We start from the raw sequence: 288358 nt of genomic DNA on the forward strand, positions 1-288358 counted from the left end.
CAGTAACACCAAATAGCATATAATACTGATAACTTAACCGAACATCCTGATTACTTTGTTAGTTAGTTTATTTGATTGATTTAATTAACGTCCTATTAACAGCCATGGTCATGTAAGGACGTCCTCCCATGTTTGTAGTGTGAAGCGTGTATGAAATGCGAGGTGCGTGTTTTGGAAAACTGTGGTATGTTCGTGTATAGTGGAACTGTTGCCATTTTTATAGTGCTATATCACTGAAGCATGCCGCCGAAGACACCAAGCAACACTCCCAAGCCGGTCACATTATATTTACAACGGGCGAACCAGTCGTCCTACTCCCTGTATGCTGACCTCTAAGCAAGAGTAGAAACTACCGCTTTTAAAGATCCTGAATACAAATAATTAGGTAGGAATAGAGAATACATTTAGTCATTAGACAAGAAGACACAACACGAATACACTGCAGACATTCACACAAGGCAACACATCGCACACAAGGCCTATACATTATGCCTTATGAACCAACCAACCATCAAGTATTCCCAACACTGGACACGTTTTCCTAGATAGAGCCAAACGTGGGATGGTGCTTAAAGAAGCGTAAAAAGAAGAAACGCAATTAAGAGGAAGGGAATGTAAATGTAGTAATGGGAAATTCGACGCTATCATTTTAACATACAGAAATATGCCCTGTAACGTGGGTTGTTTTTGTCTTTTTATTCTTGTGTAATATCCTACAGAACACAAACGAAGAGAAGTTTTGAACATCAAAGGAACCGTTTTCTTCCAGCAACCAGCACGAAATCTATTATTACATATAATTACATTCGCTGGTTTGACCGAATCGAGTCATTTTTTGTCGGTTGTAGATTATATGATGCAAATTTTGCATATAGGAAGACATTTCAATCATTTTAAATACGTCCATTATATACTTTAAGGAACACTGGGTATGAAACAAAGACTAGTTTTGAGAAAAAAATGTTTAACTGCTGTATTTGGGAAAAAAACATACAGATTTAGGGGAATACACTTGAACTCCTAAATTAAACTTTTTTCTTAAAAATAATATTAGTCCCACTATGTGAAGATGGCACTGTAACATTGCATATGTACATAGCTATTAACTGAAACGTCCCATATATTCCATATTTGTATGTTGTGATCTACAGCCGACATTTTCTTGATGGAAATGTGTTATTTTCACCTTGAAAGCGGACATTAACATATACACAGAGTGTATCCCATAGAGTGATCAATTCAATACCCAATGGCGTTGAACGTCCTTTACAAAGACTGCTTTTTGATACATACTGTATATATTTCTTTCGACTTTCACCTTTAAAAGGTATGCAAATTGTATGTGAACAATCAGTATCTAAGACTTGAAAAATGCTCCAACAATGAATGAAAACTCGGGATTTCAATATTAAACATAGCCATAATGTAGCGTGTTTTGTGTACAAGGTGTGGTTTCCTAAGCAACTGCATAGAGTAACCGCCAATCATTAGATTGTAAAGCAAGTATGATATTTGCGACTTTTACACCATTTGAACACAGAATAAAAATACACATGTAAAATTATTACATTCTGGCAGTTAATCTATAAGAAATCCCCAAAGATTTTGTTTGGAGAATGGCAATTGTTTCTGTAAGGCGGATCGACGTATTTAGTGCATTAGGAACTAATATTGATTGGATTGATTCGAACAGAACGAAACACAGTTGAATATATTAATCAAAAATTCTGAAGTATGCATAATATTAATTGGTACTAAAACAAATAAATGGTCAGAAATATATATTTGAGAGTTCATTGATAAACAAAACAAAAAACAACACATGATTAGATCTAAAGTTATATGATGGGCTTACTGTGGCAATATTATAAATATGTTTATATAATTTGCTGTGCTGTGATATACTGTATATTATAGTTAGTCTTTGTTGGTTTATCAGCTCCTTTATTTTAATGATACACAAGCTCATCAGAGCTGATATTACTTTTTTATAAATTGTCAACATAAAATAAAGTTTTGCAATATGGACTTTTTAAATGCAGTGTTAAAGTTCCATTGCCTTTTCTATGGATAGGAATAGAAGTAAGTTTCATTTTACCTAGGGCTATGATTGAAATCGTACATAAATTGCACATGGCAGTCACCCGGATAAACATATTCAGCGAGACCATTGTGCTGTAACATTTTATTCAATAACACACATACACAAGTCCAGTGGAGCTGACGATGTAGTAAACCCGGGTTCGGATGCCCGACCAGTAATCCGCTTGCCTGTGATCAATCCTCGGAAATGTCTGAAAGGTGATGAACCGAATTAGTTTCCAACAGCAGATGTACCAACAACAACTTCGACAACGACAAAGAAGACGATGACGATTTAAACAACAAGAACCCTCCACACCTGTCTATGCGTGACGATGATACTACACCTGTCATTGTTGTACCTATTGATGACAATTCTTTCCCTAACAGGATTAGCGACAGGTAAGTATATATACATTCATATATATCATGATATAAACGTTTTACACACTTGTATTAATTGTTTGATTGATATAAATCCATAATGTTGCGGCTCGTTAACCGCCGTTTCCCTCTGTGACCTTGACATTGGCATGGTTTACCTCTAGCGTAAAGGTAAACATTCCACTGCCTAGGATATGAGCGGAGAAAGTTCTAAATATAGAGTAAATTGTGCTATTGGTACATGATTTAAATCGTGTTTGGACCATTGTTTGATAGCAATTCTTCTCTGTGAAAATCATATTGTTATAAATGTATTCTACATTACTATTTACCAGGTAAATACTGGCCTTATTTGGAGATATGCTGTTGTTCTGAGTACATATCATAATTTGGCTAGTGCTACTATGTATTTCAAAAGAAAACACTGATTTTGTTAATTATGAAAAAGTCATACTTTTCAGAAGATCATTTTTATTGTTTAAAAGCTATAATTCAGATAAAAGTTAGTCTTTTTAACTTCTAAGTGAAAACCTTAATTCATTTTCAAACAGTATAAAATAATAGCCCTTACTCTACCACTCATTAAATTTGTTTGGTTGTATGTTTTTCTGTAGGAACAAATGTCAGAATAGTAAGAACTGGCTTGTCTCCTGCCACCCAGGGGATACTCGAGGTAAACCGCACTGGAAGTTGGAAGGTCGTTTGTAATTGGGGTTTCGGAGACGTAGAGGCACGTATTGCTTGTAGAGAGTTGGGATTCATTGGTGGAAACGCCCTTCCTGTAGCCGCGTACGGTCCCCATTCCGGGGTCTACACTGCGCCTTTCAGGGGCTGCAAAGGCGAGGAGCTTTCTTTGCTGGACTGTAATTTTGATAGCCAAGGGAATGAGGATATTTGTCGTAGCCAGGACACCTATTATGCGTCAGTTAATTGTTACACTGAAATCCCAGCAATACCAGGTAAAATTAGATAGCGTTCACTGACAAGGGTTTTATGTGATAAACATTTATTTTTGTTTTCTGGCAAATTAATTTTCTGTGGGCAAGAAAAGAAAAGATAAAGGCATTTACTTGAATTACACTTTTGCAATTTTGGACTATACCTACTACTGTTTGAGAACACGAATTGCTTACATAGCTTAGTTATGATGTAGATATGAGATTAAGCATGATTTAAACCATTTCATAGCGTCCCAGTGACTTATTACATATACGTGTACCAATGTTACTCCATAACAATACAATAACATTATTTGGTATACATAACCATCATAATTCTCAAATTAAGAATATAAAGCTAATTTGTTACAAAAAAAACCCATGATAATAATCTTTATTTGCTTAAGCATATAACATTATTTATGTACATATAACGATGTATTGTTGTAGATATTCCTGTGAATTTGACACATGGGTACCATGGTAACCTGTCCTATTACCAAGCTGGTGTCTGGGGGCAGGTATGCCTTACCTATTGGGATGATACAGAAGCGTCTGTAGCATGTCGTGAACTAGGATACCATGGGGGCGTGGCCACGAGGGCGGAGTCAGTAAATGGTCGACCTTTCACCCTGACAGGAATTAATTGTCATGGGAACGAAAGTAGGCTCGTCGATTGCAAACACACAGTCGACGTTTGTTATAACACACTGCTTCGTGCGGCGGTTGTTTGTTACAACACAAGTACGTGTAATTAGTTAAACTCATATATATAGGATGACAAAGTGAGGTCAGGATTTAATATCAATATATGTCATAACGATCGAACGTATTAAAGTTTTATTTTCATAATTTACATCTTATTCAGTTTTTTTCATCAATACATGTTATGTACACAAGATAACTGTGATCAATGATCATCATACATACTTCATATAAATTAGGAACGTTTTAAAGTTACTGTCTTAATATTTCTTTAAAGAAGTTCATGTTTATTCCATTAATGTTGTTACTTTTTTCATGCCACCAAATTGATTTGTCATGTTTTGTGGTATACATTGCTATGTTATATATCATATATGTCATTAGATATTTTCATGTAATAACGTCAATATTAATTTTGGTTCTAATTTTTCCATCAATCGTTTGTTCATTGCTTTATTCAATCTATTGTAACAGTTTTTTTGTTGTCATCCATTGTTGTATTTTAATCAACAACCATATTTCGTTTGTTTGTCATCCTTGGTCTTTCTTATGTCTCTATGCCGCTAAACCTTAATTTTTAGTTTTTTTTATATATCTATTTATCTTCGTCTTCACATAATCGTTATTCACATAATCGTTATACACAATTGATTCGTATATGCACCCCGTAAACAGATATATCCATACATCTTGAGGAAGGGGACGGACAGACTAGCCGGACTGGCCGGGCTGGCCGAATGGAAATCACCTATGATGGAATTGATGGCGTGGTGGCATTTTGTGGATTAAGTCAGAAAGGAACTAGATACAGTAAAACGCCTTCGTTTCTTTGTCGTCAGCTTGGATTTGCGACGGGTACTTTCATAAAGTATGTTTTATGTTGTACTACTAAAATATACTGCTAGTATTTTCCCGGAATTATATTTCTAAATTTTGATTTTTTTTTTTAAATCATAAATGTATCATATCGCTATATATTGTCCCGAAGATTTGATCCGCTTATTTATGAAATTATTTATACGCTGAAAGTTAGATCGCATTTTTTTCGAATTTTCGAGTCACATTTAACCGCTTTAAATTCTGTTTCTTATTATTATAGTTTTGGCTCATTCAGCTACGAAATAAATAGAATGGAAATATTATTTATGTTTTAGAAACCGCCCAACCCAAGGAAGCATTTATTGGGCAATAGAGGAGTGTAATGGGGATGAAGATAACATCTTCATGTGTAGAAACAAAGGATGGTTACCAGACAGATCATCTGATAACTGTACTAATGATGATAACATTGTTGTCCTCGCATGTCATATAGGTGGTGAGTAAAGACTTTTTACAATAACATCGTAAAATATTAACGAAGAATATCTCGGATTTGGTATTTGCACTAAGAGGCAGAACATGTCGCATATGCAGTCAATGAAGACACAGATGTTTCAAAAAGTTAGGATCTTTTATGAAAAATAATTATGAGTTTTTAGCAACGCAAATAGCATATGTCTGGTTGAAAAGCGCAATTGCATTGTCACTATATGTACACTATGTCGCAAAAAAACTTTGATGTGAAGCAAATACAGCGAATGGGTGGCGGATGAACATATAACACTTCTATAACTTTATAGCTATAGGCCCGGTCCCACTGGCGTTTAGGAAGATTTGCGAATGTATTGCTCACAAAATTGGCTGATATTCGCTGAACACATACGCAATAGTCGTAAATCGTTCTTGTATCTGTCGCCCAAACATCCGCATACGTCCGCAATTATCCGCAATGGCATGTTTTTCCGTTCCCAGGATTTTTGAACTGCACAAAATTTTGATTGCGGAAATCATTCGCATTAGATACACTATTCGCACGCAATACATACTCAATACATGCTTGATATACATGTATGCGCTGTATATCCGCTGTTATTCGTTGATATCCGCAACTGACTGGGTTTTTGCGGCTTTATAGCGAACTGGGACAGTGTGTAAAACGAATGTATAGCGTACCTTTCACGTTGACATTACGAATTAATATAATTTGTAGCGAATGCATATTGAGTTAGCGTTTGTATTGCGTCTGTTTTGCATTTGATTTGAGAATAATTTGCAAATGTATAATAAACGTGTTGCGTAAACCAAAACTACTGTATAGATATGGCAAAAATCGACATATTTGTCTATTATTTCCTGTCCGTCGAGAATAGAGGTGTAATAATAGGTCATCGGCAATAATACCAAAGCAGCGTAACAATGGTATCCAACTACATATTAATCTACTTGTTCAAGTCATGAAATTGTTTCAAAGACAGAAAAGAAAAAGTTGTATGCTTTGATTTGAATTTGAAACAGACTGGACCTTCTTTGTATCTGGAGGAGGTAGGATGAAAGTTGCAGCTTGCTTATCTTTGTTGCAGTCGTGTTGTTGTAAAAAGCGATACCGAAAGGCCCGAGCGCGCTTCTTTTACCTCCGTAATTCAGATGCCTTACATGCGCAATACAGCCGTTCTTTCCGCTACATCTGCGCAATGCATTATTAATAGATTCGTAACATTTCCGTAACAATCGCAATACTTCCTATCTGTTTCCTCAATATATGCGTTATATATTCGTAATTGTTTGTTAAGTATCCGCATTGTTGGGTAATCTTACCGATTGTAAACCTCACGGGAGAGCGTCCGTCATCGTATTCGCTTGTATTCGTGAAATATCCGCATTTGTTCGTAATAAATTCGCAGAATGTTATCAATATATCCGTAATTTATACTTGAAAATTTGTTATTTTAAGCCAATTTTGTTGCGGATGACAACGAACGGCCAAAATTTGTAAACTAAATTCATCCGTAATTAATCCGCTCTTCAGTGGAACCGGGCCTTATAGTAATTGTATGTACAGTGTCGCGGGTGTAACGGTATAGATATTGCGAATCGACTAAGATGCTTACATGCATATTTGAAATTAAATACATGTACATGTTTAGATCATGTCATAATTTCTCTGTTTTAAAGTAAATCTAGGCGGCGGTATAAACACAGACAATGTCAGCATGGGAATGGTGGAAATATATACTCACGAAAAATGGACTACGGTGTGTTCGCATCATTTTGATCAGAATGACGCTAAAGTGGTCTGCAGGCAGTTGGGATTTACACATGCACAGGTTCTACTTCCGGATATGTTCGGACGTTTCCGGTTTGTGACATTTGCAACTGATTTGTCATGTGATGGAAGCGAGGCTGCTGTTAGCAAATGTGAACATGCGACTGGTTATTGTCTATATACAAGCCATGCAAGTGTTTTATGTACTAAAGGACATGTATCTACAGGTAATTGGCTTATTGATCTATAATTATTTTTTCTTTGTTTTCATACTTAATCTGTGTTTTTTGATACCACTATGAAAAAAGCATTTCGAGAATGGTGCGAAAACCCGACTTTATAGTGACGTAACCATAGAAATATTGACGTTGCGTATTAACTTGGAAAAATATAATCCATTGTAAATAAATTGAATCGTACGTGTCAACGTATTTTATTTTATCAAGTAGTCTGAAAATTTAATTAATGATAAGCATTGACATCACTATTTCTTTAATTTCATGGATTTATGGTATAAAATCTGTGTGCACACTGTGTAAACCCGCATAGCGGTTTATCAGAAAGTTTGCAAACAATATGTCTTTCATACCGCGATGAAATTAAAACTAATAATGTGACATCAACGCTTAATTGAAATATAACTAAGGCAGATGTATCAGTAGTATAAAGACATGTGAAATATAAAAATAATAAGTGATCCAATAAACTTGTAAAATGTGCCTTATCCAAACAAGTTACATTAATTTGTTTTTTTATTTATTACTGTCCTGCATGAAAGAATGAGTGAAATCTGTGTTATTCGTATGTGATACAATGTTTATTTTATGGAATGAATGAATCTTGTGACTCCAACACCCAAACCTTGGCAGCCTTCGAATACTTACATGCTACAGGGCAACACATTTGTAATCTGAGAAAAATATAAACCAATAAATAAAAATGTGATTTTCTACATGTCTTAATTAATTCTAGCCATGAATCTTATTGCAGCTTTTAATGCATACCTGTCACATGGTCATTACGGTACAGTTATGATAGATAAGTATGGGATGGCGGGAACTGTATGTCGACACGGCTGGGACAATAAAGACTCGCAGGTTCTGTGTAGACAGCTGGGATACCGTGGTGGCGTAGCTCTTGGTACACAGGAGGTCCGTACTCGGTATAATCCAATATGGCTGTCTAATGTTAATTGTACTGGTCATGAGAACGCAATCCAGGAATGCGTTTCTGATTTAATCATAAACACGGCGTGCGGAACGGATCATTCAACGGCTGGATCCTTATGCTACAATGACACTGGTACGTTGTGATAGAGACTGATACATCTTCTATAACTATCTCCTTCTGTCACGTCGTAGTTCTGAATTAATATGGAGGCTGTCTTATAATCAAGCATATTTCTATTCTATATTTTGAATACTTATATAAATTGCTTTGGAAAATGTTCAGTTTTTAATTGTCTAAGACCTATCATCACGTGCAACATGATCATATTTTAAAGAAAGGCATGTTCTGGTAACAATCACATATTGATGAAATTAAATATACATTCGATACTTTAAAAAAGTACATCTTAAAGGATGGGATAATTTCTTCAATAGCACCAACTGTAAATCTAGTCGATGGGAGTAAGCCAAGTGAAGGACGAGCGGAAGTGACGTATGCTGCACTTCCGGGGACTATATGTGATAATGGTTGGTCAGCCAGTGATGCGAATGTGTTATGTAAGCAGATGGGGTATCCCCATGGTACGCCAGACGTAAATGTAAGCAACATGTACATTGAACAGCGTGACACTTAAATGCAGATAGAAGAACAGTACATTCTATTTTTTTACCCCTGCATTTATTTGTAAATATTGTTTCATGGTATTTAATCTAAACGAAGCACTTTTGTGAAATGTTATAAATAGTTCTGCACCTAAAAATGTATTACATATCTGATGAATTATACTACGATACAATGAAAAAATACTTCCCTAAATGTTTTTAATTGCTTTTATTTCAGAATAAGATTATGAATAATATATAGCCGTGCTAAGCAAAATCGAAGGAATATTAATCATTGATAAGTAAATACAATGTAGCAATCCTAAAATAATTTATCTCTCTTCCATCAAACAATTATCCTCTAACGTTTTTGCTACTCAGTCCAATATTTTATGAATCTCTTTATTTTTAAAGTCGCATTTCGGCCCGGGGGTAGGACCTGTCTACCTCGATCAACTCGCCTGTGACGGAACTGAGTCCAGCATTCTGGCATGTCCAAGTAAAGGCTGGAATAGAACCACGTTTGGTTGCGACGAACATAAAGATGACGCCGGGGTCACGTGTTTCCCTTGGGGTGCGCGTCATTGTAGCATTTCACAAATACTGTTTAAAAGCATCAGTAATAAATATCTACATTTTCAAAAAATATCGAGTTTCTTATTCCATTGAGTATCAATTAAGCTTGAGAAGCAGTTCACCTAATGCTCCTTGTTTAATGTGGCATTAATCAAGAGTTATTACAACGGATTGACTTAAAAACTCTTGGTTCCAAGTATATTGCATTTGATAAACGTGTATCGATACTGTCTGTCCTTTCATAACTAAGGCAGTGTTTTGTTCTATACGTGAACTAAAAAGCAATCGAGTTATTTTCCTCTTATAACCAAAATATCATATTGTTTTCCAATAGGAATCATTTTAAACTCTATTTTTTTTTAAAAATGCGTCATACTGACTATGCTATTTTATCATTTCTTTCAGCCCGCTTAGAGAATAGTCGATACTATGGCGCTCTGACGTTTTGGAGTGAGGAATCAACGACCTATACTATAGTGTATGGTTTGGTGTGTGACGATGGTCATTTTGGAAATGTGGCAGCACATGTATTTTGTAAAGAACAAGGATTTCCATATGGTATTGCACTGAGATGTTCATCATTTGGTAATACGGACAAGTCTTACGCGATATCAGAAGTTGACTGTGATGGGACAGAGACAACGTTAGCGGATTGTAAACACAGCAAAACAACGTATTGTCCAACTAACGAATACATCAGTGTTGTATGTGCGTTATTCCTGATACCTTCTCCAAGTAAGTTTTTATAGCACTAATAATACCATTCTTAAGCAAATTTCAGCAAATTTCGTTAAGCATAGGCGTTTGGCATAACCTGTAGCAATTCAATTCAATTCAATTCAATTCTTTCAAAACAAACTTGTTTCATAATGCATGTCTGTTTTAAACTTACATGTCTTAGCAGTATCCTAATTGTAGCTCCAGAAAAGCTGCGCTAGTGAACGATTGAGCTAACAATATTTTATGAACACATTTGTATAGCCATAATCATTGTGTTCATTACTTTGGTAATGATCGTTTTTGCGCTATGTATTTGAGCCACGATAACTAGGGTCACATTATATTATCAATTTTATTTCAAAATGTATTGTGAATATTTATATTTAGACTATATAACGTTACAAATAAATATTGTCGTTCATTTTTGTATGAACGTTATCTAGACGCGAACAAATACATTGACAGTGATTGAGATCGAAAGCGGCACTGATTTGGCAAATTCACAGATGTCCTTATTGCAAATTTTGCAAATTAACAAAGGTAAAAAATAATATATATAAATTATTTGAATTTATGTAAATGTTTGAAACATGTAAGGGACACCCGAAAAAAGACAATGTTATTTACCGCAAAATCTGGATACTATAGGCTGTTATATTCAGTTCCTAGGGTAGTTTCAACCTTGAGTATATCATCAAATAAACATTAAATATGCTCCACCACCGACAAAGTATAAATGATGTAAATCATTTGAATAATAATTGGTGTTGAATCGTGTATATATATATGTCTAATTAACGCAAAAAATAATATAAAATAATTTCTATGCTTTTGGTGCATGCGCATAGTATTCGTTTAAAATTACATAAGTGGAAATATAACGCATAAATAACAATGCTTTTAGTATGTTTTCAAAGAATTTAAAAAAAAAGAAGTAATTAACGATACAATAAATAATGTTATTACAAACAATATTTGTATATCAAAATATAGTTTATTGTATTTGTTTACATATCAAAATATAGTTTATTGTATTTGTTTACATTCTCAATTCGACTTTCTGATTGACCGAAGATTTTTCTTCATACTTCAATGAAGAAAACAACCGAAAGTAGCGTAAAACAACTTTATCGTGACGTCACAATATAGACGTCGACGTTTAACTTGCCATGTTGAATGTTAAGACTGAGTTTAATTAGGACAAAAATATTTTTTTTCTTATTTTTATAGCACGCGTAAAGTTACAAAAGCCTGACCATGGATATGTGTTGGTCTCTCATTTTAACCAGGACGGTTTTATTTGCTCCGAAGGATTTGATGACATCGACGCTACTGTGATTTGTAAAATGAACGGTTACATATACGGAGCTGAGTATAGGTATGATAGGGTATCAATAGATACAATGATATTTTATAATAAAGCGGAGATAACTAATACAATTTTGTATTCTATCTTGAAGTGTTGTTAGTTTTCACGAAAACATTCCACATATATATATATGTTGGTGTAAGTAATATGTGTGGTAATAGTGATTTCTACTCTTGCTAAATGATGTACTGATTGTGATGTCATTCGTTTTTGAAAAGAAAAAAAAAACTATCACAAAAACAAATTATGTACTTTATATGAGTTTTCGAGAAATCGACTTTTCTTCATACACACTAATGATTAATTAATATCTATCTTTACGAGTAGGTGTTTTAAGGTATACGCATACGGAATATATATTCCACAAGATACAGAGACGTTTATAGAAAGTTAATACATATATTTCTGGTTCTTATAATGTACATATTTCATTTAGATTTTTTGCGAATAGGTAGCTATATATAAATGCTGATTACGAGATAGGATTAAATATGAAAGTTTTGTTTTACGGAGTCTACTTATACAAAATTAAATTTATAAGACTGCTCAGTTGTAGTTTGGAATGCACCTTGTACTTTGACAGACACCACACACAGACTGAGAAGTTAAGCAGTGTCTACAAGAATAATTTCCGTTGGCTATCTAATGTCCAGTGTAATTCTACGGCCACAACACTAGACGAATGTGACCTTCATTGGGGTGAGACGTGTCCATGTGATTACAGAACTGTGGCCGGGGTGTTCTGTCTCGCACAACCAGGTATATTTTGTATACTGTATAACGACCAATCAGCACCACTGTCTCTATAACGACCAATCAGCACCCCTGTCTCTATAACGACCAATCAGCACCCCTGTCTCTATAACGACCATTCAGCACCCCTGTCTCTATAACGACCATTCAGCACCCCTGTCTCTATAACGACCATTCAGCACCCCTGTCTCTATAAAGACCAATCAGCACCCCTGTCTCTATAACGACCAATCAGCACCCCTGTCTCTATAACGACCAATCAGCACCCCTGTCTCTATAACGACCAATCAGCACCCCTGTCTCTATAACGACCATTCAGCACCCGTGTCTCTAAAACGACAAATCCACACCACTGTCTCTATAACGACCTATCAGCACCCCAGTCTCTATAACGACCAATCAGCACCCCTGTCTGTAAAAAGACCAATCAGCACTCTGTCTCTATAATGACCAATCATACCCTGTCTCTATAACGACAAATCAGCACCACTGTCTCTATAACGACCAATCAGCACCCCTGTCTGTATAAAGACCAATCAACGCTCCTGTCTCTTCAACGACTATTCAGCACCCCTGTCTCTATAACGACAAATCAGCACTCCTGTCTCTATAATGACCAATCAGCACCACTGTCTCTATAACGACCAATCAGCACCCCTGTCTTATAAAGATGAATCAGCACCCGTGTCTCTATAACGACCATTCGGCACCCCTGTCTCTATAAAGACAAATCAGCACCCTGTCTCTATAACGACCATTCAGCACCCGTGTCTCTATAACGACCAATCAGCACCACTGTCTCTATAAAGACCAATAACCACCCCTGTCTCTATAAAGACCAATCAGCACCCCTGTATCTATAACGACCAATCAGCACCCCTGTCTCTATAATGACCAATCAGCACCCCTGTCTCTATAAAGACCAATCAGCACCCCTGTGTCTATAACGACCAATCATCACCCTTGTCTCTATACGCGTTCCCCCTCTATTTATGGCCTTATAATGTCTATCTGTAATTAAAGTTGTATATGACGTAATTTTTATACTATTGAATCAAGACTAGCTTTTAATATGTTATTCACCACCAAAAGTTACTAACATATTGAGAATAGCAATACTTTGAATGCATAGGGTTTAACTTAAGTACAAAGAAGATACGAAAATCATTTTGGCAGTACTGCCAAAAATCATTAAATTTATATTAACAGTGACGCTAAATGAGAACATATACGTTTTCACGTTTTTACAGTGTTAATAGTAATTGTAAAATGATTTCTGCAGGTATTTGAATGATTTTCACAGCTTATATATTAAACCTTTTGGTTTATAATAGAATACTGAAGAAAAAAATAATATGTAATTTTTTTCGCACAGTTACGGCACGTATATGTATGAAAAAGAGATAAATATGACTTTTTGGTGCCGAAATAGAAAATGTCTGTAAAATTACGATATCTACATCTATACTGTTTTCATCTATACTGTTTTCTTGTCGGTCCGGGTTTGTTATATTTTCGAATTAATATGGTAGTAATTAAAATCTAAGGAGTATAATAATTGAAAGATACCGTATCATGGAATGCCATTTTTCAAAAATGTAAATGTAAATTTATAAAACACAGCTACACCTTCGGTAGAACTAGAAGATGGGACATCTATGGAAGGCAGAGTTGTTGTAAAGGTCAACAAGGACATGAAAGGGTTGATATGTGGGGACTACTTTTCTCATACCGAGGCGGATGTTTTATGTCGCCATATTGGTTACCGTAGTGGAATAGCATTAGACGCCGGCAGTCATGGTAATGGCGCAGGGACCTACTTTTTGGACGCCATGACATGTGAAGGGAACGAAACAAATTTTCTGGAATGTGCTTTAGAGCCTGACTATCAATTTGTATCATGTCGATCAGGTGCAGCGACTGTAAAATGTTATAATAACGGTAAGCAGTTTGATTTTTTTAAACAAACGGCCCAGTCCCATTAAACAAACGGCCCAGTCCCATTTGTCACATGTTTGGTTGCTAAGTAAGGCTTGAGATTCAGAAGAAAGAAATTAAAGACAAAACTCATCAAGTGATGATTCCTAATTTTCTACCTTTAATCTATAAGTGGAGAGCTAAGAAAGCTTAATATTTATTCTGCCATCCTCAAAAAATAAATCCTTTTACGTCAATACACATGTTTTCATTTCGGATATGTTTACTGCACAACCTTTAGTATTTCGATATGCTTATTTTCCTATAACGAAAAGCTCAATATTATGATAAAAATAATCCAGAGCAATATAAATTCAACTTATTTACAATTCGTTACTTATATGAGTTGTTTATAGGTATATTATAATCTACGAATAAAAATAAGATGCTATCTTGGAAGATAAATATTTTAATGTATAACTATCCCTATCAACTCGAGAACCTACATTGTAAGTACAGTTGCTTTCAAAAGGAATTTTCAAAGCTGTGTAAAATAAAATTTTGCGAGCATTGGCAGTAACGTTTTACGATCTTCAGAAATAACAATGATTAACGATGAAGCGATGATGTGTGTCAATCAAGAGAATCCATTATCTTTATTGTATTGGACCTTGCAGATGAATAACGTATGTAATGTAATTAACGCAATTTGAATATTAGCGATGCTTTGTGTGAACATGTGTCACAGCTCAAATGGTATTTTTCACTATCAAAAACAGGATCAACGATTGGTATTTTTTACAGTTTCAAAAGCATTGGTTTACACCACTTACCACCATTGAAAAGTTGAAGCTTCTTTATTGCATAAAAATAAATTTGATCCCGAAAAAATACTATTTTGATAATATTAGCATAAATTACTCCGAATAAACACCAATTGCTAAAACCCACATTATGGTCGGTGTTTGATCATCTTTAAAAAAAACAACATTTTTGTTTGTTATTTTTGCTTCTATTTCTACTTCAAACATTGACATTTCTATAATACGAAAAATGTGAGTTTTATTTCACCAAAATTGTTCTTGTGTAGTATTTTGTATAGTATTTTAATGCTACAAAGTATGGTTGTCGAATTATATGCAATGCAAAATTCTCGGTTAAATTGCCTACCCTTTTTACATGTATTTGCCCATGGACCCTATATGACTGTTTCACTGTTAGGAACGGTACACAATTTTTGCGATTAAAAAAACATACTTATAAGCAACAGATAGACTGACATTGTTTGTTCTTTTATAGTCCGGCTTTCTGGCGGAGCGACGAACCCTCAATTTGGCAGAATTGAACTACATAACGGGCAGCGATGGGTGGCAGTTTGTGACACAAATTTCGACGACAGCGATGCGAAAGTGGTATGCAAAGCGCTTGGCTTTTTGACGGGGCGAAGTCTGTGTTGCTCTACCTTTGGCCCTCAACCAATGGGTGTTGAGATAGAGGTTACAAACATGAATTGTGATGGGACGGAGAACAGACCACAGGACTGTGCATATGACTCATCGTATATGTGTCCAACAAAAAGATACGCATCTGTTCTGTGTTCATCGACGTCAACGGTGGAAGGTATTTTAGATCGTATGACATTCTGGTTCGTATTAGTTAGTATTGGATTGGTTATGGTAATTGCAGTTTTTATTCTTATTTAATAGAAATATCAACATTTTAAGGCTAACTGAAGGAATTCAAACGTAGAGAAAACCGTTAATGAAGTGAAAAGAATTTTCTTTTTTTAATTAAGATGTTATACTGAATCATTGAAAAAAAATCATGAACTAAACGCATACAGATTTAGTTTCGAATATCGCCAATTAAAATATTAATGCAATGTCAAATTATTAAAAAATTAAATTAGAATAATTAAAATAAACTATAGTTTTAAACGTGTAATCACTGTTATTTTTTAAAGGCTATACTAATTTGTTTCCTATCGATATTTTAGATGTAGCTGTACGACTACGAGGAGACTCATTCTATGGTCCTGTTGAAGTCCGTCGCTATGGTTTATGGGGTTATGTGTGCGCGTCTGAATGGGATGATGCAGACGCTGAGGTCACATGCCGCACACTAGGATACCGGGCGGGAAAAGCCGTCAGAAATTACGTAACAGATGGAGAAGCCATCATACTTGGACACGTAAAATGTCGAGGAGTGGAACAACACTTCGGAGACTGTATTCTAGACCTGTTCGGCGCAGATGCGGGATGTTACAAGAGAGAAGCTATAGCTGGTGTAATATGTATAAATACTACAGGTAAGATATGTTAGTACAGTAAACATACATATTGAAAAGTAAATTTATGCAAGTTAATTTGCGTAAGATCCCTTGAGCTAAATAATTGTCTCGTTAATTGCTCTTCAGTAATGGTACCAATAAAGCAACCACGAAGTCATGAATTCATCATTACGTAATATTTAAAATCAGTCTTGTGACAAACAATAAATTATGCCATCTCATACTCTCTACGCCAAGTCAGAAGGTAGATGTACATATGCAACATATTTTTCATAGAACACCAAATACACAGAATGACGCATAGTGCGTGAAAAAAAAGACTTGTGTGGCATTATCTTCTACTTGTGTTTTCTCAATATTTTCACTTCTAAACACCAGTAGTCGCGTTATATAATAATCTTACTTTTGACAGCATTTGCTACACTTATTTTTCTTCCAATCACTACAAATTCACTTGAAGTAATATTTACAATTTATCTACAACACCTCACAATATGTACAGGATGACAAAACATACTTGATACGGAATAAAACCCAAAATCCTAAGTAACTACTTTCTGCGCATCCACGATCCCAAATCGATATCCAACTTATCCAATTAAGTCCAAGCATCTAAACGGAATATCTATAATTCCCCCGAAAAGCTTCTACACTATAAAAATAGTCCTGCCCCCAGTCAAACACTCCTGTATAAAATCCCGTAAAAAGCCAAAGTCTCAAAAAGCAAGTCTCGCTCTCAGCGAAACTATCTTATCAGGAAAGCACCTCAGTAAAATTCAGTTGAAAAGTCCCGGTCCCAGGGCCGCGGCCCTTTTGAAACCCCTTCACTAATAATCTCATGCTTAACCTATATCTAGAAACTACAAATATCGAATCTACCAGCATTTAAATTAAGGAACCCAAGTAAAGGCTTCAGGAATTCCTCTTATACTAAATATACTCTCGCGGTATCCAAAACGAGGCTAAATATACTCTCAAAGCAAAGCTTTATAAAAACTCCAATTGACCCCTAAAATAATTCTGTGAATTCCCTAAACTAAATATATACAATACCTTCTCTCTGAGAAGTAGGTCATCTGGGCTCAAATATGCATACAGGTTGCCTTGAGTTCAGCCTCACGTACATCCTATACACATGTACAATTCCTAATTAGTTACGGCTACTTAGGCAAGTGTCTAGTTTCCCTCAGACCCCATCTAGAATGGAACCGACCAATTTAACACTCTTTTAATAAACATTTTACTCGGACAATAAAATCATAATCTAGATACAACGAAACCGATTTCCACCAAATGAATGAGCACCTGTTTACCATTTGAAATCGTAGCATTGGTTTAACTTTAAAATATTTGAATAGTAAGCTTTTTTTTTATTTGTATGTGGATCTGACGTAGTTTAGGTAAATTAAGGTGCACGTTAAGTAAACCGTTTCTATAATTGTTTTTTTTCTATTCAAAATAAACTCGAGATCTGTTTTTTTTTCATTTACAATTATATGTAAGTAATTCTATGCGTACCAATTAACGCCTCCTATCCTCTTATAATTTCGGCCCACCTACCCATCTTCTTAAACCTAAGATTTTCATTTACCTTATACTTAATGTCAGGCTGAAAATAAGAAGGCTTGTCTAAATTTGGTTCTATTAAGTGCCCTCTTATCTATTAAATTTTTTCAAGGGCCCTGCGAGCTTAAAAAGTCGAATATGGTATAAAACAAAAATTCTCAATTTCAAAGTTGTATATGAAAAATCGAAAGTAATACATGTATCAGTCATCACATAAACTACATTCTCACCTTTTAATTGGGTAATGTTTTTTATAATAACTAATTATTTCTTAATATCCTTCTTCAGATGCTTTAACTTTTCAAACACGAGGTACTGGAAAGGCATCCACTTTGTATATAAAGGCTGATGACCACAGTATCTTTATCGACAAATCCCAATTTGATGACAATGCCGCATCGCTGGTATGCCAGGAAATGGATCCAATGTATGTTGACGGATCCGTATTTGGTTTTGTTTCGCATATACCTGGCGTTGTAAACTTCCGGTGTTTGGGAAATGAAGATAACATCCTGAAATGTATTGGGGACTGGAACCCTACCGTAAAGGAAGCTGTGACAATCACTTCTGTGAACTGTCACCGGGGAGGTACGTTAAGATCATTGTCCTGTCCCGCTTACGGATTTATAAGTGTATTAGGATAAGATTACGATGAGTAAATGAACAATCCCATCGCTATATTCGTAAGTTTTCATTGAAAGGAGATTTAAGTAATCTATGGCTTGAGGTTTGTGAGTTTGTTTCAGACATGTATAACATACCTACACGTATATGTTTGATCAGCGCTTAAAAGATATCTTGTTTCAGTCAAAAAAGTGAAACTTTGATTCTTATATCATAGGTTATGAGTTTTTTTTCATGATTCGGAGAGAATTGTCAGACTGTTTTGCAAAAACGATTTATGACTACAAAACTAAATTCTCGAATTTTAAAATGTTACGAATATAAGAAAAAAAGCCAAGAGAAAGTAGTGTGTTTTCTTAACTTCAGAAAGGTACTTCAAATGTAATAGGATATAAAGATATAACAGTACCTTTGGAACTACCCGACAATCTATTCAAATAATTCAGGAGCACATCATAGAGGATTTAGTCGATGGAGTATAAATATATATAGATTATTCAACGTAATGGTGATTTATAGAGCAATCAAATAAATTGAATACATCTCTGTTTTCAGTAAAGCTTAGCAATGGTAGGACTCATTATGGTATCGTGGAGGTATACAAGAGTGGTTCCTGGGGGACCATTTGTGGTTCTACGTTCAGTCATGTTGATGCAGGTATATATGTTATGCCTCTTCTAGAAAATTAACAACAATAATTTATGGTCATAATTCCATTGTGTGCACAGATGATCTTACTTGAGTGCCTATGCAATATGAAATTTATTTAACGAGTTCAATACAAGCTCAGAGTAATAAACGAGTCTAATAAATTTCGTATTGCGTAGCCACGTTGTCTGTGAGATTCTATTCACAGTTAGCGCTACATTGCATTCAATTGCGTTCATAACATCTTTAACACAATCAAAGCACTGTTCAATCCATATGTTTACATAATTTGTCTACTTTTGCATATTCGTCTTCAAATTTAAAGCGGTGTTGGTTGCCAAGTTGGGTAACTACTGTAGTCAGAATGACCGAAGATATAGTTCTGCTTGTTGACATTTTAGCTGCCATTTGATTGCATCTACGTTATGATAACTGTCAGATGTTTTTAAAGAGGTTTTGTGTTAGTTTCAAATTTTAATCCTTTAAATTGAATAGATTCAATTAAAAAGGTTTGGGATAAACAAGGCGGAACGATTAAGTAACGCTAAAGGTTCGAATGGTAGTGTGCGATATTGATAGAATTGTCGTTGAAATCACCTATGCGCGGCTGAATGAATCCTAAAACTATCTTCAGATGTCCCGTATATTGGGATGAATCGAGTAACCGTACTGATGAAAACTATGAATTCCCCCAACATTCTTGAGCAAATTTCCCGGTAGAGTCCCGTTCAGCATTTCATTTTGTTTTTTATTACCGTAACAATTCTTGAACACATATTCTATTTTGATGTCAAATGTACATTTGAGTTGGATCTAATAACAACTCTTACTATTGCTATTTTGAAATCTGTCAACTTCTCACGAAAACGTTCTCACATTTCATTGTAAAATTTTCTGCTCATTTCTTTCTATACTAACGAGAATTCTATATAGGGCAGTTGGTTTGTATTCATACGGCATTGCGGTTACCCTAAATTGAACGCAATTGCGGTTACCCTAAATTGAACGCAATTCCTCTTGCGTTGACTATATACTGACATGTGTAAATATATTCCTTAATCTATGCATTATTTTTTTATTCCGAATAACGTAACTACACTATTAAGAATACTAATACTGTTTGTTGTTTTTGTTTTTATCTACCTTCAATGTGTAATAAAGTATTGTCTTGATACATAACCTTCCTTGGTATGAGTTTTCAAATGCCTGTTTGTATGTTTTCGCAACATTTAGGTGTCGTGTGCAGAAACCTAGGATTTGATGACGGTATTTCTCTTTGTTGCTCGCCATTTGGTAAAGCTACAAGTCCCGTAATTGTTACCTTTCTCGAATGTGCTGGGACGGAGGTGGATGTAAGGGACTGTCCGGCTACCTATGAACATTCTAATAACGCCCACAGGGATAAGGCTACATGTGATTCCAGTAATGACGCTGTTGTCGTCTGCTACACCGGAATCATAACGAACGGTAACGTTAAATCACGTTTCTAAAACACTTTGATCATATAACGTTTCATAAATTAGTGTTTTGATAATTAAGGGGATTGCATCCCTCGATAGCTATTATAACTTATTGTGTTTACATATTTAGTAAATTATGTAAATTGTATTAAATGGTGACTCTATTTAAAAGAAACGATAAAAAAACAATTTTTATCTCAGAACCTTGAAAGGTATACGTGCTTTTAATGAATGTTTTTTTAATCTGTATGATTTACAAATATACAAAAGCATGTTGACAATAGATAAAGTCAGGAAAAAAGGGATAATTTCCTCACTATCATTGTATCATTTTTTCCCTATAATTTGAACAATACTTATTTGTTCAAATAAAACATAGTGTGTGATGTTTTTTTTATACAGACTATACAGTATCCATTAATAAGCCTACATCAGGGTACGTTGGTGACCTGACCCTGACCTACATTGACGTTGAGGGGCGGATCTGTGCGGATGGGTGGGACGACAATGATGCCAAAGTGGCATGTAAACAGGAGGGATTCAAATATGGAGTCGCCTACCAGCACTCTGTGGAAAATGGAACACAGGGAAATGGACCATACTGGACATCCAACTACACGTGTTCTGGGCTAGAGGGTACCCTACAGGAATGTGGTCACGCGGGGCTGGGACGCGTAGATAGATGCAATAAACTACACTATGCTGGTGCAATCTGCTTTGATGCGGAAGGTACTTTTCTGTTTCATGTTTCATCCCATATATTTTAGGGGCAATACATAAACAAAATCACACTGTAACTCTTTAATATTTAAAACTGAGGAATTTTAATATTTAAAACTGAGGAATTACTGCTGCTGGTTTTTATTAAAACACTGTGAAAGGATTGAAGTTTTACGAAAATTTTGAATATGTTTTTTAATGAGGTCATTGTAATTTTTTGAACGAAAAATAATAGAAAATGATGAATATATATCTATAATAATATATCTAGGAAGAAATAACTATTATAAATCATAAGAACTAGCCGTTTCACATTAATGAAATATTTACGAAAACGAACAAAACATAATTTCTAGGACCTTCTTACCGGATATCCGGTGGCGACCGTGATTCAACATGGGGCCGAATAGAGATTCGCTTACCCGGAGAAGGCTGGGGTTCGTTGTGTAATACTCACTGGGGTAAACACGAGGCTGAAGTGGTGTGCAGACAGTTTGGCTTCGATAACGGCCAAGTTTATCGTGGCGAATACAATAGGCCTCCGCCATTGTTTGTCTATGACGTCAAATATATGTGCACCGGAAACGAGGACAGACTGACGGACTGTCCTCATGACGGATGGCTACAATCATACGTCGACACGTGTAGTGGTCACCAAAACGATGCCGGTGTGAGATGTAGAATGGCAGGTAGGATATAATATACATATTATTTTATCTGCATTATTATCACATTATAATTCCTATGAAAACAAATTTGAAATCGTTATATCTGTATCCGGTTTCAATTGATTCCAGTCAATAGTACCAGAAATGAAGATTATTTTTGCACGATACAATTTTGTTTCGTGAAATAATTAATAAAAATAAATCTTAAGTGGAATATTGGATCTTAATAATATTCGAAGCCATATCGCACAATTTTGATTCCTTAAGATTTCACTTTCTTTCATTAATATCTGAAAAAAATCGCCAAATCGTTAACTCGAAAATCTATTTCTGAATAACAATTATAAATTATTATCAGATTGTTTAATACTATATAAATCCTGTACAATGTCACTCAAGGACAAATGACTCACATGTTGCTTTTGTCAACCACCTAGTCTAAGTTCTAATCGTTGTCGGTTAGGAGCTACAGACTGATACTTTTTTATATTACAGTTGTTAGATGACAGAATTATTGAACGCGATACTAACAGTGTGATTCTTTTTTCCAGACACCCCTCCTACGATGAGACCCGAACAAAGGCCGGTACAAAAAGATAACACAGGAGTAGTCGTTGGTGTAGTATTAGGTTGTGTGATCATAGTCATACTTGTTGTGATTCTTGTGCTTGTTTTAAAATGGCGACAGAGTCAGAAAGATTCGCCAAGACACGAACAGTTCCAGAATGTTATTCTGAACCAGGGTCGTGATGGCTCTTTACAGCTCCATAATCCGCTTCATGACGGACGGAATACCGATTCTGAGTCATTATCCTTTGATAATTCCGGAGCTGTGTCATATAGATCCAGTAATACTAACATAAGTAAGGAACAAACACAATACACAAACCCAACGTATGAGACAGCAAGTGATATAACAAATAATAAACCGAATGATACGGGGAATTTGAAGTACGAAGATAGCATCAAATATGATGACGTGGAGCACAATGATACGCTTAGTGAACATGATTCACCAGAATTAGCATACGCAAAATTAGGACTTCCTACGGATTCACATGTATATGAGAGTTGCGATCATGGTTCTTGATTAATTTTAAACGAAATATACGACGGACCATGATTGCCGACACAAACATACCGCCATGTCCTGCCATATGCACACATACCTCATATTTTTTGTAAATATTATTTGTGATTAATAGAATGTTATACTTGCAGCAAAACTTGCCTAAGCCACGCGCAAAAACAGATTCCATATTGCTTAATTAGACTTTACTAAAATGCACTTTGATTTTCTTGTATACTATTTAATGATTAAATATTATATGTTACACAAATTTCTTTTGATTATAATTGTTGGACTTTTTTACATACATGTAAACTGGCTGATTTGTACGTCGAATATTATGACATACACATAGAACGTTTTCTCGGAAACTTTTAAAAGCGGCACAGTCATTGGCCAAACTCAAATATGGGCTAAGATATCAATGCGCCACAACTGAATTTGTTTTATAGTAAAAATAAGTAAAATCAGAGACAGCAATGCCTTACTAGTACCTCACTCATTTAAATAAATTATAAGCCTTATTCTCAATATCTTTTGGCTTTTTTTTGAGTCATAGACATAAACGAAGACCATTGATTTTTCATAGACGCTATGAAGAATATCTTTCCATTTTATGTCTATGACGACAGAAACCCAAATAGATATGCAGAATGTGCTAAATCAGTTGAAGGAATATATCATATGTAGCATTGAGAGATATTGATTACCAAAACACAAATATAACAAACAAGTAAGTCAAGCATAGCATTTATCCTGTAACTGTTGCACATACTGACCGATATGTACTGCCGGATCAACTTGTGCTTTATCCGTCAATACAATCACGTGAATTTGTTCAACATCTGACGGATCTTTTTCTAACTTGACCTAGAACTTTAACCCTCCGGTGAATGAAACGTCATTCAGACCCGCTAAAATGGGACGTCACATTCACCGGAAAGACGTCATTTTTACAATATCGAAAATCTCGCATGGCGGCGTCATCGTTTTCTTGGCTCATGGCGAAGGTATGTACTGTAGAGTAACTCTTTGATGGGTAATTGCTTTTTTTTTAGCTTTTCCGTATTGTTTCAGTGATATAACACACGGAAAAAATACTGGTACTGTTAGCGAATGCGCTTATATATTTCCAACGATAGTAAAAATGAGTAGACTCTCATTCGGTTTAGTGAATGAATCATTTCCTTCGCATCAAAGAAGCGTCTCGCTTCGAGCGAAACCAAGTAAGTAACTGGTAGTCCAGGTGCCAAATGGTGATTTTCCACCCAACCTAAAAAAATAGTTCGCATAAAATGTTTTTGCACAGAAATGTTCTTTAACATGTCCTCCATCAGAAACTGGATGATGCCACCGTGGCATCATTGGGGAAATTGAAATATTCAAGATGGCGGACAAGATGGTTGACAAACTGCAACATTGATATATTTTCATCCTAATTTGATATTCATGCTATAAAGTCATCAATTCTTTATGCACTTCGATAAAATTTTGTGTACATATTCGTCATACCGTCATTGAACAGAATTCTTAATATAATTAAGTTACCTCTTGTGATTAATGTTTAAAAAATAAGTTAATTAACATAATTTTCAAACCGGTTATTGTATGATAAAATTGGTTTGTTTTTTTAGTAATTACATGTAGATTGGTATTTTGTGTGGTCTTCATTAAGACAATATTGTAAATTTCACTCGTTTCGGTGTCTATAGCGTTTTAATTCTATCTTTTTGCCCATTGCATGATCATAAAAGGCGACCTTTGAGGATTTAAATATTCTTTTCTTCCTAACGTCTTCCTTCACACCACCTCACTTTTGGCCGCCCTGAGTTGACCGCTTAGAAAGGCTCTGGGAACTGTTACTTCCATGAGACACGACTCTTTACTGTAAACGTACTTATTGTAGCGGTATTGAACCATCGAACTGCGCTATTTTATATCCACGCCGATTAATAATAATTTACAGATGTTCGCCTTGCGCTACAATAAGTATTGTTTACAGAATATACATGTACATTGTTTCTGCTATTGCTTAGCATTCAACAGAAAGAGAGTGAGACGACTACTCAGTGGCGTAGGAAGATGAAACGTAATGGGGGGGCAAAGGTCCTCAATATTTTGTAACCGCCCCCCCCCCCCCCCCCCCCCCCCCCCGTCGCACCTTCAGGAGGAGATTACCAACCATATATGCTTTATGTACATTTTTCATATATCATTAAATATAATCCTTGTACACATTTATAGACAGTGTGGTCGCTAAAAAGAAATTAACGAATACGCAAATTGGCCAAATTAGCGTGTGAGCGTCAAAGGCGCGAAATTTTGATGTTTTAGGGGTCTGGGGGTGACCTCCGGAGAAAAATATTGTATTTTAGAATGGCTGAGATGTATTTTGATGATTTTGCGAGCGCCCGAAAGCGCTAGATTTTGGTGTTTGGGGGTGTCCGGGGGTCTCCCCCGAAAAAAAATTACGATTTAGAATGGCTTAGATGAGTTTTACGATGTGTTTTGATGAATTTGCGAGCGCCCAAAGGCGCGAGAATTTGGTGTTAGAGGGGTCCGGGGGTCTCCTACGATTTAGAATGGCGGATATGAGTTTTACGATGTATTTTAATGATTATAAAGCGTTCTTAACATGGTAATTTTTCAATTTAAAGCTACCTGCATTCAGAAATGATAATTGTGTCGTCATAACATTATGCAACCCTACTCGATCTGAATATGTTGTGTAACATAAAAAAATGAATTAATTGTCTCGCTAAGACATATAAACAAATTGATCTTTTAAGAGACATTTTTTTAAATAGTACATAGAATCCCTTGATGGATATTTTTAGTCTAGTTCGTGTGTATTAAATTTTTACTATTTAAGGTTTGACATTATGTGCTTGAACGTTTTAGGATATGCGCCGCGCAGCGGAAAATTTTCCAGAATTAAGTGCGAAAAATGTGCAGGAGGACACTTTTTTCTTTCAAATAAGCATTTTTACAAAATTTCAGTCGGCGAAAATGGGGGGGGGGGGGGGGGGGGGGCAAAAAGACATGTTTGCCCCCCCCGTCCTGGGGAACGGGGGGACAGTTGCCCCCCCCCCCCCCCCCCCCCGCTTCCTACGCCCCTGCTACTATTATAATACATGTAGCCGATGTCAGATTATATGACCAGTGTATTAGGCAACATGTTTCAGTGAGAATGCATTAAAATGTTTCCACCATTAAAAAAGACACTCTTGATCATATCACAGCCACCCTAACCAAAGGCATCCCACAAAGCAACACATTTTCTGTAAAAATGGGCATTATACGTAACCAACCAACCAACACTTTTAATATTTACAGATTTTCTTCTACCCAAAATGGAATTACCCATTCAGCAGTCATTTTGAAAGATATAGTAATAATCTTCATGTGATTTTATTTACATAGCAATATAATTAATCTTATTATAATTATTGGTAAGATGACATGTTCAGTCGTACCTTGTTAATTTGTACTGCAGGTAGGGTGTTAGTATTGTACCTGCTGCACCTATTTCATGATCGTGATAGGCGACTAAATGTATGATCTTATCTTTTATATTCTTCCTAACTGACGTCTGACTCCTAACGTCTCCCTTGACAACGCCTCACTTTGGGCTTTCGGTTGAGCACTCGTCCCTATGAAAAAGGTTCTGGGTTTGGTCCCTTGGCGGAGACGCACCAAAGTCTATAAAAGTGGTAGTTTCTGCTCCTGCTTAGTGTTCAGCATACCGGGAGTGGGACGACTGGTTCGTCCGTTGTCAGTATAATTTGACTGGGAGGGTTGTATTGCATGTCTTGATGGCATGCTTCAGTGATATAACAAAGGGCAAGAGTTCCAAAGGTTCCGCTATACAAGAAGACACAACACAAATATACCAGTCTCGCAAAAACACACCCGCCCTTTATAACGCAACACAGCGCATACATTAGAGGCCGTCTCAACATGACCATGCCTGTTAACATGACGTTAGTTTAATAATAATAAAAAAAACGACAAACAAACTAGTTTATTATGCAATACATCCTTATCATAAAATGAAAATACACACTTCTTGAAATTGAATTTATTTATAAAAACAAGAATAACTTTTTATTTAAATATAAACATAGTGTATTGCCTAAATATTTGAAGGTATAACATGTAATAACGATGTTTTGTATGCTTCAATATGTAAGAAACAGTTCAGAATCAAGCTAAAAGTCTACCAAGATATACCATATTGATAGAGAAATTAAGCTGAATCGTTTACTGGACAAACTTGATAAGAAAATTGAAAACGTTCTATTAACAGCTAAAGTCATTTGAGGACGGCTTCTACTATACGATATGTTGCTTGTGCTCCGAATGCCTTGGGAGGCTACGGTATTTCATTGGTGTTGTGTCTCCTTATATATATATATTAGTGAGGCAAGCCTCAGGTTAGACGTTCATGAATTACCCCTCGTGTTGTGATTTCGTTGTCACACCCTCTAGGTAGAGGAAGATTCTATTAATCACAACCCACCCGGTCACATTAAAATGACAAGGGGCAAACAGTCGTCCCCATTCCCTTTGTGCTGACCAGAGACTGCGACATTTTAGAGTAATGTGAGGCTCGGCCAGGAGATGTATTCCCCAAATGGGCGAGAGTTCAACTCTAACAAAAGTTAGGCAGCAATGTTGGGAAGAAAAAGAAAAGATACCAAAATTTAGTCGCCTTTTACGATAATGAAGAGACAGCAGGTACAATTAGTATGCCCTACACATAGAGCAACCGGGCAAACTTTCAAGACAGATATTCAATTATTATTTAATATAGAATGGATACCTTTGTTTCGTAACCAGTTTGAATATAATTGAGATGCACAAAGATGTTATGGGGCGATAAAACATTGAAGCATCAAAATGTCACTAAAACATATGATTCAGTACTTCGACGAAACCGTTTTCTTTACCCATTTTAATGTACAATATATTTGACAACGATATCAGTAGAAAGATATAGCAACTGTAAAGGAAAATGATACATTCATTTCATTTATTTCCAAAGTAGTTACCAGATAAAAATGTTATACTTATTATATGTTAATTTTGATATTTTTCGAAAGCCAAATTGAATTTGTTGTTCTTAATGGTTTATGATATTTATATTTTTAACCTGGTTTTGTGTAATTTATTGGTTATACATGTATTAGAAAATAAGTTTTAGTTAATTTGATATTGGAGTCCAAAATGACAACATTCCAATATAATGAACATGAAAAATCTTTCTGTGGGATGTTTGATTGCATTACTCAAAAATCTTCTTCTTTTTTTAAAAAACTTTTTAAAAAATGTTTAATTTAATAAATGGAGTTGAACATCTTTTTAATAAAGGGAGTGAAATGACTGGTTTGTCCGTTGTTAGTATAATGTGCCAGGGTGGGGGCGTTTTGGAATCCCATGCAATTTAATAACATTTACCATATTGAGGTTTGGGTATTAGTTTAACGTCCTATTAACAGCCAGGATCATGAAGATAGGAAATAGATCTTTATCTAGGTCAATACATAATACACACAAGTCTTCATATTATTGTATGTAAATGGATGTGGGTATCAATTTATTCTTAAATAATTCAATTCAATTTTGCTTGTTACGAGCATTTTCATTTGCTTACAATTTACTTTATCAGCCCATAAATGAAAACAATGGCTTCGCCGTTTGTAACGTTGCTTCTGATTGGCTGAGATGACGGAGTAATGATTTCATAGCCAAAAGAGTCCCAAAATGAATTTTGAATATAGAAGAGATTATCTTTAGTAAATTGAATTATTGGGATTAATTTGAATAGAGTTGTTATATTATGGAGATATAACACAAAAACCTGTGTGTACTCTCATCATAAACAGCTTCGCAGTTATTTAAAGTACACTCAGATTTTTGTGTTATACAGTTCTTCATAACATCGTTTTAACTAGTTAATCTTTTCAAGTTAATCCTTAATTAACATTAATCTAAATAAGTGTTTAGGGTTGGGTTATAAGACAAGATAGTTGTCCTTATTTCTGTTATTCGGGATTATTAAAACGTTTTGTCACTACCAAAACAGTATAAACTATAGTGTTTAAAACAAAGGGCTTGGTTTTATAAAATCTTATAAAATGATCATATCATTTTTTTCTGGAAGTATAGTAAATTCTTAAATGCATTATCAACGACTTCTCTTGGCCTTTAAATCATATTACAACAAGTTGCATGTGACTTAGTCACATGACAGTTTTTTTTTAAAATAAAAAAAAACAATCTAATAGGCAATTTGTAAGACTAATAAAGTCTATTGTATGAAAGCAAAGTATTTGATATTGCATACACATAAACATGTGTCAAATTGCAATAGATGTAAATCCTTTTTAGCATTTAAATTGGTATTAATTGTATGTCTAGCTGTTTGAGAAAGAAGTACTAACTAATTTATTTCAAAGAATATTGATATGATGCGTGTATGCTTCCTATATGCTAAAATTAGTTTATATTGTTCGTAAATCTTGGTTGTTGTAATTCTGGCCGCCCCACCGTTGTTTTTTGGCCTGTAGGTAGGGCATTATAATTTTACCCTCTGCCTTCTATTGCATAATATCTTAAAATGCGACAAAATTTAGGATATTTTCTTTCACATCTTCCTAACTGCTTTTCTTCTTCTTTACGTCTCTCTTGACATCACCTCACTTTGCGCAGTTGATCGCTCGCCCTTGTGGGGAAGCTCTGGCTACTATTCCTTAACCCAGGATAAAAAAGAAAAGATATCCTAAATTAAGTCGCCTTTTACGATCATGCACAGGTGTTCTATCTGCAGGACATTCGTAAACAGTTTGTGTGATGTAGTAAATATTTTTTCCGGAATGATCGTCCTTAAATATGATATTCTGTTTAACGTTACGCAATACAAGTAATATTGTTAATTTTTCGACAAAATAATGACGTAAAATAACTGATTCTGAAAAATTAGTTTTTATCGAATTTTAGTTTCTATCAAAGAATATGTATCTGTCTTGCAAAATTAAGAAAGAAAACTTATCTTTTGCAATTACGTTACAGTTAAACTCTAATTTATTTTATCAATACCGTTTTTGAGAGCGTTCATGGCGGCCATCTTGAATATTTTCAATTCCCCAAATATGCCGAGGTGGCATCATTCGGATTATGATTAAGCACATCCTACTGCAACATAATCAGCAAAAACATTTTATGCGAACTATATTTTTGGGTTTTCTGGTTGGCACCTGGACTATGGCATTTCTCTGTCGTTTTGAATGCCATAATGGTTGCAAGATAAACAGAATACACGGTTAGTATGTTACAATACAAGGTTTGTTTCGGTGCTCGACACAATTCCAAGCTCCATCTCGGTAATAGAATAGAATACAATAAAACATTTAAAATAGAAATAAAGCGTCGACAATTTTATGTCAAACTATGCTTCAACCTTATGCTTACATTGTACATAGAAGGATATGAACAAATGAACTTCCTCCCCAAATGAGCTATTTAAAAGCGAGATTATACTTTGATTAAAACAAAATTTCATCACCAGCGGCAATTTGATCATTCAAACATAAATATCATTTTGCAAGAAAATAATTTCTCCTTTGTAAATCGATGTATAAAAATTGCATAATTGACAACAAAATTAAGACCAGTCAAATTGTACGTTATATAAGACATTTCCGTCGAATCGATATTTGGTCAAGTTGATTTTTGATTCTTCAACAAAATGTAATGTGATAACTTGCTTATGCATAAGTCAAGTGTGATTACTAGGTCAAAACATTTTAGCTAGGCCCGAGCTGCACTTTGTAAATAACGGTAAGATATGACATGAAAACGGTACAGGTGGTACAAGTTATTTGTGCAGTACCGTGCGAAAAGTATTCGTCATCGTTATTTTTGCCCTGTATATACAATGTACTATTTAAATATTTTTTCTTTCAATTTTCTTTTCACGTCTATTGATGAATTTTAACCAAATTTGTAGATAATTATTATCTACATTTTCAGGTAATAATTTTTGCATAATTTTTCCGATGTTTCGTTCTCAAAATATCATTTTTGTGCACCATTCAAACTTTATGACGTCGTTTCCTTTGTTCCATTGTTCTTACCAAAATGACAACGAAAATGTTTTTCTTGGTTATAAAATACTACTTTCCGAAAAAAAGTACCTAAAGGAAAATTATGTAAATATTATGAGCTGAAACTGTAGACAATTCACTATGAGTACACCAAATTTGGTCGAAATCCGTCAATAGATGAGATCAGGAAAATCAAGTACAAATACATATAATATGTAGGGAATATTAATACTTAAGAATACTTTTAGCATCTACTTGTATCTTTGGTTTTTATTTCTATCTCTCGATACACAGGTATATGTATACTGTTTATCAACTGATTTTCACGCCGATTTCACGCTTTTAACCTGAAAGACAGATTAACTTCTTATTCGCGATGGATAGGTAATTATTATATACAATTGAAGCTGAATCTTTGTCGCATAAAGAGTTTTTGCGAATTCTAAGCAACAAGGTGTTTAACAGTATGTGATACATGTAATAAACAAGGGGGGGGGGGGAGATTTTAGAAGAACAAAAATACCACACAATATTTTCATCCATAACGTCCACTTCTTCTCACATACTCATCGCCCACAATTTAAAATCAAGAAAGAAAACTCAAAGTGAAAAGCGCAGATATAAATGAAAATATGGCAAATTTCACCGAAATTATTTAGATTATATATGAATTCAACAACATCTATAACGAAATCTGTGCGGAACGGCATAAAAAAAACAACAAAAAACAAAAACAAAAAACCCAAAACAAATCTTACGTAATTAATTTTTTTTTATTGAATTGCTTAATACACGACAAAATTTAAATTTGTTTTCATACTGTTGAGACGATAGGTAAGAATAATAAAAGACACAATAGACGTATATTTTAAACCCGAATTACGACATAACATTGATGTTTATACGAACCCTGTATATTGTATTGTTACATCTACACACTGTCTCAAGAATAACACAACGATAAATATGAAAGAAAATGGTCAATCTAAAGTAGGCTGACTTTATTAAATTAAATATGTTTATTCAACAGTAAAACAATATAATCAAAAATACATGGTACAAATTTTAAAAATAAACGTATTGAAAAAAAGGGGGTAAATGTGGGGTTACCAAAAAGCACTTGCCACGTAACCCCATATTTGCCCCTTTTTCAATATGTTAAAAAATCTGAATGAAAAGTCTTAAAATTTAGCTTTCTCTTCAAAATCCACTGATAAGAGGGGCTTCAGCATCCCACAATATAACTAACCAATCAGCGTGCGAGTTTTGCGAAAAGGAGCGCCTGATTTACTCTTTTATACAGTTTTCATTTCATCGACTCCATATTTATTTGAAGCCCTGCACACATACGTCACAAATTTCTCGTCAAAAACTAAAAAATGTAAGTTGAAATCTCTGCTCGTCCTGGAAAAACGACGGACATATTACAGGAACAAAGGACCCGACTTCTTTTGTATTGATGATTTAATTTCCAAGTCCCAGTCTTTATCAGATTAATCTCCCTGATATCTGAACTAGTCTACGGTAGCATTAGGGAATCCCGAACCACACCGAACCACAGAAACTTCTTCTCCTTGTTTTTTTTCCTCAATGTAATAGTTTCCGTAGTTGTTTACTCGGAGTTTCTCCTCGAGATCGTCAGTATCTCTCCCACATTGGTCACCGCTGTATATATCGGTGTGTTAATGTGCTGTATGCTTTGGGAGGCTGTGGTAAATTCGTGATGTGTCTCGTCATAATAGTGGAACTCTTCCTCTTTTTATATTGGTATTTCACTGAAACTTTCAAAGAACAGGCAACACACTCCATCCTGTCACATTATACAATAGGCAAACCAGTCGGGCCACACCGTTTCTGATGAGCGCTATGCAAAACTAGAAACTACCACTTTTTTAGATTGTGGTGTCTCTTTGCGATGTCAAAGGAGAATGAAGAATGAAGAAGACATTCATTTAGGAATAAGAGTAAATAAAATGCAATGTATCTATAACCCAATTGAGTTGAAGTATATGAGAAAGCAAATAAATATTTTTAGACAAACTTTTCCTACTTATTGCATAACTAGGTGATGAAAATTTTAATAACAAGTCTGATAATATTTTGAATTAGGTTGGTAATATCTATAAACCTTTACAGTAATGATAGTGAATTTCATATATTGAAAAACTATAAGGGACTATTTTAAGATTTATTAGTTCATGCTTTGAAGAGGCGAACTGTCAGGCTTTCATCGGCGCGAAATCCATTTTAATCGCCTTTTGTCCGTCGTCATCCGTCGTACGTTGTATGGTGATAAACCATTTACATTTTTGACTTCTTCTCCAAAACGACTGAACCAAATATGTTGCAATATCCTTTCATGGCCAAAGGTCAACCAAATTGTGAATTATATGGTCCATGGCCCCCAGGGGCTTAATGGTTGGGGCCAAAAGCGGTCATATAGGCTATGATTTCAAAAATCTTCGTCTGAAATTCCAGAAATGGTAGAATTAAATACTCTTCATAGATAAAAAGGTCTTAAGGTCCTTTACTAAAATTGTGAATTATATGACCACGGTGTCTAGCGTTTCCCCCTGTGGAAGGGGTCAAGTTTACTATAGTTATATGTTATGTAGGAATAATACATTTATCAGCATTATTTGCTCAATTTCCATAGGAAATGAATCAAACTTGGTTAGAAACTTGGCCTGAGAAATAGTATTTTAACATATCCATAACAGTCCGCGCTGAACCCCAGGGACCGGTGGGGCGGGACCAAACACTGTCAAAATGACTCAAATTTCAAAAATCTTTGTTTAGAATTCACATATTTGATGGAACCAAATATTCTTTATAGATTAAAAAGTCAAATTTATAAAATCACTGATTGATGTAAAGGGCATGATAGGTCAATACATAGTGTTCATATTTCTTTGTGTCATTCTATATTCGAACTGAGGTGACCGCTAAGGCCCATGGGCCTCTTGTATAAAATATGATGGCAATAACACATCTCGTTGAACGAAAAAACCTTCAGGAACACTTTCTCGAAAAAAACTATCTTGGACAAAATCATAAATATCCCGGATCAGAGAGAGTTTCTGTGGGACGTTACATAGGGAAACACTTATTTTTTATTTGATGAGGTATAAAGAGGAAAATAATTAAGTTGATTGGAATTTCGTCGAATAGGTGTTTTTGGATTTGTCCGTGCAGCAATCAATTATGTTAATTTGGTAGGTAGGAGGGAGGCCGGCCATAATTCTTTTATGTTGAATGAGGCTGATGACAGAGCGACCCGTTCATCATTTGCACTGTTTGAACTATTGAAATGCGAAACAATAAAAATATACAATTATTTAAAAACGTATTGAAATAAAGAATTATTCAATTCTTAACACTTAATGAAAGTGAATAATCTTTCATTTCATAAAATATATCTTATGGACCACACTTTGCATTTTAAAACGACATTAAATAAGGAGAACTAACATGAGTTTAATGCAATGGATGGAAGTTGCTCTAATATAATTTGTGTTCTCACTATAGTTAATTCAAGAGCTTCAGACAGATTACCACGTAATACCAATAAATAAGGTAGCCATATGTCAAGCTGAATATGTTTTTAAACACAACACATGTGTAAAAAATACAATATATTTTATTCCATGCCGATATATTGAAATTATATAAAAAAAATGTGTTCCAATTTACAGTGATATCTTAAGTTATGTCAAGGCGTTTTCTTTATTGTAATTGTCGTTTCATCGACGCCGTATTCATTTGAGGCTCTACAAATATATTTTGCAAATTTATCGTCGAAAATTCTAAATTTAAGTTTAAATCTCCGCTCATCCTGGAATAGCGATAGACAGATTGAAGGAACAAAGGATCCGATTTCGTTGGTATTAACGATTTGATTTCCAAGTCCCAGTGTTGATATCTTTATCAGAATATCCCCCTGATATATGAACCAGTCTATGGTAGCATTAGGAGATCCAGAACCACTGCACACCAGAGAAACTTCATCTCCTTCTTTCTTCTCAATGTAATAACTTCCGGAGTTGTTTACTCGGAGTTTCTCCCCGAGATCATCTGTATCTGTCCCACATTGGTCACCGCTGTATACATCGAGGTCAGCCATGGCACCAACTGAAAATAAAATGTTGATTGATAAAGAAAATTTGCTGAAAAACGGTTGTATAAGCACTGTGAAACTAGCTATTTATGAAATATTTTTCGCACTACTATTAACGTTTTGTTTTCGCAAATTAATTTGGCAATAGTGTTGTTGTTAGTTTTGACCCATTACTCAGATTTTCCTGGCCATTTCCTGTAGAATTTCCAAAATACGAATAACAAAAAATAGCTCTAATAAATTTAGGAGTGTCGCTCTTGCCACTGATATGTATACACAAGTTGTGAAAGTGTTCATGTTTTGATGGAGTGTAATATAGTCGTGTCCCCTTGTGATATCGTTCTTTTTAAATGAATAGCGCTACCAATGATACAGATAACTACACTGTATACTCCAAGCAATGTGAATGTGATTCAGTTGGTATTAAATGCGCCACAACGAAGCTATTTACACAAAATACTAATATAACGGAAAGAGACAGATTTTTATAAATATTTTAAACCTTGACAACCGTGGTCAATTATTTAAGATCGAGTTAAAAACGCTGGCTATCTAAATCTATTCTATTCACTGAATAAAATGTAAAACAAGGCTTCCTCGATAATCCAGCAGTTACGACTACTATTGTTTTATCCACCCCTTGAATATTTCGTATTTAAACCGAATCGTCTATGGGTGTCACCTCATGTGAGAGATACTTTGGTCCTTTGATGTGTATCAAACAATTGAATAACGATACACTATGGATGACTGTGTGTCTTTGAAGTGGAGTCGCCCTAATCACCAAAAGATGTCTCTGCAGGTCTCTGATTGGTCAGTTTATTTAATCTGAAATGACTTAAATTTGACTAATAAATGTTCATGGGGTGGATAAAACGAAAGTAATAGTTACCCGTGGATTATCAAGGATGAAAACAATTTTATATTATATATTTATCTAAAAAGGATAAATACAATAAAAAGCCTCTATTAATTAAAAAACTGACTAATTATACATCATTTATAACATACAATGAGGTGATCTTACAGTTTACATGTATTTTGATATCACGGCTGACTGGGATCCGCGAGAGCTTGTTGGAAGCAGTACATCTATACCAGTCATCACAATGACGTGATACGTTCTGGATCTTTAACAACTGTCCTTGTATACCTTAACAGAAATAAAACCTGACCTATACATGTATGCAGTAATAAGTGTTTAGATCAAACTAAATTATTCATTAACTCAAAAATGATGAAGATTGACTTGAAATCTTAGCTACTTTAGAAAAGTGGGTTTTTTAAATTTGCAATTGTTCTATCATCATCCCATGTCATTGTTGTTTACTTCCGTATAGTACTGAAATAATTTTATTCTATTTTTATTCTATAAAACGTAATGAATTTTAAAACATTTGGAATTATGCCAAAATTATATAGTTATTAACAGTTATTCAACCCGAACTGAATATTTACAAGGAATTTTTTAAAACCTGCCATGCAGCTACAGTGTTAAAATTGGTCTTGCTATCCCAATTGTAGTAAATAGGCTCCGGTGAGGTTTAAGTCTCGTTTCAACATTTATCAAAGAGTTTTTGTGGTTTTCAAAAACTTATTATCTCATTTTGTAACAAGTTGCCTTATGAAAAAAAATACTTCTATTGGTTGTAGATTTTTTATACACAATATTTAAGAAATTACTAATTTTGTCGCCATTTTGGAAAAGGTGCATTTCTGACACTTTGAGGAGGGGTAAAATCACACTTTTTACTTGAATATTTTAACTTAACTCGCCGGTGCTAAAATATTTTTATAGCTTTATTTATAAGTAAACTTTTGCGATTATTCTTTTTTTGGTTCACCGAGATTAAAATGATCAGTATTAAAGGTTGCAGTCATAACCTTTTTTTTTACATTTTTGTGAATTGATTTGACTATTTAGCAAAAAATGCTGAAGAATAACAAATTTTCAATCGGGACAAAACATCGAGCAATCTAACCCCCTATTTTTATGATAGTTTTAGAAACAGCAACTTTTTCTTTTAAACTGCACACTTTTAGAAAAAGGAAGTCATCAGAACTTTCAGAACTTTTTCTGTGAAACGATGAATCTACCAAATATTGTAAAGGTTATTTAGGGAGTAAGGGTAATATATACAGCTGTTCTGAGCAAAAAAATGGGTTATTGGGAAAACTGTGTAATATTATTATTTCATTAAAGAAAACATTGGTTTTGTCAATTTTGCGAATATCTATACTTATCGACCGTTATTTTTTTTCTTATGAACATAAAACAAGATATCTGTAAAAATGAATTTTCAAAATAACACTATTCATACTTCAATACCAACATGTATACTAGTATATCTTTCATATATCTGTCATTCTTATCCTACTCTATCTCTGCATATTTTAAAAGACTTATCTAACCTTACAGGTAGGTTTTAGTTGTGAGGTCATTCGTTTGCGTGCATAACGTCATACTTTTCAGAGAAAACTACGTGAATTTCGCTCTCAAAATGATGACGTCACTATAGATAGCTACTCGCAAGGGGGTTAAGTATATGATATGCAAAGACGTAATTACTTCAATATGTACAGAAGAGATAGGATTACCGATATCATGTACTGATTCTCTGCCATTTGATTCCATTTGTACAATCTGCCATCCGATGTCTGGTACCGGGTAGCCTGATGCGTTACACCACAGTTTGACTGTACCACCTTCCCAGATAATAACATCTTTGGTATAGGCTGTCTCCGGAATATAGGCTTCTCCTAAAATCACAGACATTTTATATCATAACCATTTGATATTGTCCCATTTAATTTAGTTTTGCAATAAACAGCAATTGACTCATCACTTTTTTATTCATTAATGTTGCTCCATATTTTTCATGACTGTTCTTGATTTATTGATCTGTGGCCAAATTGCCAATGTGGATTCAGAGAATTCAGAGAATGAAATTGCGCATGAAGAAATTTATGAGATAACTAAATTAATTGGCCATCTGTAATATAACACCTGGACTCATAATATTAGATCTTATATCTTGATTAACTGTATATCATATGTGTTCAAGAAAACACGTCTAAAACTTTTAAACAAATTATCTAACGAAAAAAAATTGTTTCCATTAGTGATCACAAAATGTGTTGATACTGATACATAATTGAAACATTTTCTAGTATAATATAAAACCATAAAATAATTAAAAAAGGAAAAGCAATTCTTGAATAAGACAAACTAATTCAGTATAAAATATCAATTTAATAGAAAATACTGTTAGAAACGTCTTACTTTCTATTTTCAAATCATATGCTTCAATAATCTCCATTTTTGATCCAGCGATGCATTCATATCTGCCTTCATCGTCGTTATTTACTCTTGTGATTATAAGATCAAATCCATAACTTTCATCTATACATCTCTTCCTCGCGTCGATCAGATCCGTGCTGTCATCCTTGCATAAATTTTGAATCACATTTGTTCCAGACTGTTTTACAGATTTCCAGAACAAGCGCTCCTTGTTAAAATAAAATAAGATCAAATATGACTTTAAAATGTTAGATAATTATTGATCGCAATTACATGTGGACTAAAAGCAACAAAAAGAAATAATAAATAGTTAGAATATTATAAAACTGATTAGATAAAGCAGAACTATAAATCAATAAGTTGATACAAAGAAGGAATATCCCAATTTCATTATAATACTGTGACAACACGATGTTTTGCCCGTGGATGCAGTTAAATTTATTTATGATAAGGATGTATCACTTATGGTTGATAGATAAATAGATGCTATAAATGATAACTGATTACTTGCTATTTATTGTGTACAAATGTCAAGTAATCGATGTATTGAGCACATGTTTCTGCTTATTGGCACAGCCATTGTAGTTATGACAGCTGCGGAGCTAGCTGATAGCTTAGTTTCGTATTTTGTATTATTAGTGCTTGCGGTTGTTACAGACGATGTTTTGAACATGTGATGTAAATGAAAGTGAGTTATTAGAATTATATCTGGTGTATTAATATTTATAGTAGATAAACAGTGTTGTGTATGATTATTGATGTTGGTTAGAGATTTTCCAGCGAGTGATCCAGCCAATTCCAGCGAATCCAGCGATCGCTTCACGTGCTTATGTTCCATAGATGACGTGATCTTTGAAACCAGTCAGTCTGCGCCTGTTTATTTCAGAGGTCGGTTGTGTTTGTTGTTGTTAGTGTGTAACGATAGACAAAGAGGTGATTTCCTCAGTTCCTGATTTTGTAATGTTTGTTTATCGTGCTACATGTAGTTAATATGTGTAAGGATTGATTTATGGGATTACATTGTATTCATATTAATTTTAGAAATTTCTTTGGTACTGAGAAGCTGGAAATACTTTGTAAAGATACATCTGTTACTGTTATGTTAGCACGTTATTGGATAAAATTTATTTATTGATGTGAAGTCTGGATTATAATGAAAAAGTAAATAGATAATTGGAATGGAATCATGAGTATGTTTGCATGGAGACGGTGAAATATTGCTGAAATTGTGAACCTTTATTTTATGTGTCTTCTTAATAAATGGCTAAGTTTGTATCTGTATATTGGAATCCTCATTGTTTCTAACAGGATTTATAACTATTCCGGTGTATCTATGGTATAACTAAGTCGTCTATGGTTGGAGTCTTCTATCCTTAAAATGCTTATGTGGCGGTAGCCGCGCTACCACTAGTTATTTTCAAGTTGGTTCAGGATATGGAGTCCTGACCACTTGACCGTCACAATGCATATTATGCGTGTAAACCGTTTTCCAATCATCATGAACAAATGAAAATAGAAAAAGCCTGCCAATGTCATATTATACAAACCAGATAGAACTGATACACATATTTACATTTGTAAAACCATCGCTCTGTTATGTAAGTGTAACAGGGTGTAGGATTTACAATAATTAATACCTGCCTCTACAAGGGATCGAACTGGGTTACATAAGTATAACACGGTCATTGTCTTTTATATATATTTCGCAGTGAAATATAAATTTCCTTTATACTGAGGACTTATCAGGAGCAGATTCAACCACTTTTATAGACTAGACGATGATGTGTTTTGAGCGGTCAACTGAAGTTAAAACATGAGGTTATGTCAAGGGGAAGAAGAAAATCGTTATCAAATAGTGATGAGTCTTCTGGTGTTGTTATTAAATTTTAAGTGAACATACTGTCCGCTGTTTTATGGGTTTTCGCATGGTTTAGCAGACATATCATCGGTTTCTTTTAAATGAAATTTTAAATGAAAATTACACGCAGTTATTATGTTAATTTTAGGTTTCATAAGGTTTTGGGATGCTCCTCCCTCTTGTATGACAAATGGAAATTCTTTTAGGATGTATATTGGCACTTACGGCAATTACGTTTATCATGTATAAATAAGAATGAATTGGAAAGTTATGTAAGATTTGGCTTTGCATGTGTAACCGTCTTGTGTAAAAGACTAGTTAATTTTGAGAACGTTACCATATTGGAATTTTAGATTACACATTTACCGTGTTTATGGGCTTTATTGTGCATTTGTGTATCCCTGGACTTATGTCTTGTGGATAATTCCATAGTAATAGAGTATGATGAAAAGTATGAACAAAAATAAGATATTCAGTAACAGTAATTCAGTGCCGTCCCCTCGCTTCTATTTAACCCTAGGATATGATCGTAACACGTAATATACGTCACGTCACGTAATACGTCACGTATCATAGGATCATATCACGTGTTATATGATCATATCACGTGTTATAGGATCATATCACGTGTTATAGGATCATAACACGTATGATCATAAAGCGTATTGTTGTGTGATCATAACATGAGTTATAGTATCATAACACGTAATGTATGATCAAAAGACGTAATATAGGATCATAGCACTATATATAGAATCATAACACGTGACTTTTTTAAGCATCTCACGGTAAAACTATCTTCCAGTTTTATCACGGTTGGTGTAGATATTGCCTGCACGTTTTTGTGTCCGTTTTGGCCAGGTTTGTCAAGGTTTTGACGGCAAGCCAAGGTGGATGATAAGAACCGTTTTGATGCGTTCTGTCAAGTGCACATCACGGCTTGTAGCGGTTGAAAGCCCGACGAGATACGGCATGTTACGTCTTATTACGGTCTTTAATTTTACGTTGCAAGCAATATATGGATGAGTAGCAATGCACTGGGCCTGGTACATATTTGCTTACTTCATGGAATTATTTTGTACTAATAGATAGGAATTGTCATTATCAAACACATTTAAACATCAAATTATACAAAAGCTCATTGTTACAAAAGGTCATAGATTAAGAGAGACCATTACAGAAAAAAATATTTGTGTAGAAAACACTTGCTATAAATATTATATATTTATACCTGATAAGTTTAAGATATTATTATTCACATTATTAACACATTTTGTAATTAAAAACGTGTTTTGAAATGACTATTTCGGCCAATGGAATTCTGTTTCAATTGCTCCTGAAAAAGGTCCAGCAACCAGACTTTAATCCCTAGTAACGAGCCTTGGCGGGAATCGTGAAAAAACGTATAGGTGTCTTGAATTCCGCAAAACTTGGTAAAACGTAGCAGAACCTCATCAGATCGTAACAGGCCCCTAGAGAGAACGTAGTGGTATCCTTGATAGACCGTGCTTAAAACCGTAGTGCACCTTTTCAGGAAAACCTCAGGAAAACAGCACTTCCCCTATATTCACGGTCTACCACGTAATCCCGTAAATACCGTGGCAAAACTTTACAAGACCTAGCTCAACTTGAATACAGAGACAAAACGTCCAAAATTTCACGGCGCACCTCGTTTCGGGCAAAACGGGGCTAGAACCGTGGTTGCCGGGAACATAGTGCAAACCTAGACATTCCAATTTATATTTACATTATCAACACTTTTTTGGGTCTCTTGCATTTAACATTGCTTAAGCTAGACCAGGAAAACCGTTAATTATCAACGACGATTTAATCCCACAGGATGGAACAGCCAAATTTTACGGCGGTGATCACTTGACGTCACCACGTCAAACATTAGTGACCGTCATAATGGTCATGTTTTGGGTGTCAGTTTATGCCGTCATATACTTCACTTTGCCTGGGTTTTGTTTATATTGTAGAATGTAAATATATGATTATAACACGGAACAAAATTATAATATTATCTTTTCATTTCAATGAACCTAAAGGTTCTGTTTAACACAGCTTTGACCTGATATTAAACAGTTGATATTCAAATAAAATGTATTTTAAAACATTCTTACCTCCCCATCACTCCGTCGTCTACAAACAAATCTCACTTCGTCTGTTGGTTTTTTGCTAATTACTGATGCTATGTGAAATATAAAGGGGATATGATTAAAGTGTGTGAAATATTTTTTCTTGGAAATACAAGGAAGTAGCAGAATTGTTTTCGATTAACCAGGGATCGTGTACACGTGGAAATGATTTTAAAATGTATAAAGAATATTCTATGTTGTATGTGAAAAGCACTCGTTTACACAGTCCGAGAAAGTATGAATACTTGAAATAGTCCCCCAATAAAAAGTGTTCACGATAGGACAATTAAACAACTGGAATACGAACTCTGTTTACATTGCAAAAAGCAGCCACAAAAGTACTAAATTTCTAAGAGCTAATTACTATAGGGCTATATCCTGTTCAAGTTACATGTACATTATGTTGTCAGAATAAATTTATGTTGCTATGTATCTATATATAATGAGGTTAGTGTAGTCTCACTACAATGTAAAGGATATAACAAAGCAAAACAAAGATCAAATTGAAGGGTTCCCAATTCAAAACATTCAAAAGAAAACATGCAAAATATTTATGATATACATGTACATTTGTATGTATAAAACATTTTCTCTATAACGGTATCCTATGTTTTTTGCTTAAAGCATTGTATTTGTTCTTATCTTATTTACTGTTAAGAACATCAACCTGTTTCTTAGAATTAATTCAGCGTAAAAAGTATAACAAATTGTATATTTACTATTTATATTCCGTAACACAATTTCGAAATCTAACTGTAAGCAGTGATCGTGATAGCGAGTCTGTATGACAATATAAATACTTTTGTACTCTTTTAGAACAAGTAGTGTTTTATTTACATAATTTTGGATGCCGTGAAACCTTCGATTACTTATTCACATGAAATGTTTTCTTAATAACAATTAATGGTAATTTTACCAATAGACTATCAAATACATTACAAAATAAATACCCCAATCATATCCCAAAGAACACGTAGTGAAAATACTAACCACATCTTAACATACACTGTATGATATAATTTATTGTAACGCTATTGCAGTTATAGCCGCATCAAAGAATAAATATGAGTATATTGTAGAATACGACGAGCATTTCTATCCCGTTTATACTTACACTCAATCGCATTATCAGCTGATGTATGTTTCGTCTTCAAAACTAATATCGTTACCACAGCGAAGATACATACACTGCAAAAATGAGTTTGGTATATCAGATTAATGTACTATAAACAGTCAGGGTCTGTTCAGGACACCCTCTCATGTGTATGCATATTTTGGTGAGAGACTGGAATATATATTCGTTTCGTGTCTGCTCGCTTGTAATATCGGAACTCTTGTACTTTATACATGCCGCCGAAGACAACGAGCAAGCACACCCAAATGACAAAAAAGAAGCCATCAATATGGCTGCGTCTTATAATCTAAATCTATGCCAAGAAAATTTCTTATACCACTAGAATCACACATGTAAGAGCACAACACACAATACTGCAATCTATAAAACACACATGCTAGTATTGCACACATAATATTGCATATAAGGCATTACCGTAATGAACAGTTTTATACTGTAAAAGATGACATACGGGAAAATTGGCTAGACTGGTTATACTGCAAAGAAGGCATGAATTAAAACTATAAATCATTTGCCATGTATGAGAAATTGATTGGCAGTCACGCCAGACATAAAGAGGTGTGAAGGGAGGAGTAAGGAAGAAGAAAGTTAGGTAAAAAAGAGAAAATACAATATCCTATTATTAGCCGCCTTTTACGATCATGCAATAGGGACACCAAGTCCAATTCTAACGTCATACCAGCCGGCAAAGGCTACCTCTCCCACTAATTATAGGAAAAACACAACACACAATACTGCAATCTCCAAAACACACAAGCAACCATTGCACACATAATATTGCATATACGGCATTACCGTCATGAACAGTTTTATACTGTAAAAGATGACATACGGGAAGAATTGCTAGACTGGTTATATTTTAAAGAAGACTTGAATTAAAACTATCAATCATTTGCCATGTATGAGGAATTGATTGGAAGTCACGGTATTCTTCGAACCACTTAATAATTTCGAGAATGACTTTTATTCTGACAAAAATCTCAAATGCATATACTGTTGAAAATAGAGCATTTATTAATTGCGAGTGAATTAATCAATAAAAAAACTAAAAGCATAAAAGGTACAGAAAATCTTCTTGAACAAGCAAATTCGTGGAATTTCCATCCCCAGCTTACAGAACATATTGTAGTAAACATTATTGAGGTTAGTTTAACCTTGGTTGAAACATGAAAAAAATAAACTGAAGTCTTATTAGGAAGTAAGACATTTCACTTTGTTACCAGGTTTGAAGAAAATCGGTTAATATCTATTACAGTTATTGTACGGAAATGGCCTCTAGCATTTTGCATGTTATACCAAAAGTGGCTATTGAACTTGGCTAAGCTCTTAAAGCATTTAACTTTGTTACCGAGTTTTAACAATATTCGTTTAAACATTTGTTAGTAAAATTTTAGTAAATTAAAGGGCCATAAATAACATCCGCTGAAAGAGTTGATAGAACTTGACCGAGTCCTTAAGGCATTCAACCTTATTACTAAGTTGAAAGAAAATCGGTTTACATTTGTTACACTTATTGCACAGAAATGGTAGAAAATGACGTTTTTAGAAGTTCAAAGGGCCATAACTCCGCTAAATAAGGTCCATCGACAGTCGCGATCGAACATGGCCGAGCCCTTAAGGCATTTAACCTTAGCATGTCACCAAGTTTGAAGAAAATCGGTTTACATTTGTTACAGAAAACGGAAACGAAGTGTTACAGACAGACGGACAGACAGACGGACAAACCCAAATCAATAACCCCCGTTTCGGAGAAAGCGGGGGAATAAAAAAAAACCGCCACACACTTGAATGCATAACAGCTTGGTGATCACTACAAGTTTTATTATCAAACATCTTACAAATGTAGAACAGAATACTAAATATAGTATGCATTGGGATGACTAATCAGATCAATATCAACGTAAATATTACCTTGTTAACATTTTTTCCGCTGTCAATCCTTCTTTGTCATTAGTCTGGCTGGTGCGTTACACAGATTGTTGACAAAGCCGTCGATTCATGTCATGTACACATCCACCAAGTAATAACGCACACTGTACACTCGAATATACTAATAAACATAACTTCCTTTTTCGTAAGAACTTAGGCTGTGAAAGGAGGAAACAAGGAAAAGGAAGCACTTTAAGAGTATGTCACGATATACACCAGTACGCTTATTTATACATATAATATATCAGGCAAGTTATCCAGGAAATTAAACATGTACAATATGAGGGTTTTACTAAAATATTTATAAGGTTCATATGATTAGTAACAAACTTCGTTTATCACGGTCAGTAATTTTCATATATTCTAAAACGCAAATATAAAATACAAAATTTGATAGAATGCGACATGATTAAGACATGTTTGATATGACATAAACAGTAAGATTTGCTACCACATACATTGTAGTTAAGTTTAAAGACATTCCTGTATCATTCTTGCACCACCATAAATTTCTTTAGATATTGTAAAATATCTCTGTATATTATTGTGTATATAGCTGATGGTTTCTCTCTCTTAATTTTGTTGTACCACATGTTTGATAAAGATATAAAGACATCATTAATTTTTTGTTGTTATATATGTTTGATCCTAGAAAATTTTAAACTTACTGTATTCAAAGCAATAATTTCAGCGGAAATAGTTGTATTCCTCCTCTGATTGCATTCGTCAAATGGGGTTGCTTCCCTTTGTACTTTGTACATATTTGACTGGTCCTACAGCCTAATCAGTAACTCAGATTGTGTAGTGTGTTGTGGGAGGCTGTGGTATATTCGTGTTGTGACTCCTTGTAATGGTGGAACAACTATTGCCCTTTTTATATTGCAATCTCAGTGAAGCATGTCGCCAGCCACAGAAACCGAACACCCACATCCCACTCGGTCACAATATACTGACAATCCAGTCGGGGTTGTAGAAACGATCACTTTTATAAACTATGGTGTATATCGGCTAGGGAACAGAACCTAGGTACTTCCCTCAAGGAAGAGAGAGTGAAGGCCAAAATTGAGGTGATGTCAAGGGAGACGTTTTGAAGGAGAAGGTCATTAGGAAACAAAGATCCTAAAAGACGGCATGTGAAAACAAAAAGTGGAGAGAGGTAAGGCACCAACTAAAAATATTTAAACAGAAATGTTACCTCTAAACTAATTACAAATTGTTAGGTAGATAATAAAACAGTAATTACAAACCAAGAAGATATGATATCTTAAATGTAGTTAGTGATTTCAAGGAGAAAGCTTTATAGTGATTAGAGTGGTGTAGTTGGTGATTGGTATGATTTGACTATAGTTGACAACGGTACAGAAAGGCAAAATAGACATATCTTTTTGACGTCCATAGCGTCCTAATGCGTCTGTATGTAATTTTCCTATTCCGTGCACCCCTCTATGAGCCTCAACGAACCTCTAGATTACTGAATTGTGTTTTGTTTAAAAGGGCTTGTTCATCAGTATACATGTAAAGTGTATCAATGACTCGTAAGCGGCGTACGTCCTCCACGGAATGAGATTATGGCTTGAACACGCAACATTCACTCGGTCACAATATAATGACAATCCTGTCGGGGGTTGTAGAGACACGATCACTTTTGTAAATAAATTTGGTGTATATCGGCTAGGGAACAGAACCTTGGTACTTCCCTTATGGAAAGAGAGAGTGAAGGCCAAAATTGTGTTTTATGTCAAGGGAAGGACGATTTTGAAGGAGGGTCATTAGGGAAAAAAAAAAGTATCCTAATGACGGCATTTTAAAAAGAAGGAGAGGTAAAGAGCCGACCAACTAAAAATATTTATAACGGAAATGTTACCTCTAAACTATTTACAAAATTGTTAGGTAGATAATAAAAATGTAAATAAAAAGGAGAAAGCTTTATTAGTGATTAAAGTGGTTGGAGTTGTGTGATTGGTATGATTTGACTATAGTTGAAAAAGGTACAGACAAGGCAAAATAGACATATCTTTTTGAAAGTCCTTAGCGTCCTAATGCGTAAGGTATGTAAGTTTTCCCTTTACGTGCACCCCCTCTATGAGCACCTCAACGAAACCTCTAGATTACTGAATTGGGTTTTGAAAAATTTCATATATTTAAAAGGGGCTTGTTCCATCAGTATACATGTAAGGTGTATACATGACTTAGTATATGCGATGATGTATCTTATAGGCAACTTTTGATGGAATGTTTTGCTTGTTTTTTACTGTTATATTTGGTTCTCATTCGTGGAAAATAGGAACAAATCGAAAAAAATACAAAAGTGAATTTTAATTTGTATTGATATGGGATATACACACAAACATATATGAATGGGCATTTCTAAATTAAAACACGTTTAGGTTTTTGATGAGAATGTACTCGGGGATTTGTTAGATTTTCCGAGAACATAAAAAATCTAATCAAGTCGAAGTGAATAGTCCGGGAAAACGGAAGGCCTCATGTCACTAACATTGGATGTTCATATATACAGTATGCTTGTATTATCAAATTAGATAATAGAAAAAGTTCCAGTTCAAAATCTCTGTGCCTTGCAAATAAATTTAAATTTATATTATAGGTATATCCGGAAACGTCACCTCCCGGAATGGCCTATGGCCGTGATGACATTTTCCTCTCTGTCCTCGCTTCTATAGAATATATTTATAGAACTGTGCTTAAATTTTTCCACGGGGCTTTTCCATAAAAAAGTCCAGATAACTTATCATTTAAAATGTTCGCTTCATGTACAAGCAAATTAGAATTTATTACTAACTGCAAAAAAAGGAAATGATCATTGATATTTGTTGATTCCTGCACAACAATGTATTAAAAGACTATTTCTTTGGTGTTATGGTAGTTCGGTATGATATTTCTCTCTAATGGAACTACAGTCAATTCTCTATACTGGATACACTATTTACTATCCTTAAGAAATAAATTCATCATCATACACCAGGCATATAAATATATTGGTCTGTTGGGAGTCTGCTCTTGGTTTTTGAGTTATAACTTTCGTCAAACAGTGAAGATGATGCAGTTATTACAGTGAATAATCTTTAATTTTATATAAATAAATCTTTTCTGACAATGAATTAAGTTATAGGACTGAATAGTAGTCAATGTAATGAATGTAAGATTGTTCTAATTAAATATAGATCTGTGTTTCCATGGTAGCTACCGATGTGATTACTAGCGGATTATTTTATTTTGCTGTTACCTCATAAACAGGTAATTTTCAATTGATTTTTTTTGATTTTATTTCGCCTTTCTCTAACAATGGTTTGTCAGAACTTGTTTATAAATTACATAAGATAAACAGAAAAATTAAAGGTAATTATTATAATTCAAGATCAAATTAAAAAAAAATACAGGAAGTTACAAATATGTGTTTCCATATTTCATATATTTTCCTTTTTTCTAATCTACCATATTACCTTATTGGGACAAAAAGAAGTTTTGTGTCATATGGTGGTTAGCATTTCATACATTACCTATATTAGTCTTCTTCTGAAATTGGTTCGGTAAAAACAATACTATTATATTAAAACATATATAACCTGGTCGATGATTATGAAATTAAGGGGTAGGCTATACTCCTTGTTGACGAACGATATAATTTTTATCATTACTTGTAACTCTTTAGATTTAACAGTATTTTTTCTTTTGTTTATATAATATACCGAATAATTATGAAATGATTCTAGATTATAACCGATGAGTTTGTTTATATTTGTGTGATATTGAGTCCATATTCGCAACATTATCCGGTGCGTTCCATTTGCAGATTTGTTCCAGTTGTATCGATACGAAATATGTTGTATTTTTTAATGGAAAACGCGCTTCCGTACCAGCATGATCGTGTAACTGGTTAACTATGGTTGCTTTTTCAGATGACGATACCACTTTGATCCTGGATGGCTGGACCCGAGAATTTTCTATTTGTGATCGGAATGTTCTACTTTTTTATAAAAATCATACAGTAGTTTATTTAATAGCCTATAAAAACTAACATGGAAAATATTTAATTATTAATGTTTTTAAAGTTCTTGTTAAATTTCTATTGTTTACACTGAAAAACTTGACTTTATTTTCAAAGCGTAATCTTTATTATGGGTGCCGTCATCATGGAAGGAAAAAATACCAAACGCGTTTCCAAATTGACGTAGCCGTATACACTTTATATATACTGGTACGAATCGCGCAAACTGGAATATATATTCAACTGCTTATTCAAAACGAGTATTTTTTGTAAAAACTGGAGTGAAATGAAGGGAAGTACCCTGATAGGCCAGAATGTTATTCTATAAAACTCCATAAATTTCGAAACATTTGGAATGGTGCTAACGTTTAGGTATAGTTACTAAAAAACCTACCTCTACTAAAAATATGACAATGTTTTTAATTCTTGGAAACCTGCCCTGCAGTTAGGTAGATTTACCATTGTCTCCATTACAGTAAAATGTCACTTTATATGCGCCACTTTTATCATATGTCTGAATAACTTACATCTCTCTTGGCATCTCTTCACGTTGATAGGTAATTTCTCCTCCAGCTTAGCGCACGGATTTAAGGGTGTGCAACAAATAAATTGGCTTGTCAGTTTAGTCGAATTATTTCTCTTTTTTTAGTGCCACCGAAGACACCAAGCAACACACCCCATCCGGTTATATTATACTGACAACGGGCGAACCAGTTATCCCAATCCCTTCACGCTCAGCACTAAGCAGAAGAAGTAACTACTAATTTCATAGACGTTTTGTTGTGTCTCATACAGGGACAGAATCCAGGGCCTACATCAAATGGGCGAGCGCTCAACAGTAGACCAAACGTAAAGAGGTGTGGAGGGAGGCGTATGGAAGAAGAAAGTTAATAGGATGGAAAAAAGAGAAAAGACAATATCCTAATATTTGCTGCCTTTTACAATCATGCAATGTTGGGCAGCAAGTACAATTCTAACGCCCTACCTGCTGGGAAAAGGCACACTCTCCAACTAATTCTAGGCAAAAAACGACACACAATACTGCAATCTACAAAACACACATGCTAGCACATTGCATACAAAATATTACCGCCATTGCTAGCATGGACAGTTTTATACAAATATAAGATGACATCCAGGGAAATTGGCTAGAATGGTTGCAAAAAAGTATGGATTAAAACTATACATCAATTTCCATGTGTGAGGAATTGCCCCCATCCGGTTATATTATACTGACAACGGGCGAACCAGTTATTCCACTCCCTTCACGCTCAGCACTAAGCAGGAGAAGTAACTACTAATTTCATAGACGTTTTGTTGTGTCTCATACAGGGGACAGAATCCAGGGCCTACATCAAAGGGGCGAGCGCTCAACAGTAGACCAAACGTAAAGAGGTGTGGAGGGAGGCGTATGGAATAAGAAAGTTAATAGGTTGGAAAAAGAGAAAAGACAATATCCTAATATTCGCTGCCTTTTACACAATTATGCAATATTGGGCAGCAAGTACAATTCTAACGCCCTACCTGCTGGGAAAAGGCACACTCTCCAACTAATTTTAGGCAAAAACGACACACAATACTGCAATCTACAAAACACACATGCTAGCATTGCATACAAAATATTACCGCCATTGCTAGCATGGACAGTTTTATACATAAGATGACATCCAGGAAAATTGGCTAGAATGGTAATACTGCAAAAAAAGTATGAATTAAAACTATACATCAATTTCCATGTGTGAGGAATTGATTAGTATTCACGGTTTTCTTCGAATTAAGCAATTTTCGAATATTGGAATATCTTAGCTGTAAAAACATCGAGGTACGAGAACAATACTCTTTCATATGTGGATATGCAGGATAGGGATCTTTTTCAGTATTCTTCATATCCAGACATGTCTTGCATAACAATTGCATTAGAACGTGAATATGGTTTGCTTTTGAATGACTAATGAGATCAATATCAATGTAAGCATTTCCTTGTTAACATTTCTCCGCTGTCAATTCTTCTTTGACTTTAGCCTGACTTGTACGTTACACAGATTACTGACAAAGCCGTCGATTCATGTCATAATTAAACATTCATAGATCTACACTAAGCAATAAACACTCGAAACAGTAATAAACATAATCTCCTTTTGTTTAATTCAAGTGCATTGACTGAGAGGGCAGAAAAGGGAAGCATTTCTAGATGTTTGGGAAGCGAACCTTACGATAGATATCGGTGCAGTATATGGTGATTTACATATAACGTGTATCAGGCAATTAATACAGGAAATTAAATCCTGTGCAAAAACAGGGCTTTGGTAAACAATTTCTATATAGTTCATGTGGGTAGTATCAAGCTTCAAGTATTACTGTCACTGATTTTCATTTAGCATAGTCAGTGTTGAAGACAGTCCTGTACTGTTCTTGCACCACTAGAACGAATATACGTACCCGACCTACTATACCTTTCGGCCGGGTACGAATTGGTCACTATGTGTCGTAATGGAGCACTGCCTTCGAAAATCACTCGGGCATAGTTTTCTATACTTTTTTTGTAGGTTTCCAATCATTTTATTCGTATACATACATTTACATATTAATTTTGTCCAACAAAACTATAACTACCATTCTTAATATCTACCGTACCGCTTACAAGACGTCAAATTCACAATTTGTGGACTTTGTGGCCTTCAGAAAGACCTTCATATGTATTATGTAAAAAAGAATAATGCCTCGATGCGAATTTGATATTTTATGTGGTTCAGTTTTATTGCCTAGTAAGTAAGCGATATCAAACAAGTACGATAAAAATGCAAACAAACGTTTTTATAATGGTTTGCATAATCATTACTTTGCTCCATTAGCAGTAATTGACATCAATTGTAGCTCTAAAGACGACACCATTTTCTGTAAAAAAGTCTTTTGAGCTACAATATTGCAGCTATTCCACCACTATCAATTACTTAGATATTTTAAACTGTTTCTGTATATTATTGTGTGTATAGTTGATGGTATCTCATTGGTGTTATTTTTAAGTAACACATGTTTGATATGACTTGAACAAAGATATGGCTAACATACAGATTGGTTCGAAGACATCATTTTGTTTATTTGTGAGAAATGATTAACCCTAGAAACTTATTATGTTCTCCAAAGTAATAATTTCGACGGAAATAGTTTTATAATTAACAGCCTAGCTCATTTAAGGACAGTTTCCTATGTATACAATGCGATCCGGTGTATTAATGTGATGTAGGTTTCGGGAGGCTGCGGTATATTTGTGATGTGTCTCGTCATAAAAGTGGAACTCTTGCCCTCTCTTTATTGATATATCGCTGAATTATGCAACAAACAGGCAACACACCCCACCCTGTGACATTATCCAGCAGGCAAACCAGTCGGCTTACACCTTTTCCTGATGAGCGCTAAGCAGAACCAGAAAGTACTACTTTTTTATTATGATTTCTCCCATACTTGGCAGGGTTATCCCGCGGAATGATTTCACTCGGGTTGAGTTATCCCTGTCCACCTGGCAGGCGCATGTAAGATTCTAAAATTCTCTCGTCCAGGGAACATAACCCTGAGGCGATGTCTAGGGTGACGTTATGAAAAAAGACATTCATTTAGAAAGGAGAGTACAACAAAAAAAACTCAATTGAGTTGGAGTAGGTGACAAAGCAATTTGGTATTTTTAAACAAACTTTACCTGCTGATTACATAACTAGATAATATAAATATTGAAAAAAACACCATAAGGAACTATTTTAATATTATTAGTTTATGCTTTGAAAAGACGAACTGTCAGTCTTTCAACGGGTTGAAATTACATGTATAACTATCCTATCCATTTTTAAGGCATTGGCACTTGGTCCCAGCCCCCCCCCCCTTCCAGGGGTCCGAGGGGTGGGGCCAAAAGGGGTGGGCCAAAAGGGGTTTACTATAGTTTACATAGAAAAAGCATATTTTTGAGCATTATTTGGTCATTTTTACTTGAAATGAGTCAAATGTTGTCAGAATTATCATTTTGAATGGCCATTTATTCCAATTAACAATTTTCTACGACTAACCCCAAGGGGTCTGAGGGAGCGGGGCCAAAAAGGGTTAAATAAGCTAGAAATTCAAAAATCTTCTCAGAATTTCCAGAAATGGTAAAATCAAGTACTCTTCAAGAGATAGAAAGGTCTTAAGGTCCTTTACGAAAATTGTGAATTTGGGTCTCGCGTTTCCCTGTGGAGGGGGTCAATTTTATCATAAATATACGTTATGTAGGGAAAACACATCTATGATAATTATTTGCTTTATTGTCATAGGGAATGAGTCAAACTTGATAAGAATTATTAGCGTGAAATAGTATTTAAACATCATATCCACATTGATCCTGACTGACTCCCACTGGCTTATGGACGGGCTAAAATGGGTCAAAATGACTTAGCTTAAAAAAATCTTCTGATTTCACATATTTGATAAAACCAGATATTCTTCATAGTTTGAAAGGTCTTGATGAATTTCTTAGCCCTATGATCTCAGATTTTCTGCTTGGGAGGAGACCAAGCTAGGGACCGGTGGGGCGTGGCCAAACACGGTCAAATGAATAAAATTTCAAAGTATATTCTTTTGACCTAACAGATTTGATAGAACCAAATACTTCATAAATTAAAAAAAATTCAAATTAATGAAATCACTCGCTGATTTCAAGGGCCTGATAGGCCAATATATTGTATTTGTATGTGTTTGTTTCATTTTATCCGCTTTCCGCTAAGGCTTATGGGCCTCTTGTATATAATATATTATACAAAAACCCTTAAGGAACAATTACTCGAACAAAACTATCTTAGACAAAATTATAGATATCCCGGATCATACAGTATTTCTGTGGGTCGTTATGTAAGGAAACACTTATCTATCATTTAATGAAGTATAAAGAGACAAATGACTAAGGTTATAGGAATTTCATCGAATAAGTGTATTTGGATTTGTCAATGCAGCAATCAATTACATTAATTTGGTCGGTAGGAGGGAAAACTGTCATAATTCTTTATTTTTGAATGAGGCTGCTGACACAGTGACACGTTCATCATATGCGCAGTTTTAGCTATTGAATTGCGAAACAATTAACCTATACAATTTACAATTAATAAAAAAAATATTGAAGTAAAAAAATAATTCAATCCTCAACACTTAATGAAAGTGAATAATCTTTGATTTCATAAAAAAATATTATTGAATCACACTTTGCATTTTAAAATGAATGAATTCATTGTAATGAATGGAAGATGTTCTAATATAATTTCTGTTCTCACTGTAGTTAATCCAAGAACTTCAGACAGATACACTTTACTGTACCAAAACGTCAAGCTGAAAATGTTTTTAAACACAACTCATATTAAAAAAAAACAAGACAGTTTATTATATGCCGATATGTTAAAATTATATCAAAACGTGAGTTCAATTCACAATAATATCCTATATTATGTCATGGTCTTTTCTTTATTGTAATTGTCATTTCATCGACGCCGTATTCATTTGAGGCTCTACAGACATATTTCGTAAATTTATCGTCTAAAACAACAAATGAAATTTTAAATCTCCGCTCGTCCTGGAATAGCGACGGACAGATTGCAGAAACAAAGGATCCGATTTGTTTTGTATCAACAATTTGATTGCCAAGTCCCAGTGTTGATATCTTTATCCGATTACCTCCCTGATATCTGAACCACTCAATAGTGGCATTAGGAGATCCCGAACCACTACACACCAGAGAAAGTCGTACTCCTTGTTTCTTCTCAATGTAATAGCTTCTCGAGGTGTTTACCCCGAGTTTCTCCCCAAGATCGTCCACTGTGTCCCCACACTGATCATCACGATCATCACTGTATACGTCAAAGTCAGCCATGGCGCCAACTAGAAATAAAAATGTTCCCTTATCGAAATGTAAAGCTCTTTAAATATTTGATATATTTATAATACATGTATTTTGAGATTTTTCACACTTAGCCTACATATTAGGCGTTATAAATTTGTTCGATAAGGTCTGTCGTTTAGATTTAAGGGACAATCTGCTCTATAGACAATGTCAGAGGTGGAAAATACTTCTGTGCTCTGTATGAGTATGTTATATATTGATCTTTTGTCTTTTGATCAAATCAAGTTATGCGCCAAAATTTCGCATGGCATAGGAGAACGCTTAATGCACAAAAATTAATCCACCCTATTTTGATAAAAAAAACCGCCAAATTATCCCAGTTTACGGTATTTGTTCGTCAAATATAATCAGATATTGTTATTGTTAAATTCCTCTAGTATTATTTACAAGTGAATCGATTGCAAACCGGACGAAATATAGACATCAATTAACATATTCAATGACATTTTCTAGCAACAAAGTAATAATGCAGGCATCTACTTACAGTTAACGCGAATCCTGATATTCTGACTGGCCTCGTTCCGTGAGAGTTCGTTGGAAGCAACGCATCTGTACCAGTTATCACAATGACGCGAAACGTTCTGGATGTTGAGTAGCTTCCCCTGAATTCCTTGACAGAAAAAAGTCTATTTATAATTAATTGAACATTGATTGTTACGATTACATTAAAAATCAAACAAATTAACCATGAGTCCGAAAAAATAATCTTGAGAAGCACGTACAAAAAACAAAGTATGTAAATTAAACAAATCACAAAAACATAATTAATAAATAATTAATTATCATAAGTAATAGTTAACTCATTCTGAACAAAGTAATAAACTACACATAAACAAGAAATTAGCATAAATTTGTTTATATATGCAATAGAAAGATGTTCTGTAACGATTATTGCAATCTAAGTTATATTGTCAAACTTGCTGCATTATGCACTAAGATGTGTGATGCAATAAGAAGTAAAAAAAAACCATGTTTGCTGATGCATAACTGGACATTCTGAGATAATTCATGAAAGTAGGATTACCTATGTCCTGAACGGATTCCCGTCCATTTGAATCCAATTCTACAATCTGCCATTTGATGTTTGGTACCGGGTAGCCTGATGCGTTACACCACAGTTTGGCTGTACCGCCTTCGCGGATGGTAACATCTTTAGAGTAAGCTGTCTCCGGAATAAAAGCTTCCCCTTAACCAAGAATATGCCATAGGGTTTAGTCTTAGATATAAAAAAATCATATCAATCCAGAGGAATCTGTGCTATGAATTATTCCTGTGTATATAAAATAATCACTTATATTCCTATTTGATTATTTTAATTCTCTTATTTAAGTTAAAGCGACATCTACCGCGCGGTAGCAGTGCATAATGCGAAGGATATGTGCCATGCAACTACAATTTCTAACTTTAACCACAAAAATTGGTCAGCGGAGGCTTGGAGAGTGAGAGCAAAATAAGCAAGTGTAATGACAAATACAAAATTGTGATCAGAACTAGAAAAAGAATCCAGGGATATATTTATTCAAAACATGAATCATGTTTTGTAAACCCCTTTATTTTTGCGTATGTGATACTCCGCTTCGTTTTTTATGAATTCGCGATCATACATTCCTACTGACACTCGAGCATTCAAATAATTTTTATACCATAATCGCTAAAAATTGAATTCGAGTTCGTGCTGAAATGCGGTTTCACAAAATACGGTGGATTGTAGCTATGCGTTGTATATACAATAGTTTTTTCTTACTTTCTATTCTTAAATCATACACTTCGAGGACTTCTTTTTGTATAGCCGCAGTACACTCGTAGATACCTTCGTCATCATCATTGATTCGTGTTATAATGAGGTCATACCCGTAACGTTCGTCTACACATTTCTTCCTAACGTCGATTGGGTCCTCACCAGCGTCAGCGCATTTCTTTCGTTCGACCTTTGACCCAGTCTTTGTTATAATTCTCCATAGCAAAACCTGTATGATAGGAATCATTGGACATGGGTAGCAGCCCATACAGACTTGATAACATCCTCGATATCCAGTGTTTCCGATCACTTACGATCTCTATACCCCTGGACTATTTCATAGTAAAACTGGAGGCAACAGAACAGAACAGGTAATTCAGTCATTTGATGTACATCAAAAGAGCCGTATAACGGTACAGTGTTGTTGACTCTGTGACTTTGATGTTAGGTGTCGCCCTCTCTGTAGTCTTCAAAGGAAATCTTTGCTAGCCTGTGATTGGTCAAATGTTTTTCGCTGAGCTGCCTTCAATTTCACTATGAGATAGTCCAGGGGTGTCAATATCGTAAGTGATAGGAATCCCTGGGATATCGAGGATGACTTGATAGTAAATCAACAATAACTGAAATGAGGTAAAGTGAATGAATAGATCTGTTTTCTGAATTATTGTCATTTCTGTGTATTTCTTCTTATAATGATTTACAAATTAGACCATTCATGATACGTGACGATATAGTTTTAAAAGCACCGACGGTATATATTGATACCTCTAACCCTGTATTTTCACTTGTATCTAAAAAGGACCAATACTTGGGATACAATATCAGGTAAACAATAGTACAATTAGTTATCGATATATTTTGAAACGATATATTGAATTTAATATCCATTAATCTGTTTCGTGTTATATCAAGATAAAACCAATATATAGATATACATGTATATAAACAATATTCAAACAAAATCAGTAATACGATAAGTCACATTCTGATCGCAAGCGCTCTCAAGGTTGCCCCCATCTTCAGACGATATTTTATTGTCATTGAAACAACATTGTGACGAAACATAATCGAACTATTAAAAAGGGGAGGTAACAACTTATATAATGGAAAATTAATAATGAGGTAATAATAAACATAGATATATACATTTCCATTGTTAATGTAATGTGTCACAAATATAGCAACGACACAATCACATTGTTTGATTTTACCTCATCCTCGCTCCGTTTCCTGCAGTCAAACCTCACTTGTTCTGTTGGTTTTGCACTGATCAATTTAACTATAAATACAAGTTAAAACGATAAAAACATACAGCTGCTAGTAAAAAATCAATAAAGTTTTGTTATTAATGCGATTATGTAAGATAAGCGATCTGTATCATATAGCATATATTTTTATATAAGATCGCAATAAGATGATTAAAAATTAATAGGTCTTGATTTCGTAAAAAGAACTTTAATATAAATCAATGAGAAATTAAAATTAAATGCGTTATGTATATTTTAAAGGACGTATACACGAAATAAATACTTTATGTTATTACATTTTACAGAGTGAAATATAAGGTTTCGTAGTAAAGATTTATGTGATATTTTTACAAGTGAAAAATATCATAGTTTACTCGATGAAATAAAATTGTTTATTATCAGGAAACAAGGAATATTTTCCATATACGTGCAATTATTTTTCACTTATGAAAATAACATTTTTGAAATTATATATTCTGAAAATGTTCCAATTAATGTTGAAACGATAGTGTCAAAGATAAATAAGAAAATATAGGTGAAATCTGAATACATCAAATTAATATTGTGAATGCATTTTTGTCACAGACCAGTTTAAGAAATGTAAAAATATAAAGTTATACACATACACACTCATACACACAAAATGCATTATGGATGTCTACTAAAGTTTAAACATGTTAATGTCATGATATATTTCATTTCATATAGCATAAACATCGTACATTTTTAACTTGATTTGGTAGTTAACTTGCCCTCCAAAAATCATAATATAGCAAAGTCACATAAAGATAAACATTAAAAATAATTACAAACTAGACAAAAAATGACGAAGAGCAAATATGGTAGGAATTTTAGTAACCTTTATGTAGTTTTTATCCAGTGCTATTGTTCTCATTGTTCACATATTGTGAATATTAAATCCTTAGAATTATAAGAAATATGACCTATCATCCATATTGAATTCGAGATGGATTATATACAAACGGTATAAACTTACCATCACTATTGGTCCTCCTAGCAACCGTCTTTGTCAACAATGTCATTACCGCTAGGAGGACGTACACACTACAAAGTAATACATCGATCGTATAGTCCTTCTATAAACTTCATTAATTCGAAATTGATAATTAATATCATAAATACAACTACCCTTCTCTGTTTTACTTATAGCATACATATTGATGCATATTCTGTTTGGTACACACATAAAATCTAGAATTAAATGGTGTATTAAATGACAATTTAATCTTACTTGTAACGAACATTTCCATTGACTCAGATATTTACTTAATTAATGAAAAAATTACGTTGGTGTTTGTAATGTCGCTTTCAATGACTTATACAACAACGAAATGTCGTCGCAGAAAAGATCATCTGAATTTATTTTGGAAAAGATCAGTTAGATTGAATTATGGGGATTAATTTATTCATCTTCTTTTACGCTATAGAATACTTTTCGGTAAGCTAATCATATACTGAGTTCACAGATATTTTTTTCGAAAATTGTTTTATTCAATAGACATATAAATAACATTATTTTCCTTTCACAGAAAGACTTGCACACAAATTTCCATATTTTAATAGATTATTCTAATCTTGAACACAAACTTTCACTGCTTTCACACAGAGTTCACAGATTGTTTAGATGTATTTTCATCACATACAAATGTATTGGGATGGGACTGGGTCGATCACAGGTGACCAGGTAGCTCGGTCGCTCAGTCGGTAGAGCACTCGGCTAGTGTTTGGAGGGTCCCGGGTTCGAATCCCGGTCTAGCCGCTAAATTTTATCCTCTCCTGTTACCGCATTTTATATATTCGAGTAAGTCTCTCATTAATATGATTATGCAATAAAAAAATGATTGTCATGCACACAACTTTTGTTTTCAATGTTCCCGTTAGATAATATATAATTGCTATTTCACAGATGAGACAAAATAGCACAGGCTTACGTGTTCAATCTCGTATGATTAGATAATGTGAAATTGTGTTGTCATGGAAATCATAAATGTTGCTGAGAGTTTACTCTTAAAAATACAATATAAACAAGAACATGTGCTGGTTTTACATCTGTTTTGCGTGTATTTCACAGTATGTGTGCATTTCATTATATACATAACTACATATATATTGAATTTAAGTGTATATTTCTGATTATTATCGATTCTATGATATTGATTTGAAAGGATTAAAAATGCAATAATTAAACTTGGGCTAAAATGTGCTATTGGTATTGGTATTGACAGCAAATGACATTGAAAAACGATCGTCTAAGTAATCAAAATATGAATAAAAATATTTATAATTAACAATCGTGTTAATGATTAAAGTTAAAAAGTATGAAGTGTCAGTCAAATTTTAGCATACAATATAAATTAACTTCAATGATAAACTATGTATATGTACTTATATGAAGAAGAAAAAACAAAATTTGAATGTGAAAAAATGTGCTTTAGATTGACGGACACTTTTATTACAAGAACACAGATAAGACGCCATACATTGTTTTTAACATTTAGTCGTAAACAAAAATGAGAGTAAGAACAACAACTCTGGAATGATATTGTGTAAGGATGTAAACAAAAAATGCAGCAATAATATTTTCCATACTAATTGGAATGATTGTTATTATGTTACTTAGTTCACTAACCGAACATACTAATGTCTGAAATCAAAATCACTTTAATACGATAAATAGTTTCACTAAATTTGCTCCTGCTGTTTCATAATGTCAATTATTGGTGACACAATTTTTAATGATACGTGTTTAATTAGTACATGTTTTACTTAAATGATACCTCATAACGATTAGATTAAATAGCTGTAACAGGATATGCTAAAATATCGATATGCAAACAAAAGATCATTATACAGGCCCACATTTGCCGATTCTGGTTGAATATCAAATGTCAATCTTTCACTCCGAAAAAGAAGGACAGTAGGAATGAAACATTCTCATTTTGAGTGCATATCGACATAATTATTATGTACAATGTACATCAGCCCAGACAACATTGAATGGTTTATCATTTATCATTTATTAGTTGTAAATTTTACGTATTATTATATAAATTGTCATACTATTTAAAATATATGATTAATACATCTATCTTAGCTACATATCTGTTTAGGTAATTGTTAAAATTAATGCATGTGTCATGACAAGTATAAATTTAGACCAAACTTTATCTCAATATTCTGCAACATTTTATCTTTTAAATCATATACATTAATGCAGCAGCCATGGTGAAATTTCTTAATCCCATTGGTGAATGACCATCGGCTTATTAGCCACATGGACTTTCTGGTCTGTATCTGGTGGGTGAAGGTAATTTCCTCATGGTTACTGCATTCTCATTTCTTTATTATTATACTTTTTGAAAAACAAAATTACTATCTATAATCTCATTAATGATATATCATATATTGTCATGACTTATGAAACATATACTTTCAAATGCTTTCAAATACTCTTTCGTGTCATTTGTATATATATTTTGTTACCAGGGAGAGAACTTACATAGGCACTGCCTGTTGTTCGATCCTATTTCAACTTGTTTGAAATAAAATTTTTTGTTGAAATGAAACATTGAATGGTTTAACACCCCTTTACACCAAAGATAGATTGCAGCAACGTGAAGAGATATGGAAATAATATTACCCTGGTGATATTAAATATTTAATAAACACCTCGTTCTAACAACAAATACATAACATCACTCAACAAGAAACAAACGTCTGATGCTTGAGATGAAAATATATCTTATAAAATAACTGTACAATTTACCTTTTAAGCATTTTTTAGCCTGAAATATTTCCTGATCGTTTCACAAACTTCACCTTTTTCCAATGAGTATCATTTGAGCATACATTCACAGAGTAATGATATATTTGTGTTGGGTTAGATCGTCGACCAACTAGACGGAAACATGACACATATTTGAAGTGGCTGTGGAAACGAGGCTCACGATTAGGACATTTAGTGTTTCGTATGTATATATAAACATCTCATATTCAGGAGATGACAAAGTGCATAAAAACAAAACCACATTTGTGAAATGCTTTTAGACAATTTATATTTATTGACTATAAAATACGATTTCTTAACTTTAGTTAACCCTTGCAATGGTTACAATCCATACGAAATAGAAATAAAAACTAAAGTATGTATTTATTTGTGTCAAAGATATCCTAGCTATCCATAGCCAAAACAGCTTAATTGTATCAACTTAATTATATAACGCTGATTCAGAGATGGTCTCCATATTTTACAATTCTGGCGAAGAAATGCTATAGAAATAGACTGTTTTTACTTTGACTTATATTTCAATTTTCAGAAGTTTGCGGAGATTAAATTATTAAACGCAAATTATGAGACATTTCAGTCAGGTAAATACTGTGTTTTTTTCAATTCAGAGTGTTATTGATTTGAACTGAAATTACGGACACACAGTTCATATTTGCAACGATATCATTATTTGAATGTATTAACTATTTAAATTTCCGCGTTTATTGCATGTTAAATGTAATCTTATGATCTAACTACAGTATTTAATCCTAACAAAAAATGGTATGACTTTTGAAATAGTCTTCTCTGGAAATTATCTAAAATTAAATCATTTACAAATCAACAGAAATTCTGTTGATATTTTTCATATCTGAATGCTTTTGATTAAAATAATAAGCAAACATACTTCTAGCAGTAACTATACAGCTGTTCTACTGTATATTAACACACAATATCAACAGAATGCACTACTTCTTGTACAGTGTAAATATTTGCGGAAATGGTGTGATAACATCCGGTCGTAATATTACATACATCTAGCAACTTTTGTCATTGACACATCGCATTGCAATCAGGATGTACCTACTTTAGGGTAAGTTGCTGGCGAGTTTCTTTCTAGCTAGCGGCTTGATGTAGGTTATTGTACTCCTGACAAGACGCTCATTTATGTATTGTATAGACATACACAGCATTCCACTGAAAGTTTTAAAATGATAAGTATTGCTACTTAGTCAGTCCATAATTATTTTATACATTCGTAAATGTGTAAGTCAAGGGAAAAATTTGACCTATACATAATACTCTGATCTATTTAAAATATCACTCGCCTAACTCTGGCAAAAACAAAACGGAAAAAAAAATAAAATCCTAATAACACGGCATCGATTCGTCATAGAAAACTCTTCAATGGATGTAAAGCATTTTCATATCATTCATATAAACAATAACAATCGGATACCATATACAGCCGGTTATTTTCGTAGGCTATCTCACTGAAGTATACCATCAGCTAAAGCCAACGGAAATCATAGCTCACCCGGTCACATTACATTGCCAACTGGCGAACCAGTCGTCCCACTCCTTTTATGCTAAGCAGCAGAAGACAAAACTACCACTATTAATGACTGTATTGTGTCTCGGCCAAAAGACAGACCCCGGAGCCGTCTTTAATATACAGGGTTGGTTGGATGATTAGGTTTAACCTTCTAGCTAAGATATTGAAATAAATGCAATTTATCGTGTACTTTGTTGCATTTTAATTCCAAGCTTCAACTAAACTAAATTGAAAAGCACCAAGCGCATTATAATCCAATAATAATTAGTATTTTATATTAAGTTGCTAGGTACAGGCTAAAATCAAATAGATATTTCCAAAAATATGTGTTGTCTCCCTTACATCGTGTTTGATACAAATATAAATTCAAGATTCCAAGGAGTAAAGAACATTAATTAGTATTTATATTAAGTTGTTAGGTACAGACTAAAATCAAATAGATTTTTCCCAACATAAGCGTTTTCTTCCTTACATCGTGTTTACCAATGTTAATTTCAGAATTACATAGATTACCATAAAATCAAAGAGATATTTAAAAAGATACTCGTTGCCTCCCTTACATCTTGTTTGACAATCTCTGTGACGAAATGTCATTCAATTTGTTTTAAACTTGATATTATGTAATTAACTAATTATTGGACATTACAACGTTCTGTCTATCTTGCGTATTGACCAAACAAATACTTTAGAAAGAACAGTTTGCAGAACATACAGATTCATTTTTGAGTGAATATAGTCCTTTCGCCATGAGGGAGCAACATACATTTGTAGCTACATGTATATACAAATTGTCGATTTCAGGTGATTTAACAGGATGGAGAATGTGCATTTAAACTGAAATACATGTGACATAAATGTTGTCAGATTCCATATGAAACAAAGTGGGAATAAGGATCTCGATGTTATGTAAAATGAAATTATTGATGAAGATATCCCTTTATTTCAGTAATGAAATTAAAGATATAGCATCTTAAATAAATTTCCATATCATATGAAATAGTTTGAAACGAGAGGAGTTTCATAACATTTCATATGGAATTACCACGAAGGATTTAAGATACTTCTTATCACATAACTACAACAACCTACATATGCAAAAATATTACAAGGGTGAAGTCACTGACTATCAGGCCAATATGTGATGATGATATATGTTTTTAAATACGTGATTACAACAACACCTATATGAACGAAATGGAGAAGTAAGCAAGTATGGCCAACTTTATGATTGTCCCTGTATGCAAGGAAGGCTATTATTTCTCTCCTTTGGTCGAATAAATAGCAATTGGCTTGTCCGTTTTCAGTATAAAGTGACACAATGGGGTATGCTTTGCGCTCTCAGCAATAAAATATACTGCAGTCTCCCAAAATTCGCACACACGAAACACAGCGCATACTCAGGAGGTCCTTCATAAATGAACCTTTCTATTTAACAGACGTAGAGGTTAGCAACAAATCATTTCATTTCATTTCTGCAGTTTATTTGGCTGGTATCTCAACATTTGAATTACAATTAACTTTTCATTACACGAATATATTAATGAAAAATTCGCATTTCGTTTCTTTAAATATTATCAGGGAAATAAATGAACACTTTAACTATTGTTGTTTGATCCTTACATTCATTAACTTGTTTGTGTAATATCATTAACAGGCAATAAGAAATTGTAAAATGTATTTCAAAGTATCTATACTTAAAGGCCCACTACCTTTCCGAAAAGGCTTTTAATTTTTAAAATGGGAATGTAAAACAAGATCGATATTTTTGTAGAGTCTTAAAAATGATTAACTTACCATTAATACTACATTTATCACCACCTTCTGAACGATTTGATTAAAATAGATAAAATGTTTATTTTCATAACGCGGGTCGTATTATGTTTCCCGCCGTCGTCCTAAATACCGCGCGGTAGTTGACTATCACTGCACCATACGGCAAAACAGCGAATTGACTCTCCACTGTTTTCATATAACGCAGGAAATCTTGCATATGTTTGGTGTCGTAAACTATTTTAGGTCATCGGTATGCATTTTCTGATGTTATTAATGTTTTTTAAGAAACCTTTATATTTTGCTTCGGAAAGGTAATGGGCCTTTAAGGATTTTGTTGGTATTGTCTGTATCTAATGAACAATCATTTGTTTACAAGCATGGGCACAAATTTAAAGTACATCGTTGATTAAAATGTCGTCTTGTCGTCTTTTTTAAAGAACGCAAATAAAGACTTATTTAAAAGACAAAACGCTAACAAAAAGATGTCAAATAGGTCGGAGGTGTATCTTCTCGTAATTTGTAATAATGACCAGAATGAAGATTAAAGTGATAGGACAAACGTTAGCCTGTGTTAAGATTGTGAAGTTGTATAGAGATTGTATTCAAAAACATTAGCTATACCATCTGATTAAACTTCGTGCGGGATGATTAGCACTCACCAAGCATGAACATATCCTTGTATATGTCACCATGTAGAAAAGTATTACATAGTTTATTTGTTTTAAGTTTCCTATATCAGACAGTTGTTACGAATTAAAGTTTTTACCTACCGGCTTGCTTTGTATCTTTATAGCTTAAAGCTAAAGGATATCAAGATAAAATTGATACACATCCAAAGCGTTTTTAAAATCCAATCTGGTAATTCAAATTTCCAAATCACCTGCTCAATTACGATAAGCATACAATTTTAACTGTTTTATTATTTTAAGTTGAAATGTGATACCGATTTTGTACAAACATGAAATGAACTTTAATCTTAGTGGCCCTTTAATCCCTACCTTTTCAGAAAGAACGTTTAAAGAAACCAGTTCACCGAAGAACGGATGGAAACAGTATCAACTTAAGTTTGAAAAGCCACACTGTTCGACTACCAACAGTAGTATGAAAGTTTGTGATATTGTTTTTAGGAGAAAAAGGGAACTTCACTTTAACAGCATACTTTTCTAACTAAGGAAAAGGTAGGTAACAATGTTTATTTTACGATCACTTCAAATCTAGCTTCCATTTATGTGTTAGTTTGTGTGTTTCGTTTTAAGAATTAAGATTAAGAATCTTTCAATAAGGATATATATGAACTTAAAATCTATACGGATAGATCAATATAAACTACATTATGTTATGCACATGTATATTACATTTCTTTTATATTTATTCATTAAACAACTTCAGAAGGGGATATCTTGAGTTAAGAACACCATCAGCTTTTGACAATAAAGTTTATGATAACACACGAATGAAAAAATCCGTGCTTTTGAGGTGAATTTTATATGTTTCTCTGATTTAATCTCTCGCCTAAGCAGGTGAAAATCTTTTGCTGAAATGAATAATTGTTTTTTAAAAAATGTTCGGGGATGAGACAACTAAGTCCATTATATCGAATTGTAAAAGTACAGTATACATGTATAATGTATACGAAGGTCGTCAACGAACGAAATGTTATATAATTAAACGTATTGGAGTATTGCCTTTTTATGTTTAAAATGTTTAAAATAACGAACTTTTTCAGATGTATGAACAACAGCCAACTGGCCGATCCAAAATGTACACATCAATTCGATTGAATCTTTTCCCAGGTGTTTAACAGGAAATTCCCAATAGACGATTGCGTTCTACATGTACCTAAATAAATTCAAATTGAATGTAATTGTTTTAAGATAATACCTTGTCGAAAAATTAATTACCACCTTGCTAACCTTTATTTTCGTCCAACACCTGTACACGACAGATAATGCTTTATTTATTTGGTTCATGGTTTTTAGTTATGATTTTTGATAAACATTGTCCTATCCTTCCAAATCGTCAGACGTAGCGTTCCATGCGGTGCCTGCACCCAAATGACATATTATCTACAAACTCCACAACTACATATCATGGCGTACAATCTGACATGCCGTGATCACCTAAGCGTTTGAAGTCATTGTAAAGCCTGCTTTATGTTGAAGATTTTAATTGATACCGATTCATTGTTGTTGATATCTTAAACCCTGGTCTGTCAGCACGAAACTCGTCTGTATTTATAGGTTGTGATAGAGTAAAGAATATAAAGTTACTTCTGTAACACGAAATTAAATGGCATCCCAACACAATAAGTTATTTATTGATCTTTGGAAAACATCGCATTATACCGTATAATGAACAACACTTAAAACATTCAGTGTAAGATATAGAACAAACTTAATCAGAATTTTGCCCTTACATAACCTTTATAATCACTTATATTCCATCATATCAAGGCAAACATTATATACACTGTGTAAAATCCTTTATAACTGAAATAGATAATCATGTGATACTACTTCTCCATGTATTTTACATTGTGGATATACTTTCGTCCTGATACATCTGGTGATAGTTTGCGTGCCTATAAATCACATTGGCCAGTTGAACAGAATTGATATGATCGAAGAAGACATAATTCGTTTGTATGATGGTGTCAATCTTAACCTGTAACTTTTATTGTTTGTGAAATTTGACAAAATATACAAAAACAATATGAACGTTTCTCGAACTTTTTTTTAGAAAGATCAGATAATATTTATATAACCAAATGAGAACCCCATAATATTTACACTATAGTCTCTCTATATGATTGAAAGAATTATGTAACAGAAAGAAACATAATGTAATTTAATGAAGAGATAAAAAAGTTTATTTTATCAAATTATACATGCAATAAACTAACGCTATACAATGTATCTCGCAGACAAATCTTGGTCTGATGAAGATATGACAGATAGCATTTGGTTAAATGAGACACAGTAATTATATCTATACATATAGATAAGAGAGTTAGACTGTCCACTGTGTAGTGTCATGATAGAGGGACCATGCTGAGTCAGTATCCCTGGCTGAAGGGAAGGGTTGAACCCCGTGGTGACCACATGATAGCAGGTCTCAGTAAGAGCTAAAATAAATGTGTTTGTTTTATATTTAAAACAAGTAATAAGTAAAGAATTATAATAGTGAATAATGTAATTTACTAAGTATTGGATACAGGAAGATGTGTATTATTGATATACTGAGTTACAATTCAATAGGCAGTATAGTTTGGAAGCTGTATAGCTTTTGCAGTAATGTTTAGTATGTGAAAGTCAGTATTTCTAATGTAACATTTGTAATTAATAATAGTTCTATATATTTTCTATATCATAAGAAAGAAGATAAAGTTATCTTTAATTTGCAACCTTTATATTGGTTGTGTACTATATGGTTTCATAAATATATTAGGATAAAGATGTATAAGAAACACAGACTAGGCCTGTCAGGCAAAACCTAGAGATCCTTAGGGAGTCTGATTAGGGTGTCTTCTACCAGGTGTGGCAGGGACTTGTATAGAGCCCAAAATCTAGACTAGTAGTTCGAGAGGTTCTAGAAGTTACAAAAGGTAATAGTAAGACCATTGGAATATATATATATACATGGAGTGTAATTGGTGAATGTGAGGCGCTGATGTAAAATTGTGGAACCCTAAGTAATAAATATGAGGAACTGGCAGTTTGGATTGGACATTATGTTTTTAGCGTAAACTAAGCATAATCATTATGTATGATTATGCAAGTGCTGTGATCAGCCGCGACGGCCGGTCATACAGACATCATCGATGACATCGATTGGATAATCTTCATAGTGCTCCAGATATCCTCTTGATTAGTGACACATTCTAATGTAGTATAATTTAGTGCAGTGATTGTATGTGATGCTTGATGATCGGCGAATAAAGACATGTTTATTCTCCAACCGTAGCCAAAGATAGACATTGTATGAGGTTCTGTATATATACTATCCAGTGATTGTCAAAACTGATCATAACATTCAATAGTCTTCACATGTATGCGGAAGTCTATAACATGTGGTACACATTATAAGTAAAACATAATGGCTACCCTCTGCATGTGGATCAACTGGATTACATGCCAATCTGACAACGGGTGAATCTAAATATTGTTCGTACATAAATGCGTTGTAAGATCAAATCATGGTCTGGTCCGGTCAATTCCAGTAAATATTGATTCAAGATTCTATAAACTTATTGCGTCGTATCTACACGGTTGTAGTCTGCCTGCGATTGTACGTCTGAAGTATAACATCATAAATGAAAGAAAATTTCTATGTAAATCAATGCATTATCTTCGACATATGTGGATAAGGAGAAATGATGAAATTATGCAATCAGTTGCAATATTTTTTTTTATCAAAAGAATATTGAGAAAAGTACAACACACATTAACTAGATCACTATAATATATATATAAAGCATTTTTTTAAGTTTCACAACTACGAATTTGTTACACTGTTACTTTTGAAGAAATACAATGTAGTGCATCCATAAAAAGTAATCGATTTTTGCTATTGTCAGCGATGAAAAAAATATCTAAACAATTTCGATGTAAAGATTGAATGAACCAAATATTTAAGCCGTAATCAATGTAATCATAACATAAAACATGTACAACAAACATGTCCAGTATACAATAAAACGTATCAGTGACCTCCTCTGTTTAAGGACCACCTGTTTATAAATGAATGTTTTGGTCCCCGAAAAACTGTATAGTTGTTCAATGTCGTGAGTGTAAAAATTTGCGATTCACTTCGCGAATGTACATAATTCGCCGGAAATTTTTTTTTCGCGAATTTTTTTTTTTTTTTTTTTTTTTGTAGACTTTGTAAGCGTCACAGATAGAGATTTACATGTAAAAACAATGATTTAAAAAAAATCATTCGGGAGATATTGAGTTGCGAATTTTAGTAAATTTGCAAATTTAGCGAAATTATACCTCTTGTAAATAATAGCGATTATACAGTCATTTAACGCACCTTCACCTAAAATTCAATTGGGTTATTTACATTTGTATCTATACACTTTACTGTATTAGACTGTGTTGAGTGTTATCACCAAGAACGTTATAAAATGGCATTACTGTCAAAACATTTTCATAACAAATGCATACAGATGTTTTTATTCAATTGCATACAGATGTTTTTATTCATTTGTATGAAAGCTTTATTCCTTCAAGTAGTTTTTCTTTACTCACATTCTGTTTATATAATTATAATCTAACATTGTATACAAACGAGTCGTCGTTAGATAACCAAAGAATGTAAGGGGGAGTAAACCTACCAAGATACGGTGGCCATTTTTAACTTAATGTTTTGATAATCACTTTATTTCTTGTTTTATTGGTCTTTATCTCACAGCAATTCAAAGTATTTTAAACGGAAAATGTCTTACATTAACTAGTAGAAAATCGTCTTTAAGAACTCTCCTTGCGAACTTGATGCTCTCTCTACCACATCAACTCTCACTGTCCTTGAAAATCAGGTAGTGTCGTTCATTCTTTCGAGAAAAATACATGGTTGTACAAATTACCGCAGAAGGAACATATGTAATGTTCAATCATCAAAAGCGTCCATGATCGTCAAACATGTCAAAGAATCTTGAAGGCCAAAATGTTTTGTTTTTTCAATGTTAGAATAATTTTGGAAACCCTTTCACTGTTAACCTGGTATGCATGTGAAAAAAAATCAAACGATATTTATTTCATTCTTGTAAAATGATTTTTTCATTGGAAAAGCATTGCGTTCACATTTTCGCTTTATAGTTCCGTATTCTTTACTGCATATTAATCACAGTACGTTAATGTGAACATATTTGATGGGATTTGTTCATTTAGCAAGAGTTTTCAGGAGAACAATCTCATTTGATTATAAAGGATGTAGGTTCACATAAACTTCTTTTTAAGTTCACATTCATTACTGATTACTATGACGTTAAATAAGATGGCCCCGAAGAGACGATATCGTAAGTGCTTGCTTTTGCCTATCGCACAAGCAGTATAATTGCTTAAATGAGACAAATGAGGTGTGCATCAACTTAATCATAGAAAATTGAAACAATCTTATGAATGTTACTTTAGAAAAAAATCAGAACTATGGGTATAACATGATCTTCTTGTGCAATTACTAAAAGGATTTTCAATGCTTACGTGTTGTAGACATTTTGAGCGCTCTAGTGAATACAATCTGGTGCTTATCAAGGTTCCTATCCTGTAAATCAGGCCACTGACTTTGTTGTTTTAAGTAATCATATAAAGAACAACATTAACACGTTTCAATTTGGTGAATTGTTTTGTTGCGTAAATTTCTCTATTGTTAACTGATGCTTCACATGATGTAATATTAGCTATCGATTGACATTACGTATTAGGACGTGTTATCTAGTGCAGAGATGATAGGGATGTCATGTACTACAGTGTATACGACCTGTTGTGTTTCTGTGTATTGTAAAACCCCTCGTCTGTGTGTTATGGTTGAGAGACAAATCACCCGAGACGACAAATATTGGCACCGAATAATCTAAATCTGCTGGCGCGAATACTAGACTCGCACTGGGAATTACCATAGAGCCGTGTAATTATTGAAATTACAACCCAAGGTAAGAAGACACTTCCTCATAATTCAATATATGAAAATCTTGTTATTATTTTACATCATAATATCTTATGCAGTCGTTCATTTTAGCAATATTTTTTTTTTCGACAATAATTCCCATGATTTGATGACGTGTTGATATGATAAGTAAGTAAATGGTTACTTTATTACCAATCGGATTAAAATTCAAAATCCCTATCAAAAACATCCCTTGAGGGGTCACGACATCTATGAAACGAATTATAGTGGCAGTGATTATATGGATTTCAATCAAATCGCTTTTTGATGGTTTTTTTGTGATAATTGGGTAAATTAATGTGCCACAATAATTTACATCACAAAGGTCCAAATATCTTTAACTTGAATACTACACCGGGAGAAATCTACCAGATCGCTACAGGTTTACCGATATTTACCAATACCAAGAATACCAGAAAAGTTACATTTAATAATATCATTTGAGATATTTTTGTTTACATTATCATTTATAAAGTTCACATAGTTGAGAAAACATTTTCTGTGAACTCATTATTTTAAGATAATTTATGTGAAATCATTATTTTACGATATTTTATGTGAAATCATTATTTTACGATATTTTATGTGAAATCAGCATTTTACGATATTTTATGTGAAATCATTATTATACGATATTTTATGTGAAATCATTATTATACGATATTTTATGTAAACTGATTATTTTACGATATTTTATGTGAAAACATTATTTTACGATATTTTATGTGAAATCATTATTTTACGATATTTTATGTGAAATCATTATTTTACGATATTTTATGTGAAATCATTATTTTACGATATTTTATGTGAAATCATTATTATACGATATTTTATGTAAACTGATTATTTTACGATATTTTATGTGAAATCATTATTTTACGATATTTTATGTGAAATCATGATTATGATAAGATGATGAAACATAATGTCATAGATTGACCCTCTATATAGGTTGTGTACTCTTTGATGCATCAGGGAGATCAAAGGCACGACTTGGAATAAAATTCTGACACTAGCTGATACTGAAATCAAAGGTCAGGATACTAGTACAGATTATAACTGCATGGCATGAACAAACCATAAGGGAGCATTAAACAGACTGTTACATACCTATCGATACGGCCTGTACACATATAATGTTAATCTGACTGTCTGTATAGTCACACAAAATAAACGATGCAGAATATGCTTCTTCAGATTCAGAAATATATATTAATTCCGCATTTTATTATTGTACTTTTTACTTTGATATGAGGTTACATAATAAAAACGGTCGAACACTTCATCTCAAATTTTGTGCGATCTTGACCATTGTTTAGGTATAAGAATCCATATCGGGCGCAGGAAAACAATACATGTGTATAAAGGATCCAGCGGTACGTCAGAATATGACAGTTTTAGTAGCAACGGAATGCAATAGCCGGTATTCGAAGGTAAATATACATTATCTGTGTCTTGTGTTCTTAACTACTCCCTAGACATGGTTTGACAAGTTCCGGCTCTGAACTAGTCAATAACTAGGATCTTATGCCAAACAGTTACTACTTACTAGCAAAAGCGAAATTCTCATAAAGGTATCATATTACGACATACATAGTACTGTATTCCATATTTGATCTATTCTAGGACACCAAAGTAATATGGAAAGTTTTTTTTTAATGATTTCAATATCTAAATACAACAAATACATCATATCAGTCACAGAGTATGATACTACTTATACCATAAACATTAAAGTATATGACGATATGTATATAAACTCATATACTATTAAAACACGTGTTTTATGAATATATTGATTCTTTAGGGTTTTTTGTTGTTGCAAACGAATAAAAGTTCATTGATAGTGCGATAACTCTACCAAGTACTGTCCGCCGCAGGTAATCAGCGAACTATACAGAACCTAAATTCTAACATTGTTTTTGGGGAAATCGGTGAACATACTATTTATTGTTGGCACATAGCAGAGAACGACATTATTCAAAAAGTCATACTATGTGTATGTGTCGAAAGTGCCTATATGACAATTGATAATGGTATTAACCTAGATTTGAAGCTTTAGAAAATTCATATCGATTATTGCACAGATATTCAAACAGGCTATTTAATCTCCGAAGTAATATCCCTTTACGTTAATAACGAGTTTCACATATGAGCAATTGTAACCTTATCTATCTGAATGAACAAAACTATGGTAATGTTCGTTGGTTTGTCAATATTCATCAATCCGACATATTTAATAGCATGTTACTTAAGATACAATATTAATGCACAGCTGGTAATTTTCAAAATTATAATTAACAGCTAACATAGGTGAAGAACTAAAAAATCCTATAACAGCTTCAGCATCAAGTCGGAAATGAAAATCAAGAAACACCACAACCGATATTTAGACCATTAGTGATTGTTAGATTTAACGCCACGGAAGTAAAAACAAAATATCATTTTCGACCCATTTTGCATTATTTGAAATTAAATAGTTCCCCCCAAAATGAAACGGATATAAAATGATCGAACAATTTATCATCGCAAAATGGCTATTAAACTAATAACTATGGCGTCAACTTGCGAGACTGCCAATTATTGTATTACTAAATCAAAGATTGAATTAATTTTAATTAAGAAATGTGTCGATAACGAAGTGAAAGGCTTTGAATCAGGAACAAACCGTCTTCAAATATCGCGTATTGTTTTTAATATTAATTTCAACAAAATGCGCCAATTGATCAGATTCTTTACGATGAGTTTGAGTAAAGGCGATCAAACGCAAAATGGTGCATTTATATTTTAGCTGATTAACAAAAAGCTGCTTAATGTTTCCGTACTTGCTTGGTGCTGTGTGTAACGTATTTGAATAATTAAGAATCACTTACTACCGAAATACCACTGGTTTCTCATCATGCTATACATCCGGATAAAAGTAAACAAATTCCAATGATGCTGTGTAGACCAATCCTCCGCGATATGGAATAAAAAGCGCGCGCCAACATTTAAGATAATACAAGAACGTGATGTTACGCCCAGTGGCAATAAAATAATCAGCAGAGAGAACAAAATCATTAAAATGATAGGAAATCAGTATTTTGATTATTGAAGGCAAAATCATGCAGCTAAATGCTCAAGCTAAGCATGCGCCTTATACGTGTTGATACCCTTTCAATCATTTTAAATGGAGATAATGTTGAAAAGATGTTTTCTAATTAGGCTATTCAAATTTTTATAATGAAATTATATTTGTACGATATGAAACATCGTTACTTTGTAAAATATGTACGCTGAGTATAAGATATCATATGTTTTGATAAAACCTCTCCATGGGCGGTATGATTAAACGTGCATCAGCTGAGAACTGAACCTTATACATTGAAATTTTGTTTGAATAATTCTGTCACCATTCGTGTTACAAATTCCGGATAAAGACGACCGAGTCTTTTTTTTATTATGTACATATGATTATAACCGAAACCATTATATTCATGTAGCATATAAAGATATGTTCACAACCCCTTTGTAGCAATATTAATAAATGTGAATGTCAATTATCAGTAGAACATCTGCTTTTAAAAATCAACATTTTACCCCAGTACTAATTGCACGTTGTGATTTTATAATCGGATAAAAGTGTGTTTGGTGGTATGATTCAGCGAGATAACACTATAGATAAAAGCGCTATACTTACACATAACGGAAACACATTTATCTCTACTACATGATATTCTATATGCAGATGCATCACATGCAGAAGAGACCGTCCCTGGGCATTGAACAAAACCGCTTAATCAAGTTCACGTATGGAAGCGAAGCCAATATTATGTACCTATAATGTAATTATTATAGATATTGATAACATTGCTTAAAAAACTATCGGTATCACATACAATGATTTAGTATATTACGCTAAATTGATCATCTATATTATTCATTGTTTGTTTTTTTTCAAAAAGAAAAATGCCGTTAAAATTTCGGAATTGAATTGATGATGTGATTATCTATGAAAGACTAACTGCCTGCTTAAGACACTGACATCGCGTCACGTGTGGCCTTCAGTTGAAAGCTCCTTCCTGCGATAAATGATCTTGGTTCTGGTCATTGGCTGATTCTCAGTACGTTGCACACATGGGAGACCGTTCTCAAACGACCTTGGCTGTTAATGGGACTTTAATGTAATTAACTATACCAAATCAAAATCACCACATGTATGATAGTCCCTACATTTGATACCTACTCAATAGTATGATCGAATTGTAATTGTGGTAATATACGTTGTCCGTATAATGTGACTATATGAGGGAGCTGTTCAATGTATTGTTCGGTTGGAGTTTCGTCTGGAATCAGGTAGCAAAGCTTTAACGTACCCTGTTTCCCTAAGCACCCGCATTCACCACACCTGGGAAAGGCTGTACTTGAAACAAGAGGACTCAATGGTTAGATTTTAATTGACCTAACGTCTTACGAATGTAAGACGTTAAGTCAATCAAAATCTGATAATTGTCTCTAATTAAGATGCAATTAGGTAGAGGCATTATGTTTATACTTAACTTTTGCTACCTGTAAGATGTTCATACTTTCACTTGCTGTCTGTGATAGGTTCATACTTTCACTTGCTGCCTGTAATATGTTCATACTTCCACTTGCTGCCTGTAATATGTTCATACTTTCACTTGCTGTCTGTAATATGTTCATACTTTCACTTGCTGTCTGTAATATGTTCATACTTTCACTTGCTGTCTGTGATATGTTCATACTTTCACTTGCTGTCTGTAATATGTTCATACTTTCACTTGCTGTCTGTGATATGTTCATACTTTCACTTGCTGCTGTGATAGGTTCATACTTTCACTTGCTGCCTGTAATATGTTCATACTTTCCACTTGCTGCCTGTAATATGTTCATACTTTCACTTGCTGTCTGTAATATGTTCATACTTTCACTTGCTGCCTGTAATATGTTCATACTTTCACTTGCTGCCTGTAATATGTTCATACTTCCACTTGCTGTCTGTAATATGTTCATACTTTCACTTGCTGTCTGTAATATGTTCATACTTTCACTTGCTGTCTGTAATATGTTCATACTTTCACTTGCTGTCTGTGATATGTTCATACTTTCACCTGCTGCCTGTTATATGTCATTCATACTGTTCACTTCCACTTGCTGCCTGTAATATGTTCATACTTTCACTTGCTGTCTGTAATATGTTCATACTTTCACTTGCTGTCTGTAATATGTTCATACTTTCACTTGCTGTCTGTGATATGTTCATACTTTCATTTGCTGTCTGTAATATGTTCATACTTTCACCTGCTGCCTGTAATATGTTCATACTTTCACTTGCTGCCTGTAATATGTTCAAACTTTCACTTGCTGCCTGTGATACTGTTGAAGCCTGTTCTTGTGGTGTTTATAAACTAAAACTATAGCTGCTGGTTATTAAGCCAACGATGTTCATATAGACATGTTCGATTATTGCATCGTGACGACTTGTTATGAAGTCAATCGTCCTTCCGTTCCTGTATGCTATCATAATTCATTTATTTATTAAATCACTATTTCAAGATAAGACGGAAGGATCCCATTTTTAAAATTGATGAACTATATAGTTAATTAATATTTGTAAAATGATATCGTTTAATTTTATAAATCTATCAATGTTGGACGTAAGAGTTGAACCTGCTGCCCCTATTGCATGATTGGGAAAGGCGAGTTTTAGGATATTGTTTCTATTCTGCCTAACTGACTTCTTCTTTGAGCAAGGCTCCGGGTTCTGTCCCCTGGCCAAGACACACCATAGTCTACATAAATGAGAGTTTCTGTTCCCGCTAAGCGATCAACATGAAAGAAGTGGACTTGTTTGCCCATTGTCAATTAATGTCGTGTGTGATTGTTGTGTTGGGCCGCACTACACACACGCAACGCACCGCATGTATGAAATCCCGTTCTTGAGTAACCCCAGCTGTTAATAAGACAAAATTAGCTTTAATATGTACATTTTGTATATCATCAAAAGAATACTTGTGTAACATCATCCAAATAACAACGAAATATCAACGCCTGAGGTGTCAATCAACATTTAAAATGCCTGGGAAGACACCAAGTGCTTCAACAAATAGAAATTGGCGACAAAGAAACTCGTTGCCCTGGCAAACACAATAAAAAATATAGGAACCCCGTTACATACACTAGGGGCGTAAAACTGTTAGCAATTTCCAAGTGTCGTGATACGTCGTGAAATATCAGTAAATTTTATTGCAATGGGATTTTAGGGCTATTTGTAATGTTAACTTGTCAATTTCCGAGTTAATCTGACATTATCGACCCCCAGACGGCGACATAATGCCAAATACGAGATTATAGACGACAAAGGTTGTTCACACATGAAGGAAGCACAAAGTTGTGTGATTTAACAAGTGCATTTTAACACGTGCCAGACAGTATACAACGTCTCGTTACGGCCGATTACTTCCCTGTGCAATTACAATGTAGGTATAAAATTATATTTGTTATATTTTACAGTTTATTATTATAAGTGCACTACTGTTTTATTTTGACTAATAATGTGAGGTCAACTTTAAAATATTCCAACGCCAGTAAAAAAAGACTCCAAATTAAAACCATGCATTTAAATGTAATACCGTACTTGACAGGGGTATATCATGATCTCTAGATAACAAGGTAGTTTGCTTTTACTATGGTAGTGTAGATAGCTCACACGCGCTAGACAGTTACATGATGTCATCAAGACGTTGCATTAAGACGTTACAGTGATGATGGCACGATAGAAATGCTTTTTAACAATCGGATGTTTAGTGTTGTGTGAAAGCATGACAGAAATACTCAGATAGACAGGCATATCAAGCCTCGTGTTGACCAGTCGAAATCTTCCACTCCTGGCAGTCCAATGATAGATTGTTCACAAAAAAAAACATCAAATACATACTCTTACTAATATATCTTTCGTACTATATTTGTTACTTTGTGAAACGGTAACCAAATTATTTAAAACGAAGTTATTATATTTTTTTGTTTTCTGTCTTTTAAATATTATTCAAATTAATTTATTGAATTTTGTATAATTATGTCTATGATATTTAGCGGTCGCAGATAGTGATTCTGCAGAGAACCACGGTCATCCTATCAACAAAATGGAACATTTTCATGAAAAAGGCACGCCAGAAGTATGATGTTAGATAAATGAAGATGCACTTGACCCTAGAGCTTCAATTTGACTATGCTTTAAAAACCAATAGCCATTCCTTTTGAAATATTTTTTGCTAGTAATCTTACTTTTTTTCTTACCTATTAGTCCGTCCTCTTGATCTATTCATCCTGTCTACATTATGTTAACGAAGTTAGCACGTTGTTACACCAATGACATACATTTACGTTAGCAATCATAAGCACAGAGACTGTAAGCGTTAGTCATCAAAGAACTGTGGAGAGCTGTGGAGAGCTACATAGTGCCATAAACTATTAACTTATCAAATATATATAAAATGTGATTGCCAATATTGTATAGCTTGAAAGGCATAATGTGATGTGTCAATTAGTGTATATTACTTATTTATTACACCATGTACTTTACTAGTTCGGTTACTTTAGAACAAGCGAGTTTATTTTGAGTTCCTGTGCAGACTAAACACAACAAGTATACTGCAGACAGCGTTGGTTGGTTAGTTGTATGGACGTAACGTACTATTAATGGTAGAATAATTAAAGGACGGCCTAACTTGTATACAAAGTATAGGTTGGGAGTCGAGGCCCCGTATCAAACGATAGTAAAAAGACAGTTAACGGAATTACGAATTAGTCTGCATCCCCTTTACAATAATTGAATTTTAAAACTATATTCAGAAATGTTTTGTTGATTTTTACGAAGTGTGCTTGATTTAAAATTACCTTTTATCTCTTGTTTATGATATAAATAAGTTCACATTTTCAAAAAAACATTTAAATACATCTTTAGATAAAAAGAAATGCCACAATATATTGATAGATAGCACAAGATACGTTTTATCCAATCTAAATACAAAAAGAAAGAAAGACAAAAAATTCAATATTGAAATGCCATTTATTTTACTTACCACAATATTCCACTCTGTTTTATGATTTGAGATCACTCTTACCTTTTTGATTACATATTATCTTTGTCTACATTGTATATCAGACGGTATCGGCCTTTTTTCGATAATCAGTAGGAAGAGTTAATTTAAATGGTGTATTAGACTAGAAACTGGTATACGGGGCTAATTTAGTTTTCAATATAAATGTATAAACTTTATTTAGTATGGGAGGAAACCGGAGTACCCGAGGAAACTCATGTGATCGGGCAGGTGACCCTTAAACTTTTCACGTCCGTGCCTGGGATTGAGCCCCGGCCGGCTAGGTGGAAGGCGAGTGGCTTAACCACTTCACCACCCGATCAATAGAAAACTATGCAAAACCATTATCATAATGTCAAATTTGTATTTGTCATTGAACATACTATTTTTTTTATATTTATTATATATACGTATTACTTCTGTTGAATTTATAAACAATTTGTACATGTTCTTTTTCATTTTTATCTCATATCTATCGATCTTGACTTATGCATTTTTAAAACGACTTCTTTATCCATTTTTTCGCTAAGGTTTTTTTCAATAAGAGATGTTTAAGGCTTTCAGTTAGGTGATACATATCGCTTTCCTAAGAAGAAGTATTTCCATAACATGCAAATCCAGCTGTGGATCCTTTCAAACCAGACAAAACGCCTTGAACTGACATAGTAATCTTTATCTCTTGGACAATATAATTGTTTATACAGCCATAGTAAATTCCATACCAGTACAAACAATACCAAGGGATTTTATGAATATTTACAACTGCTGCGCTGAAGAATGTTATCCATGCAATGCATATACATTTCCTGTATACCTGACATTTAAAGAATGCATATAAATCAGTCAAGGTCAAATTTACCGAAATCATCAGTACCAACTGTTATGAAGGAAACACAAGCTTGAATCACATAATAAGCAAGAGTAATACAATTTATCCTGGAACTGCCCCACATTTTAACGGATAACTAATGTCCGATAAACTTGAGCTTTATCCGTCAATACGATCACGTGAATTTTTTCCACATCTGATTGAATATTTTCTAACTTGACCCCGAATTTTAACATTCCTTTGAATGAAACGTCATTCAGTCCCTCTAAAAAAGTGACGTCACATTTACCGGAATGACGTCATTTTTACGATATCGAAAATCTCGTATGGCGGTGTCGTCTTCATCTTGGCTCATGGCAAAGGTATGTATTGCAAAGTAATTCTTCAGTGGGTAATAGTATCAGTAATTCAGTTCAGTGGGTAATATCACTGAAACAATATGAAAATACTCAAAAAACAATAATTACCCATCAAAGAATTACTTTACCATGCATATTTTTTTGCAATGAATCAAGAAAGAGACGACACCGCCACATGAGATTTTCGATTTCGTAAAATGACGTTATTCTGGCAAATGTGATGTCATATTTTGGCGGATAAAGCACAAGTTTATCCGGCAGTAGTTATCCGTCAGTGTGTAGGGCAATTGCAGGATAAATAATAGTCAGGGCCTTTCGTTTGACATACTATTTGATAAAGCGTATATAAAACTAGACCAAACACAATATTAATGAAAAAATGTATTTAGATTGATTGAAGCACATTTTCTTTTACCAAAGGAATAATTCGACCGCTTTCCTGAACAAAAATACATCAAGCGAAGACATCTGAATCCATAGGGTGACCCATTGATTCCAAATCATCTAGCTGGCAAACAATTAATAGTTCTAAAAAATCAGGGGAAACTAAATTTACTGTTACGGTAACTGCGAATTGCAATTTTAAGTCTTGCTTTATGTGTTAAACTGTTTAATGAACGGAAGTCAAACACCGGCACCATACAGATTGGTTTGGCAGTTATACATGTTGATACAACACCTAGAGACGCATATTCTCACTATCGATTCGAGTCTGCAGTCTCATGTCTTTTAGCTTCTAAACCTCGTTTGACGAATAGGAAATTGTACTTTAAGCCCAGCAGGGACATGGCCACATCTCGTCTTTTCTGGAATGTCTCGGCATTTCTCTCCGGAATATCTAACGAAAATAAATATGTTCTGTGACTTTAAAAAAACACAAGTTGAGACATGGTCCAGAAGAGAGAAAAACCCATATAGCTTAAGCAAATCCAAGTGTAACTGTACTTTGCATGTTACAGAAGCGAACAGCGTTCCTATTTTTCAGTAGTTCAGTTTTTGTTTCAATTGTTTAACAGTGTTTGTATCTCGTAACAAACGCAATGTCAGAGAAATGATATGAACTGCTGTTGTCTGTATAATGAACAAAAGTGCAATACTTTCTGTGCATTTGCTTTTATCATTATTTTTGACTGAAAGAAACATTCGTTCATTTAACCTACACGGATCTGTGAATAACCCGAAAACTCATTGCCGAGTATTTTTTCAGGTATGTTTTTTAACCCCGTGCTAGTAGCAAAAGTAATATGGTTATAATATGTCATTTTTATAAACTTAAATAATCCATTTTAGATAAAGTATATTTAGTCTGAACGGTCTAGAATGTAATGCAACCTCAGTTAACCAAAATCCATGAGTTTTGATTTAAAACGTTCTCTCATCAAGGATGACTCTTGTTAATTAACAGTCATTTATGCATTGTAATATAGAGATAAATTGTCAAATATCTAAGATTCATTTTTGAGTTAAAAAGATATATATATAGCAATACAAATATGATATAATATATATTATCATTTTTCTTGGTTTTTCCGCCAATCTCATTGGACGTCGGTACCCCACGTGACCCCCTATAAAACAGTGATCGACTGATAAAAGTTGATTGAAAAACGTTGATTGACCGATCTGTCTATAAATAGATAGGGATTTTCCGACTCAGTGCATCAAAGCGTCGAAGTCATTTAAGCGTTTGAATGCGACATGCATTATAACGTTGATAAATCAAGCGTTTCTAAGATGCCGATTTTGTTGGTAACACATTTGCGTCAAACACAGCGAATGATAGACAGACGGATTTGCAGTCTTGATGAGAAATGAAACATTTTAACCAACGTCGGAGCTTCAAATACAAAGATGTAATTATGATACACGTAAGGGCGGTGCTTTTATTTAGACAGTATTAAAAGCTATACACGTGTATACGTAGTTTATCGGACATTGAGAACCATAAAAAATGCAGTATGATGGTGTATTCGCCGTCTTCTACTGTACATGTATCTGTAAATCAGGATTGATAGGAAAACTTTATCTTAATCCTCGTATCATTGGTATGATCATTTTGATATTTACTCATTCAATACCTGGTAATATATCCTGAAATACAACTGCAGATATATACACTCTAGATTGTGTTATGTTTTTCTTATTTATCCCTGGTAAAGAAAAACCAATTCAAATAATAAAACAATTGTAGCATTTTGAATTCGGTCCTCGTTACGTCCTCGGTCGATAATTTTTCTTTGGTCAATAAAAACATGCATCGACCTCACCAAAATGCTATAATTGTATAATATATTATAATATAATATAATATACCACAGTCTCTCAAACACAAACGAACGCAACACTCGCATTATATGTAGGGATTCCGTCCTTGAATAACCCTAGCTATTGATGAAAAAACGCCATTATCAAACAAAACCAAATTAACGAAGTTGTCCTTGGAACGTGTTAGTAATTTAGGATATCCATTCCTTTAATTTACTCCCTTAGAAACTTTTTCTGTCGAGATTATATCAGTGCAAACACATATTAGTTACAGTTGTGACAATAAAAATACTTCTCGTTTTGGAAGAGGAAACATTTGATCCACACAGGCGCACGAGCAAGTTTTTTACCGACCCGTTTGACCTTTACCTAACATGTCGCCTAGCCATTAATCGGATGACATCACGGATTAGATGTAGTCCCACATGATGTGTTCGGCTATATAATGATATTGCTTTGAGAGAAAGGAAAGACTATGGCCTTCTAATCTGATTGTAAAGGGCAGAAAACCGTCATCCTGTGGCTAGCATTACGTTATAAAGACGACAGGTCCCGTGTGGGTCGATCATGTCCAGTAGATGTATTGCATCTCATGTCACCTAACTTAACTCGTGCAATTAAGGTACTCTTTTCCCAGTGCAGCTTTAACAGCGGATTGAATGGTAGTGTGCGTAATGTTTGGCCCTGTGTACTTATTAAATACAGAATAGGTCTCAGGTTTAAAAGGCATTTCTTATTATATTATATTTCAAGTACAATTATGTAACAGAACATTTTATTGTCAAATGACTTTCAAAGTTGATCGCAAGGAGGTAAATCTATCTCTTAACTTTCAAATTGAAAATGTCAGTACAGTACTGAGTACTCAAGACATGCTCTTAGAGCAGTTAATATTAGTACTCCTGCGCAATTCGTTCATCTGGTTTTTGTAGGAGTCGGAACCGCACTCGACTTGGACCTTGTTTTGTAAGACTGTTTATGATAATTGTTCAGAGCGCTTACTGTTCCTGAACATATGAATCAAATTAACTTTTTATGCACTTTGTACGCACTTAATTTGTATTAGTTGCATTGTGTGATTTTCAGGATTTTATTATATTTTATGACTGCAAAATAGTGACATTAAAATCAACACGAGAATCTTTAATTTTTTTTTTTAATTTTTATTGTAATAAAAGAGGAACAACATTACAAAAGTAACTGTGGATTTAGGTCATCAACTAAGTTGCTTGATTCATTCAGATACTGAAGTCATTTAGAATTTTAAAATACCCTGAAAGGAGATACGAGAAGCATGTTAGCTATTGGTTCTTTTTTCTCTTATCGATTGAAACGACATGTAACGTGTGTCTTACTTTCATAATGATTTTTATGTCAGTTATGAACAGCTGTATTTGATATACTTATGAATCCCGACGTTTCAGTTAAGTGGAACTTTAAAAAAATAACTTACATATATCAATAACGTCTTTACGATACTTGGTCTATATCATATGATAAACTAGTACGATAAAACGCATAGTTTGAAACATTAAAGTGCATGCATAAATAATACATTAACAGCATTGTAATACATTAAAATACTTGGACGCATGCCTCGCCATGTGCGACGTGATAAGCAGATGAATAACAGATGGTTTTAAGGCTGAGGTGAAATATACGGTTGACAGAAGTCATTATATATATATATATTGCGCAGACTAGTTTATCGGGATTAATTCTTATATAATGACCATTTTATCAGATGTACATAGATACAGGTGTAACGGAGAGAAGACTACTCGACGGGAGGTCTCCACTGCCGCTACAGAGATCGTGAGTTTGTGGTGGTTGAACGATATTTCCAGACATACAATGGTATTGATATCACACCCACCTTGGTGATTTACCACAACCACATTGCTATATGTATCAGAGCAGGAGACCAAATGTTAATCATTATGTACTCAGAATTGGAAAGGAATAGAAATTAGTTTTTGAACGTTGAAAGAATACTGACTTCGTGGCTATGATATGTCAATTTCGTCTTCGACATTCATTTGCGATCATAAGGTTACAATACCCATAGATAAAGGAGACAAAATTTGCAAGTAAATCTGGCTAATAATAACGTATGATACGTGTACGATATTACAACCATCATACATATTATAAGTAAGTCGTTGAGAATGGTGGTGAAATCATCTCAGTCAATTCCTCCCGATTCATCAATACTTTGTTTAACATTATGTTAGAGCGCGATGTTTAGTGTAAACACGTGGCTACTAAATTTCAAAACAAGTGTGTGAAGATTATCATTCTCATATTTAAACATTGACTAGAAATTGCTTTGAGCGTCTTTGGTGTGAATGGTAATTCGCAAAGATAAAGTACGAAGATTGAAGATTACTGCTTCTCAGGCCTATTTAATTCAACACTTAGTTATTATCCTTTCCCGTCGTAGGAACGTCTTGCTGCTTCCTAGTACTACAAACTTTTACACAATTCTAAAAAAGATCCATCTTAAAACTTAAAAAAATGCCTTCAATGAAGATATCATCTTTAATACGTATTGCCGCGAATTAGAAATGAAAACTTGCTAAATCGGTCCCTTGACGGGATAGAGTGCAACACTAAATATTCTCTATCTGTAGGCCGTACCTCCGAACACTCTCTTTTTGTGCAGATAACAAGTGTTCCCTTCGGTTATTCATATGTACGTCTATAATGCTGCGAATGTCACAACAAAAGGTTAAAAAATGAAAATGACTCTAATAAAAGGAGTGATAGATTATGCCATGTGCAGAATCATTTCTCAAAATATCGTTGTAATTTTACGTGATCTTTGTACATACGAAAACACACCAACAACGGCATGTTTCAGTAGATTAGCACTATAAAAATCGCAAGAATTCCTCTATTATAAGGAAACCGCACGAATATACCACAGTCTATACAGACCTTAACACAAAGGACACAGTGAAAGCCACCTAAGATGAACCTAGCTGTAATTAGGACGTAAAATCTAATAAACCAAAACCCAATTATCAACGTGACAAACAATATGTAACTACGGTCTAACTAAATGAATGTTTGTTTATATAGCCTTAGGCTTATTATCTTAATTCAATTGCAGGATTAAAGCCGAAAAACAAATTTCTCAATACCGCTTCTTCATTGGAGCCGTTTGTAACATATGTTTCTGACATTAAGAAAACAATGGCCATACAGAGAGCTAGATAACCGGCCAAGTACTGCTAATTGGGAGGACACTGTTAAACCACAGGTTTCTATGAGAAACGGTATGGTGGCATTTGGAAAAGATTTCTTTGTCGCTGTGGGGAGTCGACACAGCCGTCAATTCCATGGGAACACAACCTGTCTGACATACTCCTTCCGGACATAACAAATCGCTTTGACAGTCTTTCGATATTGCTCCCAACAAACCACAGGCAGATAGTGCGGTAATAACTTATTATTTTTGTTGTTGTCAAGATATCTGACGTTAGTGCATTTCTTTGGGCCAGATTTGGTCATATGACCTTTGCAGTTAAACAAGGATGTAACTTAACTTCGTAAAATTGATTTTACACATAATCTCTGCATTCGAAAATCAATGCAATTTTCGTTAGCTAAAAGCGATTTATCAGGTTGTCCATTTGCTTTGAAGTTAAGTGCAAACTAAAGGGGCCGTTCTTTATAATACATAATATTTTCAACAGTAACGATCTACATACCATATTAAAACCCATCTCATTTCCTGTAGTCTACATATATTGTTAAGAAATATGAAAAAAAGGAAGGCTACTAATTTTGAAATTTGAGCATAATATTTATGTCATATATGTCACATAATATGACCGCAGTTATGTTGGTTTTATGTCATATGTCTATATTTAAAGATTTTCAAAAGAACCGGATCCGAACACCTGACAACAAAATAGCTTAAAAGTCAACAATGCTGTGGACGTGTGAAAATACTTCCTTTTAAAGATTAGCATTATTATCTTATCATAATTACGTACGTTACTTGAATTGTTGTTTCTATTGAAGATCATGATAATGAACAATACATTTGTAGTTTATTTACTGTGACGATATATTAAGGTTGTTGGTCGATTATAATGAATTCCCTATTAACAACTAAGGTACATCTTTAACACACTACGAATGGCGTGCGTGGAAAATCACATTTACAATGTGTGATACGAACAAGTTTACCTTTACCTGTTCATTTAACTGTGTAATTGTTTAACGCTATCAGGTGATAGTTATATTGTTTACGATCTATCGACAGCAATTTGAAAGTTTATATAAATAAACATTGCACGTCGAAATTTGTCCATGAGCGTAACAAAAAAGCAAACAATTACTTAAACTATTGAATCTTTATTTTTTTACATTTCTACCTTTCATTTAATTCTTGATGTTGTTACGGCTTGGCAATCACGTGAATATTCTCCAACGACGCCCTAAATAATTATAATCAATTGTAACAGTGTAACACTGGTCCTGGTATAGCGCTATCTCCATGAAAGGTATGACAGGTGTGTGAAATATAGACGCCAATATTGTCGCTCGGTATTACTTTAACATGATACATATATTACTTAAATATCACAACTACATTATATAAATACTACCTGCATAAGAGGGTGACAGTGCCTAGTGTCACCCCGAGGATATTACTGTCATCCGAGGCGTAGCCGAGGGTAACAGTGATATTCCGAGGGGTGACACTAGGCACTGCCACACTCTAAAGCAGGTAGTATTTATTTTATTATACCAAAAGTCTAGAAACAAAATTAGTTTCAAGTATTTACAATCTATTGAAACATTTTAACTGATTTTAGCAAAAGTCGAACAGTCACCGTCGGCAGTAGAATAGCATATCAGCTTCTACTCAGTAGCGCTAACTATCATTGCATTATAAAAAAGAATACTCACAATAAGCATTTAGTGAAAATTCTTGTTGTCTTGTCTCCTGCGTTTGTTTAAATCTTACTTTTTTGTAAATCTCAATGAATTTTGGTTTCGTTCCGTCGTCTGTTTACAACATTAGCAACGTCACGAAGACGCTTGAAATCGCATGTCTTCCGTTCACCTAATCACCGACGGGTTCATAAAAACCAACATATAAGCTTAGCGCTTTGACGGTAAGCGAAAAGACTTGAACGGAAAGCTCCGTCCTTACTATGATTTTTGTTTATTGATAAACACAGACAAATTTTGCAAAACTATTACTAAATAGCTCCAGATAAATTTTGAAGCATCGCTTCAAAAACAAAGATGGCGTCGAAAAAAAAACGAGTGCGCATCTTTTTCGGGCGGTTACTATTTTGCACTGTCAAAAATACACTATCACCCGTTGCTAGGGGGTTGCTACGAAAGTGCCTATTGTTTCCTATTGTTCTAATGTTACCTGCCGTGTGAAAGTGTAAAATACCAAATATCTCTCGACCAATCAGAATGCAGGATTCTCACTTGAGGTATAATAATATACATTGTTAACTTAATTATGATGATCCCTTTTATATCAACAAATGTTGCAAGAATAACATAAAATGTTAGTTGTGAAATTTATGAGAGATGAGTGAAATGTAGACTCCAATAATTTCGCTCGTGGTTATTTTAACCTGATGCATATATTCCTTAATTAACACAACAACAATGTATACATTGTACATTGTAAACTTAATCATGATGATCCCTTTTATGACAATAAAGGTTGCATGTATAACATGAAATGTTTGTTTTGATTGTTGATGTGAGATTATGAATATGTGTGTATATTTAACCTCGCTATTGTACTATCAACGAACTACGAATATTTCTATCCATGAAATGATATAAAAGTTCAAAACCACGAAAAAAGTACACACGAATAATTGATATCATACAGTAAGAATAAATTCCTTAAGATCGAAATAATTGCTAGATAAAACATGGTTGCCGATAAATCATCGTCTTACACGGTATCAGTGCGTTTATCCCGTCGAGATGAATTCATTAAATCAAAACTATAGTTCAAAGACCACACGTGTCGGACAACAAAGGAGTATAATAGAAGTTTGTTAGCCGCAGATGGCGGCCATTTCAGGTCAATTTCAGGTAATAATTGGGCCAATGACTTGGTTGGGCGTCCATGGAATAAATCGAAGAAGCTAATTGGTAAACTCTTCTAACCACAACTCGCCAGGTTTAGTTTAGTACATAATTCTGAGTCGCCGTAGAGTATCAAAAAGTTCTGTAATGTTTCCTTCGCAAAGGGAAACGTCGAAATTATTTTTATTTAATGTTATAAAGGCAATATAATTTTAAAGTTTCTTTTTAACATGCTATTTAGACTGAACCTGCCACTTGGCAAGATCTTGGTTATGCTTATAAAATGCTGAATAATTGCCAAGGCGGTATTCCGTTCTACGAGTAGTTATAGAATCATGAAAAAATCAACAGGAATAGAACATTGAAATTCATAACAAAAGCATTGCTGAAAATTTTGTATGTGAAGAGTGTTGTCCATTATCTTATCGACCGATTAAGTGTTTGCCTAAATCCAAACAAATTGGCTAAGAATATATAAAATCATCTAACATGTATTTTTTACGTACGATTAAGTCACGCAGCATTCTCGAAAATAAATTTCCTCCAGTTTTATTCAAATGCAGGTAAAGTAGAACTCAAAAAGTTAAGATCGCGATATCAAATCTCCCCGAAAACATCTTTAGCTATAAAAACGCGAAATTAAGTCGATGTACAGTATAGCTTTCTACCTTTGCTGTGGATCTAAATACCTTTGCCTCAGCATATACTTCATGGTTTGGCCATCGATTATTTTGCTCCGTTTTCAAAAACAGGTAAAATTTTATCATTTTAATTGTATTATTTGAATTCCAAAACGTTAATATGAAATTTATATACCTATACTATGTATATCCAACAACTCTTTAGAAAAAATATATATCATGTGGATGAAATAAATTCAAAAGCATGTCTTGATCAGATCCATTCCAACAGCGCCATACATATGTTGCTCTATACAGCATGCGATTATGTTTTCGACTGAACGCAGAATGGCCGCCGGCGTTGATTTGGGAATAGAAATAGTCGATTTGGACCCTAACATAGTTTACCCTGTTGCATTAGATAGCAGTAAAAAATGTAAATGCAGCATAACAGTTGACATGAACATTTCTACGAGTAAGGTATTTCCACAACACGATATATGGTACTGGAATATGTCAATGTCGGAGTGGTTGCCAGACGATGTGCCTGTACTCTTGACCCTTGGCCTAGAGCGCGTGCTATAGGGCGCGTGGTGGATTAAACACTAAGGAGTATAAATCCTAATGTTTGTAAACATCCTATGTTATATACAATATAAGTCGCATCTGTACCCTTGCTACCTCAGATTTGCTTCTGTTCCGTATTGAAATGGATTTATGTTAATATGACTGGTGTGGGAGCTAAGCCAAGTTTCTTTCTGAAGTGTGGCACTCTCTTCTCTTAGTTATATTGCCGTACCTAATCAAAGTAATAAATGTATATAAAACCTTAAATACTGATCCAAATCATGAATCATAACCACTTAAATGTTTTGGTAGAGCAATTTTATTATTTTATTTCCAGCACCTAGCTATGTAAAAATATATTTTAAAACACATTGATATGATGATTCTCACTAAGGTTTCTAACGTTAAAATGTTTTGCTACATTGTAGTAATCTAGCACATTTAGTCTTCATTCTAGAAAAAAAAACGTATTTTCCGTTCGATCACCTATGAATGATATGACCAAAACGAGTACGTTATCTGTAACTGGTATTCCTGAATATCCAATTCAATGTAATCAAAAGTATGACTAATTTTCATTAATGACAGACGTCATTTAGATGAAAATTGTGATTCAGTACAACTTAGCTAAATTGGTTTCCACACTGGATCATGTTATGACTTCTCGTTTCCGGTTTATCGAGGAACATTCTAAACGCTTGCATGCATGGGTGATTTACAATGATTCATGTGACTGAATCTCTATCTATAACTGTTATAAATGTAATGGATCATTACAATATGGTTACATAGAAATAACAAAGAAATCCTAATTAAAAAATTAACATGAATATGATGATTTCCTCCGAAACAATTCGCATTCCATTTTAACGTAAGGTGATATTTCCTCCGAAACGATTCGCATTCCATTTTAACGTAAGGTGATATAGTTGTATTGAAATCTTTGTATACATTCATGAAAGACAGTAGTAAACTGGGCTGTCTGCGTCTTTGCGGTTCGCTACAAACGACTGACAACTTCATATCTGTGTGGTCAAGAGAATTGTAATTACGTGGGCAAAGTGGGTGAAACTGATTTCTCTCTGGTATTGATATTATTATTTAGGTCTTGGTTTATCTGTTAAGAAATGGTCACGTAAACAGCACGACCAGTCATCTGTTTATTCAGAAGGCGAGATAATATGTCCTAATTACTTCAGAAGGAGAATCAAACGAGTGCAGCGAACAGTTGGCGCTATATAAGACTCCAGTAATGACAAAACATCAGTCAATTCTTACGAAGCTTATTATAGAATTTCAAAAAGCTGATATTATTGATGGTGGTGCATCACACGTATTAAATGTTAATCGTTACGTCATTGCTTACTGACATCAGGCGATGACGTCACAATGAGTTTCCAGCCAATGAAATTGCTCTTATTACAGAGAGTACAAATTAAAGTCCATGGATATCAGACGGATAACCGTGATAAACGGAATTGGTAAGGAATTTGGTCAAAGATCTAAATTGTACTTTAGTATCTGATATGTATGATAGTTAATAAATACAAGATACTTGTATAACATCTACGTACTGTATATTTATGCCTATGCGGCGTAAAATGTTTTTAGTAATTCGTAAAAACCGCTTTATATCTCAATCCTAAGGTATGAGATATTTCACTGCTTGAAAGGAAATTACGAAATTTGTCTGATAATTACTTCATTATGTTTACATAATTTAAAATGACAAATAAATAAAAACATAATTCTTTCACGATACAGTGGGAAATTTCAAACATCACCGAAAACGTAGCTCAAACGTAATGTATACGCCCAGATGTTTTACCATATACATTGGGGTTATCTATATATATAGTTGAAGTTTACATTTTGAGTATATTGCCGAAATAAACAAATCAAATAATCTAAATAGTGCGAGCTATTCTTGACCTTGTTTATTCTGTAAATTCATTAATGTCCATCTGATGGATGGAGGGGTCAAATGTCACAACAAATTAATGCCCGGCACTCTCCACGATCCCCATGTTTATCTGTGATATCAGCAGCTACTGTAAATACGTAATTAGTAGATTCTGACATGTGATGACTCACAATCCAAGTCAGAAATCTGAATTTACGTCTACGTACCATTTTGAGTATTTCATGTTGATGATAATGTTTTCTACTTACTATAGAAACATTTTCTGGTAGCTTGACCCCATAAATGTTGGTTAACCCAATTTTCTGTAGGAATTAATTGAGGTTTAAATTAAGAATTTACAATACGACAAGAAACGGTATGAAATGATTACAGCATTTCGGGAGAAAAAAACATTGTGTCTGTGGTTTTATAAAATATTTATTGTAACTATTGTAGAGATTTAAGTTATTAAGTTTAATCTATTTAATTTATTTTTTCTACATACTTTGTCCTTTTATTTTCAAATGGCATGGAGGTAGCAAACAAATTAGACATATTAGAAAGTTTGCAAAACGCAATCAAACAAAGACAAAAGTTCCACATTTACAAAAATCAATATTGAGGTATGCTACGTTTTAAATGAAAGTAACGGTTAGTAAAACAGTTTATTAACCTAATGAGTACCTTTACTGACATTTAGTGTCTTTGCGGTTCCAGAACAGATCACTGATCATGACTTTGCCATGTACAGGGGGCAATTAGTTTCCCACAAATCGTGCATTCACTCGAGTGTTGGCATTATCTTAACTGCATAAGTATGTAGACTTACAAATAGCATGGTATAACAGTGCAGGTTTGCAGTTAAATTGAATTTACACAGTGTAGACATTACTTCACAGATACAACAAATGTGTTTGCACCAAGTATGACCCCCGATTTATCATTGGGTAAAAATACATTACTTTACGACCATTTCTAAAATAAATCTTTATTGGAAATTATATCTTGTTAAGTATTCACGCTGTGAGGTTTATGCAGTGTATCAGGATATTAAATTCGTTAATGCGATAGATCACTTGATTATTATATGAAATACAACCTTGGAGAAACCTGCCAGAAATATGCCATGATTTAATGCATTTAAAGCACAACAAAATAAATTGATATCATAATTCGTGCTCTGCTTGGCTCTTACGTCGTACATCATATACTCATTATAATCTCATCAAATTTTTTAGACCATTTATGTAGTATATATGGACACCCTATCCATATATGTATGTATGTGATATGTTATTACCGGCATTAATACTGAAAACATTAAGATTAAAAAAAATGGTATTCATACTTCATATTATTCCCTTGACATAATTCTGCTAATATTATTCGTGAAAAATTTGTTTTCTATCTGTAATATATCAGGGGAATATTTTTGTAATGCTAGAAATATTTTCATGCAATAATAGTATGGTTGATGCCACAATGCAAGTATTGATTTGTTTTCAGGTCAGTATGTACTATCTTAAAAAAGACTGACGTTCAGCTAAGGTTTTATAGTAGCATATTGGTCAGAATATGAAGTAACCCTAATCTTTCAAACCTTTTACCTTTCTTGAAATATGACATACATAACTTAAGTTTGTAGTTTACCGAAAAATCGAGAAGTTCGTATGTATATAGCTTTAGTTTCCTGGTTGATTGCTGCAAAACACACAGCACAGTACATCCAATTCACTCGGTCATATTATACTGTCAAACGGGCGAACTTGCCATCCTTCGCCTTTCATGCTGAGCGTTAAACAGGAGCAGAAACTACTACATACTTATGAATATAGACGATGTGTTCCAGTCAAATAACAGCGTGTTGTTTGGTATCTTCGGCGGCATGCTTCAGTGATATAGTACTATAAAAAAGGACAAAAGTTTCACTATACAAGAAGACACAACACGAATATACCGAAGTCACTGAAAACACGCACATCGCACTGCATACACGCAATACACCGCATACATGAGAGGTCGTCCTTACATGACCATGTTAATAGGACGTTAATTGAATCAAACAAACAAACAATCAATGGGGTAATCGCTTAATTCCAGACATATGATAATCTGGTGTCAAGAGTGAAATTGGAAAAAGAAAGAAAAGAAAAGAAAACATTCCAATTTTTACGATTGTGTAATTGGGACAGGTACAAAAGTTTTAACGTCCATCTGCAGGGCAATGCTACACATGAGCAGACGATCAAAAATAATGTCGTTATATACCATTTTATTGGTGGATTTATATCCGTATTGTATCATTTAGCATGTTTGCAAACAACATGTAGGGCTCCACTAATAATTCATCTGATCTACAGTCATAACCCACTTGGTTCCAAAAACATCTTGCTAACTATAAATTCATCATTTTTGTCGCGTTAAATTCTGTGACCAACTTCTAATGATTTCTAAGTTGTAGTAAACATACTATGTGTGAACTCATTGAACATGTTGAAACCATACATACATTCTGTATGTCAGACAGAAGCCAGTGAACATACATAAAACATACCTGATTACACACATAGTGTGTCGTTGTAGCCTCACCCTATATTTATCAGTACGGTCTATTAATCAGCGAAAAAGGAATTCTATCATCAGCACGTTCGTCACCTGCTCAAATGGCCTCGTTTGTAACGATTTTACTAATCAGTGACAGTCTAATGCGCATGGAATTATCAGGTAGTGCGGAAGAATAGCTGTCAAACCATCAGACGCCTTAGTTAGCCTGTTTATAACATTCTCAATTATGAATGGGACTTATATAAAACTATAATTTGCCAATTGTAGGAAAAGAAAATACAACTTATGTATGGAATTAAGTCATCCATTTTCTAGCCCTATTATAAAAATAACGTTAGCAATATCTCATCTCATCTCATAACTGTCCTGTAAAATCGTACCAGCTGCCTCGACGGCAACACCAGTTGTCTCCCTTAACGCCACCTGTAGTCTCTCTTGGTACCACCTATAGTCTCTCTGGGCACCACCTATTGCCTCTCTTGGCATCACATATAGTCTCCCTTGGCACCTCATATAGTCCAATCTCATTAAAATACCGATCCTTATAACCACTCCATTAAATATTGGATCTGACAACATCCCATGTGGGGTCATGTTCGGATGACTGTTTTACCACGTGTAATTTCGATCAAATCAATTTTCTTCACTTTGCTGTGTCAATTGATGACTCCATTTACTCCCAGTATACAAAAACATTTAGCTTTGTCGTTCTCTTTGGGCGAGATAACAGCACAACGTGAGCCCTAATGGGAGTTTGTCAGATCCTCTTATCAAACGTAGTGGTAATAAGGATTTGTATTTTAATCAGATTGCATATAGTCTCCCTTGACACCACATATAGTCTCCCTTGACATCAACTTTAGCCTGTCTTGGCACAAAAAGTCTCTCTTAGCACCAACTATCGTCTCCCTTGGCACCATCTATCGTCTCCCTTGGTACCAACTATAGTCTCCCTGAATACCACTTTCTCCTTCGACATCATATCTAGTCTCCCTTAACACCACGTATCGTCTCCTCTGATACCACATCTAGTCCCCCCTAACACCACGTATCGTCTCCTCTGATACCACCTTTAGGCTCACCTAACACCACGTATCGTCTCCTCTGATACCACATCTAGTCCATCCTAACACCAGGTATCGTCTCCTGTGACGTCACGTATCATCTCCCTTGCCGACCGACACGTGTTGACGTCACCTATCGTCCCCCTTGACGTCACGTATCGTCAAGGGAGACGACAGGTATCGTCTCCCCTGACGCCACGTATCGTTTCCCTTGATGTCACGTATCGTCTTCATTGACATCACGTATCGTCTCCATTGACATCACGTATTGTCTCTCTTGATATCACGTATCTTCCTCCTTGATACCGCCTATAGTCTTCTTTTATTCACCTATATTTTGGTCTTGAGATGGTCGTTCGCCGCAAAGGCGCTGGTTTCTGTCTTATAACTGGTACAAACCAAGGTCTGTGAAATATTTTATTTAAAAGATATATATAACTCCATTATATGGTAATTCATAATTAATTTATGAAAAAAGGAAAACATGTTTAATTTCTGACCACTTATGGCACATACAAATGTATGTCCAGATACAACCGGCTTTATTATTATAACTACTTATTCATTTATATATATACAACAAGGATAAAGCATTCTCAAGAATATATAAAAGAACAGACAATTACTGTAGCAGCTGGACGCGACTTACTTTATGATATTATTACTAACCGTATTTCATATTTCTTCTAAAGCCGTGAGCCTCAAATCGCTAGCGTGAACTCTCGTTTAACCTCCATCACAGCTAGAACAGTGTGTAGTGATGTGCCTGTAGTGTTCCTGGAGGGTGACATACACTTGTTATGACTAATTCTGAGAATAAAAACAGAGACAAGTGAAACTACTCGCAACTATATAGATAATAACTGTATCAGCAAAAATTGATTTTCGTATAAAGTGAATACAGTTCTTTGAACAAATATAATTTTCGTTACACTAAAGGGAGAAACTTGATACTCACAAATAGATAATAATGCTATTGGAAATAACTCGACGCGCATCATGAACACTTTGTAAGAACACAAAATTAATGTATTTTCTAAGGCGGAGCGTAGATTTGTGTTTATATCTCGATGCGCTGATTTATGGAAAGCTTGAGAGAATAACTGGTAGCGATAATAGTATTATCTTGCATACGACGAGCCAAATGGTTAGCTTTCATCTCGTACGCTTTCACGAAGCAGTAATGCTTTCAACGCAGGCCTTCTTCGTCAAGATACCAATTATACACAATCGGTGGTACTATTGACTTCTATATGCTGGTACACCTAGAGAATGCACTCCTATATGAAATACCCGAAATCTGGTTAGTTTACAATCTGATGTTTCTACAGAAAAAAAGTAACCGTCAGTCATCTGTTATGTTGATAAACCCTACAAGCCGATAAACGTTGGTATATGAGGGTTTGCCGTGACGATCAACTGTTAATTGTCAGCGATCGCGTGGAATCTTTTTGTGTCTGTATCGTATTGATATCATAGAGACGAACTTTCTTCTATGACATGGGTACAGACAGAAAACATGTGTTGTACTATGACATCATATCATATACCGGATTTTACATCTAGCTAGGAAGCATCTTATCACAAGATAGCCATGAAGGTAAGTCACCGTTTCTTGTTGTTATAGATAACATATTGTTGAAATGTCTAGTTTTTCGCTTCTCGTCACAAGGGATGGCTCGATTACAAGTTAACTTTGATAAACCACTTTATAAATAAAGATTTTACATTTTTGTCAATTCTCTTAAGACAATGTTTATTTCACTTCAAAGCATTGTTTATATGTTTAACATAAGGGAAACATTTAGAAGATTTACAGATGTTTGCCGAACAAAAGGTTTGTTTGTTTTTTTTCATATGAATACTTATTATTCATTATTTGTTGCAAACAAAGCACAAATTATTTCGGTAAAAATAGTTGGAACAATAAAGAGCTGTTGCATTAATATTTATGGCAATAACTAATGAATAAAAAATAAAAATTGAATAAAAATCAGCATAGATGTCTTATAGACCGACGATCGGTTTGCAAGTACCTGTAACATTGTTATTGCATACTTGAATTTTCCGTATTCATGCATGTTTAATGAAAGGGCTCCAATTAGATATAAAAAATTCACAAAACCGTTTTTATAAATTTGAAAGCAGAAATTATCATATTACAGCAAGGTTATAAGTTAGGACGTAGCAAAACGCGATAAGATTTTTTTTCTGCTTCATCTGTTGGACTGAAAGTCTATCTAAGACGTGTATTATAAATTAGTTTTCTTAATCAAATTATCGAATGAAAGGAACTTCGTGCTGTCAATCTCGTAATTTCTCATATAATTGAAATCTGGTTTTTATTAACCCTGAAAAATGTCGTTTTGTATAGTTCTTTAATAAAGATTAGCTATGTCATTTGTGCGAGGAGTTTTAAATTTCAACTTATACCTTAAGCTAAACGATTTAATTGCATTAAATCTATTGACCATTTTAATCTCTGACAACTTAATAAGGTAGTTATGTCTAACTTATAGCAGTGAGTTAAATATAAATCCAAATTTGAAAGATAACCTGGTCAAAAAATGGGATATAATATGGTACTTCTAGAAACATCTCAGACATAGACAATGGGATTGTCGTTGGAATTTTAATGCGATGTCAACAATAATGTTTTGTTGTAGACCTTTTACACAGGCATGGAGCACGTGCACGTATACGAATTATCTACATTTTCATCTATTCTATACACGAAAGTAAACTGTGAATATAAATGGTGTTCATTTATTTTGAAATTTTGAATGGGACGAAATGCCAACGTAATTGTCGCAACCGGTTTAACGTATGGTGATTTAAAAAGCGAGAAAAATCCAATTTCCAGAGAGATTTATACAGAAATTGTAATTAAAAATCCACGATTTTTAAAAACGTGAAAGGTTCATCGCACAATCACAGAAACAAATATTGAAAGTATGAATGTAAAATGAATATATTGTACATCAATATTTAATATTGTATTTCATCAAACCTGACAAATGATCATGCTTAACCTAATGATTTAAACAATGATTTTTCATATCATTAATTATTTGACCCTCGAGGTATTATAATGTATTAAGAAATATTATTCAATGCGCTAGTTATACCTAATTTCATTACATTAAGTTCCCCGTACTGTTTAAAGACCTTAGAATAACGAACCTTAACTTAACCGGAACCACCTATTCGTTCACGCCATAAACATTATTAGTCTACAAGAATACTGCGGCTGTAATTATTATCATGATTTTAAAACCAAATCGATTATTACTGGATCTTCAATGTAATACAACCTGCTTTTATATTATTACTATCGGGATTACATGTTTTGACATTGAACCACATTAAAGATCTTTCGATCTTTCGGATAATGTAACCGGATGGGATGTGTACCTTTGGTGTCTTCAGCAGTAGGCTTCAGTGAGATAAAACTATAAAAAGGACAAGCTCTCCTCTATTATATGAAGACACAACAAGAATATACAACAGTTTCCTTAAACATATAAACATCCATACACCACAAGACATAGTACACGTGGGGTACTAGCTGTTAATTAAAGAGTTCAATTTGATAAACCAAATCAAAATATCGGACATTATATAGAGAGGTTCTTACATGAGTGGCTGTATTATAGGAAATCTCCTAAACGAGTGCAATAACACATCATTTCACGAGTTTAATGAATTTCATATTAGATAGTCAAGAGTGTAAGATTCTATTTATCACATACTGTGGCGTTTATGGAAACGTAGTCGAAACATTAAATTCTGTTTCTATTTAAAAGTGGCGAAATCCGGCTCGAATATGACGTTTACGTCCACCGAGACAATAGCATGACGTAATATTTTCATTATATTGTCATAATTACCTGTGACGTCGCAATGGTGTTATTACGCTGTGTCTTAAGATATTTATGACATGGATATATAACATTGCTGAACGGGCCAGTTATGTGATAAATACCATTAAAATAATACTTAAAGCTAATAAAGCTGACAAGGTTATATTCCATCGATGTATTCCGCTGTAGGAAATATTGATTTTAAAGATAAAGATATTGGCGAGGCTATTAAAGAAAATGTTATATGGAGAGATGTGTACTTGTTAATCATGTTAGATCTAAAGCGTATTTCTCACGCCTCTTAGTGTACAGGGATCGGGTTAAACTAGTAAGTGCCAAATTATGTGCTAATTCAGAGATTTGTTGCAAGCGAGAAGGGAACTTTAAAGATCTATTCTGTTTCCTTACCGGCATAGAAAGCAAATAAAACACAAAATCGTGTTTGAGCTCTCTTTATTACGAAAGGGTGTTCCACCGTTAGCCGAAATGTGTCTATTACTTTAGTCTATTAAATCGTTAAGTATCAGAATCGCTAATCATAACCGTTAAACACCCACCCTGATGCAACAAATGTCTCTAACATTAGAAATTTATCAAGATGTATGTCTTTGATTTGTATGTTGAAACGACGTTGTTTGGGTTTATGCCATATACTTTATGAAGTCTTAGATACGTTTTATATTTTGAGTCGAGTCTCTTTATACTATTTGCTATGTACCGGAATATCCCACGGACATTGTATACAGTACTATAGCAGTTGATATACAAATAGCGAGAACATGAAACTTATAGGAGATTGTCGATTCAGCGATACAAGGAAACGAACCATACTGGTATAATGCATATGTGAAAACCCAATTTCAGGATAATTAAGGTCAAAGATAGGATAATAAGGATTAAGTTAATGTTCATAAAATTATAATTTGATACTGTGATATAATGTATGGTATATGAAGGTATCTTAGTCACGTTAATTCTCACTCCAAGAACGACCTTGACATCAAAGGAGGTATATCGCTCTTATAAATTACATTTCTGTTTTTGTACGAATCAAAGATAGGAAGATGGCTAAAATACCAAATAGTCGAATAACATAACACGAACGAGATTTTCACCTGCTGTGTTTCACGGAAGGATAATGCGTTGTATTTGATATACCTGTTCTAGTCAGATGGTGTACTATGAATCACGGCCTGATTTATTTAAGTAGTACCCGGAAATAAAATAATGAAAGTAAACTATCACCATGGAATCCGCATAATTATATATCTTGAAGATTTATCACATCCAACTCAGAAATAAAAAGATTAGAGCGCACGGCAAGGGTCAATTTATTTAAATGGAAAACCATGCATTAACTGTCGTTTAATATATTGAGGAGAGCCTGGAAGTTCTCCTGGAGATAATTTGGAATAAAATGTGTATGTTTAGTATACAGCTATATCGGTACTATCTATCTAGTCGTTATGTACATCTAATTGGTTTACAAGCCAAGTACGACACCTGCAACATGTTATACTCAATCGGGATAAGGGTTCCTGTAACTAACAAATCAAGAAGGATTGTTTGAAACAATACGTGTTTAAGTGCAATTTAAATCAAATTATTTACCACTTTGTATGATTTGAATTACATTGTGTAACACAAGATGTAAACCTATTGTAGTTTTATAGCCAATCAGAGTATACGGAACACAAGGAAATACTTGAACAGTGTAATAAACGGTAAGTTGTAAAGGTTGGAATAAATAGTGCAGATTTTATCATATAAGAAAAGAGGGACGTTGACAGTTTTATATAACGTCGAATTTTTCGGATAGAACTAAACAGTTACACCGAATTATATTGAATTTATTTCATCAAGCTAACAAACCTTTTGAGAATTTGGCCCATATTGTAACTGTATAAAAATGATGGACTCCGTTGTACCATATTGTATTAAATTGAACTTATCAAACTAACAAAGCTTTCGATAATTTGGTCCATATGGTATCTGGTACAACAATTAATAGTCTCCTGCACCGCATAGTAGTACTGAATTTACCTTTTAAAGCTAACAATACTTTTTATATTTCGGTCCATATGGTATCTGGTAGTACCAACGATGGACTTGCCTAACGGAGTATAGACAACCAACTCGTTATAGTGTTAGCCAGAACATGACCAGCGGGGCGCATATATTTTCTGGTCATTACACAACTTTAGACTCCTGAAACATCTCTATGATAAAAAGGCAAACTGATGAAATTAATAAAACCCATAGGTGGTCACCATTAATTTCAATGAGATAAATTCCTTACCGTCTTTACCCATTTTCTCATTCTTACAAAAGTTTCAATCGAATTCTGGCCGCAGCACCTGCCGGGCGAAAATTGATCGAGTGATCTGCCCCTGACCTAGGAATTATGTAGGATTATAAACAGATCAGGCTTAAGAAGTCAGATACCAAGGATGCCACTTTCTATATCGTCTACTAAGCATTTGATCAACCATTTCATATTTCAGTAATCCGTACTTGAGATAAGTTATGATAATCACGGTGTTAGTTTTTTCAGTATTATGATGTCTACAACAGCGTAACATGAAGTTTTCTTTTATTTATTCAAAGATATGTAAAATGTGATTGTTTTTAACATCCTTTTACACATCGTATATAACAGTTATTGGGACAAATGAATACATTGGATAAGATGTTAGGGTCATTTAAATGACGTGTTCAGGAAATCCTCCTCCCGGGGAAAAAACCCACCGGTCTATACGGTTAATACCTGGCAACTGCCCGTATGGTATTCGAACTCGAAACCCAGAGACGGGTTGGTAGTAATATGTTGGAAAATCTTTCCGCTAGTCAAAAATCATTTTATTTTTCTGTCAATGGGACCCTCGAGTTGGTCGTGATATCATATCCCTCAGCCACCGACTAACTGTGATACTTGATTTTGTCCAATCTCTTTGTCTTTTTTGTTTCTTATACGATCCAGTTAGTCGAAATATAATATAAACGTTGTTAAGAAACGTATATTATAATGAAAACGTCAACCACATCGGTTTTGATATGTTACGTCATCATTTTGTATCTCCCCTTTTAACATTTTCCTCACAGTGAGAACCGAAAATAGATTCCTTCATAAAGCAAACCAAAAAAAGCCGTCACTTAATTTACAGTGACTTCTATAAAAAATATTCACTAAACTTTGCTTTTACTTTAGTTAAGTTTTTGTATATGTTTGAAAATAACATCAAAATTTCTTAAACGTACCCCTAACCTGCAAGACTGAATATGATTGAGTTTGATATTCTTTGCAATTGTTAATATGTATACAAATCGAATGCCGCTGATAGGCAGAGGTTTTGTTGATATGCCCTTTTAGGTGGTCTTCATATCGTGAAGGCTTAACGAATACTACACAAAGGTTTTTGACAGTTTTGTCGTCTAGAAGTCTCACATTAGTAATATAATCGATCAACAATTGCGTCGTGTTATTTCTGTTCTGAATCTTACGCCACATATTAAATAAATAATTGACATGGTCATTATCTTTTCTTTTCAACTTCTTTGGCTAAAGCATTGATAGGATTTAAAGTAAAAAGAGTAAATCACATTTTATTGAATATTGTTATGATGACGCAAAATCACATGAGCGAGCGTATCAGTGACGTCAGCAAAATGAAACGTCAAAAATATGTAAGAAAGCCGTATATGTATTCGATTCGAGTCTCCATAAGGAAGACTTATATGCTATAAACACGATGTGACGGCAATATGAAGTGTATGTCATAAAATAAAAGTACGACAACTCGCATAAATGTATTAAAGCTTTAATGTCAACGGGTCAGAAATTCTTAATAGCATCTTCTGTTAGCGTTAAGTACTGGATAATAGCGATAATACATATTCAATCATGAATTCAAGAATGTCAAGTGTAATAGCTATTATGAAGGGTTTAGAGTAGTAAGGAACTATACTGTTTCTTTGAGGTGGTCATGGACAGATCTATTTACACTGAATGAGCTTTGGTAGTAACATATAACGTGATAAGGGCCGATTTCTAAGAGTTGCGATGCCCTGCGTTGTTGGCAAATACCAGGACGAGTGTATTGGATGATTTTACAACAGTAAATGAAGAGGTTCCGAGATCTGTCAATAGCAGTGATACTGGCTCTAACTATCGACAAACATGGCATTCCTCAGTATATTTTCATTTATAGCGGTATGTAATGTAAATTTTGTAAACCAAAAATATGTTTTGATATAGTGAGTTATCAGTCTATGTATCCATTGATATCAACGTAATACGTGTTAGACATAGAGGAGATCCAGATTTATTTTGAAAGCATATAAATCATTTTTCTGGTGCATTTGAGCAAAAATAACTTTATCATTTTTGTTCATATTTCATGGCTTGCTATGGCTGATTTATGTGCGACCTTGATATGTGAATGGCTTAATTATGTATGGTACATGTATGATGTATGATATATGTGATTCAAGCAAAGCAATGGCAGGATATAAGCCACGTCCTCAATATCTTAACATTCTTGATACATATAAAGAATAGAAAAGCGAATGTTTCATTTTTTAAGAAATGCTAATGATAATTACAATTTTCATCATTTATAAAATTTATCTCAAATAGCATGATAACTATTTCCCAACGTTCATATATCATGTACCTTTAATAAAACGTACCTAAACCACATTTTCAAAATCCCCAAAATCTTGCTTGCTTGATATACAAGTATGGTAATAAATAATTGCATTAATATTAATTTTGCTGGGGGTTGATTTAAGCCAGGACCCTCTGCCTTTGTGAAGTGCGTTCTGTGTTTGAATATCTGTATATTTTGGTCGTCTGTGGTATTTTTGTGTCGTCTCCTTGTTAATAGGAATATTTGGCCGAAGCATATCACCAAGACACTAGACAGCAGACACCACGGCAACAATACTGAAAACCGGCTACCAGTCGTCCCACTCAATTTATGCTAAGCGCTAAGTAGGAGCGGAACCAACCATAGGGACGAGCTCGACTTTGTACCGTAACATTACATGTACATTTTTAGAACGACATTTGTGTATATGGCAGGATGATTAGTTTCGTATTTCTGTAATCAATACACAGAAAACTTCTTGAATTGCAAATTCGACCCGCCCACTGGGAACCTTAGATTTCTATTTGATACGTAATTATAGAGCACAACACTTAAGCTATTGATTGTCATGGCCGCGAGCGTGAATGTCACGGCCCCTGGAGGGAAATTGTTTTGTAGGCGGTGAATAGTCAGCCTTGGTCTCTTGATGATAATAAATACATCATTGTTTCTAGTGCCGTGATTGACTTTGCCCAAAAATAATTTGTGCAATGTTTGTTCACCTTAAACTTCTTTTGCTGTTTCATGGTCATTAAACTTTTGAATATTAAATGATCAAGGTAGCAATTATGAGATGTATATTTTCCATTGAGGTACAATGTACTGGTAACATTTCGTTAGTTTGTTTATTGCCACACTCACATTTTATATTAATATTTTGTATAGTTTTTGTTTCGAAGCCTTTGTGAAAACATATTCGTGGTAAGCAGGTGTAGCAATACGCAAAAACTGCTTCCCCTAGTAAAATACACTTATTTATGAAATTGATATTTCTTTCGAATAAGAAAAGAAAAACGGTTCCCAAACGCGTGTTGACATGTATAAACCAAACTTATTGTGCATGGAGTCTATTTCAGCGTTATATAATTCGGAAAAATAAGTAGTAGCGAAAAAGATTCGACCATAAGTAAAGCATGTAACTAACGAAATTTTTCGGTCAAAATGTCGTTGGGTATGAAGTCACTGTATTGGTATTGTTGTGATTGCTTGGTTTTTTCTGACTATATCCCATGTAAGCGTTCAATCAGACATCAAACTTCTGTATTAAAAGCAAGATGTTACAGGAACAGTTCATAACATATTTACATATAGTCATTAATAGGCTGAACAGTCTCTTAATACCTGTATGTCGTCCGTTTTGGGAACGTGGATGTGGCGCAGTGATGTAAGCCGTAGGTATGTTTTGGGAACGTGGATGTGGCGCAGTGATGTAAGCCGTAGGTATGTATTGGGGATGTAAATGTGGTGCAGTGATGTAAGCCGTAGGTATGTATTGGGGATGTAAATGTGGTGCAGTGATGTAAGCCGTAGGTATGTTTTGGGAACGTGGATGTGGCGCAGTGATGTAAGCCGTAGGTATGTATTGGGGATGTAAATGTGGTGCAGTGATGTAAGCCGTAGGTATGTATTGGGGATGTAAATGTGGTGCAGTGATGTAAGCCGTAGGTATGTATTGGGGATGTAAATGTGGTGCAGTGATGTAAGCCGTAGGTATGTATTGGGTATGTAAATGTGGTGCAGTGATGTAAGCCGTAGGTATGTTTTGGGGATGTAAATGCGGTGCAGTGATGTAAGCCGTAGGTATGTATTGGGTATGTAAATGTGGTGATGTGATGTAAGCCGTATGTATGTATTGGGTATGTAAATGTGGCGCAGTGATGTAAGCCGTAGGTATGTATTGGGTATGTAAATGTGGTGATGTGATGTAAGCCGTAGGTATGTTTTGGGTATGTAAATGTGGTGATGTGATGTAAGCCGTAGGTATGTTTAACAAAGTATATCGTGATATTCTATGCCCGCTAAGGGTACCAGTAATAAAATAGTCTTCCGTCGTCACTCTTGTTTTGATATGGTTTATACATGTTCCTACTGAGGAACAGTCTATCTAACATTCGGTCGTCAAATCAATAAAAGAAATAGCATTCCTACGCGTTTCTTTAATAGTGCAATTGAACTATATGACTTGTAATTAATGTAACAATAATAACTCCAATAAATATTATTCTATACAAACCAATAAAGATAACGGAGAAATAACGTAATTGACTATAATATAATGCGTCCCAAACGACTGCAAAAGATGACCAATACAACAAAGAACAAATGGTCGTAAAGTCTTGTCTAGGTCGCCGTAAAAAGTCGCTGTAAAACATAGCTTGGCGACCTTAAAATAGAGAATTAGAAGACAATTTCGTTCTTTCTATCAAATTACATGTCCGTAGGACGGGGAGCATGTGTTTAAGGGATGGAAACCAGCCATTGTAAATGTCTAGAAGACATGTAATCAATGACCACTCAGTGACCGAGACTGTTACATTTTGCTTGTTCTTTGTAGCGTATAGGATAACATGTTAGTTACTTAACGAGCCTGTCTGGTTACAGCGACTTGGTGTTTAAGTAATGGTTTGATGGGGAAGGCCTTATGTAGAGTCTTTATTAGGCTACAATTCTGTCTTTGCATATTACAGAGTTACCTCACGTGAGCAAAACCCACGTCTGTTTCCCACAAATGCATGCCATTACGCTCGCAAACATACTTGTGTAATGTGCAAATATGAAATATTTAACCGTCACCCATGTTTTTGAAGGAATACAAACGAAAATTTGAAAAAAATGACATGGACATTGTTTTCGCATTTAAAGTATTGTTCATGAAGAACAAAAGTATTCGACTCGTATGTTACTAATATTTTATGATCTTAACAACGGAATATCAGGGCCCAGTTTTACGAACGTTCCTTAACTTTAAGGCATTCCTTAACTTAAGATTCTCTGTACGAAAACATTACTGAACAGAATTTAAGGAAAACATTTCAAGTTCGGGAATCTCCTTAAATTCTGTTTGGTACTTCCTATGGAGAATTTTAAGTAAACGGAATTAAGAAGTTAATGAATGTTCATGAAACAGGGTATTGAAATATCTGCTATTCCATTAGAATGTTTTGAAACGATCATGTAAAATGACATCATTAGCAAAGCTTCGTATCGAGAATGGTAAGTTGAAAGTGAAATCAAAAGGTTTGACTTCAAATTTATGACGTTAATACCGATACGACGGCTAGCAAAATGTAATTTCGGATACAGATAAATCATTTTAAAACGAGTCAGAAACTTGATATGTTTATGTGGTTGATCGAAACGAAATCAGCGGAACTTCCTACGCTGTAAACACGTCTACTGTACAGTATCGTAACATCTATTGACGAATTCATATAGTCGTCATGGATCCAGTATTACTTAAGTATCGTTCAAAATATTTCAATATAATATTGGCTTTTGTCTGTTAAGTTTCTTGACGAAAGTGTTTTCGTCCAAAAAAAAGAACAATTTTTTTTTCATTCTTCACTTCATAATCAATGTTGACGTTCATCTGGTGCCTTTGTCTTAATGATGATTGCACGTCAATTAACGACTGAAACATATACCACTAAAAGTTTAAGATCAATACAAATCATTCTTTCAGTCTAAACGAACTCCCTTTAAAGTCAAGACATAAACTAAGAGTACAATGCAAGTATACACAAATAAAACTGGAACTATTTTATTACCGAAAATCACATTTTCCTAAAAGCTGTCGAGATTGATATTTGACCTGAAAAATTAGTTTCATTTTAAAGGTAGTTTTAGATGTTCGGAGTCGACTGATAGAAGAATATTACATTGGAGTCTACGTCATCCTACACGTGACGTCATACCTTTACCGATATAACGTGTCTCGAGCCTGATATTTGGAGTCATGGCAACCTTGTTTCGTGAAGATTGTTATCATCTTTGATTTCTTTCTATTGTAAGACGACCCCCGCTTGCTGAATTTATCAGAAGCATATGTTTCGGGTTTTTTTCTGTTTTACCAGTTTGTGTCAACATAATTGATGTTTATTTGAAAGTACACCCATGGATTTATGGCGTGTTTCAATCATCAAATCTGTCAGCATATCGAAAGAAAATAAATGCTATACATTTTAAAATGTTTGTCCATTTAACCAGTATTTAAAGAAACTGTCGACAGGCACGTGCCTCGCACGTGATGGATCGCACCTGTCTGGACAGATTAAGTGTAAAATCATGTAGAAATGTGTTAGCATATCGTCTAATCTGTCATCGCTAGTACAGCGAATAATTTGTTATATTAACATTCATGTAAAATATCTACCAACAGATACGAAATAACATACGGAGATAGTTAACAGTGAGACATAGATTTTGAAATTGTTTTATCGTTATCATTGCAAAAATAATGAATTTGTGTATTGTGATTTCATATATAATCTAAGTAGGTACTTGTTATATGATATAATTCACCTTGAAACTTTGTCTGCTGAGTTACGTAAATAGTCAGTATACCATTGCCGTTCTGTACTTCCTTTAAATGATCCTCTTTCACACAAGCCGAGATATAATCAGACAGACGTCTTTGTAGGGACTTCTGACACTGACACAGCTCCCTGGACGGGAACACGATACAGATGTCCCCAATCGTTGTATATCCAAAGTAATACAACACTTGACCAACACTAACAATATTAATCTAGACCGTATTACAGATTGACTTATTTCGGACGATGGTCGAATGACCAGACATGATAAAGAGATATAAGTAATATCGTGTCAGACCGGCAATCTGGGGCGTGTGTTTATGTCCGTGGGTCTGCTGGACGGGGCTACAGATAAAGATCTGAACATAAACAATTATACACACACTAATGGAAGCTCATATTTCTCATAATAGAATTTATAACGTGATCAGATTTACAAAATAACGTTGAAAAGCCAATTGCGACAAAATTTTGGTGAATCATATTTACACATCATTTTATGCACCTTAAATATTTTTCTCAAATTACTTTTTTATTTTTTACTTTGTTGTAATATCTGATATACAAGGGATTAGGCACAAGTTTTCCAATTTATATGAAGCCTTCTCCCTCTGAAATCAATAAATTAAAATATATGTTGTTTGTTACACGGTTACGGTATTGATGTATTCATGATTCAATGCCAATACCTTCAAAAATCAAACACAAATATATATATCGCTTTGCTGTTACATATACTGATGAATCGAAATCGCAAAAAGTACGCACATATTGTTGAATCAGTTTTGCTCGATATCCACAGTACATCTGGTCTTACGGGAGAAACGATCAGTAAAATGGCCTGAGATTTGTTAATTGTCTTTTAATATCATTGCTGATTCTCTTATTGCCAGTTCATTGGATGTTAATTGTACCATATAACACCCGACTGAAGATAAATTTACGTCGATTCATTTAGTCAGGAATCTTGACATTAAAGCTTCGCTTGCGTATACAGGGAATACTATACTATAGTCAGATAACAAGAAAGGAAAAGGTCATGAATTATATGAGAAATGTGGTGTTAGAATTTTTAAATAACTAACTTTGTGCATATTACGGTTAAGACGGTTTTTTTTCGGGGGACAAAGCTTTACTTACTAAAATTCGAGAAATGCTTTATTCATATAATCCCTAAATTACTATTTTGAAGTTCGGTGATTTCTCTTTGGAAACTCTGGCCTGACTTCAAATCATCAAACTTGTCACGTCCTCGAATGCCCCTAGGCGTTTAAAGTAAGTAAAGCAAAAACGAAAACGCCATTAAAAAGAAGCAAACTAAATTAGAAATATATATGGCAGGTTCGAGGCCGATACTAATGTGTATGTTATTTTTCACCAAAATATAAAAAAACCTATTCATTTACGTAATTACGATGTTCAAAATCCGACAAGTTTGTTCATTGTCAGTATACTATGACCGGGTTGTGTTCGTTCTTTGTCTATGCACAGGTGTCCCACTATCACAAAGTGTCAAAAACACAAACATACAGCAGTCTCCCAAATCATGAACGTACTTCACACACAAGACATACGCTTAACACACTGGAGGCCGTCGTTAACAGGACGATAATCTAGTAACCCACCAACGATGTTTGTTTGAAATAGCAATGCAAATATGAATACCTGAATTATATAAACTAAATATATACAAGACTTTGTGTGATATATTGTCCATGGTATAGTTTTGACGTACAATTTTAGATTAAGCAAATACCGAACGTGTAAATAGTCAGTCACGTATATTAAAACTTATCAAGAGTTCAATACCAACCGTCAGCACATATTACGGTTATCTTGGAATCACATCGTACTTGTCATGGCTTGTAGGACGTGTCAGGTTTAACCAGGCATTGTCTACATCTGATAATTCTTTCTGATGAAAGCGATAAAATATAAATGCATGACAAGCCATACCGACGACAATATATTTAAAAGTAAAGTGATATGATATCTAATTTCAGTAAGTAACTGGATATCATTCATATATTAAAGACACTGCAGAAATTACAATTTTAAAAGAGAACGCATAAATCGTTTTGATTTTATGTTTTTAGCTTTAAGTCAATACCGCTCAAGGACGATTTTGGCTCTATGCTGTGTGGGCATAACATGTGTTTACTTTGCGTAGAACAGACGTATTACATACTTCATTGTAACACTTGAATGGCGCATACATGTCTTGTATTTGTATTCTTCAAAGCACCCAAAGAGGAAGATGTGTTCCTGTACTTCTAAGAAAAAAATCCTATGATCCAATTTTCAAGCTATGCATGTTAATGAACTGTAAACATTTAACATTCAATGAGAACCATTGTGGAATTGCGGCTTGTTTTAGTTTTGAATGTCGTTTTGTAATAGATTACTTTTAAACTGCATTGCTCTCTTAGAAAGAGGCTTGTTGTTTCCATTCCAGTGCTAATTTTGAAGCCCGCCTGCAGGCTTCCTCCCTTTCAACTCTGTCTTTCTTGACATTTCAAATAACACTTCCATTGACTACAAAATTTCCCTTGTCTACTCAGAAAAGTAATATTTTGTGGATGACAGTTCTCCTTAAATCATTGATGGTTCAAGATACAAGTATGGTAGTTCAATATTGTCAAAATAGCTAACATATAACCAATATATAGAACACAAACTGTTATTGGAACTTCTAGAATTATACTACACCGATTTCGATCTATTATGTATTAAAGGCCCACTACCTTTCCGAAACGGCTTTTAATTTTTAAAATGGAAATGTAAAACGAGATCGATAATTTTGTAAAGTCGCAAAAGTTATCAACTTACCGGTGATGCTACACTTAGCATCACCTTCTGAACAATTTAATTTAGATAAATAAAATGTTAATTTTCATAACGCGGGTCGTCTTATGTTTCCCGCCGGCGTCCTAAATACCGCGCGGTAGTTGATTATCATTGTGCCAGAAGGCAAAACAGCGAAATGAAACACAACTGTTATCATATATTACGCAGGATATCTTGCATAAACAATTTCATGTCGTAACCTCATCTTAGGCCATCGATATATATTTTCTTATGTTATGAATGTTTTTTAGAAACCTTTAGATTCTGCTTTGGAAAGGTAGTGGGCCTTTAAACAAACACATTCTGATGATTGTATTACGAGTTTTTTTCATAGCTGTCGCCAAGAACTGCAAACACGTGAGTTATTTCTTTGATGATACTATCAACATCTACGTTATACAGAAAGGCTAGATCCCATCCCACTGAATACCATTTCTGTTTGAAGGGATATCTGTTCCTGGTACACAAACATGTGAACAAAGACAAACCTACACACCTGGTATCTCAGAATCTCTGCTAATTGCTCATTAGTTTTCTACGTAATTACGTGTGAAACATGAATTGTGCTTGATATTATGCAGTCGTTGTGATTAATACATGAACATTCCTTAATGCAGTGAATTACAGAGTCATGCATCTGCATCGGTTACACAATTAATAGGACATCGTTTTATCACTTTGAACTGGGTTTTCTTCTTGCTTTCTTTAGTATTGGTTTCTCTTCTTGTGTGTTCTGGCATCTATCCATATTTGTACACGATATTTCCTTTCATATTATAAAAGTTCATCGGAATTTAGATTAATGACGAGACACAAAAGCGCCATAAGACGGCATATGGTAGATCTATTGTTGACAGAATTATCTGGTACATACGCTGCCGGATATCAATTTTCATGCATGCTTACAAGATATCCTCAGTATTTTGTCGTCCGTTATGGAAGGTAACGAGTGTGCTGGTTGATATAGAAACATTCGAACATTTAAGAAGGTTGGTAATTTGCACCTAATGTCCCCTGCGTACAGATGAGGTAATATATCGTATAGCTGTTTATTGATGCGGGTTAAATATTTTGTGATATAAACGGAAAACGCGAGAATTAAATTTCAGTGAATGTTAATTTCGCGACATAGCTATGAATTTAATTAGGGTGAATTTATTTCTTACAAAATATATTATTTTCGGTATAAAATGTTTGTGGCGCCAATTTTACGTGGAATCGATAAATATTATCCACGTAGAAACTAAAGGTATAGTCATGACTATATCAAACATTGTAATACATAATAATAAACATCATTGTACAGATGATACTGACGCCACCTGAAAAATTGGTACATGTCTATCAACGACACGAAATCAGAAGTGTTCTTTATTATGCAACTACTATGTAACTGATAAAAGCATCACAATGTCAATTAACAACAATGTACAGAAAAGATATTGTTGTGATGTATGCCAGTTTCTAATCTTGCTCGCAGTTTATATCATAACCTCCAATATTCAAGTGCGTCAATTCAAAGAGAAACTTTCAATTTGAGTCAGCATTCGAGAGGAGATGTGGCACTTAGCAGAACGAAAATTACATGGAAGTAATTGCAGTGGGAAAGTGCATCTCAATGCCCTTCCCACACGTGTAGTAACAACTGACATACCTGTATGTGGTGGGTGTTTGACTAGACTCGCCTTACTCTGTAATGGTAACGGCATAGATAATCATCCTACATAGTGATAAGATCAAAGAATCTGAGATTATCAAGCTCCATATCTTTGTCCAAATACATTCCAATCTAGTGGGTTGCTTATCGAAGAGGTATCCTATTTATATCCAAAGCAGTGTGACCAGTTTGCTAAGTAGTATAGGTAAATGTCTACCTACATTCATAAACAAAGAGTTGTTCTATCTTGTGTCCTGAAGCTAAAACAAAATAATGTACTCTGCTGTTCGAAAATTTGGGTTTACTTCAAAGAAGATACGCCGTGCTCGGTAATTCCAATACATTATATATAGCTGTATAGTTGTTAATATACGCGATGGTTTTAATTTCGCTAAATTTTGCATATCGTATGAATGGCGCTTTCGAAGGCTACAGTGATAATTAGCGATGATAAGCTTCCGCAAATAAGTTTCAAACAGTAGATCGCAAAATTTTACACCACAAAATTGAGCAACTCTACAGAAGTAATTAGATATGCTTCCTTTACGCACCTGAATTCGTTCTGACTTTGTCAGTGTGAGTTTAGATAAAGTATGTGCATATCAAGAGAGGTTACACCATGTCTTTTGTAACTTTTTAAAAATAACTTACGAGTGTGGAATAAATTCAATATTCAACAAGCACGAGTAGTATGACCTGTTTCTACCACAATCATATTCGTTTTTAGCCGATGGAAATACGGCGGGGATAAGGTAACGTGTATTTACCGAAATTTGCAAATAAGGTGTAGTGATATGTTCATTAGCAAAAGTATTAAAAAACCTTCGTTTGATAGGAAACCATCGATATCAAATTCTTCTAATTGGGAAGATCTTTAGGGTTAAATAATACTCATTTAACGTCTTATTATGTTAAAATCTTCATATTTCCTTTCAGAAAATAAAACTCAATGTCGGACTACATGTATACATGTAAAAGCATTCGCACGATACGGCATCGTCTATTTCCTGCCAGATAATCATCAATCCATTACCATCAAGATCAAGTTCGTTTTTACAGATGTATACACGTTAAATCTACGAAACTAACCAGTGAAATTCTTGTCCGTCAAGATGTATTATAAGTACTTCAATATGATGAATTTAACATGTATGAAAACGTCACGTATTTTGACACAACAACCATGACGCATTCGCTTTCCAACAGCAGTTCAGGAAGTCAAGCTGCGATCACAACATAGAATGACGTCATTTGAGTATTGATGACGTTGACAATGATGACGAGACACTGAGAAATAAGTAGTTCGGTCAAGTTCAGTTCACCGTGTCAGCTAATCAGAATGAGTACAGATTGTTAATCAACAGCTGCAGCGTTATTTAATGTCCCGAGAGTTGAATAACAGCGCCTATTGTGGTACAAATAGAAGTCATTATAAACTATAATAGTATAGGTCGATATAATTTTACATTACAACGTACCATCCTTCTTAATCGATTATCTTTAAGATAGTGTAATTAAAGAAAATGACATTCAAAATCAATTAATTTATTATATCTTTGAATTAAAATGGTTGCATATGACATGATGACGATATTGTGAAATAATGCAGGTTGGTCTCAGGGTTGACTGAGGTTAACCTTCATGCAAAGCGCTGCTTGTTGTATTTGGCTGTGTATTTGTGGAGAATGCGATATGTTCTTACTATTTCCTAGTCCATGTCCATTTTATATTGCTGATACGTTGCATAACACACTATATAACCTACAGATTGTTCAATAGCGATAAATGAAGCAGTTGATCATTAGCTTTATATCTTACAAGTCTAATATTTGTTTACATGTGTGCATTGCGATTCCTTCCAATGAAACCATACATTACTGTTTTACGATATTCTATCACGATCCTAATGCCGCTATCTTCTGTGCACACACTATCGCATGATTCAGCTTAAATCTTTAAGCTCCTGGCTATTTACGAATAACGCGTTCTCAAACAAACTGTTAACCTACATTTCATTTCAAAATTAGTTGTCCTTCGTCGCTCTCCGTTTAATTGCATTTCAAGATTGTTTTATGTTTTGCTAAACTGTTTAGTGAATATTTTATGTTTGGCTTCTTGTTCTCATTTTATACTCGTGCTCTGACATTTGCTATCGTGTCATATCGGGCTGTACCTGATGTACAGCAACCCATGTCTGCAGTATGTAACGTTACATACATTCTATATAAAAGGAGGCACAGGGTTCAGCTATATCTAATATTGCGATATATTGTGGAAGACCTGTCAGGTTTGTTGAGATCACAAATAAGATTTAAACATGGGTTATGTAACAGGGAACGTCTGAGTTATTTGAATTATCACCAGGAACTGACGGCGCACCTGTTTTTGTATTCCTATAAAAATAGGTGTAAATCTGACAATGTTCAGGTGTGGCATTGTTCTCTAGTTATACGATAAACCATTCGTTTAAGGCATATTCAGTTATAATGACATTACAGGTACAAGGTGTATCAATAATACGGTCGCGTCTCTTAATTAGGTAATAGGGTGTACCTGTGTATGTATATTAGGGAGCAAACGGTGTGCACTACACACATAAACATCGACGCCTACTTCTTGTTATTTAAATACATATACTCCGAGTTTACTAATGATTAGTACTGAAGACTTCTTGTGCAGCACCATGATGGTGAGTATATTGTCCATTCGTTTTTAAACCATATCATAATTATCGTTACATTTCATCAATATTTTGTCATGTAGCAAATTCAGTTGTGATACAAAAATTGCTCAAATAGCATTATTTAATTTTGAAACTGATTTGTTCGTTAAAATATTGACACTCTGCACATTTCATATTGATTATTTTAATACCTAATGACTTTCGCTCTTGATCATTCCATTTATACAGTGTAGGAAATTGTCATTTCAGTTTGTATTCAATGATCCAGAATGGGCGAGCCCTCCGACACATTTCACATACAAAACGAACATGTATCCGACTATCTGCAAGTCCAAAAGGTCCAGTGATTTCGTTTTGTTTAGTTTTTTAATATTTCAATGCTATTATTTTTGTAAATGGTCTTTAATACCTTTTATAGCTATTACTATAAATGAAAAAAATGAGTACCATCCAAATTACAGTATTATTCTTCAATATAGTATCCAATACTTTTATTATGAGAAGAAAATCGTTACATAATACCCCATAGGTTATGTCAAATTATTGTGAAATGTAGTAGTATAATCCGAGTCTATTTTATTACCTCCAGTATTACGTTGCTTATCTACAAAATACCCTTTAGTAGTGAATGTACCAATGCAATGTATTTCGCGACAATGCGTTTTGAGCATGGGCTTCTCGAATTTATTAAGTTGTTTATTCGTTAAATTGATCAATCCTATCGCGTCTAATTCGCGTTGTATGCCAGCCAGTCATTCAAATAAAAGAGTGCATAATGGTATGCCAATTGCATTGTTGTAAGCGTAAAGAACGTAAGATATTGCCATTTCTTAAACTCACATGTTCAGTTCCACATGTTCGTGCACACATGTAGGGTCATTTGATTTGAAGAAGAGTATTATTTAAAAAGGACTGTTTTAGTTTTGTGGAAAGTTTCGTCTTTTATCATACAAAAGAGTTATCATGACTACCTGCATTATTGGCATTGCTGGTCATTCCTGAAAATGCGCCAAGTAGAGCAACGTTTGTTGTCTGATGCAAGAGATGGTTCTGAGGAAATTTGTTTTTAATTTACATTTGTCTGTGAAGTAGACTAATTTGTTTATCAAGCATTCATAATTAAAGACCGACCTCACATATACAAACTGTATTCACATGCATTAACCAGACAATATCAAATATGAGAAAATTATATTGCAACGTTACTTAGCATAAAACTGCAATGTAAACTTGATTAATATCTATTACTATAAGTTAAAATGAACAAATGAGAACCTTCCAAATGACAGTATTAGTCGTGTTAATTATTGAATAAATACTATGATTATGAGAAGAAATTCATTACCTAACACCCTATAGGCTATGTCAAATGTTTGTGAAATGTGGTAATTCGAGTCTATTTTACCTCCATTATTACTACAAGTTACTTTGTTTACCCTTTAGTGGCGAATACACTCAAAGAGGAAGATGTAGCTCTCACAAAAATCATGTGATCTAATTTTCTAGCCATGTATGGTAATGATCTATATACTTTCAATGAGAACCGATGTAGAATTGAAGCTCGTTTCATTCTAAATACCTAATATGTTTTTTGTAATATAGGCAGTAAAGCTAAAAATAGTCAACTTCATTCACAGACTATGTAAACCCTTATGCCATCAAACATTAGAACGAGGACAATACTATGACATTATCAATGGTAAACCTATTAAACGCTCAAACTCAATGTAAGCTAATTAGCCTAACTCAACATTTGCCCTTTTATCAGTCAATTCATACACTAAATTACACTCAGCATTGTACTTGAATAGTGTCATGCAACAAAAACATTAAGGCGTGAAAAGACAAACTGATCTGACGTAATGTTTGCATACAACGCGGACACTAAATTCGTCAAAAAGGCCTTGAAAGCTCGAAATTGTAATGCATGTGTACACGAAAATGTATATCATAACAGTTAGAGGTGATTATTTTTAAAAAAAAAAGGGAAAAAAAACTGTGAATAGTGTCTAAGATGTTATTCGATCTCAATACTCATGGCAAAATTGTCTTCAGTTTTGTCTACATTTATGAATATTTGTAATCTACGTCCGAAATATGTGCCATTTTGTATAAACCCGGAAGTAGAGTAGAAACTATCTGGCATTTTGTTTGAAACCTTTCCGTATTACAGGAAATGGATGTATAAACTATGTACAAATTAAATCAAATACATTTAAGGAAACGGGAAATGTGCTGGAAATGAAATTCATCAAACTCAATTGAAAGAAATATGATTTTCCTTTAATGTTATCATCAATTTACACAAATATTATGGATTGCCATAATGTGTCCTTGTATACCCTTTTAGAATGGAATACAGGAACTGTCAATCAATTTTGGAACTCATAAGGACATATGTAGATCAATGGAAAGGAATTAGACCAATATATTAATGATCAAATAAATATATTTTTCTATTATCTCTCGTTCATGTTTTTCAATTTGCTAAAGCTTTGTCCCTTCATCCTTGAGAAGAAATCATAGCAATCCCATCTTTTTATTCCGATGATTAACTTCCGATATGGCCTTTAATACGAGGTTAAATATCATAATATTGTATCTTAACGTTTTTTATTTCTAAAAATTAGAAATTTGCATAGAGCGTGAAGGTTAGATTTTTGTGTTTGTCTTTCGACTAGAAAAGTCCATGTTTTTGTCATAGAGGATTGTTATTAGTACTATTTATAAGAAGGAATTTGGAAATGCGTTTGCTCGTAAGTCTATTAAATGTAACGTATATACATTTCTATTTAATGTAAATCTCAATTGATGATCATTAAAATGTCATTTATTGCTTTTACTGGTTCGTGCAGAATATGGCTAATACAAAACTACACTTAAATTACTTATGGTAGTCTATAAACGAGATAGATGTCAATGTTCAAAGTAACTTTATAATGCGATTTGGCTCCGTCATATCGTATTACTTTAACTCTCAAAGTGACTATTATGGTTTGCTCAAGGCCCAGGCTAAGTTACAAGATATCTCCCTTTTCAATAACATTGCAGATATACTTACAGTATAATGAATTGTACTTTAGCATAAACGGCATTGAGCCATTCGTAATGACCCTACTTAAAACAGCAAATATGTATTAAAGAGGTTTGTGGTTGACAAACAATTGCGAACACAAAACCAACTATCGAATACTTATGTCACAGCATGAAATCACCGTAACGTCATATAATTTCAAAACATCATTTTGATGTAAAGTGGAAATAGGTAATTTATAATAATCAATATCAATATTGGTAATTAACATAGGGCAAAGAAGTTATTTTTAATTGATACTTCATTTGTCATTTGTCATTAATTGGTAATTCATACAAATAGCAGTGGTATTATATTGTTTCTACTCAGTAGTCATGAGTTACATCATATACGACAAGACAACCAATACAACGGTATTGCCACCATGTCTTTAACCTGTAAAAGTAAGTGTTTTTATAAATACATAAGTCAATAACTTTGACAATCAAATTACTTTTTATAGCTTAATAACGGTGGTTGTTAGGCAATATGTATGTAATTGTTCTCATTTACTTTTTTCGAATTGATGAACAGATCTAAAACGTATATGTCTTGATGAAATATAATATGTCATTCGCTCTATTTGTGTATATTGTATGAAATTGAATTTGCAAATTTTCTAATCCGTTTTGGTTGGTTGACAGAAATACATTCTACATAAACTACTTTTCTCGTTGTCACGTCACAATTTCCCAACATCATAAATATTCGAATAATAACAATAACAATTGTTACTATAATTCAGGTAAAGTAACAAATAAACATATATGTGTCAGTGTGGTTGGACATAATGATATCATTACATAGATACATCAAAAATGTACATTTACATAGTTATAAAAGGAACTTATCACACATTTATAACAAAGTTATGTGACAATTTTAAAAATTCTATGCCTTTACACTTCTCCAAATGACATAAGATAAATAAAAAAGAGACATATATTTACTATTTAGAAACGTCATGACATTAAGAAAGATGTTTGTTATTTTCTCGTTTAATATTGTCAGGGAGATCCTTCCGGTCTTTTGCAGTGCTCTCAAAGAAAGTGCGGGATTCTTGTCCTTTCACGTTTTTAATAATTAAAGTTCATAGAACTAAATTTTGTATTTTATTCTTTGTCTATGATGTAAATGATTCTTTAGATAAAATGACATTTATTTTGTACAGTATTAAAAACATCATTGAGTTTCAGCTGTTTTACCCTGAATGTTACATTCAGCATATTAGGTGTGACGTCATCATGTCGTTGTGCGATCGTTTCTTGATATACAAACTGCTGTTGACACCGACCGTGTCTTGCTGACGGAATCCGTTGCATTTTCCCTACAGTTGTATACAATCAACCAGAGAAATCTATAATTTTGTATTGTGTTATGTAGACCAAGTATCCTACCGTAAATTATGTCAATTAGATTCACCAGGGACAATAAAGGGGAAACTATTAAAATCTGTGTAATTCTTACTTCACTTATATGATTTTATTAATATATCAAAAATCTGCATTATATATTATCTATATAGATGAATGTTTGATTGTTTTGTTTTCGATTGTAGGTTACAGTCATATACATACTAAAATAACCAGTTATAATATATATGATTGTATCACTGTACCTGTAACTGAAAATATAAACATTGATACCTGGCCACACTTCAACAACATTCCTTAAAACAGAAACAAAACAGAAACAAAGAAAGGGAATTTCAAACCGTTGAACGGAAACATCTCCGTAGATCTCCTCAAAAGCGTCTGGTGGGAAATATATATGTACATATGTACAAAGTTAAGTAAGGGTATGTTGCCAAATTTTGTATCCTTTATTGTGTTCATGTCTGCTTAATTAAGGAATGTCTTTATAACAAGTCATAACTAAGTTATGCTTTCTTTATGCAACACATTGTAAGCTTATTAATTCTTAAACTAATATGATTATTACAATAATGCATGTTGTACACTGACGCCAATATGAAATCAATTTCTAAAGAATAGTTATTTTGAATTGTAAAACTGATCCAATATGTACGACATACGTAAGAAGAATTGAAATATAAATCTATGAGTTAATCTTAATAGTAGCCACATGAACTATGTCAGGTTTATATATTTTGACTTCACACTGATTTAAACCTTATATTATGGTCACACTACTACTGTAAGGGCCATTTAAACGACTTGCGTGTGAATGATAGGAATCAGTCTGAGCAGGATATGTTTACTTACGTAATCTAGATCAACGCTAAACAAAGGGATTAAACGAGATCATATCGGGAGTCACCAAATTAGCACCCATCTTGTCATCACAGACACCGGTGGTATAGTTTATTACATTAAACAGTCAGTCTGACTAATTGATCAAGTGTATGTTCTTAAGTTTGCCGCCGTTAATCGTATGTATTCAGACAAGCGTTTGATCAAGTCATTATGTAGCTGTCAAATACTTGTCATATAAACAGTGCATGTTGTTATTGATATTGCATGTCATGTTGCGTTTGCACATACGAATGAATACGTGCATTTTAAAAAAACAATGCTGTTTCTCGTATGGCTTGACATGTGTTGAGGTTTTTGTGCTCTTGACAGCTATAAGGTTAATTATAGGCATAAAGACAGTTGACCGGCTGCACTTTAAACCTTACGTCGGAAATCATTATCTCAATTGCGAAATAAACGGACATGTCAGAAGAGATTTCAAATCTTCGTAAATGTAAATTGCTGACATGTCCGGATGGTTTGAAATGATTCACAATGAAAGAGCAGAGTAACCAATTGGCCAACTTAACTTTACTCACATTTATACTTTGTCACCTCAGAGGTACTTTGTGATAAATCAAGGATTGATGACGTTACTATAATATCTGTATTTTCATATTTCTTAGTTATCTGCCTTGCGGATAGGAATTCATTGTGACTTCGTTTTTTTGAGTATATAGCATCATACGTTTTAGAGAAATGCTCGCAAGAGAACATCACAATGCATACCTTCGCCTAAGTGAGGTAGCTCTGTAATATACAAAAAAATGATATCAGATAAAACTCCAACGGTTGACACACAATTATACACGCACACTTATGTATCGTTAACGATATCTAGATGTTTAAAGTATTTGTTAAACTACCGCTGATTTTGCCGTTTTGTAACATGGTTGCAAACCTTACAGCTACATATCTAAGTTAACGTATCGTCATTCCGTACGGTTTTATGTATAATATTGTTCTATATTTGGACATCAAAGAGAAACGAGTGTTGAGACCTTCACATTGCCTCCATCCCTATTACCGTGTGTATGTCCCTGACATGTTTAGTCTTTTTTTCTTGAATTAAAACAACATTGCACGTGCTGTCCATGAAGATAATATCAAAAGTATGAAATTTATAGAGAAAACTAATTGCATATGATGTCATCACTTTGACAGGGTGCTTTCAAATATCAATATAGATTTAAAGATGTTTTTTTCAGTACCATATTTTTGTAAATGGACCCAGCCATTATTATTCCCTTTTCAATCATAAATGGAAAACAAATCGTAATTTTCAAGGACAATTGTTTCTTGAGTGTTTTGTGTCACATTAAACATAACTCAGACACATCTTGAAATCCAGAAGCATTTTAATGGTTATTCAAAAGGACTCATCTGATGTCAATGAAATCTAAACTCTTTGAGCAAACAGACATTTCCATGATCCAACTGTTAATTGACGACATCATCTAGTTTTACAAAATTGTTTTCAAGATCATGTGACAAGTTTTCATTCCGAAACAGGTTCGGTGATGGTAATTGAAAAAACAAATTGTTATGATTTTTGAAGTACCATTAAAATGCTATATACCACACCTGAATATCGAATTCATATTACGTATTAAACATTTGAACATGATATCGTTTTTACGCAATTGTCGGACTCTGACTATTCTTTGAGGCTGTCTTTTCATGCTAATAATTAATATCTAACAAAATATCATATTTGGAAGAGACTGGAGAGATTTTATTTATTTATTTATTTGTCGAATGAAAAGGAAATTAAATACTCTCTCAATGATGTATGCATGTTAAATAAAATCATATAAAAGCAGATATCGGATTATTACTCGTGTAGGAACATGCTAGATATTAATTGCTATCTACATGGAGAAGATAAATGGCTCACGATTATACATATCTGTTTTCATTGATTAAATCAGCATATAAAATCTGATTCATGAATTCGTTATTATCGGTTGTCAGAATTATATTACATCTGTCAAAATGTCGTACCTGTCAGTGAACGATTATAAAATACCGTGATTGGATTTATTGAATTCAAATTTGATGGTATAACCGTGGAAAATTCATTAATGTTCCTTTGAACACGTCGAGTGGATCTTCTCATTATCTACATTAGTGAATGTATCGGCTTATTACCATCGGTGTCAAAGATAATTGATTTCAACGCGTAAAATACGATATTAGCGTAGGAAAGCTTATAAGAACAATCTTTATCATTCATTGAAGATGCTTATATATCATAGTATCGATATTAAGGACATACCATTATTATTCTTTCCTAATCTTTATCATTCATTGAAGATGCTTATATATCATAGTATCGATATTAAGGACATACCATTATTATTCTTTCCTAACATCTGTCAAAATGTCGTACCTGTCAGTGAACGATTATAAAATACCGTGATTGGATTTATTGAATTCAAATTTGATGGTATAACCGTGGAAAATTCATTAATGTTCCTTTGAACACGTCGAGTGGATCTTCTCATTATCTACATTAGTGAATGTATCGGCTTATTACCATCGGTGTCAAAGATAATTGATTTCAACGCGTAAAATACGATATTAGCGTAGGAAAGCTTATAAGAACAATCTTTATCATTCATTGAAGATGCTTATATATCATAGTATCGATATTAAGGACATACCATTATTATTCTTTCCTAATTTAATTGATAATCCATTTGATTTTGTTGCAAAGTTGTATGCCATACACACGCACATGGATATTTCTTCATACAATGTATGTCTGAAAGTATTTCAGATATTTCAAATATTTGCTATTTTTATGTTCAATTAAAAGTGTATTTTTATATACTTTGGTCAAACATTTAATCTCGGAAACTAATACCGATATATCTTTATGAACAGAATAATGATATCAATTGCAAATTATACACAAATATTAGTCAAATAAAATATCGATTGTCTCAATCAGACAACACTACCTATTTCTTGATTGACACGTTGATAAATTAACTATGTGATATGTGTCTTTATTCAAAGCTGTATAAAAATATGAAAAACATTTCACCTTTTTGAATACCAATTAATTGTTTGTATATTCAGTATATTACAGTCACTTAAACAGTATCAACTGATATTTCGGAATTCGTTTTTAAACTTTATGTTTGTTAAAAAGGTTCATTTGCTTGCTTAAGCTCAACGCAATGCATGCGAGTGGGACGATTGGTTTGTCTTTTACCAGTTTAAGACATTAAGAAGTGTCTTTTGTAGTTTCGCGAGATAACTCGAACTTGGATTCACACGTTACACAAATAATTTTACAAACGTACCTGCATATAGGAATTTACGACTGTCAGTAGGTGTACGTGATCGTAAATATATGTAATTGCGAATAACTTTAAGTTTGAAACAACGTTGACGCGAACTTATGTATACAGGATAATATACAATTTACTATAGTCAGTATACCTTACCAATCATTCATGCTTACGACAAAAGACAATGAGCTAACAAAATGGAGTGTCAATGTTCATCAAGGGATATATTCCTCACATCGTTTCTTTGATACCTCATTCAGTTACAAAGGTGATACCAAGTCACTTGGGCTTCTCCAATACATGATTACAAGTACACCTACATTTAAGTACCAAACCAGTTGAAACCTTTTCTGTGTTTTGTAACAGATAATCACACCAAGACGGTTTCTTTTTTTTAGTTTTTTTTTTATTGTTGACAAATTTGATGCATACCCCTGTCAGTTGCAAATGCTTCACCCGTTTGTGTACTTACATAAATAGCCAATGCATTATACAAGGGAATAAACATGGTATAAATACACTTCAACATATCACGGAATGTATTTTGACAGCGTACAATGTAACATGATGAATTTATACGAATTCATATGTGCATAACATGATGATTTATATGAATTGATATGAGCATAACATGATGATTTATATGAATTGATATGAGCATAACATGATGATTTATATGAATTGATATGAGCATAACATGATGATTTATATGAATTGATATGAGCATAACATGATGATTTATATGAATTGATATGAGCATAACATGATGATTTATATGAATTGATATGAGCATAACATGATGATTTATATGAATTGATATGAGCATAACATGATGATTTATATGAATTGATATGAGCATAACATGATGATTTATATGAATTGATATGAGCATAACATGATGAATACATATGAATATATATAGATCGAAGTGTGGCAAATTAATTTAAGTATACTGATGCGCAATCATGTTTAATTTTATTGATAACAGTATACCGGCTTCAAATCATTATCTTACTAATGCTTTGTTAATTGATTGGTTTTGATTACGCTATTTTAACAGCAAGTGTCATCATAAACTGGCCTCGGCGCTTGATGTGTCTCATTGCGATATATTCTTGTCCATTTTGTATTGCTTACACTGAATAATACTGGCCTATCACCAGAAAACCTTCTTCACAATCATGCAAAATATCATTATAATCTGAATCGTCATTTTCCAATGACTTGTCATTACTGAAGCTATAATGGTTTTTTAATTTCATCACATCTTCCTTGAAAAGCAACGTTGAATGTGAAAATTATTCAGACATACAAAACGACCTTTACAAGATAATTTGAATGTCATTTACTGTCTCAAACGGAAATGTTTCCTGTGTAGCTGGCTAGCTAGCGTGTTCCCCGTAGTGTATGGTAAATGGCGACAGTGGTTTTATGGATACGGGTCCATTGTGACTTGAAACGCCATTTAAAATACCAAATATCGACTGTGGTACTGAACTGGCCACGAAATGCTACTAAACCGAGAAATAAAATAGCATATGAATGCGTTTGAATTAGATTTTTCACTTTCTCACATTTTGTTTCAAAAGGCGTGATTTTGAAATCTCAGATATTTCTTGGCAAGAAGTACATGTTGAAATATACATTACTTCTCCCTGAGTTCTAGGCCAATATGCTGGATCTTAATGATCTTAGGCGTTTTGAAAGATGCTACACCGCTGACAAATGGTATTCTTTCTTTATCAAAAAACAGAAGAAAATTAATATTTTTTCTTCAGTTGCAAACGTTACTTACTTTACATCATTACCACCGTTGAAAAGCTTGAGCATCTAATTTTACTTTATATTAATAAAATAATTGCGTCCCGAAAAATCCATGACCCATGACACTATATTCTACATTTTTGTATGGAATAAAGTTCTGTCTGCAGATGCATTTAAAGTATTATTTTATTAAAAACTATCTTATTTTTTGTGTTAATTAGACATACATCTACATGAGTAAACACCAATTATTGCTCAAATGATGAGTATCGTTTATGCTACGTCGACAACGGATATCTTTAACTAATGAATAGTTATTGTTTTTAAATCGAGGAATGAAGAATATCAGTTAATCAAAGTTCCATAGGATGTTTCAATGTATTTACATAATTTGGCTTGAAAAATGCGATTTTCACTACACCTCAATACATTTTATAGATATATCAATTGCTAATATACAATTTGAAATGCTCTCTATGAGATTTATTCCATGATCATGTTTCCCTTTTGAGTTTCGCCTGGCTGTTTACTGAAGGTATTCCAAAGTAAATAAAAATCTATTATTGCTACAACATGTAAATAGCCGTTAGTAATCTAAACGGAAGTCAGATCTCTTTCATTAAGCGTTTCCCTCGTGCTATCGAATGCTTCCTGTAGCCTTTGAGGACATATGTACACGATTTGTGGTTAGTTTAAATAGTATATATATATTGTTATTACTATGCATGTGTGTGGTTCCATTTATTTGCCACGAGGCTGTTACATGATAAAGCAGGTTCTTTGAGTTGTTACACAAACCTTAAAGTCAAGCTGAAAGCGATAGGAATTGATTTAGTTATCTGTTTACATGCTCTTTGATATATCTGCTCCAGAAATTGTTTTATCTCTGTTCTGTGTCAGACAAAGCAATATTAATTTCATATATTATGGTTAACATATGCGCATTAGTGGGGTTGTATAAATACATCTTAATTACGATCTTTGAAATTATATCATACTCACGTTGATGTGTTTTTGTGTCTTATATTGTATGGATTTCTCTGGTTAAACATAAAGTTATGGAGAATATTCTAAAACGAATAAAACATATACACATCTGAGAATGAAATAATACAAATGTCACAAAACTTAACAGAGACATATCGAATGCTAAACATAACTTCTTTCTCGTTTTAAGTTGCTTCCTTATAGGTACTGAACATGGCGTTGATTGAAGGCGCTTTATTCAAAACCAGCAATATATGATCCCTAGATTTCGTCTCTCTCATGGGTCGACATATGCTTTTGTGGAGATTAATTATCAAGTTACATGTCCATGTTCAAATATCAAATGTTTAAGCGACAAATCGTTACAGTGAAATTCTCTCGGAATATAATTTTAAATTTGGTTTAAAAATCTTTGTCTCTACTACATGTCTGATTCTTACCCTCAGTCTCAAGCTAGGTGGAGATAATCTAGTAAAGAACTCTAAAAGTCTAATCAACAACTTTAGGTATGGTGGTCAGTCTACGTTTCGATATAAATTTCTGTTTTTGCAACCTTGCTAGTTTCATTTTAAAAGCAGTTTTTTTCTGAAAGTTCTACCTATATATGCAAATCAAATGAATTTTGCTTTTTACTGTGAATTACCGTAACTTATGGTGAATTTGATATGTGTAAATAAAAACAAAAATAATTCATCAGAACACGGCGATCACTCCTTACCAATGTGTATTCACTGTATCCTAAATAGGTACTATTGATGTGGTTCCGGTTATTGGTGTGTACCAGGAATCCGAATCAGAACACCCCGCCCACTTCTGCGAGTCTATATAGTTTCGCAAAAAATGACGAGGTGATCCGATTGCAGGTATTCTTGCCACTATAAAATGCTAGGTTATTGAATCATCCTGTCACAAAAACTAAGTTAGAAACCCCTATATATGTCACACACTACTAACAATGAGGGAACTTAAGTTTACATCGTCGGGTCCAAGATAAAATCATGAACAGGTGCATGTCCATGCCTAGGGGCAGTGGACAGGACTCCGAGAAAATAAGGTTAAATATTTAGGATTAGATGTCTGAAGTGGGAATAGTGAATAGGCTTTAATACTGCTTTAATCCACCAAATTTGTCGTAACTAAAATCCTCGTCTTGGTTTCTCTGTTCTACAACAGCAATCAAACTGCCATATATCGAGTTGCACTAAAGTCAATTACTTTGCATGCCGCAATGGTTCTTCCCATATAGGTTCGTTTGCATGTTATATACCCATAAGGAACGTATAGCAAACATTTGAATACAATAAGGAAATATTCATATCAGGAAATCTTGTGTGATGTTGAAATACTGTAGACATGCTTTGTACTTTAACTTCTTTATTTTATAGCCTTTTCGTTTTCCTGTATCGTTTAGATCAAGTTAATGACACGATCTGGCAACAGATTCTCTCTAATACCACTAGCAAATCAACAACTAGATAGCCGATAGTGCAGCACTTGGCACAATCTAAAACTTGGCAATGATATACAATGAGAAGACCCTCTGTTGGTTTCAAGCAAGCTTTTATTAGCGTATCAAGAAATGTGACACACACAGAACTGATACTGCTGTGAGACATTTTCATGCACGCTGCATTAAATGATAGATTGTATTTCACCATTAAGAATATCCGATACAAGTGCCTAACATCAATTTTATAATTGAGGTCACCTGCTGCTGTCTAACAGGTTGTAATGCACCCAGCGTGCTACTACAAACATTGTATAGATTTTTCAGACGTGATAGATCATACTCGATGTTTCAAAGTAGAGGGAAATATATTTGATTGCTTTAGCGAGACTGTTTTTATGGAAAACGCAACTAAATGTTGTGTCATTTTTCATTGCCAGTTTCTGTTAAGATTTGATGCTGAGAATAATGCAGCGCCGAGTGTATAGCAATTTGATAGTAACATAATTAATTAATTGACGCCAGAGAGATGGGAATTACCTCATTTTTCACTGTTCATTTTCTTAAACCTTTAAATAGGGCCCTTTAGATTATCATCATTAGTCTAAAACCGGTTTATAGCAAGCATTCAATGACAGAGACGCCGACCGGTTCTTGGTGGTTAATTGTAGCAATATTTTACAAACTCAACAAAAAAGTAAAAGAGTATTAAACAATTAAACTGAATCAAAATTATTTAGAATGAGACTTTAACAGGGTTATCGCTATATTTGTGCGACATAACAGGTATATCATTTTACTATTTTGCGGAGAAATATAATTAACAAAAATGAATCCAAAAATTTTCACCTGCAGGTAAAAATGAAGTGTTTAATTATTAATTTCCTACTTGATTCGCCCTGGAGATGTTGTAAGAAATGCATACGCGGAATAAAGTGGACGCGAAAAGTGTATCCAGTACTCGATTTTGCTTTTAAAATGCATCCAATTCAGAAATATAGTGCTGACATCTCATTTATTTTGAAAACCAATGGAGCAAATATCCTTGTCAGCAGTTTTATTTGCAAGCTCAATTGCAATTTTATCGTTCCATGCAGACGTTCCCATGAATCACCATCGAGGTATTTGGTTTAATGGATATAAAAAACAAACCTGAAGCCATCAAATCTACATCTATTGCGTCATACTAATTAATTACACTGCTGCAATCATGGGAATGCCTCAAACTCGATACTATCAAAACTCTTTTCAGATCCAATGTTTTTCACTTACTAATGAAATAAAAGAAACCTTTTGGGAAGAACAATTTCTGTTTATTCCTTTTGTATGTATCTTTGTCTTGACTTTCCACATAAATAATCCTATAAGCTTACGCTTCGACTAATGACATAGGAGTAACCGACTACTGAAATACACGTATACCAAGATGTTGATAAACTGTTACGTCAACACACAAAAAGATTTCTTGGCCCTGATTCAAAGGAGGCCGAAGATGTGATCTATAAACAAACTAATTGAATAAAAGGGATTTTATTCCGGAATCCTGCAAATCGATATTTCTCATCAACATGTGAAACCATTTTTCTTTCAGCTGTGCTCCAACCATGTTGGTCGAAAAATAAGGAAATAAACGTTTTGAAGATTTCACCCATAGAAACTACAATGGTTGCATTGGTACATTGAGCACAATATATAATATAAAACATAACAGATCTATCGAAACCAACACACCGTGGTCTTTAAAGTTTCTTCTCCTGCTTTATGAAGGGAGCAGTACCGCAGATTTTGCAGTTGTCGGTACATGTATATTGTGATAGCTGATTCAGCAAGATATCACTATAAATAGGGCAATAGTCCAACTATTGGAATATGACATAACATAAATACACCACAGTCTCCAAATCATACACACACAACAGGGCAGGCCGTTCTTTAATGACGCTAGTTGTTAATTCCAATCAAGCAATCGGCCAAGACAATATCAAATAGAAGGTAGAAAATGAAATTACAAAGAATGGAACAAATCCTCATTGACGTTTTCCTTCATTTTTACTCTCAATACACGAAATGTAAGAGCAATAAGTCAAGTAATGAAGTCAATAGTACGCATGGTTTCTTTTGCGATGCATATTATAGCGTTGGGATTCATCAATAGCCTCTTCCCTGAGTAAATGCGACGTAGCACATGTATTAACCATGCGGTCAGTAAGTTCCTTAGTGAATGTCACAGACATTGCTTCAGCTGTAAAACAGCATATTTTATACCGGAAAGTCGACAGCATTGACATATGCAAGGTAAAGTTAGCCAAATAGCCCACGCAACTATCATAAAATTACCATTGCTTTAAAACTTCACGACACCGTTACATGGTTAAAGACGGAAAAATTAAATTACGACGTCAGACCTGGAATGTTTCCAGCAATGTGATATTCTTGATAGAATCTGCATCAATACCTAAATACGCACGATGACGTCTTCCGCTATTTTGAATGCGACATAAATTAAAGGCTTGAATGCAAAAATACTTTCTTGAAGTGTACATATATGATACTTGTTTCCATTTACCGAGCCTTTGGACTACCTTCTTTTTTCTAAAAGAGTACTGTTGCTTGGCATCGTGTCTTTTAATAACTTTCTACGATTGAGCCCTACCTACAGCTGACTTAGTCTACATTATAAATCTATCCCTGGGTATTTCTCTGTACAACAAGAATTTGTTCTTACATGAACTTGTAATGACCATTTTAATTGGCTTGAACATTTAGTTTATCAGTCCATCTAGAGGACAATGTCCGTTGTATCGTCGCTTCTCAATGGCTGATACAACAGAGTAACGTAAACTTTATGCGTGAATTAATTTAGGATGTTGACGGGATTATATAAAGTAAACGAATTATTGCTTTAATGTTATGGAGATATAACACATAAATCAAAGCGGTTTATTTACAGTACACTCTGATATTTATGTTATATCTCCAGAACATAAAAAATCTATTCAAATTAAGACTTGTTTAAACCAATTTTATATGCTTTATCTGTTTTATTTTGCAGGGCAATGCTTATTGAGGTAGATATAATGTCCTCTTATGGAAAACGAAGATGAAATACGATGTGGAAACTTTGTTGATTTCTGTGTGTATCGTTCTCTGTGTGGTATACAGTTCAGCAGGTGAGTCTCCGTCAACCACTGTTTTTTGTGAAGTTTTATTTTTATTATTGTTAAAATACATTCAAAAATATATCTGCGTATCACTGAAAACATTTTTGCATTAACGATGTTTTCTTTATCGCTTAAACTATATTTAAAAACATCTAAAAGCACATTATGTATCTGGCATGCATAATATTTGTGGAATTCTTCATAAGAAATAACTTTATCTTGCTTTCTATCTTTCTATCTTTCTATTTATATTACGAATGCGTTGTTTGTTGTTTATCACTGTTAATGCGTTGGTTGTTTTGGTGTACAGCTTCAAGATTTATTTCAGTGACAAAAATGAAAAACAAATTATTAATTGATAACACACAGACACACACAATACATTTCTAGTCGTTTCATTAGAACTTAATCAAAGTGAAATATCTTACTAAGTTTATAATAAACATTATTGTGATACAAATAATCTAAAAGCGATATGGCGTCAAAGCGACGATAACACCGTTCAATGGAAACATACTGCAAATATGTGGTACCTTTTGTATAAATCGGCATTTAAGCTTGATTCTGAAGAAGATAATAAAAACGATAATATAAACCGCTCCATATACTCCAAATATATAACGTTGACGTTGCTATGATGTAGTGGTCATTTATTTATTTATTTTTATAGAAGGAGCAGGCAATGAGACAGTTGAGGAGTGTCTGAAGTCGACAAACTTTAACCTGACAGATGAACAGCGACTTCTCACCAAGCTCATGGCGTCCTACAACAAGCAGACGCGACCGGTGTTTAATGCGTCACATCCGGTCAATGTCAAGGTCGGATGGACTGTTACTCAGATATTTGACGTGGTGAGTTATAACAAGTATAATGCAATAATCCAAACACATTGTAAGAGGGATGTGTTAAATGGTTAACTTCCTTCTACCATTGCAAAATCATTTTCTGTATTTTAGTAACAGGGTGCAGGATTTACAATAATTTTGATACCTGCCTCTGCCAGGGATCGAACTCGGGACCTCTGGATTACTAGTTTGACGCTCAACCGATCGAGCTACAACGATGTTCTATCTATAGCCGAGCGATATATTGCGTCTAGTATTGACCAGGGTTATATTTTATTGTATTACCCGAAAGAAAACATAGTGAGGGCCCAGCTATTCAGAAAAAATTGGCCCTCGCCTGTCGTAGTTGAAAAAGTTTGTAAAAAGTTTTCTTTGAATTGCTAGACAAGTAAAAAAAAAACAAACGCATAACTATTTTGTTCATTTCCTCGAAAGAAAATTGACGAACTACATTTATATTTTCATTATTTTGACCTTTTTTACAGTTAACCAATTCTCAATGAATAATTATTTTCGCGTTTTATATCGAGATTGCAGAAATTCAGTACCACGTTTTGTTACATGTATCGTTACATGTATTCCTCGTCAGTTGCATATCAGAAATAAAAATAAAAATAAAAAAAGAAATCAATTGATGATTTGAAATTTGAAAAAAAACTTACTGTGTTATTCTGTTTACAGATTAACAATCTAAATTCCTTTTGTTTAGAGTTACATCATTAAACGTGCACAGCTATAGTGTTACAATTAGTTTATCTAAATCCCTATGCCTGGAACTAAATGATGCGTAGCGGTGGCAACAGCAACGGAAAACCCATAGACACCATGCGATGATACGCTGTCTGGGGGTACTCTAACGTGACCTCCGACCTCTGGCGTTTTTACATCTCCACACGGAGTTGCGGTTGAAGCTATCATTGTAAACATTCTTCATAGCTTTAATTTATTGCACCTGAGCATCAGATGTATACTTATCTAACAGACACATATCTGCTGGTTCCAAATGCATGTATTAGCCATAGCTGTTGGCAGCAGAATATGCTCCCTACTCATACCATTTCTTTGGAAAGGTGCTCGATTACATACTTTATATTTTTATCCGCATATAATGTTTTCAAAGTGTTCATTACATACGCATGATATTAAATAACGAGAGACTTTTATATGTCTTTCATATAGGTATGTCATTATTATAATTTACTACCATAACGTGTAAACGTCATTTCAACAACTGAGATCATTTAAAGGGAGTTCCATTGTTTGTGTACGTGATATTGAAAGTATCCTAATTTTTTATTTTAATTATTGGAAATATGAAACTAATGAAACAAAAACATGACAACCCTGACTTATCTATCAAATTATATAATCTTATATAATGAAGATAGGTGTCTCTCTTATTTCCATAGATAATATAACAATTTAACAAAAGAAACCAGACTCTGGCTAGCGTTGCAATGGGCCAAGCAAATTACCGCTTTAACAATTTTGAAAATGTTGTTTTGTGTGTGTTCGATATTGCATTTATGAAAGGAACAATACATTGTCTGAGATAATATCGTAGCAAAAACTATACTGCAGGTGGCATCTTCGATTAAAATATTTATTTGAAGTGCGAGTTGCACATGACAATAGTCGGAAAATTCAACTACTAATAGGATACCATCTTTCATTTTCTTTGTAAATTGCTTTATAACGTCCCATGGTATCTTCCCAGCGCACTTGGCATTGAACTGAATGTTCAGAAACGTGAGAAAGGTTATCAGCGTCCTCAATGACCGAATTACTCCGCAGATTTAAAAAAGAAACTTTGTGTTCTTTCCGATAAACATGCAGCAGTATGGGAACTAGTTTCACTTTGCCAGATTGAGAATGAAGTATCCGGAAACATTTGTTCGTCAAGGTACTTCAGTGAGATAGTACTTTAAAATAGTACAGTATATTGCGGCTGAAACTATTTTATGGATTAGGAACTAGAGCACAGTGAACCATAAAATATGTTAAATTACAATTTCATCACCAGTTATGCACTCATTAAACAAAACACGTCAAATACTGAGGAGGAGGGTGTGTAAAGATACAGCTTTATAGATAAAGCTCTTTTTATTGTAATTAACATTGTGTATGACATATGAATATGACATCAAAAAATAAAAAAAATAAAACAAAACAAAAAGTGTGTAAAGACATTAGCTTGTGATATAGAGATACTTTTAACCATTACCAGACGAAAGATCATCGTGAAATATGTATATATACTTTAATTTGAATATAAAATAGTTTTACTTCATCAAAATATTTATCTAATGTAAATAATACACGTAAACCATCAGAGATGATGTGAGTAGGTAAGATATAAACTGCATATCTAGAGATAAAACTGTAATTAAGGAAACTACGTAAAATATTTTAATTTGTTTTTTCAAAGATAACATTCCGTCCAATTAAAATATCACAGCAGATTAGTTTGATCATTTTTATTTAATTATGAAACGTACTAAGTTTACATACAATATAGTTATCATTAAATTGCGCAGATGTTAATTAGACTGATTTGCCTCGTACAAGCACCAGAAATTTTCTTAGTAGGAATGGAAGGCATTTCTCCGCTGAAATGTTGATTTTGGGCATTTTCTAATTATCATTTTGCACCATGCGAAGATAGGCATAGGAAAGGACTAATGCGCTAGTAATTAATGCCACACACATTTCGTGTCCTATGTGGTTTTAAAAACGTACCAATCAACAATTTCAGTATTTCATGTATCAAATTATTGAAATCCTTCCATTATGCGTCCAATCGTAAGTTCTTTAAGATTATTTTATGAAAGGTAAAACTCCAAATATATACAAGATATTAAAATATTATCTAATATAGCAATATTCGTGAAAAATTAATAGCAATATTCATCTCCGACACATTACCAATGTGCTTCATCGGGATGCTACATTTGTGTATTAGTTATTGTTTGGTCACTTACTTGCGGGCGATCTGAACACAAAGAATAATAGCTTGGTAAATCCAATGTTAACAAAAACATCATGTGACGTATCTACTGATGAGGAAGTAAACTAGATCGTTATAAGGAACACCGAATTGTCCAATCAAGGTCAAGGTCGACTATAGAATTGATTTGATTCAAAATTTACATTGTACAAATCACTTGCCAAAACAGGAAAAAAAGGCAAATGAATCAAATTGGTACCGCAAGCTTATTTGTAGTATTTGTATAATAAATAAAGGAAAGGCAATGATATATCCGGGTTAAGTAAGTACATTCAGGAAAAACCTTTGGGCTTGTAGATAGAAGGTCATCAGCGTCAAAAAAAGGTTCATTATTTGACCAATAAGCCTATACACCAAAGGGTCATGAAAATCGAAAAAATGAATAAATTCATCAAATGTATAAATCCCTTTCTTAATCAGCTGCCACGCAGATGATAAAACATGGGACTGTTTAAATAGATATGTAAATAATGGAAGATCAACTAATGTCATTCTAAAGAGAAAAACATATGTTTAAGAAGTTTAATCAACATTTTTAATGATTTATTGGTGTCCTTTGTCAATAATGTGTTACCCTTTATCACATAAACAGCTGTTAACATGTCATAAAACAACACGTTTTAACAAGTAGTATCATATGTTCAACGAATGATTTAACATCAAGTAAATACAAGGTGTATAGGTAGAGTCATACCAAAGAAAAAAACTAGTGACCAGCGGTCAATACCTGACCACCCTGACTGGCGAAATCACAATATTGAAGAAACGAAAACCAAATTCAAAATTGTTTTCCTTTACGATGTACATATTACCAGTTTTAAAATCTTGAAAATGTCTGTTTGCGTTTGAAAATTAAAATTTGGATTTCAATTTTGAAATAACTATTTAATAACAATTTATACTGAGAAAAATAATTAATTATAAATGATCAAGTGACTACTTAAAGTTTTTTCTCATTATTTACAGGACGAGAAAAACCAAGTGATAACAGTCAATGTGTGGCTTGATCAGGTGAGTAGCTTGTTGTTTTGTTAAACACTTCAACAGTTTAAACATATTGAATTGTGAAGGAGAAAAAAATCAGATATTTCAAGCGAAATCACTCACAATATGAATGCAGCCGTTTCTCTAAAGGAAAACGTTTGTTTCTTAAGTATACATATATTTAGTTGCATATCAAATACATTTTAAATGTCTGAGCTGTTTACATTTAACCAAACAAATATATGACAAAATCCTTCCTCTTTTAGTGTTGATCAATAGCAGTAAACCTAGAAACATAATTAAAATAGTCTTAGTAACCTTGCATATTGTTTCTCGTAAAAAATATTAACAATGGATTGCGACAAAATCGCCATGAATTCGTACTAGTGGTTCTTATTGTGTTTTCGTTGAACTGTAAACTCGTCATACCGTACGTACATTTATATTTTAAGTGCCAAACCTTTGTTTGCAAAGACCAGAAGTCGTGTCAAGGGAAAATTAATGTGATATTACAACCTTTGATGTGTTTATATAAACTAGACACAATGTACAAAGGTTACGTAAGACGTGTCTGAAAGATCATGATGGAACATGTGTTTCGGTATAATTAGTTGTAATGATGTGCAATTAATATGATATCTAGTTCGTGTGTTATCTACCTTGTGTTTCATGTATATCTCAATATTGCTGATGTTAGATATAACAGAAAGTTATTTAAGTACATTGTGTGTATCCATCAATCATGTTTGTGACCTGCGTTAGGAGAAAAGATGCATTAAAATGGGCAATGTTCTGACATCAAAAGGAAACACCTAAAATGTTCGTGGATGACATTTTTTGCAAAAATCAAATGTGTTTTCACTTATTTAATCATACACAGACTTTTAGCTGAATGCAGTCGATTAAAATTTGTGAAGTTATGAAATAGTAAACTAAGATGATTGAGAGAGTAAAACGTAATATCGTTATTCTTGTAGATAGATTGAAGTCGTCATCGCTCCCTTGACACATGGATGCAGTAATTACACAGTGATAGAATTAGATTAATGTGTATTGTTATTTACCTATTACAGGAATGGTTGGACGAGAAGCTATCCTGGGACCCAGCTGATTATAATGGCCTGTCTGTGATGAGGATTCCCTGTAACAACCTGTGGCTACCAGACATCGTCCTATACAACAGGTAATCATATGATGTCAGTTTGGCTATCAGAATTTCCATATACCAGGAAAGGTTATAAAATCATATGACATCACTTTGGCGATCAAAATTTCTGATATAAACATATAATTCAATTTTGCTTGTTACGAGCATTTTCATTGGCTTAAAAATTTACTTTATCAGCCTTTAAAGGAAAAAATGGCGTCCACGTTGTAACGTTGCTTCTGATTGGCTGAGATGACGGCGTAATGATTTCATAGACAAAAGAGTCCCGAAATGAATTTTGAATATTGAAAAGATTATCTGTAGTAGATTGAATTATAAGGATTAATTTCAATAGATTTTTTATGTTATAAAGAAATAACACAAAAATCTGAGTGTACTCTCATCATAAAACGCTTCGCGGTTTATTCAGAGTACACTCAGATTTTTATGTAATATCTCCATAACATAGAAATCTATTCAGGTTAATCCTTAAAGAAGTCAATCAGTTAATCAAATCATTTGACGCCACTTTGACTATCAACATGTCCGATATAACAGTGAAATTTGATTAACATATAAAAACATCGATTGGTTATTTGATAAACATCCTACTATCGTGTAATTGGGGTGGCAGGTACCTTGTATAGCCCTATATGCAGAAAAGTCATGTGTCCAAAACAACCAAACACTGTCCTGTATGAAATGTATCAATATGGCGTCACTCTTGCTTCCTGGCAAAGCCCTATATACATGTAACAGGCACACTTAATCGTATAGCGTCATCGTAGCAATCAGGCACATTTTCGTACAACTTTAATCTGTTGACGTGACGTGACGTGGCTACCAGACATTGACGTGCATGCGGTTGTAATTTAAACGTTTATTTGCTTATCAGCTAGAATCCGAATAAATTGTTAATTCATTATTACTATGTACATCTTTATTACTACATCATAAAATGTTGAAAAGTCATTTATAAATAATGATTACCAGATTCACCTTTCTATTACCAGTGCATCAGACTACAATGAGAAGTATATGGAAGCTCTTGCTATGGTATCACATACTGGGAACGTGTTCTGGCCACCGATCGTCAAGTTCCGGAGCTCATGTCAGATGGACATAACCTACTTCCCTTTCGACGACCAGATATGTAAGATGAAGATGGGATCATGGGCCTACGACGGATATCAAGTGGATGTTCTCAACAGGTCATCCAACGTGGACCTGTCAAATTATGTAGAAAATGGAGAATGGGAACTTATAAACACGAGTGCTGTTCGCAACGTTGTGACGTATCCATGTTGCCCTACACCTTTTCCGGATGTGACGTTTTCGATACACATCCGCCGTCGGACTACATACTACATGTACAATGTAATCATCCCTTCGGTGATGCTATCATCGCTGGCTCTTCTAGGATTCTGGCTTCACCCCGACGGCGGGGAAAAGGTGACGCTTGGGTTAACAGTTCTCCTTGCCCTCTCCGTCTTCATGCTGCTTATAGCAGAAAACACGCCCGCTACCTCGTTTTACGTTCCTCTTCTAGGTGAGGTTTTCTATTTGATTTGGATAGGATTTTTTTTATTTAAATCTATCTAATTGTATTACTTCATCTTTATATTGCATTTAATTTTCTGTTCTCCCAGTGTAGTACATATTTTACGTTAATCGTGTACTACTAAATCAAAATAAAATCATTTTCCGAGGTTATATCCATTCAGTTTGTGATACACGCTAATCAAGATAACAATATTATTTATATTCAACAAGCAACAATATAATTCGACATGAGCTACTCATAATTTTTAGTTTTATTGTAACGCAAAATATTAAATACGCTATCATTAAATTAATAAAAAAAATCAATGACAATTGAAATAGTGCGAGAAAGACAAAAATACATTATATTGTAACTGAAGTAGAAATACATTTTTACTTGTTTTGTTTACAGGTGTTTACCTAATCACTACCATGTCATTTACATCATGTTCCGTTATCGTCGCTGTGACTGTATCCAACATCCATGCGCGTGGAGCACGTGAAGTTAAAGTCCCCAAGGGACTCAAGTCATTTGTGGCTTGTATTGCCAAGATGTTGTGCATGAAATTAAAGTATATCGAAACTGGCGAGTACCTTGGAGAGATCATAACAGGAGGAATGCAGAAATCGACAAACGGAGATGTTTGTGGAAATACAAATCGAGTGCACTGTAGTGATAATTTGACGTCACTTCCGGGATTCGAGGAACAGCCAAATATTCAAATTTCATCAGTGAATAACCCGGATGTATACAGTGCGTCAATTCTACAAGCTCTTCAGTGCCTTATAGAGCAAACTAACTCACGTGACAGCGAGGAGTTAAACAGACGACAGTGGGAGGAAGTTGCTTTCATCATCGACCGTTTCTTCTTTTGGGTATTTCTCTTTGGAATGATCTTATCATCAATATATCTACTCGCATTTTCACCGATGTTGCTGAAGCAAATATCACTATGATTTGAAATTTGAGAGCCAAATTCGAAAGGAAATATCAATCAGTTGTCTTTTCTGAGACTATCATCATCAATATCGAACAACTGTATCCAGTAAGGGTTTTACAAATGTACATTTGTAGTTGCCCTATTTTAAGGAACATGTAAGAAAAATGCATGCTATTCTCGAGGTGCGTTTTTTTCTGAACGTGTCCAAAATTGATATACCTTGCAGTGTAGGGGTTGCAAGAGATTTATTGTTGATATCAATTTTCATATCTATATTTGTATTTTCTCATATATGAGATATATCAGAGTTTGCAGAGTACTAGAACATTAAAGAAACCACGAGTGATGCTTGTATCACGACGGCTTCATTTTTTAACTGTCACATGCGCGTATGTTGGTGCTGAAATTGTAATTCAAGTGCAACGAAATATATTAACAAACGTGTAACAAGCTTACGGCGCATTGAATGTAATAGTGTAAAAAGTATGTATACAACGTGATACTCAAGTATTCAGATAAATTCATTTTATCCATATCAATGTGTATTCAGTAACATTTCTGCATATACATTCTGCTTAAGCATACGTCTAATTTGTTTCAGTCAGAAACGTGTGTTTCTGCGAATGATTTTAGGCTTGTTGCTTAACAGGCCTTGAAAAACCAGAACATACTAAAATTAAAATTGTTCAACCAGATTTATTTTTCTCATGACCTTCTATATCATAACGTCACAATCTAAACCAATATCATTTTGTTGAAAATGGGCGTTTTTCATTGCATCACAGACATCATTTTGTTACGATTCATGGACATAGGTATCGCAGCTGCAAAGTCAAATCCCTACAATTTTTGACTCTGCAGTTTTGGGTCTTTTCTACAGTAAAGTAACCTCAATCGCCGCTGGCGCTTGGATGACTGATCTATCACTTATTTACCTTGGCCGCTGCACGTTGCATAATTGTTATGTTTGTTGACATTATTGTACGTTCTATTAAAAGTAATCGTACGCCGTAACTCAGTACAAGTGGTTAGTTTTCTGAAGGGTACCACTTAGATCCAAAATGGTGAATAATAAGTTCAGTATTTATCAATGAAATTGGTTTGGTTTTTATAGAATGAAATATATTTATAAAGTTGTATCAAAATGTTGTGAGGAATAACCATTGTATTGTTTTAAATATTCAAACTATTAAATCTAAAGAGAGTACCACCACTTCGGAAATCGCATACCACTATACCGTTCAGCACGACGTAGTACAGCTTGTACGAATACATTAACATAACGTATGCAAGGTCATTGTTGTTTTCCTCATATACCAAAAATGTTTGCTGTGTAAAGATGTCTACTTTAAATGTGGATTTTTTGTGAGAGGATATTTTCGCTTACATATATATATAATCATCTTTCAAGATATTTACGGCGAGGCAATTTTCGCGATATATATCTATGATGAAATTATTCATATGTAAGATTAATGCTTGGTACAATGTTCGCGAATTAATATTTTTGCGTACTATCTTAAAACAGCGAAGCAAGTGAAAATGTCCACGTCGCGAATAATACCACGTATACAGTATATAAACTCATTATCTGTGATAGCCGTAAATGATACTGAATTACCGAACCATATACTTGCCATTTATACAGGTATACTATTATATTATATTGGAAATATTACAGTGAATCAGTTTCTTATTAAGAGCTATTTCATTTAGTTATAAACATATACTTATATCAGGTTGTCTATTTGCTGTGATGAACCCTTTGTACAATAGAACGGGGCTCTTTCAAAGGGGACCGCACTGGTTAAGCTGTCAAGACATACTATAAGCCATATTATAAGCCATTGGTTGCAATTTTGAGCAGTTGCCAGGTACTGACCGTTGGTCGGTGGTTTTTCTCCCCCATCGAAACCAGGCTCATCCTTAAAAGAACTAATAATTCCAAACCAAATCATCATACGGTAACAACGGATTCGCCAAATAAGATTAATAATCTTCGCAACTGAATGTTAAAATATACTGAATAGTTGCTACTATTTGCGTTTTAATTTCGTGAAATTCACTGATCCATCCAAATTTATGAAATTTAAGATCCCTCGAAGTTAAAAAAATCATGGTCTTACATATTAAAGCCTGTTGTATGAATGGCACTTCAGAGGCTATAAAGCTAAATCGCGAAGGTAAGCCCCCAACAAATAAGTTTTAAACGATAAATCGCGCAACTTTACATCCGCATAAATAAGCGACAATACAGTAACCTAATCAATCGACACTGATAAATATTTTTGTTTATATCAGATATTTCGTTGCAATATTATCGAAATTATCACCCTATTGTGCTATATCAAAATTGGGTTTGTTTAAAAAAATCCAAGAAATGTATAAAGGAGTTGAGTTTGTAATTTGTTTTTTTGTTTGGTGTCATATTACTTTTGATTTTCATTTAAACATTATTTTTGACTAATTTTATGTTTTGAAGACATAAAATCACGATACTGTGTTTTTTCAGTTATCATTGGGTATCTGTTTATATTTTTACATGTATAGATATTGTAACATATTATATATCCTGTAAAAGAACCAATCGATCGCGTTGTAATATTGCTGTGATATTATTTTAGATAGATGAAATAAATTGATCATTTTCATGTTTTATATGACCATCATGTCTTTTATAGTGGTCATTGTTTTCATTGTTTTACTCTGGTAGAGACTTTGGGAGGAACACGATTTTAATATCCACTTTTCTGGAAAGTAAACAGCTTGTACCCGATTTCAAAAAGTTTTGTTTGTGCGGACTATTGTTTAAATTGGTAATTGAATGACGTTAACAGGTGATATCCCGCACCTAACATCATTTTAGCGAGGGGATTCCAAAAAATTATTTTGTACGTTCAATCATCACAATCTCTCCCAGGGTGCATTGCGATCCCCACGATTTTTTTTTTAATGTGAGAATCGCAATGAACCCTGGGAGAGATTGCCATCATCACCGGAGGTACTAGTACCGCACAAACGTTATCGGTTATCACGTGGTCGTAAATGCATCCCATTGCAAAAGTGTTGAAGCCATTTTGATACACACAATACACAAAAAAGTTAAGAAGAAATTTGTGTTATATTCAAATATATAATTCATTCAATGTATATTTTGTCTTCCTCATCAAGTCTCCAAATTGAGTTTATTTTTCTCATTTGCCATGTCAATTCATGTTTTTACATAACACATTTACCTTTACTGCCATCGTTCGTACGTACTATGAAACAAACAAAGGGAAGTGACTCTGATAGACCATAATGCTATTATACATAATACATAAATTTGTGTTTTTTGTTCCAGCACCGTTGCATGAGGTATTTTTCCAATGTTTGCATTTTTGATAATTTAGATCGATTTTCCAGAGGAATGTGTCCTTTACAACTCCTAAATTGAACAGCATAAAAGTCAACTATTTGGAGAGTTTAGCAATTAAATATAAAAGATATAAAATAGATTAAATATAAAAAGCTTTTTAAACATCTTCCATAAAACTTCTAATTTTTAATCAACTATTTAAACTTATTTTCATTGCATTTGTATAAGAAAAATGCAATATCTATTCAAATGCCAAACACATATTTGCCGGTGTATAACTGTGTCATAGGTTGCTTGCTGTATACGAAATAAATGAAGAATGATTGATATAAGCTATGCTGTTTGTTGTTATTAGCAACATGATTTGTATTGTATGATTTGTATGATTTATTTCAGTTTACGTCCTTTCAACAGCTGAAAGCTGAACGTTCTGAAATATGAGGTAAAGAAGGCAGTGCAAAACCGAGTCACCCAGATAAAAACAATAATCCTGCATCACTTACCTGTGTTACTGCCTTGTCATATTACCCCATTAATATATCGTAGCTTTAAAATTGAAGGTTCTGTGTGTGATAACTGATGAACAGGTAATTTGGTCATTTGAGGTATATAAAAAGAATCAAATAACAATGCATTCGGTGGCTTTACAGTTGTTTCCCCTCTGTTATCTTTAAAGTCTCTGCAGACTAATGATTTGTCTGTGTGTTCTTCTGAACTGCCTTTAGGTTTACTATATACTATCTAGACCAGGGATGGATATAACAGCAGTGAAAGTAACCTATGAGATATCGAGGATGACATATCTAGGAATTCCCCTTGAGACACACATGTGAAGAGCTAATGGAAACATGTTGGTATCTACATGTTGGCCAAACAATCAATAACCTTAACATTTTACCACATTTTACCGCACTAAGCATGCATTTCCTTATAAAACAAAATTTGTCAAAATCAAAACGATCTCAAATCATTATAATTACTCTAAATACCAAAAAACGGCTTTATCTTTGACATGATGTCTGATATTAATAATTCTATATGGTATATAAATAGAACCATGCTAAAATATAATTAATCAATTTGTGCTGGGGAGAACCAACGAGGGAAATATTTGGTAGCAAACATGTTTGTCATCATAATTCAAGTTATTTTGCATCAAGTATTATTTTCTCTATAGCTTGATAAATATAATCAAAATCACAGTTGTTAACGCAAGAACATAAAACATATGGCAAGATGCACATATCATTTGATTGTAGGCGATAGTTACATTGACAACATCGATCAAACATATATCCTGTGATTGTAGGTATGCATGCTTATGAATCATCTGTCAGGATTGCAATCAACACAACCATCAATTACAGCAATGCATCAGCAACGCCTACTGTATTAAGTGTACATGCGCCACTTAAAAGTGTCTATTCCACGTCTTTTCTGATAGATTAGATAATATTGATGACAATACAAACGCGATGCGTATTGTTTGGTCACGGGATAAATATGAAATAGACATATATTTTCTTCTTTTTTTTCTTTTTTTTTTTTCATTTTTCGTTTTTTTGTTTTTTTGTTTTTTTTTGAGGGGGGGGTTGTTTTTTCCTTTCTCTCTCTCTCAAAACACTGACATAAAATATCTTTAGAACCGAAGCTGTTAAATCTGTGCATATTACACGGATTAAGCCAGTCGTATAATACAAAAATTATATTGTATTCATACACTTTAGAGGATTGTTGAACATGGTCTTTAGTCATGTCGATAACATTTCATAAATACAACAATAAGTTTTTAAATGGTATCTTCATGTATATGACTTTTGTTTTACTTTATATTTGAATAGTTTTTATATAGGCTGGTGGTCACAATGCTGCATTCCAATAAGTAATGTAAGCTTAAACAAAATACGGACGGCAATGGTTGCTCTTCATAAAGACTATCTATTCAACATGTACATGTTGTGATCTATATACCTTTCAGCTAACAGATACAACGTAGTACGAGTTTAGAGTTTGAGGTTTTATAGTTCCTTTTAATACCCAAAGTCATTTAAGAATGGTCAACAAATCACACAAATGTACACATACGTTGTAACATATCTAGGCTTCATATGTCTACCTTATTCTCATATGTCTACTTTATTCATATAACAAAATATAAGTTAATACTGTGCCGGTGATTTTGAAGAATATTTTCATTTACTTGACAATCTGTTAACAGCTCTGTATCTATTTAATCTGACTTTGATGGTCGGCGTAAAGTGAACTGGCAAAACGAAACTTTATTTACATTGAAATTCAACAGCAAACATATCTATAAAATCTAATGTCAAGAGAACAAACGCTAATTATAACGATAATTCTATTAAATCCCTTTTCTTCAGGATCAATCTATTAAACACGTATAAATTTGATAAACTTACCTCTCATTACCCGCAATTAATCATGAAAAACAAAACACACATGGTTTATGAATTCAATTAGTTTAATGTTATTCAATATATTTCCGATTGACCAACGATAAAACGAAAAACAATAAAAAAAATCAAACGAGATTTACCCACTTCATAAAGATTAGCATGCCATTCATCATTCTTAATCAAATAGTTTCAACAATCTAGAGATGTAAAAGATTTCAGTAGTAATTATCCTTTGAAGTTTTTGTATTTGCAAACGAAACATGGCTCGCCGTAAGTGCAAGCACTAAAAAAATGCAGAATTTATCAAATGATGATATTTTCATTAAAAAGACCTCTTTGATATATATCAACATTGAAGAAACCTCAAAGGAGTATTTGTATGAAATAAAGCGAATGTTTACAACCCTTTGAGGGTCTAATAGGGGATAACGAGCTTGTAGCTCGGGCAGTGAAATGTTTGTAAAATGTAAGTAAGTACTTGATTGTCAGGAATGTATGCTGATAAATTAGCTTCATGTGATGTTTCAAGGACTCAAATCTATCCTTCGTTATCTGTACAGTTAATATACATTTTGCTTTAAAGATGCTCCACCGCTGACAAATGGTATTTTTTCACTATCAAAACAGGAACAGACGATTTAATATTTTTCTTCGGTTACAAAAAATACTTACTTTACACCATTACCACCATTGAAAAGTTTGAGCTTCTAATTTTACTTCAAGTTAAAAATAGAAAAAAAAATTAATTGCATCCCGAAAAAAATCCTTGGCACTATATCTTATATAGAATGAAGTAATGATTGCGCATGCACCAAAGGTGACATAAATTATTTTGTGTTATTTTTGTGTTAATTAGGCATATATATACACGATTAAACACCGATTATTGTTCAAATGATGAAAATCATTTATGCTCTGTCGGCGGTGGAGCATCTTTAACAGATAAAAATTACCATTAAAAAATGTCTAAAATGTGTTTTCATTCATTAGGAAACCTAAGTAGATTAAACGTAATTATTTAAAAATAAGAAGAAAGGTAAATATTCAATACACTATGACAAAATAAAAACTAAGGAAAACAAATTATTTTAGAAAGATCCATAGAACAAAAGACTCAAGTCAAACGATCTCATGACAGAGAAAATCCAATTAGCTAGTCTTGGAGAGTTTATTGGCTAATTGTGTTTAATATCCTATATTTCCACTTGCTCGAGACTGACGGATCTATGAGCGCATAATTTCCACATAACTACCGTTGGTGTAGATAGTTATGTGTAGAACTTGTTTCTTGACGTCGTTCTGAGCTTCATAACAATGAATGCGCATTTTTGTGCGTAAAAACGTGTTACCGAGATGAAAACAAAATTATGTGTTTTTCGCATAACTATTAGTAGTTATGATAATAAAATGTTGAATATCCTAAATATGGAACATATTGATTAAAATGATTGAAGTTTATATTGTTAATTTTATGTTTGTTTCTACTATTTTGGACTTCTGTGTGTTGCGATTTTCGTTAGGTCTAGTTGTGATATATCAGTTATGATATCACAAGCGAAATCAGTGTACATTCCAGGATGGATCAAATGCAAAATAACACTCAATGGAAATATAAATAGAGGTTACACATTGAGTGGTTGTTGAATATTGAATTTATTTCACATGAGTGAGGTATTTTTTAAAAGTTACAAAAGACATGAGCTTTAGCGAGTGTCTTTTGTAACTTTTAATAAATAACTTACAAGTGTCGAATATTCAACAACTACGAGTTGTGTGACCTGTTTTTACCACAATCATATTTGCTTTTAACCGATAGAAATACGGCAGGGATACGGTAACGTATATTTACCGGAATAAGCAAATAAGGCGTTGTAATATTTTAATCAGCAAAAAGACACTAATTAGTATTCAAAAGTCATCGTTTGATAAAGAATTCAACAAATTCTTCTAATTTGGAACACATTTAGGGTTAAATGATACTCATGTACGTCTTATTGAGTTCAAATCTTCATATTTGCTTCCAGGAAAAAAATAAAACTCAATGTCGGACTACATGTATACATGTAAAAGCATTCGCACAACACGGCATCGTCGATTTCCCGCCAGATAATCATCAAGCCATTTTCAAGCCCAAGTTCGTTTCATACACGTTAAATCTACGAAACTTATCAGTAAAATTCTTGTCCGTTAAGATGTATTATTAGTGCTAAAGGTCAATTTAACATGTATACGAAAACGTCACGCATTTTGACACAACGACCATGACACATACGCTTTCCTACAGCAGTTTTGGACGTCAAGCGGTGATCACAACATAAAATGACGTCATTTGAATATTGCTGACGTAGACAATGATGACGTGACACAGAGAAATAAATAGTTCGGTCAAAGTCCAATGTGTCAGCCAATCATAATGAGAGTTTATACCACGTGTGGTATAAACAAATTGTTAATCAACAGCTGCAGTGTTTATTTTAAACATGTTCTGAGAGTTGAATAACACCGCCTAGTGTGGTAGAAGTATTTTTAAAATGCGTTCTTTGGTGAATTTGGTCCTATAATATTCTCAAAGTATTGCAGACACATTCTTCATAAAGCTTAAGAATTATATGACCATAAATCACCTCAAAAGGCAGTTTAATGCTTAAATATAAGCAAATATCATGAAAGACGGCCTGCCTTGTATATAATGTGATATGTGTTTTTGTGTGATTTTGGGGGGTTGTGGTATTTCTGTGTTGTATCTATGTGAATGAGTGGCACCTGAGTCGTTGACAAGCAATAGACTCAGTGGAATTCCTTAAATATTATGTAAGAAGAAAGGTTATTACTTCCAAAAGCGGGTAATTCACGTAGCTGCACGAAACATTATTAGTTTATCACCCGTATCAGTTCTCGCAGAAATTACTTTGACGAGTTGTTCTTATATAAGTAAATCTAAGCTACCACTATCATATTGATCAATACAGAGGTAAGAATTGCACTTATATACAACTTTGCTACATCAAAAGATGTTTTTTATTTGTTCGCAGGATTTATCTTGCAAATCCGATTTATAACAGCCTCGAAAGCACGCATAAGACATATGCAGAATATTTTGAATTAACATTTCATGAAAGACGAACTGGAGAAGTATTCCTAGAATCATTTTCATCTCTTGGTTTGCGATTTCGGAAAACATGTTTATATCTATTTTGAATTTGGTATTAAATAAAAAAAATACAATGTAGGACACAAATTGAGAACTTAAAACGATTTCCTTGTATTCTAGGTTCCTTTCGATTCAATAAATTGTATCTAAACAACTTAACAACATTTCAAAAATTTCAGTTTTTGAAATGCATAGATTTGAGAACACAACATTGAACTCAGTTGATGATTTACTTTTATTGTGTTGTAAGATTTGATAACGTGGTCAAACTTAGACTGGCCACCAATCTCTAGAATATTAAAATACGCCACTAACATTGGCTTGATAAACCAGAGATAGGTAATCTAGTGTTATAATTCTGCTTAAAAAATCTTGTCAATAACGTAAGGTCTTGTGTCCAGTCTAGATCAAACCAGGAAGCCATAGAATGGACAACAGCCCTAATTTCACATGTACATTGTTATCTGTAAATGGAAAGTGAGCTCTCGAAAATGTCCAATGTAACACAAAAAACATAGAAAATTAAAATGTTTTACAGTGTTCAAAGTTTGTGTTCTCATTGCATATTACAAAACATCATGTATTTTTAGTGTCTTTAAAGATTTTCACAACTTTTTATCAAAGCTTGTTGTTATCTATATATAATGTAATCAGCTTTGAAATTGTTTACTTTCTCGCGAAACGCAGAAAGTGATTGAATTGACTCTGACACTAATTACAGAAATGATTTTACCAATAGTTTACATAATAAATCTCACTTCACTATAAGTATAGAGACGTCTATTATCCAATCATTCTAACAGCTGAAATGCAACAAACTATCAAAACCAGGCCAAACCCTAAGTTCAAACAGAAGGAAACATGATGTGTAGTCAACTTTGATTACAATGTACATTTTGCAAGTCGAAGAAATATTTCATTTTAACTACAACGTCAGTCAAGATGTTACTTTAAAATGCAGTTATATAAACATATTGTTTTTTAGTAAATATTTAAGGTATTTATTTAAAAACTTGGTGTTAATGCGAACAGATGCATTCTCAGAAAATATATCTTTCAAAAATGATATGTTACATTTAAAATTAAAAGTTATTTTCAAACCAGGTGCTTACTATATAATAGAGATTCCATACCCCTTTCCAATGAAAGAACACATGAAATCATCATAAATAGAAAGTAATTTCGTATTTCAACTTTGGAAAATCTGAATGATTTGTATAATTTAATGACTTTGAAATACAAATTAACAATTCCTTTTCAACATTAGTTGTAGGCAAGTGTTTGGGCCTTGCAATTCTCTTTCAACATGCATTGCAAGTTTGAATATCATATTTGAATACTACATTCCATCTATTTCAAACTAAAAGGTGCTACATAGCCGACTAATGATAATTTTTATCTATGTTTAAAACAGGAGCAGATTAATTGGTATTTTTCTTCAGTAACAAAAATTACTGACTTACTGATACTGTTGACGCATCATTGACAAGTTTGAGTTTCAGATATCATTTTACTTCAATATAACAGTATTTAAAAAATGAAATTGCATCATGAAAAAAGACATGACACATTAGCTACTGATTTGGCTGACAACGAAAGCAAAACAAATAATTTTTTATATGTATTTTTGTCTTTCCAAATGACAAATTTTATTTATGTTTTGACGGCAGTGGAGCATCTTTAACGTAAAAACCTTTTCAATAAAAAAACGCCCCGGAATTTAATTCATATAATTGTATAAGATATATTAAAGTATCTCACATAGGGAGAGCGGATAATTCAAATGGGGTGCCACGTTCTGGATTGTAAAAAAGAGCAGGCTAGAGTGGTTTTTATATAGTGTTAAAAGCGGCCTCTGTCACTCATCTGACGCAGCATGCTTATATGCCACAGTCGAAGGCCCGTAGATTTTCACAATTTTAACACAAACCGAAACGATACGAAGAGGTCACGGAAAGTCTCGATTTCCGTACAAAATATTCCGGGACCCGATCGACTTCGCACGGGAAAACAGCAACAAACATATTATCGGCCATAGAAAATGTGTAGGCCTGTGTGAAACACTTCGGTAATTGTCGGTTTTGCAATGCGACTCTTTCAAATACATAACAGGTATATGTTTAGAATACGATATTTGCCTATTCTATATCAAAGGTTTATCCGCAACGGAATAACGTCAAATACCTGTCTTATATCTTTATTATACTAGGTTAATGGTACAATGTTCGATCACTGAAGAAAAAAAAATTAAAAGTTCCGTACATTGGGCTTTTAAACTTTTGAATGTCTCCCATTTCGGTTACTGCCCCTTTGTTCCCCAGGGTCGGATTATCGTCATTGAAATCAAATATGATTGACCTCGACAAATGATATTTCACATCAACTGTGTTTCTAATTCTTGCAAGCGTTAAAGGGGAATGCTAATTTATAGCGAATTGTTTCCCTTTCAAGCCTCCTTTTGAATCCATACCAGCGTTTAGTACGACTAGGATTTAAACCAAAACCCAGCAAATTTCCAATTTTGAAGATCCTCTGTCTTGGTAGTTTTGACCGGTCTATTGTATACACACTGTACCATATTGCTGTCATCTCCCAATGATGCTTCATACAACATTTGATAGTAACAGATAATCGTGACCTAGATAAATTATTTTTTGTATTGGACATAGATCAACGTATACCTTTAGAAATGTTGAGACACTATTGAATAATGATATATTGAAATGTTTTTCATAAAACTTAGCACGAAGACTTCTATATATTGTTGTAAGCTAACACGGGTTATCTCTCTTTGAATGCAATACATTAAACCTCTTGTTCTACCTTCATTACGATTTTTTGGTTATCCCCCGATTGCATTAAACCATTATTTCTTGGATTATCCCCCTTCGTATATAAAATCATCAAACTCCTGGGCTACATTTATTACGATTTCTTGGGTTATCCCCCTTAAAAACCATTAAATCTCCTGTACTACCTTTAAATTTCGATTTCAATTCACCTTGGTCGCTTGATTACATTGTAGCTGTTTGTATAATGTAACTAGATAGGCTGATCAATATTTGCATTTGGGTTTCGTAATACTTTTGAGTTTTGACAGCTAAAGGATACATAGACAAGTAAAATTAAAGCGAATAGCGAGAATTCTATGACAAGTGCTATTAAAATTAATGATGATAGCAGCTAATGTTTGGAGATTAAATGTTTTGCTTTACATTGTACAGATTGAAGAAATAGTTACATCCGATATAGCCAGAGGTGTAGGTTGGATGGCGTCCAGGTACAATATGTAATTAAACAATGTACATTTTGTAATATGGATTCTTATTTTGTTTAAAGCCTGAAATTAATAATCAAAAGAAAAGACATTTTTGCACTTTGTTTTATTTTCATCATTTCCGCATTTCGGATGCTAAACTTTCAAATCAAAGCTAATATTGTGTTATAATAATGCAGTCTAAAATGAGGGGTCAACTAACACAATATTCATAAAATTACATAAAACAAAATAATGTATATCGACTACAAAATTATTTGAAAATTTCAAAACACGACTGTCGAAAAAAAAACTGGTGCAAATTGCAGTATCACATATTCCCTAATCACTACAGCTGTAATACTGGCTGGCATCATGCAATACACTGTTGCCGTCTGAGGCTGTATCACAAAGCTACCCATGTAATAAAACCTCGTGAAGTCACGGCGTCAACTGAATTACTTTTGTTTTTGTATAATTTTACTAATATTTGTTTCTTAAACAAGGCTGATTTTACTATAAAAGATTTAACCAACAGGCTTTACGTCGGAAATATCGTGCTATTTTCATGTTTAGGTTATTAACTTGCAGCAGCGGTTTTCTTTGATCTTATTTTAAAATTGGGGTATAATAAAGATGTAAAATTGCAATAAAACATGGAGTCACAAGAGAAAACATTCGATGCTGCTGGTACGAACAAGTCATATAATATATCACAGTAGAGTTATTAAGTACGTAAGCAGGGGAATAACTTTATAATGCGATGTAGAAAGAGATGCATTTCTTTGTTTTTATCTTTAGTAGATAAACCACAATTTTGCCTTTCAAAGGTACTTTATTTTCAAAGCTGGCTGGTCGCAAAACACCATGGCCGTTTTCGATTATACTGTTTGATTGGTTGGACCTGGTTGTTCGTTTGTGAATTAAAGACGGACCTGGTGATTTTACATTGCTTTCAGACGAGCATTGACAAAGCCCTCACAGGCCTGTATCAAAAACTACAGGTCCGTCAGGTTTTATACTTGAAATAATGACTTCAACCAACGGTAGAACCGGTTGTTCCAAATAAACGAAAACGGCCCTGGATTACAAATAAATATACTACCAGTCGGTCAATTTATCCTTAAATGATTATTTTTTTATGCTCATATTCCTGTGGACAAGTTTCGTTTATAGCGTTAAAGGCAACCGTTATTTAAGTCAATTGTGTATGCCGTAGTTTTCATTCTCACGAGTTAAAATATGCAATTCAACATTTTGAGAATTACAGTACTTTCGATGCATAGGTTGTAATTTTATAAGTACAAATATGAGCTAAAATGTTGGCAGCGCTGCCAAAATCGTTATCTTTACATCTTTTGTGAAGTTAAACGAATGCATACGGTCAAATCATAAATCAAAATGGTGGTCGACATTTTCATTCCACAAATAATAATTGTAAACTGATTTATGCAGATATGAATCCATCGAAACATACATAACAAATAATAAACAATTATAATTTTAAAGTATATAGTTCCTGTGTTGTAACTGACGTTTATGAGAAATCTGAAGATCTTTGAATGATTTTAAGCAGCTTTTTTCATCAAACTTTCAATAGATTACTGAAGAAAAATAACAAGTCAAAGTGTTCGACCAGTAACGGCACATACAGTATTAATCCAATAAACTAGCACTTCCTTGTCAAATACCAAGAACCTCTTAAACCTGGATTTCCCATCTATATTTAATGTCAAACAATACCTCGTTCAGGTATACAGAAGCTTTATTAGAATTGAGGATCACTAACCTTTTTGTGCCTTATTTACATTATATCGTGTGGAAAAAACCGAACACGATTACATAATATGATACCCAGACATGAATACTCAGTACTTTACTTGAACCACTTTAATGACTTCTGTAGTTCATACCCAGACATGACTCACTCAGTTGATACTTCCTTGTTTGCGACTCCAGTAGCAACCCAAGAGTATATAAAGCACAAAATTACATTTTCCAGTTAAATACTTCGGAATGGCTGACTATTTGATCGCATTATTTATTCTGGCGTCAAGCTTTTGCATTGTTGTTCCAGATGCCGTTTCGAATAGCTCTGAGAGTTGTAAGTATCCTGTAGGTCTTTTTTCGTGACTTTTAAATCTGTAATGAACTCGCAGTTGTATTTGAAACATGTTATTAAGATTAAGTACGTCTTCGCCATGCTATTTTATTTGATTTCTGTTTTTCTTCACGATTGATCCATCGTTACGAATTCAACGAGGGTGGTAAGTAAATCTTAAATATATCCTCATTATGTCTAAGACTTTTGGTTTGTAATTCTGTCAATTGAAATGAGAACATTTTCCAAAGATTTGGCACGTTTTCGTTAATATCTATTTTCTTTTGTTGAATTGCTATAGTATTACCTCGCGACTGTCAAGATGTACTAGAGGCAGGTCACACAGACAATGGCCTTTATACTATCTACCTTAACCAGAGGCAACATGGAGTCCAGGTCTATTGTGATATGGAAACGGACGGCGGAGGTTGGACGGTAAGAACAATGTTCTTGTATTTTACTGTTCAAACTATACAATATTAATGCCAATATAATTTTTCCAATTAAACATAAATCATGCAGTCAGGTTTTTGGTCACAAGTAAGTAACGTTAAGCTGTATTAGCTTCATAATAATAGGATTGCATGGTTTACAAATTCAACAATATCATCTGATCATTCAGGTCACTTTTTTAATTTCAGTTCGCTAAAACTCGTGTCTTTAGGAACGTTTGAAAAAATCTTTCACTAAAATGGAATAAGTCCCATATATCTAACAATCACGTGTTAGGTAACGTCCAAATTTATCCCAATAACCTTATTTATAAATGCAATAAAACCTTATATAAATGTATTTATATTCCGTGTGATTGTAATCTGTGCTGAACAAATACAACCTTGTCCAAGTCTACCTAAATGTACGTCATCAAATTACCTAACCTAACAGGGAAACGAAATCGATTTCATTTTAAATATTAAACTAATATTAAAACAAATATAAATGTATATATTCGAGGCCGAAAATATAAATCGAAATACTTACATCACAGTAAGCAACCTATTCTAGGTAATTAACAATGATTCAAGCTAACTTTGATTAGCACATAAAGTTTTAGTTAAGTAGAATTATGACTATTATTACATAATCAAATCTTAACAATCACAGCATGTAGTACGACTTTATTACTGAAATTCTAACGAAAATCCATTTTCCGACCGAGAGCTCAAGCCTAATCCTTTAGGACACAATGGTTATCACTTAAAGGGACCGTATACTGCTGATAGTGTACCAAATATTGTTGTTTTGGTCTTGAAATCCACTTTCCGGCTAGGACCTCAAGACTCATTCCCCTTTCAATGGTATGTGCTATTTGACTAGGAAATCCACGCAGTGTATATGCCATATTTTCCAAATCGTTAACAAAAATATGAAAAAAAAATATGCTTCAGATGATATTTTTAACTGTTTAATTATTAGATTGTACTACTTATACATCCAAATTAAACAATTACTAAAGTGGAATGCAAGATTTTATATCAGGTAATAACTTTGTATGGAGTGTAAAACTCTCAGATGATCTATGTTCATCTGTGCTTTAAATATTTGATTTTAATTAAATCTCAGAAAAAGTATTCTAATTCAAAGAAAATTGCATATATTTTACTATTTCGCTGCATCCGTCACCGAATAACGAATAACTGTCCAACTTAACTTTATGCCTGGTAAAGTAAAATTAGACCGTTATTCGTTATTCTGAATAACGAATAAGATTCTATTTTTGCCTTACTAACAAAAATTGTAATTTAACAGGTTTTCCAAAGACGGTTGAATGGATCCACCAATTTTTACAGAACATGGTGGGAATATGCCATTGGATTTGGAAATCCATCGCACGAGTTTTGGCTAGGTAAGTGATTGGTTGATTATGATAGAAATCGTATTGACAGTTAATGACAAAGTCTCAATAGTGGCTGTTTTGTGTGGTAAGTCCGTAGTTACTACGCGATGTGTGTCTCATTTGGCAATGTTATACTCTAAGGGGACCTGAACACCGCAATCATACGCGTTTCATTTTTCTGGCAATTAGGTACTCTAGTTGTCCAACTGGTTTTAATCTGAACGTACATTGTAGCGGAAACTAAAGCATATGACAATGTATGTCTAGACCCCAGGAAATGGAAATTCAAGTCTTACTAATTATTATATTAAATCTTGACAGTATAAATTTTTATACATCCATGTAGTAGTCCAATTGTAGTAGGAAACATAATGATGACGTCATATCTATAGTTTGCACAACACATCTGCCGCGAGAATAAATAATATTCATTTGCGTAATAAACTGTTAATATAAAGAATACTTTTTTATATTTTTGTTGAGGTTATGAGGGTATTATGATAAAGGAGCACGTGTAAATTAAATGTAACCCGGCTTCGCTTGGGTTACATAATTTGAACATGCACCATTATCTTTACACATTCATAACCTCAACAAAATCAAAATATATTCCTTAATTAATCTTAGGTAAAAAAATTCTTGCTAGTAATTGCATTCTATCAAGCTGTCTGAATTTTTTTTTTCATATTTGTTTTCAGGGAATCAGTATATACATTACCTTACGTCTTCTGATTGGTATTCTTTGAGAGTTGACATGGAAGATTTTAATAATAACAAAGCGTATGCACAATACCAGGTATTTTCCATCGGAAACGCTGAAAGCCGATACAGAGCTTTTGTGGATGGATATTCTGGAGATGCAGGTAATGTGTTGTATTTTGAACAAAATCTTTATAACTTTAAGTTAATAATCAAGAGGTGCAAGGAACTTAGGCCAACAAAATGTCTCTTTAGGGTTACATAGGGTCGGTAGGTCGGGAGGATTCTTTTATTTAGTGTCTTTCACTCTAAAATAATATTTTTTGGCCTTATAACAGTCATCTGAATGGTTAATATCGTTATGAATCTTTTCGAATTCGGCTATGTCTTCGGCTTTTTGGTGAGCATAGTCGTAGTACATGTTACGCAGGCCTTCAGCAACCGTTATATTCGTGTTGTGTTTACGTGGAATATTGAAACTCTTATATTGTTATTTCGCTGGATGCCGTCAAAGACACAGCACAACACACCACCTACCAGTCAAATTTTACTGACAACAGGCGAACCAGTCGTCCCACTTCATGTATACCGATCGCTAAGTAGAAGTAGAAACTCATGCACAATGATAAATATGAAACATATATATAATTTAGCACTTTTAAATGAGACATATCCTTTTTATGATAATTCAAAGGGATGGTCATGGTTTGTGGACATACGATGGGCGCAAAAGTACAGTGTACCTTAATTACAATAACAGAACGTTGATTTTAATTTAATTACCAGTATAATCCATTAAAATACAAATCCTTAACCTTAACAGGTAATGACATGTCCTTGTGCAGCGGTTACCGGTTTTCCACAAAGGACAGAGATTATGATGGTTATTCGGCTGGGAGTTGCGCTCATAGCTATCGCGGCGGATGGTGGTATGCCGCATGTCATAGGGCAAATTTGAACGGTCTCTATCTTAGCGGACCTACATCCACGTATGCCAACGGCGTTGTATACCTTAGCTTTAAGGGATATTACTATTCTCTAAAAACAACTACAATGATGGTCAGAAGAGGATGGCGCCCATCACAAGGCCAGACAGCAGTAGGTGTATAATCATTAACACATGCACCACATCGCTTAAATTAAAAACATACAATCATGCATGTATTTGGCAATAATTTAAAGTATCGTTGGGTCTTTTCCACTTCTACACACCATTTTTCAGTATGGCTACCAGATATGTTTGGTTATATTGTCTTTATTTTTCATATTGATTATGTAAGTTAATAAAATCTTAGCCAGCTTGCCAATGTCATTCTCAATAAACGTTTTGTTATTTTGTGTCAGTGTATAGAAGTATAAAAGGCACCTAAGGCTTAAACTTATGTCTGTCCTTGGTTCCTTGGTCCAGTCTTATGTTTACTAATTACCATTCTTTAAAACCAACTACACTGATGGTGCGAAGACGATGGCGCCCAACACAAGGCCAAATAGTAGTAGGTGTATAACTACTATCAGACTTCACATGCACCACATAGCCTTTAAAAAAACAAGAATGATGTTACTCGCAACACTTTACAAGAGAATATTTGTACTTGGTCAAAGTTGTCAGGAAATATTTCATGTCATTGCGTCGCTTTTTGTAAATCCCCACATTAGAACCTGTTTTTTTAGTTTATACAAAGTATTTTGATTTTATTGCCTTTTGTATTCGTGTTGATTTTACATTTTGATAAATTCTTAGTCAGCTGGCCATTTTCATCCTCATTGGTTGTTTTGTTATTTTTGTGCCAGAGTGTAGATAGATAAAAATAGCTAAGGCTTAAGCTTATTTTTGCATCTTAAACTAGTAGCAAGAGCCCTAAGGTATTTTTGTAGTTACATGTATTTCGCTTGCAATTGGTTTTACTAAATTCATTAGTTTGATTTATTCCAGTTAGATAATCGGACTTGTTTTTGTCAGCAACTCGGCCAATGATTGATCAGTTATTTGAAGATTCTGAAGCCTCTTTTATTAGTCAACCAGGCTTTAGAAGATTACACTTTTTATTTATACTTTTAATGCGCAATTTACCCACCCTCCTCTTCTCATTTTAAAAGGGAAGATTAAGGCGCATTTGATTAATCCATGCGCTGTTTGGTAATTTAGACATTTTTTTCAATATGATTTAACTTTGTTTGGAAGTTATATTCTGGTTTCTTTTGTTTTGCAAATTATTAAAGTGTTTAAATCCTAGAACATTGTATTTTGATTTTATTTTGTCTTGTCAAAAATACATTTTCTGTTTGAGATTTATCAAGCTGGATAAAATCGCCATATTAATACGAAAACGATACCTGTAAAGAAACATAAATCTATTACAATTTTAATATACATACTATGCTATAAACCACTTTATTTTAGATATTGCTGTATTTCGTTTATCACCTACTACAATAACTGTGGAATATTTATCTTAACGTGTGCATAATTTCTAACTATTCTATAGGAAAAGGTAATTATTCCACAGTTAATTGTGATTTTATATTTTGGTGAACGTTAAAGGATAAATATACCAACTACATGTTTTAATTCCAAATATACCTAGAATTTTGTGTCTAATAGAATCTGACGCTTCTTGATTAAGATGCTCCACAGCTGATAAATGTTTTTTGTTTCTCTATCAAAAACAACAACACACGAATTAGTATTTTTTTTCTTCGGTTACAAAAGTTGCTTAATTTACACCATCTCCACTATTGAAAAATTTGAGCTTCACATTTTACTTAAAGATAAAAATATTAAAAATAATTAATTTCATCCCTAAAATATTCCGTGGCACTATATCCTATATCGAAATAAGTACTGTTTGAGCTTGCACCAAAAGCAAATAAGTTATCTTAAATTATTTTTGTATTAATTAATTGTACATATACAGGATTAAACATCAATAATTGTTCAAATGATAAGTATTGTCTATACTCTGTTGGCGGCGGAGCATCTTTATGGAAATTCATATTCATTTAATCTAGAATAGAGAAGGAACATTAAATGTAAGCGACAGGTAAAATTCTCAGAAAAACTTATTGTTCTATCGGAAACAAAATCACAGATGTTTATATATTCTTATTTCAATTTTATACAGTTTTCACTTCATTGAAAAAATGAATTATTTTTGTTGTGGCCACTATATTCATAATCCGCAAGTATGAGAAAAATCTCAAACTGTTGGATTTAAGGTAATGACTAAATTTTTCCAGGGTTTTCTTTGTTTTTCTATATATAATCTATCAGATATAATGTATGGTGTATTCTACAAAATCAGTTTACTCTCAACTACGTCTTGACAGTAAGTTTTGCTTTCCAATTTCTTTAATTTTTGACATATCTAAATTATATTGTTTCAGCAAAATTAGACTAAACAGAAAATTGACCTTCCTGTTTAACCCAACACAATTCACAAGGCACTTCAACGTGATCTAAGATGCATATCATATCATGATGACCTAACCCTTGGGTATCTGTAAACAAACAAAAAAAACTAGTTATCGGTCAGGGCCACCATAAGGCCCAATTTGACACTCCTTCTTTACCAAGCAACAGATAACCAACACCTTTTGACTTCTGGTATGCATAATAGTGGATAATCCCTCATGTCATCTGTCAACGGATACAAGTCCTGGTTAACACTGTCTAAAATAATGAAGGTTAACACATGCAAATATCGTTTTAAATAAAACCAACTTATGATAGAGGCCCCGATTTCTTTAAACAAACTTAAGTTAAAGACTGACTCATTATAAATAAAAAAATCACAAAAGCTTCATAAAGGCTTTTGACTTAAGTCTGCATTTTTGTTTCGAGAAATCGAGGCGTGATCGAGTATGGCTGGTCTATCAGAATAAGGTTTTGTCCGATACGACGGCCAATATCACATGGCCTGGTTGATTAATACACGTGAAAATAATAACTGGATTTCAATGATGATGGTAACGATGATGATGATGAGAAGAAGAATGCATGTATGATAATGGTAGGAAATTCCAAATATCAAAAACTAACAAACTTCATCTTGACTTGTTTAAAATTTGTACATGTAAATACTTAATTGATATTTACGGCATTAAAAATTACAAATTTAGTGGAGTAATGTAAATAAAACACTGAGACAATCAATATAAGGTGGTGACGCTGTGTTATTTAAAACAATGGATACATAACCGAACTTTCCATTTCCATGAGTTTAATGTTTTATTTCGAAATTGCAGATATTTACTATAAGACTCTCTCATACGTTAATACAATAATTTTTATTTATTTTCGTAATAAATCCGACTTTCTGATTTACAGATTCTTTTTCTTCATATACAATGGAGAAAAACTCCGAAAATGGCGCGAAAACCCGACGTTATCATGACGTCGCAATGGAGACGTCAATGTTGCGTATTGATTCAGAAAAAAATAATCCATAAGAAAATCAATTGAACAGTACGTTTAAACGTATTTTATGTTATCAAATAGTCTGAAAAAAATAATTAAAAGCATTAATGGAACTATTTTTTAATTTTATTGGGTAATGAATTAAATTGCGTTTGAAAACTTTCTTGAGAAACACAGTTTGTGAACAAAATTTCTTTCATACCCCGATGAAGTTACAAAAAATGACATCAATACTTAAATGAAAGATAGGAATATGTTATCAAAGAATCATAAAAATGTAGTTAAACCCGAGGCTTGCGAAATTCCAATATTTCATATCCACGTAAGAAAGAGTTTCCTCTCATACCTAGACGTATCATTGCAATTTTACAAATTCAACATTCCGAAACTTAGAAATAAATTCGAAAAAATGCGACTGAAAGTCAATTTTCGATCCATAAAAATTGCGTGGTATTTTTAACGCAAATAACGTTGTTTGAAGCCTTTAAAGTAAACCAGCTTAGTTTCTGAAAAACAATGTTGAAAATTGTAAAAAGTTCTTTTTGACGCTTTGACGTCACGAGGCGGCATGAGATTTCACGAAAGTATAACAATTGTATCTATAAAAACGTCTATATCCATTCGTATATTTGGAATCGATATCAGATAATGAGAATAATCAAAATGGGAACAACAGTAGAAGACTGTTTCTAAAGTTGATTGCCGTTGTAAGTCAAACGTGTTTTACATTGGATGTATTTTTGAAAACAGTGTCGCAATATCTGCCATTTTCAACGGCTGTAGTAAAAATACAAGCACAACAACATATTGTTTTCTCTCCAGATATGAACCCAACTTAATCTCTCCTGTAAAAATAACCATGAATGAGCAAAGGTAAACTATTAAAAAAAATACCTTAGACTTTTATACATCCTTAAGAATAGAAAAATGGACCCGGGGACACAAGTTGAAACTAGATGAAACACGAAACAAACTGGACATAAGGGAATACTCATTTCGAATTCCTAATCCGAGTGTGGTACTGTACATGAAATGTTGGCACCTGGAATTCCTAATCCGAGTGGCGATCATAATTTGTAGATACCTGGAATTATCTCTCCGAGTGTGATTCCCGAATTATGGGTACCTGGAATTATCTATCCGAGTGTGGTACCCGAATTGTTAGCTTTTAATAATCGTTTATTGACTTTTGGGAAGAACGAAAATTTAAAATAACGACAGAGTAACGTCACAAGAAAAGCTTTATTATATTACATTTGTGTACGGAATATGATCTGAATAAAGAGGCAACTATTACTTGCTTTCAGAATAAACTAAGTTAAACTTAACAAAGTTATAAATTACCGATGACATCACAACGGCAATACTGCATGTTTATGATACTGTATCAGTTCAGTCTTTAGAAAGTCTGATTAACAAAATAACAATTTGCATATCCATGTACATGTGTAATATCCAGGTCTTAAAATTACAGTATCTAACATTATGTGTTCTATGGTATGCCGAGTCGACACAGATACACTATATTGGCTATACCTATCTCAGACGCGTGTTATCACAAACATTTCACACATACAACGTTGATTTTGTAAATGTGTACATACACAGGCGTGACTTAAAATAGTCGGCCTGACCTCCAGGTCATTGACCAGTAGTCAAAGTTGAGATCAAGTATTAGAAACAATTCAGGCAGTGGCGCATTTGCCAATTAAAATTAAATGTTCCATTTTTTTAAAGACGCTTCACCGCTGACAAATGGTATTTTTTCACTATCAAAAACAGCAGATGATTTAGCATTTTTCTTCAGTTACAAAAGTTACTTTCTTTACACCAATACTATCGTTGAAAAGTTTCAGCTTCTGATATTACTTCGATTTAAAAAATATTATAAGAATTAATTATTAATTGCATCCCGAAAAAAATCCGTGGCACTATATGCTATTGGAATGATGTACTGAATGCTTATGCACCAAAGGCAGAATAACTTATTTTATATAATTATTTTTTTGTATGCATTAGACAAATATATACACGATTAAACACCAATTATTGTGCAAATCATGAATATCATTTATACTCTGTCGGTGGTTGAGCATCTTTGATTATCATTATTTTATTATCTTGAACTGTTATTACGTTAAAGAGTTTCTAAGTTATATAAAATACCTTTATGTACACATGTAAACTGTGCTTCGTTTGATGCTTACAAACATTTCAAATACTTAGTATGTAGTCAATATTCCAGCATATATTGAATACTAACAATGGTATATCATCGTTTAGCATAAATAGCTGGGAAGAATACTAAATGACTAACAATAATGAAATATTCATAGGTGAAATTATTTGTTGGAGGACAATACATTTTCTAGGTTTTGCTTGTCAAATATGATTAAACTAAATGTACCTACAGGTAGATTCAGGGTTATGATAAACTGCGTGTATATATTAGTTATATTTATGCCATAACTTTAATAACCAGAAACTTATTCATAGACATACGTACACGAAATAAGTTTTCATTACTGGCAGTAAGTATATTCGTACACGTTCACTATCTGTTGTGTCCTTTTCTCAACCTACCACAACATGGACGCACAAATCGATACAGACGAAATTTGGATCGCTTTGGGACAATGGGGAAGATTTCAATGCACACAACTGGCTTTGATATTGATAAGTATCATCCCTTTGGCGTTTCATCTCCTATCGACAGTATTTATTGGTATGCAACTATTTTTATACATAAACCTTCCTTTTATTTTTTTAGTTGTATTAGACACTGATTCACTTATTCACTAAGCTTTTATTAAGTGATTCGTCAGTTGCCATAATACAGTACGCAAGTGAACATTTTGTTATATATTCTTAGTATTACTAGTTTTAATTGTTATTCCTGATGCCATTCCCCACCCACCAGTTATAAAAGTTTACGACCTGTTTCAGAACGGTTATTCTCCTACTAATATTTATCGAGAAAATGTTCTTGGTTGTAGGACATGTACTTTGTAACGCCATTTTGTTAAGAAAAGGAATGGAGATGTCATCGAACATTGTTTTAATATGATCGTTGATAACTCAAAAATATTGCCACGAAAACAAATTTGATTATTTCACCAAAAGCACTAGATTAAAAGCCTTTATATTGTCAACTTTTTACGTAACTAGTTGTCTTGTTAAGAACATTAAAAAAAGAAATTTACTGAGAATTTAAACTATTGAAAAATTAGAGCTTCTCTGGTTAACAGACCTATTTTTGTATGGCGGGTGTCTGTGTTTAAGCATATAAGTTTATCCCCTTGAACCTCTTATTTCCTTCTCTTTGTCTGCATTCAACTATATACATATTGTTCAAATATTTCCCTACCGCCTTTTGAGCATATTTCATCAGTGTTGTGTGCAAATATTGCTGTTTCCCCATGTATAATTTATCGTAATTACAGCATATCGACCACCGTTCCAATGCAATGAGACCACAGTTAGTACAATGTTCGGTGAAGACATCGACCCTATGCATGGCAACATCTCCTACAATTTTGTGTACAACAAGTGTTCTATAGATGTGTACACGGACGAGGCTAATTCGACACTCCTCAAGACGACAGAATGTGTATCTGGATACTCATATCCAGTGCCAAAAGACAGAACTCTAGTTACTGAGGTGAGTGTGTTAAGAGTCATTTATCTTTAAGTAAAATAACGGGGGTATCAGATATTAGTAAATTGTTAATGTACTTGGACGATCATCGGTGATCAGATATCTCAACAGTTGAATCATACGTCTAGTTTTCGAAGTTCTCTAATTTGAACCACAGTCTGGTCGCTTCATTTTCTCTTCTTCTATTACCACATATTGTTTCCGTACCTACTTTCAGTTGGATCGTGTATGTGACAGAGCAGAGCTACATTTTCCCTCCTGTTACATCATATTCGTCTCTTTCCCTCTTTTCAGTGGGATCTTGTATGTGACAGAGCGGAGCTAGCCGAATTCTCGCAGACTTTAGTGATCCTGGGACAGGCTTTCGGTGCTGCTATATTTACATCTCTGGCTGACAGATTCGGCAGAAGGACAGTCCACGTACTTGGACATATTTCTATGTTCGCTACATCCTTCGCTATAGCCTGGGCTCCTAATTATACAGTTTTCGCTGTCCTGAGGTTTATTTTAGGTGCTGTGCAACAGGTAATACATCATTGTTTTGTTTTGTTTACAGTTCAGGTGTTTTTAGAGAGCAACCAACTAAATAATTTTACATAGACCACAGTGTTAAACTTTGTTTAAATTTTGTACTGTATTATTAAAACAAAGGAATATTAGTTAACTATTGTGTTCTATAATTAAAGTCTAGGTTCTCATATAACACTAAATAGAAAAAAAAGTTTGGGTCCTTCTGCTCAATCTCCAACCAGGGTAGCTTTATTGAAATCAGGCGCATCTTGCACTAAAAAATCATGAAATTATAATGCTTTTACCTATTCATTATCAAAGTTGATATTTTGAACCTTAATCTCAATATGAATTTCCAAATTCATATCATGGTTATCTAGGAATAATTACCTAACAGAAAACATTTTTACTTTTGAAATTCATAATTAGCCAGCCAATCAGCGGCCGGGTTAAAATTCTATCCTGGGCTCAATCTTGTATACACAGGGGCCATTTCGAAGGTCTTTTTTTATTAAGTTGGTTGATCCCTTGTAGCAAAACTGGCTAGAAGGATTTAATCCATGGTGTTAATTATCGTTTATAGACAAATGATAATTTGACTCATTGCTGGATTATTGGTAGTGTCCTATTTACACATTATATCAAGGTCAGTTAGGCACATGTACCATCTGTGGACATTCTGTAATGTGATACACTGTAGAATGCAAATGCTGTATCTCTAGGAAATAATACATTATGGTGACTATCCATTTTCTCATTTGAAATTGCTTCGGTCTTTCACAGAGCCATTTCTTTCTTATCAGCAATAATAAAAATAGTGTTATCAGAAAAATGAATGTACATGATTTTTTCGTTTCTAAGGACAACTTTGTCCTGTTTGTCTGAAGAATGGTTCCAATTTTTTCATATTTTCACAGGGCTCTGGATTAACTATGGCGATTCTTTCTCTGGAGTTATTGCCTTTGAAAGCACGATACATAGGAGAGTGCCTGGGATTAGCTTTTTGGACAACTGGTATCAACTTGTTATCGCCCATGGGGTATTTATTCCGGAACCTCTCGTGGCGATACCTTCAGATGGCGCTAGCTCTATTCTCGTGCTACAGCCTTGTGGAATATTGGTAGGTTTGCGTTGACATACTGTAACCCGACGCGATGACTTAATTTCACATTTTTAAACCAAAGGACGTTATCGTGGAGATTTAATTTCGCGATCTAGACTTCTGTAGATCTACTTTACCTGTATGTAAAACAGTTTCGCAACTATCTATTTTTGCGTTTTCTAATTTCCCACGAAATCAAATTCGCACGCAAAAATAAGTCGATTTACACTGCCATGCTTCCGCATCATAGATCAATCTTTTTGTATAAATGCTTTCAAAGACGAACGTAATGTTATCTTTTAGTAGATACATGTATATCTTTTAGCTGAAAGATGACTCGTGACCACATAACCACGCTATCATGTATGTTTTTCACAAAGTAGTAAATAACAAATCTTATCTTATTAAAGGGTTTTATCGGGGGAATTTTTCGTGTACATTATTTTATGGGTCCGTTTTACAGGCTCATGGAGGAATCTGTCAGATGGCTTCTTGCCAACGGGAGAATAAAACAAGCAGAACGAATAATAAGGAAAGCGGCAAAAATGAATGGAAAGGATTATGATGAAGTTATCAAAGTGGCAAAAAGTAAAAGCACCAAAGAAAAAGAAATTGAAGTGGTTGTTCCAGGAGATTGTGATAATGATAAAACAACAATGGAAATATCTCGCCATGAGAATGGTGCCAAATACGCTCTTATAGAAAATCACTCAGAGACAACAAAAGACTGTGAGGATATCTCTTATGAGAAGGAACAGCCATCCACTCCTGCAGTCATCAAACGATACAATGTCGTCACAATATTCCGTCACAAGGTCATCTTTTTAAATTCAATGATCCTCTGGTACACGTGGTGAGTATAACTAATCTCTAAGAAAAGCCTATCAATATGTAACTGTGTCCATAGCAGTAACGTGATCGTGTATAATATGAACGCGATACCATGAATTTCTAACGTCTTAAGGATGAAAAAATGAAATATAAAAAATACACAGTCATGCACAATAATCGCACACCTGACTGTGTTAACTATATAGAGGAAGTGACCCTTAAATGACCCTGACCTCTAACAAACTGTTTAAAAACATACCGGTACAATATGTGAAAATGGATGCGTAAACATGTATATGAAACTTCAGATCCATAAAAGCACCAACATAGCATTCAGATATGGGGAAGAAATATCATGCATTTTAAAAGCGATCACAGGTCAACGTCTTGTTAAAAACTTTCGGGTGACATTGATCGGAAACCTTAGTTTTTGTAGCGTCATCTGTGATTAATTAACTCTAAACTTAAGACTTTTTAGACTTAAGACTATTTCTTGGGGCCTATACAGATCGGAATAGATCGAAACAGCTAGGAGCTATTTTAAATGTGTACACGAGAAAAAGTATTATATAGACTAAATTATTTATTAACTGTATAAATAAGAACTTTACAAAAGTCGGTAAAGATGGAAAGGCCATAAACCGTTAAGCTACATGAAGCTTAATTCCAAAATTCACAGAACGGTACACTGTACACCCTAGCATAACAGAGAGACCTCTACATCATGTCCAGTAATCATATATATAATTTCGAGTGAGATTGCATCGTTGACACTCAGCTAGACGTCAGATTATATACAGCATATGATATGGAAAAATATGATTCTCGCATTGTCTGATCATTATAATTACATTGTACACCCCTCCCTCCCCCCAAACAAACAAAAAAAAAAAAAAAAAAAAAACAAACGTTCGTTAAGGAATAGTCCTTTCAGATTATTTTTGTATACTAAACTGTTGTTTCAAAATAACAATGGCAATGACAAATAATGTCGTCATATATTTGCTGACATGATAATTTATAAAATGATATGACCTATTCCGTCTTTGCATATCACAGAGTTAGCTCCTTTGCAGGTTAGTATCGATTGTTACGTCATTATTTTGTGAGCGCAATTCTCGTCGTTTTCTCCGAAAAATATGACGTTACTCTCGGTACACATGACGTCATATTGAATGCCTACCCACAAGGGCAGATAACTCTGTAATATGCAAATATGGAATAGAAATAAGCTCGACTTGTTTTTAGGTTGGTCAACAGTTTGGTGTATTACGCCTTGTCACTGACATCATCAGCCTTGTCAGGTGACCGATTCGTGAACTACTTCCTTATAGCCATAGTAGAGTACCCGGCAGCTGTGATGGAACTGCTTCTTATTAATAGGTATTCTGAGTAATGTGCATTCGTTAATGTTTTTTTGTAAATTTAAATGGCTTGTCATCATTAAAAGTAGCATTTTTTTAATCTAAGAATGAATAAAATTTTTACATCTAAGAAAGAATCAAATTATTACATCAAAGATTGAAGCAAACTTTTGCATCTAAGATTAAAGCAAATAATAACATTTTAGAATGACCAAATTATTGGACCAAACTATTGTTTTTTATTCATTATGCAAAATAAAACAAAATAAAAATGAATAATCGTATGTCATTGTTAATAATCTTAATTGAGGTGTTGTATTGCTTTACGATTAAGCCGGTATGTTGTGTACAATATATCCATAGCAGGCAGGTCGTAGAAACAATAAATACTTATTTTTTTCAACAGGTTTATTTCTTATGTAAACTGATATTTCAGTGCACTCTTTGCTTACATTGACCCTTTCAATTGTGGATTTTGCTAATTGTGTTATGCAAGCATACAATATGTACGGTTAAAATTAGCAATGTGACCTCATCGAACTCTTGATAAAATTTGAACAACAAAATTAGATAAACATTACCTAACTAATGTTTCTTCCAGAATCGGCAGACGTAAAACATGTATTCTGTTTCATGTGATAGCGGGAATAGCGCTCACAGTGTCCACAATATGCAGAACACTGTCAGGTACGTTCTGGTAAATTTGTATCATTTAAATTTAAAAAAAAAAACATTTTGCACGTGACTCCCGGGCATATTCGTTAAAAACAAATATGCTATAGAGTTGTTAATATTTGTGAGGAATTTATTGTCGCCAATTCCGTGGATTATTCAAAATTTGCATAATTGGATACTTCGCGACATCATTGTTTTACATATAACAACTTGTCGGTTGAATGACGCTTTCAAAGACTGCGAAAAAGTACCCAGCGAATACTTTTGAAATATTAAAACGAGAAAGTTTACACTCGCGACATTTAACAATTACACAGCAGAAAAAGAACAATTACAAATTATCATTATTTTTATTATTATTTTCAGATGGTGTTGGTACTATCGGAGCTATATCATTGGTGTTCAACCTTGTCGGAAAGTTTGGTATCACAGGATCTTTTAGTACAATATTTCTGTATACGCCAGAACTGTATCCGACCAATTTGAGGTATATCAATGAAGAAAAATTACACTTTAAAAATTCTTGCTTTTGATGCAGATTAATTATGAATATATGTTTCTTCACGGAATTGTCTTGTATTTCTTCACGGAATTGTCTTGTATGTACTTCATATTGGTAAAAGATGTCATCAAACCAGATGAATCAAAGGTAAAATACTAAATTATCTCTTTTGACAGCCATATTTTAATGTATTTTATTTATGTCACACCAGGAATGCTGGTATTGGTATTTCGTCGTCTGTGGCGAGGATTGGAGGAATGTTGGCACCATTTGCAGGTCCACTGGTAAATATAAGTCGTGGATAGCGTGTTTAAACAATGTAACTTTTTGTGTGTTTTTCATTACTTTGTACAGAAAAAACACAACAGAAGTAGCGTAACTACATTTGTCATATGATACGACCATGAAATGTTGAACAGTTGTATACATATTATTTGTTCTAATGCTAGAGACGATGTGACTCTATAGCTAGTAACAGTTTTCCTAGAATATATTTCATTTCTTTTTTTATCCATTCAAAACATAATTGTTTAAAGATGATATCCACAATTCCCATAATAGAAACACCCCATACTCTATACAATCTAAGTTTAAATGTTATAAAGTATTTTCCATCGCATATTCACAATTTTTCAGATGAGTTACATTACTTGGGGACCGGGAGCTATTTCGGCAGCGTTGTGTTTGCTGGCGGTCTACCTGTTAACCTTCCTTCCAGAGACCAAAGGATACGAACTGCCTACAACAATAGAAGAATTGAAGACTTGGTACAAAACTCACGCTGGGGATAAAAAGGTCAAGCCCGTGGAAGAGGAAAACGACACATTTTAATCAATTTTCCCATCAATATATCTTATTGAATGTTTTAAATTTGAATCATAGAGTGTTCAACAATAGTTGTTCATTTGTTTGTTTTTTGTTTTTGTTTTTTTTTTAATTTGTTAAACAGAGTTTGTTTATTGTCACACATCTATATCATCTATATATACATTTTTATATCCATTGTTACAGTTTAGTATTTTCTACATATATTACTTTTGAAATGCATTTTCTACCACTAAAGATATTTGATACGACCTACATGCCATACTAGAACCATTTGGTTCATTGTCCATTACAAAGAAACGTATTGTATTGAAATATTATTATGTAATATGAAAATGTACAAAGGTTGTATATATCAAAATAAAGCACATCATAAATGCTGAACGTTCGTTCTTCTTTTTAAAACAATTAACGATGGAAACACTGACATGGTTAGGTTTCAGTTAAATCAATTTTATTTTCATTTATTGACGGTTTCCCTAATATGTAATCTGTGAATATGTTTGTTTGATTAAAGTAATGTCATTGTAACAGCCAGGGTCATGGAAGGACGAACATGTATGCGGTGTGTTGTATGTTTGAAGTGTGTGGTGCATGTTTGAAGTGTGTGGTGCTTGTTTGAAGTGTGTGGTGTATGTTTGATAGTGTGTGGTGTATGTTTGTAGTGTGTGGTGTATGTTTGTAGTGTGTGGTGTATGTTTGTAGTGTGTGGTGTATGTTGTTGGTGTAGTGTGTGTGTGGTGTGTGTTTGTAGTGTGTGTAGTAGTGTGTGGTGTATGTTTGTAGTGTGTGGTGTATGTTTGAAGTGTGTGGTGTATGTTTGAAGTGTGTGGTGTATGTTTGAAGTGTGTGTGTGTATGTTGTGTATGTATGTTTGAAGTGTGTGTGTGTATGTTTGTAGTGTGTGGTGTATGTTTGTATGTTTGTAGTGTGTGTGTGTATGTTTGTTTGTAGTGTGTGGTGTATGTTTGTAGTGTGTGGTGTTGTTTGTGTGGTATATGTTTGTAGTGTGTGGTATATTGTTGTAGTGTGTGGTATATGTTTGTAGTGTGTGTACGTTTGAAGTGTGTGGTGTATGTTTGTAGTGTGTGTGTATATGTTTGATGTGTGTGTGTGTGTGTTTGTTGTGTGTGGTGTATGTTTGTAGTGTGTGGTGTCTGTTTGTAGTGTGTGGTGTATGTTTGTAGTGTGTGGTGTATGTTTTTGAAGTGTGTGGTGTGTTTGTAGTGTGGTGCTTGTGTATGAGTGGTGTGTGGTGTATGTTTTGTGTATGTGTGGTGTCTATTTGTAGTGTGTGGTGTGTGTAGTGTGTGGTGTATGTTTGTAGTGTGTGGTGTATGTTTGTAGTGTGTGGTGTATGTTTGTGTGTGGTGTGTTGGTAGCTTGTGTTTGAAGTGTGTGGTACTTGTGTTCCTGTGTGTGGTGTATGTTTGTAGGTGTAGTGTGTGTGTGTTGTAGTGTGTGGTGCTATGTTTGATAGTGTGTGGTGGTATGTTGTGTTGTGTGTGTTATTTTGGAGTGTGTGGTGTTTGTTTGTTGTGTGTGGTGTATGTTGTGTAGGTGTGTGGTGTCTGTTTGTAGTGTGTGGTGTATGTTTGTATGTGTGTGGGTGTATGTTTGTAGTGTGTGGTATATGTTTGTAGTGGTTGGTTTTGTAGTGTGTGGTTGTTGTTTGTTGTGTGTGGTCCTGTTGTTGTAGTGTGTGGTGTTGTTTGTATGTGTGGTGTTTGTTTGTATGTGTGTGGTGGTATGTTTGTATGTGTGGTGTGTGGTTGTGCTGTGTGTGGTATGTTTGTAGTGTGTGGTGTGTGTGTTTGTTAGTGTGTGGTGTATGTTGTGAAGTGTGTGGTGTATGTTGTAGGTGTGTGGTGTATGTTTGTAGTGTTGGTGTATGTTTGTAGTGTGTGGTGTATGTTTGTAGTGTGTGGTGTATGTTTGTAGTGTGTGGTGTATGTTTGTAGTGTGTGGTGTATGTTTGTAGTGTGTGGTGTATGTTTGTAGTGTGTGGTTGTTTGTAGTGTGTGGTATATGTTTGTAGTGTGTGGTGTATGTTTGTAGTGTGTGGTGTATGTTTGTAGTGTGTGGTGTATGTTTGTAGTGTGTGGTGTATGTTTGTAGTGTGTGGTGTATATGTTTGTAGTGTGTGGTGTATGTTTGTAGTGTGTGGTGTATGTTTGTAGTGTGTGGTATATGTTTGTAGTGTGTGGTGTATGTTTGTAGTGTGTGGTGTATGTTTGTAGTGTGTGTGTATGTTGTAGTGTGTGGTGTATGTTTGTAGTGTGTGGTGTATGTTTGTAGTGTGTGGTGTATGTTTGTAGTGTGTGGTGTATGTTTGTAGTGTGTGGTATATGTTTGTAGTGTGTGGTGTATGTTTGTAGTGTGTGGTGTATGTTTGTAGTGTGTGGTAGTGTGTGTTGTATGTGTGTGTGGTGTCTGTTTTGTAGTGTGTGGTGTCTGTTTGTAGTGTGTGGTGTATGTTTGTAGTGTGTGGTGTCTGTTTTGTAGTGTGTGGTGTTTTGTTTGTTGTGTGTGGTTTATGTTTGTAGTGTGTGGGTATATGTTTGTTAGTGTGTGTGGTGTTATGTTTGTAGTGTGTGGTGTAATGTTTGTAGGTGTGTGGTATATGTGTTTGTAGTGTGCGGTGTATGTTTGGAAGTGTGTGGTGTATGTTTGAAGTGGTGTGGTGTATGTGTTGTAGTGTGTGGTGTATGTTTGTAGTGTGTGGTGTATGTTTGTTAGTGTGTGGTGTATGTTTGTAGTGTGTGGTATATGTTTGTGTAGTGTGTGGTGTTGTTTGTAGTGTGTGGGTGTTGTTTGTTGTGTGTCTGTGAGTATGTATTTTGTAGTGTGTGGTTTATGTTGTTGTGTGGTGTCTGTGTTGAATGTGTGTGTTTGTAGTGTGTGGTGTATGTTTGTAGTGTGTGGTGTATGTTTGTAGTGTGTGGTGTATGTTTGTAGTGTGTGGTGTATGTTTGTAGTGTGTGGTGTATGTTTGTAGTGTGTGTGTATGTTTGTAGTGTGTGTGGTGTATGTTTGTAGTGTGTGGTGTATGTTTGTAGTGTGTGGTGTATGTTTGTAGTGTGTGGTGTATGTTTGTAGTGTGTGGTGTATGTTTGTAGTGTGTGGTGTATGTTTGTAGTGTGTGGTGTATGTTTGTAGTGTGTGGTGTATGTTTGTAGTGTGTGGTGTATGTTTGTAGTGTGTGGTATATGTTTGTAGTGTGTGGTGTCTGTTTGTAGTGTGTGGTGTATGTTTGTAGTGTGTGTATGTTTGTAGTGTGTGGTGTATGTTTGTAGTGTGTGGTATATGTTTGTAGTGTGTGGTGTATGTTTGTAGTGTGTGTGTATGTATTGTTTGTATTGTAGTGTGTGGTGTATGTTTGTTGTGTGTGGTGTATGTTTGTAGTGTGTGGTGTATGTTGGTCGTGTGTGTGGTATTATGTTTGTAGTGTGTGGTATATGTTTGTAGTGTGTGGTGTTATATGTTATGTAGTGTGTGGTATATGTTTGTAGTGTGTGGTATATGTTTGTAGTGTGTGGTGTATGTTTGTAGTGTTGTGGTATTTGTTTTGTAGTGTGTGGTATATGTTTGTTGTGTGTGGTGTATGTTTGTAGTGTGTGGTGTATGTTTGTAGGTGTGTGGTGTCTGTGTTTGTAGTGTGTGGTATACTGTTTGTAGTGTGTGGTGTACGATGTTTGTAGTGTGTGGTATATGTTTGTAGTGTGTGGTATATGTTTGTAGTGTGTGTGTGGCTTGTTTTGTAGTGTGTGGTGTGTATGTTTGAAGTGTGTGGTGTATGTTTGTAGAGTGTGGTGTATTTGTTTGTAGTGTGGTGTTCTGTTGTAGTGTGTGGTGTATGTTGTGTGTGTGTATGTTGGTGTGTGGTATATGTTTGTAGTGTAGTGTGGTGTATGTTTGTAGTGTGTGGTGTATGTTTGTAGTGTGTGGTGTATGTTTGTAGTGTGTGGTGTCTGTTTGTAGTGTGTGGTGTCTGTTTGTAGTGTGTGGTGTCTGTTTGTAGTGTGTGTGTATATGTTTGTAGTGTGTGGTGTATGTTTGTAGTGTGTGGTGTATGTTTGTAGTGTGTGGTTTATGTTTGTAGTGTGTGTGGTGTTATGTTGTAGTGTGTGGTGTATGTTTGTAGTGTGTGGTGTCTGTTTGTAGTGTGTGTGTTTGTTTGTGTGTAGTGGTGTATGTTTGTAGTGTGTGGTGTATGTTTGTAGTGTGTGGTGTATGTTTGTAGTGTGTGGTGTATGTTTGTAGTGTGTGGTGTATGTTTGTGTGTGTGGTATATGTTTGTAGTGTGTGGTATATGTTTGTAGTGTGTGGTATATGTTTGTGTGTGTGGTGGTGTTGTGTGTGGTATATGTTTGTAGTGTGTGGTTATGTGTTGTTGTAGTGTGTGGTATATGTTTGTAGTGTGTGGTGTATGTTTGTTTGTAGTGTGTGGTATATGTTTGTGTAGTGTGTGGTGTATGTTTGTAGTGTGTGGTGTATGTTTGTAGTGTGTGGTGTATGTTTGTAGTGTGTGGTGTATGTTTGTAGTGTGTGGTGTATGTTTGTAAGTGTGTGGTATATGTTTGTAGTGTGTGGTGTATGTTTGTAGTGTGTGGTGTTTGTTTGAGTGTGTGGTATATGTTTGTAGTGTGTGGTATATGTTTGTAGTGTGTGGTGTATGTTTGTAGTGTGTGGTGTATGTTTGTAGTGTGTGGTGTATGTTTGTAGTGTGTGGTGTGTTTGTAGTGTGTGGTGTATGTTTGTAGTGTGTGGTGTATGTTTGTAGTGTGTGGTGTATGTTTGTAGTGTGTGGTGTTTGTTTGTAGTGTGTGGTGTATGTTTGTAGTGTGTGGTGTATGTTTGTAGTGTGTGGTGTATGTTTGTAGTGTGTGGCGTAGTAGTTAAGTATAGTGTCCTATACTGGCTGAATATATATTCCATAGAATGTTTTTTTTTTTATTTTACTTTGAATTTTTGTGGGCCTTTTATTTCGAATTATTAATATACTGGCTTTATACCGTTTTTATCTTAATACAAATGGTAATTAATAGCATCCCGAAAAAAATTTGTGACACTATGTCCGATATGGAATGAGGTACTGATTGCATATGCATCAAAAGCAAAATAAATGATCTTATATTATTTTTGAGTTAACAAGACACATAAATACACGATTAAACTCAATTTTTTGTTAAATTGATGGATATCGTTAAACACTTTCCGTCTCCATCTGACAGCAATACTACTGCTTTCTGTAAAGCCTCGCTATATTCCATTATCACATATCAGTAGGCACTGCGACATTTTATAGTGTAAGTGTTGATAGAGTTATGTTGGTAGTCTGGGTGTGTAGAGAGTAATAAGGACAACTAGTATGCGAAAGAAGGAGATACTGGCCTAAATAATATCAAGGGATTATTTGGAAGCACAAATGATGATAATAGATAAATATATAGATAATATACTTTTTTCTTGATGAACAACAGTTATATTTCACCGAGTGGAGTGGACAGTTTGATATTTTTCACGAGTGAGATGGAATATAACTTTAATTCACCAAGAAACAATTCATATTTATTACGTTTTTATGTCTCTGTCGTAAACTCGACGCAATTTCAAATCTGCCGCAATGCTTTTTACCCTTCACACTGTTGTTTTCCGCAAATGGATCGAAATTTGCGGAGGGAATTAACATAAACTAATTTTTAAATACAACTCGTTCTATGTTTCAACTAGTTAAAGGTTTAAAATTGAAGTAAATATCATTATTACACATGACCCATTATTTTTAAAGATGCCCGTAATAATATCGGTAATTATATTTTGTACAGCTGTCACAACATAGCCGAGTACCCGAAGCGGAAGGCACAGTCTCTTTCCTGAATTGCAAATATCCAAGGATTTATAACACAAAAATCTGCTGAGTGTCAAAGTCAAGCTTTGTGTATCACGTTTAGGGTCAGGTAAATCGGTCATTCTCTCTGCTGATGGATCATTTAGAACATGCGCCTGTGACATGACATGCTGTGAGCTTCTAGACTGTTTTAGCTTAATGTTACTGGATCATTGAATATCAGATTACCAGAGAATGTTCCAAGGTGAATAAATGATCGTTTGTGTTTTAGAAATTTGTCTCATTGTAGATAGATGTATGTGATAAGAGAACGAGTTTCTGCATATGATTTTCACAACACATTTTGTAAAACGTATTCAAAGTCATGCTATGTCCTATTGTTTTAACGTTCATCATAAGTTGTTTCCATAAACATGTATATTGCTTAAATATATTTTGTATCATATGTAATACGTTATACGGTCCGCTTTATACTGATAAAATATAGATAAATAATAGTTATGGGACCTGTCATTTGGTTGTTTAGTCTTACGTCCTATTAACAGCCAGGGCCATTTAAAAGGTTTGATGGTGAAGGAAAACTATAGAAAAACACCGACCGTCGGTACACGTGAGTACCTGGCAACTGCCCAACACGAAATTCGAACATGATCACGACCCAGATGTGGAGGGCTTTTGGTAATATGTCGGGATATCTTAACCACTCGGATTCCGCGGCTCCGATAATGTAGGTCATATCGATCTAGTTTGTTTAATCGTTCTCTATGTATAAGATATACATTACTTCAAATCATATACAGTTCTGACAGTCGTTATATGTAAAGAACATTATACATTATACACACATTTTATTCTTTTTAAGTAAAATAAAATATGTGACATTATATGTGTGCGGTAGAGGGGATAATGGGCAGGGATGATAATCGATTACTTCATCCATGTTAAAAACAATGTCCAATATCATTTACTTATGGAAAAATAGCTGACATTAAATTAACAATATTCAAGAGTACTGACCGTCAGCCTGTATCTTTAAAAACATATATAGGATCTAAATGGAACGGAAAATCAAAATACACTATACAAGCAAAATTATTTTTTTCCTCGGCTGTAGAAATTCCATTTCTTCATTTAGTTTTTCTCTTTGATGGATAGCTCAATGGTATGGTTGTAGGCATATCAAGAAAAAGTATGAAACACATGCGTATGTTATTTACACATATATGGAAGAGGTTATGATGAAGGGCTGAACGTTTCAAAGGAGAATAATATAGGTGTAAAATTTATATGAGTTTTGATGCGTGAAATACGTAGATTTGTATGCACGTCAGAATACTGCTGTATGTAACAGAGAGGCGGAATAGAATACAAAGAAAAGACTACACTCGCTAAAACTTATTCATAGACATACAAACTCGTAACAAACAATGCCGTGCATTTTTATTCACATCCGTTCACTATCTGTAGCGTATTTAGCACAGTGCACAGACTGTAAAACGATGAACACACCAATAGATACAGACGAACTTTGGATAGCTTTGGGGCAATAGGGAAGGTTTCAGTGCACCCAAATAGCTCTTGTGATGATAAGTATCATTCCTTTGGCGTCTCACCTTCACTCCACAGTTTTCATTGGTATAAAGTTTTCTTATTCGTTAACATTCACTCATATAAAACGGGAAATTCAGTGAGGCTAATACTGTTACACAAAGCAAATATGGCCTAAATGTATTGTTCTACATGATATACATTCCTTATGAAACATAGAACAAACACTTTTGAATATTATGATTTTTTTATTGATACTGTTGAAATTTCAAATCGAATTGCAATATGATTAAGTAAGTACAATATGTATGCTGTACCCATACCCAAGTCGATGTCACGTCCATAAAACAATTACAATACATAACCAGCGATGAGTTGATGAAATTAGTTTTTCAGACATGAGCATTCACCTACAATAAGGTGGATAAACTACTGTAAGAGCGATTTTAATTGTTCAAGACAAAAGTTGCTTTACTCCAGGGTTCAGCAGACGTCTAACCACAATATTTAATGGCGGGTTTGAACATTTCAGACACATTTCACCACAAAAGGCATATCACAATGAAACCAACAAATCCAACTTCCATTAAGGTTTACGACCCTGTTTAAACTAGAGATTTTTGTATGACTATGTATATCACTTACTAGGTGCACTTGAGCAGATTATTGTGTGTTTTTTGTAAATTTGGGCAAAATACGCAAAAGATGTACACTTTTTCACTTCAAGTCCACATGGTTCAATGCATATTTACATATTTCTGTCACTAGATAATCATGTCATTATATTACATGTGTTTATGGCATATAGTAGGAGCGCTGATTTGACCGGATTCGATTTTACAAAGGCAAACACATCGAGTCCTTTTCGGTCCATTAATGATCTAGTACTGAGATCTGACATCTTGATTACTTTCTTTACCTGTTTCGCATTCGATATTGTGGTTGGTTTGTTGTGGGAAGCATATAGGTCAATGAACTGTAAATTATGCGTATTTTCCGGTTAATTAACATTTCCAACGAAATGAAATCATCGTGGCCTTCTGGAGCCCTGACGTAAACACTGTTTCCGCTTATGTCATACTTGAACTTGACCGATATTTGCATAGCAGCACACCCAGATAGGTTTGCTCCCCTGAATTCACAATTATTTTCTCTTTGTCTCCTGTCAAAAATACGTTTTGTCTAAATATTTCTATGCCAATGTTGAGTTTCATTTCATCACTGCGTTTTGCATATTGCATTTACATTTTCCATATGTAAATATTTACTTTGTAGCTTATTGACCACCTTTTCAGTGTAATGAAACCACAATAGGTGTAATGTTTGGTGAAGACATAAATCGTACATATAACAACATCTCCTACAATTTTGTGTACAACGAGTGCACAATAGATGTGTACAAAGCTAACGCGACGCTCTTTAAGTCGACAGAATGTGTATCCGGATACTCGTATCCAGTTCCAAAAGATAGAACTCTAGATACTGAGGTTAGTGTGATTGATCAGTGGTCATTCAACATTTAAGTAATGTAATAGACTAATAAATACTGGCTTTGATTTTACTTGGGCAATTATCGGTGACCACGTAGCTCAATCGGTGAAGCATCTAGCTAGTGTTCGAAAGGTACTGAGTTAGAACCCAAGCCTGTCCGCTACATTTCATCCTCTTGTGGTACATCATATCCGTCTCCTTACGTACTTTCAGTGGGATCTTGTATGTGACAGACCAGAGCTAGCCGAACTGTCTCAGACTTTAGTGATCCTAGGACAAGCATGTGGATCTGCTATATTTACATCTTCTGGCAGACAAATTCGGGAGAAAGAAAGTTCACATCTTCGGACATATTTCGTTATTCGCCACATCCTTCGTGATAGCGTGGTCTTCTAATTATACTGTGTTTGCGGTTTTAAGGTTCATATTGGGTGCCTTGCATCAGGTAATTTGCAGAATTTAAAATACCTAATAAATAACATTTGACCGATTACAGTAGTCCAGAAAAACTGTCCAAAGATCTCTGCTAAATACCGTACCTTCAGCGGTAACATATATTATAGCATATTTTCGATGTAAGATGATTTCTTTCTTTCTGAACAGGAATGCTGATTTCGGTATCACTGGATCTATTTCAAAGATAGGAGGAATGTTGGCTCCTTTTGCATGTCCACAGGTAATCCCGTTTTGTGTGTATATATATATAGACATGTGTTATATATTATAATGTAAATATTTTACAACAACTATTATACTACATTTTTTTAGTAAATTAGAGATGATTAAAAAAAAACAATAAAAATTATAAATAATACCACCAGCCTGTTATTTTTCATACTTATATTGTCATTACACAGATCCCTGCTCCCTTGTGTTTTTTTCTAATACACATTTTGACAGCTTTTAATTCCGCCTGATGTTTTTTCTCACCCACGTATCACACATTTTCAGAGTGAGTATGTAAGGTGGGGTCCGGGAGCTATTTCGGCTGCGCTGTGTTTGATAGCCGTCTACCTTCAGAGATTCCTCCCAGAGACAAAGGGATACGAACTTCCTACAACCATAGAGGAACTGAAGACGTGGTATAAAGATCACGCTTGTGATAAAAAGTCAAACCCATTGAGGAGAAAAATGGGAGTTTGTAAAATAACACAGGCTTCCCTAATCTAAACTGGTTTGTAAAGTTAGGCAGAGCTTCTATCTGTTAATTTCTATGCTATACATCACCAATAAAATATTTGTGAATTACAATACTAACATTGCATAGCTTTTAACTTTACTAAATTTAATAAGAGTTCAAAACGAATTTTGATAGACTTGCCAAATCTTATGATATCAAACTCTATAGTGAAAAGATCTACATGGTCAAACCAAGATTGAGGCCAATCATTTCATTTCACATGTTTACAGTTATATTAGTAACAATAAAGTGCATGACAACTTCGGATGTGTTTCAGTTAAACATGGATAAAACATAATACAGTGTCTATCAGAGACTAGTCTGTGTTGTTGCAAATGTTTATAAAGCACCATGATTGTTTGTATGTGCCTTTGAACGACTGTAACAGATTAATTCATGAAAACTTGTTATTTTTAAAGAGATAATTGCGAAAAATGAGCATGTCAGAATGTGTGTCCTGTTATTATACAAATATAGCATTTTGATGAGGTCGATACATGGTTATATCGACCTAAGAAAAAATATTGACCGAGGACGTAGTCCGAGGACGATATTTTTTCTGTGGTCGATATAACCATGTATACGTCCTCGGTCAATATTTTTTCTGTGGTCGATATAACCATGTATCGACCGAAATCAAAAAGCTACAATTGTTTTATTATTTTTTCTGGATTTTTTTACATTTTGAAATGAGTGTGAAACTAAATATGCATCACATTGTATATTCTGCTTCATGATGACATATACAATCTTATGATTTTGTAACAAGTTTAATTGAAAATTAAAAACAACACATGAAAACAGTATCAATTGATGCACTTCACGCTTTTATTACACCCAGTGCATGCGTGTTTGTAAATTACATGCATGTACATGTACTCCGTTATAGCTGTAGCTCCATGTTGTAAGGACACAGTCAATTAAATGTACAGTTTGGTCTTCGTTGAAATAATCCACTTCGACGTCAAACATATAATAACAAATTCAGATTGACATTAAGATACATTCTTTTATGCTTAGTACTTCAGTCCGTAAAATAAAAAAAAACGTATACATACAGTAGGATTAGCCTAGGCATAATGTTGTAACTAGCCTAGGTGGAATTAAAAAAAAAAACCAAACATATTCACTATTCAATGGCTCCAGATGCTAAATGAATGTTATTCGATTATTTCCTACTCTCCTACCGTGTTTATGTTGGAAATTTATAAGTTTAAACTGTAGTTAAGCTGTAAGTCATCATCATCTTTGATAGAAACCAAAACAATCAACGTCGTCTGTCACATTTTTAGCTCACCTGGCCCGAAGGGCCGGTGAGCTTATGTCATGGCGGCGTCCGTCGTCCGTCCGTCCGTCCGTCCGTCCGTCAACATTTCCTTTAAATCGCTACTAGTCATAGAGTTCTGCATGGATTGTAACCAAATTTGGCCACAAACATCCTTGGGGGAGGGGAAACAGAACTTGTATAAATTTTGGCTCTGTCCCCCCCCCCCCCCCGGGGCAGGAGGGGCGGGGCCCAATAGGGGAAATAGAGGTAAATCCTATAAATCGCTACTTGTCCTAGAGTTCTGCATGGATTGTAACCAAAATTAGCCACAAACATCCTTGGGGGAAGGGGAACAGAACTTGTATAAATTTTGGCTCTGACCCCCCGGGGGCAGGAGGGGCGGGGCCCAATAGGGGAAATAGAGGTAAATCCTTTAAATCGCTACTTGTAATAGAGTTCTACATGAATTGTAACCAAATTTGGCCACAAACATCCTTGGGGGAAGGGGAACAGAACTTGTGTAAATTTTGACTCTGGTCCCCAGGGGGCAGGAGGGGCGGGGCCCAATAGGGGAAATAGAGGTAAATCCTTTAGATCACTACTTGTCATAGAGTTCTGAATGGAATGTAACCAAATTTGGCCACAAACATCCTTTGGGGAAGAGGAACAGAACTTGTATAAATTTTGGCTCTGATCCCCCGGGGGCAGGAGGGGCGGGGCCCAATAGGGGTAATAGAGGTAAATCCTTTAAATCGCTACTTGTCATAGAGTTCTGCATGGAATGTAACCAAATTTGGCCACAGACATCCTTTGGGGAAGGGGAACAGAACTTGTAAAAGTTTTGGCTCTGACCCCCCGGGGGCAGGAAGGGCGGGGCCCAATAGGGGAAATAGAGGTAAATCCTTTAAATCGCTACTAGTCATAGAGTTCTGCATGGATTGTAACCAAATTTGGCCACAAACATCCTTGGGGGAGGGGAAACAGAACTTGTATAAATTTTGGCTCTGTCCCCCCCCCCCCCCGGGGCAGGAGGGGCGGGGCCCAATAGGGGAAATAGAGGTAAATCCTATAAATCGCTACTTGTCCTAGAGTTCTGCATGGATTGTAACCAAATTTGGCCACAAACATCCTTGGGGGAAGGGGAACAGAACTTGTATAAATTTTGGCTCTGACCCCCCGGGGGCAGGAGGGGCGGGGCTCAATAGGGGAAATAGAGGTAAATCCTTTAAATCGCTACTTGTCATAGAGTTCTACATGAATTGTAACCAAATTTGGCCACAAACATCCTTGGGGGAAGGGGAACAGAACTTGTATAAATTTTGACTCTGGTCCCCCAGGGGGCAGGAGGGGCGGGGCCCAATAGGGGAAATAGAGGTAAATCCTTTAAATCACTACTTGTCATAGAGTTCTGAATGGAATGTAACCAAATTTGGCCAAAAACATCCTTTGGGGAAGGGGAACAGAACTTGTATAAATTTTGGCTCTGGTCCCCCTGGGGGCAGGAGGGGCGGGGCCCAATAGGGGTAATAGAGGTAAATCCTTTAAATCGCTACTTGTCATAGAGTTCTGTATGGAATGTAACCAAATTTGGCCACAAACATCCTTTGGGGAAGGGGAACAGAACTTGTATAAATTTTGGCTCTGACCCCCCGGGGGCAGGAGGGGCGGGGCCCAATAGGGGAAATAGAGGTAAATCCTTTAAATCGCTACTAGTCATAGAGTTCTGCATGGATTGTAACCAAATTTGGCCACAAACATCCTTGGGGGAAGGGGAACAGAACTTGTATAAATTTTGACTCTGGCCCCCCGAGGGCAGGACGGGTGGGGCCCAATAGGGGAAATAGAGGTAAATCCTATAAATCACTTCTTGTCCTAGAGTTTTGTTTGGATTGTGACCAAATTTGGCCATAAACATCCTTGGGGGAAGGGGAACAGAACTTGTATAAATTTTGGCTCTGACCCCCTGGGGGCAGGAGGGGTGGGGCCCAATAGGGGATTTAGAGGTTAATATTAAAATTACTTCAGAAAAGAAACAATGAACCTGTATTCAGAACATTACTTGGCATTACAAACCAGGTGAGCGATACAGGCCCTCTGGGCCTCTTGTTTTCAGTTTTCAGTCTGCAGATCAAAATCAATGAAAATTGTCAGGCATTGTTTCAAAGCGCCAGGAACACGAAGCATTTTGGTAACGTAGACGATAACATTATCTAAAATAACCATGCAATATACTTTTTCTATAAACCACTCCCGGAAAAACCGTGCAATATAGTTTTTTTATCGGTGATCACGTGGCTTGTTTTTGACCAATGAGAAGTGACAAAAAACCCAGAAAAAATAATACACATTATCGCACCTCGGCCAGAAATGTACCCAGATAATTGGCGGAGGGCCGTCATTTGGTGACCCCCTATAGGGGGTCAGCAAATTTTATTATGGTGCCATGTGGTGTAAAATTAATAGAAATCGTTTTAATACTTAAAATTGAATGAAATGCATTTTTTACATACGAGTTGCTTCCCCTACGCCAGTTTGAAAGTTGATGACGCGGTGAAAGTCAAACGTAAGAATTCAAGCGTTTTTTTTGACTGCGACTTTAAACAAATGGAAGGGTTCGTATAGCCATAGATCTATCAACCCTCACTCTACAATTAATCTATCGGTATTACTTTAAATGATTATCTCAGCGAGAATGCAGAGATGATCATGAAGTCTGCGCTTTAAATGTTGGATGGATGTTTGTGTCACTTTTGTTTGTGATGCTTTCAATATACAACCAGTCTGATGTCGCATTGAGGTAGGCCTACTGTGCACTAGGAAAGTCGAATTATTGTTGATTTATGAATTATTTAGTTTTGTTCTTTAGGATTATTATACAGTTATTTGCAGATTCCGGAAAGAAATACATAAATAAATATGCAGGCCTACTGTAGGCCAAATATTTTAAAAGCGGCTATTGTTTGTACACTTCGCTAGCATGATTCAAGCTTGATTTCAGATTCTTTAGAAAACAAATAGGAAACAAAGATCGAATGAAACAAATAAATGGTCCTCGATGCGATAAATTCGTTATATAATCAGTTACTATTCCACTATAAAGGCATAACTAATAATATAACTTTAAATACAGATCGTTCATCAACACAGTTTGACGTATTCGTGCTTTCTACTACTTAAACGTTAAACATATTATACATGCCATTATCTATCGTGTAATATTTGAAATATTTTATATATCAATAGAAGAAATTATCATTAAAAATAGCCGGTGATTGTAGCATCAAATGTATAATGAATCATAATTATGTAATTAATAATAACCTTATTATATTGATAACCTTATTATGTAATTCTAAATAACCTTATTATGTAATTCTAAATAACCTTATTATGTAATTCTAAATAACCTTATTATGTAATTCTAAATAACCTTATTATGTAATTCTAAATAACCGTATTATGTAATTCTAAATAACCGTATTATGTAATTAAAAAAAAATTGTGTTGTTATAAATAACCTTATTATGTCATTATAAATGACCCTTTTATATAATTATAAAAATCCTTATTATGTAAATATGAGTATTGATATATGTTGTTTTTACGATTAATAATAGGGAATGTTTACAGAATAAATTCCGAAAGGACGCATCTGAAGTGTTTTGTTTCTTTAAGCAATTGCCTTATGAGTTAAATAGTTTTGGATTCTGCTAATGATCTTTATAAAGACTTATAGTCATTTAAAAATTAACCTTGCAGGTAGGGCGTTAGAATTGTGCTTGTTGTCCCCACCGAATAATTGTAAAAAGTGACTCAATTTTACATGCTTTCGTCTTTCTAACGTCTATCCTGACAACTCCATGCTTTTGGTTATTTGATTTTTAAGCGCTTGTCACTGCAAGAAAGACACTGGATTCTTTCACCTAGACAGGAAAAAAAACATAATTTATTTAAGTGTTAATTTCTGCTCCTACTAAGCGATCTACATACGGGTCTGAGGGTTTGCTTGTGTCAATATAATGTAACCGGGTGGGTGTGTTGTTCGTTAAGCATTAAACTATCTTCTTATGGCATATATATATGGTCTTATACAGAATGTAGATGCGCATTATGGGATGGTTATCTGCAAAGCTCTGGCATCTATTAGACCATAAATGCCATAGGAAGTTAGTTTAATGCTTATACGAGGGGTGTTCCAAAATTATTGTTACTTTGGTGATTTCTCTTTGATAAAAGTAATTCTGATCATTTTACTTTGCCTGTCCCTCGAAGTACTCCCCCTCTGCAGTTATGCATCGTTTCAACTGATCGATCCACTTTTGGAAACAGTTTTCGTACTCTTGAATTGGTATACTCATAAGATACTGGTAAATGGCAGAGCCAAGGGCATTTCTTGATTTATATTTTGTTCCAGACAGGTGAAATTTTAGTTTGGGGAACAAGAAAAAGTCAAAGGGGGCCAAGTCTGGTGAATATGCAGGGTGGGGGAGGACAGTGACCTTTTCTGCCTTCAAAAACTCCATTACAATGCGCGCCTTGTGTGCTGGCGCATTATCATGTAAGAGCCTGAGGTACTTCAAACCTGTCTGTGGACGGCGGCGTTTGTAGACTTTCTTAAGTTTTCGAAGTACAACGTCTCTATAATACTTCCTCACGGTGCGTATTCTTTTAGCAATGCTAGGGCGCCTGGCGTTTTTGTTTGCCCAGATTCGATTAGAGCATTTTCTTTTGGGTTCGAAAAAATACACCCATGTTTCATCACCTGTGACCAAATCATCAAAAGCCTTTTTGCTGTATTTTGGGTATTTCTTCAATAAGGATTTGGCCTTGTCAACCCGGGACCTCTTTTGGTTGTCAGTTAGTAAATGGGGGGTTGATCTTGCCCAGCTTAAGATGTTTCTTTAAAATGCAATGAATACGTGCTGAAGACAAGCCTGTCATTTTAGCTAACTGCCGGACAGTGTACCTTGCATCTTTTTCAAGGATTTACCGAATTAGTTCAATGCTATGCTTTGTTGTTGTTGTTGCAGGGCGACCTGTGTGGGCAGCATCTTTAAGCTGCTGGTGTCCCGACTTAAATCGAGCAACACAGGTCTACAAATAGTCATATATGACATTTGACCCTTCCCATATATATCACACACCTCACGATGAATATCCACCGGCTTTAAGCCATGCAGAGACCTACCTTTGATATAGGCCCTAATTTCAATTACGTTTTCAACTCTCTTGCCAACCATATTTGTATAGAGTGTAACGAGTGCGCTACAAAACAATGTACACAGCACCAAGGTCAGTGTAATTGTGAGCGGGATATTTACCTATATCATGCTTCAGAAATCACGCTATCACCGCGAGGTAGTTTTAAGTCCATTTAGCACGATTTCCACGAGATATTGCGCAAGTAACATTAATTTCGGAACATCCCTCGTATTTAACTCGTACATGTACATTATCAAATCATTTTAGGATCTCTGCATTAATGTTGTTTACGCTAGACCAGGAAAACTGTGTATCAACGACGATTTAATCCACAAGATGAAACAGTCATTTAGACAATACTCCTTCTCCTTGATATAAAATCAGTAATATTTCATATCGAGAGTTGACATAACTATTATTCACTTTCCTATCTCTGACGTAGGCTTAGTTTCCACGCAAACGAAATATGCCGTGATGTCTTTTTACCCTCTCACACTGTTATTTACCATACATGTGTCAAAAGTTGCAAAGAAAAATAATGTAAATGATTAAATTCAACACAAGCTATGTTTCAATTTATTAACGCAAAATTTCAAAATTTAATTAAATAGCATTATTACACAGGAGCAATTCTTTTGAACGGCGCGCGTAATGACATCGGTAATGATATACGTATATTTTACAGCTGTTATCACATAGCCGAGTACCCGAAGCGGAAGGTACAGTCTCTGTCGCGAATTTGAAACATTCAAGGACTGATGCTGAAGTGGATAGCTACAAAAAAATGCTGGTTGTCAATATCAAGTTTCGTGTATCACATTTAAGGTCAAGGAATATAGGTCTTTCCGTCTGGAGATTGATAATTCAGCACATCCTCGTTTGACACGACAAGCTGTGAAATTTGAAGACTAGATTGTTGTCTGTGTATTTTAATATTACTGGACCGTCGAATATCGGATTATTATCATAGAGCATCCCAAGGTCAGTAGATGGAAATTTTAAAAACATATTCGAAGTCATGACATTTGTACTAACAATCTTTAAAAGTACTTTTCATTATTTGTTCCTAAATGTGAAACATCGATATGGTATTATGCATCATAAATATATAATAATATAGACAGTCACCTTCACACTGATAAAGTATGGATAGCTCTAGAGTTATGGGACATTTCAGCGCGCCCTAGACACTCTGAATATAACCAATTAATATCAAACATGTTACATCCAATGTTCATTTCACTTTTCGTTTTCATTTCACTCTTAGTGACAGTAATACGAGCACTAATATAAATAGTGTGATGATAGGCGTACAAAGGAAGAGTATAAAAGACATGTTTTCGATAAAATACATATACTATATGTGGAGGAGATTTGTGGTAAGGGACTGGGAGAAAGTTAAGGTGTAAAATTTAAGTGTGTTTTCATGCATAAAATGAGTAGATTTGTATGTACATCAGGATACTAGTATATGTAACAGAGAGACAGATACATAGTGTAGTAAATCATAACGAAAATGACAAGAAGTAAATCACCTAGTAAAAATTCATGACGAGGCAAAAAATGCAAAATGTTACAAAACTAAAGCGACAAGTTTAAAATGAATTATGTTTAAATCTGCCAAAAATACTGATGTAAATTTTCGCTTTTTACTCTGTACAAACAATGCAAAAAAGACAGAAAAAGGGGACTACGGAATAGAATAATAAAAAAAACACAGTCACTAACGTATTCATAGACATGAATACTTGTAATAAGTAATGTCTTGCATTTTTATTCATACACGTTCACTAATTGTTGTGTCATTGGCACAGTCTACAACACGATGGACGGACAAATAGATACAGACGAACTTTGGATAGCTTTGGGACCATGGGGAAGATTCCAATGCACCCAGATAGCACTAGTACTGATAACTATCATCAATTTGGCGTTTCACCTTCTTTCTACAGTTTTCATCGGTATGAATTTATGAATTTGAAAAATGATTAACCAATAGTGTATAACTCCTGCATAGATGTTAAATTTCGAGGGTGTAATATTTCGTGATTAACTATTATATGTAAATAATCCGTGGGGAAATATTTTCGCGAATTTTTCTTGTAGTCTTTGAAAGTGCAATTTATGAGACTGACATGCAAAACCATGATTTTTTTTATACATTCGCAAAGTATTAAAATTCACGAATTTGAGTGAATCCGCGAATTTAGCGAAAACAAACCCCTCGCAAATATTAGCAACTGTACAGTACAAGTATGTAGCATTTTTGAGAGACGACTATTGCCTTAAAGCGTTTATCCTCCCGAAATAACTGTTTATATTATTAAATACCATGTTCAAATATGCTACAATGTAGGCCAACGACTTATGGTGATTTTAATCTATCAAAAACAGGAACATATGAATTCAAATCGAGATTGTGGTTGATTTGATGTGCGAATATTAGTCAGTAAACTGTTCAACAGATTCAGTACAACAAGAACTTGACCTAGATCTGACGGCAGGTGTAGTTATGTAGGTTTGCTCCCCTGAAGTCATTATTATCTTCACTTTTTAGACTGACAAAAAATATTTACCTGCCCATTCTTCATCAGAATATTTTGCATATTGTATTTACGTTTTTAAGTAAATATGTACATTTATGTATTGATAACTTTGCAGCTTACCGACCACCGTTTCAGTGTAATGAGACCACAGTGGGTGCGACATTTACTGAAGACATAAATCGTACGCATGCCAACATCTCCTACAGTTTTGTGTACAACAAGTGCACTATAGACGTGTACAAGGCTAATTCGACACTCCTCAAGACAACAGAATGTGTATCGGGATACTCGTATCCAGTTCCAAAAGACAGAACTCTAGATACTGAGGTTAGTGTGATTTATCAAGTGTCAACCAGCGTTAAGTAAAACAATGGAACTAATAGATATTTGCAATTTTATTTATATAATGTTTTACATGGTTGAAACTAAAATATACATTGGGTCCATGGAAAATGTTGTTCACCTTGCACATGCATAACAATACAGCTTTTTTTCATAGATTCAATATGTTTCTGTATCAATGTGGTATAGTAAGTCTATTTCAAAATTCATAAAAAAACCACATTATTCCACCACAACAAAGACACCACCACAAGACGCTATAAAGAACCAACTTAACATATTACAGTTAGCAATCAATCAACAACAAAACTTACTTATCATATCATCATATCATTCATGTTAAACATTATAAAACGACTATATCACTACGATGATCTTTTTAACCTCTTTTACTGATATCCTAACACTGCTTTTATTTCATTTTTTTGTTTTTTGTTTTTTTTTTTGGTTTTTTTTTGTTATTCAATTAAAGGAGTTTGAGAGCTTTGAGTCGAATACGGGGATTTACCTCCTAATTAAAATCAAAGACAATAATGACACACTCTCTTACAATGTACGTAATTGCTACTTCTCAAAGTACAAATAATTCTCTCGCTTTGCTTTGCTAACAAACCGCCTGTCAGACATGTTTGTTTACGGCATCAGGTCCGCTGAAAGTGACGTAATAATCACCCATGACGTAATCAAATATATATATGAAAACTTATATAGGCTTTGCCTGTTGTTTAATCACTTGACATATAAAATCTTTGTCAATATCATTCGATAAAATGAAATCAGATATATATTACGCCAGTAGCTACCAAATACATAGAAAATGCGTGGCCAGTGTCTTTTAAAAATAAAAAATATTTTAAGCTGTTTTTGGCGAGGGTTAAGAAAGACAAAAGTGGTAGCCTTTCTTTCTCGACCAAGTAAATGCCAAGTGATTTATCAAAGGTGGGGTTAATATTAATATCAGTCTCTTTACCTACTTTCAGTGGGATCTTGTATGTGACAGAGCAGAGCTTGCCGAACTGTCTCAGACCTTAGTGATCCTAGGACAGGCATGTGGATCGGCTATATTTACATCTCTGGCAGACAAATTCGGGAGAAAGAAAGTTCACATCTTCGGACATATTTCGTTATTCGCCACATCCTTCGCGATAGCGTGGTCTCCTAATTACACTGTGTTTGCTGTGCTAAGGTTCATATTAGGTGCCGTGCATCAGGTAATAATATCGTTGTTTAAAAGGTGTTTTTTTTCTGGTAAAAAAAAAACAAATAAAAGATAACGTAGTGAAATAAATAGTTTCAAGGAACTCGTAAACATGTACTTTCACTGAAAATTTAGTTCCATGATTTTTCTTATTTTAGTTTCTTTATATTCTGTATTTGCATATTATAGATTTATCTGCCATTGCGACGGGTACTGATTTTGACGTCATGTGTTTACGAACGTAACGTCATATTTTTTCGGAGAAAACGACGTCAATTGTACGCAAAAATGATAACGTACATCTCTGTAACTCTGTACCTATCAACATGGTGGCTAGCTCTGTAGTATGTTAAGGCGGAATATCTAGTTCACCATATAGTTTTAAAGTTGTAGAAAGACAAGTATATATGTATATGAAATTATTAAGTGTATTGTTTAAAACTATTTGAAGTGTGCTTAATTTCTTCAGTCTTGGTTTTAATTGGTTTTACGTCCAATTACCAGCCAAGGTAATTTACATTTTAAGAACGTGATAGGATAATGTGATGGAGGAAAACCGGAGTACTGCTAGAAAAACACCAACCTGGGTTTAGTATCAGAAACTGCCCTACGTGGGATTCGGACTTTCGACCGAAAGATGAATGGTTCATGGTAATATGTAGGGAAATATCAACCATTCGGCACCTGCTTCTTCCTGTACCATGTTTTTACATAGCAAGTTATACAAATTAATGTGAGGTAAACTCATCTTCCACAATTTTGTACCCGCAGGGCTCTGGATTAACTATGAATATCATTTGCCTAGAGATTCTACCGTTGAAAGTACGGTATTTAGCAGAGATAATGGGACAGACTTTCTGGACTACTGGAATTGTTCTATTGTCAGCCTTCGGATATCTTTTCCGGGATTTCTCTTGGCGATACCTCCAAATGGCGCTAGCTCTCATGGCATGCTATAGCCTCATAGAATACTGGTAATTGTTTTAATTACTAACGCAAAAACTTGATAACTACATAATTAATATACTCGGAAGAGAAATGCGTCATTGACTAATATTTTAACCATGCTCTTTAATTGAAAATAGGATTGTTCTTAGTACATAATGATGATGGTGTAGTTTCTTTAGTGATGATGATGGATTTACGTTTAATGATCTTAATCTGCATTTGATAGTTGATCGGTGATTCCTGTTACATTTATGTGTTACTAATTTACAAAACAAATACATGTGATATTGTCTATTTCCTGCTAGAAATACTGTATGTTTACTTTTATTGATTCTTTTAACAGGCTCCTGGACGAATCGGTCAGGTGGTTACTAGCCAATGGAAAAACAAAACAAGCAGAAAAAATCATTAGAAAAGCGGCGAAAATGAACGGAAAGAATTTCAATGACGTCATCCAAGCAGCTACAATTCAAACTTCTGTAAATCAGAATGGCGCCGAGAAGAAACTGTCTACGATAGCTGGTAACAAAGATAATGTTTCAAAGGACAAAGAACAGGTGGTCGCTCCTGTACCAATCAAACGATACAATGTCATCACCATCTTTCGTCATAAGATCATCTTAATAAATTCATTAATTCTTTGGTTTACGTGGTAAGTACAACTGTTTGGTTTTATCAGATTTGTTCTATTAACAACAAGGGTCTTATAAGGACGTGCAAGGGTTATTTGTGGAGTAAAGCTGAAGCACCAGTAGAAAAACCACCGACCAGAGGTCCTTACCTGGCAACTGCGCTTTCATCTTAGTTTAGTGTATTGTATAGTAATTTCTCTTTCTTTCTCTTTTCTGAAAGTAATACTTATTGCCATGGAGTGATTTGTATGCCCAAAGAGTAATTCCAATGATCAACGTAAAATAGAAATGATATAAAACAGTAATATACTTGTTTTAGACTAAATAATTTCAAACGACCTGTAGACCTTGGTTTTGTTATCTTGTTTTAAGTCTAAATATTAAAAGGTAATCCAAAATATATTACAATTTCTTATAGGGTTCCAGACGATATGCAATATACTAAAACATTTTTCATATGGCATAAGTATGGTGGTATATTTCTGCAAATGTTACGGTAACTCAAGTTAACAAGAAACTGTTGTCGTCCAGTCGAGTTATAGTACCACTTGCTGAGATATTTATGTCGGCACGTCGATTTATCAGGAAGTCGAATTATACTATTGCTCTATCGCTATCAATGATCACGTTATAATAAGCCAAGTCGACTTTTTATGGACTCATGGTACATTGTTGAAGGTTTGTGGATTGCTTGGTGTACTACGCTATCTCTCTGACCACTTCAGCGTTGTCGGGTAACCGATTTGTCAACTTTTTCCTGATCGCCATTGTCGAATACCCGGCAGTCTTCTTGGAATATCTCCTTTTGAATAGGTATTTCAATTCATATTCTTGTATAAATTTTAAGCATATCGTTGATGCTTTCATTCATTATTTCGACATCATTTAATATACTGGTACCAAAGCATTAAAACTTATTCTGAAACTTAAACTAGACTGGTCTTTTTTATGTTTGGATAGCGTACTGAAAAACATTGTCTTGGATCTTCTATATGACTTAATGAATATTTAGAAATTTCTAATCACGCATAGACGGACGTTAATAATGTCAAATACAATTAAAAACATTTAATATATTAGAATTACATTTCGTCGATTCTTAGATTTTAAAACAATATCGTTAAATACAATTAATTTGATAGCAAGAAATGACGCAAGTTTGTTCCATGTGTAATTCAAATTAAAAATGACGTTATATTACTTTCAGAATCGGCAGACGTAAAACCTGTATCTTGTTTCACGTTATAGCAGGAACAGCACTTACAGTGTCTACAATATGTATGACGGTCTCAGGTAAAATAACCTTTTGTCTTATCTCAGATTGTTCGTCTTCTTTTTGAACATTGTGCTTTTTATTTCTGAAGCCATTTTGGTTTTCCACAACGGTAGCAGGAAAAGGATTTGCAATTGTTTTACTTTTGGAGCATCTGTAATCAGTACTTTATTCCGTACAGAGAAAAACGTTTTATATAAAGTAGTTTTTTCCGGGATGTAATAAACTATTATATTAAAGTGACAATTTAGTCAGGGAGTACAATGAAATCTCGATTTATCTAGAAAGTAAACATGTCCTAATGAAACATTTTGTGTAGTTATCACTGTGAATTGTCCACTACCATGATAAGTGTATTCGATGCGAAAACTAGCTCTCTCTCTCCGTGTCAGTACACATTTGATGGAGCAACATTGTAAAGTAAAGTGTTGTAAAGTAACCTTTGTCTATTACAACATCTGTTCTTACTGTAGTGTATTTTACCTTTTCAGTTGTTTGATAATTATGGAAAGTACTTTTTGTTTTCAAAAGAGGTAATTAGCAAATTATATGTAGCTATATATCTCATTTGCGAAACTTTCGGGAGTCCGGCTATCGTCATAGCGTACACATCCGACCTTCTTAATCGTATAGCTTTGCGATCAGATATCTCATTGTTATGAATTGAGGTTCTTAACAACAACATGGAATGTAGAAGAATAGTTTTATGCAATAATTTACGATAATGTTATGTAAAAATGTTTACTTCATAGAATTGCCCCTTAAAATACTATAAATAAAATAATTGCCCCTTAAAATACTATAAATAAAATATATTCCTGAAGAAAAATACATAATGGCATTCATCTGTTCCTGTTTAGATAAAATTGTTATTCGCCGGCAGTGTGTCAAATAGATATGTGAATATACTTATGTATATTATTCAGGCGGTGTTGGTGCTATTGGAGTTACATCATTGGTGTTCAACCTTGTCGGAAAGTTTGGTATCACCGGATCCTATAGTTCGATATTCCTGTATACACCTGAGCTGTATCCCACCAACCTTAGGTAAAATAAACATGATACAGTAAGAAACTCAGGAAATATCACTGGATACATTACATCACTTTGAAAACTAAATGATAGCGATAGAGGCATAGTCTACAGACACGAGTTAGCTCCCTTCAATAGTTATATCAAAATGCATTACCTTTAGAAAATTAATTATTTAAAAACACTGCCCCTCAAAAGTTTTGTTACAAATACCAATAAAGTACAGAAATTATGACATATATAACAGAAAGTTTGTTTATAAGAGTTTCAGTATTCCCATATTGCATACTTACAGCATTGGGTTTGTTTCTATGCTTAACATGGTATTTTTGTATTTGTATATATCTAATGTGTTATATTTCAATTTCTGTATGTCAAATATCTGTCTAAATAAAGAGTACTTAATAGGTCTACATGTAGCATGTTGTCCAAATCTATTGCTTTATTCACTAAAATCGGTTGAAATGAAACATACATTTCAATTACATAAAATAGTGCGAAGCAGTTCATGATGGATTTGTTTAAGGAACAACTAAATTCATGCTTAAATGAAATCGGACAAAGAATGATCCAATACTTAATGTGAAGATTCGCCGGTGATGTATAAAACGGTCACTGTTAGGATACATACGTTTTGGTTTCTGTACAATTTCAGTTTTTAGTGTTACTGGTATCAATATATTTTATCTAAAAAATGTATTGGCAGTTGTTATTTACTTTTTATTATTAAAAAGATATTGAACACCGAATGTCTTAGGCTAGTAATAAATGAGGCATGTAAAAATGCACAATAGAAATATGAAATATTGTTTTGTTATCTTGTCATATATAAAAGTATTTGTGATATTTGATGATTGTTTTTCTTATTCCTAAACAGGAATGCTGGTTTCGGTATTACCGGGTCTATTTCAAAGATTGGCGGCATGTTGGCACCTTTTGCAGGCCCATTGGTAATAACTCTTTTGTCTTCATATGTTTTTATTATTAACTTACATTATATATAATAATAATAATAAAAAATACTGTAAGAGGTTTCTTCATAATTCCAATTGTTCTGAAATCAGAACGATTTTTTAAGTGTTCCAGCAAAATTAATGTAGTGTAACTTACTTACTTTTGGAGAAAATCGACTTTTTGTGTCCCTATTTCCCCGATCCAGATATTCACTTTTGCCATACTTGGAAGGTCTTTATCACTACGGTGTTTATTCCCGTTGAAAACAAGCGTTCTGACGCCCTTCGCGGGTTAAGTTCATTTTACGAATTTAAAGTCAACAAAAGAAGCGGAACAATATCAAGAAACAATGCATTTTCAGCACTAATATCGACATTAGCCGGGCACAGAACTCGATACCGGTCAATAAGAATTTCCTGTAATAGTTGCAATAGGAAAATGTTACGATCTCAGTAAATAAATGTTTAATTTCTTTCGTTTGATTCAATTTCTAAATATGATGACTTGATCCCGAACATTCCAGTGACGTCACATTTAGTAGGAGTGAATGAAACGGCAGTCAGTCCCGCCAAACAGTGACGTCACAATCACCGGAATGACGTCGCTTACATATTTCCCACGGTAGTCAAAAGGAGTACACACTCATTCGGTTTGCTGAATGCATCTTTTCTTGATCATCAAAGAAGCGTTTTCGCTTTGAGTGAAATCGTGTTAATAACAGGCAATTTGCTTTCGTTTTGAATACCATCTTCTGTATATATAATGAAAAAGTTGCAGGATAAACAGAATACACAGTCACTATCTTACAATACAAGTTTTATTTTGGTGTCGACAGGGAAAACCGAGATGACTCGGCAAAACCTCTTCATCTCATCTCCTCGCATAAACGATAGCAGCATCGATATTAATTTTAGCAAAATAAAAATGTCCAACGTTTGAAATATTGCAAGAACATTCATTATTTACATAAACCAGTAATAAGAATAAACATTTATTTCATCTTGACTAAATAATTTGCAAATCCCATACACCGCCAGCAAGGAGATGTCCTTGGCCTATCGCTACCCACGATGCTCTCGATCGTGGTCTTATATTATGTAACTTGACTTTTTATGGAATATTAAATCTATATATATATGTATTCAACAGTAAAATTTCTATGAACATGTGTAAAACAAGCAGTCTGAACTGCTATTCCGAGACCGTAAAATACAATCTTGGTCACCTCAGCCAAAAACACAGGGGCACGCAAATTATAAAACTCGGTTAGCTTTTTTTATTGTCATTATTGTTATATACACTGTATGTGATATTTAAGCGAAAACATATATTTTACCTAAGAAGCCGATGATATATATAATGTAAGTATCGGTTAGCTTGTAATGTTATAATTTTATCCAAAAAAAAAACAATTAGATTTTTAGTAATTTCAATTTCGTTTCTCCGTTCAATGCACATTGGTACCACTATTAAATTACTGCAGCTTTTAATTCATACTACTACTACTACAAAAAAAAAGATTATCAAACACGTTAATAAAAATTATGAATACCTTAAGCCTGTTATTTCTCAAACATATTCACTACAAATACTCCTACTCCCATGTGTTTTATTGGGGCCGCGGTGGCCGAGTGGTTAAGATGTCCCGACATATTACCACAAGCCCTCCACCTCTGGGATGCGGGTTCGAATCCCATGTGGGGCAGTTGCCAGTTACTGACCGCTGACCGGTGGTTTTTCTCCGGGTACTCCGGCTTTCCTCCACCAACAAACCTGGCACGTCCTTACATGACCCTGGCTGTTAATAGGACGTAAAACTAAACAAACATGTGTTTTATTACCATTTTGTACACATTTTGATTCCCCTTGATGTTTCTTCAGATGGATTATATAAGGTGGGGTCCAGGAGCTATTTCGGCGGCGCTGTGTTTGATAGCCGTATATCTACTGAGGTTCCTCCCAGAGACCAAAGGATACGAACTTCCGACTACAATAGAGGAACTGAAGACATGGTACAAAGATCATGCTGGCGATAAAAAGGTCAAACCCATTGAGGAGGAAAATGAGAGCTTGTAAAAAAATCGTTAACTGTTTTGGAAATGAACGACAGATTTTTTCTTTCTTTTTTGAATTATATGTGCACTTATTTCCATACTAACTTATCCAGAAGAGCGTTTAATACATGCCTGTATATTTACATTGATACTACACAGTACCTATATGTTGTTACTAAGCCCAAGGTATGATAATTTCAAATATTGACATTGTAAGTTAGGCACTGGCATGCCAAGAGGTTACAAAAAGACTGGGTTTAAATCTGTGTTATGATTCACTGTAAGAATATTGAAAAAATCTTAAAATTGGTCAGTATGAAGATATATACTAATTAAAATATTTCAATTGGATTGAAGTATTGTATTTATCTTTGTATATCCGCTTTATCGTTTCACTCATTTTCTATTTCAAACGGGAATGACTAGTTTAAATGTAAACATAAGCAATATTGGACAATCAGAGGCGACGTAACAAGCGACGACTCCATTTGTTTCCTTAATGGACCATTAAAAGTATTTTTCAAACAATGTTTGTTTCTTAAAAGCTAATTTGAACTATATACAATGTGAATCCATTTTGGACAGATCATTATTAAAAATATTACCACAAATCGATGGATTGCACAAAACTGAATAAAAGTGTCACAAGCGAGAGTGGAAGGAAAGGTAAACGAAACATTTTAGTGGGCGTGAGTTTGCTCCCAGCAATTGTAAGTGACATATTCATTCGACGATGTCTATATGTAATTAGGTTGGTTTTGTTGTTCATTATTTCAGTAAGAATGTTTCAGTAAGATAACACTATAATGCAGAGGTAAAATCACAAGAGAACTTCAAAACATATCGTGATCTTTAGTACAAAATATAAATGACCTATCCAAATGTTATGAAGATGTGTTACCGTCCCTTAACACACAAACAGCTGCATGAATGTGCCCCCCCCAATCGCAATAATACCTTTCCTAACACCATTCTGTTTAATGTAACAAGGTCGTTACAAAATATTTTTGTATCGAATAGGATTGTTACATTGTAAATGCAGCGTCATGTCCAAAACATTTATTCAATAAATAGACCATAATATAAAATAATTATTATAAGAAATTTAAGTTTGATATTCAAAAGCATGCCTATCATATCATGTGATATTATCATAAACTAAGAAACAGTGATGTACATGATCCCTAACATTGAATAATGAACCGTCTATCTGGAAAGTCATCTTAACACTAGCCATTGGAAGTATGGATGGTACCCTCGATGTGGATGAGATCTGGAAATCCCTGGGAACATGGGGGAGGTATCAAAGGGGACAAATATTCCTTTGTTTACTGGCAGGTATTCCAACCGCGTTTCACCTCCTTGGGTTCGCTTTTATAGGTAAGTGTTGAGATTTATGAATGATGTAGCTTATTTGCAATGCAAAACTACGAGCCTTTCAGCTGACGTAGGACTGTCTTCTTTGCATTCTATTTGAGATTTTTATCAGCTTTAGTATTACTAAAAACAATATCTAAAGAGAAAACAATCGTTCTATACATGTTTCTTTTCATAAGGATCTTAAATAACATTATCTTCCTATACGTTATCATTATGTATCATTTCGTTGATGACCACATGCAAAAACGTTTATTAGCACTATCATTAAATGCCATCCAATTCTACACCAACATGTAATTAACATAATACTTAGTTAATACATTTCTTAATTGCAGCCTACCGTCCACCATTTCAGTGCCAGGAAACAACAGTAAAGGACATCATTCCTCATCGAGAACTTCACGAAAACAACACTTATAGATTTGTCTACAATAAATGTTCCATCGATGTGTACAGTAATGAGACGGATGCCAACTCTACACTCATCACAAGTACCGATTGTGTGTCGGGCTATAAGCATGACTTACACCATGATGCCTCCATTGCGACAGAAGTAAGTTAATCAATACATTGCCTAAGTCTTACCTTGACATGTGTAATTCATACATTACATATCAGCATCAATGTGTCGCATATCATATGACTCCTACAAATACACACATTTTACTAGATGGTATTGATTAAAACAGGCTAAAGATGACCTTCTACCACCATAGGCTTTGTTATTCAAATTTCAGAACATTGAATAAACACTGCAGTTGGTGATTAACAATTTGTTTATACCACACGTGGTATAAACTCTATACGCATTCTGATTGGCTGTCACAGTGAACTTTGATCATGACCGAACTACTTATTTCCCAGTGTCACGTCATCACTGTCAACGTCATATATAATCAAATGACGTCATTTTATGTTGTGATCGCCGCTTGACGTCCAAACATGCTGTTGGAAAGCTTATGCGTTCTGTCAAAATACGTGATGTTTTCATACATGTTTAAAATTGACCTTTAGTACTAACAATACATCTTGACGGTCAAGAATTGTACTGATGAGTTTCGTACATTTAAGGTGTATGAAACGAACTTGATCTTGATGATTATTGCTTGACGATTATCTGGCGAGAAATAGATGATGTCGTGTCGTGCGAATGCTTTTACATGTATACATGTAGTCCGACATTGAGTTTTATTTTCTGGAAGCAACTAAGAAGATTTGAACTCAATAAGACGTTAAAGTAGTATTTTTAATCCTTCATATGTTCCCAATTAGAAGAATTTGATATCGATGGATTATTTATCAAACGATGGCTTTTGAATACTAATTAGTCTTTTTGCTGATGAAAATATTACTACATCTTATTTGCATATTTCCGTAAATACATGTTACTGTATTCCTTCCGTATTTCTATCCGATAAAAACGAATATGATTGTGGTAGAAACAGGTCACACTACTCGAGGTTACACAATGAGTGGTTGTTGAATATTTAATTTATTCCACTCTCTTAGGTTTTTTTAAATAACAAAAGAAACTCGCTAAAGCTGGTGTCTTTTGTAACTTATAAAAAACTCACTCGTGTAGAATAAATTCAATATTCAACAACCATCATTGTGTAACCTCTACATACCCCATAACATGCCGAAACTGTTAAGATATTATTTGATATACATTTATGCAGTATCTGAAAACGTTTCATTGGTTTATACGACAGAATAAGGTTCAAACAATGTTAATGCTGTCGCCATGACAAAATGTGTTTTGTATAAGACATTTCTAGACAGTGTTTTTATGATATATGTTTATTACGACAAATGGAACCTTATGACAGAGAAAATATTGATGGATACAATGTCATGATTATAATATTTGATCCAAAATCATTTAAAGATATTCTATCTTTCGATTTGACCACAAGATCATAATTTAAATGTTCGCTTAACCAATCGAAAATTGCAATGTCATCTATAATTGATTAAGTCCATGCTTCAGTTTGTTTTACACTTAAGTCTGTTTCATTATCTTAAGGCCTGATCCTCACAACGCTCAGTGCCATGTTAAGTCCTAATAACCTATTTTGATATTGTTTTCCCTTTCAGTGGGATTTGTTTTGTGAAGGAGGGGAATTGGCAGAGCTGACTCAGACCATGGTGATTCTAGGACAAGGGATAGGAGCTGTCCTGTTTCCCTCTTTATCAGACAGATTCGGACGCAAACCTGTCCATATATTTTGCCACATTGCAGTATTTTCCATAATGCTTGGTTCCGCTTGGGCTCCTAATCCTGTAGTCTTCATCGCCTTAAGATTTATTCTGGGAATTATAATACCGGTAAGTATACCTTTACAAAATGACCATTCTAAAATATACAAATACACTTTATGCTTCCAAAGGTATTTTTGAATTTGTATATACAGATCACTCGAGTAGATCGATTATATAGTAACATCTCTATAACATAAACATATATAAAGTTAATCCTTAAATTCAATTAATTGAAGTTAATCTCATTGGAATTCCAAAGCAGCGACGCCATTTGTTTCCTTTATGGACTGTTGAAAGTTTTTTTTTCAAATAATAAAATTGTTTCTTACAAGCTAAATTGAATTATACACAATTTGAATGCAAGTTTTATTGAATAGTTTGACGATTAGGAATTATACATCTTTGTAGGGAAATGGATTATCAATTGCAATAATGGGATTAGAAACATTGCCAGTAAACTCCAGGTATCTGTGGGTCATTATTGACCAGCTTTGTTGGACCACGGGATGTATTCTTGTCACTCCAATAGCCTACATCTTCCGGAACATGTCATGGCGAGCTATGCAAATTGCGTTTGCTGCTGCATCTTCATATAGTGTTATTGAATACTGGTAGTATATGTATTAGTTATATTTCAAGTGATATGACGCAAACTTATATCAAATAAAGTATTTAAACTGAAAGAAAATCAGTCGAAATGAAATATGAAAATTAAAGCTTTATAATGCTGCATATTTTATATCAAAACGCTACGTGTGTCTCAAGGAATAATACAATGTTGACATATATTACAGGTAAACGTGTAGGTCCCAGTGACATAGTTTTAGTAGATATGAATTGCCAAAACCAAAACCGTATATTATTGTATAGCCGATATAGATGTAGCCCCAGCAAGTTCGTCTGGTCGGGCGGACGAACGGACACCTTTAGAACATTATAAAGGAGGGAGAGAGGGATTCTTCCAGCCAAATAAGGTTAATATTTAATATATAGTTTATATTCAAAGTATTTGGGTAACAGATAAATAATATTTTCTTATATGTACAATGTATTAGCAATTGCTGCACAAAACAAAATGGAAATATATCGGCTGCGTGCAAAATTTCAAAAATGCAATGCTTTTTGATAAATTTCTCATTCAGGTTTATGGAGGAATCACTGAGATGGCTTCTTGCAAACGGCAAGAAGAAAAGAGCTGAAAGGATTATCAGGATGGCCGCGAAAATGAATGGAAAAGACTATGAGTCCGTCATCGCAGCCGCTTCTACCAAGGCTCAGGAAATGAAGACTTTTCTCAAATCCAATGACAATGGAACAGGAGATTCCCCGACGTCGAAAGAAGAAAACATGGTGGACAGTAACAATGAGGGCAAGGACGTTCTCGGGGAAACAACGCCGGAAAAGTACAACGCATTGACTATATTTAAACACAAACGTATCCTATTCAACTCTCTCATTCTTTGGTATGCATGGTGAGTATCTGCGAAATCAACACATAAACTGCAAACATCTGTTAGATTTATATGTTTATGTTCTATGAATATTTAATTTCTGTTATCGAGAATGTATCAGTTTTATGTCACAGATAAAGTCTGTAGTACCAGAAAAAAACAATCAACCGATATTGGTGGTTTGGCAAAGATCGTAATTTCTCTCATACCTACACGTGTAATACTGGCTGGTCCAGGGCGATACACCCATGTCGCCTGAATCTGTATTGCATGGCTACCCATGCAATAAAGCCTCGTGACGTCACAGCGTCAACAAAATTACCATTTTCTATGCACAATTTTGATAATTTCTTTTTGAAAATCAGCTGGATTAACTTTAAAAGATACAAACAACGGGATCTGCGTTGAAAATATCACGCATTTTTTAATGCATGCAGATTTTACTTGCAGTCGGTATTTTTCGACTTTATTTCAAAATAGCGGAAATTAGTAGAAGTAAAAATGGAAGAAATCGTCGAGGTATGAGAGAAAAATACTCTTTCATACCTCGGGATCACAAAATGTTGTAAAACCCTCGGCAAGCCTCGGGTTTTACAACATTTTGTGACCCTCGGGGTAGAATATGCCTATCCTTCATATCCACTTCTATTATATTTAGAGTTTTAGGGCAAGAGATTACATATCGGGTTCATGTTTTACCCATTTAAATGGGTCTAAATCATTTGAAAAGCTCGTATTATAAACAAGTGAACACATTGGCGTATGTAAAGAAGGATATGCATTAAATGAAATTCAAACAAAAATAATTTATTCTAATTTTGTAATGTATGTACGTTATAAATAAAAGAGTGATTTCATTCCAGGACAACAGTTAGTCTTGTGTATTACGCCATGTATCTCGGCTCCACTTCCCTCTCCGGCAACGGATACATCAACTTTTTCCTGATGGCCTTGGTGGAGTACCCGGCCACCTTTACACAGTGGTACGCCATCAAAAGGTTGGATTTATCTTATATGATTTCATATTTCGCATTAAACGTGAGAAAAATGAATGATTTATTGTAATAGTATCCATAATAACGGTCTTTATATTTGGATTACAAATAAAAACAGTTTTCACCGAAATTTACATTCATAAATTTTACTTGATAAACGTCACGGCAATATCGCAATTATATCGGCAATTAATGCGATTGCAGATTTGCCCCTTAAAAATAGTTCTAGTTAGAGGTTCTCAAAGTTACTCGATATTTCAAACTGCCCTCTCCTCCATATATCCCTAAATCAGTTCAAACTAGAAGAAACCCATTATTACCTGTACGCAATGTGTCATGTACTAAAAATAGATGTATAAATGTATAAGCTTTACTTCAGATTCGGAAGGAGAAAAAGCTGTTTGATATTCCACGGCGTTGCTGGTGTATCTTTAGCGGTCTCCACTGTATGTCAGCTATACACAGGTATATCGTGTGAGATCTACTTTATGTACTGTTGGGTCAATATGAATTGTGACGATACATATTTATTTAAACTAAACGTATTAGTTCTGTTTAACGCACACGTCCCAGGGGGCCAACTCAATGAAAATGGATTTTGTCATACATTTTTTTGTATTTGGTGGATGGACTGATGAGTGTTTATGACAGTCATGTGATTTTTTTTTTCAAAAAATACGAAATTTGAAAATTATTAAATAATTGGGATATTTACAATAAAACAGAGAAAGGGACGACAGTCGCCATATTGGAATGTTTACCCCCACCTCGCATCAGTCTTCCGATAATCCATAATCACACACATACCATGCAAAAGAATATAAACGATGTCTATAAAGTCGAGCGCAATATTTTATCCAAAATTACCGGCGCTTTCTGTCTTGTGACATCGAAAGCAACGTCCTAGTGGAGAGCGATTAGAGTGACTTCCCCTACATTGTAATTCAATGGGTTCAGATATTAAAACATATCGGAATATCTTTGACTAAACCGATTGAATCACAATAGAATATTGTGTTCGACTTTATAGACATCGTTCATATTCTTTTCCATGGCATGTGTGTGATTATGGATTATCGGAGGACTGGTGCGTGACTATGACCGTAGGAAAAAAGGTATACTATTGTGAAAAAATAAGTGTGGGGGTAACAATTCCAATATGGCGACTGTCGTCCCTTTCTCTGTTTTATAGTAAATATCCCGATGTTTTAATAAATTTTCAAATCTCGTATTTTTTAAATAAAATCACATGACTGTCATATTTACTCATCAGTCCATCCACCAAATACAAAAATGTATGACAACATCCATTTTCATTGAGTTGGCCCCCTGTGGTACACGTATATCCCAAACTGTTCACGGTTATTCAAATGCTTGAAGAGAGTGAAGCACTCACAACCCAAGCGTCTGCACAAATGAGTTGTCTCCCTTACCATAATATTGCATTCTTTTAAGAATTAACTTGAATAGATTTTTTAATGTTATGGAGATATAACACAAAACTCAGAATGTATTATGAATAAACCGAAGCTGTTGATTATGAGACTACACTTAAATTTTGTATTATATCTCCATAACATGAAAATATATTCAAATTAATTCTTAAAAGTTAATCCTTAATTCAATTTATTACATATGATCTCTTCAAAGTTCCGAATTTATTTTGGGACTCTTTTTTTTCTATGAAATCATTACGACGTTATTTCAGCCAATCAAAAGCTACATTACAAACGGCGACGCCCTTTTTCTTTTACCGGTTGATAAAGTAAATTGTTAAGCCAATGAAAAAGCCTCCTACAGGCAAATTGAATTATAATTAAACAATTTGAAGCACTTGTTCAGCGTCTCGTAAAAATTATCCTTTACCGATGATTTTATCATATAAAGTATCCATACAGTTGTTTTCAAGAGCGAGATAAATTGTACTCTAATCAGAAATTGCTTGGCAGATCTTGATTATTTTTACTTAGCTGGTAATTGTTTCTATGAGTGTGAGAAAAAAATTTTATATTATTTTTATAAGTAAACCTAATTTGAATATATCAACAAAAGGGATTAAATTTCAAAATAAATTTTCAGTGAATTCGAAATTAATTAGATTGTTTTTGCCTCAGGCCTTATAGTAACTTTATCCTGTTACTATTTCAGAGGACGTTGCTGCTTTAGTACCCGTGTCACTAGTATTTAACTATGTTGGTAAGTATGCGATCACGGCTGCATTCAGCACAATATACCTGTTGACGCCGGAGCTATATCCTACCAACCTCAGGTAATTAGCCTATTTATTTGATTTATAAATCCTTATGAAAAATTTCAAGCATGAGATTTAACTTATCACATAACTGACCAATCCAGCCAGGTCATACGGCCTTGTCATAATTATCGTATAACAAACGCGTTATAACACTATTACGACGTCACATGTACAATTAAATTTGGACGTTATAATCAATATATGACGTTGCATGATTGTCTAATGATTGCCTAAAGACACGAGGCATATCATTTTTTTGAACTCGTTTGATACATATTACATATCCACACATGTAAGATCCTCTGTTTATTATACACAGGAACTCCGGACTAGGCTTGGCATCTACATGTTCCAGGGTTGGAGGAATGTTGGCCCCCTTTGCAACGTCTGTGGTAAGTCTATCATATCAAAAGCTTCATATTTTAGCGGTGCCAAATCTTATTTTGTTGGTTTTCTGTCGCTGTTTTATTTCTGTGTGTTGTTTATATAGCCATTATAGACATTGCGATTACCTGATGAAATTTTTTAGGCCAAAATAAGTACATTCACAGTAATAAATGAATCATGGAACTAATAAGACAATGAATTTAATTTTCTTGTAAAACGTATAAAGTTAAACAAGTTTTCAGGAAATTCTAACATGCATCGGTTCAATACTGATTCATCACTATCTATTAATTGTAACACAGGCTAGTGCCGTTGCATGGCTACCAGGAACCATATACTCAGTCATGTGTCTGTTGACCGTCTATCTGACGTCATTCCTGCCTGAAACCTCGGGACATGAACTACCAACAACTTTATCGGAACTTGAGTTGTGGTACAAAGCTAATACGGGCGACAGGAAGAAAGCAAAGGAATCCGTGGAATCTTGATGTACTGACGTTTTCATTATTCCGCATGCTATTTCGTGTAAAAGAAATAAAGTGATTGGACATATAAATGTATTGAGTTTTTAATTGAACATTCTAAACACCCAAGTGACACACGTGATATTAACACGCTTGATACAATAAATCTGTTTTGCGTTTTTTAAGGTCAAATCAGAGACAGATATGCTTATGACAAATGAGGACGACTTGATCAATACAATAGTCAAATCAGATTCAGTTGTTTTCTCTGTAACAACTAACTCAGTGAAAAACAAATTTTCGAAATAGCCCTGTGTAAAAAAGCTTCAGTCCCGGATAGAATTTCGTCCGAGCCACTAATTGGCTGGTTTAATTTTGAATTTAAAAAAAAAAGTTTCCTGACAGGTAATTATCCCTAGAGCTTTCGATATTATACTTTGGACGGCCGTAACGTATTTAAGCGTAATTATTTATTTGCCCCACTTCATGCACCCTTCTGGAGCCCCACTGAGACCGCTGAAAACTAAATACTAGTTTTTTGAAAAGGAGATGTTCATCCCTATATAGCATGTCAATATCGATTCGGTCATTGCATTAGTGCCGTCACAAATCACCTTTGAACATGCCCAAATAAGTCAAAAATTGAGGTCTGAAATCCGAATTTTAGTGTGTGTGCCCGGAAACCTGTCGTTGTGAGCTTAATTATCAAAAGAGATATTAAAGTAAGAAGAAAATAGAGAGAAAGGGAAAAGGAAGGGGCAAATAGCACCAATTTCCAAAAAAAAAAATAAAAAAAAAATAATAATAAGTCCCACGCGCAGGTTTCTGCCTCACATGACCCGTGCGTCGTGACATTTAGGGGACTTCCGGTGACTGTTTTTGCTTGTGTGTAGTGTGTACTGTTTGTTATCATCGTGACAATGGCATCAAACCGAAATCTAGATGCAAACTGCTTTCACAGATGGCATTTGTTATAACCTACTATCAAAATTGAGTCAAGTTCGAATCCTGCCGGCCGTCGAAAGGTTATAGGACAAGCGTTCAACTCGAGGCGGTGTCAAGGAAAGAAGGAAGCAAGGAAGAAAAGAAAAGACGAGATTCTAACTTAAATCGTCGTTATTGATCATGCAAAAGAGGAAGTATTATTCTTGATCTTTTAATTGTATCATTGAAACATGCCGTTAAAGACGCACACTCCGCTCTCCTGAGCCCCACGCAGTATGATTCAGTGAGTAATCACTATAAAACGAAGTATATTCATGTTATGTCGTCTTGTATAGTGGAACTCTGTCCATTTTATAGTGCTATATCGCTGAAGCATGCCGCCGAAGACACCAAGCAACACACTCCACCCGGCCACATTATACTGACAACGGGCGAACCAGTCACCCCACTCTCTTTTATGATGAGTGTTATCAAGAAACAGTCTGATTCAGTGAGTAATCACTATAAAACGGGCAGTATTTTCTACCACTACAAGAAGACACAATACGAACATGTCAGTCTATCAAAACGCACAATAATCGCATTGCATCAAGGAAAGGCCACTCTTAATTACATTTTTCTTTAAGTTAGCGACAATATGGCCTGCTTCTGCATTCTCATGAGAGCAATGCTCCTTCATATTCATATTATAGTGTGTGACCACAGGAATCACCTTCACAAATAGTTAAGTCCAAAGTAAATTCCTGATGAACTTGATTTTTAGTGCAACATGTGCGCTTGAAATATTAAGACTGGAAGTGAAATTTGATATTACGATACATGTATATTATAAACGTTTTGCGGTTTCTGTAGATAGATTTATACTAATATTTCATCTCATACCGAAGAAAATAAATTTTGAAGAAGTTAATGACGTGCCAACTTTCTTCATGCTTTTGTTCTGTTGTATTTTGTCCTTTCGTGTCCATTTGATTATCCATTATGAACTTATACTCCTTAGTACAAAGGTATCGAACGATCGCACTATTGGACAGATTACCAGGGTAATAGTTGTTTTTTAATCGGTACCAATCCTGTGACTTGCTCACATGACAAGGTTGACAATAGGACGTGAATCAAAAAGCTAATCCAGTTATGTTTAATATGACATGATTGTTGCAAAAATATGCCTTGGAATCGAATATGATTCTTACATTGTAAATGCATCATCACGTTCAAAACTTCTAGCATTCATTTAAAAGATAATAATATTAAAGTATTGTCTCCAGGTGACAAACAATTTGAATTTGAATTTGATATTCAAAAGCATGCCTATACAATCACGTGATGTTATTAGAAACAATAATTTGCATCATTGATATATCACATCTTGAAGGTCAACATGTACTCTACTGTTCTGCTGTAGCTATGGATGGTCCTCTGGATGTGGATCAGATTTGGAAATCCTTGGGAACATGGGGGCGGTACCAAAGGGGTCAAATGTTCCTCTGTTTAATTGCAGTTGTTCCAGTAGCTTTTCATCTCCTTTGCATCGTTTTTATTGGTAGGTAACCTAATTTTATGCTGCAAGACATACCAGATTTGTTCAGTTTGTAATATTAGCCCAAGCGAACTGAACTTGTATTAGCTGAAGTAATCCTTTTTAGATATAGAGGAGCTTACATGAGTGGCTAGGTAATATGAAATTTAATAAACGAGTTCAATAATTTGATGTGCCACTAGCCTTCACAAGTTTGAAAAATCCCATACCATAGTTGTGAGTGTAAGATTCTATTTATCACAGAGCTTGTATTAAAAGAAATATTAGTAAAACTTTAAAGGGTTTGTGATCTAAAATATAGTATGTGGATGCCTTTCAAGGATATTCATCAGATAATTTCTTTTTAATAAGTGAATATAATCTGTAATATATCATACATAATTAATTTTTTTACATTAAAGTCATCCATTGGGAACAATTAATTTCTACTTTTATTACATTATAAATGCATTAACCTAAATATATTTGTATGATTGATATCAGTGACTTGCGACTTATATGAGTACTACACTAATTTTACATACCTTCATATTACAAATATACATGTATCTCAATAAAATATACATGTATCTCAATAAAATATACATGTATCTCAATAAAATATACATGTATCTCAACAAAATATACATGTATCTCAATAAAATATACATGTATCTCAATAAAATATACATGTATCTCAATAAAATATACATGTATCTCAATAAAATATACATGTATCTCAATAAAATATACATGTATCTCAATAAAATCTCTTTTTTTCTGTCAACATCAATAACAGCAATGTGTAATAAACTTTATTACTATGTCAATAAACAATTGAAGATTATATTCTTAACAACAGCGGAATGTATAATAATGACATTGGTTACTACTGTGAGACAAAGCTTATTACATGGTTCAATTACTAAAAGTCAATTTTTCCAGTTTACGTTGTGGATACATATTTAGTGATATTTCTTTTTATTATTTTCAATGTTTTCATGTGGTTTCTGTGATCCAATGGTTACGGAATCGGAATCTACGGTCTGCTGTCGTGAGATAAATGATATCAATTCCATAGTTTTCAATAAAAAACATCCCTGTAAATTGTTTAACTTGTTATTAATTTTACCTATTGATATATTTATTATTAACGAAATGTTACTTTTGTTGCAATATTTATATACATTACATCAATCCTCTTCTCGATATAATGTATTTATATGACTATACAGCCAGATACTATTACTGATATTATGCAATTATCTATTTAATAATGTGTACTGTAGCATTCGTATGAGTAATGAGGGAGCAGGCAATGGTGATGATAAATTGTCCGTAAGTTGTTACAAGCAAACACACATTTGAAACCCGCACATTCCATGTATAATGTTTACTAACAAACAGGACTGATTAATTATGATATAAATGTACAATAAATACCATTATCATGTCATAGATACTGTAATAGGTCACCTTTTCAAACATGAATTAAATTGACCATGAAGTAATTTAATGCCTCCATATAAAGCCCCATTCACACAAATGATATTTTTCTGTTAGCTCAAACTTGAACTTATGTAATGCAACCATGTATTTTGAATACTCTTCTCTGGAAAGCGAAAGAACTTGTTTTAAAAAACTTATTTTATTTTAACTTATCTTATTTCTATGATTGTTATAACAGCCATAAGCAGCACATTGCACCACACTAAATTTATAATGACAGCCTGTAATTGATTCATGTGAAACACATAGGGATTATATTTCGTTTTTATGTTAACCATGCATGTATGGAGCAATTCCTCTAAGAATATATTCTATGGGGCGCGTTAGCCACATGTGTGAACTCGGTGACCGTTATTGTGCAGCGAGGCGAGGCTGACGCACGCTTTTACACTGGAGTTTTCCGAAGTTGTCAAAACACAAGTGTTCAAGTAGCTAAATTTGTTTGAGATTGTCGTCTGACTTGACGATATTACATCCTTTGGAGCCATGTGATTATATAATCTACGCTTAGATCCATCGCCATCTATAGATGGAACAACTTCACTTGTGTTCGATGGATACAATGTATTTGTGGTGACGCGTAACTGTCAACACGTGGATTACTAGCGATGCATGTTTTATAATACACATGGTTAAATTCTCAAAGAACAAAGACAAGAGAATGTGTTTATAACTGACCTAGCTCTGTCAGAGGGTCTCGCGCCCGTCAACCCCAAAGACTCGATCGTAGGACACAGACACAGAGGACATCCATTATTTTTAACAAAAATGAAAGCACTGCACGTCGCCCCGGTCGGGATATTTTTTCCCCGTTTCTTTATACAATTGTTAATTTTAAATATGTTTGTATCATATATAAATATAAATCATATATATATATATTGTTTTACATTTTTCCAAAATTCTATGAAAAATAACAATATACACGTATTGCGTAATGTTGCGTCAAAATGTACATGTAAACAAAAAAGTAGCCCATGTACGTTGCATAGAACATTTTCATACGCAAGTTCAAAGTTCAATGTTACCATGCAGTTATATAATTATGGTAAACAAAATCGGCTAGTACTTACGTATAGTGATCAAGCCTAGCAAGTGTAAATATAGGAAAATATAACTGTAAGTTAAGGTGTTTAGCTCTATTCGTGTCTGTCTCATCAGCAGCGGTGAGTTAGTCGGTGAACCAGTGACGCGTGTTGGCTGACAGCCTCGTTATCGGTCAACTGCCCAGATGGCCCTATGTCTAGCCTGGTATCTCAGTGTGTGTATTTGCCATCCCCATGGAGTGGGATATTTCGGTGAACTTAAAGGGGGCCCAGTATATAAACAAGTTATCACTTTTTGTGTCACAAACCCTTCAAATTTCGTCTCTATATAAAACAATAGAAATCAGGATCGGATGTGACGTTTCCGTCTACTGAAATAATCATGCGATATCATATATAGATTACGACGTCAACACTACATGTGACGTCATAATGGTGATATAACATATGTGTCTTACGATATTTATGACAAGGCCGAATGACATTGTTAGACGCGCCAGTTATGTGATAACTTTTTTTCTGATAGTAATGTTTGATTTTTCTCATTTTGTCGGATTTGAGATACCACAAAGACCCTGTGTAAATTACGATTATCATCACCTTCCGGCTAATGTAGTGTATTTTAACGTGACTATCAGTAGTGTACTCACAATCACAGAATGTGAAATTAATCGTACTCTTCCAACATCATTTAATATATCTAAACCAACAAAAAGCAGAAAGCAAACTTTCTTTCGTTTTATACATGCATTTTGGGATCGGTCTCAAAAGACATTCACAACCCTTCTATATCTGCATGTACTCAGCACAATTTCGTTGACAACCACCTCCAGAAATCGACCATTTAATGCGATACCATTCAATTTTATTCAATTTTTGAAAATTATTGCACGGATTTCGAAATTGCAGCCTACCGTCCACCACATCAGTGCAAAGAAGCAACAATAAAGGACATTTTTCCTCATCAAGATGACTATGAAAATAGCACGTATAGATTTGTCTTCAATAAATGCTCCATCGATGTGTACAGTAATGAGACGGATTCTAACTCTACACTCATCACAAGTACCGACTGTGTGTCGGGCTATAAGTATGACGTACACCGCGATGCCTCCATAGTAACGGAAGTAAGTTACTCCATCCTACTAAGCATGCGTAACTCATACATACATAATATGTAGCACTTTACTTTTGAAGAACCATGTAGCCAGTCCCAATCAGTCGTATAAAATGGGTCTTTTACAAATAACTGAATTTTCGTATTGTATTATATTGATTAAAAGCCAGATTCCGTCAATACTACGTCACTGAAGCATCGATTCAAAAGGTATTCAAATGCATTACTTAATTATGCTAAGATGCCCAATAGTACTAGTGTGCAACAATGTTCTCGCCATGACTAGATTGGAGCCGCGGTGGCCAGGTGGTTAGATGTCTCCACATATGACCACAAGCCCTCCACCTCTTGGAAGCGGATTCGAATCCCATATGGGGCAGCTGTCATGCATTGACCGGTGGTCGATGGTTCTTCCCCGGTTACTCCAGCTTCCCTCCACCAACAAACCTGGCACGTCCTTAGATGACCTTGGCTTTTAATACAATGTAGGATGTTAAACTAATAAAACCAAATGACAGGAGTGGGCTCTTCTTGTCATATCCCAGTATATAGAGACTGTGGCTTTGTAGATTTGTTTATGAAGTATGTTTCTTTATATATCTGTCATATCTTCATTATCATTGCAATCAATGAAAGCATGCGATGTTAATAGATCCAGCAGAATGTCATGATTAAAATGTGTTTTTTTTAAACTTCAGTTAAGGCAATCTTTTTTATCTTTAAATCTGAACCATGCACTACTTCATATCATGTCTAGTCCTAATTGACTGTCAAAATATTGTTTTCCCTCTCAGTGGGATCTGTTTTGTGAAGGAGGAGAAGTGGCAGAACTAGCCCAGACCATGGTGATTCTAGGACAAGGGATAGGAGCGGTACTTTTTTCCGCATTAGCAGACCGGTATGGACGTAAACCCGTCCACGTATTCTGTCATATCTCTATGTTTGCCGTAACGCTTGGTACCGCCTGGTCTTCAAATCCAGCAGTCTTTATCGCATTGAGATGTATAATGGGAGCTTTGCAGTCGGTAGGTATATTTAGGATCATTAATGAGTGTTCATTTCATATACATATAAGATTTCGTACGAGTCTAAGACATTTTATTTTTTTTTTTTTATTTAAAACAGTTATTTGAGATACTATTCATCACATAACTACATGTAAAACAATTTACATTTCGAAAGTTTCAACGTCAGTAGATGTTGTAAAAATCCAGATGAGGCCGCCATTTTGTCCTGCAGTTCTAATATTCTCAAGTCAAGTATTTTTTCCAGACAACTCATCAAAGACAAATTTCGTCAGGTTATATTAGAATAGTCACATGTTTAAGATTAGATGTTTGATAAATTGTAACCTTTTGATTGTCTGATATTGATACTGCCAACTATCTAGTCATTAAAGGACAGTTTGCTTAGTATGATGTGTACAGGTTTGTGTGAAGTGTCGACCTTGTAATGTACAAAAATTCATGTCCAGTCAATTTTGTCATATTTCGAAGCCCTGCTAGACTGTAGTAATTCTTCATAACATGAAATATTTGTGGGACTTTTTGATGGTCTAGAACTTTTTTTGAGTAGATATATACGTGGTTACCATGATTGCAATTTTGTGTGGAACGACTTTGCTGTTTTTATTTTCGTAGTTTCTTGGTACTGTAGCAACAAAAACAACCACAGTTTCTACACAATGAACATTTCTTGTAATACAGAAAGTGTTGTTTTGTTGAAACGCGTCCGCTTTATTTGTCTAATGTCATTTGAAACACTTCAAATAAAAGTTTTTGTATTGGATGGTTAATGATTGATGTGAATTGCTATTGAATTTTTGCAGGGAACTGGATTAACCGTTGCTGTAGCAGCATTAGAATCGTTGCCAGTAAACTCCAGGTATTTGTGGGAAATTGCTGACATAGTTTGCTGGACCACGGGATGTATTCTTGTTGTCCCGGTAGCCTATATTTTCCGCGATATGTCCTGGCGTGCGATGCAAATTGCTTTTGCTGTTGGATCTGCGTACAGTCTTCTTGAATATTGGTAATGTATGATTTATCATTAATATTATTTGAAGTAGTTTATTATAAGATTAATAAAGAATGTTAATAAAAATATACAGATAACAAAAATCAGTCGAAAGAAATATTGAATATGTAAAGGTTTTGAAATAATTATAAATATCAAGAAGAGAACCAAAATTACCCGCTTACCTGGTATAGTAAGGAGCAATAACAAAACCCTCATTTTTTTATATTTTCTGATACATAGGTTTCTTGAAGAATCACTAAGATGGCTTCTTGCAAACGGCAAAAAGAAAAGAGCCGAAAGAATCATCAGGATGGCCGCGAAAATGAATGGAAAAGACTATGAGTCTGTCATCAAAGCTGCCTCTGCTAAAGCTCGAGAAATGGAGACTTTTCTCAAATCTAACGACAATGGAACTGTGGATTCTTCGACATCGAAAGAAGAAAGCATGGTGGATGGTTACAAAGAGGGCAAGGACGTTCTGGGGAAAACAAAGCCGGAAAAATACAACACATTGACTATATTCAGGCACAAACGTATCCTACTCAACTCTCTCATTATTTGGTATACATGGTGAGTACTGGAAAAAACCCAAAGAAGATACACATTATCCAAGGGTTTTGCAACAAAAGCAATGACCTAAAGTCAGTAATTGAGCAAATACCCAACACTGAGTGTGAACTCAGAATAAGATTTTAGTACGAGTAATTGTATACCGTGCTCAGGTACAGAGATATTTTTATGAATCTGATGCGATAGTTGATATGCAAGCAAGCATATATATTTTATCTTATACCAAAATAAGATATCATTAAAAAGATTTATTAAAATAAATTAAGTCATTTTATGTCGTAAAGTCTGTATGTTAACTATAAAAGAGGAGGATTTCATTCCAGGACAACCAACAGTCTAGTGTATTACGCCTTGTATCTCGGCTCTACGTCCCTCTCCGGCAACCGATACCTTAATTACTTCCTGATGGCACTTGTGGAGTACCCTGCCGCCCTTTCACAATGGTATTCTATCAAAAGGTATTAATATCCGTACGATATATTAATGTTTGTGCTTAGTTTTAGCATGAAATCTAGCCGTATCTGACATTTCAATATACATATCTTCACTCTGACAAAGTGTTGTAAAGCATACAATTCACGAATATGGATACATATATATGTGATGATTCAGATCCACAAAAGTGCCAGTGCTATAAACCATATAATCATTATGAGAAAAAAAACACTTTTTCAAAAGTTTCACTAAATGATTGGTAACTCTTAAGTTCACTTTGAGTGTATTTCCTGGTCAATTGTCGCGATACTAAGCTTTAATCAAACCATTTTGGATTGGAATTGAAAACGTTTTGAGTTTTAGTATCGTAAAAAGTCCTCCAAATTACGTATAACTATTAGTTTAGTTTTTCCATCTACATTTTATGTACTTTTAGTATATGTCTTCCCGACTACACTAACCATTTTAACACTGAACATTCATTGTTAGGTGGCGAGATCCCATGGGTAAATTTTCATACACATGTACAAAAAAGAAGATGACATGGGCAAAATTTAATACAAATGTATTTGTTTCAGATACGGAAGGAGAAAAAGCTGTTTAATATTCCACAGCATTGCCGGTATATCTTTAGCTGTGTCCACTGTATGTTTGATATACACAGGTTAGTCGTGTGCGAGTGCATATCATAAACCGTAAAGCATACACCTAATGTACTGTTTAACTGAATTGTTGGCTCTAAATGCCATAATATATTGTTTAATGTAATATTTTGAACCTCTTATTTCGTTTAAACAGTTATATTTACATTTTTATTATCATTTTGTTGATTTGGTATATTTGTTTAAATGCAATTATTATCCGGATAGTACCAAAAAATAAATAAATAAATACAACAGCTAGGCAAAGTCCGTCTGAATTTTAATTTAGAATGGCTTAGATGAGTTTTACAATGTATTTTGATGATTTTGCGAGTGCCCGAAAGCGCGAGATTTTGGTGTTTTGGGGGTCCGGGGCCTCCCCCGTGAAAATATTACGATTTAGAATAGCTTAAATGAGTTTTGATGAATTTGCGAGCGCCCGAAACCGCGAGATTTTTGGTGATTGAGGGGTCCGGGGGTTTCCTCCGGAAAAAAAAATTACGATTTAGAATGGCTGAGATGAGTTTTACGAGGTATTTTAATGATTATAAAGCGTTCTTAACATGGTAATTTTTCGATTTAAAGCTACCTGCATTTAGAAATGATAATTTTGTCGCCATAACATTATGCAACCCTACACGATCTGAATATACCGGCTTGACACCATCGGCACATTGTTTTGTAACATAAAAAAATGAATTAATTGTCTCGCTAAGACATATAAACAAATTGATCTTTTAAGAGACATTTTTTTAAATAGTACATATAATCCCTTGACGGACATTTTAGTTTAGTTCGTGTGTATTGAATTTTTACTATTTAAGGTTTGACATTATGTGCTTGAACGTTTTAGGAAATGCGCCGCGCAGCGGAAAATTTTCTAGAATGAAGTACGAAAAATGTGCAGGAGGACCCTTTTTTCTTTCAAATAAGCATTTTTAGAAAATTTCAGTCGGCGAAAATGGGGGGGGGGGGGCAAAAAGACATGTTTGCCCCCCCCCCCCCCGTCCTGGGGAACGGGGGACGGGGGGGGGACAGTTGCCCGAAGGGCCGAGCATTGTTCATTATCTTGACTAATTTACAGTTTGAGGTGTTTCTCTTACTTAAAACATGGCACTCTGATGTACAATGCTAACTATGGCTATTGTGTAACTAATCTACAGCTACAGGTAAGGCCTTCAACCATCTTTGACACTGAACATGTCAGCACAGTAATTGTTGTAATATGTCTACTCTGGTCGTGCATGCATTGCATGAATTTTTTCATGAAATTCCATACCAATGTTATTACCAGAGATGTTTTTGTGAGTTTGAGTTTTCTTCATTCTGAGTGGAGCAGTACAAGAGGCAACATAGCAGACATTGCAGATCAGATCTTTACGAAGACAAACTATCTAAAATGATTATCAAATTTCCAATAAGAGAGTATGTTTTGTGATATATTAATTCAACTGCTCTTTATGTCAGAGGCAGGCCATTCACTTGGATATAACTTGTCGGAAATTCACAAGATATGGAGGATTACCATGGAAACGTATTAATTTTGAATATACCACTTCACGTTATGAGATGAAGAATATGATTGGTCCTAAAACATAATATCAAGAGTTAGTGGCATGGATTCTAAAGGAAACTACATTGAAATTCAGTGAAAACGGCAAAGTGATGAAAAGAAAGCTTAAAATTTTAAATTTGTTCAGTAGGCTTTGTGTGATTCTTGGATAAGGAATTATACCGGAATTATTCAATTTGGAAAACGTGGATTTATGTGTTAGTGTATGTATTCAAGAAATGACCAGTGAAATTATTGGGAAATATACCGAAAGCATTCATTCAATTTTCAAAGAAAGAAAGTACACATATCTATCTAAAATTAAAACATCTTTGTCAGAATGCCTGTGCTGTCGAAATACTAAAGAGTCTTGATTTTCAACACAAGGAGTAATTTTATGCGTTGTGGTTAATGTGTGATTGGATTTATGTCGATGTCCACGAATCAATATATAAAACAGAAAAATGTAATAATATGTCTTATTGAAGTTTTCTATTACATTTATGTTGAATTTGATTACATTTATTTGTTATTTATCTGTCCAATTTAACAATGCTACATGTAGTGTCACTCTCTACCTTTCATTGTACATTAGTTTACCTGGAACTGTAGATTAGTTGAAACTAATCTACAGGTAAACTAATGTACAGTGAAAAGTGTACTAATCTACAGACAGAACAAGTACTTGAACAATAGTCTAAATAAAGTACTGGGGACAACAAAAGATGACATCATAGCCATTAGAGTTCTTTATCGAACAGTTAACATTTGTTGTGCCGAAATCGAGATACACAATGTATTTAATTTGTATGTTTTTGAAATATTTTCCAATTCAGAGGACGTTACTGCTCTAGGAACCGTGTCTCTAGTGTTTAACCTCCTTGGAAAGTATGCGATCACAGCTTCATTTAGCACCATATTCCTGTATACACCGGAGTTATATCCAACAAATCTAAGGTAATTCAGCCTATCTATGAAGGAGGAAGTGCATGGTGGATCTCAATCGGTACTCCTCGGGCATTCTTGAAAGAATTGATTTTCCGTGCTTACCGATAAGGCCCGAGGAAGTCCGATTGTGGTGGATCACAGCCGATTTTGATTTTACATTGTATGTAAATGTACATTGTATAATATGGTGGGATAGTAGGGGAAAACATCGTCGGAAACTAATGAAAAGATAGAAAGGTGACTCGTGTCTTTCTGACGATGGCCAAATATTGTTAAATGTTATTTTGAATACTCAAATGAAAATTGACAAATACCATCAAAGCCATTAAACATGATTTGTATTAAAAATGCATCATTTCTGTCCAACTCAGTTATTTTCTTCAAATTATTTGATGTCATCTTTTACAAAATAGTCTAAGAATAGTAAGGCTCAGTATGAATGCGTCAAAATAAAACTGAAAAATAGCCATTCTAACAATTCCAATAATAAGCACATAAGTTGTGGTGTAGGTACTATCAAATTATGTTAAACTTAATCTTAATTTACAAGAAAAGTACAATAAACACTGATGATAACGAAAAATATTTTCATTAAAAGGGTAATGGTGATTTTGAAAAATTTAGAAAAAAACAAGGGCAAAAATGAGCACCCTGTGGAACATATGCAATGAAATATACAAAGCAATTTCAGTGTTTCGTAGGCTCTTATGTATTATCGTTTTGCTTAAAATGAATAGGGTTTATGACTCTAATTAAAATAATCATATTTTGTATGCTTATATATCACCTCTACATACATAACTAAGTTGATAAAAAGTGTGTAGCAATAGAATACAAAATATTACAAGTTAAAACGGGGTCTAAAGTTTTTACTAATATCTATAAGTATATACCGGACGCGAGTTGGTTTATTTTCTAGGAAGCTGCAAGGATAACAACATATATAAAGTTCATATTCATAATCTAATATAGGGATTCATGGCCTGGTGAATCTGGTATACTAGCACACTAAACCGTAGTCTCCCAACAATACTGCCATTGTACATAAAACGTATTGCATACAAGATAAAAATTTGAAAATAACGTTAAGTCGAATCAACTAAACCACACTTACAATCGTGTGTACAATTGAATAGTTACATGCACATCACACTATGTTTTTGTGTTGGTAGAGTTTCCAAATCATTTTCAAACATTTTAAGTATGCTAATTTCACTTATATTACACAGGAGCGCCGGACTAGGGTTAGCATCTACGTGTTCTCGGATGGGAGGTATGCTGGCCCCATTTGCAACGTCTGTGGTAAGTTCAACCTTCAGAATCTAATAAAGACTTTTAAATTGATAGTTGTTATCATATGAAAATAACCAAAGTCTGTTATACATTTTACTAAACATAAAAAATACATTTCGCTCTCGGAATATTTTCAGTTTCGATAAAGTACATGAAGCTTTGAAAATAGTTCATTAATTTTACTACACCATAAAGTTTGCACGGAAAACGAATTTATTTTATAAATTAAAACATTGGAGTTAGGTTATGCATAAGTTTCTTTCTGAAGAAACACAAGCTGCGTGGAACACATTTTAATTTGATTTTAACACAGGCTAGTGTTGTGGTTTGGCTACCGGGAGCAGTGTTTTCGGTGATGTGTTTTTTGACCGTCTATCTGACGTCATTCCTGCCAGAAACCTCGGGACATGAACTACCGACAACTATATCGGAACTTAAATTGTGGTACAAAGCTAATACGGGCGGCAGGAAGAAATCAACGAAAACAGCAGATTCTTGATTTACTGATGAGTTTATGTGATAACGAAAATTGTAATCGGATTGTTGTTGCGCAAGTTATTTTGTGTATGTTGTTCATTTTGTCAAAGAAATAAATCGATAGGTCATGTAAATGTTTTGCTTTTTCAATTTGACATTTAAAGCAGATGAGTGTATTAGACACATATTGCATTTAGACGTTAGAGATAACTAGAATACTAATTAAGAATGACGACTAAATCCGGCATTTTCAATACCATAATTGTATTCGTCAAATAATTGTAAAATAGTAGGTTTTCCCTGATCGAGACATACCCGTTTATAAATGTGGTAGTTCTTACCCTGCTAAAAGTTCAGCACGAAGACTTTTCAATGTGTAACAGTGTAGGATATATGTCCCAGTTAAATGAATGGGGAAAGTTCCACTATGAAAAGGAGACACACAATAATATACTACAGTATCCCAAAGCTTACACGCATTCAGCACGTGTAACACATCATATACAACAGAGATGTTCCTTTAAGATACTAAGTAGCCTTGGATGTTAATATGACGTTACGTAATAGGACATTATCACTGTACAAGATAACGACATTAAAACGCGACTTTTGTGGGTTCCTTTCTCAACTAGGCTAGTCTCTACAGAAGACCGGTGGCTGATACCTGCCATGTCGCCGCTCTTGGTTGCCAATCCATGTCGTTCCGTCGCATTGTGAATAACAACGCATCGTTTGAAGAACGTCAATTCGCCAAGCTGATAACGACGATGCGCCAAGCTAAATTGCGACATTATTTTCTGTCACATTGTCGCGTATTTTTTCGCATGGCAAATTGTCTTTGTTCGCATGGCACACTGTGTTTTTCGCATGCGCAATGTCTCATTCCGCATTACGCTGTGTCGTTCCTCGCATGATATGGTCGGATATATTCGACAGTGCGACGTGAGCAAAATCAGCTACAATGATAAAGTTATATATATATATATATATATATATATATATATATATATCAGGTGGACAATTCAGAGTCAATCCCCTTGTCTGTTACCTGTGGTTAGTACTATCAATCACAGGCGCTTGTATAACGAGAATTTGGATGTGTGTATGCTTTAGGTACTGCATTTTTTTTTATAAAGGTCTATATCAGATACACACACCAAACTCTCGTTACAAGCCCCTATGTATGTGTTATTAACCCATGCAGTCATATCGTTACCAACAGCGGCAGTGAACTAAACAGATCCATAAAAGGATCTAATAGTCTTTTTTGTAAAACATTGCACTGAACGTACAGATAAATACACAAAACAAATGTCTTGTGGGGAAAAGGTATCGACTAGATACGAATAGATATTTAGCATTTTCTTCGTTTGCAGACCAAACCCCCTAACCACGACGAAACTATTTGATAAACTCGTTAGAAACACCTATTAACTGAAATATTTCCACTCGTTTGCAAATACACATTCATTATATCGTTCTGATCGAGAGCCCCAGAAATGTCTTGTTCACAACCTGGTCATCGCTCCTATAAATCCGGCCTAAACACGTTCAATGAATCTCATTTTCAGCATCTGTTTCTTTTGGTAATGCGGATTGAAGGAGTTTCAGAAAACATCGGATTATAGAATTTACAGAAATGTCTAACTCTCATCATTTGTGTTTCTGCTGGGGACGGGGCATAGCTAGTTCAACGAAATTACTATATCTCACTCGCAGCATTTGTTTCTGTTGGTGATGTGGTCTTAATGGATTTCCAGAAAATATCTTATTATCAGGTTCCAAAGAAATGCGGACTTAAGAAGTTTCAGAAAATATCAGATTATAGAGTTCCCATTAATTTCTTACTTTCATCATCTGTGTTTTTGCGCTGGCGATACGGGCATAGCTAATTAGGCGATCATCTAACTCCTAACATCTCTGTTTCTGCTGGTGATGTGTTGTTAATGAGTTCCAAGAAGTATCTCATTCACAATATCGCTGTTTCATCTGGCGATACAGGTTCAATTAGTTTTAGCTTCCCTAATTTGTTTGTCGATTCGGACTTAACAAGTTCAACAAAATAATCTCATTTTCAACATATCTATAGGTCAACAAAGTTATCTCATTTTCAACATTTCTATATCTGTTGGCAGCTGCAGATTTCATGACACTCAGGAAAAAGACATATGGTGTTCCCAAAATTGCTTCACTCTCCTCGTCTGTATTTCTGCTGGCGATGCGATTATAATCAGTTCAATGAAACCATCTCCTTCTCATTATCTATGTGCGGCGGTCTCCTCGGGAGGTTCAGGAAATATCTCATTCACAGCATCCCTGTTTCTTTTTTCGATGCGAGCTTAACAGATTCAACAAACTCATCTCACTTACAGCATCTCTACGAAATATATATGTTTCTCATGGAAATGGTTTCTTGAAAATTCTCTCTTTCTCAATCTCCACGTTTCTGTTGGAGGTTCCGTTTTAACGAAATCTACGAAATCATCTTAATCTAAGCGTCTGAATTTTACTGACGTGTTTAACAATATGTTATGGCGAAAATTACTCGTTAAAATGTGACCTTTTGACAGACGGTCAGCTTCTTGTCTATTATTTCTTATAATACTTCGCTAGGTTGTCTCCTGATGGTAGACTTATGTGGCGAAGGAGATTACACACACGTTCGGATGCTGCAATCTAGTAGACTCGTGACCTGATCATTTGGAATTTTTCAGACCATAAACTACTTGCTATCAACAGGATGCGGTCTTTTATATTTACAAAGTTCGTGGTTTAGAAGTAGTTAAGCCGCTTCAGGTACTTTTGGGCGGTCACACTCATTCCTTATGGTCAGTAAAGTTGAAAATGTTCAGAAAAAACAACACCAATTCAATGGTCACAATTCGATGAATATTTCTCAACTGTGTTTCAAAACATTATCTGTTCCTTAAATTATCTATACATGTATCTGCTTCTGTTGGAAAGGCGGTGTTAGTGGAGTTTCAGAACATAGTGCCTTAAAGAATTCCAGGAAACATCTCATGCAGGTCATCGATGTTTTTCCAGATATATCTGCTTCTGTTGACAAGGCAGTGTTTATGGAGTTTCAGAACATAGTGCCTTAAAGAATTCCAGGAAACATCTCATTCAGGTCATCGATGTTTTTCCTGTCGAGGTAGCATAGCAATTTTATTTAAGAAGTGTCAGGAAATAGCGGCATATGGAATTCCAGGAAACATCTCATTCACATCATCGATGTTTTCCTGGTCGATGCAGCTCAACGGGTTTAACGAGAACATCTTATTTTCAGAATGGAGCTACAGAAAATAACGGGTTAGGAATTTCCAAAACATGTTTCATTTTCAACATCACTGTTTCCTAGATTGCGATACGGTGTTGATGGATTTCAGAAAATATCGGCTGAAGGAGTTTCAAAAATTTCGTCACTCTCATCATCAATGTTTCTGCTTGTGATGCGATCATAACCAGTTCAACGAAATCACTTTACTCTCAGCATCTCTGTTTCTGTTTGCGATGTGGCATTAATGAATTTCCAGAAAATATGTGTTGTCGAATTCCAAAGAAATATCTTATTCACAACATGGTCGTATCTCCTTTAAATGTGGCCTAAACAAGTTCAGAGAAATTATATCTTTTCAGCATCTCTGTTTCTGTTGGCATTGCGGATTTCATGAGTGTCAGAAAATGTCGGATTATGGACTTCCCAGAAATGTCTAACTCTTATCATCTGTGCTTCTGCTTGCGATATGCGATGTTAAGGAGTTTCAGGGAGTACCTCATTCCCAATTTCGATGTTTTCCTTTGATGCAGCTTTAATAAGTTTGGTGAAATCATCTCATTTTTAACATCTCAATTGGACTCTCAGAAAAAAAAGACTTATATGGAGTTTTAAAAAAAAATTTCATTCTCATTATTAGTGCTTCTGCTAACAATGCGGGCATAATACGTTCTACGAAATATCTTTTTCTCAGCATCTCTGTTGCGATGCGGTCTTAAGTTCCACGTGTTCCTTGTAATCGTGTACTAAATCAGTATACAACTGTACATTGCTGAGGTCTATTCTACTGTAATAGGGCGGGTTTCCTTGTGTCTATCCACACACACCTTCGGGTTCCACAAGAGACCCGTAGGGGCGATCCGACTGTAGCTCCCGTTATATATAAGTCCCAAATCGTGATCGTATAGTATTTTAGTATACAACAGAGTCCACAGTCGTCATAAATTCTCTCCGGATCCCATTTCTTCCACGGGTTACAGGCCTGTATCACAACAGGTTCGATCTCTAGGATGTAGCGGAAGCACAGAAACTAATCCAATAACTCAACTAGGTAAATACAGGAACAAATAACTATTTATTATATAAAGACAAGTAATACAGAATTGATCAAGAATATATTTACAATAGTGCCTGAAGTAGACAACTTACAGTAAGAGAAATAAGCATACAGTCATCGTATATATACAATGTACGTGTAGCGAAACCCTAATTATATAGCTACAGAACAACAAGACCACGTGTTCCCACACACAGTCTAACAACATGTACACCTAACGGGAGACACATACATGTAACTAACCGTGAATGAAGGTTTCCTATGGATGTCTAAGCCCTAAGCCCCTCACAAACCCTTGTTAAGCTAGCCATATATATCTCTAAGTATAAACACAAATGGTAGTTCAGAAACCCCGCAAGTGTTGCAATGTTGACAGTGCACGACCGTGGCTCTGCTCCCTAACCCATTCTCCCTAGTCAAGACAAAAAGCTTCCTTAGAAGCAGCCCTTTTTATAAGAACTCATCAATCCAGTACCCCAAAGTGGCCACTGATTGGTCTAAGTCCGGACAGAGCACCATATTTAGGTGAAACCGTTGCTACAACAACCTACCTACACACTAAATATAACTTCCGCTTCCACACAACCGATAGATATCACCCACGTGCACGTGTACTACACGTGGGCCGTTTTCGATTACACTGTTAAACTGGTTGGACCTAGCCTAGTTGTTCGTTTATTAATTAAAGATGGACTTGGTGATTTTATATAGTTTTCAGACGAGCCTTGACAAAGCCCTCACAGGCCTGTATCAAAAACTGCAGGTCCTTCAGGTATTCATCCTCGATACTCCAGGGGTTCCGATCACTTTCGATCTCTACACCCCTGGACTATCTCATAGTAAAACTGGAGGCAACAGAATAGAACAGGTAATTTAGTCATTTGATGTACATCAAAAGAGCCGTATAACGGTACACTGTGGTTGACTGTGTGGCTTAGATGTTAGGCGTCGCTCTCTCTGTAGTCTTCAAAGGAAATCTTTGCTAGCCTGTGATTGGTCAAATGTTTTCCGCTGAGCTGCCTTCAATTTCACTATGAGATAGTCCAGGGGTGTAGAGATCGTAAGTGATCGGAAGCCCTGGAGTATCGAGAATGTCAGGTATTATACTTGAAATCATCCGAATAAACGAAAACGGCCCTGTTGTATCACACTACACTTGATTCCTAACAAAATCTTCTGCATCGAGGCAGGCAATGTATAGTTACAATGTACGTGCACAGTGAACATAATTTTAAACCTTTGAAATTAACGCGAAATTTTTTGTACCATAAAATTAATTATAGATATCACTAATATAAATCCTCGAATGCATCTAGTTTTATGATGTGTGCAAGTCTATAAACAGGCTCCAGACAAATATAATCGATAAAATATTTTCATTGTGTGGTGTGGTTTCCGGTTCCGGAAATGAGTACCCGGTAAGTTGAGCTGCCTTGTAAATTTCTACGTGTTTTAATCACTAAGCTGTCTGTCTGATCGTGATTTACTTTAAGATAGAGAACGGATACACATATGCACATCCATTACCGGGTATAGAATACACCAAATAGGTCACAATGTCGACTGACGACGATTCATAATGTTCATAAAAAATGCTGTTATCCCGGTATCCATTCTACTTTCCTTTTCGTTATATCTGCTATTCGTCACACACGGCTCACGATATTGACGGTTTTTACGTAATATCTCGAATCTTATTAATGACGTTCATCATTCATTTTTTTTTTTTAAACACACTGGAGAATCTCAAAATAACAGTTCGCATGCATTCGATTTATTCATAATATCTGAATATTTCTAATTACAATAGTCTTGCTCAAGTCCTTGAATGAGGTCGATATACACGTACTGTACTATAAAACAAAAAAAATGTTTTAACATTCATTGTCTTCATTTATGAGATATTTTCTATTAAGTAAGATGTATTTATTCTGATGTAAAATGTTGTATACATATATACATGTTTACAGTGATATATTAGTAATGATCTAGTGTTATCTGAAATACAACCTTTGATAATAACTTCGTTGATCTAAATATATTTTTGTTTTTGTATAATTAATTAACTGCTCAGTCTGAATTCTGAAGTCAGAAGCGGTTGTAATTTGACATGGAGGCTCGGGCTATCCTTGAGACTGGTGTGGTCACTGCTGGATGTATTTCACTAGGAACATATCTTCAGGACAGAGCAAACAAGCCATTCCAGCTCCACTGCCTTGGTAAACTTATTTCTGTGGTAATATATTTCCACATTTTTATGTATGTAGCATATCTGTTTTCATAAAGAGTATAAAGATGTTTATATTACCAATAGTCATACAAGTTTTAATGAACCTGCTAATTACCCAAAATCTAATTAGCATGAAAATATGCAACGTAATTGTATGTTTCGTGTATATACAAATGTATGTCACGTGGTCTTGTGATGTCACAGTAGTCCGCGGCTACACAAGGTAAGCCTATAAGCTAGTACTATACATCTATACAGCACATACACGTATACGTTAGATCTACAATTTGAGTTTTTCGAGTAAATGGTTATTCTAGCTTTATGATGTTGATATTTTCAGTTTCAAAACATTCAATTTACACCATTTCAAACATTCAAACAAGCGTATATCTAACTTTAGATTAATTAATCAGTCCAATTTGATAGCGATATCAAAATGATGTTCGGATCAGTCTGGACTGAGATTAAGATATCATATTATGTAAATTTCGGTGTAAATAAAAAACAGTATAATGTAACACTATCTTTTTACGATTAAAATCCCAAAATTTAGCATGACTATATCTAGAATCCGTGTTTTTATTTCAAACTTCTGCCATAACGATGCAAACACGGCACAGTTTTTGAGTAAAAATAAAATGTGGACGGTTATCAGTTACGTGATATTGGAGTAACAATATCGAACTTATACCGAAAATAACATGTATATCTATTTTGTTGCCTTTGGAACCTTATCAATAACGTTTACTAAAAAGCAGAAATACATCAATGATATTTCTGATATATGTTTTTAAATTACAGTATAAGTGTAGATTTAAATTCACTATTTCAAAATTATACTAATTATAATCATTAAAATAGTATATTCATTGTCGATCCTTTTGTATACCATACCGAGATTCCTATAATCCAAAAAGTAACCACATATTGTGTTCAAATGAAAAATGGAATTACTTGTATACAGGTATTATGAATAGATATAATATCTTGTACCTTTTCAAAAATATACTTAGTGATATTTAAATAAGTATATTTAGTGTGGTAATGTTGTAACCCTTCTTGTATGACTATACATGTAGATTCGAAACGGTGAAAATACATGCTTAGAATTTTTACTAATACCTTAGAAATTACGGGTATGCCACGATTCCGTAATTACAGTACTAGACTGGAATTATTTTTAAGGTTAAATCTTTAGTTGAAATAGTTCTTAGAACCATTTTTTGTTTCAGAATAAGTCAACTTCCATTATTGTTTTACCTGTGTACGACATATATATATATATATATATATATGTGTGTATATATTTAATATATATTCTTAGGTATGATCAGGGATATTTTATTTCCATTTTCTTTTACATATGGAATAAAAAAATCTAGAGCATAGATGTAGGGGGTTTCCATAATTCAAATCACAATTGAACTAACGGATGTCATAACCTGATTGACAGTAAGACAATAGCAAATACCCGATATAGTCCACCGAATAGCAAACTGCCCGCGGCCAGGTAATTACAGGTGAGTTCGATGAATGGCGTGGTGTACAGGTAAACAACATCCTGGTCCAGGTATTACATAACCATAAATTCTTTCTATCACATGTTGACTCTCACTCTCAATTTATTCGGTTAGCAACACACAACACAATGTTTGTAATGATCAATCATCGGTGTGTATGTACAGAAACATACATACATATATGTATATATGTTTCTGGTATGTACGTCAATACTTTAATCAAGGATTTCGTAAATTGTTACGTAAAATTTCATTTTACAGTCACAAACTTTGTAATTCACAATGTATCAAAGATACAGACTACAGGAAAATATTATCTAATTAAAGCTTATTCGTTGCTGAACTCCTCGAAAAAAAATCCGAAACTTTTATTTTTGTGTGGATTTTCTTTCATAATTACACGAAGATACCTGCTATTAGAGCATAAATTAGAGTATTTGAAACATCGAATTTCACTCTTTTAGTTATTTACTTTCGAGCCAAAGTTATTGTACGATTAACTTCACTCAAAAGTAATTATAAAAAATCGTTGATCGGCTTTTCCTGTGACCGTCGATGTAAGTGATAGCACATCAGTTATAGTACAGCTATAAGCCACGGACTATTGTGACGTCACACGGTTTAGAGCTAGAAAATATGCATAATCGGGCGGTCAGAAGTTTGGACCTCGATATCGACGGTTTACAGGTTATTCCGGTCGCGCGCGGAACGGAGAGGTTTCTACACGTGCTAATAAAGCCATTTCCAGCATAAACTGAAATTATCATTTTTGACTGCACAAATCCTTTAACAGCATGTTTGTACAAAATATATCTTTTTACAATAAAAATATGAATTTATCTTAGGACCTCTTTTAACGTTTTTGAAGAAATATTTTTGCTTAGGATGGTATTTACTACTGTATAAGACAATAAGTATACATTTATTGTCTGTATATTTTCATGAATTGGATGGTACTATTTAATTGCATATCATGATGGTCACAGTCAAAGTAGGTAACACTATCATGTTTATTACCACGCAGGCTTTCTGAGCTGTTCCTACATCCTTGTCCTCCTTAACCAGTTGGTTCCACAGTTTAACCCTGACTTAAAGCGGACAGATGCAGCCAGGAGATTGTACAGGTTAGTGTTAAGATATTATCAAATCTTTCTCCCTCTTTATGTCCTCGCCATAAGTGAGAGTTTTAATCCCATCTGATGTCATTGCTAGACACTGACTGAAGGTGGGTGATTTTTCTTCGGGTACTCTGACTTTTTCCGTCAAATTTGATGTATTCTTAAAATGACCCTGCCTGTAAATGAGAAGGAAAACAACAAACAGACATGCAAACTAGTAAACAATGATATTATTTTAAAATGGAGAGGATTTATAAAGGTTATGTAGCTCCTCTATCAACCTCGATACTCAAAGGATTACAATCACTTACAATCTCTACACCCCTAGACTAATATTTAATAGTAAAACTGAAGGCAACAGAACAGAACAAGTTACTGTCTCTGCAGTCTTCAAAGGAATTGTTTGCTGGCCTGTGATTGGTTCAGATTTTTCCTCAGAGCTGCCTTTAGTTTTACAATGAGATAATCCAGGAGTGTAGAGATCATAAGTGATTGGAACCCCTGGAGTATCAAGGATGCTCCTGTATAAGAGAGAAAAAATAGAAGCAATTTTTTATTTTTGTATACATAATAAGTATTGCTCAATCTGTATTTTAGAACAAAAGCTGATCCTGGGATCTGGTGCTGTGCCTTGTTGCCATTGGCGTATGTTGGATATGGTATTCAAGGTAACTATTGAGAGACTTCTATCTGACTTTAATGACCAATTCAAACCTTCCAGTGATACCCAATCTGAATCTGCAGTGACATCTTTCGAAGCCTAATGATTGTCTCCAGATTATATATAGATGACAATTCAATTTCTACTTCAGTCTAGAAAAAGTCTTGACCAAACGAAATATAGGTGCAGCTATTGGATTATTTATGAAGCTTCAAAAAAATACACTCATTATTTTCTGTTTACTTTATTTTAGAATACTGAAATGCCTCTCACATGTTGTATTGATCTGTACACATACAGACCTGGAAACTAAATTGGTTTGACTGTGTGTTGATAATTCTCATTCATAAAATATTTGTTCTTCTTTAAGCGGGGAGTATACCGGTATTGGAGACATGCTTTCTCCTATTCACCATTCCTTTGACCTTGGTACACTACAATGCCTCAAACCTTACCCAGATGGCTGGAGCCCTACAGCTTCTCTGGCTTCGGTCTTACCTCATACAACAAGGTTTGTAGTTGCTATGCTCCAACCACAAAATACATTGTACTGTTATATGGTGATACCTCTAGTCTTTCACCCTAATCTGTCCTGTGATAAATCCCTATTTTATCAGCTCTCTCATTTCTGTCTTTGCAATAAATTACAGAGTTATCTTCTCTTCTTGGTTGGTTTGATTGTGACATTATTAGTTTGTGAGCATTGTTTTCTTTTTTCAAGTTATGAACAGTATTTACCCTTCAGGATTTTTTCCTGATGGTCCTAAGGACCAACTGACCCTAAAAGTTATATGAACAAGTTATAATTCATCCTTGCAGTTTACATAATTACTAGCAAAGTAATGGTTTTACTTACAAAATACAGCAATACAGCTTATTTAGCAAAACTTGTAACGGTAAACAGTTTGGATCCTTTTGATCTCCCACACAGCTCAGCGACGTTTAGTTTGCAAAACATTTTTGATTGGCTGTCCAATCAGAGACCAGTATCAGTGTGAATGTAAAACTTTGATTGACTAGAAGTTTTGCCAGTAGGCGGGGCCAATGCTTGTCAGTGAAAAAACTATATTTCTTTACCAATTTGCTTTGCAATTGTTAGTACTATTTAAATGTTCAAATTAGCTAAAGTCGGTGTTCACTTTGTAACCAAAATATAAAGTATATATATAAAGTATATAGCCAAAGTATAAAGTTACTGGTCACAGGCAGACAGACATACTTTAATTTTGAACACAGGAAATGATGCTACACTCATAAACACATGATAGAAATCAATGTATGCATGCAAGGGCAGATAACTTTGCAATATGAAATTGGGTACCAAGTGGTGTGGAAAGAATTATCATATGTAAGTCAGGGATTTTTTTATTTCACTTACAGATGCTTTCAGTCTGGGTATATTTGGAGTGATATGTGTAATGTACTTCCTACTACTTACAAAGTTGCCAGAACTGTTTCCAAAATCGTTTACAGAAGGGGAGGTAACTGTGGTGCTACAACTCTTTCTAACAGTTATACTTTCCCTTACTCTGGGTGTTCTAAAGGTGAGTAGCGGAAATTTTAAAAGAAAGTACCAACAAAAAAAAAAAACACAAAAAAACAGAAAATGAGAAATCACCTTATTAGAATTAATTGAACTTTGAACTTATACATGCATGTGTATGATAAATGGATCATGAGGTCAAGATACACCTGAGATTGTGAGTGTATAGTATTATCTTTAGGTATGTGGTTTTTCTCTTGAAACTCCAGATTCTTTTTTATCTGAGATGACAAGCATTTTCATTCATGTCTATTGTTGTTATTAGGGAATAAAACAAAATAAAATTTTAATAAACTATCCTGTGCAACTTTAAAACAAAAGAGAGAAAAGCATGTATCAAATGACATAAAGAATATGATTACCACATGTGTAATTTCTTCCTTAATGGTGCCTCACACATTCAAATAGTTTGACTGAAAATACTTTCTATTAACAGTTTGCAAACTATAGCATACTTAATCATGAATTATGAAAAGTTACAACAGATATACATATTCCTCTGTTTTTTCATTTATGGGACCTAAAATTATTTTTCCTCTCCCTATTTTGTATCAGTTCTAGGAAATTTTATGATGTTTTTGTTTTAGTATTAATGTAGAAAATACTCACACATCGAGATATATTCTCACTATTATGTTTTTGTTGTTTTGTAGGGAGATGTTGACATACAGGATGATCTATCCTCTGGTGAGAAGTTAGCCTTGGTAAGATATTCTCCTGACCCCATATCGATGTCAATCATTCCTTCTCATGGAGTGAATGTATAATCAAATATCCTTCAATAAAATATGTTTCATGTAGAATAAAATTTGAACTGTTGGCATTTATATTTTGGCGAGTCGATCGGCACTCGGCAAGCATTGTGCTGAACAGCAGAGATGTCCTTTTAATCTACTTGACAGACCAATGCAAGATTCTATGAATTTTTCAGGTGGCCTTTGAGGGAGTGTTACTGGGTACCATCAAGTTTTGGATGGCCCGACAGTTAACCAGTGGTAGAGCCACACCTTTGTTTTACCTCACCTTTAGTACGACGACACTGACGGTCGTACTGCCTCTCCTGTATCAGGCCTTCGGATCTAGTTTTATCACCGACATCCTGAATTTCATCTTAAAGAATTCAGTTAGAGTAAGTATTTAATTCTTATTGTCATTCTTATTTTTATGTCCTGTCACTAAAAATGGAGGACTGTATATTGTTATCCAAGTCTATATATATCCTGTTCTGTACTGACTCATTGCATCTTAATGTCTCTCATCTTACACTTATTTCATTAACTATGTAGTTAGGGTATGTATGCCTAACAGACATCTGGTTTTTCATTTGATGTGCAAAACTTAGTTTGACCAGTAGACATAAGTAGTAACAGATACCAAGTTTTCAGCTCTCCACTTGAAGAGAGGGAGTATTATAGGATCACCCTGGTGTTAGCATTTTGGCGTTGGCAATTACAAAGATTTGGCGTTCATGTTGAAAAACTTATTTGTAAAATAAGAAGCTCAAACTTTCCGATGATGGTAATGGACAGGTGTAAAGTAAGTAACTTTTGTTACTGCATGAAGAAAAATACTAATTTGTCTGCTTCTGTTTTTGATAGAGAAAAAAGTACTATTCGTTAGTGGTGAAGTATCTTTTAAATCATATCTGACAGATAATTAAACTCATATAATTGAGTTCTGATAACTTGATTTGTTATCAAAACTCTCATTTATTAAAAGTTTTGTTTTCATTTCTAGACAAAGCTCCTGATCTCCTGGACTGTTCTGATTGGGTTGAGTGTAGTGATTGTGTATGTGAGGAATGCTTCAGCTGCTGGGGGCCGAGTATCAAATCAACGTAAGCTCTTCCATCTAGTCATGATAGCAGTCTACGTCCCCGGACTAGTGATGGATCCATCCTTCTTGTGGACATCGTCTGTAATAGCTCTAGGGGTCATGGTTATCCTGGAGGTCAGTACCGATGGTCAAGCTTATGAAAAAGATAGACATACATACACCTCTTGAAAAATTATATATGCAGGGGAGTGGGTAATTGTAAGTTTGTTTTGTACCAAGTAATGTAAACATACAAATGTATATAAAAATTGCTTAAAATGTGTTACAGATTAAAAGTGAAGTGATGAATGTTGTATCTGAAGCCGACCTGATATTAATTATTCTTAAAATAAAAAAATATAAACATGGAATATTATTGCACTGATTTTTTTTTTAAATGACTTTAAATTTTTAAAAGTTAGATAGTTTCTATATATTTGCATTTATTATCGTTATTCAATACATGAACATCAAACTATTAATATATCCTTTCAGTGTGTAATATATCTGATCTAGGTTATTCGACTAGATAGTGTATGGCCTTTGGGAGTCATTTTAAAAAAGAACTACAGAGTATTTGTGGATAGCCAAGATCAGGGGGAGATAATCCTGACACCCTTGTACCTACTTCTTGGCCTGTTCTTGCCTCTGTGGATAGTACCAAGAGATAATCTGGACAGTAAGTATGTCTCATGTATAATAATAATAGGTGTATAAAATATTATTGACAATATTATTTTCAAATCACAAGCTAGGTTTTTATTGTAGCTCTAGAACCATGTCTTTTAAAGAAAATTTCAATTATTTGTTAGCCTGCTGTTACACATGCAAATAAATTTACACATATACATGATTTCTGATATTGGGACAATTACTTAAAATGGTATTTTGCAAGTCCCTCTAACTGTTAATGTTTCAAAAGAAGTTTATTTTCAGAAAATAACAAAATAATTATTATATGTAAGCAAATTATAAAATTATCAATATTTTCTTTAAGTCACATTTTTTTCTAAATTAGGAAAAAATGACATATCATGATTTAAGTAGCTTCATTCCACATTGTTCTTTGATGTTTTATACTAAATTTTCTTTCTTTTTTACTTTCAGGTGATCATGTTAATAAAAAGACATTGAGTTTATATTTCATTTTATTTTGATTCTAGGCACTGACTTAAGATTGTATGCCGGAGTACTCTCCCTTGGTGTTGGGGACACAATGGCATCAGTAGGCGGAACATATTTAGGGAGACATCAATGGCCAGGTAGGTTTCATCTAACCACATTCTTGATACTGCAGGGGTTGCTATCACTAAATATGCTGAAATCCTTTTTAAAATGTTATGAACACAGGAATGGATGCCTGACTACTGATTTTTATTTTAAGATTTGTTAGCTCAGATATATACCATAACATTGATATGATGTTCAATACCAACTATGGTTGCTTTCCAAGTAATTTATTTTGAAAATGTCTGGTTTTTGTGATCAAATTTAAGATTGGTTTTCGGTTGCTAGGATGTAAAATCAGTTGCTAGGATGGTTTAATTTTGATATTTTTCTAAATAAATCGCCTGTAATGGGGCTAACATCAATATGTTATATATTTTTGTACATTGGGCGCTTAATTTTGTAATATTTTGCCGTAATATATGTAAGTAATGATGTCACTATTTTTGAAATTCATCTGGGTATGAAAGAAACTAGCTAGTATGACCTTTGACCTTAACTCCATCTTACCTTTTTAAAAAATTCCCATTATGATATAACAAAAAAAGTCTTTAGTAAATAAATTAAACATATGGCATATATTGAAGAAGAAAAATCAAGTTAGGCACTCTAAAAGTCAAAATATAATCTCACTCCCACCAGTTTTTTTGCCGTTTTTCAGCTTATAAACCATTTGACCTTTGACCCCTGACCTTGACCCTCTCCACATGGTCAAAAAAATTGACACAATCTTTTTTTGAACGAGGGTGGCCTACTGATTATTTTGATGTATGGTGTCAAACTTCATTCCTAAAATCCCGCGGAATTACATAAGCCAGCGGTCTATAATGTAAAATCCACCCCTGAACTATCACTAGTAAAACTGGAGGCAACAGAAGACACAGGTAATTTTGTCCTTTGATGTACATCAAAGTAAATATATAACGGTACACCATGGTTGACTGTGTTGCTTTGTAGTTGGATGTCACTCTCTCTGTAATCTTCAAAGGAGGAGTCTGCAGGCCTGTGCTTCGTCAGGTCTTTTCTCCTGAACTGCTTCCAGTTTTACTATGAAATAGTTCAGGGATGGAAATACAATAATGATAATAACCTGGAGTATTGAAGATGATTTCATCATTGAACTGCTCCATTTGGCAATTATGGTGGATTACAGCCAAGTGCAAAACAATAAATTCAACACAAAGCACTGGCAGGTTTCATTAAAGCTGCTTTCCATCTGGAAAAGCTAGCCGTGCATTGTAGAATTTGGCGTTGTCGATTCTTTAAGAATACATCATAAATTTTTACTCCAAAAATGAAAAAAAAAATTGACATGTCATTATTGTCAATGAAAATTGTAATGTTACCATGTTAATGAAGTCAAAATACCAGGTAAGTGGCTGGCAGTCATGCTTTGAACAATTCCAAATGTTTTTGGTATGATGAAATTGAAGGATCGCAGTGAAAAAGCAAATACAAAAGATAACATAGAGCGTTTAAGAAATTGAAAAAATAAATGAAAAAATTATTACAAAACTATATATATATAGAGCTATCAGTTTTGGTTGTTCTTTATGCCCCGACAATTGAAATTGAGGCCTCAAAAGTGGGAGGGGCGTTTATAAGGACATGGGTGCTTATTGGGTACAAAATTATGTATAAAGTTGCTTCAGAAAAAATCTTTAAACAAAAAGTCACCATAATGCAATTAGAATTATCTTGCTCTAGGACAACAAAAATTGTATATTGTAAAAACCTATTAAAGGACTATTGTAGTGGGTTTTTTTTAATGTTGTGAAAATTACCATATAAGTCAAACCAAACTTGATATTAATTTTATTTTTATTTAAATTGTACATTGTAAATCACATGGAATGACTATTTCAGGATATTATTTTTTTAAATTTGCAAATTTCATCACCATGTGAGCGAAAATAAATTTGATAATATTTTTTTACCCTGACAGGAAGTAAGAAGACCATTGTGGGGACCTGTTTCGCTATTATATCACAGCTAGTCGCACTATATGGATTAAGTAAATTAGGTAAGTAAAATTTTAATATTATTTTTATTATCTTCAGAAGCGATTCACATTCTGGATAAAAAAAATCTTTTCTGAAACTAGTATCATCTAACTGAATAGCAAGAATGGAAGTAACTTTGATGTATCAGCCTGCATAATTCCTTGTACAGGTAGTTTGTCTCATGGGTTTGTATGAAGGACAGTGATTGTAAGTTTATTGTTTTGTTCATGTCAAGATCAAGATCAAGAAACTGCACATGCAGTCATTATCAAAAAGACAATTAAAGCTAATTATATAACTGTTGCGTTTTATGAAACAAGCAATGGTAACTTTACAAACATTAGGGAAAAAAGTGAGATATATTTCAAAATTATGAAGACAATATTAAAAAGATGATCTAGTTTCATATCAGATTCATTAATTTATCATTAATTTATATGAATTGTGCTGAAAGAACATTAGCAAAAACTTCAATGTATGAGACATTTTAGAGTAAGATATGGTACATGTGTATTGACATTTTACATATTTCATGGTAGCTGCATAGGGGTTTCTATTTTTCATATTGTATAATATTGCTTTTATTACGAAAACTTTTGTTCTATTTCAGGTGTTGCTGTTCTGTTCTGGCAGAGTATTCAGGCTGTATTTCTGACCTCACTCCTTGAGGCCCTCACTAGTCAAATAGACAACCTTGTTCTTCCTCTTTATATGTTCTGCCTTCTCTCTATCCTCCCCACGTAACATAATTTCTTTCTCATAGTCAGTAAATTAGAACAAGCTGTAAAGAGATGCTTTGCAATATGCAGAGTTGTCTCAAAATTATGTTGACAGTTTTGGTCATTAAATTCAGAAATCATGTGAGATAATTAAGTATGGAACTAATGTGATACCTATTGTTTTCACCTGGAACTCAGATTCTGAATGTGATCTCTCTGGTTGGAGTGACCAGTTTTGAGGGTTGAAGATTTCCAGATTTTTGCCTTTAACTGCAGAAATTTGAATTTTGATTGATCAAACTGTTGTAATCTTATCATACTATATTAGTTTATTACCCTGAAAACGAAATCATGTGATTTATAAAAGAACCTACAAGATACTGCTATCAGGATATCAAGCAAAGTTGAAATCCTTTTAGTATGAGAAATGGTGCCTAATTAAATATCTCCAAATCTCCATGGTAAACAGTTGTGATCCTCAGACTGGCTTTTGTTACAGTACAACGTATGTGTAAAGTATTGAAAGCGTTGGAGGAACAGGAAATCAAACAGAAGATTTTACTAATAAAGTATTATAAATTAGAAAGTAATGAAGATTTCTGTATACAAACATGTTCTACATACAGTGTATGCTCAATAGAAGGATGGGTTATTTCATGAGCATGTATCGGCAATATGGACAACCACCTCCTTCATTGCGCAGTAACAAGGCATTTACTACATTTGTCATTATAGTGTCATTATAATTCATATTTATCAAAATAGATATTTTGTTGATTCTTGCCATTCCATAATATTGATGTCATATCCAATTGTGTGTACATGTGAACTATTCATTTGCAAACAGAATGTGCAGTGTCTGGGAGTCACGTTTAAGTCTTTACTTGTGTAATTGAAAAAGCAAGTTTAAAGATGTTTGATTGTATATTATTTAAGATGTACGTTTGTTATAGATTGTATATTATTTAAGATGTACGTTTGCTATATGTTCAGAGAAAATGTATTAGATATTATTATCGCTTTTAAAATAAAAGACAACACCTAAAAGTATGCCTCATATTCAACCTGTGAGAAAAACATGTATGTATATATTAATTACTAGAACAGATATACCCACACAGCCTAATATACCTGTCTAAAGACGACACCATTATCTGTCTAAAAGTCTCTCGAACTACAATATTGCAGCTAATTTATTACCTGTGCCAGAGATTTTATATCTCTACCTGTGCATTTCTAAAATTGCATTTAAAGTTCATTTAAGACCTCATACAATATTGATATTATTCCATTTCGCATTGAAAGAATAATCCTGATGGGTAGACTGGGATGACCAGAACAATAACATTCTTGAAAATCTAAATAAAAAAGTGAAGGACAAAAAACGTCACCTTGAGGTACACTTTTTACATTTGAAAACAGGGTTTTTTATGTTTGAACTAGGGAGACAATGGTCATATTACACAAAAACACATTTGCCAAGTATCAAGGATGACTTTATTTTTAAGATCACGGATAGTACAGCCTAAATCTTTTGGGAAAGTGATATAGAAAAGTTAAATGTATTGACTTTCAAAGGTTAGCAAGCCTGAACATGCAGTGGTGCTATGTTTGGGTGAGTAGAGCGATTTGTTATCATTAGAAGTAATTCATCAAATGTCATCGGTGAATGTGTAAATGCAGTCCAAAATATGAACACATAACAATGTTGTGTATTACCATTCTTATTGGTATTGGTAGCCAGAGAATATGCACTAAATTATTGTATTATGAAATCCTATTATCTAGTCATTTCATATTCATGACATAACAGGGAAACGTTCATTTGTTAGGAGTACAAGTGTATTAGTATGTTTCTGTTCTGAAAGTGTGTTTCAAAGTTCGTTCTACTTTAGCATGAATGTCCCATAGTGCTATTTTCTGTAAGGTATTTTAAGAATTTAAATAGAACAATTTTAAGTCAAGTTACGATGCGAATGTACATTTATATTATTTGTATAACAATGTAAGTAAACGCTAACCCAAATATTGTTCACCATGAAACGTTTGATTCTAGGTAATATCTAGAGATGAAATATTTCCCTATACATGTATGAACGCAAAACGGCGTACGCATAAACAAGGGAAAATATTAATATCGTTTTTATCATATCAACTGGTGAAAAGTGAAGAAAATGAAAGCGGTAAAGATTGTAAAGCAAGATCTTCAGAATAATAAGAATGAAACTGTAATAATTATAAAATCTGCTTATAGACTATGATTCACTTAAAATGTGTTGTATACCTGTTTGAACCCACGGAAAAAAAACCTTTTCAATCAATTTTGAAAACATTGGAAAGTACTTGAAGAATGTCTGTAATGTGGATGTAAATTGTTACAAATAAATGTAATAAAGACGAAAAGAATTTAAGCCTAAATGTTATTGTTGAAAAGTTAGGTCGATTTCGTGGTTGACTTATTTAAAATCTTTAGATTACATCTCAATAACTCCGAAATGTAATGTATGATATACTTGTATTGTATGACAAATTACCTGCACAAATGTATAACATTGGCAGTTCTTGAAAGCTTTAATGTTGAATAGGTTAAGCGACAAAGTTTGTTAAAGTGATTGACCTTCACCTTGGTTTGCGGAAGTCAAACCAACTGAAAAATGTACATATAAATAATCATTGACCTTGATGGTCATGATATACTGTAGACCTGTAGCATTTGAGTATCGTATGGTACAATAGATACGTGATGCTGGCCCATCTGTACACTATAACTCTAAATGCAATTTAAATTTAATTTAATTACTGTACGTGTATATCTACATATACTTCACGATAGGGGAAGTTACAGATGGCGAACATTGCATCACCATGAACGTTCGTCATATGCACGCATTGTAATGCAACTTAAAAGTTACGGGAAACATTGACAAGGCAGTGGTTTATTCTTGGAAATACCATAGTATAGATAATTGTAAGTTGCATCATGCGTTACATATATACACTTGGTTGAATAGAATGGAACGACAAGATCATTTAAGTTAATATATTTGCACTTTCTGGATTATTTTTATATACAGATGTACGGATATGTTTTTGACTTTCATTGTTTTGCTTTTGTAAGATTATAAAAATGTACATTTTGTCTCTCTATTGCATGACGAAGTTACAATTTATCTTATAGTAATGGGACTCCTCACCCCTGCACTGCTCATATATTAAAATGTATATTTTTCTATATTCGCGCGTATTTTTCCTTCAAATTCCTAAATTATTATAAACATGATATATATATCTATATATAAAAAAGTGCAGTGGCGTAGGAAGATGAAACGTAATGGGGGGGGGGGGGGCAAAGGTCCTCAATATTTTGTAACACTCCCCACCGCACCTACAGGAGGAGATTAATTCAACACAGAAACATATATTCTTTATATATTTTTTCATATATCATTAATATAATCCTTGTTCACATTTATAGACAGTGGGGTCGCTAAAAGGAAATTAACGAATACGCATATTGGCCAAATTAGCGTGTGAGCGCCGAAGGCGCGAGATTTTGGGGTCTGGGGGTCACCCCATGGGAAAAATATTAAGATTTACATGTAAAATGGCTGAGATGTGTTTTACAATGTAATTTGATGATTTTGCGAGCGCCCGGAACGAAGCGCGAGATTTTGGTGTTTGGGGGGGTTCGGGGGTCTCCCTCGGGAAAATGTACAATGTATTACGATTTAGAATGCCTAAGGTGAGTTTTACGATGCATTTTAATGATTTTAAAGCGTTCTTACCATGGTATTTTTTTCGATTTAAAGTAACCTGCATTAAGAAATGATAATTGTGATAACTGTGTCGTCATATCATTATGCAACTCTGCTTGATCTGAACATACCGGCTTCACACCATCGGCACATTGTTGTGTAACTAAAATTAATAATGAATTAATTGTCTTGCTAAGATATATAAATAAAGTAATCATTTAAGAGTCATTTTTGAAATAGTACGTAGAATCTCTTGATGGACATTTTTAATCTAGTTCACGTGTATTGAATTTTTACTATTAAAGGTTTTGAATATTATGTGCTTGAACGTTTTAGGAAATGCGCCGCGCAGCGGAAAATTTTTTAGAATGAGGTGCGAAAAATGTGCAGGAGGACCCTTTTTTCTTTCAAATATGCATTTTCAGAACATTTCAGTCGGCGAAAATGGGGGGGGGGGGGGGGGGGGGCAAAAAAACATGTTTGCCCCCCCTCCGTCCTGGGGAAGGGGGGGCGGGGAGGGGCAGTTGCCTGCCCCCCAGCTTCCTACGCCCCTGAGATGAGCATTCCACTGATTTGTAGAAGTTATAAAATAGTCAAACTGTTGACGGATTAACGTTTTCATTAAATATCGGCATTGAAAATGTTTCCTATATTGTATAACAATAACTAGATGTTTTGTGTCACTAACACTGTACACATGTACTCTCTTTTCTATCTCAGCACCGGTTTGACCAGTATTTTAAAACGCGAGTCTCGATCTGCCAACACCTCATAAACTGACAGCAACGCTATTGATTAATAGTTATGTAACATGTTATAACATTACATTTTATAAAAATATGTAACGTATGACTCATACACTGGACTTTTACACAAAGTATCTAATTATTTGGTCGGTGATTAATTACATCACGTGATTTATTGTACAGCTTTAGACAACACTTTACCACAGTTTATAAATAAGTTGTTTCAGTTTTGACGGGATGTACTAAGCTAACTATACTTCCCATTAGACAGTATTAATCCTCACTTGTTGACATTAACCACGTTTGTGTTACTGGGTTATGTAGTGAGGTATTGTTTACGGATGAAATGCAATCATTTCCGTATTCCCTTAGCTTGGTCTCTGTTAGTGCGGTATTTTTACAGGAGACACCGGCGAGTTCGGATCACTAGACACCCGTGTGTGAAATCCATACTTTTCAGCGTTTGCACATCAGGTGAGTATTGACAATGAGAACATATGTTACTTGCTGGAGTGTTTCATAACCCGTGTAACAGGCACATCGCTGTCTGTGCATACATTCTGTACATACTATCATTCTCGGGGGGCCCACATTCACAGGGACCTGGCACAAAATAACCTTATTTTGCCAGGTAGCTAGGCACAAAATAACCTTATTTTGCCAGGTAGCTAGATATCATAATCTATATACACGTTGGCGTGTCTTGCCCCTTTGCTCGTGCCTACTGTGCGTCCTCGATGCTTCAGGGGTTACTATCACTGGCGTTATATCCACCCCTGGACCATCTCATACTCTGAAGGCACCAGAAAACAGGTAATTTGATCATTGGATGTACGTCAAAGAAATTGCATAACGGCCCATTTTGTTTGTAGGTGTGTTGCTTTGAAGTTGGACATCGTCTTTAATAAAAGTCTGCGCATGCCCGTGATTGGTCATGCTTTTTCTCCTGAACTTTTTACAATAAGATAGTCCAGGGGCGGATATATAGCGTCAGTGATATTAACCGTTGGAGTATTGAGGATGATAAATGTCATAAGACTATATTCAGATAAGAAGATGTCCGCAAAATGTAGGTACGCGTTCATCCTTCACAACTTTAAAACATACAATGCAGTAAGCTCAACATATATTTTACATATATTATCTGATCATACGCTCTGGTTTTTTCCCAGAAATTCATTTCGATCTAGTACTTTAATATATCGCTTTATCAGAAACAGCAACTAGACACAATGCATGTAACAGGACATCCGCATCTTAGATAATAAGTGGACATATTTTTGTGTCCTGTTTCCTGGGACCAATGTGTTTAATTCTACATATATACACATATAAAAAAAAATCTTTAATTGGGTTATTTGACGTGTCGCCGTCACACAGAGGCCTATCCCGAACTGCCCACCAACGTTATACATCAGTTTTAGATGTATATAACCAAAAGCATTTGGCTCTATAAAGACTTTTTTTCTTTATATATATGTAATACTGTGTCAGTATATATATAGAGAGAGAAATGACTTCAGATCCAAATGCTTACGGCGAAACATAGATCGCTCATTCAGCATTTTTAAAACTTGGAACTACAGCCGATACTTGTCAAATCAGGGTCTTTGGTCTCTGTTTGAGGCCAGAGATTGCATCATCAATACTTCAGTGATTACTATCACTGTCGTAATATCTTATTACATTAAATAGAGTAAAACTGAAAGTAGTTCAGGAGAAACTAACCAATTACTTGCAGGATATAACGACAGTTGTAGTAACCCCTGGAATATCGAGGATGCATGCATATGGGGGGTTTCCCTATTCTTATGTATGTAAACAGTTTCCGTGTCCCTTTGTATATAAACATTGAAACGTACAGTGATACAGTTTAACCACACCTTCGAGCTAATTAATGTGGCTTTTAAAATGATGACCGCTTGATGGACTGGTATAGGTATTTTGATTAGATCTACCAGTAGTATACTTTTACACGTAGATCAATATTTACATTAGAACATACTGTCTGTTAGGAAAGCTATTTAATCTGAAAACTGACGTCGTGGAACAAAGGTAGGAGTTACTATATAGGATTCCCGTGTAAGTAGTACTAGTCCATGTTGTGACTCGAGTTTCTTACATTTATCTCCGATTAAGTTGTGTTTGGTTTCAGGTCTGGTATTTTACACACATTGTGTCCTTTCTTATCAACTGTAGGGACATCCTCGATTTTATGGGGGTTACTATCACTGTTATATATATCCACATATAATATGCATGTAGTAACCCCTGGATAATCGTCATAATTCTATTGCAGAACTGCACATCTTTAATGAGATATTATTAAATTGTCACTTTTTATAGAAGTTATTAGTTAACATCCAAACTAACTTCAAACTTTCATATTCAATGACGTGAGTTTCTGGAGGAATAACCAAACTATTTAGAGGACATTATTTGAGAGATAAATCCTAATAATAGGCGGAGTCATGTAGACGATGAGACCAGTAACCAACTACAATGTAACAGTATCTGAGAGATAAATCCTAATAATAGGCGGAGTCATGTAGACGATGAGACCAGTAACCAACTACAATGTAACATTATCTGAGAGATAAATCCTAATAATAGGCGGAGTCATGTAGACGATGAAACCAGTAACCAACTACAATGTAACAGTATCTGAGAGATAAATCCTAATAATAGGCGGAGTCATGTAGACGATGAAACCAGTAACCAACTACAATGTAACATTATCTGAGAATTGTGGTTACACTTGTACATTTTTTCTTTCTCGTTTTTTTTTTTTCAGGATCAGAAGACAGAGATGGAATTGAACCCATTTCGCCCCATCGTGACCATTCTGATGGAATTATTCAAGATCATTCTGCTGTTGGTCTGGCACCCAATGCGGGGCGTCCTGGAGGTGTTTGTTCCTGCCCTCAAAAGGACAAAACGGCCATGAACAAAGAAATGTTCTCGATTTCAGCAGGGTACATTCACCTGACAACAAAGAAGCTTCAATTATGTATATGTACTGTTGTACTGTTTGACCACGGTACGTTTTTGTATCAAGCATTACGTCATTCTATAGTTAAATAATGGCCGTGACATTTGGAAACACCAAAGGAACGTCTTCCATTTTGAATTCGGGAACGAAACTCCTTATGGATTAACGTGAATGCAAATCCGTTTTAGGAAATATCAGTAATTTACAGTATTAAAGAATATTGAAGAGTATCCTTCAAATAATTCCAATGCTGCAGCGATTTCTTTTTGAGATGTACATACTATGCATAGAATTTTCTTTGTAAATAAGTGTCTGGTCGTTTTGCTTTGGTACAATAGTTTGTTTAAGTTCTTACATCAAAAGGATTTAGAAGTGAATCTTGTATAACATAATAAGTTTTATTTCATAAGATACTGATATAGACTTACAGCTATTCGTGTGTGTCCCAGGTCTAAACGTATATATACTGTCAGTGTCATGCGACAACTGGCCAGGCCTGTACATAATAGTCTGGGTTATAGGTATAAGTTTCTCGTTGTTGTGTAATGGTATGTGGTGTCTGAACATCTTATATGTAATGCTAATTATGAAACTGGTCAGTATTAATTGGTTCAGCGTGTTACTTATGTTATGCAGTAGCTATCCATGTATCAGATGTTTCAGGTGTTGGATATCATGGCCAAATACTGATCCCCATGCTCTCGTTGTTATGTATAAATAGAGCTGACCACTTATTGTAGAAGAGAGAGGGAGAAACATAGAGGAGCACACACCTTGTGTGTGGTCCCATTTTGGGCCACATATATCAACAATGACTCTATGTAACGTATGAAGTACTAAAGAATAAAATGTCGACAAAAACATCAGAGTCAATCATCATTTCAACGACAATTCTCAACGTTGTACGGACCCAACAAACGAAGACTACATATACCTGATGGCCACCTATACAACAGCTAAATAATACAACTTTACAAAACAAGATTCAAAAATCATTTTATTATATCTTGGCTGACTGTTGATACAATTTAAGAGACAAGACGATTTTGACATCGATGGTATCCTCTAAATTCTTGAGAACAACGGAACACGAGAAATACTATTTAACATGCATGTAACTCTGGCCATGCACCCGTAGCGACTAGCGGTGTTTGTTTTTGATGGACATATGTGAATTAATTACATGTATTTAACTTTAACAAAGTATTTCTGACCATGGGAAGTTTTTGGAGTTTAACTCGGTGAGGTTCATAACTTTCTGGATTGTACATTGTATTGAACATTTAACCTGAATTTTCCGTTCATTATTTTACAGCCCTTGAAAAATGCTGATATTGGGCCTATATCATGCTAGTAAAAAAAGGCTACCATGTTTGTTCAAATGAATGACTGACCTTCATTCATACACACAGGGCTTAAATAGGCTAAAATCATTAAATTACTTCTTGTGAATAACAAAGAAGTTTAGAGACCTGGCATCGGGCCTGAAGCAAGCTGGTATGAATGGCCTCAAATTTATCAGAAATTGAAGATTTCCTTGCATTACCTTAATTGTTTGCCACTACTCTATTCTTTGACAGTATTGTATTGTACCAGTAGTCAGGTGACCGTTAAGGCTCATGGGCCTCATGTTTTATTTTAACTATGCAAATATAATCTTTAGGTTCATACTCTATTTCTGGTCACGTGTTTATTTTTTCGATAAATTATTAAAATGTGAGTCATAACGTGTATACATGTTATACATACATTGTACACTGCATACGATAGGTGTGGGAAAATGAGTATCAACAACTGTATATCGTTTTATCTACTGGACTATGCACAGGGATATGAGAATTACATTGTATATATTAATTTACACGTTATCCTTGTGTTGGTTACACTATGTAGTTTACGAGTTCTTCAGGATATAGCCCACGAGGCATGGCTATGATCCAAGTCTATTGCAAGGGTCAATAGGCCATTTTAGACGTTTTGGGGGCTTAAGGTCAAAAGTCATCACATACTGTTTAACAGTATGATAGAATAGTGGAAATCTCGTCGTTGATAATATCGGCCCCACATATAGATTTAACGGCTACAATGATCACCCTTCTAATAGTTCTAATGGTTCTACACAGAAATTAACAATCGGGATAAATTAAGGATGGCTTTTCTATTACCATTTTTTTATTATATAAGTTCTACACCTTTCAATCGACGCGAGTTCGAATCACATGTGGGACAGTTGCCAGGTGCTGACCGCAGATTGGCGGTATTTCTCCGGGTACTCCGGCTTTCCTCCACCAACAAACCTGGCACGTCCTTACATAGCCCTGGCTGTTAATAGGATGTCAAACTAACAACACGAGAACATACCGCTGTCTCCCAAAACACATATTCGCCACATACAACCCATCAAATATTGCAGAGATCGGTCTTAAGTGACCTTACATTGAATGTAGCTGCTTCACTGTGAAACATAAATCTAAACAAATATGTTGGTGTTCCACAATATTGTGGGTTTGTTACCCTGTTTTGAATTATAATTCATTCCTGAGTTATTCACAAAAAGTTGTCGTACACAAACTTCAAGTATTGATTAGATAGCGAATTAAACTGTAACTCGCATTACAATACCTTTGGAAATAATCAATAATTAACTTGTAACATCCGTAAATTATACCCATTGTCTTAAGTGTAAAAATTTAGAAAACACAACTTGATATATTAGGCGGATATAATACAAAACAATTGTATCGATCAGTCATCCGATACTAATTATAGAACATCTGTTTCCCTTCAAACGATCACTCTAAACGCTGACGCTGTGTTTCGAATTGGATCACAGGCATTTGAGAATTAGTTGCAGTGTTTTGACTCTGTTCTAAATTGTCATTGAACTTTTTCAGATGTCACAGTTATAATACTCATCTAATTGCTCTAGTATGCATGTACGTACAATACTTTTGTAGAATTATTACCTTATTCTTCAGACTCTAGAATAGGTAAGGACATAAAATATCTCACATTGGCGGCAAACCAGGAGCAGAGTCGGGGAAATAAGAATAACTAACAGTCTAAACGTCAAACCAACAGTCAATGTCATATATTAAGGTAACGAATAGTACAGGCCAAACATGTAGACGATAAACCAACAGTTAAATTAAAACATTGAGACAAGAAACGATATAAAATATGGAGACTAGTAACAAAGGGAATCAACAGTCGATGTCAAATATGCAGACGAAATACAAGGGATACCAACAGTCAAGGTCAAACATGGAGACGAGAAACGACGGAAACCAACAGACAAGGCAAAACATAGAGACCAGAACCAATAGAAACCAACAGTCAACGTCAAATATGGAGACGAGAACCAATAGAAACCAACAGTCAAGGTCAAATATGGAGACGAGAAACAATGGAAATCAACAGTCAAGGTCAAATATGGAGACGAGAAACAATGGAAATCAACAGTCAACGTCAAATATGGAGACGAGAAACAACGGAAACCAACAGTCAAGGTCAAATATGGAGACGAGAAACAATGGAAATCAACAGTCAACGTCAAATATGGAGACTGTAATTAACGAAAACCGATAGGCAATGTCAAACATGCAAACAAAAAAACAAAAGGAAACCAACAATTAGAAAACAAAATTCCTTTCCTGGTAGATTTTTTTTTATTGGATTGTTTAACAAGTTGTGGAAACGTGGAAATAAAGGAAATCAAAACAATACACATGTAGAAATCACAACCTTCACTACAAGTAAAACATATTAACTTAGACCTGCAAATGCTAACACGTGCATTATAGCGTTTTTACAAATCAATACATGTACAACGTTTTTCTATACATGTGCTAAAACTATCAACTCACCCTTGAAAAACAAATCGACTAAGAGTTGGACATTTACAGAGGTAATTGATATCAACCCAATTTAACTATTTGAAAATATTGGGATTTGCTTACATCAAACTACTGCTTGGGATTATTATCATAAATCGTTTTTTTGTGATTGAACCCAGGTTCGACTTCTTTATCTTACATGCCGGTAGTGGTGTATGTCTCTGCATAATATACAGTGATGCTTATCATTTATGTTTTTTCAATTTTCAATATTGACACAAACAAACAACTCAAAAACATGCTGTTGAATAAGACATTACAACAAACAACTAATGAAACAGAGTGTCTGGAATCAATACTTTTTGATCTCAAGGAAATCACTTCATAAGTTATTGAAATATCACTATAAAAAACATATCAATGCATTTACCCAAACGTTTAATTTCTTGTATACACGATAAAAAAAGTTTTATACATCGCAATTTATCAGAATATAATATATACACAATCCATACAGTCATCAACAATTGTTTCTGTGTGGTCATTAGATACTAAGGTATTGCATATTGGACATACATACATCAATGTACTATGGTGTCTTTTCATGCATCATGACTTTTGCATGGGAACTACGCAGTAAACCTGTAAAGCTGCGTAAATCGCATGTATCACATTTTACTCTGAGACAAAAACGGTAACTATGGGTACACACCAAACTACACTGAAATTGAAAACATAATAAACCAATTTCTACTGATTGACAAATTATATTTCATTTTGTAGTTGACACTGCGGAAATGGTCAAATCCATTCTACATCCTCTATAATCTTAGGGTTACTATTGCAGTCGAAATATTGCTGAAGACTTCGTGTGCGACAACATATATAACATCAACAGATAGTTTAGCCCTTTGACGGATATACTGTACACCAGACAGAATAGAATAACGGCTGAAGGTTTCGTGTGCTATGAGATAAACCAGGGATGGACATTACGACATTGTAATGAGATATGAAGTTATTGCATAATAGAGTATTAATGGTATGTTAAAAACTTCTGAGTATTTAGCACTGATATGAGTTTCTTCTAGTATTTTGAAAAAGCTTGGATTTTGGCATTGAATGATCATAAAGTTATCTGAATCTTATTTAAAGTTATATGTGCCGTATTTTTCATACTCACGAATCAAGATGAGCTTTTAATATGTTATTCAGCACCAGAAATGACCAACTTTTTGAAAATTACAGTGCTTTCAATGCATAGGTTTTAATTTTACATGTACAAATAAGAGCTGAAAATAATTTTTGGCAGTACTGCCAAATATCATTTATTTACATTAATAGTGAAGTGAAATGAAACCATGAAGCCAAATTGTGGTCTACAATTTCATTACACATTTTTACAATGTTTTTAGTAATTGTAAAATGACTTCTGCAGGTATGTTTTCATTTAAACATATTAATGGCAGAAAAACAACAATTTTACAGTGCAAAATTTCTGTGTTATAACTAACGTTTATAAGTCATCTGTTCAAAGCCATTTGAATGATTTTTACAGCTTTATTCACCAAACCTTATGGTTATTAATAAATTAATGATGAAGAAAAGCATGTCAAAATTTTCGCCTAGTTACGGCACATATAACTTTAAGCATTGAACTATCCTCCTATGGCATCTATGGTCTATATAGATGCCAGAGTTTTATAGACAACTATTGCGCATTATGAAGATTGTCTGCAAAGCTCTGTCATCTATATAGACCATATATGCAATAGGAAGATAGTTTAATGCTTATATTTACATTATCAACTCATTTTAGGGTTTCTGCATTAACATGATTTAAGCTAGACCAGGAAAACCGTTTATCAACGACGGTTTCATCCACAAGATGGAACAGCCATTTTGACGGTGATCAGTTGACGTCACCACGTCAACATTAGTGACGTCATAATGGTCACATTTTGGGTGTCAGTTATACCGTCATATACTTCACTTTGCATTGGTTAGTTTATATAGTAGAAGTGACAAGTAAATGTAAATATACAGATATACATAAAACGCACAGCCAAAACACACAATAACTGATTGAAAGATAGATTGGAGGAGATCTGTCAGAACATAAAATGTTTCAAATTCAATGGTCTAATGATATAAGGAAATTAGGAGTCTGATTGTCAAATAAATGTATTCTGACAAGATATCAGAGGGACATTACATCTTGGATTCCAGAAGCTTCAGTAGCTGGCCATTCTTCGCCATTTCTTTCGTCTCTGTGCCCCCTCCTATGCACTTTCCATTGACGAAAACCCTTGGGACCTGTAATATTGATTGAAATAATTTACATAAATAACTTACTAGTTTGCCTGTAGTTTAAACGTAGTTACCAGTATCTCACAAGTCCAACATCACCAGAAATCTTGTTTAGGTGTATGGCAATATTTACTTTCATGGTTAAAAATGTACCGGAGCTTACATGAAATTTTACACTCAACTTTATTTGTATCTGTCATCTCATCTGATAAAATCTATTCTAAATTTCCAAGCATTCCTCAACGTCTATTCTGTAATACAGAGACCCGAAAGAATTCACAATCTGTAAAGTTTGTTCACAAATATGATGAAACATTCTTTGAGAGGCTTTTGCTATCATGGACAAAGGGACACAACTCCTACATATTACGTTCTACATTTTCACCTGTGCGCGTTCTTGTTTCTCACCTGCTGTATGGATCAATCTCTTTCAAATTTAAATTTTGTATATATCAACAATATCAAAAGTCCAGTATATACATAACTTGAATACTTACCGTTCTAGCTCCCGTCATCTTGTTCAGGATAGTCTGTGTCTCTGTCATATCTTTGCATTGATCGAGCTCAATCAATTTATATTTTATGTTTAAATCGCCAAGCGCCTTTTTTGCCATTATACAAAATGGGCATGTTGTTTTTGAATACATGACAACCGGGTTATCTTTGATTGTCTGTTCTATTTCTGCTTTGTTAGGCATATTGTAATGTCTCGAAGAGATCTACAGTATACTCTGGCGTGTTTATGTTGTTATCCGGAATTGGGATCGACAGACTATTAGTGACGTTGATTCATTTCCGGTTATGTCTAATTAATAACCGCGCAAAGTGCGGATACCCAAAAGTGCGGGTCGCCGGATATCAATATGAGATTTTACAGGGACATTGGACATGGGGTCTAAAAATTAATTAGTTTAAATATTTTTTTTAAATCACCACCTAGTGTTCATAGACCGTTTTACGTACATACAGGAAGTTGTACCACGGGCGTTTGGCTCTATACACAGGGACCTGGCACGATTTTTTAAACTAACAGTATACATATACATATTATAGTATCTATATAGATACTAATATGAATTTAATTAAGGCAAAGCCTCAGAAGAGCGCAGCTACATGTAAAAGATTATAATATCATAACTTTATATTGTCTATATTTTTCTACGAGATTAACAATAAAATATTTCACTGACATGCACATACTATCAATAGTTAGAAAGAATTAAAAATAATCCAAATGAAATAGTTCAATATACTTCAATCTTGTTTTTATCAGATGCAGAGAAAACTTGGCAACATGCCATGCTATCAAAAATACGCGCGAATCTGTGCCGTCATCTTTGGCGTCAGGTTTTGTGACGTCACAGCTGACGGTGCTGTGCGCTTGAAAACATACACAGTAGGCCCTATATATTGGACCGGTACAATTATTGCGTTGTTCTTGTATATGTGTAAATTTAGACTACTTACAGTAATTTTAAACCGTATACTGATAAAAAATTTAGTCTAGAACATAAATTTCAAATCTCGTCGTGCTGATAACGAGAATTAAAAGATGGCTGCCTACATGGAGGCGCGAGACTTTTCCCGCGGGACACAATTTCAAAGTCCAAGGGGTACTGGAATGTATTGGAATTTCTTTCATACCTACACGTGTAATACTGGCTGGTCTAGGGCAATACACTCATGTCGCCTGAGGCTGTATTGCATGGCTACCCATGCAATAAAGCCTCGTGACGTCACGGCGTCAACAAAATCTCTATTTCCCCGGTAAAATTTTAACATTTTTTTCACAAAATTGACTGGTTTTACTATAAAAGATGCAAGCAACGGAATTTGTGTTGAAAATATCACGTAATTTTTCATGTATGGAAATTGACTTCCAGTCGTGGATTTCTTCGAATTTATTTCAAAATGGCGGGATATTATAGTTGTAAAATTGCATTAAAACGTCGTGGTATGAAAGAAAAATACTCTTTCATAAGTGGATATGAAGGATAGGGATATTCTACCCTCGGGATCACAAAATGTTGCAAAACCCTCGGCAAGCCTCGGGTTTTACTACATTTTGTGACCCTCGGGTAGAATATCCCTATCCTTCATATCCACATATGAAAGAGTCTTATACTATATGCACACACACGTGTTATGGTTAGTAGAGCTTCGCTCTACGCGGCCTTCGGCCGCGCAGAGAGCTGCGCTCTTATAACATATTTATATGTATACTGTTGGTTAAAAATTTTCGTGCCAGGTCCCTGTGGCTCTATAGACATTTTCTCTCTAAGACTCTATCAATTGATGTTTATTCGTGTATATATAACTAATTCGTCTGTTCCTTTTTAAACCAGATAAAATTACTATTATCACTACTTGGCGCCTTCAAAAGTAAGATGCTACACATAGCCTACAAATTGTATTTTTCTCTATCAAAAACAGGAAATGACGAATTAGTACTTTTCTTCAGTTTCTAAAACGTCTTAATTTACACCAATACCATCACTGAAAGTTTGAGCTTCTCATTCAAATGTACTTCAAGATAAGGCACTATGTCCTAAGGAATGAAATAAAGATTACGCATGTAACAAAAACAAGATTAATTATTTTATATGCATTTCTGTGTTAATTAGACATATATATATACACGATTTTCCATCAGTTATTATTCAAATGAATGGGTACCGTTTATGCTCTGTACATGCACGGCAAATGACGCAGGGCTTTTCCGCGTTCCAAATTACATGCTTTATAAACATTGTTTTGCAATTGTTGTGATATGAATAGTGTCAATAACAACAAGATCCTATTCTCAGATGAGACAATCTTTTACTACATTTTGACAATAGTGGACACATAGAACTTTAATATAAGTACAGAAACACAATAAATCAGCATGACTTTTTAATTATTTAAAGTGGAGTTATTGCGAGTGCCCACGAACATTGTAGCACCATGCAACAAAATTATTTAATATGAAAAAAATTATCCTTCAAATCAGCTCTTTGTAAAGACAATAGTGCATTTACATGTGCATAATCGTATCTACTGAAATAAACAGCGTTTACAACAGGTATATGTAAAATCAACCTTTATTTTTAGCCATATGTAACTATCGTTTTACAACAGGTATACACTTATGTAAAATCAACCTTCAGTTTAGCTAATATGTAACTAGCGTTTACAACAGGTACATGTAAAATCAACAATTAGTTTTAGCTATATGTAACTATCAATGCCACTTACACAAAACTTAATTCTTGTGACTTGATACTTCCATACACATGATTTTGTTGGATATTTTCTAAATCTATTTCAAAAGTTGTTGGTGGACTGGTGATGTAGCACAAATGATTATAATGGATTCTTTTAAGCTGAAGAACTTCAGTTGCATATACAAATATTCATTAGCATTTTGATTTTGATTTCAAAATCATCATATTATAATGTTTCCAAATTTAAAGAATAAAATTACTTCATCGATAAGAATTTTTGTAATTCAATATCTCATGACAATCGACTAGAGTTTGTGGAATATAGCATCATAAAAGAACATTAAAATTACATGATTCAAATATTAAATTCATGCATTATCTAATACTGCATCTCTGAATAATTAAATAAATAACAAAAACTTTTATATGGAATCTCGATCTGACAGAAAAAAATTATTATGGACCACAAGACAGAACTTCGGAAAATAACGTAGGACTACAGAAAATAATTAGAAGTACAGAAAATAATTAGAAGTACAGAAAATAATTCATCATATAAATCTACATCAACATCTGAATGATTATTACATAAAATCATCACAATTTACCCTGGACAAATCTACATAAACATGTAGTTTCAATGACTATTGATTACATAAAATCACCTCAATTTAACCTCAAAAATGTCCATAAACGTAGTCTGAATGACTAGTCTAGTACATAACATCATCACAGTTTACCCTGGAATATATGAACACCAACTATTCAATATTGTAGAATACAAAATAACACTTGTATAGATATACATTAGCACTGTATGATGGTTAAATTCATGTTATTAATCATCTTTGTACAGTGTATGTGTTTACATGTAGCCATAATGTGTGGACATTGCATAAAGCAAATCAATAAAGGATACGTATAAAAACATAAATACATTGTAATTGCATAATTATTGATTGAATTTGCATAATGTTTCATTGTATAGTAAGCTCTAGCTGCAAGAACAGCTCTGGACAATGGTCGGAAGATTTATGATAGATTGTTGTCTTGAATGAGTGAAGACAGGTATAATTATCCATAGCTTTAGCTAGCATTCAACACTTCACTTTTATTTTAAGCATCAATTTCTTTTTTCTTTCAAAAGCTGTCTTTCGCATGTTTAAAGTTATATTGATACTGAAGAACCACAAAACACCTTAATCACCTTATGATATTGGTAGATGTATATATATATCAAAGTTGTGAGATAAAGAGAATATTAGTATCATAAACGTTGTCCTTGGATCCAGGCAAATGTACTAGTACTCTCAGAGTCCAGTCGAGTACTGCCATATAGTCATCCTTGGACGAGTAGTGTAAATTATGCCAAAAGCTTTTTCAGCTCGCCACTCTTAGCCATGTTTTTGGTTTCGGTGCCCCCTCCGATGCACTTCCCCTTGACGAAAACTCTCGGGACCTGTAAAGTTAAAGTGTTACACCTTAAACTTGGCTATTTGCTGGTCATTATCTGGTTAACATGCCATCATAGTCTGCATAACAGCAACGCACATGGAAATCATAATGTTTATATGACAATCAAAAAAACATGTGACACGGTATTACACGGTTTCTGTTTAATGGCAAATAATTAAGCAATGATCTGTGATAAAATTGCAATAATTTATATTAAAAAAAAGGGAAAACATGATAATAAAAATTGAAAATAGAGATAACATACACTTGTATGTTCTGAATATAATAGCAATACGTGTACACGTATTGCTGCCTTATAATGTGTATCAGAAAATATATACCTCAATGACCAACAAGAATTTTAAGCCTTTAAATATACATGTACATGTACACCACAGTGTCAGACCCCTGTACCAGACCATACCAAACTCTATTATTACTGTAATTACTTGAAATTCTTGGAAAACTTTAAGCATGTGTCATGGTGTTAAAACACAATAATGAGGCCGTCACAATGCCAGTTTGATATGACGAAATCCTACATGTCGGTTTTTGTACTCTACCAAAAATGTTGACCGTTTTGGATAATGGGAGATAACTCGTATTAAAACGTCCCCTATTTTCACCTGTTACACGTTCCATCTACTCACCTGTGTTCAACGTACATATTATTGTTACGAATAAAGGAAAGTTGAATGTTCTGGCCAATTCACCAGTCACGAGAACAGATATAAGTATGACACTGTTCACTATTTACGGAACTAACTACATATATATATATACATATTATATTGTATCCAAATCCCTGGTACTAATATATACATGTACATGTAAAGTCACATGTAAAACATAGATCACAGGTACCACACTCGAAATTTCATATTGTCGTTTTACCAATAACTAGTCCTATTTTCAGTATATTACATACCTATGAATCAACAATGTACTTACAGATCGAGCCCCTGTCATCTCTTTCAGGATATCTTGAGTTTGGTCCATATCGCTCAGATTTTCAATTTCAATCAGTTCGTACTTTATATCTAGGCTGTCAAGTGCTGATTTCGCCATCTTACAATACGGACAGTATGTTTTTGAATACATGACAACGTCATTGCTGCTAATAGTAGCATTTATCTCGTCCTTGGTAGGCATGTTGACTAATGAGAGAACCTTCTTTTGATCGAGTCAGTACGACAGTACGGAATTTATATAATACGAACACACTTTTAATGACGTATTTGTACTTCCGGCGATGACTAATATTTTGTACATTGCAAAGCCGGTTCCCAGAATTACGGCTTCAGATATACGTAAACATCAATTGATAAATGCAGTTTTCATGATGTCATTTTTTTCCATGTGTTGATTTCAACTTTTTTACCGCACTCTGTGTTGTTCTGAAAGGGACAATTCAGTAAGGCTAATTCGTTACATAACCACGAAGCAAAATATGACATAAATGTATTGTTCCACATTCCTTATGAAACATAATACATGAAATAGTGACAAATTCCACAACATTATTAATTATTTTGATTAATACTATTGAAATTCCAAATCGTTGATCAATACGATTAAGCAGGTACAACATGTACACAGTACCCTTACCCGAGTCAAACAAATAAACGTTAAACAAATGCAATACATAAACACTGAGGAGTTAATGAAAATATTTTTTAGACAAGAACATGCATCTAATAATGTTAACACAACGCATGCACTGTAACAGCGTTTTGAGTAGTTCTAGACAAAAAATTCTTTACTACACAGGCAAGGGTAAGGGTTCGGCATACAAGGCTATGTGTAATGGCGATGAACATTTCACATGCATTTGATTACAGTGGGCTTTTCTGACATATCACAGTTAAACCAACTAATCTAATTTCCATTAGAACTGGTTTGTTTCCGAAATATGTGCAAGTTTTAATGTGTTCTTAGACCGAATTGTCCCTTTAAAACGTTTTACCATACAGTGATTTTCTACTATCTCATGATCTAACCATTTTTTTTCTATATTTAGCATCAACGTTAGCAAATATTTTTCTGATTTTTTAAGGGCGTCAAGAAAAAAACATTTTTTTTTATTTACGGCGTGCTTTGTTCATGTAAAGTCAGATCTATATTGTTAAAAAAAAAAAAAAAAAAAAAAGAGAAAAATATATGCAACAATTATTTTGAGGTAATACCTTATTTTTAATAGACTAAAATGACAGGTGCGTTCAGAATGACAGGCAATCAATCCTGACGATTTTTCTTCTGCAAATGGCGGAAAATTTGCTGTTGGCTCTGATGACAAGAATGTTATGATAATATAAGGCACCATTACTTTGGCACGAATTAATGATGTTAGTTTTAACCTGATAGTAAATATTACATTTGGGATAATGATTGACAAACTGACAGGCGATTACCGATTACCGAGATTTTTCTCATTTTTTCTGAACGTTGTATTTAATATCGGATTTATAGGTACACGTATCTTAATAATCTTAACCACATAACAATTCGGTTTAATAACATTTTCATCGATTTATAATATACAAATATCGACTTGTTTTCAGGCGGATACGGAGATTTATCAAATCGAGGAAGTGATATCACCCAAGGCCGAAGGAAGTATAAAAAATAGCTAGGTATGATGAAATAAATTTCACGATCTACTTCTAGCAAAATAACAAATGATTTTCACATATGATGTTTTAATAAAAAAATTGCCGTTTTGAATAAATAATGAAGATATTTAAATAATTTATGGTGGTGATTGATTCTTTAAACAATGAAATAACATAATATATCAATATTGTGATCTACCTTGTGTTTTGTCGTCGGGTCAAAAGCGCTTAGTTGACTTCGATCGGAGTTCTTTAGTGTCAGGTTATGCTAAGATTGCTGGAATGATTGAGATTATGCAACATTTTAAGGTGAAATACTTCTTTTCTTTTATTTTAAGATACACTCCCCGAAGTTTGACTAACGAAGTAAAGATAAACGTCAATCGATGTAGTACAGTTTCATGAAAATATTCTGATTGTTGTCAAAAACATAATGGGACATCAAACAGCATGGAGCATACACTTTCTTCCATATAATAGAACCAGAATTGTCATTACCCATATATTTTTTTTCTTTCAGAAAAAATATAAGTAAAACATTCGTTTGATAAAACTTATCATCAAAAGACATTTATTCCAGGCATGCCGTCGCTGTCAACACCATGATCTGTGAAAATTGTTAAAATCGCTAAGAATTTTGATTTTATAATTTTGACAAAACAGCAGCTAGTCGGCATTTAGAATATCGTTTAATTCCGTTCTCGCGGTCCGCCCTCATTTTAGGGATGGAAACTTATTGTTAAGAATACTTAATTTAATATGGAATCAAAAATATTCAACAGCGAGATAATACTAGATGGTCACATCAGACCAATATAATTAGTAGAAATCGTATTTAGAAAATTTTGTCGACGATATTAAATTTATGGAAGATCAATGTCTATCTAAATATTAAATTCATATTGATATGCAAAAGAATTAAAAGAACATCGTTTTTATTTGTTCATATAAAAATTACAGGTATACTCTCCCTCTCTCTGTTTTTTCGGTGTCTTTTAATATCTTGACCAGTAAGTATTAGGAAAAGTTTCTGACATTCTACACTATGAATTTAGAAAACTCGCCAGTTACTCAAATGTTTATATGTAAAGTAATATTACTTTCCAATTTAAAAGTTTATGAATGTAAAAGTGTCTGTTATTATTATTTGGAAGGATTGCTATACAAAACACAAACAATAAATTCTTTCACATTTAATACTTTTTAATAATGGAAATTCAGTCTTGTAAACATGTAAAACAATTCAAACACAAACAAAGAAAAAAGATATAATTACTGATTAGGAAGGAATCATTGTATCTTCTAAATAATATTACAACATTTTTTTTCAGTGGAAAGCATTTTGTCCATCGAAGAGAAGACTAGATCCTTTGTTATAAGTCTTTATGCCTGTACAAGCGTTTGTAGTTCGCCAGACTTAGCTATAGATAAAAGTGTGTCATCCGCCGCCCCACCGATGCACTCCCCTTTGATAAAGACTCTGGGAACCTGTACAACCAGATAGACACATACAGTACAATGGGAAAGGCAATACCTCGTGTTTTATATATATTTTCCAATTTTAGATTGGACGTTATACATTTACACCTGCCGTTATATATTTTCACCTGTTAATTATGATCTAGGCGGTCACGTAATGTGATAATATTACATATGTAGTTAGGTCTGAATATATAAAAATGTCTCCCCACCCTTTGTCAGATACTACATGATATGTTTTGAAAATGATACTTCAACAAAATTAGAACTATCTAAGAAAATGATTTAAAGTACTCCATATTTTCATACTTATAGATCTAGCTCCTGTCAAATCCTTTAGGATATTTTGCATGGCTGCCATATCGTCAGGCTAAAAATTCTCATCTAATTCGATCCCCTCGTATTTGATATTCAGCTAGTTGAGTTCAGCTTTCTCTCTCTTACAATGCTGACAAATTTTTTTGGAATACATCACAACTGTATTTCCCTTTATGGTCTTCTCAATTTTTTTTCTTCATAACCATATAGACGGAACGGAACTGTACAATAAGGTGATGATCCCTGTGTTTGTACAATAAGATGATGATCCCTGTGTTTATACAATAAGGTGATGATCCCTGTGTTTGTACAATAAGATGATGATCCCTGTGTTTGTACAATAAGGTGATGATCCCTGTCTTTGTACAATAAGGTGATGATCCCTGTATTTGTACAATAAGGTGATGATCCCTGTGTTTGTACAATAAGGTGAGATCCTGTGTTTGTGTACAATAAATGTGATGATCCCTGTGTTTGTACAATAAGGTGATGATCCCTGTGTTTGTACAATAAGGTGATGATCCCTGTGTTTGTACAATAAGGTGAGATGATCCCTTGTGTTTGTACAATAAGGTGATGATCCCTGTGTTTGTACAATAAGGTGATGATCCCTGTGTTTGTACAATAAGGTGATGATCCTGTGTTTGTACAATAAGGTGATGATCCCTGTGTTTGTACAATAAGGTGATGATCCCTGTGTTTGTACAATAAGGTGATGATCCCTGTGTTTGTACAATAAGGTGAGATCCCTGTGTTTGTACAATAAGGTGATGATCCTGTGTTTGTACAATAAGGTGAGATCCCCTGTGTTTGTACAATAAGGTGATGATCCTGTGTTTGTACAATATGTGGATCCCTGTGTTTGTACAATAAGGTGAAGATCCCTGTGTTTGTACAATAAGGTGATGATCCCTGTGTACATATATGATCCCTGTTTGTACAATAAGTATGATCCTGTGTTTGTACAATAAGGGAGATCCCTGTGTTTGTACAATAAGGTGATGATCCCTGTGTTTGTACAATAAGGTGATGATCCCTGTGTTTGTACAATAAGGCGATGATCCCTGTGTTTGTACAATAAGGTGATGATCCCTGTGTTTGTACAATAAGGTGATGATCCCTGTGTTTGTACAATAAGGTGATGATCCCTGTGTGTTTGTACAATAAGGTGATGATCCCTGTGTTTGTACAATAAGGTGAGGACCCTGTGTTTGTACAATAATGTTATGATCCCTGTGTTTGTACAATAAGGCGATGATCCCTGTGTTTGTACAATAAGGTGATGATCCCTGTGGTTTGTACAATAAGGTGATGATCCCTGTGTTTGTACAATAAGTGATGATCCCTGTGTTTGTACAATAAGGTGATGATCCCTGTGTTTGTACAATAAGGTGATGATCCCTGTGTGTTTGTACAATACCCTGTTTTTGTACAATAAGGTGAGGATCCCTGTGTTTGTTTGATCCTGTGTTTGTACAATAAGGTGATGATCCCTGTGTTTGTACAATAAGGTGAGATCCTGTGTTTGTACAATAATGATGATCCATGTGTTTGTACAATAAGGTGATGGATCCCCTGTGTTTGTACAATAAGGTGATGATCCTGTGTTTGTACAATAAGGTGATGATCCCTGTGTTTTGTACAATAAGGTGATGATCCCAATAGGCGAGGACCCTGTGTTTGTACAATAAGGTGATGATCCCTGTGTTTGTACAATAAGGTCGAGGATCCCTGTGTTTTGTACAATAAAGTGATGATCCCTGTGTTTGTACAATAAGGTGATGATCCCTGTGTTTGTACAATAAGGTGATGAATCCCTGTGTTTGTACAATAAGGTGATGATCCCTGTGTGTTTGTACAATAAGGTGATGATCCCATGTGTTTGTACAATAAGATGATGATGATCCCTGTGTTTGTACAATAAGGGAATAATCCCCTGTGTTGTACAATAAGGTGATGATCCCTGTGTTTGTACAATAAGGTGATGATCCATGTGTTTTGTACAATAAGGCGAGGATCCCTGTGTTTGTACAATAAGGTGATGATCCTGTGTTTGTACAATAAGGTGATGATCCCTGTGTTTGTACAATAAGTGAGTGATGTACAATAAGATGATGATCCCATGTGTTTGTACAATAAGGTGATGATCCCTGTGTTTGTACAATAAGGCGAGGATCCCTGTGTTTGTACAATAAGGTGATGTGATCCATGTGTGTTTGTACAATAAGGCGAGGATCCCTGTGTTTGTACAATAAGGTGAGAATCCCTGTGTTTTGTACAATAAGATGATGATCCCTGTGTTTGTACAATAAGGTGATGATCCCTGTGTTTGTACAATAAGGTGATGATCCCTGTGCTTGAACAATAAGGTGTTGATCCCTGTGTTTGTACAATAAGGCGAGGATCCCTGTGTTTGTACAATAAGTCAAGGATCCCTGTGGTTGTACAATAAGTCGAGGATCCCTGTGTTTGTACAATAAGTCGAGGATCCCTGTGGTTGTACAATAAGTCGAGATGATCCCTGTGTTTTGTACAATAAGGTGATGGATCCCTGTGTTTGTAACAATAAGGTGTTGATCCCTTGTGTTTGTACAATAAGGCGAGGATCCATGTGTTTGTACAATACAATCGAGGATCCCTGTGTTTGTACAATAAGTCGAGGATCCCTGTGTTTGTACAATAAGGTGAGAATCCCTGTGTTTGTACAATAAGATGATGATCCCTGTGTTTGTACAATAAGGTCGAGGATCCTGTGGGTGTACAACAACGTCGAGGATCCCTGTGTTTGTACAATAAGTCGAGGATCCCTGTGTTTGTACAAAAAGGTGAGTATCCCGTGTTTGTACAATAAGGTGATGATCCTGTGTTTGTACAACAAGGTGATGATCCCTAGTGTTTGTTCAATAAGATTGATGTGATCCCTGTGTTTGTACAAATAAGGTGATAATCACTGTGTTTTTACAATAAGTCGAGGATCCCTGTGTTTATACAATAAGGCGAGGATCCCTGTTTTTGTAAATTAACGTGAGAATCCCTGTGTTTGTACAATTAGGCGAGGATCCCTGTGTTTGTACAAATAAGATGACGATCCTGTGTTTGTACAATAAATCGAGGATCCCTGTGTTTGTACAAAAAGGTGATGATCCCTGTGTTTGTACAATAAAGGTGAGGATCCCTGTGTTTGTACAATAAGGTGCATGATCCCTGTGTTTGTACAATAAGATGATGATCCTGTTGTTTGTAACAATGAGGTGATGATCCCTGTGTTTGTACAATAAGTGATGATCCCTATGTTTGTACAATAAGGTGAAGATCCTTAAGTTTTGTGATGATCCCTGTGTATGTACAATACGGTGATGTTCCCTGTGTTTGTACAATAAGGTGATGATCCCTGTTTGTTTGTAACAATAAGGTGATGATCCCTGTGTTTGTACAATAAGATGATGATCCCTGTGGTTGTACAATAAGTCGAGGATCCCTGTGTTTGTACAATAAGATGATGATCCCTATGGTTGTACAATAAGTCGAGGATCCCTGTGTTTGTACAATAAGTCGAGGATCCCTGTGTTTGTACAATTTAGTCGAGGATCCCTGTGTTTTTGTACAATTAAGTCGAGGATCCCTGTGTTTGTACAATAAGTCGATGATCCCTGTGTTTTGTAACAATAAGTCGAGGATCCCTGTGTTTGTACAATAAGTCGAGGATCCCTGTGTTTGTACAATAAGGTGAGAATCCCTGTTGTTTGTACAATAAGATGATGATCCCTGTGGTTGTACAATAAGTCGCAGGATCCCTGTGGTTGTACAATAAGTCGAGGATCCCTGTGGTTGTACAATAAAGTCGAGGATCCCTGTGTTTGTACAATAAGTCGAGGATCCCTGTGGTTGTACAATAAGTCGAGGATCCTTGTGTTTGTAACAATAAGTCGAGGATCCCTGTGTTTGTACAATAAAGTACGATGATCCCTGTGGTTGTACAATAAGATGTTGATCCATGTGTTTGTACAATAAGGTGTTGATCCATGTGTTTGTACAATAAGGTGAGGATCCCTGTGTTTGTACAATAAGAAGATGATCCCTGTGTTTGTACAATAAGATGATGACCCCTTGGTTGTACAATAAGTCGAGGATCCCTGTGGTTGTACAATAATAGATATTGATCTCTGTGTTGTGTACAATAAGGTTAAGTGATGATCCCTGTGTTTGTACAGTCGAGGTTGAGGATCCCTGTGTTTTTTGTACAATAAGGCGAGGAACCCTGGGTTTTGTACAATAAGGTTATGATCCCTGTGTTTGTACAATAGGTGATGATCCCTGTATTGTACCCATACGGTTGATGATCCCTGTGTTTGTACAATAAGGTGATGATCCATGTGTAATCCCTGTTTTGAACAATAAGATGCGATAGATCCCTGTGTGTTGTTGTACAATAATGGCGAGGACCCCTGTGTTTGTACAATAGGTGATGATCCCTGTGGTTGTACAATAATATGATGATCCCTATGTTTGATACAGTAAGGTGAGGATCCCTGTGTTTGTACAATAAGGTGATGATCCCTGTGTTTGTACAATAAGGTGAGCAATCCCTGTTTTTGTACAATAAGGTGATTGATCCCTGTGTTTTGTACAATAAGATGATGATCCATGTGTTTGTACAATAAGGCGAGGATCCCATGTGTTTGTACAATAAGGTGATGATCCCTGTGTTTGTACAATAAGGTGATAATCCCCTAGTGTTTGTACAATAAGGTGAGAATCCCCTGTGTTTGTACAATAAGGTGATGATCCATGTGTTTGTACAATAAGGCGAGGATCCCTGTGTTTGTTCAATAAGATGATGATTCCTGTGTTTGTACAATAAGGTGATTGATCCCTGTGTTTGTACAATTAAGGTCGATGATCCATGTGTTTGTACAATAAGTCGAGGATCCCTGTGTTTGTACAATAAGGCGATGATCCCATGTGTTATGTTTGCTACAATTTGGTGAGGATCCCTGTGTTTGTACAATAGGTGATGATCCCTGTGTTTTGTACAAATTGAAGGCGAGATCCCTGTGTTTTGTACAATAAGGCGAGGGATCCCTGTGTTTGTACAATAAGTGATGATCAATTGTGTTTGTACAATAAGTCGGAGGATCCCTGGTGTTTGTACAATAAGTGTGAGAATCCTGTGTTTGTACATAAGATGATGGATCTCCTGTGTTTGTACAATAAGGTCGATGATCCCTGTGTTTGTACAATAAGGTGATGATCCCTGTGCTTGAACATATAAGGTGTTGATCCCTGTGTTTGTATCTCAAGGAAATCACTTCATAAATTATTGAAATATCACTATAAAAAACATATCAATGCATTTACCCAAACGTTTAATTTCTTGTATACACGATAAAAAAAGTTTTATACATCGCAATTTATCAGAATATAATATATACACAATCCATACAGTTATCAACAATTGTTTCTGTGTGGTCATTAGATACTAAGGTATTGCATATTGGACATACATATATCAATGTACTATGGTGTCTTTTCATGCATCATGACTTTTGCATGGGAACTACGCAGTAAACCTGTAAAGCTGCGTAAATCGCATGTATCACATTTTACGCTGAGACAAAGACGGTAACTATGGTTACACACCAAACTACACTGAAATTGAAAACATAATAAACCAATTTCTACTGATTGACAAATTATATTTCATTTTGTAGTTAACACTGCGGAAATGGTCAAATCCATACTACATCCTCTATAATCTTAGGGTTACTATTGCAGTCGAAATATTGCTGAAGACTTCGTGTGCGACAACATATATAACATCAACAGATAGTTTAGCCCTTTGACGGATATACTGTACACCAGACAGAATAGAATAACGGCTGAAGGTTTCGTGTGCTATGAGATAAACCAGGGATGGACATTACGACATTGTAATGAGATATGAAGTTATTGCATAATAGAGTATTAATGGTATGTTAAAAACTTCTGAGTATTTAGCACTGATATGAGTTTCTTCTAGTATTTTGAAAAAGCTTGGATTTTGGCATTGAATGATCATAAAGTTATCTGAATCTTATTTAAAGTTATATGTGCCGTATTTTTCATACTCACGAATCAAGATGAGCTTTTAATATGTTATTCAGCACCAGAAATGACCAACTTTTTGAAAATTACAGTGCTTTCAATGCATAGGTTTTAATTTTACATGTACAAATAAGAGCTGAAAATAATTTTTGGCAGTACTGCCAAATATCATTTATTTACATTAATAGTGAAGTGAAATGAAACCATGAAGCCAAATTGTGGTCTACAATTTCATTACACATTTTTACAATGTTTTTAGTAATTGTAAAGTGACTTCTGCAGGTATGTTTTCATTTAAACATATTAATGGCAGAAAAACAACAATTTTACAATGCAAAATTTCTGTGTTATAACTAACGTTTATAAGTCATCTGTTCAAAGCCATTTGAATGATTTTTACAGCTTTATTCACCAAACCTTATGGTTTTTAATAAATTAATGATGAAGAAATAGCATGTCAAAATTTTCGCCTAGTTACGGCACATATAACTTTAAGCATTGAACTATCCTCCTATGGCATCTATGGTCTATATAGATGCCAGAGTTTTATAGACAACTATTGCGCATTATGAAGATTGTCTGCAAAGCTCTGTCATCTATATAGACCATATATGCAATAGGAAGATAGTTTAATGCTTATATTTACATTATCAACTCATTTTAGGGTTTCTGCATTAACATGATTTAAGCTAGACCAGGAAAACCGTTTATCAACGACGGTTTCATCCACAAGATGGAACAGCCATTTTGACGGTGATCAGTCGACGTCACCACGTCAACATTAGTGACGTCATAACGATCACATTTTGGGTGTCAGTTATACCGTCATATACTTCACTTTGCATTGGTTAGTTTATATAGTAGAAGTGACAAGTAAATGTAAATATACAGGTATACATAAAACGCACAGCCAAAACACACAATAACTGATTGAAAGATAGATTGGAGGAGATCTGTCAGAACATAAAATGTTTCAAATTCAATGGTCTAATGATATAAGGAAATTAGGAGTCTGATTGTCAAATAAATGTATTCTGACAAGATATCAGAGGGACATTACATCTTGGATTCCAGAAGCTTCAGTAGCTGGCCATTCTTCGCCATTTCTTTCGTCTCTGTGCCCCCTCCTATGCACTTTCCATTGACGAAAACCCTTGGGACCTGTAATATTGATTGAAATAATTTACATAAATAACTTACTAGTTTGCCTGTAGTTTAAACGTAGTTACCAGTATCTCACAAGTCCAACATCACCAGAAATCTAGTTTAGGTGTATGGCAATATTTACTTTCATGGTTAAAAATGTACCGGAGCTTACATGAAATTTTACACTCAACTTTATTTGTATCTGTCATCTCATCTGATAAAATCTATTCTAAATTTCCAAGCATTCCTCATCGTCTGTTCTGTAATACAGAGACCCGAAAGAATTCACAATCTGTAAAGTTTGTTCACAAATATGATGAAACATTCTTTGAGAGGCTTTTGCTATCATGGACAAAGGGACACAACTCCTACATATTACGTTCTACATTTTCACCTGTACGCGTTCTTGTTTCTCACCTGCTGTATGGATCAATCTCTTTCAAATTTAAATTTTGTATATATCAACAATATCAAAAGTCCAGTATATACATAACTTGAATACTTACCGTTCTAGCTCCCGTCATCTTGTTCAGGATAGTCTGTGTCTCCGTCATATCTTTGCATTGATCGAGCTCAATCAATTTATATTTTATGTTTAAATCGCCAAGCGCCTTTTTTGCCATTATACAAAATGGGCAAGTGGTTTTTGAATACATGACAACCGGGTTATCTTTGATTGTCTGTTCTATTTCTGCTTTGTTAGGCATATTGTAATGTCTCGAAGAGATCTACAGTATACTCTGGTGTGTTTATGTTGTTATCCGGAATTGGGATCGACAGACTATTAGTGACGTTGATTCATTTCCGGTTATGTCTAATTAATAACCGCGCAAAGTGCGGATACCCAAATGTGCGGGTCGCCGGGTATCAATATGAAATTTTACAGGGACATTGAACATGGGATCTAAAAATTAATTAGTTTAAATATTTTTAAATCACCACTTAGTGTTCATAGACCGTTTTACGTACATACAGGAAGTTGTACCACGGGCGTTTGGCTCTATACACAGGGACCTGGCACGATTTATCTTTTAAACTACAACATTATACATATACATATTAAAGGTATCATATAGAGATACTAATATGAATTTATTTAAGGCAAAGCCTCAGAAGAGCGCAGCTACATGTAAAAGATTATAATATCATAACTTTATATTGTCTATATTTTTCTACGAGATTAACAATAAAATATTTCACTGACATGCACATACTATCAATAGTTAGAAAGAATTAAAAATAATCCAAATGAAATAGTTCAATATACTTCAATCTTGTTTTTATCAGATGCAGAGAAAACTTGGCAACATGCCATGCTATCAAAAATACGCGCGAATCTGTGCCGTCATCTTTGGCGTCAGGTTTTGTGACGTCACAGCTGACGGTGCTGTGCGCTTGAAAAACATACACAGTAGGCCCTATATATTGGACCGGTACAATTATTGCGTTGTTCTTGTATATGTGTAAATTTAGACTACTTACAGTAATTTTAAAGCGTATACTGATAAAACATTTAGTCTAGTACATAAATTTCAAATCTCGTCGTGCTGATAACGAGAATTAAAAGATGGCTGCCTACATGGAGGCGCGAGACTTTTCCCGCGGGGGACACAATTTCAAAGTCCAACTTGTCCCATGGAATATATCTACTATTTCTTTCATACCTACACGTGTAATACTGGCTGGTCTAGGGCAATACACTCATGTCGCCTGAGGCTGTATTGCATGGCTACCCATGCAATAAAGCCTCGTGACGTCACGGCGTCAACAAAATCTCTATTTCCTCGGTAAAATTTTAACATTTTTTTCACAAAATTGACTGGTTTTACTATAAAAGATGCAAGCAACGGAATTTGTGTTTAAAATATCACGTAATTTTTCATGTATGGAAATTGACTTCCAGTCGTGGATTTCTTCGAATTTATTTCAAAATGGCGGGATATTATAGTTGTAAAATTGCATTAAAACGTCGTGGTATGAAAGAAAAATACTCTTTCATAAGTGGATATGAAGGATAGGGATATTCTACCCTCGGGATCACAAAATGTTGCAAAACCCTCGGCAAGCCTCGGGTTTTACTACATTTTGTGACCCTCGGGTAGAATATCCCTATCCTTCATATCCACATATGAAAGAGTCTTATACTATATGCACACACACGTGTTATGGTTAGTAGAGCTTCGCTCTACGCGGCCTTCGGCCGCGCAGAGAGCTGCGCTCTTATAACATATTTATATGTATACTGTTGGTTAAAAATTTTCGTGCCAGGTCCCTGTGGCTCTATAGACATTTCTCTCTAAGACTCTATCAATTGATGTTTATTCGTGTATATATAACTAATTCGTCTGTTCCTTTTTAAACCAGATAAAATTACTATTATCACTAATGGCGCCTTCAAAAGCAAGATACTACACCGCCTACAAACTGTATTTTTCTCTATCAAAAACAGGGACAGACGAATTAGTACTTTTCTTCAGTTTCTAAAACTTCTTAATTTACACCAATACCATCACTGAAAGTTTGAGCTTCTCATTCAAATGTACTTCAAGATAAGGCACTATGTCCTAAGGAATGAAATAAAGATTACGCATGTAACAAAAAGAAGATTAATTATTTTATATGCATTTCTGTGTTAATTAGACACGATTTCCCATCAGTTATTATTCAAAAGAATAGGTACCGTTTATGATATGTACATGCATGGCCAATGACGCAGGGCTTTTCCGCGTTCCAAATTACATGTACATGCTTTGTAAACATTATTTTGCAATTGTTGTGATATGAATAGTTTCAATAACAACAAGATCCTATTCACAGATGAGACAATCTTTTATTACATTTTGACATTAGAGGACTCATATAACTTTAATATATTATAATTGTAAGTACAGGAACACAATAAATCAGCATGACTGGTTAATTATTTAAAGTGGAATTATTGCTAGTGCCCAACGAACATTGAATCCCCAAGCCACAAAATAAAGAAAATAAGAAAAAAATAAACCTATCAAATCAGCTTCTAAGTAAAGACAAATAGTGCATTTACATGTGCATAATCTAATCCTACAGAAATAAACAGCGTGATAACCCAAGTATAAGAAAAATCAACCTTATTAAAAGCACAAATAAACAAACGAGTAATACAACAGGATATACACATAAAGTAAAAACAACCAATCAGATAAATGCAATTAATTGAACTATGCTTATACAACAGGTCCATTTAAAAACAACAAAAAGTTTTAAGTCTAATATTTAACAATCAAAGCCACACAGCGACCAAAACCTAAATTTCAAGTTACTTGAAAAATCCCTAATACACAATATTATGTGCTTGGAAATTATCCTCTAAATCTATTGTTCAAAGCTTGTTCTAGTGGTGGCTTGTTCTTTTGTGTGTCCCTCTTCTTTGTATCACAAATTGATATAAATTTGAGGAACTTTATTAAGCAGGTAAGAACTTCAAGTTGTCATTTACAAATATTCATATAGCATTTTGTTTTTGATTTCAAAAATTCATCATTTTACTAATGTTCTCCAGAAACTTAAAAGAATAAAAAACACCTACATCGCATAAGAAATTTTGTGTAAATCTAATTTCTCCAAGCCGACAATCGGTCTATTGTTTGTTGTGAATAAAGCATCATAAAGAACTACCATTAAAAAAAACAATGATTCCAAAAATTCCCATAACTAGACAATGCAATAATCTTAATAACAGTTCATCTCTGAATAATTAAATTAATTGACAAAACTACACTTCGTTCTCCTTGAAATTCTCGATCTGACTGAAAAAAATCGCATTATGGTACCCCACAAGTCCCCAGAACTGCTGGCTACAAAATACTCACCGTACGATACTACAGACTCAAATAATTAGTAGAACTACAGAAAGAATATCATCTCCATAATAATCTACCATCCACATAACACTCTGAATTATTAATTACATAAAATCATCCACAATTTGTCATGTCAGGACAAAATCCTACTCCTAAACCATGTAGTTTTCATTGACTAATGAATTATCATAAAATCAACCCATCTAATTAACTACTAAAATTATCCATAAAACGTAAGCTGTGAATTTACTAGTCAAGTACATAACATCATTCACAGTTTAACTATGGAATATCTTAACCTACCATCTGATCTGCAACATTATGTGTGTCGGTACATTACAAAACCTTTAACACAATGTTAAAGACTGTATAGCATTTAGTCACCAGTATCTGATGGTTTAAATTTCATGATATTACAGTTCATCACTTCCCCTGCTATACTAGAGTATGTGTTTACCATTTGTTAGCCATTAATGTTTGCCCGGCATTTGCATACCCCCGCACCCCCCGTACATTCAATAATAAGGACTTCCCCAGTATAAATATAAACTAGACAAATAACATTGTTCTAGTTTGAATAATTATTGATTGCCAATTTGTGCATAATCGCTATTCATTTCTATAGTAAGTCCTTCTACGCTGGCCAAGGTGACCGGTGCTGCGCCACCAATGGTCGCGAAGATTTATCCTGATAGAAAGTTGTCTTTCGGAATGATAGTCGCAGAGGGTGGTTATAATCTATCGACTAGATTTAATGCTAGGATTCCAACACTTTCACTTTTTATTATTAAGCATCAATTTCTTTTTACTTTCAATTGCATTCTCTACGAGAATGTTTTTACAGTTATATTTATACTGCAGAACCACAAAACACACTTAATCCCTCCATTATGTATGTTGATTGGTTATCTTTCCGCCGCTCCCGAGGTATATATATCATTCCAAAGTCTGTCTGAGATAAGACTGCTAATATCTAGTAACATACTATCTATGAGTCCCCTTTTTGCGAACCAGGGAATTTTGTATCATAGATATCCTCAGGAGTCACAGGCGTTAGCCAGTGCTACTTGGCCATTCTTGTCCGTTACATCTCAGGACGAGCAGTTGCTGGAAATATATGCCAAAATCTTTTTCAGCTCGACCAAAATCCTTAGCCCCATCGTTTAACATGGTTTCGCTCCCCCCCCGCCTCCGATGCACTTTCCCCATTGGACAAAAAAACACACGGGACCCTGTAAAGTTAAAGTTGAACCCTTTAAACTTGGCTCATTTGCTGGCCCTCACATTAATCGGTTTACACATGCCCACCCAATCCCATAGTATGTATACACATGCGCAACGGCACCATTGCGAAATCTAAAATGCTTTCATAGGAACAAATTACCGCGTTTCTGTATACCAGCCACAGGGCAAATAATATTATGCAATGATCTGTGATAAAATTGCAATAATTTATATAAAAAAAAAGGGAGACAAAACTTCGATAATAATAACATGAGAAACCTATTGAACCGATAACATACACTTGTATGTTGTCAGGCTATATAAGTAGTCAATACGTTGTACATTCTGGCTACAAACGTCTATTGTCTCACTTGCCTCTTATAATAGTTGTACTGTATAGAAAATAAATACCTCAATGACCCAAGCACATAAGAAATTTAACGCCTTTAAAACCTATCCATTTCGTACAGATGTAACACCCACATTTGCTCAAACCCCTGTCCCAGACCATAACCAAACTCTATGGATTCCAGTAATTAACTCCTCCCGTAATTTCTTGTGGGAAAACTTTAATCATGTTGGTCCATGCGTGTAAATCACACAAAAAAGAGGCATGTACACCCCATGCCAGTCCTTGACTATGACTGAGAATACTCGCATGTACTGGTTTTGATAACCTCTGCAAAAAAAGGTGACTCCCCCTTTTCAGGCTTTCATGGGAGAATAACTTCGTATTAATAGAACTCCCCTGTCCGTCACACTACTTTCTTCCCCCATCCGTTACACCAGTTCATCCCTCCCATCTCACACTCTGGCTGTTGTCAAACGCTCTACATTATTACGAGTGCTTTCCCCAGAAATGAACCGCGCAAGATATTGATGGTCGTTCCTGCGTCATCTTAACCAGTCACGGAGATCAGATTATAAATATGATAAACTGTTTCAATATTTACGGTAAATACTAACTATAAACCAAGTATTGATATATTGGATCCTGACCACCCCCCCTAATCCCTGGTACTTGTTATCATATAGACTACATGTACCAAGTATCCAGTCACATTGTAAAACATAGATCAACATGGTACCACACTCGAGATATATCTTCATAATCCTATTTTCACAGTATACATTACTACTCATAGTATATTACATACCTATGAATCAACATTTTACTTACAGATCGAGCCCCATGTCATCTCTTTCAGGATAACTTAGAAGTCTAGGTCCATATCGCTCAGGTTTTCAAATTTCAATCAGTTCGTACTTTTATTTCTAGCGCTGGTGCAAGTGTTGATTTCGACCATCTTACAATACGGACAGTATGTATTTTGAATACAAGACAACGTCATTGCTGCTAATATTAGTGCCAGCATTTATCTCGCTCCCTTGGTAGGCATTAAGTTGACTAATGATGAAGAACCTATCTTTTGTGGTCGGAGTCAGTACGGCAGGTATCGGAATTTAAATGTAATACGAAACACACTTTTAATGACGTAAAATTGTACTTCCGGCGATCGACTAATATTTGTACATAGCAAAGCCGGTTCCCCACATTACGGCTTCAGTAATATACGTTAAACATCCAATTGGATAAATGCAGTTTTCATGATGTCATTTTTTTCCATGTCCGTGATTTCAACTTTTTTTACCGCACTCTGTGTTGCTTCTGAAAAAGGACAATTCAGTAAGTCTAATTCGTTTACATAACCACGAAGCAAAATATGACATAAATGTATTGTTCCACATTCCTTATGAAACAAAATACATGAAATAGTGACAAATTCCACAACATTTATTAGTTGTTATTTTGATTAATACTATTGAGAAATTCCAAATCGTTGATCAATACGATTTAAGCAGGTAACAACATGTACACAGTACCCTTACCCGGAAGTACAAACAAATAAACGTTAAACCACAATTGCAATACATAAACTGACTGAGGAGTTTAAAACGTTTTACGCCATACAGTGATTTTCTAGGCTATGTGTAAATGGCTATCTCATGATCTAACCATTTTTTTTCCTATATTTAGCGAATCAAACCTTTAGCACCGCATTTTTTTTTTTAAGGCAAATATTTTTTCTGATTTTTTAAGTGGCGGTCAAGAAAAAACTTTTTTTTTATTTACGGCGTGCTTTGTTCATGTAAAGTCAGATCTATATTGTAAAAAAAAAAAAAAAAAAAAGAAAGAGAGAAAAATATATGCAACAATTATTTTGGGGTAATACCTTATTTTTAATAGACTAAAATGAGAGGTGCGTTCAGAATGACAGGCAATCAATCCTGACGATTTTTTTTTCTGCAAATGGCGGAAAATTTGCTGTTGGCTCTGATGACAAGAATGTTATGATAATATAAGGCACCATTACTTTGGCACGAATTAATGATGTTAGTTTTAACCTGATAGTAAATATTATATTTGGGATATTGATTGACAAACTGACAGGCGATTACCGATTACCGAGATTTTTCTCATTTTTTCTGAACGTTGTATTTAATATCGGATTTATAGGTACACGTATCTTAATAATCTTAACCACATAACAATTCGGTTTAATAACATTTTCATCGATTTATAATATACAAATATCGACTTGTTTTCAGGTGGATACGGAGATTTATCAAATCGAGGAAGTGATATCACCCAAGGCCGAAGGAAGTATAAAAAATAGCTAGGTATGATGAAATAAATTTCACGATCTACTTCTAGCAAAATAACAAATGATTTTCACATATGATGTTTTAATAAAAAATTGCCGTTTTGAATAAATAATGAAGATATTTAAATAATTTATGGTGGTGATTGAATAAACAAATGAAATAAACATAATATATCCATATTGTGATCTACCTTGTGTTTTGTCGTCGGGTCAAAAGCGCTTAGTTGACTTCGATCGGAGTTCTTTTGTGTCAGGTTATGCTTAAGATTGCTGGAATGATTGAGATTATGCAACATTTTAAGGTGAAATACTTCTTTTCTTTTATTTTAAGATACACTCCCCGAAGTTTGACTAACGAAGTAAAGATAAACGTCAATCGATGTAGTACAGTTTCATGAAAATATTCTGATTGTTGTCAAAAACATAATGGGACATCAAACAGCATGGAGCATACACTTTCTTCCATATAATAGAACCAGAATTGTCATTACCCATATATTTTTTTTCTTTCAGAAAAAATATAAGTAAAACATTCGTTTGATAAAACTTATCATCAAAAGACATTTATTCCAGGCATGCCGTCGCTGTCAGCACCATGATCTGTGAAAATTGTTAAAATCGCTAAGAATTTTGATTTTATAATTTTGACAAAACAGCAGCTAGTCGGCATTTAGAATATCGTTTAATTCCGATCTCGCGGTCCGCCCTCATTTTAGGGATGGAAACTTATTGCTAAGAATACTTAATTTGATATGGTAACAAAAATATTTGATTTACTGTTGATAGTGATGATCAAACAGCGAGGTAATACTAGATGGTCACATCAGACCAATATAATTAGTAGAAATCGTATTTAGAAAATTTTGTCGACGATATTAAATTTATGGAAGATCAATGTCTATCTAAATATTAAATTCATATTGATATGCAAAAGAATTAAAAGAACATCGTTTTTATTTGTTCATATAAAACTTACAGGTATACTCTCCCTCTCTCTGTTTTTTCGGTGTCTTTTTAATTTCTTGACCAGTAAGTATTAGGAAAAGTATTAGGAAAAGTTTCTGACATTCTACACTATGAATTTAGAAAACTCGCCAGTTACTCAAATGTTTATATGTAAAGTAATATTACTTTCCAATTTAAAAGTTTATGAATGTAAAAGTGTCTGTTATTATTATTTGGAAGGATTGCTATACAAAAACACAAAAACAATAAATTCTTTCACATTTAATACTTTTTAATAATGGAAATTCAGTCTTGTCTTGTAAACATGTAAAACAACTCAAACACAAACAAAGAAAAAAAGATATAATTAATGATTAGGAAGGAATCATTGTATCTTCTAAATAATATTACAACATTTTTTTTCAGTGAGGAAAGTATTTTGTCCATCGAAGAGAAGACTAGATCCTTTGTTATAAGTCTTTATGCCTGTACAAGCATTTGAAGTTCGCCAGACTTAGCTATAGATAAAAGTGTTGTCATCCGCGCGCCCCACCGATGCACTCCCCTTTGATAAAGACTCTGGCAACCCTTTAAAAACCAGATAGACACATACATGAATAATAAAAGGCAATAACTCGTGTTTTATATATATTTTCCAATTTTAGATTGGACGTTATACATTTACACCTGCCGTTATATATTTTCACCTGTCAACTTTGTGATCTATAGGCGGTCACGTAAATTGATAATAATTATCTTATATGTAGTTTAGGTCAGAATAGAATATATAAAAAATGTCTCCCCACCCTTTGCAGATACTACATGATATGTTTTGAATAATGATACTTTCAAACAAATTAGAACTATCTAAGAAAATGATTTAAAGTACTCCATATTTTCATACTTAGAGATCTAGCTCCTGTCATCTCCTTAAGGATATTTTGCATGGCTGCCATATCGTCAGGCTAAAAATTCTCATCTAATTCGTGATACATTTGTACAATAAGGTGATTTCTCTGTGTTTGTACAATAAGGTGATGATCCCTGTGTTTGTACAATAAAGGTGATGATCCCTGTGTTTGTACAATAAGGTGATGATCCCTGTGTTTGTACAAATAAGAAGGTGATGATCCCTGTGTTTGTACAATAAGGTGATGATCCCTGTGTTTGTACAATAAGATGTGATGATCCCTGTGTTTGTACAATAAGGTGATGATCCCTGTGTTTGTACAATAAGATGATGATCCCTGTGTTTGTACAATAAGATGATGATCCCTGTGTTTGTACAATAAGGTGATGATCCCTGTGTTTGTACAATAAGGTGATGATCCCTGTGTTTGTACAATAAGGTGATGATCCCTGTGTTTGTACAATAATGTGATGATCCCTGTGTTTGTACAATAATGTGATGATCCCTGTGTTTGTACAATAAGGTGAGGATCCCTGTGTTTGTACAATAAGATGATGATCCCTGTGTTTGTACAATAAGGTGAGGATCCCTGTGTTTGTACAATAATGTGATGATCCCTGTGTTTGTACAATAAGGTGATGATCCCTGTGTTTGTACAATAAGGTGATGATCCCTGTGTTTGTACAATAAGGTGATGATCCCTGTGTTTGTACAATAAGGTGATGATCCCTGTGTTTGTACAATAAGGTGATGATCCCTGTGTTTGTACAATAAGGTGATGATCCCTGTGTTTGTACAATAATGTGATGATCCCTGTGTTTGTACAATAAGGTGATGATCCCTGTGTTTGTACAATAAGGTGATGATCCATGTGTTTGTACAATAAGATGATGATCCCTGTGTTTGTACAATAAGGTGATGATCCCTGTGTTTGTACAATAAGGTGATGATCCCTGTGTTTGTACAATAAGGTGATGATCCCTGTGTTTGTACAATAAGGTGATGATCCCTGTGTTTGTACAATAAGGTGATGATCCCTGTGTTTGTACAATAAGGTGATGATCCCTGTGTTTGTACAATAAGATGATGATCCCTGTGTTTGTACAATAAGATGATGATCCCTGTGTTTGTACAATAAGGTGATGATCCCTGTGTTTGTACAATAAGGTGATGATAAGATGATGATCCCTGTGTTTGTACAATAAGGTGATGATCCCTGTGTTTGTACAATAAGATGATGATCCCTGTGTTTGTACAATAAGGTGATGATCCCTGTGTTTGTACAATAAGGTGATGATCCCTGTGTTTGTACAATAAGATGATGATCCCTGTGTTTGTACAATAAGGTGATGATCCCTGTGTTTGTACAATAAGGTGATGATCCCTGTGTTTGTACAATAAGGTGATGATCCCTGTGTTTGTACAATAAGGTGATGATCCCTGTGTTTGTACAATAAGGTGATGATCCCTGTGTTTGTACAATAAGGTGATGATCCCTGTGTTTGTACAATAAGGTGATGATCCCTGTGTTTGTACAATAAGGCGAGGATCCCTGTGTTTGTACAATAAGGTGATGATCCCTGTGTTTGTACAATAAGGTGATGATCCCTGTGTTTGTACAATAAGGTGATGATCCCTGTGTTTGTACAATAAGGTGATGATCCTTGTGTTTGTACAATAAGATGATGATCCATGTGTTTGTACAATAAGGCGAGGATCCCTGTGTTTGTACAATAAGGTGATGATCCCTGTGTTTGTACAATAAGGTGATGATCCCTGTGTTTGTACAATAAGGTGATGATCCCTGTGTTTGTACAATAAGGTGATGATCCTGTGTTTGTACAATAAGGTGATGATCCCTGTGTTTGTACAATAAGGTGATGATCCCTGTGTTTGTACAATAAGGTGATGATCCCTGTGTTTGTACAATAAGGTGATGATCCCTGTGTTTGTACAATAAGGTGATGATCCCTGTGTTTGTACAATAATGTGATGATCCCTGTGTTTGTACAATAAAGTGAGTATCCCTGTGTTTGTACAATAATGTGATGATCCCTGTGTTTGTACAATACAATAAGGTCGATGATCCCTGTGTTTGTACAATAAGGTGATGATCCCTGTGTTTGTACAATAAGGTGATGATCCCTGTGTTTGTACAATAAGGCGATGATCCCTGTGTTTGTACAATAAGGTGATGATCCCTGTGTTTGTACAATAAGGTGATGATCCCTGTGTTTGTACAATAAGGTGATGATCCCTGTGTTTGTACAATAAGGTGATGATCCCTGTGTTTGTACAATAAGATGATGATCCCTGTGTTTGTACAATAAGGTGATGATCCCTGTGTTTGTACAATAAGGTGATGATCCCTGTGTTTGTACAATAAGGTGATGATCCATGTGTTTGTACAATAAGGTGATGATCCCTGTGTTTGTACAATAAGGTGAGGATCCCTGTGTTTGTACAATAAGGTGATGATCCCTGTGTTTGTACAATAAGGTGATGATCCCTGTGTTTGTACAATAAGGTGATGATCCCTGTGTTTGTACAATAAGGTGATGATCCCTGTGTTTGTACAATAATGTGATGATCCCTGTGTTTGTACAATAATGTGATGATCCCTGTGTTTGTACAATAATGTGATGATCCCTGTGTTTGTACAATAAGGTGATGATCCCTGTGTTTGTACAATAAGGTGATGATCTCTGTGTTTGTACAATAAGGTGATGATCTCTGTGTTTGTACAATAAGATGATGATCTCTGTGTTTGTACAATAAGATGATGATCTCTGTGTTTGTACAATAAGATGATGATCTCTGTGTTTGTACAATAAGATGATGATCTCTGTGTTTGTACAATAAGGTGATGATCTCTGTGTTTGTACAATAAGATGAGATGATCCCTGTGTTTGTACAATAAGGTGATGATCCCTGTGTTTGTACAATAAGGTGAGATCCTGTGTTTGTACAATAAGATGATCCCTGTGTTTGTACAATAAGGTGATGATCCCTGTGTTTGTACAATAAGGTGATGATCCCTGTGTTTGTACAATAAGATGATGATCCCTGTGTTTGTACAATAAGATGATGATCTCTGTGTTTGTACAATAACATGATGATCTCTGTGTTTGTACAATAAGGTGATTATCCCTGTGTTTGTACAATAAGGTGATGATCCCTGTGTTTGTACAATAAGGTGATGATCCCTGTGTTTGTACAATAAGGTGATGATCCCTGTGTTTGTACAATAAGATGATGATCCCTGTGTTTGTACAATAAGGTGATGATCCCTGTGTTTGTACAATAAGGTGATGATCCCTGTGTTTGTACAATAAGGTGATGATCATTGTGTTTGTACAATAAGATGATGATCCCTGTGTTTGTACAATAAGGCGAGGATCCCTGTGTTTGTACAATAAGGTGATGATCCCTGTGTTTGTACAATAAGATGATGATCCCTGTGTTTGTACAATAAGGTGATGATCCCTGTGTTTGTACAATAAAATGATGATCCCTGTGTTTGTACAATAAGGCGAGGATCCATGTGTTTGTACAATAAGGTGATGATCCCTGTGTTTGTACAATAAGGTGATGATCCCTGTGTTTGTACAATAAGGTGATGATCCCTGTGTTTGTACAATAAGGCGATGATCCCTGTGTTTTGTACAATAAGGTGATGATCCCTGTGTTTGTACAATAAGGTGATGATCCCTGTGTTTGTACAATAAGGTGATGATCCCTGTGTTTGTACAATAAGGTGATGATCCCATGTGTGTTTGTACAATAAGGATGATGATCCCTGTGTTTGTACAATAAGATGATGATCCCTGTGTTTGTACAATAAGGTGATGATCCCTGTGTTTGTACAATAAGGTGATGATCCCTGTGTTTGTACAATAAGGTGATGATCCCTGTGTTTGTACAATAAGGTGATGATCCCTGTGTTTGTACAATAAGGTGATGATCCCTGTGTTTGTACAATAAGGTGATGATCCCTGTGTTTGTACAATAAGGTGATGATCCCTGTGTTTGTACAATAAGGTGATGATCCCTGTGTTTGTACAATAAGGTGATGATCCCTGTGTTTGTACAATAAGGTGATGATCCCTGTGTTTGTACAATAAGGTGATGATCCCTGTGTTTGTACAATAAGGTGATGATCCCTGTGTTTGTACAATAAGGTGATGATCCCTGTGTTTGTACAATAAGGTGATGATCCCTGTGTTTGTACAATAAGATGATGATCCCTGTGTTTGTACAATAAGGTGATGATCCCTGTGTTTGTACAATAAGGTGATGATCCCTGTGTTTGTACAATAAGGTGATGATCCATGTGTTTGTACAATAAGATGATGATCCCTGTGTTTGTACAATAAGATGATGATCCCTGTGTTTGTACAATAAGGTGATGATCCCTGTGTTTGTACAATAAGGTGATGATCCCTGTGTTTGTACAATAAGGTGATGATCCCTGTGTTTGTACAATAAGATGATGATCCCTGTGTTTGTACAATAAGGTGAGGATCCCTGTGTTTGTACAATAAGGTGATGATCCCTGTGTTTGTACAATAAGGTGATGATCCCTGTGTTTGTACAATAAGGTGATGATCCCTTGTGTTTGTACAATAAGGTGATGATCCCTGTGTTTGTACAATAAGGTGATGATCCCTGTGTTTGTACAATAAGGTGATGATCCCTGTGTTTGTACAATAAGATGATGATCCCTGTGTTTGTACAATAAGATGATGATCCCTGTGTTTGTACAATAAGGTGATGATCCCTGTGTTTGTACAATAAGGTGATGATCCCTGTGTTTGTACAATAAGGTGATGATCCCTGTGTTTGTACAATAAGGTGATGATCCCTGTGTTTGTACAATAAGGTGATGATCCCTGTGTTTGTACAATAAGGTGATGATCCCTGTGTTTGTACAATAAGGTGATGATCCCTGTGTTTGTACAATAAGGTGATGATCCCTGTGTTTGTACAATAAGATGAGGATCCCTGTGTTTGTACAATAAGGTGATGATGATCCTGTGTTTGTACAATAAGGTGATGATCCCTGTGTTTGTACAATAAGGTGATGATCCCTGTGTTTGTACAATAAGGTGATGATCCCTGTGTTTGTACAATAAGATGATGATCCCTGTGTTTGTACAATAAGATGATGATCCCTGTGTTTGTACAATAAGGTGATGATCCCTGTGTTTGTACAATAAGGTGATGATCCCTGTGTTTGTACAATAAGGTGATGATCCCTGTGTTTGTACAATAAGGTGATGATCCCTGTGTTTGTACAATAAGTGTTTGAGGTGATGATCCCTGTGTTTGTACAATAAGGTGATGATCCCTGTGTTTGTACAATAAGGTGATGATCCCTGTGTTTGTACAATAAGTGATGATCCCTGTGTTTGTACAATAAGGTGATGATCCCTGTGTTTGTACAATAAGTGATGATCCCTGTGTTTGTACAATAAGATGATGATCCCTGTGTTTGTACAATAAGGTGAGGATCCCTGTGTGTTTGTACAATAAGGTGATGATCCCTGTGTTTGTACAATAAGGTGAGGATCCCTGTGTTTGTACAATAAGGCGATGATCCCTGTGTTTGTACAATAAGGTGATGATCCCTGTGTTTGTACAATAAGGTGATGATCCCTGTGTTTGTACAATAAGATGATGATCCCTGTGTTTGTACAATAAGGTGATGATCCCTGTGTTTGTACAATAAGGTGATGATCCCTGTGTTTGTACAATAAGGTGATGATCCCTGTGTTTGTACAATAAGTGATGATCCCTGTGTTTGTACAATAAGTGAGTGTGTTGACAATAAGGTGATCCCTGTGTTTGTACAATAAGTGAGGATCCCTGTGTTTGTACAATAAGTCGATGATCCCTGTGTTTGTACAATAAGGTGATGATCCCTGTGTTTGTACAATAAGGTGATGATCCCTGTGTTTGTACAATAAGTTGATGATCCCTGTGTTTGTACAATAAGGTGATGATCCCTGTGTTTGTACAATAAGATGATGATCCCTGTGTTTGTACAATAAGGTGATGATCCCTGTGTTTGTACAATAAGATGATGATCCCTGTGTTTGTACAATAAGGTGATGATCCCTGTGTTTGTACAATAAGGTGAGGATCCCTGTGTTTGTACAATAAGGTGATGATCCCTGTGTTTGTACAATAAGATGATGATCCCTGTGTTTGTACAATAAGGTGATGATCCCTGTGTTTGTACAATAAGGTGATGATCCCTGTGTTTGTACAATAAGGTGATGATCCCTGTGTTTGTACAATAAGGTGATGATCCCTGTGTTTGTACAATAAGGTGATGATCCCTGTGTTTGTACAATAAGGTGATGATCCCTGTGTTTGTACAATAAGGTGATGATCCCTGTGTTTGTACAATAGGATGATGATCCCTGTGTTTGTACAATAAGGTGATGATCCCTGTGTTTGTACAATAAGGTGATGATCCCTGTGTTTGTACAATAAGGTGATGATCCCTGTGTTTGTACAATAAGGTGATGATCCCTGTGTTTGTACAATAAGATGATGATCCCTGTGTTTGTACAATAAGTGATGATCCCTGTGTTTGTACAATAAGTCGTGATGATCCCTGTGTTTGTACAATAAAGTCGATGATCCCTGTGTTTGTACAATAAGGTGATGATCCCTGTGTTTGTACAATAAGGTGAGGATCCCTGTGTTTGTACAATAAGGTGATGATCCCTGTGTTTGTACAATAAGGTGATGATCCCTGTGTTTGTACAATAAGATGATGATCCCTGTGTTTGTACAATAAGGTGATGATCCCTGTGTTTGTACAATAAGGTGATGATCCCTGTGTTTGTACAATAAGATGATGATCCCTGTGTTTGTACAATAAGGTGAGGATCCCTGTGTTTGTACAATAAGATGATGATCCCTGTGTTTGTACAATAAGATGATGATCCCTGTGTTTGTACAATAAGGTGAGGATCCCTGTGTTTGTACAATAAGGTGATGATCCCTGTGTTTGTACAATAAGGTGATGATCCCTGTGTTTGTACAATAGGTGATGATCCCTGTGTTTGTACAATAAGGTGATGATCCCTGTGTTTGTACAATAAGGTGATGATCCCTGTGTTTGTACAATATAAGGTGATGATCCCTGTGTTTGTACAATAAGGTGATGATCCCTGTGTTTGTACAATAAGGTGAGGATCCCTGTGTTTGTACAATAAGGTGATGATCCCTGTGTTTGTACAATAAGGTGATGATCCCTGTGTTTGTACAATAAGATGATGATCCCTGTGTTTGTACAATAAGGCGATGATCCATGTGTTTTGTACAATAAGATGATTGATCCATGTGTTTGTACAATAAGGATGATCCCTGTGTTTGTACAATAAGGTGATGATCCCTGTGTTTGTACAATAAGGTGATGATCCCTGTGTTTGTACAATAAGATGATGATCCCTGTAGTTTGTACAATAAAGATGATGATGTTTTTTTATTTTTATGTGTTTGTACAATAAGGTGATGATCCCCTGTGTTTGTACAATAAGGTGATGATCCCTGTGTTTGTACAATAAGGTGATGATCCCTGTGTTTGTACAATAAGGTGATGATCCCTGTGTTTGTACAATAAGATGATGATGATCCCTGTGTTTGTACAATAAGATGATGATAATCTTTTCCTCCTGTTTGTGTTTGTACAATAAGATTGATGATCCCTGTGTTTGTACAATAAGAAATGATGATGATTAGCATTTTTATATTACAATACTCACTTTTCACATACAATGAAGGTTGCATGTTCTATGAAAATACATGGAGATTCGATTCTAGGGACTAAGAATTTATATACAATGTATATGAATAAAATTAAATCGTTTATCTATAATTTTTGAATACGTTTTGAAAAGCTTTATAGATATGTTTACATCAAGATGCTACACCGCTGACCAATAGTATTTTTCTTCAGTTACAAAAGTTACTTTACACCATTACCGCCATTGAAAATACTGAGCTTCTAATTTCATTCCTGAAGATATAAGTATTAAAGATGAAGAATTGCGTCCCGAAAAGGTCCTATATGGAATGAAGTACCGAATGACATGCAGCAAAAGCAAGATATATTATATTTAGTAATTCATTAATTTTTATTAAACCTAAATACAAAAATTCAAAAAAAAAATTGTTCAATTGATGAGAATCATCTGTGTTCTGTCGGCGGCGGAGCATCTTCAAGCCTCATTGTACGAGTTATCTTTCTTCAAACTGATACCATTTTTGGCACCAAACTCGTTCGAGAAAAATTATTTTCCTATTCTATCCAAGTTCGAGCCACGATATAGATGTATGTTTCATGGTCAAAATATATCATTATTTAGTTTTTTTTTTAAACCCTAAACCCCACCAAATAAAATGATTAGCAGTGTCCTATACAGATACTAGTAACAATAAAAGTATGACTATTAGGTGCATTCAGTGATGTACTATCCATACGAGTTCGGAGGTTTTAGT

At 34.4% G+C, this 288358-nt stretch overlaps 11 protein-coding genes and 3 long non-coding RNA genes across 21 annotated transcripts; 10 read left to right on the top strand and 4 right to left on the bottom strand.

The window, feature by feature from the left end:
• The first annotated feature begins 2157 nt into the window (after positions 1-2157).
• On the top strand, positions 2158-23877 carry LOC138333509 (scavenger receptor cysteine-rich type 1 protein M130-like). The gene is made up of 21 exons (XM_069281931.1): positions 2158-2484; positions 3081-3425; positions 3855-4148; positions 4785-4977; positions 5264-5424; positions 7101-7418; positions 8182-8493; positions 8796-8959; positions 9378-9537; positions 9945-10274; positions 11490-11637; positions 12212-12387; positions 14005-14322; positions 15598-15918; positions 16295-16606; positions 18443-18742; positions 19334-19435; positions 20660-20893; positions 21289-21615; positions 21963-22295; positions 22826-23877. The coding sequence occupies exons 1-21, from the start codon at positions 2418-2420 to the stop codon at positions 23362-23364; spliced, it is 5454 nt and encodes a 1817-aa protein (XP_069138032.1). The 5' UTR covers positions 2158-2417; the 3' UTR covers positions 23365-23877.
• Positions 23878-35073: 11196 nt separating this feature from the next.
• LOC138333510 (neurotrimin-like) lies at positions 35074-46103 on the bottom strand. Of its 2 annotated transcripts, XM_069281932.1 has the most exons (7): positions 45912-46099; positions 43980-44053; positions 42851-42918; positions 38852-39077; positions 38167-38328; positions 36596-36721; positions 35074-35582 (listed from the first exon to the last, which is right to left on the bottom strand). In XM_069281932.1, the coding sequence occupies exons 1-7, from the start codon at positions 45920-45922 to the stop codon at positions 35164-35166; spliced, it is 1086 nt and encodes a 361-aa protein (XP_069138033.1). In that variant the 5' UTR covers positions 45923-46099; the 3' UTR covers positions 35074-35163. The 2 variants fall into 2 exon arrangements, with proteins under 2 accessions (XP_069138033.1, XP_069138034.1); XM_069281933.1 differs by lacking the exon at positions 36596-36721 and having other exon boundaries at positions 45912-46103.
• Positions 46104-55306: 9203 nt separating this feature from the next.
• Positions 55307-62776, bottom strand: LOC138333511 (neuronal growth regulator 1-like). The gene is made up of 7 exons (XM_069281934.1): positions 62619-62776; positions 59829-59896; positions 58796-58863; positions 57591-57813; positions 56871-57032; positions 56331-56456; positions 55307-55824 (listed from the first exon to the last, which is right to left on the bottom strand). The coding sequence occupies exons 1-7, from the start codon at positions 62627-62629 to the stop codon at positions 55397-55399; spliced, it is 1086 nt and encodes a 361-aa protein (XP_069138035.1). The 5' UTR covers positions 62630-62776; the 3' UTR covers positions 55307-55396.
• Positions 62777-67005: 4229 nt separating this feature from the next.
• LOC138333512 (neuronal acetylcholine receptor subunit alpha-10-like) lies at positions 67006-145350 on the top strand. 5 transcript variants are annotated; one of them, XM_069281940.1, is made up of 8 exons: positions 116824-117210; positions 117454-117542; positions 133085-133202; positions 133864-134045; positions 138013-138057; positions 139104-139213; positions 140191-140726; positions 141132-145350. In XM_069281940.1, exons 3-8 carry the CDS (start codon positions 133133-133135, stop codon positions 141674-141676), a joined length of 1488 nt encoding a protein of 495 aa, XP_069138041.1. In that variant the 5' UTR covers positions 116824-117210; positions 117454-117542; positions 133085-133132; the 3' UTR covers positions 141677-145350. The 5 variants fall into 5 exon arrangements, with proteins under 5 accessions (XP_069138040.1, XP_069138039.1, XP_069138037.1 ...); XM_069281939.1 differs by lacking the exons at positions 116824-117210; positions 117454-117542 and adding an exon at positions 67006-67124; XM_069281938.1 differs by lacking the exons at positions 116824-117210; positions 117454-117542 and adding an exon at positions 72453-72598.
• A 10426-nt stretch (positions 145351-155776) lies between these two features.
• On the top strand, positions 155777-160711 carry LOC138333513 (ryncolin-1-like). The gene is made up of 5 exons (XM_069281941.1): positions 155777-155946; positions 156245-156378; positions 157693-157789; positions 158479-158643; positions 159303-160711. The coding sequence occupies exons 1-5, from the start codon at positions 155859-155861 to the stop codon at positions 159587-159589; spliced, it is 771 nt and encodes a 256-aa protein (XP_069138042.1). The 5' UTR covers positions 155777-155858; the 3' UTR covers positions 159590-160711.
• A 4576-nt stretch (positions 160712-165287) lies between these two features.
• Positions 165288-172776, top strand: LOC138333514 (organic anion transporter 3-like). Its single transcript, XM_069281942.1, has 10 exons — positions 165288-165621; positions 166340-166557; positions 166849-167079; positions 167982-168184; positions 168630-169019; positions 170246-170380; positions 170963-171048; positions 171403-171523; positions 171750-171822; positions 172175-172776. Exons 1-10 carry the CDS (start codon positions 165486-165488, stop codon positions 172367-172369), a joined length of 1788 nt encoding a protein of 595 aa, XP_069138043.1. The 5' UTR covers positions 165288-165485; the 3' UTR covers positions 172370-172776.
• An 8537-nt stretch (positions 172777-181313) lies between these two features.
• On the top strand, positions 181314-182988 carry LOC138332784 (uncharacterized). The gene is made up of 3 exons (XR_011209871.1): positions 181314-181698; positions 181857-181929; positions 182205-182988. It is a non-coding gene; the product is annotated as an uncharacterized lncRNA (long non-coding RNA).
• Positions 182989-189440: 6452 nt separating this feature from the next.
• On the top strand, positions 189441-200392 carry LOC138332785 (organic cation transporter protein-like). The gene is made up of 11 exons (XM_069280746.1): positions 189441-189883; positions 190717-190863; positions 191564-191775; positions 192771-193001; positions 193760-193962; positions 194280-194588; positions 195247-195381; positions 195776-195861; positions 196768-196888; positions 197751-197823; positions 199709-200392. The coding sequence occupies exons 2-11, from the start codon at positions 190728-190730 to the stop codon at positions 199901-199903; spliced, it is 1701 nt and encodes a 566-aa protein (XP_069136847.1). The 5' UTR covers positions 189441-189883; positions 190717-190727; the 3' UTR covers positions 199904-200392.
• Positions 200393-201061: 669 nt separating this feature from the next.
• On the top strand, positions 201062-209166 carry LOC138333515 (solute carrier family 22 member 21-like). Its single transcript, XM_069281943.1, has 10 exons — positions 201062-201261; positions 201597-201814; positions 203359-203589; positions 203932-204134; positions 204666-204995; positions 205838-205972; positions 206349-206434; positions 208118-208238; positions 208543-208615; positions 208913-209166. Exons 1-10 carry the CDS (start codon positions 201126-201128, stop codon positions 209096-209098), a joined length of 1719 nt encoding a protein of 572 aa, XP_069138044.1. The 5' UTR covers positions 201062-201125; the 3' UTR covers positions 209099-209166.
• A 2213-nt stretch (positions 209167-211379) lies between these two features.
• On the top strand, positions 211380-223279 carry LOC138333516 (solute carrier family 22 member 6-B-like). The gene is made up of 10 exons (XM_069281944.1): positions 211380-211562; positions 215003-215220; positions 216005-216235; positions 217039-217241; positions 217470-217799; positions 218123-218257; positions 218813-218898; positions 221264-221384; positions 222605-222677; positions 222982-223279. Exons 1-10 carry the CDS (start codon positions 211427-211429, stop codon positions 223165-223167), a joined length of 1719 nt encoding a protein of 572 aa, XP_069138045.1. The 5' UTR covers positions 211380-211426; the 3' UTR covers positions 223168-223279.
• A 5580-nt stretch (positions 223280-228859) lies between these two features.
• LOC138333517 (dolichol kinase-like) lies at positions 228860-243539 on the top strand. 3 transcript variants are annotated; one of them, XM_069281948.1, is made up of 13 exons: positions 228860-228897; positions 229568-229698; positions 232254-232353; positions 232945-233015; positions 233379-233519; positions 234389-234552; positions 235205-235255; positions 235483-235680; positions 236289-236501; positions 236883-237045; positions 237530-237628; positions 239539-239616; positions 240207-243539. In XM_069281948.1, exons 2-13 carry the CDS (start codon positions 229590-229592, stop codon positions 240338-240340), a joined length of 1521 nt encoding a protein of 506 aa, XP_069138049.1. In that variant the 5' UTR covers positions 228860-228897; positions 229568-229589; the 3' UTR covers positions 240341-243539. The 3 variants fall into 3 exon arrangements, with proteins under 3 accessions (XP_069138049.1, XP_069138048.1, XP_069138047.1); XM_069281947.1 differs by having other exon boundaries at positions 228869-228897; positions 229554-229698; XM_069281946.1 differs by having other exon boundaries at positions 228888-229009.
• Positions 243540-244849: 1310 nt separating this feature from the next.
• On the top strand, positions 244850-249483 carry LOC138333518 (uncharacterized). The gene is made up of 2 exons (XR_011209988.1): positions 244850-245290; positions 247611-249483. It is a non-coding gene; the product is annotated as an uncharacterized lncRNA (long non-coding RNA).
• A 1957-nt stretch (positions 249484-251440) lies between these two features.
• Positions 251441-259800, bottom strand: LOC138332634 (glutaredoxin-2, mitochondrial-like). The gene is made up of 4 exons (XM_069280636.1): positions 259567-259800; positions 258527-258619; positions 254452-254673; positions 251441-253960 (listed from the first exon to the last, which is right to left on the bottom strand). The coding sequence occupies exons 1-4, from the start codon at positions 259765-259767 to the stop codon at positions 253856-253858; spliced, it is 621 nt and encodes a 206-aa protein (XP_069136737.1). The 5' UTR covers positions 259768-259800; the 3' UTR covers positions 251441-253855.
• Positions 256540-258526, bottom strand: LOC138333519 (uncharacterized). The gene is made up of 2 exons (XR_011209989.1): positions 257098-258526; positions 256540-257035 (listed from the first exon to the last, which is right to left on the bottom strand). It is a non-coding gene; the product is annotated as an uncharacterized lncRNA (long non-coding RNA).
• Positions 259801-288358: the final 28558 nt, after the last annotated feature.

The sequence above is a fragment of the Argopecten irradians genome, chromosome 10, assembly GCF_041381155.1.
Source record: "Argopecten irradians isolate NY chromosome 10, Ai_NY, whole genome shotgun sequence".
Classification (NCBI taxonomy): Eukaryota; Metazoa; Mollusca; class Bivalvia; order Pectinida; family Pectinidae; genus Argopecten; species Argopecten irradians.

Bases quoted from the DNA above. Each gene is read 5' to 3' on its own strand.
- LOC138333517 (XM_069281948.1), top strand. From the start codon at position 229,590: ATGGAGGCTCGGGCTATCCTTGAGACTGGTGTGGTCACTGCTGGATGT. The intron at 232,354-232,944 runs GTTAGTGTTAAG...TCTGTATTTTAG, and splicing joins GCAGCCAGGAGATTGTACAG to AACAAAAGCTGATCCTGGGA. The intron at 233,520-234,388 runs GTTTGTAGTTGC...TTTCACTTACAG, and splicing joins GTCTTACCTCATACAACAAG to ATGCTTTCAGTCTGGGTATA.
- LOC138333513 (XM_069281941.1), top strand. From the start codon at position 155,859: ATGGCTGACTATTTGATCGCATTATTTATTCTGGCGTCAAGCTTTTGC. The intron at 157,790-158,478 runs GTAAGTGATTGG...ATTTGTTTTCAG, and splicing joins ATCGCACGAGTTTTGGCTAG to GGAATCAGTATATACATTAC. The intron at 158,644-159,302 runs GTAATGTGTTGT...TAACCTTAACAG, and splicing joins TGGATATTCTGGAGATGCAG to GTAATGACATGTCCTTGTGC.
- LOC138333512 (XM_069281939.1), top strand. From the start codon at position 133,133: ATGAAATACGATGTGGAAACTTTGTTGATTTCTGTGTGTATCGTTCTC. The intron at 133,203-133,863 runs GTGAGTCTCCGT...TTATTTTTATAG, and splicing joins TGTGGTATACAGTTCAGCAG to AAGGAGCAGGCAATGAGACA. The intron at 138,058-139,103 runs GTGAGTAGCTTG...TACCTATTACAG, and splicing joins TCAATGTGTGGCTTGATCAG to GAATGGTTGGACGAGAAGCT.
- LOC138333516 (XM_069281944.1), top strand. From the start codon at position 211,427: ATGGATGGTCCTCTGGATGTGGATCAGATTTGGAAATCCTTGGGAACA. The intron at 217,800-218,122 runs GTGAGTACTGGA...ATTTCATTCCAG, and splicing joins CTCATTATTTGGTATACATG to GACAACCAACAGTCTAGTGT. The intron at 218,258-218,812 runs GTATTAATATCC...TATTTGTTTCAG, and splicing joins CAATGGTATTCTATCAAAAG to ATACGGAAGGAGAAAAAGCT.
- LOC138333509 (XM_069281931.1), top strand. From the start codon at position 2,418: ATGATACTACACCTGTCATTGTTGTACCTATTGATGACAATTCTTTCC. The intron at 9,538-9,944 runs GTGCGCGTCATT...CATTTCTTTCAG, and splicing joins GGTCACGTGTTTCCCTTGGG to CCCGCTTAGAGAATAGTCGA. The intron at 22,296-22,825 runs GTAGGATATAAT...TCTTTTTTCCAG, and splicing joins TGTGAGATGTAGAATGGCAG to ACACCCCTCCTACGATGAGA.
- LOC138333515 (XM_069281943.1), top strand. From the start codon at position 201,126: ATGGATGGTACCCTCGATGTGGATGAGATCTGGAAATCCCTGGGAACA. The intron at 201,815-203,358 runs GTAAGTTAATCA...TTTCCCTTTCAG, and splicing joins ATGCCTCCATTGCGACAGAA to TGGGATTTGTTTTGTGAAGG. The intron at 203,590-203,931 runs GTAAGTATACCT...ACATCTTTGTAG, and splicing joins TTCTGGGAATTATAATACCG to GGAAATGGATTATCAATTGC.
- LOC138332634 (XM_069280636.1), bottom strand. From the start codon at position 259,767: ATGCCTACCAAGGACGAGATAAATGCTACTATTAGCAGCAATGACGTT. The intron at 254,674-258,526 runs TAATTTACACTA...AGTATACTGTAG, and splicing joins AGCTGAAAAAGCTTTTGGCA to ATCTCTTCGAGACATTACAA. The intron at 253,961-254,451 runs GTAAGTATTCAA...TCAATATTACAG, and splicing joins AGATGACGGGAGCTAGAACG to GTCCCAAGGGTTTTCGTCAA.
- LOC138333510 (XM_069281932.1), bottom strand. The intron at 38,329-38,851 runs GTAAGACGTTTC...CTGTGATTTTAG, and splicing joins ATATGATTTGAAAATAGAAA to GAGAAGCCTATATTCCGGAG. The intron at 36,722-38,166 runs GTAATCCTATCT...ATTTCTGTTAAG, and splicing joins AGAATCAGTACATGATATCG to GTATACAAGGACAGTTGTTA.
- LOC138333514 (XM_069281942.1), top strand. From the start codon at position 165,486: ATGGACGCACAAATCGATACAGACGAAATTTGGATCGCTTTGGGACAA. The intron at 166,558-166,848 runs GTGAGTGTGTTA...CCCTCTTTTCAG, and splicing joins ACAGAACTCTAGTTACTGAG to TGGGATCTTGTATGTGACAG. The intron at 169,020-170,245 runs GTGAGTATAACT...ACTTGTTTTTAG, and splicing joins ATGATCCTCTGGTACACGTG to GTTGGTCAACAGTTTGGTGT.
- LOC138332785 (XM_069280746.1), top strand. From the start codon at position 190,728: ATGGACGGACAAATAGATACAGACGAACTTTGGATAGCTTTGGGACCA. The intron at 190,864-191,563 runs GTATGAATTTAT...ATAACTTTGCAG, and splicing joins TCTTTCTACAGTTTTCATCG to CTTACCGACCACCGTTTCAG. The intron at 196,889-197,750 runs GTAAAATAAACA...ATTCCTAAACAG, and splicing joins CTGTATCCCACCAACCTTAG to GAATGCTGGTTTCGGTATTA.
- LOC138333511 (XM_069281934.1), bottom strand. The intron at 57,814-58,795 runs GTAAAATCAAAC...CCTATCATACAG, and splicing joins GGAAACGGAGCGAGGATGAG to GTTTTGCTATGGAGAATTAT. The intron at 55,825-56,330 runs GTAAGTAGATGC...TTTTATTTCTAG, and splicing joins TATCAGGATTCGCGTTAACT to TTGGCGCCATGGCTGACTTT.